General features: G+C 46.9%; 2 protein-coding genes across 4 annotated transcripts; both read right to left on the reverse strand.

The window, feature by feature from the left end:
* Positions 1–6,522: 6,522 nt before the first annotated feature.
* smarcb1a (SWI/SNF related, matrix associated, actin dependent regulator of chromatin, subfamily b, member 1a) lies at positions 6,523–24,820 on the reverse strand. 3 transcript variants are annotated; one of them, XR_005460312.1, is made up of 10 exons: positions 24,675–24,820; positions 19,475–19,586; positions 15,700–15,829; positions 14,404–14,541; positions 12,972–13,099; positions 11,635–11,801; positions 9,428–9,618; positions 7,355–7,486; positions 6,927–7,022; positions 6,523–6,892 (listed from the first exon to the last, which is right to left on the reverse strand). XR_005460312.1 is itself a non-coding variant. In XM_038794151.1 (9 exons), exons 1-9 carry the CDS (start codon positions 24,756–24,758, stop codon positions 6,983–6,985), a joined length of 1,101 nt encoding a protein of 366 aa, XP_038650079.1. In that variant the 5' UTR covers positions 24,759–24,820; the 3' UTR covers positions 6,523–6,982. The 3 variants fall into 3 exon arrangements, 2 of the variants coding, with proteins under 2 accessions (XP_038650079.1, XP_038650064.1); XM_038794151.1 differs by having other exon boundaries at positions 6,523–7,022; positions 15,700–15,808; XM_038794136.1 differs by having other exon boundaries at positions 6,523–7,022.
* A 35,851-nt stretch (positions 24,821–60,671) lies between these two features.
* mmp11a (matrix metallopeptidase 11a) lies at positions 60,672–182,291 on the reverse strand. The gene is made up of 8 exons (XM_038794163.1): positions 182,118–182,291; positions 111,365–111,627; positions 100,996–101,139; positions 92,957–93,090; positions 89,064–89,305; positions 83,521–83,725; positions 65,176–65,433; positions 60,672–62,809 (listed from the first exon to the last, which is right to left on the reverse strand). The coding sequence occupies exons 1-8, from the start codon at positions 182,202–182,204 to the stop codon at positions 62,676–62,678; spliced, it is 1,467 nt and encodes a 488-aa protein (XP_038650091.1). The 5' UTR covers positions 182,205–182,291; the 3' UTR covers positions 60,672–62,675.
* Positions 182,292–210,141: the final 27,850 nt, after the last annotated feature.

Consider the following 210,141-nt stretch of genomic DNA (forward strand, 5'->3'; position numbering starts at 1 on the left):
GGAATGGCAAATTCTGACAATTAATCAAAAAATAGTTTCAAACTTTTTGAAATAACCTCCTACTCTTAAACATTTGGGAGCAAGCCCTGGTGATATTGCTGATTTTAATGTTGCAATGTGTGTCAGAAACATCAAGATCATTTTTTCTCTTTGATTCATACTTTATATAAATCTGTTGGGAATAAAGGTTGTGATTTTCATGCAGAGTACAGTTGGGTTAATAGGATAGTACTTTGCCCTTCATACAGCTTTCAGTACTAGAAATACTGCAACATCTTTATTAAAGGAACAATACACCCAATTACATTGGACTACTACTGAAAGCACTCAGTCCAACAGATTCATTAGATGTTGCCTTGACTGTTCACACTGCCTAAGCAAGGTTGGGTCAAGTTCCTGACATAAAAATAGGAGCAGGTGTAGGCCACTCGGCCCCACTAGCCTGCTCCAGCATTCGGTAAGATCATGACTGATCTGGTTGTGTTGAGTTCCACATTCCCCATTTACCCCTAATAACCTTTGATGACCTTGCCTAACAACCTGACTGGCTCTAATATGCTGTACCTTTTGTGAATGTAACTACTTCACCTAACATAGTGTTATTATCAATGAGTCCTACTGCATTACCATGTTTTTTTCTCAGCAGCTCCACCTCTCATTCGTTGTTCTCTACATGAAAATCATATATTACACATAACCTTTATTTCCCTTTACTCCTTTTTATTTATTTCTTCATGGGATGTGGGTCTCACTGGCACAGCAGCATTTGTTACATATTCCACTAGAATTGCCCTAGAACGGAATAGCTTGCAAGGCCAGTTTAGGGTCAATCACACTATTTTCTATTCTCCAGTCAATCTGGTCTTCTGTCCATAACAGTTGGTGGGAAGAGATGCGAAATGTGAAAAAGTAACATCTGTTTAAATACTAACCCCTTACCCAGTAGATGAACACCTACACTTGTAGAATTAGCTTAGCATGTGGGTGTGTATTTTACATTAAAGTAGCAGCAATAAGTATTTTCTACTGAGTATACCTATTCTTACAATTGGGTAAAATTTTGAACCAGAGAAAAGTTACAGTACAGAAGGCCATCCTGTCCATGCCAGGCCAGGGACACCCAGGTGCCCTTTCTAATCTCATAAACCTGCAGTTTACAGCACCTAGGGTGCACACCCAGATACTTTTAAAAATAATTTAAGGTCTCTGTCTCCACCACCAACTCTGGCAAGGAATTCCAGATTTCCACTACCCTCTGTGTAAAAAGGTTCTTCCTCATGTCCCACCTACACCTTCTGCCACTAATCTTGAATCTATATCTCCTGGTTTTAGAATTCTCCACCAAAGGAAACAATTTTATCCTGTCCACTCTTCTCTCTTTCCCTCATAATTTTGTACCCCTCAGCCGTCTTTGTTCCAAGGAAAATAACCCCAATTTATTCAATCTCTCCTTGTAGTTACACTGTTCCTACTGGGCTACCATATCTGCATCACCCTTTGTAAACAGGGAGATAAAATATTCATTTAAAATCTTTCCCATAGCCTCTGCAATAACACACAAGTTCCCTTCGACATCTCTGATAGGCCCACCTTTTCCTTAACTAATCTTTTACCATTACTATATTAGTAACACATATTTGGGTTTTCTTTAACTTTACAATGTCTCTCCTTATTTCCTCTTTTTACTTTGTCCCTGCACACTTAAGATGGAAGTGCTTAGTTTTTTATTTTAAAAACTTCTTAGATGTTCTGGTGACACGTGTTATACAGATTTGGTTTCTGCTTTTTGCCAAGTTAGCTGATACAACCAGTTAATGCAGTGGAGGCCCTGAAAGAGGAAAACTATCCTGGGCTCCTCAATGTGCATGTGCTGGTCAAGAACATGATTAGACTCTGCCGCTATTGTGTGATTGTGCTGTGCTGCGGAAGCAGTGGGTTTCTGCTGGCACTCGAGCCTGGATTCAGGCAGGACAATATTTTTTAAGACTTTTACTAGAACATACAAATTGAAGTCAACATTGATCAAAGATGAACTAACAGGCAATTGATATATCTAACTGAAGAAAGCAAGCTACGTCATACAACTCCTTTTGTTGTGCACCATGGTGGTGGCATTTATAAAGTGTTTCAGGAACCAGTCCCAAGATACTGTCAGCTTTTTGGCAGATTGCATTTTCTAGTGTCCTTTTAAAGTTGTCCAAATCCACCCATGTAACTAGCTTCAACGTTTCTAAGAAGTACCTCTATTATCCAGGTGCCCAGGCATGCCTCATTATTTCCACCATTGTCCCCCTCATTCTCACATCTGAGGTCAGTGGCTCCACCTCTTACTTCACCAAGCTCTGGATGATTCATGTGTAATCCACTGACACCCTAGCAGGAGAGTATTGCAGTGTGCAAGTTTCAACACATCAAAACTGCATTTTTTTTAAAGGCCTGCTCAGGTTTGTCCTGGTGTGAAAGTGGCTGCTATAATAATGCTGTCTGGCACAATTAAGCAAGCAGCCATTCCCTCACTGTGTGACCTTTGTTGTCCAGGGAGCCAACCACCAACCTGGGGTACATAGAACAGTACAGCACAGAACAGGCCCTTCGGCCCTCGATGTTGTGCTGAGCAATGATCACCCTACTTAAACCCACGTAACCCGTATACCCGTAACCCAACAATCCCCCCATTAACCTTACACTACGGGCAATTTAGCATGGCCAATCCACCTAACCCGCACATCTTTGGACTGTGGAAGGAAACCGGAGCACCCGGAGGAAACCCACGCACACACGGGGAGGACGTGCAGACTCCACACAGACAGTGACCCAGCCGGGAATCGAACCTGGGACCACTGGAGCTGTGAAGCATTGATGCTAACCACCATGCTACCGTGAGGCCCACGGTAGAAGCTTGAAACGGTTTGATTCCCTCACAATGAGTCATGGCAGTTTCCAGGAAATTGTTTGCAGAAGTGGAGAAAAATGGTTTTGTGGTCACACAAACTGGGCGTTGATTAAATGTAAAGGGTGCAATTCTCTGGCCTCATTATAATAATAATCTTAATTGTCACACTACAACGAAGTTACTGTGAAAAGCCCCTAGTCGCCACATTCCGGCACCTGTTCGGGTACACGGAGGGAGAATTCAGAATGTTCAAATTACCTAACAACACGTCTTTCGGGACTGGGAAGAAACCTGAGCACCTGGAGGAAACTCACAGACATGCGGAGGATGTGCAGACTCCGCGAAACGAGGCTGGTGAATAGCGGGAGAGACCAAAAATGAGATCCACGCCAGGTGCCAAACAGTTTGGGATGCACCCGGCCCACTCCCGTAGGCGAAATTGGGATCTCGCCATAGTGTGGCGAGAAACCAATTACCATCACTCAAGCCCAATTTCCATACAATTAACTCGAACCACCCCATATCCAACGGCCTTCTGTCGATCAGCGGCATCCCCAGCAAATACTCACATTGGCGCCAATTAGTACTCCTTTTGAAAAATGTGAACCTGGCAGAAGGGCTTCTGTGATGAGCCGAGGAGGTGAGTAGCCACCTTCGCTCACAGGCAGAGCATGGGGGTGCTGGGATTGCTACCCCAGTGCTCGAAGGGGGATGAGGGTCGGCTGGGGGTGGGGGAACCTCCGCAGTGATGGGCTGTCATGGGAGGGTTGGGGGTGGGGCAACCGCTTGTGGCACCACCATGCCAACCCCTGGCTGTGTACCCATTCCGGGGGCAACCTTTGTCTCTGCCCCAACAACCACTCATAACCCCCACGACTACTGAGGCCTCTGGCTGTGCAACTGAAGGCTATTGCTGATAGGGAATTGGCAATTGTAGTTAAGTGAGCACTTCACACAACCCAAGTGGATTCCCATGGGTGGGCCAATGACCATGGGGGTCATTGCCTAGCATCCCAATCACACCCTAATGCCTGGACACTGCCTGAACACTACGGAACATGCAGCAGCCAACTTCCGAACATCCTGGGGATGGGACACAGCTCGGAGGACATGTCCACAGCCGGAGGGTGGGTAAGCACCATGGGGAGAGAGGAGTTGCCTGGAGAGATGGGCAAGGGTCCGGAGGTCAGCCCCATTGCGGAAGAAAGTGACAGGCATCATAATGGTTGTGCAAAAAGGTGTTGTACAAATCCCACTCACAGCTGTGCCGCCCTGTCCCGTGTGCAGACCTTGAGATGCAGTCTCATCAGAGGGATGGAACTCAAGGGATCTGGTGGCCACCTTCGCCACGCCATGGGATGGGTCCGGGCTGGCACTCAGCACCCCCTCCTTCTGGTCAGTGTCCATAGGACCCTCGGCTTCAGCTTTGGATGGTTTGAGCCCCGGCTGCCCCTGCATCATCTGGTTCTGCCAGCCCTAGCAGTTCCCCACGGTCCGCACCATATTGTCGACGTTCTCGCCGATGCTCCTCAGTGACTGGGTATGTTCTGCAGCGCCTCGGCAATGCCCACCTGTGACTGGGCCAAGCCCCGCAGTGCCTCGGCCATGCCCATCTGAGAGCATATATCCCGCAGAACTTTGTCAAGGCTGACCTGGTACTGGGTCATATCCCCCAGCGGGTCGGACGTTCTGCCAAGACCCTCAGCCATGACTGTCACCGACTGCGTGACGCCTTGGACAGCTTCACTAATGATGCTGACGTTGTGCATCAGGCTCTCATTGCAGTCGCCACTTGAGCAGTGTTGGCCTCAGTGCCACGTTTTGCCGACACCATTTCCTGCACCCGTAACCTCTGGGACTCCTCCAAGCCATGATGTGGAGATGCCAGCGTTGGACTGGGGCGAGCACAGTAAGAAGTCTTACAACACCAGGTTTAAGTCCAACAGGTTTGTTTCGAATCACTAGCTTTTGGAGCACTGCTCCTTCCTCAGGTGAATGAAGAGGTGGGTTCCAGAAACGTTTATATAGACAAAGTCAAAGATGAATACGATACTTTGAATGCGAGTCTTTGCAGGTAATTAAGTCCACAGGTCCAGACGGAGCAACTGGAGAGAGGGCTAATCACAGGTTAAAGAGGTATGAATTGTCTCAAGCCAGAACAGTTGGTAGGATTTCACAAGCCCAGGCCAGATGGTGGGGGGTGAATGTAATGCGACATGAATCTTCGTACGAACGGGATATGGCACTCGACTCGTCGATCGACAGTTCCAACACGCCACAGCAAAAAATATGCACCAACCTCCTCAGAAGACAAACATGGGACACAACAGACAGAGAACCCTTCGTCGTCCAGTACTTCCCCGGGGTGGAGTAACTACGACATCTTCGCAGCCTTCAACACGTCATCGATGAAGACGACGGCGAAGGAGGAATTTCTTCAACCAGGGTGGTGAATATGTGGAACTCGAGGCCAAATCACTGAGTGTCTTTAAGACAGAGATAGATAGGTTCTTGATTAATAAGGGAATCAGGAGTTATGGGGAGAAGGCAGGAGAATGGGGATGAGAAACATATCAGCCATGATTGAATGGCAGAGCAGACTCGATGGGATGAGTGGCCTAATTCTGCTCCTATTTCTTATGGTCTTGCAAAAAAAAAAAAAATCTCCCCCTTTCCAACAATTGAACGGCAATCATCAGGAAGTTAAGTTTTAATCATCATCAGTCTGTTATAGACAAGGAAAGATACTGACCATGGACTCGCACAGCCAGGGCCGGCTCAAGGTACCGGCTACTCGGGCAGTCGCCCGGGGCGCCATGTGCTAGGGGGCGCCATCCGAGACCCGGCGCCGCGTAAAAGACTCGGGTCCCGCGCATGCTGGGCCGGTGCCAACCTGCGCATGCACGGTGGCCGCCCTCCCCCAGGCCGCCCCGCACAAACATGGTGGATGGCCACATGGCCACAGGCATAGAAGGTACAATTTCAGAGGCTTGAATTCGTCCGTGCTCCTTTAGCGAAAATATTAGACAGGTAATGTTAATATATATCCAGAGCATAGATACAGCAACTAAAATTCATGTACCACTACCAGACAGGTCGCAGCAGCTCAGGATCAACGTCAACCCGACCCGACCACCCCCCCCCCCCCCCCCCTCCCGACCCGACCCCCCCCCCCCCCCCCCCCCCCCCCCGGACACTTCACTCTCAGACTCCAAACTTCTGTTCCAAAACATCATCGATAGGGAGAGGTGAAGAGAGACACCCATTCTCATAGAATCCCTACAATGCAGGAGGCAGCCATTCGGCCCACCAAGTCTGCACCAACACTCTGAAAGAGGACCCTACCGAGGCCCACTCCCTCCGCCTATCCCGTAACTCCACCTAATCCTCCAAATCTTTGGACTGTGGGAGGAAACCAGAGCATCCGGAGGAAACCCACACAGACACGGGGAGAATGTGTAAACTCCACAGTCACCTGAGGCCAGAATTAAACTCTGGTTTCTGGCATTGTGAGGCAGCAGTGGTAACCGCTCTGCCATCGTGCCTATCACTTATAACCAGTTTTATAACATCTGTCAAGTATAATAAACACATCAAAAGGCATTCATATGAAAACAATTACAACAGAATTAAAATTAAGAACTTTATTTAAAAAACTTCTCTAGAAGTGCAATGGGCACCTATACAAAAAACGGATTAAGGCAAGATTCCTGTGCACTGACTGCAGGGATAGGAACCTGATAAGATCAAGACATCTTGTAAGCACTGACACTACTGCACCAGTCCTTATACACAGTGTGGGGTCTGTGACAAGGCCGCTGTGGGGAATGTCTATTCTCTCAGAATTAGCCCTTGCGATGATTGTTGCAGGAACATTATCTGAACCAGGCTGGTGACCAGGGCGCACGGGTTCAGTTACCAGGCTGGTGACCAGGGCGCACGGGTTCAGTTACCAGGCTGGTGACCAGGGCGCACGGGTTCAGTTACCAGGCTGGTGACCAGGGCGCAAGGGTTCAGTTACCAGGCTGGTGACCAGGGCACGCACGGGTTCAGTTACCAGGCTGGTGACCAGGGCACGCACGAGTTCAGTTACCAGGCTGGAGCGGTGTTTGCGAGACGTCTCATGCGCCTGTAAAACAAACAATAATACCTTAATTACAGACTATTCACAACACAGAAATAACATTCCCTCCCTTCACTCTACTTGATGAGTTTATCTCAATTCTGTTTAAATGCTTCTATACTATTTGCCTCAACTACTCCCCTGTGATAGCAGGTTCCATGTTCTAACCACAACATATCGTCCACCATCACCCTTACCGCTTGGCTGTATTGTCACCAGGTTTAGCTAAAGCCCAAGCCTATTCTGACATCCAAATGGCCATAGTAGGCAGGAGTCACTAAGTGGCATGCAATAGGGGGTGGGGAGTGTGTTTGGTGGCCCTCGTAATATGGATGTACCTCGTGTTTCTGTCCTGATCGCGAATCTTCTTCTCCATTTCTGCATCAGTCAGCGTCTCGAGTAAGGGGCACCACTGATCAGCATCTCCAGTGTTCCGGATTGCAATCTCCACTGTGGGCAGAGGGTTCTCACTGTCATATCACATGAAAGAAAAACAGGCATTATAATCACTGGCCGCAGAAAAGCACCCCCTCACAGCCAGCTCAGCAGTTAGGTATATTGCATGGGGAGCCTGGTCATAGTCCAAAGCACTTCACACAATTAACTGCCGTCACTCATGGAGGTGAATGTAGTAGCCATTCTGTGTACAGTGAGATTGCATATAGAACCATGACATGATTGATCAGTTACTGTGTTTTAGGTGGTTTTGGCTGTGAGAGAGTGTGGTTCACGACACTGTCAAAGATCTCAGCTTCTGTCTCAGCCTGTGCAGAGTTAACTGGTCTCACCCTGTGTGGTAGTGAGCCCCACACTGAGCAGATCGGAGTTTCATCCCTGAGCTGGTGCTGGCATTATCTGGGATTCTAACACTGAGTATAGTTCAGTGGTTCCGGCTGGAAGCAGTAAACAGTGTCAAAACCAACTCAATAAACAGAACATGAAGCAGTTCCCAGCAGTAGTCCAGGTTCAAAGGCTTTAAAAGATGTGGCTTCAGAGATTGTTGTTGCTATTTTACAGAATTGAGACTCTAGAGCAGTCCCCAGGGATTAGAAGGTAGTAAATGTAACATAGTTATTCAAAAAAAAAGAGGGTGGGAGAAAACAATTAGCCTGACATCATAGCAGTGCTAGTATCTATTACTGGACATTGTGACAGTGGACGTTGTGCATTTAGATTTTCTAAACGCACTTGACAAGAACCTACACAAAAGCAAGGCTCATGGAACTGGAGGTAAAATATTGGATTCAGATTATTTAACAGATAGGAACAGGGGTAAACTGTACTGCCCTTGAGCCTGTTCCATGATTCAGTATGATCCTGGCTGATTTTCTGCCTCAACTCCACTTCCCAGCACACTCCCCATATTCCTCGATTCTCTGAGACTAAAAATATGCCCATCTCAGCTTTAAATGTATTCAATGACAGAGAATCCACAACCCTGACTGAGAGTCTAAAACTTGGAGTCTTAGGATAAAAAGGTTAGTCATAAAGGAGTGAATGAGGAGAAATTTCAAGGTGTTCTCCAGCTCAGAGCTGTGAGCATTCCATTGTTAAATATAATTAAAACAGATATAAAAGGGCCAGACAGGAAAGTGAAATTGAGATAGATCAGCCCCAATATGACTGAATGCTGGAACTGGCTTGATGGGCTCTATGGACTATCCCTCATATGACAGTTATCATAGCCCTGGTGCCCAGGACGGAGATACTCAAATTGCAGACTCACACATGCTCACTGGTACTCAGTGATTTCTATTTCTCAACCAGGACTCAACAGCCGTAGGGAAAACCAGCAAATAGAAACGCATTTGTGGTGAGTGGGCAGAATTGTGGCAAATGGAGTTCAATGTGGAGAAGTGGGAGATAATTCACTTGGGACGCAAGAAAGGGAGTTTTCTAAAGGTGAGAAGCTAAGAACTGTGAAAGACAAGTGAGATTTCGGGACAAAAACAGAAAATAGTGGACAATCTTAGCTGATCTGACAGCATCTGTGGAGACAGAAGGGAGCTAACATTTCGGATCAGGATGACTGCTTGACAAAGCTAAAGGGAATTGGAAATAGGTTTGGATTTATACTGTTGTTGGGTGGGGGGGGGGGGGGGGGGGGGGAGCGGTGGGGCTGGATAGAGGGCCAGTGATAGGTGGAGATTGACAATGATGTTTTGGACAGAAAGACAAAGGGAATGTCAATGGAATGATCAAGTCTAAGAAAGGCGCTGATAGTGGAGCATTAAGAGATTAGAAGTGTTGACTCAGGTAATCAGTGTGTCAAAGGACAACCTTGAACCAAAGGCCTAAGTTTTTTTGGGGGGGGGGGGGTTGAGGTGAGGGAATTTAGGATCCATGTTCAGAAATCACCAACATTAAAGTAATTAAAATGTGCCAACCTTTGCCAATTGACTCCGGCCTACCTGAAGGCATACGTGCGTTGATGCCAGCTCAGCTGACCCCTGATACTATAAGCGATGGTGGTGACGAACTCTCCTCCGAGACCCAACTCAGAACACAGCTTCAGAGCAAACTTTTCAGGCGAGTTCTCCCTTTCGGACATGTCCCACTCAAACTGATCCACCAGTGAGATGTTCCCCACGTGGATGTTCAGCTGCACAAACACAACACCTCATTACTTGCCAGGCTCACTCAGCCCCCAACTATAGAAATAACTGGTAGAGGACCTGGCAGGCTGAATTCAGTTGGAACCTGAGCACTGCTTGCTTTGAAGGAACAACACATGCATAGTTCAGACAGTTATGTATAGCCAGCTATTCAGCCACTTGGGCTATCACAGCAAATCTCCCTCCTCTCGCTTTGTGCCATTGTGTGCTTTTCTACAGTAACTGCAAGTGATCATTACATAATGACCACCCAAACCACTTGGCCAGTATCAGCAAACTGCACAGCCCTGGACAAAACACTGGGATCTTCCTGGTCTAAGTACTGCTGCAGTATTGTGTGCTTCTTCATGAGGGTACCAGGGGAGACTCAGTGGATTGGATTCAATTTGTTTATTGTCACTAAAAGAAAATACATAATAGGCAACACCAGGTAAACAATGTAACTAGATAACACCGGCATCGGGTGAAGCATACAGGGGTGTCGTGTTAATCAGGTCAGTCCATAAGAGGATCGTTTAGGAGTCTGGTAACAGCAGGGAAGAAGCTGTTTTTGAGTCTGTTCATGCGTGCTCTCAGACTTTTGTATCTCCTGCCCGATGGGAGAAGTTGGAAGAGTGACTAAGCCAAGTGGGAGGGGTCTTTGACGATGCTGCCCGCTTTCCCCAGGCAGCGGGAGGTGTAGATGGAATCAATGGATGGGACGCAGGTTTGTGAGATGGACTGGGTCGTGTTCACGACTCTGAAGTTTCTTGCGGTCATGGGCCGAGCAGTTGCCATACCAGGCTGTGATGCAGCCAGATAGGATGCTTTCTATGGTGCATCTGTAAAAGTTGGTAAGAGTTAATGTGGACATGCCGAATTTCCTTAGTTTCCTGAGGACGTATAGGCGCTGTTGTGCTTTCTTGGTCATAACGTCCACGTGGGTGGACCAGGACAATTTTTGGAGATGTGTACCCCGAGGAATTTGAAACTGCTAACCATCTCCACCTCGGCCCCGTTGATGCTGACAGGGATGTGCACAATACTTTGCTTCCTGAAGTCAATGACCAGCTCATTAGTTTTGCTGGCATTGAGGGAGAGATTGTTGTCGCTGCACCACTCCACTAGGTTCTCTATCTCCCTCCTGTATTCTGACTCGTCGTTATTTGAGATCCGGCCCATTATGGTCATATCATCAGCAAACTTGTAGATGGAGCTGGAACCACATTTTGCCAGCAGTCGTAAGTGTACAGGGATATAGTAGGGGGCTAAGTATGGAACATTACATTAAGTCACTTTGGCAGATCCAATGGAAATAGGAGGCTGAGAGATCAGGTTCTCATCCAGCACAGCTGGAATGCCATTACATTTTGTATAAAATATAACTCATGCTCCACTTCATCTTAAATAACTGTGCCATGCTGATATTTGGCACCAAAGGGAGTCGAATGGAATTCAATATCAACAGATTGAATAGAAGGGGACTGTACCATACCCACACCTGATGTCAATATCACCCCCCCCCAAACTGCCATACCCAATGTCACCCCCCACAACAGCCAAACCCAATTGCACCACCCCCACCCCAACAGCCAAACCCAATGACCAACAGCCAACCCAATGACACAACCCCATCAGCCAAACCCAATGTCATGGGTGGCACGGAGGCGCAGTGGTTAGCACTGTTGTCTCACTTTGCTTGGGATCGACATTCAATTCCAGCCCCGGGTCACTGTCTGTGTGGAGTTTGCACATTCTCCCCGTGTCTGCGTGAGTGTTCGCGACAGGTGAACTGGCCACTCTAAAATACCCCTTAATTGCAAAAAAAAATAATTGGGTACTTTAAAAAACAAATGTCATACCCCAACAGCCAAACCAAATATCACCCTCTGCTAACTATGCTGCTGTAGTATGGATACAATGAATTGGAAGCACAATCTGTTTGGATTTATTTTTCTTCCTCAGTCAGGACACTGTGGCCAAGAATCACAGCACAGACTATGATAAAATTTCGAAGGACTCACCTTAATGATGACTCTCTGATCGGACTGATCCTCTAGAATACTGTCTGTTGGGTAGGAGTCAATCTGTTGCCGAATAGCTGAGGCGATGGCAGGGACAAAGGTCAAAGGATTCAAATCCAGGTCGTCACACAAAATCTCTGCAAACATCTCTGGGGTCATCAACTTCTCTGCAAAGGAGGTGAGAAGCTGGTTGTGAACAGGAAAAACAATGCTCAGTAACAGCAGATGCAGTAAGACTGTCACAACACGGAATTGAATGGGTAGGCCCAACTACTTACTCAATCAGCCCCATTGACACTCCATCATACGTACCCAAGGACAGGTATCAATACTAAGGCATCAGTGGGTAACACCCCTGGTTCAGAAGCTCCCGGGTTTCAGTCTTATGTAAATTATCTAGGCTGATAGTCCAGTGCAGTAGTGTCACAGATTCCATCTTTCAGACCAGACATCAAACGGAGGCCTAACACAACAAGCCACCTGGTATAAAATACACAGTGGCATTGTTTTGAAGCAATTTATCCCTCAACCAACATCACTAAAATGCAATCATCTTGTGGGATCTTGCTGTGCACAGATTGGGTGCTGTTTTTCATGCATTACAACAGTGACTACATTTCATAATTACACCATTGTTTGAGATGCTGAAGGATATCCCGCGGTTATTACGGGCACTACAATTCAACAGTGATATATAGTGGATTGGGAGGGGACACAGTGAACAAATTGGTATCAGGCCTCAGACAGTCACATTATGAGGACATGGTTACATTCGCATGAGTTGAGGAGATCGAGAGGTGGTGTGCTCAAGGTATTTAAAATTTTGAAATTAAATGAAGATAAATCGAGTGAATGTATTTTATATTTCTCAATCTCCCAGCTTTCTGTCAGCACAGCCAGCCTGGAATTCCTTCACCAACATCCTCACCCCTGGTTATTTGGCATGTTCAAGCCTAACGTTGTGGATCAGGATTATTCACTGCTTGATTTAGAGCCATGCATTAGATTTTTTTGAAAACACAAGTGTGTCACAATTCTCTAAATGTGCTGCCAGAAAGGGTAGTGGAACCAGATTCAACAATAACTTTCAAAATAGTACTGGATAAAAACTTGAAGGAAAGTTTTCCAGGGATGGGCAGTGAGGGGAACTGGATAAAGAGTCAGCACAGCTGCAGCTTGAATGCATCGTGAACCAAGGCACCTCTCTCTCTACTGCAAAGACTTCCACTGTTCACCTTACATTTGGACCTGGATTAAGCATGTGACTGAAGGAAGTCCATCCACTGGTTGCCTGAAGCAGAATGGTTCAGCAAGTTAATTCCAATGCTGCTACTCACCGTTCATATTCCACGTGAAGGCATCCCTCAACTTCTGTCCGTCTATCTCCATGTCGAGGCGGATAGGAACCAGCACCTCTGCCTGAGAGGCATTTTCATGGATCACTGCTGGGTCATGGTCATCAAAACTGAGTGGGAGAGAGGGGGCGGTTGTGAGGGAGGGGGAGAGAAAGGGAGAGGGAGGAGGGTTGGTGAGGGAGGGAGAGAGATGGGGGGGGTGGGGTTAGTGAGGTAGGGAGAGAGGGGGGGGTTGGTGAGGGAGAGATGGGAGAGTTGGTGAAGGAGAGAGAGAGAGAGAGAGAGAGCGAGAGAGAGAGAGAGAGAGAAATGGGGGGGGATTGGTGAGGGAGGGAGAGAGAGGGGGGTTGGTGAGGGAGGGATGGAGAGAGAGGGGGGTTGGTGAGGGAGGGAAAGAGAGAGAGAGAGAGAGAGAGAAAGTGAAAGATAGAGGAGAGAGAGAGAGGGCGTTTGGTGAGGGAGTGAGAGAAGAGGGGTTAGAATCATAGAATCACGGAATCCCGACAGTGCAGAAGGAGACCAATCGGCCCATTGAGGCTGCACCAACCCCCTGAAAAAGCATCCTAACCTAGGCCCAATCCACACCTTGCAACCCCTTAGGGGACAATTTAACATATCCAATCCACCTAACCTGCACATCTTTGGACTGTGAGAGGAAACCTGAACACCCGGAGCAAACCCACACAGTCACTGGGAGAACATGCAGACTCCGCACAGACAGTGACCTGAGTTGGTGAAAGAGAGAGGGGGCGGGCGCGGGAGTATGCGGGGGCGGGAGAATGCGGGGGCGGGGGCGGGAGAATGCGGGGGCGGGCGCGGGAGAATGCGGGGGCGGGCGAGGGAGAATGCGGGGGCGGGCGAGGGAGAATGCGGGGGCGGGCGAGGGAGAATGCGGGGGCGGGCGAGGGAGAATGCGGGGGCGGGCGAGGGAGAATGCGGGGGCGGGCGAGGGAGAATGCGGGGGCGGGCGAGGGAGAATGCGGGGGCGGGCGAGGGAGAATGCGGGGGCGGGGGCGGACGCGGGAGAATGCGGATGCGGGAGAATGCGGGGGCGGGCGAGGGAGAATGCGGGGGCGGGAGAATGCGGATGCGGGAGAATGCGGGGGCGGACGCGGGAGAATGCAGGGGCGGGAGAATGCGGACGCGGGAGAATGCGGGGGCGGGCGAGGGAGAATGCGGGGGCGGGCGAGGGAGAATGCGGGGGCGGACGCGGGAGAATGCGGGGTTGGTGAGGGAGAGTGCGGTGTTGGTGAAATGTTTGCTTGTTAAGACAATCCGGATGTCATGCTAATTTCCCCAGTGCCTGCCACAATGAACCAGATTCACTGAATTCAAATGCAGTTTCGTTATGGTGAAATTTCCACAGCAATAGTCAGAAATGCACTGGAGCCGAGTGGTTTGCAATAATACTTACCAGAGTGGGAACGTCCTTTTCTTGTCTCGGCTCATACGATTGCGATTGATTGTTGTGGAACATGGCACAGCATCTAGGTGGTGCGAGCTGTTCGGCAGAGTGGGCACCCACTGTGTATTTCGTTTCGCCTTCTGCTCTCTGTATTGGCACAAAAGAGTAAGGACAGCCGTGAAACAACGACAAGGGTGCTCCACACACTCACTTCCAACATCAATCTTATTAGGTGGCAGATTGTATTTACAAGCCCGTCAGCACTAACCCATCAATCACCACAAACCCTGCATTAACCTGGTCAACATTAACCCAGCACTAGCCCCATCAATTAGCACTAACCCGGCACCCACTCAGTGTTAACTCCATCAATCGGCACTGATCCAGCGTTAACACCGTCTGTCGTATCTGGCCCCGTCAGTTGGCATTCCAGGTGATGGGACAGTGTGAGTGTGGACTGTATTGGGACAGTTTTAGATACAGACAGTGGCTGAGATAGGAGATGGGTCAGTGTGAGTGTGGACTGTATTGGGAGAGTGTTGGATACAGACAGTAGCTGAGATAGATGGGTGAGTGAGAGTGTGGACTGTATTGGGAGAGTGTTGAATACAGACAATATCGGAGATAGGAGATGGGTGAGTGTGGACTGTATTCGGACAGTGTTGGATACAGACAGTATCTGAGATAGAAGATGGGGAAGTGCGAGTGTGGACTGTATTGGGACAGTGTTGGTTACAGACAGTATCTGAGATAGGAGATGGGTGAATGCAGGTGTGGACTGTATTGGGACAGTGTTGGTTACAGACAGTATCTGAGATAGGAGATGGGTGAGTGTTGACTGTATTGGGACAGCGTTAGATACAGACAGTGCCTGAGATAGGGGATGGGCGAGTGCAGGTGTGGACTGTATTGGGACAGTGTTGGATACAGACAGTATCTGAGATAGGAGATGGGTGAATGCAGGTGTGGACTGTATTGGGACAGTGTTGGATACAGACAATATCTGAGATAGGAGCTGGGTGAGTGTGGACTGTATTGGGACAGTGTTGGATACAGACAGTATCTGAGAGAGGAGATGGGTGAATGCAGGTGTGGACTGTATTGGGACAGTGTTGGATACAGACAATATCTGAGATAGGAGCTGGGTGAGTGTGGACTGTATTGGGACAGCGTTAGATACAGACAGTGCCTGAGATAGGAGATGGGTGAATGCAGGTGTGGACTGTATTGGGACAGCGTTGGATACAGACAGTATCTGAGACAGGGGATGGGTGAGTGCAGGTGTGGACTGTATTGAGACAGTACCTGAGATAAGCAGGTGGCTCGGTGCTGATCGAGATGGCCTTGTACTTCTCATCGTTTCCTTCTAAGATTTCCTCAACCTCCGCAGCTTTGAGAAGCGTCACACTGGTAGCTAAAGTGGTATAACCATGATCTGGTCAATTAAAAAAACACAACATAAATACTTCAAATGCACAGTCTTAATCTAATGCTCTAGAAAATAGCAAATTTTGTTGAGTTCTCGATTACATTTCAAGAATTCTACGATGGAGCAGGATTTGGGGTATAGATTTTCTCTTTTTCCAAGTGTAAAAAAATAACAGCAAATCCACAAAGGGCAGCATGGTAGCATGGTGGTTAGCACAATTGCTTCACAGCTCTAGGGTCCCAGGTTCGATTCCCGGCTTGGGTCACTGGCTGTGCCGAGTCTGCACATTCTCTCCGTGTCTGCGTGGGTTTCCTCCGGGTGCTCCGGTTTCCTCCCACAGTCCAAAGATGTGCAGGTTAGGCCATGATAAATTGCCCTTAGTGTTCAAAATTGCCCTTAGTGTTGGGTTGGGTGGGGTTACTGGGTTATGGGGATAGGGTGGAGATGTGGGCTAGGGTGGAGATGTGGGCTTGGGTAGAGCGCTCTTTCAAAGAGCCGGTGCAGACTCGATGGGCCGAATGGCCTCCTTCTGCACTGTAAATTCTATGATCTATGTTGTCCTGCTCCGTCCTTGGCTGATTTCTGATGCAGTAAATGGCCATGGTGACAAACCTTCTCAATGTTTAATCCACTACACTCGCCCACTTTCCCAACCACTTTCTACCCCCCACCCAAATTCTGCACTCTGACAACCCCACCCCTGAAAGAAATCCGATCACGATAGCCCAGACTCAGGCACTCCTCAACTGCCACCCTGGTCTGCACTCACCCCCAGCACTAACTGCATCATACTCACCTCAGCCTTCAGCCTCCCTCAATTGGACATGCCCCCCACCCCCTCAGGGTCATGTGATTAGCAACCTATGGCGAGAGTTTATTGGGATTATTTGACAATGGAGGCCGTGGTCACATGCCTTCCATGGACTAATCTGTCTGATGGACTGGTTTATTTAAAAAAATTATTTTTTAAAATTTAGAGTATCCAATTCATTTATTCTAATTAAGGGGCAATTTAGCATGGCCAATCCACCTAACCTGCACATCTTTGGGTTGTGGGGTCGAAACCCACGCAAACATGGCGAGAATGTGCAAACTCCACATGGACAGTTACCTAGACCTGGGATCGAACCTGGGACCTTGGCACAGTGATGCAGCAATGCTAACCACTGCGCCATCGTGCTGCCCTGATGTATTTATTTGGAAAGGTTCATATATTCTGGAGTTATATGAATTACATATTTCATCAACACTTCTGTCAGTTCAAAACACTTAAACAAATCAAACAATAAATAGAGCGGCTAGCTAATTATTATTAAGCAACGCAGAAAATTCTATTGTGATGCTCCAAACATCCCTTGCAGCTCGGGGAGGGAGGTGGAAACTTTGAAACACAGACTGGGTTCCCACTCCTGCTCAGTATCTAGTTACCCAGATCAGTGCAGAGGAGGATCCCACCATCACACACTGCCAGCTTCACATAGGAAGATAATGTGTGTGTGGCACGTGCAGGAGGCTGGCAGGACGGAACTGGAATCCCAGCTACAGATAACTCATCCAGGACAGAGGGAGAGAGAGTGAGGAGCCTTACACGTTTTCCAGGTAACAAGTACAAATCTTTCACAAATTTTGAAAGCCACGTCGGACATGAAAAGGGTTAAATACTACATCGGCCCATTGTAAATCATAGAATCATTGAATTTACAGTGAGAGGCCATTCGGCCCATTGAGTCTGCACTGCCCTTGGAAAGGGCACCCTACTCAAGCCAACACCTCCACCCTATCCACTTAACCCAGCAACCCCACCCCAACCATTTGTGTACACAAAGGGCAATTTAGCATGGCCAATCCACCTAACCTGCACATCTTTGGACTGTGGGAGGAAACCGGAGCACCCGGAGGAAACCATCACAGAGCGGGGGAATACGTGCAGACTCCGCACAGTGACCCAAGCCAGGAATCGAACCTGGGACCCTGAAGCGGTGAAGCAATTGTGCTAACCACTGTGCTACCGTTCTGCCTTTTGAGAGCCACCCAATGAATCCCTTTCCCAGCCTCCTTCCCCATTGGTCTGAATATTTTTATCATTCAAGTATTTCTCCAGTTCCCCATTGAAAGTCACCATTGAACCTGCGTCCAGTGTCCTTTCAGTCAGTGCAGACTCTGTGCCACTGGACTCCTGCTTACTGAGCTCCAATGTCAATGGGCTCTGGCAGTCCCACCAGCATCGAGGGGAAGAGAATGGAGCAGCTGGGATTATATCTCGAGCACAAACCGTATCACTGGTAACATTTCCCGGTTGGTTCCTTCCCCTCTCGCAACACGGGGAAAGAGGGTGTGTCGGTCCTTGCTCCCATTATAAGGTCAGCACTGAGGTTCCAGTGCTGGAGTGGACCAGGATGGAGGCATTCCCATCTCAGGTTAGGGAAGCAGTATGAAGAAACGCGTTAATTCTGCCACTTCCCTTCATGAATGTCTGCCCTGAAGAAACATTGCTCTTCTCTCTGATAGGATTTCTGTTAGCTTTCTTCTCTCTCCACAGATGCAGTCAGACCTGTTGCGATTTCCTAGTATTTTCTGTTGATGTTGCTCAAGAAATACATTACCAACTCACAGAGCATAAAGATCAACGTATAATCTGGCTGCCACAGGGTTTATAAGAGTGTTCAGAGCAGGGCAGACTCTGCACTGCCTGTGCAATAATCCCCCACTTGAAAGTGCAAACATGTGAGATTATGATGGGAACAGGGATCGACTTAGGTGTTATGATCTCCACAGTTAAGCAGTCGGCCAACACACTGTAAAGAATTAATGGGCTCAGCTTCAGGTATGATTTGGGTATTACAGTGCAGTGAGAATCATTATCTTCAAGGGTGTTGTGGCCAGGGGAGTTAATAAATGCGAAACATTGTAACCTAATGCAGAGCTAGTCTAACTTTTTTAAATTATTTTACAGTACCTGGCTTTGTTGATTAGGCCAGCATTTATTGCCCATCCTTAATTGCCCTTGAGAAGGTGGTGTTAAGCTGCCTTCTTGAACCACTGAAGTCCATGTGTTGTAGATACATCCACAGTGCTGTTAGGGAGGGAGTTCCAGGACTTTGACCCAGTGACAGTGAAGTAATGGCAATATATTTCCAAGTCAGGGTGGTGAGTGACTTGGAGGGGAACCTCCAGCTGGTGATGTTAGATATTTAAAAACCAGAATAAACTACTACGTGAATACCGCAAATATTTGCTCTTTCACTAACATCTGATGTGATACTCAGCAATAGGAGGGAAGCACGGTAGCATAGTGGTTAGCACAATTCCTTCACAGCTCCAGGATCCCAGGTTCGATTCCCAGCTTGGGTCACTTGGGTCTGCACGTTCTCCCCATGTGTGCGTAGGTTTCCTCCGGGTGCTCCGGTTTCCTCCCACAGTCCAAAGATGTGCAGGTTAGGTGGATTGGTCATGATAAATTGCCCTTAGTGTCCAAAATTGCCCTTAGTGTTGGGTGGGGTAACTGGGTTATGGGGATAAGGTGGAGGTGTGGGCTTGGGTAGGGTGCTCTTTCCAAGAGCCGATGCAGACTCGATGGGCCTCCTTCTGCACTGTAAATTCTATGAAAATTTCAACTCAATTACTGTGTTGGGGAAGGGGCAGGGGACCTACCATGAGAGGATGCTACAATCTTCTTCCTTTCCTCAACTGTGGCTAGTCGGCGACACAGAGACGGGTACCTCTTGTATAGGGAACCCCTGAACATGCGCAGGTAGTTACCAACCTGAGAGAGAGAGAGGGTGTGAGAGGGATTACATCATTTGAACGAGAGAACATAAAGAATTGACTGACTTACATTTCAAGAGCATTCCCATGACGTTATGTAGTCCCAAAATGTTTTACAGTTAATGAAACAAAAGCCAAATGAGGTTTACTTTGAATTAAGTTTTTTCCGAGTGTTATCAGTTGCAATGGTCGGTAGTGAAGTGGTGATAATTGCTGCCAATAAACAAACTGAGCTACCTCACAAACAACAGCGAGAAGCTCCACTTGCTGCAGCTGAGCCTAGCAGGAGAACAAGAGCTCCAGTACAGCGCAATGATGCTGAACGCACACACCTCCCCAGTCATGTCATAAAATGAAGCAATTCTGCCTTGAGCACACTTCAGGTCACTGACAGGGGAGTTTATTTCAATTTTAAGTATCTAAAACAGTTATAGCACTTTTCAAATCTGTTATAAATGTTTAATTACATATAATAACGGTTAAAAGAGGGAATGCGTGGGGTGAGGGGGAGACGATAGTGTGGGGGGGTGGAAGAGAAACTTGTGGGCAGGGTGTGAGCCAAGGGGCTCACACCCTGGCGACAGGTGTAAGGACAAGATGTAAGGCGTGGCATGCCACAAGGATCAGTTATGGGACGTCCACTGTTTATAATTTATATAAATGACTTGGATGAAGGGATGGATGAGATGCTTGCCAAATATGATGACACAAAAAAGAATTGGGTACTCTAAATTTATAAAAACAAAGGTTTGTATCTGCTGGAATTTAGAAGAGCAAGAAGCGACTTGATTGAAACTTTTAAGAGCCTGACAGGTATTGACAGGGTGGAATTGGAGAGGAGGCCTCCGTTTGTGGGAAAATCTAGAACTAGGGGTCACTGTTTGGGGCCACTCATTTAAGACAGAGATGAGGCAAAACGTTTTCTCGGAGAGTCACAAATCTCTGGAACTCACTTCCTGAAAAGATGGTGCAAGCAGAATCTTTGAATATTTTAAGGGAGAGCTGGATAGATTCTTAGTAAGCAAGGGGGTGATAGGTTATTGGGGGATGATAGGTTATCGAGGATAGGCAGGATGAAGGTTATGGGGATAGGCAGGATGCAGAGTTGAGGTTACGATCAAACCAGCCTTAATAAAGGATGTAGCAGGCTCGAGGGACTGAATGGCTCCTTGTTAATTTGCTCGTGTATTATAGTTATTACTGAGTCAAGGCTGAAAATAAAGAGCAGGAATGGCAGCTCAGCATTCCAAGTTACATAGTTTTCAGAAGAGATAGAGAGGGGGTTAAAAGAGGCAGTCACAATATTATTTAAAGAGCAGGGATGTTATGGTAACAGGATTATCAAATCAGGTCATAAGGGGTGATCTAAAGAACAAATAATGTCAATCACACTGTTGGGAATGTACTATAGATCCTCAAACAATTAAAGAAGCATATATGTTGGAAAATCTCAAAGAGCAAAAATAATAAGGCAGAAATTAGGAATTTCAACCATCGTATTAACTTGAACAGAATTAGCATGATAGGCACAGAGGGAACAGAATTCTTCAAACATTAACTCCTGACGTGTGTCTGCCCACATTCCAAGAACAGTTGTGCATTCAGCTTGCACTATATCCGACAGCACACACACGGTTCCTCACCACTGTTGTCAGCCAGACGATACGGGTTAGTGACTGCTGTTGCTCAGTGTCTGCAACTCAGGGGCAATCCTGTCTGCTTGCCCTTTCTGCAAAGCTCTTCCTGCCCCCCTCTCCTGTCCATTTAAATTGCCAAAATACCTTCTGGTCTCCCAACAGATCAGATAAACAATGCGTTCTAGAACATTAGAGTAACGTTTGGAAACAGTTTGCCCTGAACAGGGGTCCACTCTGACGGGAGTCCAACTCACACCTGTGCCACCTCAAAACCACTACTGCCAGCATGTCCGAGCACAACCTTTTTGAGTAAATGGATGGGATTGGCCAGAAGCTGGACATCTACCTCCGAGCGACATACCAATTCACAGGGTATCAACCAGCCCACTACTCCGCCACACAGCACATCCCCCGGTCACCCCAGCAGCCACAGCCCGCCTCCCCGCCAGCCACCCAAAATGACTTTGGTGGAGGTGTGGATTCCTGAGCAGCCTCGCCCTGACAATAGTCACTAATTTTCAGAAGGTGGTGGTGAGTTGCCTTCTTGAACTGCTGCAGTCCTCGAGGTGTAGGTACACGCACAGTGGCTGTCAGGGAAGGAGTTCCAGGATGTTGCCCCAGCAACAGTGAAGGAACAGCGATATATTTCCAAGTCAGGATGGGGAGTGACTTGGAGGAGAACCTCCAGGTGGTGGGGTTCCCAGATATCTGCTGCTCTTGTCCTTGGTGAGTTACTGCAGTGCATCTTGTAGATGGTAGACACCTGCTGTCACTGTTTGTCGGTGGTGGAGGGTTTGAATGTTTGTGGAAGGGGGAGCAATCAAGCGGGCTGCTTTGTCCTGGATGGTGTCGAGCTTCCTGAATGTTATTGGAGCTGCACTCTCCAGGCACTCCTGACTATACCTTGCAGATAGTGGACAGGCTTTGAGGGTGTGAGGAGGTGAGTTACTCACCGTAGGATTCCTAGCCTTTGACCTGCCCTGGTAGCCACATGGCTAGTCCAGTTCAGTTTCTGGTCAATGGTAACCTCCAGGATGTTAATTGTGGGGGATTCAGCGAGGGTAATGCCATTGTATATCAAGGGGCAATGGTTAGATCCGCCCTTGTAGGAGATGGTTATTGCCTGACACTTGTGTGGCGCGAATGTAACTTGCCATTTGTCACCCCAAGCCTGGATATTGTCGAGGTCTTGCTGCATTTGGACATGGTCTGCTTCATTATCTAAGTCGCGAATAATGCTGAATATTGTGCAATCCCACTTCTGACCTTATGATGGAAGGGAAACAGCTGAAGATGGTTGGGCCTGGGACACTACCGAGAGGAACTCCTGCAGTGTCATCCTGGAGTTGAGATGATTGACCTCCAACCATCACAACCATCTTCCTTTGTGCCAGGTATGACTCCAACCAGCAGACAGTTCTCCCCGATTCCCATTGACTCCAGTTTAGCTAGGGCTTCTTGGTGCCATACTCGGTCAAATGCTGCCTTGATGTCAAGGGCAGTCACTCTCACTTCACCTCTGGCATTCAGCTCTTTTGTCCATGTTTGAACCAAGGTTGTAATGAGGTCAGGAGCGGAGTGACCCTGGCAGAACTCAAACTGAGCTTCTGTGTGAGCAGGTTATTGCTGAGTAAGTGCTGCTTGATAGCACTGTTGATAATTCCTTCCATCACTTTGCTGACGATGGATAGTAGACTGACAGGATGGTAATCCAGACCCGGGGAGAGGCAGGAAGCTGCATGTGAGACGGTCATGTTCCTACTTTAAAAGATGGGCAACAAAAAACAATACAGCACAGGTACAGACCCTTCGGCCCTCCAAGCTTGCGCCAACCATGGTACCTGCCTAAACTAAAACCGTATGCACTTATGGAGTCCATATCCTTCCATTCCCACTCTATTCATATATTTGCCTAGATGTCCCTTAAATGCCGCTATCGTACCTGCTCCCACCACCTCTCCAGGCAGCGTGTTCCATTTTACCACCCTGTGTAAAATACTTGCCTTGCACATCTGTTTGAAACTTTTCCCCATGTACTTTAAACTTATGTCCCCCAGTACTTGACTCTCCTACCCCAGGAAAGAGCATCTGACTATCCACTCTGTCCATGCCTCTCAATCTTGTAGACCTCTATCAGGTGGCCTCTCAGCCTCCGTTGTTCCAGTGAGAACAGACTAAGTTTATCTAACCTCTCCTCGTAGCTAATGCCCTCCATACCAGGCAACTTCCTAGTAAACCACTCATGTACCCACTCAAAAGCATCCGCATCCTTCTGGCAGTGTGTGACCAGAATTGTATACAATATTCCAAATGACGCCTAACTAAGGTTTTGTACAACTGCAACATGACCTGCCAATTTTCATATTCAATGCCCTAACCGATGAAGGCCAGCATGCCGTATGCCTTCTTGACCACCCTATTGACATGCGTTGCCACTTGGTGGACATGCAGACCCAGATCTCTCTGTCTGTCAGTTCTCACAAGAGTTCTACCATTTACTGTGTAATTCCTACATGCATGGGGGCACAACGGAGGGGGGCACAACGGAGGGGGGGGGCGCAACGGAGGGGGGGGCGCAACGGAGGGGGGGGGCGCAACGGGGGGAAGGGGGGCGCAACGGGGGGAGGGGGGGCGCAACGGGGGGGGGGGGGGGGCGCGACGGAGGGGGGGGGCGCGACGGAGGGGGGGGCGCAACGGAGGGGGGGGCGCAACGGAGGGGGGGGCGCAACGGAGGGGGGGGGCGCAACGGAGGGGGGGGCGCAACGGAGGGGGGGGGCGCAACGGAGGGGGGGCACAACGGAGGGGGGGGGCGCAACGGAGGGGGGGGCGCAACGGAGGGGGGGCACAACGGAGGGGGGGCACAACGGAGGGGGGCACAACGGAGGGGGGGCACAACGGAGGGGGGGCACAACGGAGGGGGGGGCACAACGGAGGGGGGGGCACAACGGAGGGGGGGGCACAACAGAGGGGGGGCACAACGGAGGGGGGGCACAACGGAGGGGGGGGGCACAACGGAGGGGGGGGGCACAACGGAGGGGGGGGGGCACAACGGAGGGGGGGGGCACAACGGGGGGGGGGCACAACGGGGGGGGGCACAACGGAGGGGGGGGGGCACAACGGAGGGGGGGGGCACAACGGAGGGGGGGGGGCGAAATGGAGGGAGCCGCGGGGGGGGGGGGGGGGGCAAGAGCAGGGGGGAAAAAGAGCGGGGGGGGGGGGGAAGGAGTGCGGGGATGCGAAGGTAGGGGGTGCCGGGGGGAGAAGGGAGGGGGTGCCGGGGGGAGTGTAAGGGGTGGGGGGTGGGAAGAGCTCCTGTTTGCGGCGATTCCGGTTCTGCCGCCGGCTGTATGTTGATCTAATCCGGTGTACGTCTCCGCGCGGCCTCCAGGCCCTCGGCCTCCCAGAGGCCCCAGGAAGCGGTGATTGGAACTCGCCGCGGTCTCTCTTACCTCAGAGCCGATCATGTACCACTCGCCCGCCTCCTCCAGCTGGAATTTCACCGGTTTCTGCCCAAAGGTTTTACTCGCCGCCATCTTCCCGCCGCGCAACGCGCATGCGCCACAGGCCTCGGCCCTCAGTTCCCAAAATCATCAACCCCCAAAATCATCACAATCCCCCAAAATCATCATTAACCCCCCAAAATCAACACAAAATCATCACAATCCCCCAAAATCACCATCGACCCCCCAAAATCATCACAAAATCATCACAATTCCCCAAAATCACCATCGACCCCTCAAAATCATCAGCAACCCCCCAAAAGCATCACAAAATCATAACAATCCCCCAAAATCATCATCAACCCCCAAAATCATCATAAAATCATCACAATCCCCCAAAATCACCATCGACCCCCAAAGGCATCATCAACCCCCAAAATCATCACAATCCCCGAAATTCATCATCAACCCCCCAAATCATCAACCCCCCAAAATCACCATCGACCCCCCAAAATCGTCATCGACCCCCCAAAATCATCATCAGCCCCCCAAAACATCATCAATCCCCCAAAATCACCATCAGCCCAAAATTATCATTAACACCCAAAATCATCATCAATCCCCAAAATCATCATCAATCTCCCAAAATCATTTGCAATCTCTGAAACTTATCAATTCCCCAAAAATTAATCAAACTCCCAAAATCGTCACCAATCCCCCCAAAATCATCATCAATCAACAGAAATCACCATCAATTCCCAAAAATCAGCATCAATTTCCGAATTGTATTGCGGGAGGGCCTAGTTGCTGGACCTCACCATCAGGTCGCCCACTCAAAATGGCAGTTTCTTCAACATCTCAGAGAGAGATGGCCCGAACTCGGAATGTTCAGCTAGATGCTGCAGATGGATCGAGGTCCGTGAGTGATTCACCAGCAGAGCGCACCACCGTGTTAAAACAATACCGTTGTGTAATTGCAGAAGACATGGGGTCATAGTGCTCTGAAATCAAAGCGACAAGCTCATCAAAAGATTTGGAGTCCAGTGCAGCAGGATCAATGAAACACTTTATGTTCCCAAACGTCTGGGAACCGCAGGGGGTCAGGAGGAGTACTTTCTGTCGGTCGTGCCCCAAAATTCCTGGAAAAAATACCTCGTGCTCTAGGCTTCAAATACCTCATGTCTAAAGGCTTCCAACTTTCCGAATAATGGCATTTTAACCAGTACGACATGACTGCCCCAAACAGTGAACCTCCGGTGGCTAGGCGAATCTCTGAGCGAGTTCCCTTTGATTCTTGTCGCCAGTTTAGTAACTCAGAGGAAGCTGGTGGTGAGTGAACATAGATTCATTTACACTATCTATAAAGGTCTGCATAACGCAGCATATTGCTCCCTGTACTATCCTAGCTGGGAGAACTAACCACACCGGGCATTCTTTTGGACCTGCTTTTATGTTAGCTCATAATGAGATCCAGGTGGTTGGCCTCCCTACCTGGGAAGCATATACTCCACGAGTCCCATGGGAAGATCAGTGGTGGTTTGCCTGTTGTCCTTGTGGGATTATGACAGCTTGTTAGAAGCTTATGACCTGTGGCCAAATTTGATAGTTGCAAGAAGATTGACAATCAGTCCATAGAAGAGTATGTCATGGATTTTGAGAGGTTATACAAAAGACGAAAGAAGTTCTAGTTTCTGTACTCATGTTCAAGTTTTGAGGTTTTCTCACACATGGTTAGACATTTGGTTTTGACAGGTGTTCAATTTCATGTTGAGGGCTCTCTTTTTGAACAAATGGCCACTGCTGTAAAGATTTAAAGTAAACATTAATTTCTAACTACCTTCGTGAGAGATGTTGGAAATTATGCAGTGATACAGAAAATGGAGGACTCCATGATTCTAATCTTTATTGTCACAAGCAGGCTTACATTAACACTGCGATGAAGTTACTGTGAAAAGCACCTAGTCGCCACATTCTGCCTGTTCGGGTACACAGAGGGAGAATTCAGAATGTCCGAATAACCTAACAGCACATCTTTCGGGACTTGTGGGAGGAAACTGGGGCACCTGGAAAAAACCCACGCAGACATGGGGAGAACATACAGACTCCGCACAGACAGTGACCCAAGCTGGAAATCGAACCTGGGACCCTGGCGCTGTGAAGCGACAGTGCTCCATTGGCGCCCTGACTCTCAAAATCGACGGAGGCCTTATCGCAAGCACTTGTATAAAGAAAGAATTGCTTGAAGCCATCCTGAGGTGTGTAATACTTTTAATAGATTTATGGATCAAGGAGAAAATGACTGACAGCGAATGAATCCCAGAAATACATGGGGAATAATAAGTGATTCCACTGTGACTCAAAATATTGCTATGTAAAGAATTGTTCAAAAGCCAGGAATCAAGTATTTGAAGCAATTTGTGAAATGGATGGTTCTGATGATGATGATAAGGATAAATGGCAAGAAAGTATCATATATGTGACAGGAAATTTAAGTCAGCCCACAAGTATCTTGATTACTAATTCATTCAATTGCCCTCCATCAGATAGTGGCTGCATCTCAGCAATGTGGGGTCGATTGGCCAGATTGCTATTTGGAAAACCTTGACAAAGTAGACAAAAGACAGTCAAGGACTATGAAAGCACTACTTGTTTCGATTCAGCAACGGTAATACATTAATGTCTTTAAAGAGAGTGGTCCTCCAATGTGAAATTACAGGAGTGGGTCAATTCATCAGAACTGATGTGGCTCAGAATGACATCCAGTTATTGTGAGTAATCCCTCTATTGAAAAAAGCAGCGATGTGTTTGGACATAGGAACAGGAGTAGGCCATTCAGCCCCTCAAGCCTGTCCTGCCATTTAATGTGATAGAATCACATAGTGCAGAAAACGACCACTGTTTAAGAAGGGAGGGAATCAGAAGATGGGAAATTATAAGCCGGTTCGCCTGACTTCGGTCATTAGTTAGATTTTAAAGTCTGTTATTAAAGATGAGATCGCAAAGTACTTGGAAGTGCATGGTAAAATAGGACTGAGTCAGCACGGCTTTGTCAAAGGGAGGTCATATCTGACAAATCTGTTAGAGTTCTTTGAGGAGGTAACAAGGAAGTTAGACAAAGGAGAACCAGTGGACGTGATTTATTTAGATTTCCTGAAGGCCTTTGACAAGGTGCCACATAGGAGACTGTAAAATAAGTTAAGAGCCCATGGTGTTACGGGTAAGATCATGGCATGGATAGATGATTGTGGCAAAGAGTGCTGGGAGATTAGAGGACTGGGAAATCTTTAGGGGGCAACAGAAAGCTACTAAAAAAGCTAGAAAGAAGAGTAAGATAGAGTATGAGAGTAAACTTGCTCAGAATATAAAAACAGACAGTAAAAGTTTTTACAAATATATAAGACAAAAAAGAGTGGCTAAGGTAAATATTGGTCCTTTAGAGGATGAGAAGGGAGTTTTAATAATGGGAAATGAGGAAATGGCTGAGGAACTGAACAGGTTTTTTGGGTCGGTCTTCACAGTGGAAGACACAAATAACATGCCAGCGACTGATAGAAATGAGGCTATGACAGGTGAGGACCTTGAGAGGATTGTTATCACTAAGGAGGGAGTGATGGGCAAGCTAATGGGGCTAAAGGTAGACAAGTCTCCTGGCCCTGATGGAATGCATCCCACAGTGCTAAAAGAGATGGCTAGGGAAATTGCAGATGCACTAGTGATAATTTACCGAAATTCACTAGACTCTGGGGTGGTCCCGGTGGATTGGAAATTAGCAAACGTGACGCCACTGTTTAAAAAAGGAGGTAGGCAGAAAGCAGGAAATTATAGGCCAGTGAGTTTAACTTCGGTAATAGGGAAGATGCTGGAATCTATCATCAAGGAAGAAATTGCGAGGCATCTGGATAGAAATTGTCCCATTGGGCAGACGCAGCATGGGTTCGTTAAAGGCAGGTCATGCCTAACTAATTTAGTGGAATTTTTTGAGGACATTACCAGTGCAGTAGATAACGGGGAGCCGATGGATGTGGTATATCTGGATTTCCAGAAAGTCTTTGACAAGGTGCCACACAAAAGGTTGCTGCATAAGATAAAGATGCATGGCATTAAGGGTAAAGTAGTAGCATGGATAGAGGATTGGTTAAATAATAGAAAGCAAAGAGTTGGGATAAATGGGTGTTTCTCTGGTTGGCAATCAGTAGCTAGTGGTGTCCCTCAGGGATCCGTGTTGGGCCCACAATTGTTCACAATTTACATTGATGATTTGGAGTTGGGGACCAAGGGCAATGTGTCCAAGTTTGCAGATGACACTAAGATGAGTGGTAAAGCGAAAGTGCAGAGGATACTGGAAGTCTGCAGAGGGATTTGGATAGGTTAAGTGAATGGGCTCGGGTCTGGCAGATGGAATACAATGTTGACAAATGTGAGGTTATCCATTTTGGTAGGAATAACAGCAAACGGGATTATTATTTAAACGATAAAATATTAAAGCATGCCGCTGTTCAGAGAGACTTGGGTGTGCTAGTGCATGAGTCACAGAAGGTTGGTTTACAAGTGCAACAGGTGATTAAGAAGGCAAATGGAATTTTGTCCTTCATTGCTAGAGGGATGGAGTTTAAGACTAGGGAGGTTATGTTGCAATTGTATAAGGTGTTAGTGCGGCCACACCTGGAGTATTGTGTTCAGTTTTGGTCTCCTTACTTGAGAAAGGACGTACTGGCGCTGGAGGGTGTGCAGAGGAGATTCACTAGGTTAATCCCATAGCTGAAGGGGTTGGATTATGAGGAGAGGTTGAGTAGACTGGGACTGTACTCGTTGGAATTTAGAAGGATGAGGGGGGATCTTATAGAAACATTTAAAATTATGAAGGGAATAGATAGGATAGATGCGGGCAGGTTGTTTCCTCTGGCGGGTGACAGCAGAACTAGGGGGCATAGCCTCAAAATAAGGGGAAGTAGATTTAGGACTGAGTTTAGGAGGAACTTCTTCACCCAAAGGGTTGTGAATCTATGGAATTCCTTGCCCAGTGAAGCAGTTGAGGCTCCTTCATTACATGTTTTTAAGGTAAAGATAGATAGTTTTTTGAAGAATAAAGGGATTAAGGGTTATGGTGTTCGGGCCGGAAAGTGGAGCTGAGTCCACAAAAGATCAGCCATGATCTAATTGAATGGCGGAGCAGGCTCGAGGGGCCAGATGGCCTACTCCTGCTCCTAGTTCTTATGTTCTTATGTTCTTATTGGCTGACTGGCAGAAGGCAAAGAGTGGGGATAAAGGAGTCTTTTTCAGGATGGCAGCCAGTGACTAGTGGTGTGCCTCAGGGGTCGGTGCTGGGACCACAACTTTTCACAATATACATTAATGACCTGGAAGAAGGGAATGAAGGCACTTTTGCTAAGTTTGCAGATGATACAAAGACCTGTAGAGGGACAGGTACTATTGAGGAAGCAAGGGGGCTGCAGAAGGATTTGGACAAGCAGTGAAGTGGCAAATGAAATATAATGTGGAAAAGTGTGAGGTTATGCACTTTGGAAGGAGGAATTTAGGCATAGACTATTTTCTAAATGGGGAAATGCTTCGGAAATCAGAAGCATAAGCGGACTTGGGAGCCCTCGTTCACAATTCTCTGAAGGTTAACGTGCAGGTTCAGTCAGCAGTCAAGAAGGCAAATGCAATGTAGGCATTCTTGTCAAGAGGGCTGGAATACAAGACCAGGGATGTACTTCTGAGGCTGTACAAGGCCCTGGCCAGACCCCATTTGGAGTATTGTGAGCAGTTTTGGGCCCTGTATCTAAGGACGGATGTGCTGGCCTTGGAAAGGGTCCAGAGGAGGTTCGCAAGAATGATGCCTGGAATGAAGAACTTGTCGTAAGAGGAATGGTTGAGGACCCTGGGTCTGTAGTCGTTGGAGTTTAGAAGGATGAGGGGGGATCTTATTGAAACTTACAGGATACTGCGAGGCCTGGATAGAGTGGACGTGGTGAGCTTATTGCCACTTGTAGGAAAAACTAGAACCAAAGGACACCATCTCAGACTGTTTAAAGCAGAGATGAGGAGGAATTTCTTCAGCCAGAGGGTGGTGAATCTGTGGAACTTGTTGCCGCAGAAGGTTGTGGTGGCCAAATCACTGAGTGTCTTTAAGATAGAGATAGATAGGTTCTTGATTAATAAGAGGATCAGGGGTTATGGGGAGAACGCAGGAGAATGGGGATGAGAAAATATCTGCCATGATTGAATGGTGGAGCAGACTCGATGGGCCGAGTGGCATAATTCTGCTCCTATGTCTTATGGTCTTATTTGACCTATCGGGTCTGCACTGTATCTTGAGAGTGTCACTTTAAGAAATGTTTGTCTGCTCAAATTACTGCAGTGATGTCAGAGTGTGGGTGGAGCTGAGCTCTGGCTCTGCTTTGTCGTTTCACTTTGAGAAAAACATGGGTGTGTCTGTGTTTTTTTGTTTTTGTTTTAGTGTTGGAGTTGCAGCCAACCAAAGAATGTGTAATGCTGTTCTCTCTGCCATGTAAAGACTATCTCTTGATCATTTGGTGAATTCAGAGTGATAACTGTTCTCAGTAGTGAAGTTAAACCTGATGTGCTTCTGTTAAAAGTTTTTAAAAATATCTTATGGATGTTAAATGGAAAGCTTAAGGATTACTTAGTGTTGTATTCTTTGGGCGATGTATTTGAATTGATGGTTGCTAAGATGTTCACTGTACGTTATAAAAAGATTAACTTGAGTTCATAGAATAAACATTGTATTGCTGTAAAAAATACTTTTCGATTTCTGCTGTACCACACCTGTAGAGTGGGCCGTGTGCTCCCTACACCACAATCTATTAAAAGTCGTGGGTCAGGTGAAGTCCATGATACACTTTGGGGTTCTCTAAACCCTTACCCGTGACAAGTTTGTCCGGGATAAAAGTCTATCTATTGGATTGGCTAAGTGAAATTAAAGACAGTGAGGGGTGAGAATATTGTGGTTGCTTTTCAGGTGTGGAATTTCAGTTTAAGTAGGGAGTGTGTTGTGGACAATGGCTCTTTCAGAGGCTCTGAATTTTTTGGGGTGGAGATAGTCACACGCAGTACCTTACGGACAGAGACTAAAAGCAGACTGTTAGATTTGGAAAAAAACATTGCAGTTAACATTACCTGTTACAATGCGAAAAGTTGAGGTAATTATGGCGGTGGCTAAGTATTTAAAGTTGCCTGAGATACCGTTTGACTCATTGGAAATGGCAAAAATTCAGTTACAAATTAAACAAATGGAACATGAGAAAGAATGAAAGCAGATTGAATACGAAAGAGATAGAGATAGAGAGGAAAAAGTAAAAGAGAGAAAGGAAAAAGAGAGACAGTTTGAACTTTGGAAAATGGCCATGAAACATGACAGTCAGTTAAATTTGGCGATTTATTGGGAAATGTAGTTTGAGGATACTGATGACGGTAAAGAGAAAGAACTTCAAAGTCGAAGGCTTGGTGAGGATCTATTTAAATATGTTCAAGCACTGCCAAGGTTTGACGAGAAGGAGGTAGAAGCCTTTTTAATTTCATTTGAGAAGGTGGGAAAACAAATGAAATGGCCACAGGACATGTGGGTATTACTGATTCAAAGAAAGCTGGTGGGTAGGGCTAGTGAAGTGTTTGCATCACTATCAGAGGAGGTATCTGGGACGTATGAGGAGGTGAAAAAATCCATCTTGGGTGCATATGAACTAGTGCCTGAAGCCTACAGACAAATGTTTTGAAATTTAAGGTAAGAATTTGGTCAAACATACATGGAGTTTGAAAGAATCAAACAGAGTATGGGCCTCACGGTAGCATGGTGGTTAGCATCAATGCTTCACAGCTCCAGGGTCCCAGGTTCGATTCCCGGCTGGGTCACTGTCTGTGTGGAGTCTGCACGTCCTCCCCGTGTGTGCGTGGGTTTCCTCCGGGTGCTCCGGTTTCCTCCCACAGTCCAAAGATGTGCGGGTTAGGTGGATTGGCCATGCTAAATTGCCCGTAGTGTAAGGTTAATGGGGGGATTGTTGGGTTACGGGTATACGGGTTACGTGGGTTTAAGTAGGGTGATCATTGCTCGGCACAACATCGAGGGCCGAAGGGCCTGTTCTGTGCTGTACTGTTCTATGTTCATGTTCTATGTTCTAGAGTAATTTTGATAGGTGGATAAGGGCTTTGAAAATAGGCCAAACGTATGAAGCTCTCAGAGAAATTATACTTTTGGAGGAGTTTAAAAATTCAATTCCTGATGTAGTGGGCACTCATGTGGAAGAGCAGAGGGTTAAAACTGCGAGATTTACAGCAGAAATGGCAGATGATTATTAATTAGTTCATAAATCAAAGCTTGGTTTCCGACATCAGTTTCAGCCTGTGAGGGATAGAAACTGGGGACATGAGAAATACAGTAGTCCCCCGTTATACCGCGCTCCGCAATACCGCGGTTCGCGATATACGGCGGGGGGGGGCTTATGGACCCCAACTGTCAGCTTCCCTCTCGGGATCAAAGTGAGCCGGCCGCTGAAGTTGACACTGCCGTCTGATTGGAGGGAGATTCAGTGAGAGAGGAGCAGCTCACACAGCGTCCGGAAGTGGATAGTGCAGAGCTACAGCTGCCTCAACCCTGCACAGCAGACAGGTTCTTTAAACCGGTGGCGGTCAGAACATATTTTTGAAAGGCAATCCTTTCCTCCAGTTTGGTGAAACCCACCAGAGTTCCTGGTAAGTTTCTGTGGGTTTCCCTCTGGAATAACTCCCAGCCTCATTCTGTGGCAATCAGAGAGCTTGTTTTAATTAGATCCACGATGGGGGTTTTAAATTTATTTAAAAATCTATGCATGCGCTTCCCATTGTGAGTCTACGTGAGTCTGACCTCTCCCCCCGCCCCCCGTAGACTCACAATGGGAAGCGCATGCATAGATTTAAAAATAAATTTAAAACCCCCATCGTGGATATCGGCGGCTCGGATGCAACGTGGGTGGCTGTCTTGGACCCCAACACCCGCGTTATAACGGGGGACTACTGTACTCAAGTGGTAAAGGCAAAGGTGATCTGATGGGAGATAATAAGGAGAGTGTATCTCAGATTAAAAAGAAATCCAGGAGGGTGGAAAAGAAATGAAAAATTTCAAACGTTTTCACTGTAATAAACTAGGCCATGTAAAGTCACAGTGTTGGTGGTTGAAGAAAAGCACTGGAAGGATAAGACAATGGAGTTTGTTAAAGTGATAAAGGAAAGCCTAAGTGAAGCGAAGGAGGTGCAGAAGATTGTGCAGCCTGATCAAGAGGTGATTGATAAGAAGGTGCCAGATGTCTTTAAAGAATTTACTTGTGTGGGTAAAGTTTACTGATGTGTATCAGGAGGAGTAGGTAAAGAAGTCACAATTTAAAGAGATACGGGAGCTAGTCAATCTTTAATGGTAAGAAATGAGGAGTTATGTAGTTTGGGAAGAATATTGTCAGAAAAGGTGGTAATATGTGGAATTCAGGGTGAGAAGAGTAGTGTTCCATTATATAAGGTAAGGTTGGAAAGTCCAGTGAAGAGTGGTGAAGTGGTAGCAGAAGCAATAGAGATACTATCTTGTCCAGGAATACAGTTTATCTTGGGTAATGATATAGCTGGATCGCAGGTGGGAGTGATGCCTACTGTGGTTGATAAGCCAGTTGAAAATCAGACAACTGAAGTGTTGAAGGATGAGTATCCTGGGATTTTTCCAGATTGTGTTGTAACAAGGTCGCAAAGTCACAGTTTAAGACAAGAGGAGAAATCAAAGCGTGAAGATGAAGTTGAAGCGCAATTATCAGAAACGGTTTTTGATCAGATGGTTGAAAAAGAACAAGAACAGGTGGAGGATGAGGTGGATATTTTTAGTTCAGGAAAATTGACGGAGTTACAACAGAAAGATGTAGAAATAATTAATAACAGAAAGCATATACAGAAGAGGAATCTGAGTGCATTTACCGGGTTTTTACCGTAAAAGTGATGTCTTAATGAGAAAATGAAGACCTTTACATATGCAGGCGGGTGAAAACTGAGCAGAAGTTCATCACGTAGTATTGCCAGTAGGGTCTAGAAAGGAGGTGTTGAGAGTTGCACGTGAGGTACCAGTGGGAGGTCATTTGGGAATAAGGAAAACTCAAGCTAAAATACAAAAACATTTTTATTGGCCTGGACTACATAAAGATGTAGTTAAATTTTGTCAATCATGTCACACATGTCAAGTGATAGAGAAACCTCAAGCAGTGATAAAACCAGCGCCCTTAATACCCATTCCAGCATTTGAGGAACCTTTTACAAGGGTCTTAATTGATTGCATAGGACCGCTTCCTAAAACGAAAAGCAGGAATCAATATCTTTTGACTATGGTGGATGTGTCTACTAGGTTTCCAGAGGCCATTCCAGTACATAATATTACAGCTAAAAAGATGGTGGAGGAGTTACTTAAATTTTTTACTAGATATGGACTACCCACAGAAATACAATCGGATCAAGGATCAAATGTTACTTCAAGGTCATTCAAAGAAGTTATGGATAGCTTAGGAATTAAACAATTTAAATCAACTGCGCACCATCCAGAATCGCAGGCAGCGTTAGAAAGGTGGCATCAGACATTAAAGACAATGTTGAGGGATTATTGTCAAGATTATCCAGAGGATTGGGATAAAGGAATTCCATTTGTACTGTTTGCAATTAGGGATGCACCTAATGAGTCAACCAAATTCAGTCCTGTTGAACTAATTTTTGTTCATGAGATAAGAGGACCACTTAAATTGATTAAGGAAAAACTGTTGAGTGAGAAATCGGAAATTACATTATTGGATTACGTGTCAAATTTTAGGGAATGATTAAATAGAGCAGTTGAATTGGCTAGACAGCATTTAAAAGTTGCACAAAATGTGATGAAACGGGTAGCAGACAAGAAATCCAAAGTTTGTAGTTTTGCTAGTGGAGATAAAGTTTTAGTATTGTTACCAGGAAATTGTGAAAGGAAATTAAGTGAGGTGAATTATGAAATGAAATGGAAATGAAATGAAAATCGCTTATTGTCACAAGTAGGCTTCAATGAAGTTACTGTGAAAAGCCCCTAGTCGCCACATTCCGGCGCCTGTTTGGGGAGGCCGGTACGGGAATTGAACCGTGCTGCTGGCCTGCCTTGGTCTGCTTTCAAAGCCAGCGATTTAGCTGTGTGCTAACTATGTGGTAAGATCGCCAGATAGGAGGAAAACTCACCGAGTGTGTCATGTGAATATGCTTAAAAGGTAATTTTAAAGGGAAGGAGAGAAAAAGGAGGAGATTTTAATGATTCTAACTCAAAGTGACAAACCAAATCCCGATGACTTTCAATTTGCCATACCTCAAATTAAATTGGAAAACAAGGATGTTGTTAAAAATTGGAATAAATTGTTGAGTTACCTTCCAGAGGGAAAACGGACTGGCGTGAAAGAGTTATTGATACCACATGGGCAAGTTTTGTGGAGATAAATTGGGCAGTACTAAAATGGTGTAGATGTGGGAAATGCTGTTCCAATCAAACAACATCCATATCGACTTAACCCTTTAAAATTGGCACAGGTTAACAAAGAGATTGAGAGTATGCTTAAAAATGGCATAATTTAAGTGAGTTGCAACCAATGGAGCTCACCCGTAGTGATGGTACCTAAACCAGATGGTACCCAACAGTTGTGTGTAGACTATAGAAAGGTTAATGCAGTTACAAGAACTGACTTTTATCCTATCCCATGTTTGGAGAATTGTATTGAGAAGCTGGGACAATCAGTTTTTATTTCCAAACTGGATTTACTTAAAGGTTACTGGCAGATACCTTTATCCAAAAGGGCGAAGGAGATTCCAGCTTTTGTGACTCTAGATGGTATATATCAATTCAAAGTTATGCCATTTGGCATGAAAAACGCCACAGCCACATTTCAACGGTTAACTAACAAAGTTGTTTCAGGATTACCCAATTGTGCGGTATACATTGACGATCTGGTAATTTTCAGCCAGACATGGAAAGAACACTTAAAACATTTGATGCGGTTATTTGATCAACTTCAGGAGGCGGGTTTGGTGACAAACATAGCCAAAAGTGAATTTGGAAAAGCCCATGTCACTTTCCTTGGCCATACAATCGGACAGGATCGAATGGTCACACGGAATGTGAAAACAAAAGTTATTGAAGAGTTTCCAATAGCCTCGAGACGAAGGAAAGTAATGCGATTTCTTGGCATGAGTGGATTTGATCAAACATTTGTGCAAAATCTTTGTCGCGTGGTTGCTCCAATTGATGGACCTGCTGAAGAAACGTCGAAAATTTTGGTGGACAGCGGAGTATCAACAGGCATTTGACGCCCTGAAAGTTGTAATAACCAATGCTCCTGTGTTGGAGAATTATAAGGGAGTCTGTGATCAGATTGAACTGAAATATCTGACTTTAAAGAGAAATGCCGAGGCGTAGAGAAATGGATGGATTGTGCAGAGACCTTCTTGTTCGAAGACTGTCAATCGAGAAGTATTCCAGTTGGAAGAAGAAGAACAAACAAATGGACTATATTATTATACCTGTTTGTGTGTGTTGTTTTTTGAAACGGAAAAGTATATTTACTGTTTGCATTTCTTAAAGGAAATTGGAAAAATGAAAAATTAAACCATCTTGAAGTTGATGGGTTTATTATTTTTTTCTTGGGGTGAGGTGTCATGAGAGTGTCACTTTAAGAAATGTTTGTCTGCTCAAATTATTTCAATGATGTCAGAGTGTGGGTCGAGCTGAGCTCTGGCTCTGCTTTTTAGTTTCACTTTGAGAAAAGCTTGGGTGTGTCTGTGCTTTTTTGGTTTTGTTTTAGTGTCGGAGCTGCAGCCAACCAAAGAAGGTGTAATGTTGTTCTCTCTGCCATGTAAAGACTATCTCTTGATCATTTGGTGAATTCAGAGTGATAACTGTTCTCAGTGGTGAATTTAAACCTGATGTGCTTCTGTTAAAAGGTTTTTTAATGTCTTATGGATGTTAAAAGGAAAGCTTAAGGATTACTTAGTGTTGTATTCTTTGGGCGTTGTATTTGAATTGATGGTTGCTAAGATGTTCACTGTATGTTTTAAAAAGATTAACTTGAGTTCATAGAATAAACATTGTTTTGCTGTATAAAATACTTTTTGATTTCTGCTGTACCACACCTGTAGAGTGGGCCATGTGCTCCCCATACCACAGTCTATTAGAAGTTGTGGGTTAGGTGAACTCCATGATACACTTTGGGGTTCTTTAAACCCTGGCCCATAACAACTGACTCTCCGAAAGAGCACCCTACCCAGGCCCACTTCTCCATCCTATCCTCATAACACTGCATACCCAATTAACCTTTGGGCGCTAAGTGACAATTTATCATGGCACTTAACCTGCACATCTTTGGAATGTGGGAGGTAACCAGAGCACCCGGAAGAAACCCACAAAGACATACATCCAAGGAGGAATTGAATCCCTGACTCAGTTCCCTGTTAGTTAACTAATCCTCTATCCTTGCTAATAAAGTGAGTAAAATCACCATTGTCCCAGGCTCGATGGGCCCTTTCCAAGGCCAGCATATCCTTCCTTAGATAGGGGGCCCAAAACTGCTCACAATACTCCAAATGGGGTCTGACCAGAGCCTTATACAGCCTCAGAAGTACATCCCTGGTCTTGTATTCTACCCCTCTTGACTTGAATGCTAACATTGCATTTGCCTTCTTAACTGCCGACTGAACCTGCACGTTAACCTTAAGAGAATCGTGAACAAGGGGCAACACAGGTGGAGAAGGTAGTCAAGAAGGCATACGGCATGCTTGCCTTCATTGGATGGCAGTATAAAAATTGGCAAGTCATGTTGCAGCTGCATAGAACCTTAGTTTGGTCACGCTTGGAGTATAGTGTTCAAATCTGGTCGCCACACTCCCAGAAGGATGTGGAGGCTTTAGAGAGGGTGCAGAAGAGATTTACCAGGATGTTGCCTGGTATGGAGGGTATTAGCTATGATGAGAGGTTGAATAAACTTGGTTTGTTCTCACTGGAACGACGGAGGTTGAGGGGTGACCTGATAGAGGTCTACAAAATTAAGAGGGGCATAGATAGAGTGGATAGTTAGAGACTTTTTCCCAGCATAGAGGGGTCAATTGCGAGGGTGAATAGATTTAAAGTGCGAGGGGCAAGGTTTAGAGTAGATGTACGAGGCAAGTTTTTTTACACAGAGGGTAGTGGGTACCTGGAACTCGCTGCTGGAGGAGGTAGTGGAAGCAGGGACGATAGCGACGTTTAAGGGGCATCTTGACAAATACATGAATAGGATGAGAATAGAGGGATACGGACCCCGGAAGTGTAGAAGATTTTAGTTTGGATGGGCAACATGGTCGGCGCAGGCTTGGAGGGCCGAAGGGCCTGTTTCTGTGCTGTACTTTTCTTTGTTCTTTGTGCTATGACCACAGGCTGCTTCCCCTTTGAAGGGGAGAGCTGATTGGTGGTGATCTAACCTGAGGCTCACCAGACTGTGGCAAGCCTCCATGAATAACCTCCGCTGGGACAGGGATTGAACCTGCAATGCTGACCTCGCTCTGCATCACCAGCCAACTGCCCAGCCAACTGAGCTAAACCGGCCCTCGGCTGATCTGTGGCCTAACTCCATATACCTGACTTTACCTCATATCCCTTAATATCGTTGCTTATCAAAAATCTACCTATCTCAGATTTAAAATTAACAACTAATCTAGCTTCAACTGCTATTTGTGGGAGAGAGTTCCAACCCCTACCACCCTTTGAGTGAAGAAGTGGTTTCCAACATCTCTCCTGAACAATCTGTTAATATTTAGACTATGCCCCCTAGTTTTAGAATCTCCAACCAGTGGAAATAGTTTATCTTTATTTACCCTGAATTTCTCTGTTAATATCTCAAATACTTCGATCAGATCACCCCATAACCTTCTAAATTCTCATGAAAATAGGCTTAATTTGTGTAATCCACAAACTTGCTGATCCTACCTCCCATATAGTCATCTATGTAATTTTATAAATGACAAACAATTAGGGGGCCCAGCACGGATCCCTGTGGTACGACACTGGACATTGGCTTTCAGTCACTAAAGCCATCGTCTGTCATCACAACAAGGAGAGAATTAAAAATGAAAATCGCTTATTGTCACGAGTAGGCTTCAATGAAGCTACTGTGAAAAGCCCCTAGTCGCCACATTTCGGCGCCTGTCCGGGGAGGCTGGTACGGGAATGGAGAGGTGCAGGAGAATTATTGGATGTGACAGGAGAACTCTAATAATACAACATAGGAATTAGACTATAAATACACATTCTTCATGAGTAATAGGGATGAGTTACGAACTTTCAAACTCAAAGAACATGGGTGAAGATGATGATAGTGAGGTGTCCTGCATGTTGCATGCCCATGGGTTCTACAATTTGGAGCCAGAGGAGCAGGATTTGAGAGCTCAAGAAATAGATATCAATATGTGCACTGATCATGAAAAAAGTAATTTCCTGCAGGGATTGGTGACCTAAAGGAGGTTCCTGGGTGGTGTATCAGCCAGAAGGATCAGACAACTGGAGGGAGGTCATGCTAGTGGGCTGTGTGGGGAAGCCTACAGGCAAACATAAAAATTGGCCAAATGTCCAAGATGACGAACAAGAGGTGTTGCCATGAAGTGGTAGTGGGGAGCACCAGAGTGGAGAGAAAGAAAACGTAGCTTGAGTCTGAGAACACTTTCAGGAGATCATGTACATTGGAAAGGATCTTGAACAGACATTCTGATTGGAGTAGTCCAGAAATACAAGTCTCTTTTTTTAAAGAGTAAACCAAATGTTGCTTCACGGTGAATTGACAACAGGTGATGCTCATTGAAGCTTGTAGTGGTCTTTTTCCACGGGCATCCCTGGGGCCATCAATGCCCATTGGACACCACAGGGGTTGGGGCGCCTTATTGAGCTTGTTAATCATATTTTTATGTAATGTCTTAAGTTTAATTTGCAATTCATTTTTTGTTTAAGATAGTTTCCATTTGGGACTGTCCCTTTAATTTATCCCTCAGTTAATTTGATTTCTTTGTTAATTGTGTTGGACAACATAGTTGGAGATTGACTTCTGGACAGGGAAAGAATCCAGAAGGGAAGAGTGGAAACTAGTATTTGTCCTGAAACATAGTAAATAGAATCATGGAATAGAATCACCGCAGTGCAGAAGGAGGCCATTCGGCCCATTGAGCCTGCACCGACCCTCTGAAAGAGCATTCCACCCGGGCCCGCTCCCTCACCCTATCCCCGCAGCCCAGTAACCCCACCTAACCTTTTGGATACTAAGGGAAATTTATCATGGCCAATCCACCTAACCTGCACGTCTTTGGACTGTGGGAGGAAACCGGAGCACCCGGAGGAAACCCACACAGACACGGGGAAAACATGCAGACTCCGCAGACAGTCACCCAAGGTCAGGATCGAACATGGGTCCCTTGCGCTGTAAGGAAGCAGTGCAAAGCACCGTGCCGCTGAATTTTCTGTTTTGCGATGCTGGAAACGCAAATCGCGATCAGGCGGAGGAGAATCGCACAAAATTGAAAAATCGAGATTTGTGCAGGGAGCCGATTCTATCACCATGCTCCAGGCCATCTCTGGCGGCGATATCGATGTTTGCGGCCCGCATGGCGGAGTTCAGTATCTTTAGCGGCTTGGACACTTTGAGTTCCACCCTCTCTCCCGGGCGCGAATTAGTGCAAGTATTGATAGGCGGGGGTCTGGGTGCCAAGGCTGCAGAGGGAGAGGGGGAAGCTAAGAAACACTGAAAAACCCCCAAATTGTCGGGTTTGCTGGAGGGTTGGTGCCCGGTCCGGGCAGTAGCGGAGTGTGACTTGGTGCCAGGTCCGTGGACTTGGGGTGTCCCCCTCGGGGTCGGGGAGACCTGGTTCAGACGACCATTGCTGCAGTCTGTCTTTCAAACGCACCCCTTTGGAGCTACTTACAGGCCCCTGGTTGTTCACTCTGCTGAGTGCTGCCTGTGTCCTTTGATTACTCAGAAGGCCTATGGTCCTCTGGGAGCCTACCCAGGCCACCCCTCTAGACACTCTCATACCTAGCTGTTTCATCTTGGGAATTTGTGTCGCCAAGCTCAATCAGGGATCCACCAGGTGTTGGCACTCCTCAGAAGTGCTGCCCCACTGCAGAGGAAACAGAGGATCAGCAGAGCTCAGCCCAACCAGAGGACACCTGTGGCCTTTGGAACCCTCCCTGGTTCTCTACCCCTCTCAGGGCAGAGCTTCACTAGTGACCTCCACCCCTCTAGATTACCAGCTGCCTCCTCCTAATGAGGCTGGCAGTGCTGACTGCCTCTGTCACCACCTCTCAGGCAGTGATCAGGAAGGCAGGCTTGATTCTGCAGCCTACTGTAATAACCCCCATGAGACCCACGATTGATCTGCCCATGGGGCTTGTGGAATATGAGTTCCCCCGCTGAGGGGTGGAGGTCTAACAGTGGGACTCGTGAAAACCCACCGATAAAAGCCTGCCAGGAAGCGAACAGGCATCTTTGGATGGTCCCAGTTGGGGCCAGTTGTAGTCCCTTCCGATTTGAGGCTTTGCTTCGGCTTGTTGAATAAACCTTTTATTTGAATCCTTCTCGGGACTCATGTAATTGTAATAGTGGCGACAAGGAGGAAAGGAACTACAGGAGGTGATTCTGGACGTCCGGACCACGGCTGAATCTCACTACAAAGGAGCAAAGTCAGAACAGATTATAAAATGGTACTCTTCGGGATGCTTTTGACACGAGCGTAGAAGACAGTATGCTGAGCGAATGTGTTACTTTTTTAGTGCAAACGCCATTATAGCGATGATGACCAGAAGGTGATACTCCTGACTGCCTGGAGGGCCTCTACTTTTAATGCCATCAAAAGCCTGGCCTACCATGCAGCCCCAGATTCCAAAACCTTTGACAAGCTGGTGGCACTCATGATGGACCACTAGGACCCCAAACCACTGGTGATTGGTAGAGATTCTAGAAGACCAGGCGAGCGCCGTGCAGTTGGTCTCAGAATGTTTGGTGCACCTACACAAGCTGGTCGAGCAATGCGATTATGGGCCATCCCTGCTGGAGATGTTGAGGGATCGCTTTATGTGCTGAATCAACAATCTGGCGACCCAACATAAGTTGCTGGCCAAGCCATCACTGGACCTGATGTCTCTCTCGTGTGAAAACACAGAAAAGGGAGTCCAGGAGCTCCAGGGCTCGCTAGAGATGGAGGCAAACAGCATTGGGTGCCCCCCATTCAGACAGACAACACCCTCTAGGAGTAGAGCTTCAGTGACCCAGCGACTGCCCAAGCAACATCAGGGCTAGGTCCGATGGCCCGTTGGTCAAGGGCCTCTACAGCCCAGTGAGTCGTCTCCCCTGAACCCCAGGAGGAGGACTCACAGTGATGTTGCACCTGTGATTGGAGGAACCATGGGGACCAAGAACACCAGAACCACTAACAAGTGCGCCGCCAAGGTCGGGGGACACACCCAACCAGAGCCAGGGCTTTACACCTGGTGCAGTCCGACGAGGACAAGTGCATGCAGGTAAACTGTATCATCGCACCAAGAATGATGCGGTCATCAAAGTCACCGCCCTGGTTAACGTCACCCACTTGAAATGGAAATTGACACTGGGGCTGCTGTCTTGGTAATAGGATGACAAACATAGGAGAAATTCCAGATAGAAATCAGCATCTGGACCTGAGGGACACTGAGGCATGTCTGGCAATGTGCACTGGAGAACCCTTGGCCATCGCCGGTACGACAATGATTCCAGTTGCCTACAGGTGGTTGTCGATCCAGTTACCATTGATAGTTGTTTGAGGGCCGGGTCGCAGTCTGGTGGGCTGCGACTGGCTGCAGAGGCTCCACCTGGACTGGCAGCAGATTTTCAAGATGGGCTCTTGGGAATTGTATGCGGTTCAAGGAAATATGTGGACATTTTCCAGGATACCCTGGGAAAAATAAGCCATGGACAAATTCTACGTTGACCCAGAGACTCAACCAAGGTATTTTAGGGCCTGCCCAGTTCCCTAGGCACTGTTGACGAAGGTGGACAACAAGCTCAACTGACAGGAAATCTTGGGAATCATTCGTCCTTTGCCGTTCGTGGAGTGGGCAGCACCTGTAGTCCCGGTGCTAAAGCCTGATAAAACCATTGGCCTGTGTGGTGATTACAAGTCAGTGAACAAGACCTCATGGCTGGACGGGTACCTGATGCTGTGTATGGAGGATCCCTATGCGAAGTTGGCTGGGGGGGGGGGGCACTGCTTCTCAAAGCTAGGCATGAACCACGCACATCTCCAGTTGGAGCTAAATGTGGCATCCAGAATATTTGTGACCATCAATACTCACAGGGGTCTTTACGAATATACAAGACTTCTATTCGGTGTGCCTTCTAACTGTGCGATTTTTCAGAGGGTCATGGAACGCATCCTCCAAGAGCTTCCAAGGGTTGGGATTTATTTTGATAATGTCCTGATTATGAGAGCCACTGAAAACGGGCACCTGGACAACTTATAGGAAGTCCTCCACTGGTTCTCTGAGGCAGGCATCCGCCTAAAAGCGGTAAGTGTGTTTTTCATGCGAAAGAGATCATATTCCCAGGGTTCCTGATTATGGAATCATAGAAGTCCACATCCCCACCCTATCCTAATAACCCCTTAACCTAATCTACACATCCCTGTAAGAAGTCTTACAACACCAGGTTGAAGTCCAACATGTTTGTTTCAAACACTAGCCTTCGGAGCACTGCTCCTTCCTCAGGTCAGGCAACCCTAATTCGGAGCAGTGCTCCGAAAGCTAGTGTTTGAAACAAACATGTTGGACTTTAACCTGGTGTTGTAAGACTACTTACTGTGCTCACCCCAGTCCAACGCCGGCATCTCCACATCATGGCTACACATCCCTGGACAATAAGGGAGAATTTACCATAATGTAGAACACCTTGGGGTTTTCATCTGGAAACATCCCCAATTCTGACCATATAGTGAAAGTGAGATCATTGATGAAGCAGCTGAAGCTGATTGGGTCGAAGACACTACCCTGAGGACCTCCTGAAGTGATCTCCTGGAGCAGAAATGATTGATCACCAACCACCACCACCATCTCCCTTTGTGTCAGGTATGGCTCCAACCAACTGAGAGTTTACCCCTGATTCTCTGAGACATGATGCCATACTCGGTCAAATGCTGCCTTGATGTCAAGGGCAGTCACCTCACCTCTGACATTCAGCTCCTTTGTCCATTTTGAACCAAGGCTGTAATGAAGTCAAGAGCTGAGTGACCCTGGCGGAACCCAAACTGAGTGTCTGTGAGCAGGTTATTGCTGAGTAAGTGCCGCCTGATAGCACTGTTGGTGACTCCTTCCATCACTTTGCTGATGATGGAGAGTAGACTGATAGGGTGGTAATTGGCTGGGTAGGATTTGTCCTGTTTCTTGTGTATAGCACACACCTGGGCAATTTCCCACATTGCCGGGTAGATACCAGTGTTGTAGCTGTACTGGAACAGCTTAGCTAGGGGTGCGGCAAGTTCTGGAGCACAGGTCTTCAGTACTATTGCCGGAATATTGTCAGGGCCCATAGTCTTTACAGTATCCAATGCCATCAGCTATTTCTTGACATCACACTTGCACCCAAGGCTCCCAAATCTTTTTTCTTAAATTTAGAGTACCCAATTCATTTTTTCCAATTAAGGAGCAATTTAGCGTGGCCAATTCACCTACTCTGCACATCTTTTGGGTTGTGGGGGCGAAACCCACGCAAATACAGGGAGAATGTGCAAACTCCACACGGACAGTGACCCAGAGCCGAGATCGAACCTGGGACCTCAGCGCCGTGAGGCAACAGGGCTAACCCACCGTGCTGCCCAGCACAAACCTGAGAATGCATCCGAATCTGTTCCTCAAACTTTCAAATTATTACGGCAAATTCATCCCAAACTTGCCAACCATCTTAGCCGCTGTATGTTCGCCTTAAAAAACACCAGGACTGAGCATGGTGGGTGGCACGAGAAGTGGCATTTGCCAAGGTGAAGCAACAGCTGTCGCACTCGAGGCTGCTAATGTACTACGACCCTTCCAGACCACTCTTTTGAAAAATATTTTGTTAAGACATTGTATTTTAAATTTTAACAAAATAAGCATCAACACACCAAATCAACAAAGCCCAGCCAACATGGCTGACATAAACAACTCCCCAATCCCAATTCCCCACCAACCTTCCCCCACCTTACCCAACCCCTCTTGCCTCTCCTTTTCAACCCCTCCTCCCCCCACACCGAGTACTCCACATCGACCACTCCCGCCAACAGTGTCCTATCTAAGACAAAAAAGTCAATTCGAAGTACACCATGTGCACATGTGAGAAAAATGAAAATTCCTTCGCCCTCAGCCTCCCAAACCTCCACGGATCCCCCCCCCCCCCCTTCATATGCTCCATAAACCCCCTCAGCTCCTTTGCTACTGCCGACACCCTCCCCGACCTCGAACTCGACCAGTCCAACCTTGGGTCTAAAACTGTATTAAAATCCTCCCTCATTATCAGCCGATGCAAATCCAGATCGGGGATCTTCCATAAACTCCACATCATCCCAGTTCGGAGCATAAATATTCACCAACACCACCAGCAATTTCCCACTCACCATCACATGTCTCCCCCCAGAGTCAGCCACCATACTCCCCACTTCGAACGCCACCCGTTTATTAATCAAAATTGCCACCCCCCTCGTTTTAGAATCTAATCCCGAATGAAATACCTGCCCTATCCACTCTTTCCTCAACCTCGTCTGATCTACCACCTTCAGGTGTGTCTCTTGCAACAGAGCCATGTCCGCCTTTAGACTTTTTAAATGTGCAAACACACAGGCCCTCTTGACCGGACGATTCAGCCCTTGCACGTTCCATGTGATCAGCCTGGTCACCCACAGACGCGCCGGGTACAACATGCCAAACTTCACCCCCTTCTTAAAGAAGGCCGCCTTCACTTTATTGAAGCCTGCTCTTCTTTTAGCCAACTCCGCACCCAGGCCCTGGTGTACACGCAGCTCGCTGCCCTCCCGGGTATAGCGCCTTGTCTGCCTGGCCCAGCTCAGGATCCGATCCTTGTCCAGGAACCGGTGCAGGGGCACCACCATCGCTCGTTCCCCTGTGGCTTCCTCATCAGTGCCCTGTGTGCCTGGTTCACTTCCAAGGGCTTTCCCAATGCCCCATCTCCCAGCAGCTTCTCAAACATTCGAACAATATACACGCCGGCATCTGCTCCCTAGCTATCCTCCGGCAGTCCCACGATCCTCAAATTGTGCTGGTGAAGGGAATGGGAGTGGGCCCCGAAAACGATCTGATCCCCGATCATGGAATCAGTTGTGGAGTCATAGTTACATGACTGCGCGAGGATGCGGAGATGGGTCAAAAAGGATTGAAAAGGTTCATCCTTACCCTGAAGCTTCTGCTGGAAAACGTACCGTTCAAAGCTCTCATTAACCTCAATGTCGCAGTGGCTGTCGAACTTCAGCAGGACTGTTTTAAATTTCGTCTTGTCTTTGCCTTCAGCGAATGTAAGGGAGTTGTAGATGTGGATGGCGTGGTCCCCGGCTGTGGAGAGGAATAGTGCGAACTTCCTGGCGTCCGATGCGGCCTCGAGGTCGGTGGCTTCGAGATGGAGTTGGAACTTCTGTTTGAAGATCTTCCAATTTGCACCGAGGTTGCCGGCGATGCGGAGCTGCGGAGGAGGGCGGACGTTTTCCATGTCACCGGATGGCTGTTTGCTGGTCAATGCTGATTCACTCAAGGTAGGTCCGTCAATTTTCAGCATCCAAACCTGGTACCATGATGTGTTGGGCAGGCTGGGTCGATGTGAACTGCACTTGATGCAGTGAAGCTAGAGACAGACCTCCAACACTTGATGAGATGCAACACGATTTTATTGAACATCTAAACTATAATACATGATCAACTGTGGGCCGACACTACGCTGACTTGAATGGAGACCTGACACTAGTCTGACCAGACTTACTAGCTACCACATTGTGTTTGCACTGGCTAGCTCATGAGCTCTGACTGTCTCAGAGGCTTGGTCCCGAGAGCACGGGAAAACTGGTGCCCTCTGGCTTTATAGTGGTCGTGTCCTGTCTGGTGATTGGCTGCTGTGTTCTGTGTGCTTACTGGTCATCCTGTGTGTCAATCACTGCCTGTCTGCACTCCATTATATACATAGATGTATATTATGACAACCTCAATCAGCTCTCCCCTCAGCCTCCTCTGCTCCAAGGAAAATAAAACCAGCCTATCCAGTCTCTCTTGACCACTGAAACGCAGCATCCTGGTGAATCTCCTGCGCACCCTCTCCAGTGAAATTACTTCCCTCTCATAGTGTGATGACCAGAACTGTACACAGTTCCTGCTGTCAATGGTACCCCTGACAGCAGGGATAGGTGCTAGAGCCAGAGACCTCCACAGTGCTGGGCACTAACAGGGCCAGGGGTGTGGGAGGGGGAAAGGACATGTGGGGGAAGAGTCCGCAGTGCCAACCGGGGCCATCATGTAGCCTGTTGAACCTGGTTGGGCACAGGCATACGCCCCATGCTAACATGTCAGTCTTTTACCCCCTGCACACAACAGATATTGGAATTCAACCAGCAATGGTGGCCTTCCTCCTGATTGCAACAGCCCTGGGGGATGCCCTGCGGCTGTACGAGCTGGAGCTGCTGGAGGAGGAGGAAGCTGCAGCAGCGAAGTCTGCCCTAATGAAACAAGAGGCAGATGCTGAGGATGGAGAGCTGGCTGCCCAACAGGCCAAGGAGGAGGATCTCACAGACCTTGGTGCACAGGTGCATCCACGCCATCACGCAGGCCCTACATGCCCAGTCGGCACAATACATCCATTTCAATGTGGACCGAGCCCACCAGGATTACCGGACAGTGGGGTTCGCCACCATCACTGACATGCCCCAGGTCCAGGGGGTGATCGATGGGTTGCCCTACGAGCATCTGCAGATGACAGGCCGGTCTTCACAAACTGAAAGGGGTTCCACTCGATGAACGTGCAGCTGGTTTGTGACCATCAGATGCGCACCATGCACGCCTGTGCACGACGCCTTCATCCTGACACACTCAATGGTTCCTGGCCACTTTGAGGCTAGCAGGTTGGCTCCTGGGCTGCATCGTGGCTGATGACGCCTATCTGTAGACCGACATGGAGACCTGCTACCGTGATACCCATGCCACGACCAGGGTCATGATCAAGTGGTGCTTCGGCATCCTGAAGATTTGGTTCAGGTGCCTGGACTGCTCTGGTGGGACCCCCTAGTATTGCGTTGGGAGGATCGCCCGCACCGTGGTGGTGGCCTGATGCGTCCTCCATAACATCGCGCAGCAGAGGAGCGACGTACTGGAGGAGGAGGATGAATGTCAGTCCTCGTCCGATGAGGAGAATGTCGGGGAGGGGGCGGATTGGCAGGACATGGAGTCCGAGCAGGCACATGAGGCCACCGCACAACCTGTGTACCAGGGCCAACACACATGGGATGCTCTGATCACCTCCAGTACACTGACTGGGGGAGTGGGGGACTAGGACTAGCCAGGGTCATGGACAACGCATCCCCCCCCCCCCCCTCCCCGGCCTGCAACACCCTCTGTGATACATACCTGCTGCACTACTGGGTGCGGGCCCAGAGTTGGCACCAACAGTGGGTATGGCCCATAATATAATAATCTTTATTGTCACAGGTAGGCTTACATTAACACTGCAATGAAGTTACTGTGAAAAGCCCCGGTTGCCACAGTCCAGCTCCTGTGCAGGTACACAGAGGGAGAATTCAGAATGTCCAAATTACCTAACAAACAAGTCTTTCGGGGCTTGTGGGTGCAAACCGGAGCACCCGGAGGAAACCCACAGAAACACGGGGAGAACGTGCAAACTCCGCACAGACAGTGACCCAAGCCAGGAATCGAACCTGGGCCCTGGAGCTGTGAAGCAACAGTGCTAACCACTGTGCTACGGTGCTGCCCATGGGGTGGAGGATGATGACAATCTGCTCTGTGATGAGCTCCGGTACTCCTCATTGTCTGACAGCATCTGACTCCTGCCCACAGTAGCACTTTCCACCGTCCACCTGGCTGGGTGATCCCTGCAAGCGAGCTGGTCATTCCATCACATGGTCGCACCAAATCCATGGGATGGCGGTGGTGGGGATGGTAGGGTGGGGTGGAGGGTTGGGTGGACACCGGAGCGGTGTGCACTGGCTAAACCACGGTCCCTAGGTGAAGCCCACCTCCAACATCCATACATTCCCCTCTCTTAATTTACGGCCATTCAGATAATAGTCTGCCTTCCAGTTTTTGCTACTAAATGGGTAACCTCACAATTATCCACATTATACTACATCTGCCATTCATTTGTCCACTCACTCATCTTGTCCAAATCACACTGAGGTATCTCTGCATCCTCTTCACAGCTCACCCTCCCAGCTTTGTGTCATCGATCTTTTCTGGTACTTTATCAAATAACCCCATTCAATCAAAACAGTAATTTCTGGCTGACGGCAGGAAAAATGACCTTCTGGGCTGTTTGTACAAACCCAACTTGTTCACTGTTGGGCCCAACCCCATCTGGAGTTAAACTTCCACAGAATAGGTACTTGCGGGAAATACATTTTCAGAGCTATGATGATAGAGTGTGGAAAAAGGACTGACGGGATTGTTCTACAGAGAGTTGGGGCATTGACTCAATGGGGTGAGCAGCCAGCTTCTTGCTGTGCTGACTGTGTGGGGGGTGTTTCATGGAGCCTGCAAGATTGAGAAATGTGGAATGCAGGGTGACTGAATTGGCTGGGAGTCAAAATGTTGGTCTTCCGATGGTGAGTTAACTTGCAGGGATTAGTCAATGTTTGTGGCGTGTTGGGCCTCACACCATCTTGTGTCAGAGGGGAGGGGAGCAGGCGAATGGCAGCTTGCATGAATGGTCAGGGCGGGTAAGGGGCAGGGTAGCAGGTGTAGAGTGGGGATAAAGGAGTGAAGTGGGAAGAGTCTGGCATCCTGGATGTGGTTGATAATACTACATTTTTGCAGTCCAGAGGTAATCAGCAGTCGAACACCAGATAACTTAAATCAACCTTTTATTTACCGCGGGGCTGCAGCACAGCTGTAACTCAGAGTTACAGCAAGTGGATAAGCAAATTTTTCTAAGTTACAATCAATCATTAGTCATACAATTAGCTCATTACGCCCCTCCTTCATGTAATTATTTCTTCCCATCATTAATAATAGTTAGTTCACATGTTTCATAGTATAGCAAGTTTTTATCGACAGTCCTGAGGAGTGTAGTTCTCACAAACATTTACAGTCTCCCACGGATGGTTCACAGGCTTTTCAGACAGCCAAGGCCGTGATAACGCGTTCTCACAGAAGCTATTCATTTCACAATGCACCTATACAAACTTGACATTCCATTTCCCATCAAGCTCTGATTTTTAACTTGACCAAACTCTCATTCCATTTCCCATTAAATTAATTCTAACTTGAGCCAAACTCTCATTCCCCCCTTTTATCATTTCATGATAACTTCTAATCCATAGCCACTTGTCTCAGTCTTTCCCATTCTATCTGCACTTCTATCATTTTCCTCCTTCCCTCTGCATCTTCTTTCTCATCCATTAGGCTCACTTCATGTTGCTGTATTAACTGTTGGGGAATTACTGCTTCACAGACACTTTTACACAAGCATTTCATTAGGAAGCGAAGCATGATTATTATAAGTGTTATCACTCCCAGGATCATTAATCAATGCACCAGGTAAGACCCCTATGATCCGCCCAGATACGTGTTATAAGTAATTCCCTTTTCTGCCTTTCGTTAATGTTATGCCTTGTCCTTTGAAGGGTTGTTCTTCACTAACACATCTCTCCCTTATACTTTTGTCCTGGCAGTACTATGCCTGTTTTTGCAACTATAGTCCCATCTACATCCAATCCGATGGCAGGGCAATCTTCCTTCAGTTCTTCCATCAAGGAGCAGGGTTTGGTGCGGTCGTCACACGTAGGTCGAACATCCGTCCACCGGGGTCACATTCCAGGATCCTCCTTCCTCATGGTCGTTGTTGATGCAGCATAAAGTGTCGTCCCGACACAGGTGATGGACTCGTTTTCCTCTACCTCCACAGGTTCTTTGCTTGTCCTCCCCATTTGTCTCCAAGATTCCCAGCAGGACTACGGTGATAAGTAGGTACTTCATCCTACAGGCTGGGTGGAACTGTAACCTAGGGCTTGGAAACAAAAAGGGTTACTTTTCATTTTACTTCAAGGCCTTAGTTCAGGCATTTTTTCCCAGTCCTTTCCTAATCCAATTACGAATCAGAACATACTCTCCCGGATTAATGGTGACAGAAGAGAGGTATTTCCTCATAAGCAGCTCGCACCCGTGAATGGAGGCCTTTCAACACCTTAGTTAATGTTATCACATTGTTGGCCATTTCAGTAGTTATTGTTTTCTTGATCCCAGGGGGTGTGAAAGGGTCTGCCGTATAGAATTTCGGCAGGACTCAGTCGTGTCTTCCGGCGGGGTTTGCACGTATCTGGAAGAGGGCAATAGGCAATAATTTGAGCCAAGTGGCTCCAGTCTCTAGCCTCTGCCTGTAGTTTTGCCAGTTTCGTTTTTAATGTCTGGTAGCTCTTTCTACCATTCTCGCTGCCTGGGGTCGTAACGCGCAATGTAATTGTTGTTTTATTCCCAGCTGAGTACAAAATTCCTTATTGATCTGTCCCACAAAATGAGGTCCATTATCAGAGCTTAATGGATGTGGAATCCCAAATCTAGGAACAATTTCTCGCATCAAAACTTTTACTACTGTGGAAGCTTTGTTATCTACAGTGGGGTAAGCCTCTATCCATTTACTAAATACATCAACAATAACGAATACATGTTTATAACATTGGCATCTTTCCAACTCAATGTAATCCATCTGGAGTGTCTCAAAGGGACCTTCCGGTAACGGGGTTTTACCCATTTCACAGGGTATTGCTTTCCCAGGGTTATATCGCTGACATACCAGGCAACGACTGCTAATGTTTTGTGCTATTTCCTGCAGCTTGGAAAGATGCCACCAAGTCTTCAGCAATATATCACCCGTAGCTCGTGCACCACAATGAGTTGCAAAGTAAACACATTCGGTGACCCAGGCTGCCAAGGCGTCGGTCATACAAGTTTGTCTTCCGGGGTGACCCACAACATAGTTACGTGATCATAATGACACCCCAATTCTTCCCACAACTTTTTCATACTTTTAGGAGCATCCTGCAACTTAACGACGTCGGTAATAGTTGGCTTTGGCTTTTCCGAGGGAGACTGGCTTGGTGATGTTTTTAGTCTGACTCATAATTTTTTGGCACCACCATCTCCTTCCATTGGGAAGCTTCTTTGGTTTGGTTGTCTGCCTGTCTATTTCCTACATCTGTTGGGGGTTTTACCCGATGTATGGGCAGTGCATTTTATAACCGCCATTTGTTTGGGCAACATCAGGGCCTGTAGCAAGTGAGAAACGAATGCCTTGTATGAAATTTGTTTGCCTGCGGATGTCAAAAATTCTCTATTTTTTTTCCTTATACTTGGCCAAAGTCATGCGTGACTCCAAAGGCATATCTAGAGTCTGTATAAATAGTCACCCTTAAATCCCTTCTGGATTTACAAATTAGGGCAAATAACTCGGCTTGTTGGGCTGAGAACGGGGTTTCAAAGGCTGCTGCCTCCAAGGTTTTCCCGTCCTGATTTACTATAGCTTATCCTGAGAATCGCTCCCCCCTTTCACCGATGGAAGCACTTCCATCTGTGAACATGGTCAGGTCTGGGTCGTTAAGAGGGGCATCCGATAGGTCCTCCCTGACAGATGAATCGTCCTTTATAAGTGACATGCAATCGTGTCCAGGGTGTTATTGCTCAAGGGGTGGATTGGTGAGAAAATTTGCAGGATTAATAGTGGTGCAATGGTGGAATTGGAGCTTTGGATTGTTCAAGAGATAAATCTCATACTTGTTCTGTTGAGCCATGGTGAGATGCTGAGTTTGGAGCTGGCCTAGTAAGGCCGTGACTGAATGAGAGCCCAGGTTGGGAAAAGCTTGTTGTTTTAGCGGATACTGCCTGTACATACCCATGCTTGGGTCTCATCAGTTTACAGGGAATGTGGCTTGTTCAGCCATTTTGTGTCATTAATATCTAAGTTCTTCTACCTTCGCATTCAACCTTTGCATGTCTAGCAAATTTACCATAGAAGTTTCTGTCTTAAATCAAGTCACTACATTATTGATTATACCTCTTCTAACTCTGTGTAGGTCATCATGCCCTCAAAATCTCATGGCACCCGTGTCATTGGCAGCCTGCTTCATAACAACCTTACTTAAAACACTGTACATATTTAATTAATATTATAAACAATACCGGAACGCGCGAGAAGCAGACACAAGTTGTTTACGCGTCCGATATCTGTCCCCGCATGTAGCTGTAGTCAAGCATTAAAATAAGCTATATCCTTGTTCCAGTCTCTGACTGATGGAATGCATATCCCATTAATAAAATTATATAAAGCCGCATAGTTCATGTAGCTACATGCATCCTGTGTACGTGAAGTCAATGATGTTTAAGCGCCTTGAAGTGCTCGTAGTGGTTCTGAGATCTCAAGAATCATCACAAATCTCCACAGGTGCTGCTGTCATGCCAGCCTTTCCGAAATGTTTAACCTAAAAATTTAAAGGAAAAGTGTCCTGGTCGTCACCAGGTGTTAGATGTTGTCCGTATGAAACTTTTCCTGTATGGGCCGAACGCTTGTGTTATGCAGGGGTTAGTATATTTATATTCCAAACCCTTCATATCCATTTTCCTAGTTATGTTGCATTTCAACCCGACCTTGACGTGCATTTGCCTGGTTAATTAGCCAGTTTATAATAACTCAACTGTCTCAAATTCCTGAAACTTCTGCAAATATCGTGGCACCTATAGTTACTTGTAACGTTCTGCACTATACGTCCTATGTTCTAACACCAAAGATCCATTCTGCATGGGACAGAGTGGCTTAATTAACCTGAAAAAATCTGAAAATTCAAAACTTAAGATTTGTAAGTTCCAATTAAAATGCATCTTCAGCTGTGTGGACTTTTCATTACTTTATCAGAATTAAAAAGGCCAGAGCTCACAGGCAAACCCAGCTTGGGAGTGTCAAGACATCTTCTGGATTATACACAAAAGCTTGTTGAAAGGGTTAATTTTCTTGCAGAGACAAAAAGGGGTGTAAAGTGGGTGGATAAATTGGAATGATGCCATTCGCATCTCTAAACGTTTTTTTTTATATTTTTCACTCAAATGGACTGGGAGTAAAAGTTGGATTGCTGCCAAATTCCCGTTATCAAGTCTCTCAGAATGATATGTGCTCTCTATGGAGTTGCTTTAATCAGAGTTAATTTTCTGAAGTTTTAATTTCCAAGCTAATTTTGAACAATTATTTTAAAATATCAAACACAATATGTTATTGAATCTCTGACTGAACCAGTTTTGCGCTGTTTCGTGGTTCTTTCCCAGACGAACATGATCATGGACATATTTTATTTACCCATCTGTTCTTTATATTTAATTCTGCAATCTCATAATTAAAACATCTGTGTTGTGACACAGGTTAGTTTTACCCTACTGATGATTATTTGAGTCAGGGAAGTTTTAACCCTGAACTAATGAAACACCGGCTTGATCATATTTGTCATATGTATTTCAACTATCCTAACCTCCACTGAACACCATAAAACTAATATTTTCTTATTATTACATACGTGATTTTGCCTGATTAAAATTCCTTGTGTATCAAAATTACCCTGGAAATGCCAATGATAGCCTTTGAAAAGAAAAAATTGTTAACTGTACTCAAACTATAATCTCGAAAAGGCAATGCATAGACAATTTGAAGCTTTCAAATAATCACAGCTTGTAACAAAACTTTTAAAAGTCAAAGTCTGAAGGCAAAGTCTGAAAATGAAACATGAATACGGAGACAGTGAATAGTTCAGACTAAAACTCCCTCTCTACAGATGCCTAAAACTCCCTCTCTCTCTCTCTTTGTCTATCTCTACGTAACTCTGTCTGTCTCTGGAACTCTTGTCGCTCTTTCTCTTTATCTAACTACCTCTCCGTCTCTGTCTCTCCCTGACTCGCTCTCTTTCGCTCTCTCAACTTTCGCTGTCTCTATCAGTCCCTCTCTCTGTCTCTGGCTCTCTCTCTCTCTAACCCTCTCTCTCTTTCTCTAAAATGGCGGCAAAATCGTCAATGGTAGAAATACCTGGCTTCTACAGTTAAGTAAAAATCCTTCTGGAGCCTATTCTAGAATTCCAGATTATAAACCCATGGTTACTTTCTCAGAAGATAAATCGTAGCAGAGAGATATCAACATTCACAGACCAAGCATACACATTCTCACAGGTCACAAATATCAGAGTAAAGAGACAGAATTTTCACAATAGCTCAATTAAAATACTGAACAAACTTTTTCATTCTCCTTCGAAAACTTTATCTGTGTTATTCCATTTAAGTCAATTTCCACTGATTAATTTTAGAGGCATTAGCTATTCTTAGAGACGTATATTTCTTTGTGCAGATGACCTGCTTGCTGAAATGGTTACATTTTTGTACAGAATCGAAAGTGGTGGAGAACTTGGCATGATGCCATCTCCATCCGTTACGTGACCTCAGACGTTATCCATCCTTTCTTTCAATTTTTAATGTTCGTTATTTAACCGGTTTTTGGAAAGAGACATTACTGGATGTTTATTTTTCTTTATTTCAAATTAATTGAATTACTGCCGAATTTATCTGGACGGCTTGAAACGATCTGAAGTTATTCTCGACATGTATCCATTGTTAAGTTTCTAACCGTAATCTTGTATTGACTTTCCTCCCCATTTTTCGTTTTGGGAGGGGGATTAGTCATCCTCAGATATTCCTGAACAAAACTAATTGAGTGTTCTAGCCCCTTTCTGATCTTTTGGATTTCACTTAATTTGATTTTTTTTTTTCTCCTTGAGACATTCCGGGACAGTCATTAGCCATAATTGTTGGCAGTTTTGTGATGTCTTTTGCTAGTTTGAACAATCTGTACTGCCGCTATCTTTATCCGCTTTATTGCTATGCTTAAAGGAGCTCAATTCCTTTAAACTAGCCTGTCTTCCAAATGGTGTGAAGGTTTAATTTATGTCATTTGTGCTTCTAACTTTATTTGTCTTATCCTTAGTTCTTGTATCTCACCATTTTTCTCTGTTCCACAGAAATCACACCCATCTTTGATCATTGTTTTTTTTAACCAGAGTATTTTGCTCTTTAAAAACCAAAAAAAAAGAAATTTTAAACTGACTCTTTTACTCATTTGGCCTTGATACCAAATTTGTTAGATGTTACCTCACCGTCTGTCCGCCTTGCCGAGTGACTCTAATTTTTGGCGGTCAAAGGTTTGACTACTCGCCTTGTCCACCGGCTCGAGCGGCGTCCAGCTCAGCAACATCCTTCCAGACTTACACTAAATGTTACGGGTGAAAATATTCACACGAAGGCCTGAGTATCAATAACAAAGCAGTTTATTATGTCAGAATTCTGGGAGATAAGATCTGGGAACGTCGCAGTCCCTGACAGCACCTTATCCCACTTAAGCTTAAACTCACATGGATTAATATACAGATTCAAGGCAGATAGCCTAATGACTTGGTTCTTTTCCCATATGCGCATTCCTTTTTTTTTTTAAGACCTTGGCTGTTTTAACTATTCCTTTCTCTGTCAATTTTATACCCAAATTTTAATGCATTAGTTTTCCCCCCAGTGGCCATTTTTCTTCTCCTAAATTTTTATGCAATACCCCCCATAATAATCTCAGCTGCTTAGAGTATTCCGGATACTGTTCACAAAGCGTTTACAGTGCACTGCCACTTTCAAAAGTGGTGTCTAACGTATTACCCATTATACCCCTTATCTGATGCCAGATGGTCCTCTGATTACAATTTTAATAGCGATCCTAGATCACTAATCCAATTTTGAATTTATTACAGGGTTATCCTGCCCTGTTTTCCAATTGGTTAAGGAAATTACGTGTGTGGTGTTTTATGTCAGGGTCTGCACGCTTTTTGCCCTGTTTATGTGTTGTTAAGCAGAGTTATCCGCATCTGCAGGAGAATATAATTTAAATCACGGAGTAATCGCGCTCCGTACAAGCCAATCAACAGCTCGAAGGTGACACCGTAAAGATTCTATGTCACCCGCCTTACAAAGTTAATGGGAACCTTTTATCGCGAAGGTTTTAGGTAATAACAAGGACCATGTTGGCATTGATATCTCGTTACCTCCTTTAACTATTCCTTAGGGACTCCAACCCGGTTCTTTAGAGGAATTTTAGCCTTAGGGACTCCAACCCGTAGCTTTTAGAGGAATTGATCCTCAGGGACTCAAACCCGTAGCTTTTAGAGGAATTGATCCTCAGGCACTCAAACCCGTAGCTTTTAGAGGAATTGATCCTCAGGCACTCAAACCCGTAGCTTTTAGAGGAATTGATCCTCAGGGACTCAAACCCGTAGCTTTAGAGGAATTGATCCTCAGGGACTCAAACCCGTAGCTTTTAGAGGAATTGATCCTCAGGGACTCAAACCCGTAGTTTTTAGAGGAATTGATCCTCAGGCACTCAAACCCGTAGCTTTTAGAGGAATTGATCCTCAGGCACTCAAACCCGTAGCTTTTAGAGGAATTGATCCTCAGGCACTCAAACCCGTAGCTTTTAGAGGAATCTAACCTCAGGGACTCAAACCCGTAGCTTTTAGAGGAATCTAACCTCAGGGACTCAAACCCAAGCTTTTTTAAGTTTCTGGGGTTCGCTGGACTGACCTGAATCTCGTAGGGACATCTCCAGCAGCAGGCAGTAGGACAGGCTCGCGACCGGGACAGTGAAGGGGAAAAACCAAAGTGAATAAATACTCACAATTGGGGGCCCTATTTTCCCCTATGCATCCGGAGACGATCTGCTGCTTACACCGTCTGCTTCTGTCGACGCACAAGAGATGCCCGCATTCTCCACCAAATGATAATACTAAATTTTTGCAGTCCAGAGGTAATCAGCAGTCGAACACCAGATAACTTAAATCAACCTTTTATTTACCGCGGGGCTGCAGCATAAGTGTAACTCAGAGTTACAGCAAGTGGAAAAGCAAATTTTTCTAAGTTACAGTTGACTATATATTCTTACAAAACCCCTCAAGCCTTTCAATCATTAATCATACAATTAGCTCATTACACCCTCCTTCATGTAATTATTTCTTCCCATCATTAATAATAGTCAGTTCACATGTTTCATAGTATAGCAAGTCTTTATCGACAGTCCTGAGGAGTGTAGTTCTCACAAACATTTACAGTCTCCCACGGATGGTTCACAGGCTTTCCAGACAGCCAAGGCCGTGATAACGCTTTCTCACAGAAGCTATTCATTTCACAATGCACGTATACAAACTTGACATTCCATTTCCCATCAAGCTCTGATTTTTAACTTGACCAAACTCTCATTCCATTTCCCATCAAGCTCTGATTCTAACTTGAGCCAAACTCTCATTGTGAGGGGTGAGGGAGCAGCCAGTCAATGTAAAAAATGAGTGGCCTAAAGGGCAGTGTCAGCAATGTCCAAACGACTGTCCATCTCGGGGTACTGGTGAGCAGAGTCATTAATGGCCTACACCCGAGTTCACCAACAACCTTTCAATTACCCACACTGAGAGTGATCTTGGACAATGCCCATTGCAATACATAGAAGGAAGGGTCAGCTGAGGCGGCAGTTCAGCCATGTCCACTGATGGCAAGTTCACCACCGGGTGCTGACACAAACATTAAATGAAGAGGAACAAATGGAAACATTGTAGCCAGAATTCTCCGGCCGTTGGGATTCTCTGTTCCTGCCGGCAGTGCATCATGGGGTGGCTTCCCCGGGAAATATCATTGACAAGCAGTGGGAACTGGGCATCCCATTGCCAGCGAACGGTGCAATGCCAAGAAACACACGGCCGGGGGATGGAGAATCCAGCCCCTGTTTCCTCCACAATAACAGAAATGTCTCTAACTTTCCTGTAGCCATCAATGTGTGGTAACCATGAGACGTACCTCTCTGAGTAAGCTCGTCTCAATAACCAACCATTATGTACACATGAATAAAGTGAAACCAATGTATTGTGAAATTTAAATTTAAACAAGTGGAATTTAAATTTGAAAAATACCTGTACCACCTTTGTTCTCCTAATAAGTTTTATGTTAATAGCGATAGAGTTGATCAGGAAAGTTGTGATCCAGAGTCTCCTTGTTTGTCCAGGAGTCTTTTTCAAAGCCCACCTGTATCTCCTGCATTGTCAGCATGAAAACGTTCACGCCATGGAACTGCGTGCCGCACCTCCCTCCCTCCACACCGGCAGCACTTTAAATGGAAAAGAACAGGAGAGAGGAAATGGGGCCTACTTCTTGTGCCGCCATTGGGATCGGCGTGCCATGATTGAAATTCCACCTGGCACCGTAATCCCCTCAGTACTCCAGCCATATCCCAGTAATAAAGTTTAAAAATAAATTGTCATATCAGGAATCTGTTTGGAGATCCCCTCTTAAACCCATCCAATAGTAGCAGCAGAACCCTTTGACTGTGAATGGAGACATCCTTCACTCACACTGACTGAGTTTTATTGAGTTTCTTCCAGTGATAACAAGTATCCCCTCCAAGCAGCTACTTCCCACAAGCCAAGACCACTGCTGTTATCTGGGAACCAGTCCGTACATCCTAGGACACTAGGTGATGAGGAGCAGCAAGCCTTGTAGATAATTGATTCTGCGACTGAGATTCCTGCTCCATTTGCTCCACTGGGTGTTATCAGCTCTCTTATACTGACAGAGTCTAGAGCACAGTATCACCTCCAAAATGCGAGCACAATGAGTGAGGGGAAGATTGATACCAATAAGAGAACATAGAATTGTGTAGAAAACATGATTTATTGTCAAAAATACAAAAACAAATGTTGTTCCAGAGACATATTGGGAGGGTTTGAAAGTTGTTATTCCCAGGTCTGAGACTCGGCACAGTCCAAGCATGTGAGGCTCACTGTTCACAAGCCCATCAGAGGTCAATCAGGATAGGTCTGATATTTTATTATAGTCCATAAAACCTCCCAGAGAGAAACACTTCCCTTTGTTTCGAATACATGTGGCAAAATAGTCTGTAACCTGATACTAGGCAATCAGTTAATATTCAGCTTTAACCAAATGATAACATTCAAAGCGAGTGAATTCCACGCCCCACATCCTCCTCCCTCTTTGCATCCTCGCCTTCTAATGAAGACACATTGGGCTAAATTTTCCTAGACCTGTGATGGAATGTTTGGGGGTGGGAGTGGTGGGAATTTAGGGGCTGTCATGTCCGGATGGCTCCCCGATGCCCAGTGAGCAGTGCCCACCTCTCCCAGTTGCAGAGCTGTTGGTATTGAAAGCCTGCCTGACCGGTGAGCTTGGAGATGGTCATTAAGGATACTGCCTCCCAGAGGATTACTGAGCTGTTCTCGCTCCCGGCCTGTGCGGGATTCAGGAGCCCCATTTGATCCCGCATTGGCGTCCTGAAACACAATGGGGAAAATCCAGCCCATAACGTCATTTACAATCCCAACTTGATCTTTACTCGAATTACTGCCTGGGTTCTATTCGGTTTACTGATGACACACCTTAAAACATCACCAGATATTTAAATGTAAATCAGGAATCAGCTGGAGTGAATCAGGGTTAAACCTAAACTCTTTTGCCAGATATATTTTCTGTGAGGATCTGTGATTTGTGCAATGAAATGTGGGGTTGAATGGCTCAGGTTAGGGAATGGATAATTAACCAGGGGTTTGAGCCCTGTTTACTGTTCAGGGATCCTTCCAGGAAGGTGCATGAGTGAGGGCAGGAGGTGAGGACAGGGGGCGAGAATAGGATCATGCAGCGGCAAAGGAAAGAGGGTGAGGGTAGGGGGGGAAGTGGATCAAGCAGTGGGTGAGGATTACCCCTCAACCCCCACCTGATGTTGCCCTCACCGTGAAGTGGGAGTACCTGGCACTGTTCATTAATGGTGAAAATGTGAGTTGAAGCCACTTGCAGCTGCCAACCTCAGCAGGCACCAGAGATTGAACCTGCAACCTAGTGATCTTTGAGGTCAGCACCATAATGAGGCTGCGCATAACCACTGAAGCACATGAATTAACTTAACATAATGTGGTTTTAGGAAGCAGCCAATGCTGGCAAGCTTGACGAGCAGACAAACCTGGGTTTCATCACATCTCTATTCTTCTGACAACCTGGCTGTGAACTTAGAGGGCCACTGGTGTGTATGCTGATGGATCCCTGTTCATTGTGAACGTGTTTATGACAATTCTGTGAACATAGCCACGGTTCCCAATATAATTGCCCAGGCAGGCGGGTGTCCAAGCCACATGTTGCCCCAGCTCATAGACTCCTATGGGAATAATTGTTGAATTGTTTATCAACGCTGAGCCTCCCAAATCTGATTACAGACCTTTACATGAAAAGGCAAAGAATTTCCCTCCTCAAAATAATGCCCAGGCCTAGAGAGTATCAACTAATACAGACAATGTAATCGGTTCTGGCAAGCTAGAAAAGAGTGATTTGTTCAATATTAGCTTTCTTCTGAAGGGTGCTCTTAAGGCTTTCCAGAACATTCTACAGTTATGTATAATAAGAGCAGCTATCCTAAGAAATGGGGCCCTCAGTTATTCCAAGATTACAGGAACAAACTTGTGCCGAATCTTTCTCCACCTTGCCATAAATTGAGATTCAACCCAACTCTGGAACATTGTCCAGAAGAAAATCCCAGAAATTAAGTGCGAAAATGGGAAAGACCCAGAGGGAAAGGTAGCCAGGAAGATTGCAGTATTGGGTTCAGAAGAATCTCCATGAGTGGCTCCAGCAGCCTTGAACATCTTTTGGAGTCATGTGTATGGCTGAGGGGAGGAGGCACATCCAAAGAAGTCATGGGCGATCAGCCGTGGGTATCCTTCCTGCACCCTCACCTGCACAGGGTCAAACTTCCAATAATATCTTCCTCGCAGAAAGTAAGCATAACCTATCAACAAAGAGAATACAGTTAGAATATGAAGCAGAAAGTTCCAGGCTATGATTCACTGTGAAAGCCTTTATCATGTTAACAGTGTGAAAGGGACAATCGGTCAGCAATATGTCTCAGTATGCTGATCGCTCCAAGATGAACCAGGCTGAAGGTGTGATTTCTGCACCAGTTACTCTTCTCCACAACTCACATACCCTTGACCTCTCTGAATCCAGCACTAGTCCCAGTCCAACACAACCTCTACTTCTATTCTTCTCCACAACACCTCTTCAATAGGATAGGGTGGACAAGGTGGAGTGTATACCATGCTCCTGGATGGCACACGTAGCAAAAAACCAGAGAACATCTTAACAGCAAATGTTTGTTTCAGTTTTCTATTTAATGAATAATTTAGATCGGATGGGCCAGTAGAGAAGCTTTCATCTCAAACCGCTCCTGGGAAGTGCCAATTCTCACAAGGTCAGAGGATAGATACCATTGGCTGAGGGAGGCCATTTTGTCATCGAGCTCATACAACTGGGAAACCTGCAAGTCTCTTCCTCAACCCATTGATGTTTAGAAAAGGATTCCAGAGTTGCTAGTACATCCCTCCACAGAGATCCCTTCACGGAGATCCCTCCACTAAGATCCCTCCATGGAGATTCCTCCACTAAGATCCCGCCACAGAAATCCCTCCACTAAGATCCCTCCACAGAGATCCCCACGGAGATCCCTCCACAGAGATCCCTTCACAGAGATCCCTCCACCAGAGATCCCTTCACGGAGATCCCTCCACGGAGATCCCTCCACCAGAGATCCCTCCACCAGAGAACCCTTCACGGAGATCCCTCCACGGAGATCCCTCCACAGAGATCCCTTCACGGAGATCCCTCCACTAAGATCCCTCCACAGAGATCCCTCCTTGTGTGAAATCCTTCCTGACTTGGTCTTCAACTTGCTTTTATCTCCTCTCTTGCCTCACAGTTTAGTTGTGAAATCTGTTTTGGGTACAGCCCTTCTATAATATTCATATCCTTTGAACTTGGATAACGTGACTTTCAGACATGTAATTTCGGCCCCAGTCTTTCCTCATCACCAAGTCCACAAACCAGGGACTAGTTGATAAAGTCCCAGACAAGAGAGTAGTCTGCAAACTTAAAGCACATGGGATTGGGGGTAAGAGGTGAATTGGACATTCAGAATTCTCCCTCAGTGTACCAGAACAGCCGCCGGAGTGTGGAGACTAGGGGATTTTCACAGTGACTACATTACAGTATTAATGTAAGCCTACTTGTGACACTAATAAAGATTATTATTATATATGAGCATGGATTGAGAATTGATTCGCAGACAGGAAACATAAAGTAGGAATATATGGGGAGAAGACATAATGTGTGTGATTGAACGGCCACCCTTCGCCAGAAAAGCAGCCAACAGCGCACAATCTAACATAGCTGATAGAAGCCGGGAGATCCCGCTCCCGGGATCTACCTGGCTCACAACATCTGGACAGATCTAGCGAGATGTTGCGAAGTAAATCCTGCCCATACTTTTTAGAAAATCTGCATATTAAGTCGAGACAGCAAGTCTCACTTTAATGTGCAGATTCCCAAGTTACCTGAGGTGTGGGATCTACCCCCCTTTACCTCGGAGACCTTGGGTGAATGCTGTTCAGTACTGGTTTCCAGAAACGGGGACCAAATGGAACGGCACCCGTGGGGGTCTCCCAGGGGATCCGAGACCCCGAGGTGCATGCTCACTGGGCTGCGTGGTGGTACCCTGACACTGCTGGTGCCAGCCTGACATGCCAAGGTGGCACTTCCAGCTGGCAAGGTCACTGCCACGGTATCAGGGTGGCACTGGCAAAGTGCCAAGCTGGCATTTATTTGTGATGGTGATCAGGTCGGGGTGCCCTGTGTGGTTGTTGGGGGGTGCAGGGGCCAGGAATCCTCCCATAGTGTGTTGGGGCTTGGGGGGGGGGGGGGGGGGGGGGGGGGTCGTGGGTCTCTAAGATTGTTTTAAAATGGTGTGCCAATCTCTCCCTCTACTGAGAAATGTGGATTCCAGCCAGCCGAGTTCCTCAGATTACAAAACGGGGTTATGTGCAGCCTCAGCCTCATGTTCTCTGCTGAGGCCTCTTATCTAACGTGAGTGGCGTTTTGCTTTTTAGCCATGTGTTTCTCGGCGCTGTGAGTGCTGGGAAACACATGGCTAAACACGCTCGCTATGGGACTTTGTTCCCTTTTTAGTAAAATCATGCCCTATATTTAAAATCCATTTGTTGGTGAACAAGATTTCCCAACTCAATCCCCCTCCACCCCAGATGAATGTCTGCAGTTGGCATCAACTACAGACTTGGTTGGACCATGGCAAGGGCTACTCACCATGCTCATCCTGGAATGCCCCATCAATGTTGGCAGGGATACCATGCCAGTCGTTGGTACTGCGTGGATAGATACTGTCCACAACATTTTGGTTCACATCAAAACGCCAATAATTGCTTCCTTTAAAGAAATAGATCTTCTTCTCCTCTAAGCCCCACATCAGAGCAGCCTCGACCTCCAGCATAGACATTCCAAGCTCAGAGATTAATTTGGGCCCAGAAACTTGGTTTTCTCCTTCATAGATCCAGTAATTTGAGCCTGGAAGCAAATGAAGATGATTAATGGCGCTGAGAGTGGGGAAAGGATAACAAGGGTGGACAGTAGGTCAGGGCATTGGGGTGAACATGTCCTTTTCACTAGAAACCTGGATATAACACATCTGAGATTGACAGAGTCAGAGAGACATTGCAGCATAGAAAGAAGCCATCCAGTCATTGAGTCTACACTGGCTCTCTGCAGAGCAATCCAGTCAGTCCCATTCCCCCGCTCTGCAGGTTTATTTCCCTCCATTTCCCATCCAATTTCCTATTGAAATCATCGATCGTCTCTGCTTCCATGTGGCAGTCATTAACACTCACTGTGTAAAAGAAATCCTTCCTCACATGCCCCTGGATTGCTTGCCCCAAATCTTAAATCTGTGTCCCCCCAGTCCATGTACCATCAGCCAATGGGAACAGCTTTTCCTTGTCCACTTGTCATAATCTTGTCCACCTCTATCAAATCCCCCCCCTGCCAATCTCCTTTGCTACAAGACAACCCCAGCTTCACCAATCCAACCTTGGAACTAAAATCCCCCAACCCTGGAATAATTCTGGTAAATCTTCTCCGCACCCTCTCAAAGACCCTAGCATCCTCCCTGAAGTGTGGTGATCAGAACTGGACACAATAGTCCAGCTGTGGCTTAACCAGAGTTTTATAAAGATTCAGCATAATTTCCGTGTTTTTATAGAATAGAGTCATATAATTTACACCACAGAAGGAGGCCATTCGACCCATTGAATCTGCACCGGTTCACAAAAGAGTTACCAGCTATTCCCATTCTCATCCCCATGTCCGTAACCCTCAAATATATATCCATCTCTCTTTTGAAACCTACAGAATCCACCTTCACCACTCTCCCAGGCAGCGCATTCCAAACCCCAACAACTCTGAGTAACGAGGTTTCTCCTCATCTCACTCCTAGCTCTCTTGATGACCATCTTGAAATTGTGACCCCCCTCGTCACTGACTTACCGACTTGTCGAAGCAGAATATCCTTCTTCACCCTGTCAAAATTGTTATAATTTTGAACAACCCAATAAGGTCACTTCTTAATCTTCTCTGTTCCAAGGAGAACAAGCCCAATTTCTCCAATCTTTCTTTGTATCTAAAATTCCTCATTCCTGGCATAACTGTAGTAAATTTCCTTTGCACTCTTGGGCTTTAACGTCCTTCCTTAAATAAGGTTTCCGGTGCTGAACACAAAGGCCAGAATTCTCTGGTCATTGCGAATCACATTTCCCGCTGGTAGTGCACCACTGCCAGTGGGTTTCCCAGTTAAAGTCCAACAAGTTTATTTGGAATCACTAGGTTTTGGGTGAGTGAAGAGGTGGGTTTCACAAACACATATACCACCTCTTCACTCACCTGCCGAAGGGGTTGCGCTCCGAAACCTAGTGATTTCAAATAAACGTGTTGGACTTTAACCTGGTGTTTCAATACTTCTTACTGTGCCCATCCCAGTCCAGCATCTCCACATCAGTGGGTTTCCCGGCAGAGTGGAGTGGTTAAGGTCGGAAATTCCATTGAATACCGCCACCAGCGAATGGCGCGCCGTCAAGAAACACGCGGCTGGGGGACCTGAGAATCCTGCCCAATATTCCAAATTGGGGGACCTGAGAATCCTGCCCAATATTCCAAATTGGTCTGACCGATGATTTGTAGAGGTGTAGTATCATTGCCTTGCTTCAATACTCTATGCCTCTACTTATGAACCCTAGGATCCTTAACAACTGTTTCAACTTGCCTGGTCACCTTCAGAGAATTATGCACTTGAATCCCGAGGTCCCTCTGCTCCCTTGCTCCCCTTAAGATTGTACCATTGAGCCTATATTGTCTCCTGTGTTTCTTCTCCCAAAATGCATTACTCACATTTCTCTACATTGAAATTAATTTGCCAGATGTCTGCCCATTTGGTTAACTTGTCAACGTCCCTTTTTGTACTCAATATCTCTGTTTATGCAGCCCAAGATTCCATATACTTTGATAACCATTTACTCAATATGACCTTTCACCTTCAAAGATTGATGCACAGGAACCCAGGATCACTCTGTAAAAATGCATCACCTCGCACTTCTCTGTATTAAATTCCTTCTGCCCATTCTACTGCCAGGTTCCAGTTCATTGGTATTACCCTCGCTATTTGCTACTCCTCCAATGTGATATCATAATCAAATTTTGAAATCTTATTCTGTGGGCGTGATTTAATATAAAGGTTTCTAAGTGTGAGGGTGGCACGGTGGCGCAGTGGTTAGCACTGCTGCCTCATGGCGCCAAGGACCCAGATTCAATCCCGGCTCTAGGTCACTGTCCGTGTGGCGTTTGCACATTCTCTCCATGTCTGCGTGGGTCTCACTCCCACAACCCAAGAAGATGCACAGGGTTGTTGGATTGGCTACGCTAAATTGTCCCTTAATTGGAAAAAGAGAATTGGGTCCTCTAAATTTATTTTTAAAAAGGTTTCTAAGTGTGGTAACGAGCGGGAACTTCTGTGAGCTTCCTGGCGCTCGGCTCAACGCGGTCGTCACCGCTATGAAACATTAATCGGTCCACTTAACGAGGCCCCACGCTCTTCACACCGCAAATGATGGTCCCGCCGGCTGATTCGTCAGGACCGCACTTGCCAGTCCCCCCCCCCCCCCGTTAACAAGAGTGAGCAGCACTTCAACCACTCCTGCACAGCCAACCCCACACGGCTCACAGCCATACCTCCAAGATGACCAGCCCCACAATTCAGGAATGCCGACCTGGGCAGATTATTGGACATGGTTGAGGCCAGACGGAATGCCCTGTTCCCCCAAGGGTCTCAGAGGGTCAGCCACAGGCCAGCCGGTGCCGTCTGGGAAGAAGCATAGTCAGCTCTGAGAGAGTGACCAGGTGGACCAAGGAGATTAACAATCTCCACCAGGCTGCGAGTTAGCAATGGACCACAAACAAAATAACACCCACCCCCCCGGCATCTGGTGCCCAACTGGTTCCCATCCCTGACCACGCTGTGAGGTCAAACGGATGATGTTTCAAACTGAGCAAGCCTTAATTGGTCACCCAGTGTGGAATCATGCTGAAAGCACGATCTCGCCCCGGAGCAGATTCTACATCCGCTGCAAGCCCGTCAACTTCGCACACGTTGCAAGCCTGAAATTCAGGCCAATAATATTTTCCAGTTCAGGGCAAGAGCAGGTATCAGCACTGATATAGTCCTGACAAACTGGTAGAAGAAATGAAAAAGGAAGACTGAGCTTGAATGGAATGAGGAATGTTCTCCATTTCCCACAGAAAGACAGGCACAGCTCAGAGCTGAGTGGAGTTCATAGAGAAGTTGTTCAAAGTGAGAAAACAATTTGCCTGGCAGATGAGGGTGGTGATTGATGGGGCTTGGCTGTGCTCCATTCAAGCAAGAAGCAGGGAGCCCTCATACTGTCCTGGCAGAGGATAGAGGTGTAGAGGGATTGGACAACTATGCTGAAGACAGACAGGAAATTGGAAACTGTTAAAGTGAAGGAGAACATTAGAAAAGTCACACGTGCCGGTGGGGTAAGATTGTGCAAGGGGGAAAAAAATCTAATTGAGATAGGACATACCAGTTTAGCGTAGCAAGAACATGATAGAATCCCTCCAGTGCAGAATTAGGCCATTCGGCCCACCGTGTCTGCACCAACCCTCTGAAAAAGCACCCCACCTAGGCCCACTCCCCCCTCCCTATCCCCGTAACCTAATAACCCCATCTAACCTGTGCATCCCTGGACACTAAGGGCAATTTAGCATGGCCAATCCACCTAACCTGCACATCTTTAACTGTGGGAGGAAACCAGAGCATCCGTAGGAAACCCACACAGACATGTCACCCAAAGTTGGAATTGAACCTGGTCTCTGGTGCTGTGAGGCAGCTGTGCCATCATGCTGCCCTGGGTCTACAAGTCCTGTTTGTAAATTAGGGGCAGGAAATAGAAGTGGACCATTGAGATGTGGGCCTCTGAAGTTGAGGCTGTGAAGAGAAGATTTCCAGAGGCAATGAGGTCAGTGGTAGTTCTGGAAACAATGGCTTGATGGAGGAGTCATGATCCACAGCGAGATAGGAGAAAGTGTGAGAGAGTTCACGCAGCACGGTGGCGCAGTGGTTAGCACTGTAGTCTCACAGCGCCGAGGTCCCAGGTTCGATCCCGGCTCTGGGTTACTTTCCATGTGGAGTTTGCACATTAATAATAATAATAATAATAATAATCGCTTATTGTCACAAGTATGCTTCAATGAAGTTACTGTGAAAAGCCCCTAGTTGCCACATTCCAGCGCCTGTTCGGGGAGGCTGGTACGGGAATTGAAGCCGCACTGCTGGCCTTGCTCTGCATTACAAGCCAGCTGTTTAGCACACTGTGCTAAACTAGCCTCTGTTTGCATGGGTTTTGCCCCCACAACACAAAGATGTACAAGGTAGGTGGATTGGCCACGCTAAATTGCCCCTTAATTGGAAAAAAATGAATTGGGTACTCTAAATTTATCAAAAAGTGTTGGAGAAAAAAATAATTGGGTACTCTAAATTTAAAAAAAAGTGTTGGAGAGTTGACATTCGGTATTTGCTAGTTAAAGGTCAGTACATCAGACAACAACAGCATCATCCTTGTCAGCGGGTTTGATAATGATGTCAGGGTTGGTCCTGAGTGAACGGAGTGGCAGCAAATTGAGATGGAGATAGATTAGAGTGGGTGAGGGGTCCAGACAAATTGAGACAGTCAATGTCATGCCGGCAGTTCTTAATGAAAAGGTCAAAAGAGGATAAGAGGCGAGAGTTGTACAGATTGAGAGAGAACACTGAAGCTGGATGAAAGGGTCTGCTGATCAGGGCAAGGAGCCCTGGCCAAAGGAGTGAGCAGGAATGTGGGTGTGATGGAAGAAGAGCAGAGAATGGGGAATAAGGGAATGAAGATGAGGCCTTTTCCAATGAAATTCATTTAGGATCAGAGAGTGGAAGTTTGGAGGTTATGATGAATATGTAGTAAAGTTTGATTAAAAGAAGGGATGAAGTTAGAAGGAAGTGGAGGGGAAGAAGGTTCCAGAGGGATGCTGGTACCCAGGAGTTGGTGAAACTTACTACCCTTCAAGTGTGGATCTCAGGGTGTTGTGACAACGGCAGTTTGATGATTGTTGAATATACCAGAGATACCTGTAATCCTGCGAGGACCCCGAGTATGAAAGGTGGGATTTCAGTTTGAATCCAGTGAGGAAGGAGATGTAGGTTTTGGTAGATTCCTGACCAAACACGAGAAGAGGAATAAAAAATGGGTGAACAGGATAGAAGAGACAAGCAGAAATCCTGTCAGAGAGAAGAACAGAACTTCTTCAATTTAGGATTTCCTCGAAGAGAAGTGGCAGCGAATTAAACACTAATCCAAAAATAAAATCAAGCCCACAACACCTCAGCTGTACAGGCGGGAAGGAAGAGTGGGATAGAACTACTGGTGGGGATTCAAGGGGATCAGACTGGCATTTCTGCAGCCAGGTCATGGAGGCCACAGAGTGACTGCAGGACATTCTTCTGAGGGACGGTGAACAGCCAGAGGTCATTTCCCACATTGTGACCAACGACTTAGGCATGAAGAGGGATGAGATGCTGAAAGCAGACTTTAGGGAGTTAAGACGGAAACTAAAAAGCAGGAAAGAAATTAAAGAACAGTAATCACAGGATTATTCTCAGTGCCAAATGTTTATGAGCATAGGAATATGACCATTGATCAATTGAACATGTGGCTGGAAAATTGGTGCAGGAGGGAGAGCATCAGATTTCTGAGGCATTGGGACTGGTCCTGGGGAAGGTGGGACTTATACAAAATGGATGTGTTACACCTTTATTAAAAATAAATCTTGAGTACCCAATTCATTTTTTCCAATTAAGGGCAATTTACATAGAACACAAAACAGTACAGCACAGTACAGGCCCTTCAGCCCGCGATGTTGTGCTGACCATTTATTCTAATCTAAGATAAGAACATAAGAACTAGGAGCAGGAGTAGGCCATCTGGCCCCTCGGGCCTGCTCCGCCATTCAATGAGATCATGGCTGATCTTTTGTGGACTCAGCTCCACTTCCCGGCCCGAACACCATAACCCTTAATCCTTTTATTCTTCAAAAAACTATCTATCTTTATCTTAAAAACATTTAATGAAGGAGCCTCAAATGCTTCACTGGGCAAGAAATTCCATAGATTCACAACCCTTTGGGTGAAGAAGTTCCTCCTAAACTCAGTCCTAAATCTACTTCCCCTTATTTTGAGGTTATGCCCCCTCGTTCTGCTTTCACCTGCCAGTGGAAACAACCTGCCCGCATCTATCCTATCTATTCCCTTCATAATTTTATATGTTTCTATAAGATCCCCCCTCATCCTTCTAAATTCCAATGAGTACAGTCCCAGTCTACTCAACCTCTCCTCGTAATCCAACCCCTTCAGCTCTGGGATTAACCTAGAGAATCTCCTCTGCACACTCTCCAGTGCCTGTACGTCTTTTCTCAGGTAAGGAGACCAAAACTGAACACAATACTCCAGGTGTGGCCTCACTAACATCTTAGACAATTGCAGCATAACCTCCCTAGTCTTAAACTCCATCCCTCTAGCAATGAAGGACAAAATTCCATTTGCCTTCTTAATCACCGGTTGCACCTGTAAACCAACTTTTTGCGACTCATGCACTAGCACAACAGCATCTCTCTGCACAGCAGCATGTTTTAATATTTTATCATTTAAATAATAATCCCTTTTGCTGTTATTCCTACCAAAATGGATAACCTCACATTTGACAACATTGTATTCCATCTGCCAGACCCTAGCCCATTCACTTAACCTGTCCAAATCTCTCTGCAGACTTCCAGTATCCTCTGCACTTTTTGCTTTACCACCCATCTTAGTGTCGTCTGCAAACTTGGACACATTGGGCGCGATTCTCCGCCCCCCACGCCGGGTGGGAGAATAGCGGGAGGGCCTCCCGATATTTTTCATGCTCTCCCGCTATCCCCCCCCCCCACGCCGACCCACGCCACGAATCGCCGCTCGCCATTTTTTACGGCGAGCGGCGATTCTCCGATGCCAATGGGCCGAGTGGCTGGCCCTTATGCCCGTTTCACCACGGCAGCAAACACACCTGCTCGCTGCCGTCGTGAAACGGGCGCCAGATGCCCGTTTGGGGCATCTGGAGGCCCGATTGGCATGGGAGCACCAAGACTCTGCTCGGGAGGGGACAGGCCCGCGATCGGTGCCCACCGATCGTCGGGCCAGCATCCAAAACAGACACACTCTTTCCCCTCCGCTGCCCGGCAAGATCAAGCCGCCACGTCTTGCCGGGCGGCTGAGGAGAAAGACGCCAACTGCGCATGCGCGGGTTGGCGTTGTCCAACCTGCGCAGGCGCGGCTGACGTCATCGGCCGCCTCAGCCGCTGTGACGCTTGACGTGCTGCCTTGACGACCATCGTCAAGGCCGCGCCGCCGTGACGCACGGGGCCGCGCTCCTAGCCCTGCCCGGGGGGGGGGAGAATCGGCCCCGGAAGTGGCCGTGAAGGCTGCCGTGGGTCACGGCCTGTCCCACGGCAGCCTTTACGATACTCCGCATTTGCGGAGAATCTCGCCCATTGCCCTTGGTCCCCAACTACAAATCATCTATGTAAATTGTGAACAATTGTGGGCCCAACACTGATCCCTGAGGGACACCACTAGCTACTGATTGCCAACCAGAGAAACACCCATTAATCCCCACTCTTTGCTTTCTATTAATTAGCCAATCCTCTATCCATGCTACTACTTTACCCTTAATGCCATGCATCTTTATCTCATGCAGCAACCTTTTGTGTGGCACCTTGTCAAAGGCTTTCTGGAAATCCAGATATACCACATCCATTGGCTCCCCGTTATCTACCGCACTGGTAATATCCTCAAAAAATTCCACCAAATTAGTTAGGCACGACCTGCCCTTTATGAACCCATGCTGCGTTTTCCCAATGGGAGAATTTTCATCCTGATGCCTCACTATTTCTTCCTTGATGATAGATGCCAGCATCTTCCCTACGACTGAAGTTAAGCTCACTGGCCTATAATTACCCGCTTTCTGCCTACCTCCTTTTTTAAACAGTGGTGTCACGTTTGCTAATTTCCAATCCACCGGGACCACCCAGAGTCTAGTGCATTTTGGTAAATTATCACTAGTGCATTTGCAATTTCCCTTGCCATCTCTTTTAGCACTCTAGGATGCATTCCATCAGGGCCAGGAGACTTGTCTACCTTTAGCCCCATTAGCTTGCCCATCACTACCTCTTTAGTGATAACAATCATCTCAAGGTCCTCACCTGTCATAGCCTAATTTCTATCAGTCACTGGCATGTTATTTGTGTCTTCCACTGTGAAAACCAACCCAAAAAAAACCTGTTCAGTTCCTCAGCCATTTCCTCATCTCCTATTATTAAATCTCCCTTCTCATCCTCTAAAGGACCAATAGTTACCTTAACCACTCTTTTTTGTTTTATATATTTTTAGAAACTTTTACTATCTGTTTTTATATTCTGAGCAAGTTTACTCTCATAATCTATCTTACTCTTCTTTATAGCTTTTTTAGTAGCTTTCTGTTGCCCCCTAAAGATTCCCCAGTCCTCTAGTCTCCCACTAATCTTTGCCACTTTGTATGCTTAACCTAACCTACACCCCTTCAATTTACTGTTGTCCATGTGTCTGTCTAAGAGTCGCTTAAATGTCCCTAATGACTCTGACTCCACCACCTCTGCTGGCAGTGCATTCCACGCACCCACCACTCTCTGTATAAAGAACCAACCTCTGACCTCTCTCCTATACCTTCCTCCAATCACCTTAAAATTATGTCCCCTCGTGACAGCCATTTCCACCCTGGGGAAAAGTCTCTGGCTATCCACTCTATCCATGCCTCTCATCACCTTGTACACCTCTGTCAAGTCACCTCTCTGCCTTCTTCGCTCCAGTGAGAAAAGCCCTAGCTTCCTCAACCTTTCTTCATAAGACATCCCCTCTAGTCCAGGCAGCATCCTGGTAAATCTCCTCTGTACCCTCTCCAAAGCATCCACATCCTTCCTGTCATAATATCCACTCATGTATATCATGAGATGCAGACGGGCAGTGATTGCCCCCGCCGTGTCCCGAATTCTCTGGCACCCGAGATTCGGCGGGGGCGGGAATCGCGCCGCGTCAGTCGGCGGGCGCCCTGCAGCCGGTCGGTGGGCTTCCCACGGCGATTCTCCGGCCCGCGATGGGCCGAAGTCCCGCCGCTAACAAGCCTCTCCCGCCGGCGTGGATTAAACCACCTACCTGACCGGCGGGAGCAGGCGGCGCGGGTGGGCGCCGGGGTCCTGGGGGGGGGGGGGGGCGATCTGACCCCGGGGAGTACCCCCATGGTGGCCTAGCCCGCGATCGGGTCCCACCGATCAGCGGGCGGGCCTGTGCCGTGGGGGCACTCTTTTCCTTCCGCCTTCGCCATGGTCTTCACCATGGTGGGGGCGGAAGAGACCCCCTCCCCTGCACATGCGCAGGTATGACGTCAGCAACCGCTGACGCACCGGCGCATGTGCGGACTTACGTTGGCCGGCACCTTTGGGGCGGCCCGACGCCAGAGTGGTTCACGCCACTCCAACACGCCGGGACCCACCGCCCCGCCGGGTAGGGGAGAATCCCGGCTCCTATCTCTCAAAATCCTTTCCACTATTTAGCTCACCACAGGCGTAAGACTGATGGGTCTGTAATTCCCAGGGATTTCCCTATTCCCTCCAATCATCCAGTACTATTCCAGTGGAGAGTGAGGACGCAAAGATCATCACCAATGGCGCAGCAATCTCCTCCTTCGCTTCCCGTAGTAACCTAGGGTATATCCCGTCAGGCCCAAGGGACTTATCTATCCTCATGCTTTTCAAACTTTCCAGCACATCCTCCTTCTTAATATCAGCCTGTTCGAGCCTATTAACCTGGTTCACATTGTTCACATGAGCAACAAGATCCCTCTCTCTTGTGAATACTGAAGCAAAATATTCAATTAGGGCCTCCCCCATCTCCTCAGACTCTAGACATAAGTTCCCTCCACTATCCCTGATTGGCCCTACTCTCACTCTGATCATCCTCTTATTTCTCACATAAGTGTAGAACGCCTTGGGGTTTTCCCTAATCCTTCCCGCCAGGGCTTTTTCATGCCCCCTTCTAGCTCTCCTCAGTCCACTTTTGAGTTCCTTCCTGGCTACCTTGTAACCCTCTAGAGCCGAGTCAGATCCTTGCTTCCTCAACCTTACGTAAGCTTCCTTCTTCCTCTTGAGTAGAAGCTCCACTTCTCTTGTCATCCAAGGCCCCTTCACCTTACCATTCCTTCCTCGTCTCAGTGGGACAAAATAATTCAGCACTCGCAGCAAGTGCTCCTGAAACAATCCCCACATTACTGTTGTGCATTTCCCCAAGAACAATTGTTCCCACTTTATGCTCCTGAGCTCCTGTCTAATAGCAGTATAATTTCCCCTTCCCCAATTAATTGTCTTCCCATACTGAGTGTTCCTATCCCTCTCCAGGACTATGGTTAAGGTCAAGGAATTGTGGTTACTGTCACCGGAATGGTCTCCTACCGAGACATCTGACACCTGGCCTGGTTCGTTGCAGAGCACCAAGTCCAATATGGCCTCTCCCCTAGTCGGCCTGTCTACATATTGTGTCAGGAATTCTTCCTGTACACACCTGACAAAATCTGCTCCATCCAAACCATTTGCACTTAGGAGGCCCCAGTCAATATTAGGGAAGTTGAAGTCACCCATGACAACAACTCTGTTACTTCTGCACTTTTTGAAGATCTGCCGCCCAATCCTCTATCTCTCTGCTGCTATTGGGGGATCAATAGAAAACTCCCCATAAAGTGACTGCTCCTTTCTTGTTTCTGACTTCCACCCAGACTGTCTCAGTAGACAAACCCTCCTCAACTACCTCCTTTTCTGCAGCTGTGATGAACTCCCTAATTAACCGTGCCACTCCCCCTCCTCTTTTACCTCCCTCCCTATTCTTTTGAAAACATCTAAACCGCGGAACATCTAACAACCATTCCTGCCCCTGTGAAATCCATGTCTCTGTAATGGCCAAAACATGGTAAATCCAAGACCTGATCCATGCTCTAAGTTCATCTCCCTTATTCCTGACACTCCTTGCATTGAAACAGACACACTTTAACCCATTCCACTGAGTGCAACTTTGCCCTATCAACTGTCTATCCTTCCTCACAGACTTGCTGCATACTATTTCTGCCTGTTCAACAGCTACCCTATCTTCTGATCCATAGCTCTGGTTCCCATCCCCCTACCAAACTAGTTTAAACCCTCCCGAAGAGCTCTATCAAACCTCCCACCCAGGATATTGGTGCCCCTCCAGTTTAGGTGCAATCCGTCCTTCATGTACAGGTCCCACCTTCCCCAGAAGGTATCCCAATGATCCACATATCTGAAGCCTTCCCTCCTGCACCAGACCTGTAGCCACGTGTTCAGCTGCACTCGCTCTCTGTTCCTTGCCTCACTAGCACATGGCACCGGTAGCAATCCTGAGATTACTGCTCTGTTTGTCCTGCTCTTTAGCTTCCAACCTAACTCCCTAAAATCACTTTTTAGATCCTCATCCCTTTTCTTAGCTATATTGTTGGTGCCTATTTGGACCACGACTTCTGGTTGCTCACCCTCCCCCTTAAGAATCTTGTAGACTTGAATTTAACGTGGCCGATCCACCTACCCTGCACATGTTTTGGGTTGCGGGGGTGAAACCCATACAAACACGGGGAAAATGTGCAAACTCCACCCGGACAGTGACCCAGAGCCGCGATCGAACCTGGGACCTCGGCGCCGTGAGGCAGCAGTGTTACACCTTAACAAGACCGAGACTAATATCCTCTCAGATAGAATTGCTAAAGCTGGGAGAGGGTTTCAAAATGCTTGTTGGAAGGATGGGCACCTGAGGAGCAGCTCAAATTAAATCAATCACAGAATTGTTATGGTGCATCGACCCTTTCTGTTACCTCCTCAAAAACCTCCAGCAAGTTAGTTTAACATGATTTCCCCCTTTCGAAATCCACGCTAGCTTTTCTTAATCAACCCACATTTTTCCATGTGACCACTTATAATTTCTCGAATAATTGTTCCTGCCCATTATTGACCAATTGTGACCCATAGAGACACTACTGTTCCATCATTGCAAGCACTGACCCAAAAGTCTGTTCTGTTCCATCACTGACACTTTGAATCTTTTTGCCTTGTCTCTGATCAATATGGAATGGGATGTAATTGCCCCCAACAGGGTTACAGACAGAGGTTCTGTTTCCTTGAATTCTGAGAAGGGTAGTGGTTCTGGAGCCTGAGGTTACCACATCAAGTGGTAACAAACTGCCTCCTAGAGGAAGATCTGTTACCTGCAGGAGCTGGTAGCTGGTAGGGGCGTCTGGCAGGGCAACAGTTAATGTTGGACTGGAGAGCAGAACCGCCCACAGTATGATGTAGAGATTCACATGATGGTAGACTGTGTGTGGTAGAGTTTGTAAGGAGGCAGCTCAGAGACAGCCCCCATGCATGGCAGACCCTAGGAGATGTATAGATTACCAATAAATGGTTTATGTTTAACCATTAACTTCTTCTGTGATGACAACAGTAAAAATAAAGTGGCACCAGAATTGCTATGTGCCTTAGCTTTCCATAACTACAGAATGTGACTAACTGCACAGATGTGACAATCCAGGCACCACCAGATTAACCAGCAGCATTTAGAATCATACAGCACAGAAAAGGCTATTGTCTTTTATTGTGCCGGTCAAAAACAACCACCTAACTATTCTAATCCCTTTTTCCAGCATTTGGCTCATAGCCTTGTTTGCAAGTGCTCATCTAAATACTTAAATGATTTGAGGGTCTCTAATCCCACCACCCTTTCAGGTAGCAAGTTCCAGACTCCCACCACCCTCTGGGTGAAAAGGTTTTTCCTCACACCCCCTCTAAACCTCCTACCCGTACCTTAAATCTACGCCCCCTGGTCATTGACCCATCGCCAAGGGGAATCGTTTCTTCCTGTTTACTCTATCTATGCCTCTCATAGTTTTATACATCTCAATCATGTCCCCCCTCAGACTCCAAACAAAACAATCCAAGTCTATCCAATCTCTCTTCATAACTAAAACTCTCCAGTCCCAGCAACATCCTGGTAAATCTCCTCTGCATCCTTTCCAGTACTATCACATCCCTCCTATAATGTCAATCCAACGTTTTATACAGTTGCCGTTTAATCTTCCTGCTCTTGAACTCTATGCCTTGGCTAATAAAGGCAAGTATACCATAAGCCTTCTTAACCACTGTATCAACCTGCTTTCTTACCTTAAGGGACTGCAGTACATGCACATCAAGGTCCCTCCGATCCTCGGTGTTTCCCAGGGTTTTGAAATGTATTCCCTTGCCTTCTTTGTCCTGCCCAAGTGCATCACCTCACCCTTATCCGGATTGAATTCCATTTGTCACTGATCAACCCATCTGACCAGCTCATCTATATCCTCCTGTAATAGACTAATTGCCACCCCACCACTTTTTGTATCATTTGCAAACTTACTGATCAACCCTCCTACATTCAGATCTAAATCATTTGTATAAACCACAAACAGCAAGGACCCCAACACTGATCCCTGAACACTGGACACAGGCTTCCAGTCAGAAAAACACCCCTTGGCCATCGCCCTCTGCTTCCTGCCACTCAGCCAATTCTGGATCCAATTTGTCAAATTTCCTTGGATCCCATGGGCTCTTACCTTCGCTATCAGTCTCTTATCAAAAGTCTTGCCGAAGTCCTTGACTACGTCAAATGCATTTCATTCACCTACATATCTGGTCACCTCTATGAAAAATTCAATCAAGTTGGTCAGACATGACCTCCCCTTAACAAAACCATGCTGACTGTTCATGATTAATCCCTGCCTCTCCAGATGTGGATAATTCTGTCTCTCTGAATCGCTGCCAATAGTTTCCCCACCGCTGAGGTTAGACTAACTGGCTTGTAGTTTCCTGGTTTATCCTTGCTTCCTTCTTGAATAATGGTACCACATTGACTATCTTCCTGTCATCACGCACCTCTCCTGTGGCCAGAGGGAATTCAAAATTATTTCTAAATGTTCATTCCACCAACATGCAGCTGCTGTTCAACCACAAGAAAAGGTTTCGGCAGATTTTTAACAGGTTCCCGGGGAGTTGCCAGGATGCCTTTATCCTGAGGGATTCTAGCTTTCCAAACTCTTTGAACTTGGAACAGTTTGAAGGAAACAAACTAGATGCTCTTCAAAGCTACCCCGTAACATCTGAAAGGAATCGAACCAAGTAGCCCAGTAGCAATATGTCACGTGCAAGTTTCACAGATGTGTCATTGGCAAATTGAAAATGTTCTTCACTTGCCTGGAAACTCGCAGCAGCCAATGACAATCTCCAGAATAGTTGTGATGTGCGGTGCTCTGCACAATATTGTGTAGCAGTAAGAGACACGATGAAAGGAAGGAGGGAAAGAATATGAAAGAGATAAAGAACAGGAAAGAAAGAAAGGAATAACGAAAGAGAGAATGCTAGAGAGAGCGGGAGAGAGAGAGCGTGAGCGAGCGAGAGAGGGAGAGCAACAGAGTGAGAGCGCGAGCAAGAGAGATAGTGAGAGACAGAGCGAATGCAAGAGAGCAAGCGAGAGAGAGTTTGAGACCGAGAGATCAAGAAAGAGTGCGAGACTGCGAGAGAGAGAGGGAACGCCAGAGACAGAGGGTGCAATCTAGCCAAATGGGGGCAGAGTCCCATAGTGCGTGCGATTAGCTAGGTGTTTCCTGGCGCTCGGAGCACTGAGAAACACCACACTATCTATTGCCTATCCAGGTAGCTGGGGGGCCACAGCGGGGAATGTGCCTGAACCACACTTAGTCCCGTTTCCTGCACTGAGTAGCTCCGCTCACCGGAACACCTCAGTGCAGTGAGAGATTGGGACCCCGTTTTCAAATGGTGTCCCAATCTCTTGAGCCCCTGATACCCGTACCCGTACCAGCCTCCCCGGACAGGCGCCGGAATGTGGTGACTAGGGGCTTTTCACAGTAACTTCATTGAAGCCTACTCGTGACAATAAGCGATTTTCATTTCATTTTTCATCATATGACCCCTGAACTCCCCCAAGCCCCAACTCACATACAAGGTGGTCCTGAACCCATAGACCCTGGAGGGCACCCTTGGTCCTATGCCCGCCATGTGAAAAATGTCAACTTGCCAGCTGTCAGTGCCACATGGGCACCTTGGTTCTGTTTGGCCCCTATTTGTGGAGATCAGCACTGAACAGGGCTTGCCCAAGGTCTCCAAGGCGAGGGAGTTAGATCCTACTCCTTGGTTAGATCTCGGGAATGCATATTATCATAGAATCCCTACAGTGCAGAAGGAGGCCATTCATACTATTGAGTCTGCATTGGCCCTCTGAAACAGCACCTTACCTCGGCCCAAACCCCATACCATCCTCGTAACCTCACCAAGGGCCAATTTAGCATAGCCAATCCACCTAACCTGCACACCTTTGGATTATGGGAGGAAACTGGAGCACCCGAACGAAACCCACGCAGACACGGGGAGAACATGCAAACTCCACACAGACAGTCACCCAAGACCGAAAGTGAACCCTGTCCCTGGCGCTGTGAGGCAGCAGTGCTAGCAACTGTGACATTGTGTCGCCCGACTAGCTGTCTCATTCTTACATACAAATTGTGATGTGTCGCAAGATTGTGTTAGATCTCGCAAAGCCCGGCAAGCCAGGTAGCATCAGGAAGTGGGATTTTCCGGCATCTACTAGCTGGGTTGCACTGCTTTTTGGGTGCAGTGCGACAGATAGATTTCACCCAAAGAGACAGACAGAGAGAGACAGAGAGGGAGACAGAGACAGGCAGAGAGGGAAAGAGTCAGAGAGAGAGAGAATACTGACATTGTTGCTCAGGGATGTGTTAAGCTGCAGCTAGTCACTGGAAGAAACTGGTTCCGCCACCCCCCCTCCCCCCCCCCCCCCCCCCCCCAAACCCCCAGCAACCTCTACCCTTCCTATCTCACACAAAGCAGCCCTTTAACCAACCAGTCACTCAAAGTTCAACAGGCCCTCTTCCCGCCGCTGATCCCGTCAGTTCAGGACTTCCTGATCACCAACAACCAACAGAAAACAATGTTACAACCCAGCGACTAAGAAAGAGAGAGTGAGAGAGAGAGAGAGAGCAAAGGAGAGAGAGAGAGAGCTTAAAGAGAACATAGAACATAGAACAGTACAGCACAGAACAGGCCCTTCGGCCCTCGATGTTGTGCCGAGCAATGATCACCCTACTTAAACCCACGTAACCCGTATACCCGTAACCCAACAATCCCCCAATTAACCTTACACTACGGGCAATTTAGCATGGCCAATCCACCTAACCCGCACATCTTTGGACTGTGGGAGGAAACCGGAGCACCCGGAGGAAACCCACGCACACAGGGGGAGGACATGCAGACTCCACACAGACAGTGACCCAGCCGGGAATCGAACCTGGGACCCTGGAGCTGTGAAGCATTGATGCTAACCACCATGCTACCGTGAGGCCCCTTTGGAAACGCTGGAAAATCTCAGCAGGTCTGGCAGCATCTGTAGGGAGAGAAAAGAGCTAACGTTTCGAGTCCAGATGACCCTTTGCCAAATCTAAAGACAGAGAAAGTGGGAAATATTTATACTGTGGAGTGAGAATGAAAGGTGAGTCATAGCAAAAGAAACCAGGGAAATAGGGTGCTAATAGCACCAGAAACCACGGGGAACCACGGGGAAAGAGTGCTAATGGCAGTCCCCAGAGAGAACAAAAGGTGTGAAAGGCTATTATATGAGAGAGAGAGAGAGCGAAAGGCACAGGAAGTTGTGCAACTGAATATATTTTATGCATCTCGATGCCAAAAGGAAAGACAGCAAACATCCATATGCATATCCTTGGTGAATTATATGTGTACTTTTGCCCATTCAGGAGATGTGGGCTTCACTGGCAATGCCAGCATTTGTTGCCCATCCTAATTACTCTTCAGAAGAGTTCAGAGTTAACCGCATTTTAGTCCAGACCAGGTAAGGATGGCAGATTTCCTTCACAAAGCACATTCGCGAACCAGGTGGGTTTTCATGATAATCAATAGTTTTATGGTCACTATTACTGATACTAACTTTCCATTCTAGAATGATTAATTATTTAATTTGGGGGATTTGGACGCATGTCCCCAGAGCATTAATCATGGCCACAAGTCCAGTGACATTTCCACTATTCTACCATCTCCGCCTTTCAGTCTGCCTACAGATCTTACATCATATCTATAGCTTCAGCAAAGTTAGAGAAAGACTGTTCAGATCCCTGCTATGGTGCTCTTAGTTGATGACCTCTGAGTCGGTGACACTCTGAGGGTCCCACCACTGATCAGTACTGACACATAAACCCCTCCAGTCCCAATACTGGCCAGTACTGACCCATTGACCCGCCAATACCGTCACCGACTCATAAACCCATCCAGTAACACCATTGACCTGTACTGACCCGTAAACCCCTCCAGCCCCACCACTGACCAGTACTGACCCATAAACCCCTCCAGTCCCACCACCAGTACTAACCCGGAAACCCCTCCAGTCCCAATATTGACCAGTACTGACCCATTGACCCTCCAGTACCATCACTGACCCACAAACCCATCCAGTACCACCACTGACCAGTGTTGACCCATAAACCCCTCCAGTCCCACCACTGACCAGTACTAACCCATAGAACCGTCCAGTCCCACCACTGACCAGTGTTGACCCATAAACCCCTCCAGTCCCACCACTGACCAGTGTTGACCCATAAACCCCTCCAGTCCCACCACTGACCAGTACTAACCCATAGACCCCTCCAGCCCCACCACTGACTGGTATCTCTGGACAAGTGCACCATTTCACACAGGTAGTCTTTTTAATTAGCTCACCCTGAGGTGGTTTGGAGAAGATAATGGGTTCAAAGGTTAAAAAATTGAAGGGGCGATTTTAAATATATTAAATGATCAGAAAGGAAATCGAACCTTGGAAGAACCAAAAGTTCCCCGCTGAGTCCTCAAATCCAGCATCGATGTGGTCAGGAATTCCCCACCAGTGTCGGGAAGCCAGTGCTGGGTAACCAGGCTGCAAGTGTCGGTCTCTCAATCGCCACACATATTTGGATTTAAAAAAGAAGAGTTCTCCACGGATCATTGACACAGCATCAAAGTCAGTCTCACAGGCATTTAACTGCAAATGAATAATTGATAACGGTTACAGAAATCCGGATAAACAATTATCACAAAGTTCCAGTGACTCCATAGTGCTGCCACCTGTCACCACCTAGCATCATTACAGGAAGCCCATACCACACACATTGCTTCAAAATTCAGTTCAGATCCCTGCCATGATGTTCTCATTGGGGTTGTTCCTCAGTAATGACCAGAGAGCCCAGACATTTGCCTCTGAAGTTCAATCGCACTATCATTGCTCAACCCACACAATCAACATCCTGCGAGTCACCATGGTCCCAAACTCAACTGGACTAGCCTTATAAATATTTTGGCTACAAGAACAAGGCTGAAGCTTCTGCAGAGTGTAACTCATCTCCTGAGTCTCCAAAGACTACCTCCAAAGACACATGTTATAAATATCGAGTTCATGGCTCGTCGAAACCTGTTAGAGGTAATGTTTAGTTCTGGGATGATTAAGGTTTAACTGGAAGAATTCTGGAAGGGGGTGGCGGGGACGGTGTCGAGGGTGGTTGGATCCAGGGTCAAACCAGGGTGGGGACTCGCGATTTTTGGAGTTGCGGTAGAGCCGGGAGTGCAGGAGGCGAAAGAGGCCGGTGTCCTGGCCTTTGCGTCCCTAGTAGCCCGTCGAAGGATTCTGTTACAATGGAAGGATGCAAGGCCCCCAAGCGTGGAGACCTGGATCAGTGACATGGCGGGATTTATAAAATTGGAAAAGGTCAAATTTGCCCTGAGAGGATCAATACAAGGGTTCTATAAATGATGACAGCCTTTTCTGGACTTCCTGGCTCAGAGATAGGTAACTGGGTCAATAGCAGCAGCAACCGGGGGGGGGGGGGGTGCATTATTGTAGTGTTTATTCTGTAACTTTATAGTGTGTTAATTTGCGTTGTTGTTAAAATGCTGGGTTGTTCATGGGGATGGGGCGAATGTATATGATTGTTAATATTATTGTTATTTTCGGTATTTTACTAAGGTGCGTCAATGTTGTATAAAATCAAAATTTCTCAATAAAAATTATTTTTAAAAAAAGGTTTAACTGTTGAAAATGGGATATGCAACCAAAGCAGCATGAAGACTATTACACATAAACGGTTGGGGCCATGTTGACCTAAGGGGTTAACAGCTGGAAAGGTAAGATCAAAATGCAGTAGGTGGGCTTACCCAGCTGGAGAATTGGAGATGGGTGTGCCTACACAACTGGCAAATAAATGTAGTCAAAGGAGTTGTTTTGTTTTGAGAGTTAAAGCTTCAATTGATTTAGAAAGTACTCATTGAGTCTTGGAAGGCCACATCATCATAAAGGTGGGTGAAGCTTAAGGAAGTTCTAGGGATTCAATTTATCTGTGTTTTTGCTGGAGGAGTGAATGGCCTACGGCAGGACAAAGGACATTAGCGGAAAAACTGCTGCCGTGAGCAGGCTCCAGGCAGAAAATGTGTTCCTGTTAGCTGGCTCAGTGCTGTAGGGGCTCAGGGGACGTCCCAGGAGACGTTTGAGAGCTCTGTGCAGTTAGGGCTCAGGAGAAGTCCTGGGGAGCTGAGAAGGTGGAAGACAGTCACTGGCTCCATGCTGAAAGAGACTGCTGGGGAGATTGGAGTTTGGTGAAACTCAGAGGCAGGGCCAGCCCAGTGATGCCAGCCATCTATTAAAGAGCTGCGATTGCACAAGTATGTAGAGGCTAGAGTGCAGACTCAGAAAATAAGGGGAATATAGTCTCATGAGATGAGATTTAAATCTTGGGAAGCGTGCAGTTATTGAGGCAGTCTGAGTTGGAGCAGCACTGAGGGAATACAAAGGCTAGATCTTCAAAAGTGAAAAATGTGGAGTCCCTCGTGAGAGACAGAGGCTGGGATTCCCAGTTGCGAGTCTGCCTCACTACTGTTGCTAAGAGGATGGAGTATTTGGCACTCAGCTAAATCTCCCATTCACTGCAGCAGGACTGGAGAATCCCGCTGCCGCGAACGGACAGAGAATCCCGCCCAGAGTTTCAATGAAGTTGGTTGACTCACAGTGCTTACTGAGAGTTGAGTGGGTTGTTGAGAAATCCATGGGATCAGTTTTGGTTGCATTTGCCATTTATTGTGCCGTGTGGTGCGTTCAACTAGAGTTTACCTGTTAATTTATGTGTAACTCACATTAACCCCGAATGTTAGAGTAGAAATTAGATGTTGTAAATTGTTTTATCTTTCTGACCTTGTATTGTAAAGTTTATTTTTGCTTGTTCAAAACACAAAGTCCTGTGGAATTATTCTCTGAGCAGTTGTCTTGAATCTCAAATTTTGTCTACTTTAACCAAACTTTTATTGGTTCCTAAAAGGAACTTACCAAAAGCTTGGAGGTCTGGTCTAAGATCATAATAAGTGGAATGGAATACTCCCCACTTGCCTGAATGCGTGCGGCTCCAATAACACTCAAGAAGCTCAAAACCATCTGGGACAAAGCAGCCTACTTGATTAGCACGCCTTCCACAAACATCCACTCCCTCCACCACTGACGCACAGTGGCAGCCATGTGTACCATCTACAAGATGCACTACAGGAACTCACTAAGGTTCCTTTGACAGCATATGGATACACCACATGGACAGTGGCAGTTCAAGAAGGAAGCTCACCACCACCTTCTCAAGGGCAACAAAGGATGGGTAATAAATTTTTGCTTTGCCAGTGAGACTCTCATTAGCGAGTCTCCTGAAGACACAAGCCTGAAGACACAAGCCTGAAGACACAAGCCTGATGATAATGCCCATTGTTTAATGAGTGAAACTAAAAGTGGGTGGCACAGTGATTAGCACTGCTGCCTCATAGTACCAGGGACCGGGTTCGATTACGACCTTGGGTGACTGTGTGAAGTTTGCAATATGTTACTCGAGGGACCTTTGAGGAAATTGGGTCCAGAAATGATATCAAACATGTAGCAGGCAATTTAGGGGTTAAACTGACTACTAGTGGGATATGCCTATACCTGGCCAAGTTACATTGTTCCAGTCAGACTTAAACTCGTTAGTAGTAATACACAGAATGCCCTAGATCCATTGTTCTTTGGGATACTCCTGCCTGAACAGCTATTAGCTCATTACAGGTCTGATGGCTTCTTTATCCATCACTGAAAGGTTAAGTTGCCTATCAATAGAATGGCTCTGTTCTTTTGTTAAACAGGAGTGAGAAATCAAACAGTCAAGATAACGATGATAGGTTCAAGCCTGGAACCCCAAAGAACCTTTTTTGGAGGGGATGGATGGAGCTTAGAGAAAGAATGCTGTTCTGAACAGTTACACAGGAGAAGACTTTGGAAATCAACCGAGGGAGGTTGCCACTGAGGCAGGCTTTGGAAAAGGGTTCTGAATAAATTACCCTAACAGAAGAAGAATTGCTTCATAAATGCAGGTATACCCTTTGTCTGCCTGTGTAAGTAGAACAAGAGCTGCATGTTCTGGTAAAGTGCTATTTAATGGGAACTAGTGTGTTAACGTTAAGAAACTACGGGCTGGATTCTTCCGCCCCACCCACCGCAAGAACACTACGGGTGAGCCGCGGAATATGGAGAGGTTCATAGTCCTCGGGCGGGATTCTCCAGTCACCCGGGGGGGGGGACGCGGCCAGAGATTCCAGCCCTACATCTAATCTGTTATTGTTCGGGTTGAAGTTTCAAAGTTTAAATATTGCTGTTTTTTCTTTCGTTTTAATAAAGTTTGTTATAAAATAACCAATATATTTCTTATCTTATAATTACTGGAATGAATCGGTCTTTCCACGCCCTCTTAAAACTTTAAGAAGTTATGACTCTGGTCCAGTCTCTTAGCCATTGTTGAGATCTGACCAAGCATCCATAACAAATGAATGAAACTAAAAGTGGATGGCACAGTGGTCAGCTCTGCTGCCTCACAGCACCAGGGGCCAGCGTTCGATATCAACCTTGGGTGACTGTCTGTGTGGAGTTTGCACATTCTCCCCGTGTCTGCGTGGGTTTCCTCCGGGTGCTCCGGTTTCCTCCCACAGTCCAAAGATGTGTAGGTTAGGTGGATTGGCCATGATAAATTGCCCTTTAGTGTCCACAGATGTACAGGTTCACTTGTATAACCCAATGAAGCATTATTACATGGAACTGATGCAGGTTTGAGGTGTCAATGACAATGTTGGCCCCGATGATTGTATGACAAGATAGACTGGCAGTGGGTGTTCACGCTGCCATGACGGTGAGTATCTGTAATGTGACTGACCCGTTGGTTAATGCATCACTGTGGGCACAGCCATTGCCAAAACCTGATAGCATCTCCAATATGATTGGTTGTTTTAGTTTTGTGGTGATATGCATCACTGTAAATACACAAGAGGTTAATGTAAATACGCATAGACTAGCTGGACACGAGAGGGAGCACCGGAGACATCATGACACAGACATTCAACCAATAGGCCAGTAAGATAGGACACGACCAATGGGCATTCACGATACACACAGCGGTGACACTACCATAGGAGGGCATTACTCCAACCCATATAAAAGGACACAGCATACATGATCTTCCTCTTTCCAGTGGAGACTGTCAGTGAGTACACAGGGTTGATTTGAAACACATCACACCCACCACCTGGATTGTAGCAGACTGGTTCGTCAGTCTGAGTAGCTATAGCAGGATTAACAGGAGAGTCGAATCCAAATGGGAGAATTATTAACAGTTTAATAAATGTGTTAAAGCTATCTCCAAGTCTGAACCTTCCTTTGTCAGAGTGCACATCAAGGAAGTAGCTTATGCTACATCAAGAGCATAACAAAACAATGAAAGTTGGGATTTTCTCCAATTCGCTCTCCCCTCTACAGGAGAAAGTTGGCTGGAGTTCTAGTGGACATGACGCCCTGGTGCTCAAACAGGGTGTCCAGTGTCCAGTGAAGCTCTGGCAGGATATGATTCAGTAAAATTACCAGTGACAGAAATGCTGAAACTGTCCCTTTCATGGAGGCAGAGTTAAAGTTTGAACTCCATTTATTTAGATGTTTTCCAGATGATTTAATAAGGTAACTAGAAATTATTTCCTTTGATGGAAGAGTCCAGAACAAAGAGAGATAACCTTAAAGTTAGAGACACTGTTTAGGAGTACAATCTGAAACACAAAGTTTAATTGCTTCCTGATTTATGGGTGCTGGGAGACAACTGAAACTTTCTGGACTGAGATTTATGGATTTTTGTTGCTTAAGAATTTCAAGGGTTAGAGGGTAAAGTTACCTAAATGGAGTTGAGGTATCAATCAGCCATGACTTAACTGAATGGTTGACATACTAAAAGGGCTGAATGGCCTCCTCCTGTTCCCATGGTCCTGTGTCAAGGTTTCTGTCACTGTACCTCATTTCCGTGACGTTCAACCCTGGGCAATTCATTGGTTTCCATGTCCTGGTCAAAGTGCTCATGTCCATTGTTCCGAGAGCTGCCATATAAATACTGTATCCCTTGTTTGTCATCCTCGGCCAGACCCAGTGGGTAGTGGGAAGTGTAATAAGGTGACATCAAGGATTTTGGGATTCTTGAATGTTGCAGTCCAAGGACGTGGCCAAACTCGTGAGCTGTGACTTGAAGGAGGTCAGTACCTGTCCATAGAATAAAGGCCAGAGTGTCACCGACCTGGTGTCCACGACAACACCACCGCAATGTTCACAGTAATCTTAATCGCTGTCTCTTCTGAAGGTTCAAGGTGCCCTTTGAATCCCATATCCAATTTACTCCCACAATCTCCAACTTTCCCCTCCCTGATATCTTTTCATGTGTGAAGCTGTGAATGATGTCAATGGGCTTTTCCAATAAAAGAGCCACATCCTCACGCACAGCATCACACATGCATGCTTCCCGGCACACACCCACGAATACCCACCCATGTGCACACATACACACATCAACTGAAATCCATCTGCATGTACACACACACAATTTCATACACACATCAACACAGACCCACCCACGTGCACACACATACATACACACAGTTTTATACACACATCAACAGAGATCCATCCACATGCACACAGTTTCAGACACACATCAACAGAGATCCATCTGCATACACACACACACACACACACACAGTTTCATGCACACAGACCCACCCGCATGCACACACACCCACAGGTTTATATGTACATCCCCACAGACCCACCCATGTGCACACACACTCACAGTTTCATACACACATCAACACAGACCCACCCACATGCACACACACACACACACATTGTTTTATACATACACCCACATAGGCCCAGCCGTGTGCACACACACTCACTGTTTCATACACACATTCACACTCAATTCACAGTCTGACTCTCCCCAGCATGGAAAATAATCAGGCCGCAGAAGCCAGTCCAGCAGACCTGGTTACCAATTAAGGGAGGTGAGATGGGAATTCTGTCCCTCAAAAGTAGGACATCCCGCCTTGTGGAAATGCTGACCAATTAGAGTGTGGCCAGTTTACACTAATGGCAGGGCCACCAAGAGGGGAGGCCAATGTTGGTACTGCAGCTCGGCTGCAATGTGGTGAACTGTGCTGGATCAGTCCAGCAGGTGAATCAGGGGTCTCCCTTGGTGCTGAGCTGACAGGTCACAGTAAGAGGGGTGAATGGAAAGGCTGGGCAGGGCTTGGGGCAGAAAGAAACCGGGAGGGGTTTGTATGCGCTTTGGTGGGGAAGCAGGGGAGCAGCCTGTTAAGGAGGGACCCCTTCCCCTGCCCAACACCAATTCGTGCAGGGAAATCAGCCAAACTGGGCATTGGGCACAGACCTCCTGCTACCAGTTAAATCCTTATGGGGCCAGGATGAGGGTGGAATGAAATCCCCATTTAAGGGATTCAATTGATTCACTAGCAACCAGGCCAGCCAACACCTGCGCAGGTAGGCAGCAGGTGGGTTGTTCAATGGATCTTACCCTGGCCTCAAACCCACCATGTGGGGAGTTTAAAATTCAGCCCCATTTTCCAGATTCTGTGAAAGATTTCCTGCCGGTCTATACCAGTTCAGCAATTCACTACTCATGGGCTGGCTTCTGATTTTGTGCATTTGTGGTGAACTTGTGCCTCAGTGTGGACTCTCGCCAGGAGGGAGATCCACTCAGGGTCTTGGTCCTCTGGCTTGACCCCTCCTGCCAGTAATACCCAATCTGGAACCCTTGCTACAGAATTTCACTCCTCATATTGGTTTGAATTCCCGTGCGGTACCTGGTCAGGGTGGGGAAGGGGCCAGAAGAGATGGACGTAGAGAGTGCAGAAGAGGGGTTGGTTGGTGCCTTCACCATACTTTGGTTCTGTCTTCACAAATGAGGGCACAAATCAGATAGCAGAAATGCTGGGGAACACAGGGTTTAGTAAGTGGGTGGAACTGAAGGAGATCAATATTTGTAGAGAAATGATGTTAGGGAAATTGATGGGATTGAAGGCTGATAAATCCTCAGGGCCTGATAATCTACATCCCAGGGTACTGAAGGAGGTGGCTCTAGAAATAGTGGATTGATTGGTGGTCATCGTCCAAGATTCCATAGACTCTGGAACAGTTCCTGCAGATTGAAGTGTAACCAATTAACCACTGTTTAAAACGGGAGGTAGAGAAAAAATGGAATTATAGACCAGTAAGCCTTACGTTGATAGTGGGGAAAATTCTAGAATCCATTATCAAAGGTTTTATAGCAGAGCACTTAGAAAACAGTGGCAGGATTTATGAAGTGAAATCATGCTCGACAAATCTATTGGAATTCTTTGAGGGCGTAACTAATAGAGTTGATGAGGGGGAGCCAGCGGATGTGGCATATTTGAACTTTCAGAAGACTTTTGACAAAGTCCCCTTTAGGAGATTAGCATGTAAAATTAGAGTGCATGGGATTAGGGTAATGTATTGAGATGGATAGAAAACTGGTTGACAGACAGGAAACAAATGGTAGGAATTAAGGGGTGTTTTTCAAATTGGCAGGCAGTAACTAGTGGGATACCGCAGGTATCAGTGCTGGGACCCCAGAAATTCACAATATATATTAATGATTTAGATGAGGGAACAAAATGTAATATTTCTAAATTTGCTGATGGCACCAAGTTGCGAGGGAGGGTGAGGTGACAGGAAGATGCAGAGATCCTTCAGTGTGATTTGGACAAGTTGAGTGAGTGGGCAAATTAATGGCAGATGCGGTATAATTTGGAGAAATGCAAGGTTTGGTAGCAAAAATGAGAAGGCAGACTCTGAATGGACATAAATTAGGAGAGGGGAATGTGCAAGGAGACCTGGGTGTCCTTGTGCACCAGTCACTGAAGGTAAACAAGCAGGTACAGCAGGAGGTAAAGAAGGTAAATGGTATGCTGGCCTTCATAATGAGACGATTTGAGTACAGGAACAGGGATGTCTTACTGCAATTAAATGGGAAATTGGTGAAGCCACACCTGCAATATTGTGTGCAGTTTTGGTCTCCTTATCTGAGGAAGGATGTTCTTGTTCTAGAGGGAGTGAAGCGAAGGATTACCAGAATGATCCATGGGATGGTGGGACTGATGTATGAGGAGAGATTGAATCAGTTAGGATTGTATTCACTGGAGTTCAGAAGAATGAGTGGGGGATATCATAGAATCCTATAAAAATTGTAAAAGGACAGGTCAGGGTAATAATAATAATAATTGCTTATTGTCACAAGTAGGCTTCAATGAAGTTACTGTGAAAAGCCCCTAGTCGCCACATGCCGGCTCCTGGCTGGTACGGGAATTGAACCCGCGCTGCTGGCCTTGTTCTATGCAGGAAGGATAGTTCCGACGGTGTGTGTATCCAGAACTAGAGGTCACAGTCTGAGGATACAGGGTAGACCATTTAACACAGAGGTGATGAGAAATCGCTTCACCCAGAAACAGGTCGGCCTGTGGAATTCGTTATCACAGTAAATAGTTGAGGCCAAAACATGAATGTTTTAAAAAAGCAGTTAAATATAGTTCTTGGGGCAAAAGAATCAAAGGATATGGGGTGAAAGCGGGATTAAGCTATTGAGTTGGATGATCAGCCATAATCATAATGAATGGCACAGCAAGTTGAAGGGCCAAATGGCCTCCTCCTGATCCTATTTTCTATGTTTCAATTCTCTTGGCAGTCAAACCTCTTTTAAATGTATAACTGGGATGTAAGCGTATCTGGGAATTACAGTATTTATTGCTGGGAAATATTTATACCCTTCCTCTATTTTCAGAGGAGATAAGGATGTCTGAGTCCAGTTGTGAGCTCACTTACCCTTGCTACTGTCAGTGGTCCACAGTTCATCATAGTCAAAGTGAATATTCCCTGCTTGTGGGGTTTGAGGATAGAAAGCGTGTGCTAACACACCGCCAGGGCCATCGAATGGTAGGTTATCTCCGTGCCAATAGCTGCAAGGCAATAAAGAAACAACCTGACATTATTCCATTCAGACACTGGCAAGTCGTTTTTCAACAAAAATGGTATCTGTAGCAACTGGCAAAATCACAACAAGAAAACTAGCAAATTCACAGTAATCTCTCTCCTGAAGTCTCGCTGTTTTAATCTCTCTCTCCTGAAGTCTCGCTATTTTAATCTCTCTCTCCTGAAATCTCACTGTTTTAATCTCACTCTCTCCTGAAGTCTCACTGTTTTAATCTCTCTCCTGAAGTCTCACTGTTTTAATCTCTCTCCTGAAGTCTCGCTGTTTTAATCTCTCTCTCTCCTGAAGTCTCACTGTTTTAATCTCTCTCCTGAAGTCTCACTGTTTTAATCTCTCTATCCTGAAGCCTCGCTGTTTTAATCTCTCTCTCCTGAAGTCTCGCTGTTTTAATCTCTCTCTCCTGAAGTCTCACTGTTTTAATCTCTCTCTCCTGAAGCCTCACTGTTTTAATCTCTCTCTCCTGAAATCTCGCTGTTTTAATCTCTCTCTCCTGAAGTCTTGCTGGTTTAATCTCTCTCCTGAAGTCTCACTGTTTTAATCTCTCTCTCCTGAAGTCTCGCTGTTTTAATCTCTCTCCTGAAGTCTCGCTGTTTTAATCTCTCTCTCCTGAAGTCTCACTGTTTTAATCTCTCTCTCCTGAAGCCTCACTGTTTTAATCTCTCTCTCCTGAAATCTCACTGTTTTAATCTCTCTCCTGAAGTCTCATTGTTTCAATCTCTCCCCTGAAATCTCACTGTTTTAATCTCTCTCCTGAAGTCTCATTGTTTCAATCTCTCCCCTGAAGTCTCGCTGTTTTACTCTCTCTCTCCTGAAGTCTCATTGTTTTAATCTCTCTCCTGAAGTCTTGCTGGTTTAATCTCTCTCCTGATGCCTCACTATTTTAATCTCTCTCTTCTGAAGTCTCACTGTTTTAATCTCTCTCTTCTGAAGTCTCACTGTTTTAATCTCTCTCTCTCCTGAAGTCTCACTGTTTTAATCTCTCTCTCCTGAAGTCTCACTGTTTTAATCTCTCTCTCTCCTGCAGTCTTACTGTTTTAATCTTTCTCTCTCCTGAAGTCTCACTGTTTTAATCTCTCTCTCTCCTGAAGTCTCACTGTTTTAATCTCTCTCTCCTGAAGTCTCACTGTTTTCATCTTTCTCCTGCAGTTTTACTGTTTTAATCTCTCTCTCTCCTGACGTCTCACTGTTTTAATCTCTCTCTCTCCTGAAGTCTCACTGTTTTAATTTCTCTCCTGAAGTCTCGCTGTTTTAATCTCTCTCTCCTGAAGTCTCACTGTTTTAATCTCTCTCTCCTGAAGCCTCACTGTTTTAATCTCTCTCTCCTGAAATCTCACTGTTTTAATCTCTCTCCTGAAGTCTCATTGTTTCAATCTCTCCCCTGAAATCTCACTGTTTTAATCTCTCTCCTGAAGTCTCATTGTTTCAATCTCTCCCCTGAAGTCTCGCTGTTTTACTCTCTCTCTCCTGAAGTCTCATTGTTTTAATCTCTCTCCTGAAGTCTTGCTGGTTTAATCTCTCTCCTGATGCCTCACTATTTTAATCTCTCTCTTCTGAAGTCTCACTGTTTTAATCTCTCTCTTCTGAAGTCTCACTGTTTTAATCTCTCTCTCTCCTGAAGTCTCACTGTTTTAATCTCTCTCTCCTGAAGTCTCACTGTTTTAATCTCTCTATCCTGAAGCCTCGCTGTTTTAATCTCTCTCTCCTGAAGTCTCGCTGTTTTAATCTCTCTCTCCTGAAGTCTCACTGTTTTAATCTCTCTCTCCTGAAGTCTCACTGTTTTAATCTCTCTCCTGAAGTCTCGCTGTTTTAATCTCTCTCCTGAAGTCTCGCTGTTTTAAACTCTCTCTCCCCTGAAGTCTCGCTGTTTTAATCTCTCTCCTGAAGTCTCGCTGTTTTAATCTCTCTCTCCTGAAGTCTCACTGTTTTAATCTCTCTCTCCTGAAGCCTCACTGTTTTAATCTCTCTCTCCTGAAATCTCGCTGTTTTAATCTCTCTCTCCTGAAGTCTTGCTGGTTTAATCTCTCTCCTGAAGTCTCACTGTTTTAATCTCTCTCTCCTGAAGTCTCGCTGTTTTAATCTCTCTCCTGAAGTCTCGCTGTTTTAATCTCTCTCTCCTGAAGTCTCACTGTTTTAATCTCTCTCTCCTGAAGCCTCACTGTTTTAATCTCTCTCTCCTGAAATCTCACTGTTTTAATCTCTCTCCTGAAGTCTCATTGTTTCAATCTCTCCCCTGAAATCTCACTGTTTTAATCTCTCTCCTGAAGTCTCATTGTTTCAATCTCTCCCCTGAAGTCTCGCTGTTTTACTCTCTCTCTCCTGAAGTCTCATTGTTTTAATCTCTCTCCTGAAGTCTTGCTGGTTTAATCTCTCTCCTGATGCCTCACTATTTTAATCTCTCTCTTCTGAAGTCTCACTGTTTTAATCTCTCTCTTCTGAAGTCTCACTGTTTTAATCTCTCTCTCTCCTGAAGTCTCACTGTTTTAATCTCTCTCTCCTGAAGTCTCACTGTTTTAATCTCTCTCTCTCCTGCAGTCTTACTGTTTTAATCTTTCTCTCTCCTGAAGTCTCACTGTTTTAATCTCTCTCTCTCCTGAAGTCTCACTGTTTTAATCTCTCTCTCCTGAAGTCTCACTGTTTTCATCTTTCTCCTGCAGTTTTACTGTTTTAATCTCTCTCTCTCCTGACGTCTCACTGTTTTAATCTCTCTCTCTCCTGAAGTCTCACTGTTTTAATTTCTCTCCTGAAGTCTCGCTGTTTTAATCTCTCTCTCCTGAAGTCTCACTGTTTTAACCTCTCTCTCCTGAAGCCTCACTGTTTTAATCTCTCTCTCCTGAAATCTCACTGTTTTAATCTCTCTCTCCTGAAATCTCACTGTTTTAATCTCTCTCCTGAAGTCTCATTGTTTCAATCTCTCCCCTGAAATCTCACTGTTTTAATCTCTCTCCTGAAGTCTCATTGTTTCAATCTCTCCCCTGAAGTCTCGCTGTTTTACTCTCTCTCTCCTGAAGTCTCATTGTTTTAATCTCTCTCCTGAAGTCTTGCTGGTTTAATCTCTCTCCTGATGCCTCACTATTTTAATCTCTCTCTTCTGAAGTCTCACTGTTTTAATCTCTCTCTTCTGAAGTCTCACTGTTTTAATCTCTCTCTCTCCTGAAGTCTCACTGTTTTAATCTCTCTCTCCTGAAGTCTCACTGTTTTAATCTCTCTCTCTCCTGCAGTCTTACTGTTTTAATCTTTCTCTCTCCTGAAGTCTCACTGTTTTAATCTCTCTCTCTCCTGAAGTCTCACTGTTTTAATCTCTCTCTCCTGAAGTCTCACTGTTTTCATCTTTCTCCTGCAGTTTTACTGTTTTAATCTCTCTCTCTCCTGAAGTCTCACTGTTTTAATCTCTCTCTCTCCTGAAGTCTCACTGTTTTAATTTCTCTGTCTCCTGAAGTCTCACTGTTTTCATCTTTCTCCTGCAGTCTTACTGTTAGAAAGGCATGGTCTAGTCAGGGATTGTCTCATGGATTTTTTAAAGGAAGGTCTCGTCTCACAAATTTGATTTAATTCTTTGAGGAAGTGTCAAGAAGGTTTGATGAAGTTAGTGGATATTGTGTACATGGATTTTAGCAAGGCGTTTGTCAAGGACCCAGATGACAGATTGGTCAAAAAAGTAAAAGCGCCTGTGATACAGGGCGATGTGGCAAACAGGATAGAAATTTGGCTTAGTAACAGGAAACAAAGTGTAATGGTCGATGTTGTCTTCTGTGATCTTGTCTTGCAATGAATCTACAGAACTGCTGGTGACTTAACCAGAACAACGCTTTATTGATTTACACATGGTAAGGTGATGATCGGAATCAATACAGACCAAGTTATCATTGAGTTACAGTAGACTCTCCTGGAATTACCCTTATGTGTGACTGTCCTCATATACGCCTTACAACCATCTGCTGGTGGCCGGATGTCATCTGACTGATGACTCCAGACTGCATGGTAAATCTTTACTGCCACCTGCTGGTTGGTGGTCCCACTACAACTATATACAATATTGTCTACAGGCATATTACCATAGTCGATGGCTGACTCTGCAAATGGAAAGTTGTTTCAAGTGGTGTTCCACAGGGCTCGGTGTTGGGACCCTTACTGTTTGTGTTATATATTAATGATTTGGACGTGAATGTGGAGAGCAAGATTTGGAAATTTGCAGACGACACAAAGAATGGCAAGCAGTGGACAGTGTAGAGGATAGCTATAATCTCCAAAATGATATACATGGGTTGGTGGAGTGGGCGATAAAGGGGCAGGTGGAATTTAACACAGAGAAGTGTGAGGCCATGCATGGAGGGAGGTCAAACAGTTATAGAGAGTATGCAATAAATAGGAATATACTACGAGGGGTAGATTAAATGAGAGATCTTGACGTACAAGTAATCAGGTCCCTAAAAGCAGCAGTTCAAGTAGACAAGGTTGTAAAGAAAGCATATGGAATGCTCTCCTTCATTAGCAAATGGTTAGAATATAAAAATAAGGATATAATGTTGGAATTGTATAAAACACTGGTGATGCACAACTAGAGTATTGTGTGCAGTTCTGGTCACCACATTACAGGAAGGTCGCAATTGCTCTGGAGGGAGTGCAGAAGGAGTTTACAAGAATGTTGTCAGGGCTAGAAAAGTGTAGCTACGAGGAGAGATTGGACAGGTCGGGGTAATTTTCCTTGGAACAAAGAAGCTGAGGGGTGACTTGATCGAGGGGAATTGATAGAATGGACAGGATTAAATTGCTTCCCTTGAGGGTGAATTCTAGATCCAGGGGACATAGATTTAAGATAAGTGGCAGAAGGCATAGAGGGGACATGAGGAAGAACTTTTTTTACAGGGGTAGTGGGAGCCTGTCATTCACTGCCTGAGATGATGGTGGAGGCAGAGGCCCTCAACGCTTTTAAAAGGTACCAGAATCTGCACCCTAAGTGCTATAAGCTACAGGGCTATGGACCGGGTGCAGGAAGGTCAGGTTAGAAAGTGCTTCTGGGTGTCCTCGGGCTGGCAACACGGTAGCGCAATGGTTAGCACTGTTGCTTCAAAACTCCAGGGTCCCATGTTCGATTCCTGACTTGGGTCACTGTGTGGAGTCTGCGTGGGTTTCCTCCAGGTGCTCCGGTTTCCTCCTACAAGTCTCAAAAGACGTGCTTGTTAGGTGAATTGGACAGTCTGAGTTCTCCCTCTGTGTACCCAAACAGGCTCCGGAATGTGGTGACTAGGAGATTTTCACAGTAACTTCATTGCATTGCAGTGACAATAAAGATGATTAAAAAAAAGAATGGACAAGGTGGGCCGAATGGCATCCTTGTGTGCTGTAACTTTTTTATGATTCTATGGTTCTAAGGAGACCAATACTGCACACAATACTCCAGATGTGGTCTCACCAGTGCCCTGTACAACTGAAGCATAACTGTCCGACTTTGTAATCAATTCATCTCACAATAAATCATAACACTCTATTACTAATTACTGACTATACCTTTTTTATGATTCATGCACTAGGACTTTTCTGCACCTCAGAACTTTGCAATCTCTCACAGTTTATATCATGTGCCTCTTTTTTATTCTTCCTGCTAAAATGGACAATTTCACATTTTCCCACGTTATACTCCATTTGCCAGATCTTTGCCCACTGACCTAACCATCTCTATCCTTCTGTAACCTTCTTATGTCCTCTTTCCAATTCCAATTCTCTTCCCGCGCTAAGAGACCTTCATCGGCAAGGGTTTATCACTTGAGAGGCGCATTCCACATCAAACGTAGTTGACCAGGAGTGTCTCCCACTCTTAGCGGGCCAGCCATTGGCTTGTTGGGAAGGATTTGCAAGTTGTCACTCAACCTCTTTGTCCACGTTATGGACGCACCTTCCTCCGCCATCAAGTCCTGGGGTGGGACTTGAACCCAGAGATTCTGGCTCAAAGGCAGGGACACTACTGACGGAACCACAAGACCACATTAGTCACTTCCTTCAAGACCTTAGGGTGAAGTCCATCTAGACCCAGGGATTGTCAGCCCACAGACCCAACAATTCACTAAATACCACTTCCCTGGTGATCGTAATTTTCCTGAGTTCCTCCCTCCCTCTTACTTCCTGATTTCTGGGATGTTACTTGTGTCCTTAATATACAGCTGTGGTGGGAAACCTTCGACCTGGGACCATATAGGGTCCCCCTAGGTTCTGAGTATGGTCCATGAGACATATTGTTGATAGTTGTCCATGCGAAGGGTTGCGCCACATTTCACTGATTTCCATCTGTGTAGATTTTTTCCCTCCCGGTATGACTGAAGTGTTTCACACGTAAAGTGAGGGCAGGTGAAGTGAGATGTGTGCTGACCACTCACAATATTGACTGTGAGAGGCTGCACCTCTCTGTGTCCAAAGTGTAAATATTTATTTTGTTTTTACCATTTGAAGTTGATGATTTTCTAGTAATATCTAAATGATTAAACATTTTCTATAACTTGTTATGAAATATTTGACATGTATTAAATGTATTTAATTTCATTCATGGGGTGATGGTTAGTGAACAAGCCCAATTTCACATTCTGGGCTCACTGAGATGAAGAAGGGCCATTCATTTGACCCACTCACTAACCTAGGTTGCCCAATAAACCTGTTCAATTCATCTGCCATCTCCTTATTTTCCATTATTAATTACCCAGACTTACTTTCTATAGGTTAACTCTTATCTTATTTAAATATTGAGCAAAGCTTTATCTGTTTTTATATTTCTACCTAGTTTTCTCTCACTCTCATTTTCCCCTCCTTCTTAACCTTTTTGTCATTCTTTGCTTTTCTTTCCAATCTTCTGATGTGCCACCCATCTTTGCGCAATTACATGTTTTTTCTTTAAGTTTAATACTGTCTTTAACGTATTTTGTTAACCACAGATGACGGGTCCTCCCGGGGGATGTTTCTTTCTCATTGGTGTGTATCTGCCTCTCCATTTCTGCTGCACGTTCTTGTGGGACCCACTCAACATGGCAGCATCCTAAACTGGGAGATGCAATCTCTGTGAGAGCTTCCATTTCAAGCTGTACATAGAGTCTTTGCCTGTTAGCACATACTGTTTAATTGTGCTGCCCATATGATAGCATACCAACATCCAGAAATGACAAGACAGGCTGTTTGGCCAAACTAGCCTGTATTGGTGTTGATGTTTGACATGAGTGGAAGTCTGAATCCCATGTTTACTGCAGGCACAGCTCACAGGGTTTACCCAGCAGGACACTGCCTCTGGGGAACATTTTATACTTATTGAAAGCACGGCAAATTTCCAAGGTGCAGTGAAGGGATGTGCAATCAGAGAGTCATTGTGGACCTTCAAATGGCAACCAGCAATAGCGGGGAATTCAGAAGGGAAATGTTATGAAGATGTCTGAGTGAGGGTTCCACAATAGCTGTGAGACCCCAATACATTACCAGGTAGCAATGGGTTCAGTGTGCTTCCTGCTGCCTGTATGAATCCACACACACTTCGACAAAGAGTCATCCAGACTCGAAACGTTAGCTCCCTTTTCTCTCCACAGATGCTGTCAGACCTGCTGCGATGGTCCAGCTTTTTCAGTTTTTGGTTCAGATTCCAGCATCCGCAGTCATTTGCTGCTATGTTTGAATCCACACACTAATGGCTGGATTTGCCCTCTGGCCCAGCCCAATTGGATAGCTGCCTTCCAGCACTTCTTCAGTTGTTCAGTGAAGGTTTGGAATGACAACTTTACATCGGTTCTGAGTCCAGGTTAAGAGTATTTATTGGGGGGATATTTTGCATTTGCTCTACTGCATGTGGATTATGATGATGACTTCTAAATCAGAGAGCTCTTTCTCTCCCTCCAGAAACTCTTACCGTGTGAACTCAATGATAATGTCAGCCTCGATGTCCTGTACCTCTGTAAATGTTAAGGGGGTGACTTCACTCCACACGCTCACTGCTTCAGCAATAGTGCGTCTGACTTTCTCTTTGCTCAGTTGCCAAGGAAATCGCACGATTCTAGAAGAAGGAAAAAAACGCAATGATTGTTTAGCACAAGAGAGGTCCAGTCAGATGTGCGGCAATCTTGCAGCTTTATTTATATCCATGAGTTCCCAACATCCACAAACTTCCAGCATTTTCTCTTTGTTTTCAGATTCCAGCATTCGCAATAATTTGCTTTTATGTCAGTAATGCTGGAAGCCTGGTTAACCGAGACCTATTCAGCTGGTAGTGCAGAACCCTTACAGAAGAGGACAGTTTGTAATTTATGGCGTATTGGTATTGTCACTGGACTAGTAAGCCAGAAAAAAACAGGGCAAGATCTAGTTCGAATCCCACCACAGCCGATGGTGAAATTTGATTTCAATAAAAATCTGGAATTAAAAGTCTAATGATGACCATGAAACCATTGCCAATTGTTCTAAAACTCCATCGGGTTCACTAATGTCCTTTAGGGAGGCAATCTGCCGTTCTGACCTGGTCTGGTCCATATGTGACACCAGACCCACAGTTTAGCCCCCTGAATGGAGAGCAGTTAGGGTTGGGCCAGCCAATGACACCCCGATCCATACATGAATTTTAAAAATTCATATATTGCATAATCAATTTCAGCAATATGTTATGATGTGGAGATGCCGGTGTTGGACTGGGGTGAGCACAGTAAGAAGTCTTCCAACACCAGGTTAAAGTCCAACAGGTTTGTTTCAAACACTAGCTTTCGGAGCACTGCTCCTTCCTCAGGTGAATGAAGAGGTATGTTTCAGAAACATATATATGAAGAGGTATGTTTCTGGAACATACCTCTTCATTCACCTGGGAAAGGATCAATGCTCCGAAAGCTAGTGTTTGAAACAAACCTTTTGGACTTTAACCTGGTGTTGTAAGGCTTCTTACTGAGCAATATGTTAAGCAACATTCAGACCTAACAACACATGTACAGCAATGTTTCCACAGGACATTTAGGAATGTGCCAGATAGGGAATGAACAGGTTGTATACAAGCAATGTTCACTTTAAGATATGCCCTGACACAGCTCTGTAGTAATCTTAGAAAGACCATGCAATACAATGAGTCTGACACAGCAAACAGAAGCTACAGAGAACACTGATCCACAGATTCGCTGAATTTCCCCAAACTTGCCATTCAATCTAAGGCACGAAGGACCTGGTAATTGTCAACTAATCACACCGATAAATACTGAGTGCTCACAGCTGAGGTCTCATTGTCTGCAGTGGCGATTTACCACACCGTTGCAAAGCATGGAAGTTATACCACTGCCTACAGAAAGAGAAATTCCTAATCTAAGAGTAGGGAAATTCTCCTTTCCTCACCTCCAGCAGCGTCTTCAGAATGTTCTTTCTCCATTTCTTCGTCTACCAGATTCATTCCTCGCTCAGCTATTGAATTCTTCTCTCGTTGTCGCAGCAACAGTGAACAATACAGTTGCAAAGTTTTCAGAGGAGCCCAAAGTGCCTCATTTTGTCAAGCTGGTTCCTTCACCTTTCCCCAGTGTGTGCCAGGGAGGGGCTGACAAGGAGAATTCACGTTCACTGTCTTCCTTTTCAAGAGATTGTCATAAGACCATAAGACATAGGAACAAAACTAGACCACTCGGCCCATCGAGTCTGTTCCACCATTCAATCGTGGCTGATATTTTTCTCGTCCCCATTCTCCTGCCTTCTCCCCATAACCCCTGATCCCCTTATTGATCAAAAACCTATCTATCTCCGTCTGAAAGACATACAGTGATTTGGCCTCCACAGCCTTCTGCGGCAAAGAGTTCCACAGATTCACCACCCGCTGGCTGAAGAAATTCCTCCTCATCCCTGTTTTAAAGGATCGTCCCTTTAGTCTGAGATTGTGTCCTCTGCTTCTAGTTTTTCCTACAAGTGGAACCATTCTCTCCACGTCCACTCTATCCAGGCCTCGCAGTATTCTGTAAGTTTCAATAAGATCCCCCCTCATTCTTCTAAACTCCAACAAGTACAGACCCAGAGTCCTCAACCGTTCCTCATACGACAAGCTCTTCATTCCAGGGATCATTCTTGTGAACCTCCTCTGGACCCTTTCCAAGGCCAGCACATCCTTCCTTAGATACGGGGCCCAAAACTGCTCACAATACTCCAAATAGGGTCTGACCAGAGCCTTATATAGCCTCAGAAGTTGCTGATCATTTGAGTCCTGGAGCTTTCAGTATTTCCTCATTTGGTTTTCACTGTCTTTATATTCAGGTAAGTATCAGAGGCCAGGAACAGGCTGTCAGGAGAGGCTGCTGTCCCACTCCACCAATATACTGTCAAGGAGACAACGCGGGAACACATATGTCCTTCCCGTCCTCCAACAGAACCGGCAACACTGTTAGGGATTGAAACCTTTGGCAAAAGTGACTTGGTGGGAGGGAAGTAGGTGTTGGATGGAAGTTGTAAATAGTACATGAGGTACAGTTTGTAGGAAGAGTGAACTTGGGGGAAATGGAGAATAAAGAGTTAACTCTAATGAGCATGTGCACAAGAAGCTATGTCACAATGATGTCACTCACTGAGAAGCATCTTGAAGAGTAGCTCCAGCGATGCCATCATTTTATGTATTGAGCCTTCTGCGCTCCCTCCCTTGGACAGCCTTGCTCCCTCCCTCGGACAGTCTCCCTCCGTCCTTCCCTCAGACAGCCCTGCCCCAATATTTTTTGACTACTACCTGAGTCAAAGGTTTAAACCACCTCTGGTGCCGGCGGGATTGGTGGCGCGAGCGGGCCCCATGGGTCCTGGGGGGGGCGCGGGCCGATCTGGCCTTGGGGGGTGCCCCCACGGTGGCCTGGCCCGTGATTGGGGCCCACTGATCGACGGGCGGGCTAGTGCCGTGGGGGCACTCTTTTTCTTCCGCCGCCGCCACGGCCTCCACCATGGCGGAGGCCGAAGAGACCCCCCCTACCGCGCATGCACCAGTGGTGACGTCAGCGGCCGCTGACGCACCGGCGTATGCGCGGACCGGCGAAGGCCTTTCGGCCAGCCCCGACGCTGGGCGGCGTAGCTCCAAAGGCCGTTGGCGCCGGTTTTGGCGCCATCAGCGGGGCGCCAACCCCTCCGGCGCGGGCCTAGCCCCTGAAGGTGTGGAGAATTCCGCACCTTTGGGGAGGCCCGATGACGGAGTGGTTGGCGCCACTCCGCTACGCCGGGACCCCCCGCCCCGCCGGGTAGTGGAGAATCCCGGCCGTTATTTCCCTCGGTGCAGGGTAATCCTGTGTAATCCCGCTCAGGACAGGTCACAGCGAAATCTTGTGTAATTCCACTCGGGACAGGATGCAGCAACACTTTGTTATTCAATGAATGGCACCACACTGGGAACTCCTGAGGAAGAAAGAAACCGTGGCTTGTTTGTAAATAGATCTCTGAAGGCAGGTGGTCAGGTTAATAGGATGGTGAAAAAGGCATATGGTGCACTTGCCTTTATCAATCATGGCATAGATTACAAAAGCAGGGAGGTGATGTTGGAGTTATATAGAACTTTGGTGAGGCCACAGCTGGAATACTGTGTGCAGTTCACGTTGCCACATTATAGAAAGGATGTGATTGCACTGGAGCAGTGCAGAGGCAATTCACCAGGATGTTGCCTCGGATGGAACCTTTTAGTTATGAAGAGAGGTTGGATAGGCTTTGGGTTGTTTTCACTGGAGCAGAGAAGACTGAAGGGCGACCTGATCGAGGTGTACAAGATTATGAGGGGCATGGACAGGGTGGAAACAGCTGGTCCCCTTATGTTTTTTAAAAAACCTTATATTGGCATTTTCAAAATTATATACATTGCCGTTTGTTTTCAATTATTGTACAGTACAAAAAGGCTTCTCTATTTATAGTCTGTTGCCGCCAGGCTCAGTGTACAATCCTCCCTACCCCCCCCCCCCCCACCCCCCTACAGCACCCCTCTCCCTGATCCCCCTCCCCCCCGCCCATCCCCCCTGATGCCCTCCCTTTTTTAAATAATTGTGGATACAGGTATATACCTTACAAAGCCAAAGACATCGGCTCCAGGAAATATACCCGGACATGAGGGGTCTTTCCACCCCTCTCTTCTTTCCATTTTATCGATCATCTATCTGGGCCATTGCTTGTTTCCCCTTCCCATTTTTCTTTGTGTTCTCTCACCGTGCTGTGGTTGCTGCCACTGTAGTCTTTCCTTGTGCTCTCCCCCCCCCCCCCCCCCCCCCCCCCCCTCCCATCCTCCCCCATTTCTGTTTCATTATCTGTTCCCCCTTCTGGTTCTTCTTTTTTGTTCTGCCCCTTGCCCCCCTCCCTCCCCCCCCTTCTTCACTGCTGCCCCCCCCCCCCATTGCTGGGTTTTGCGACCTCACCCCCCCTCCCCTAATCCCGTGTAATTCCCCTCGAGATAGGCACAGTGTAATCCCATCTAATACCCCTTTTCTTCTTTATCCATTCATAGTATGTGAGCGCGCTGGCTGGGCCAGCATTTATTGCCTTTCCCTGAGGACATAAGAACATAAGAACATAAGAACTAGGAGCAGGAGTAGGCCATCTGGCCCCTCGAGCCTGCTCCGCCATTCAATTAGATCATGGCTGATCTTTTGTGGACTCAGCTCCACTTTCCGGCCTGAACACCATAACCCTTAATCCCTTTATTCTTCAAAAAACTATCTATCTTTACCTTAAAAACATGTAATGAAGGAGCCTCAACTGCTTCACTGGGCAAGGAATTCCATAGATTCACAACCCTTTGGGTGAAGAAGTTCCTCCTAAACTCAGTCCTAAATCTACTTCCCCTTATTTTGAGGCTATGTCCCCTAGTTCTGCTGTCACCCGCCAGTGGAAACAACCTGCCTGGATCTATCCTATCTATTCCCTTCATAATTTTATATGTTTCTATAAGATCCCCCCTCATCCTTCTAAATTCCAATGAGTACAGTCCCAGTCTAATCAACCTCTCCTCATAATCCAACCCCTTCAGCTCTGGGATTAACCAAGTGAATCTCCTCTGCACACCCTCCAGCGCCAGTACGTCCTTTCTCAAGTAAGGAGACCAAAACTGAACACAATACTCCAGGTGTGGCCGCACTAACACCTTATACAATTGCAACATAACCTCCCTAGTCTTAAACTCCATTCCTCTAGCAATGAAGGACAAAATTCCATTTGCCTTCTTAATCACCTGTTGCACTTGTAAACCAACCTTCTGTGACTCATGCACTAGCACACCCAAGTCTCTCTGAACAGCGGCATGCTTTAATATTTTATCGTTTAAATAATAATCCCGTTTGCTGTTATTCCTACCAAAATGGATAACCTCACATTTGTCAACATTGTATTCCATCTGCCAGACCCTAGCCCATTCACTTAACCTATCCAAATCCCTCTGCAGACTTCCAGTATCCTCTGCACTTTTCGCTTTACCACTCATCTTAGTGTCAACCGCAAACTTGGACACATTGCCCTTGGTCCCCAACTCCAAATCATCTATGTAAATTGTGAACAATTGTGGGCCCAACACGGATGCCTGAGGGACACCACTAGCTACTGATTGCCAACCAGAGAAACACCCATTTATCCCAACTCTTTGCTTTCTATTAATTAACCAATCCTCTATCCATGCTACTACTTTACCCTTAATGCCATGCACCTTTATCTTATGCAGCAACCTTTTGTGTGGCACCTTGTCAAAGGCTTTCTGGAAATCCAGATATACCACATCCATCGGCTCCCCGTTATCTACTGCACTGGTAATGTCCTCAAAAAATTCCACTAAATTAGTTAGGCATGACCTGCCCTTTACGAACCCATGCTGCGTCTGCCCAATGGGACAATTTCTATCCAGATGCCTCGCAATTTCTTCCTTGATGATAGATTCCAGCATCTTCCCTACTACCGAAGTTAAACTCACTGGCCTATAATTTCCTGCTTTCTGCCTACCTCCTTTTTTAAACAGTGGCGTCACGTTTGCTAATTTCCAATCCACCGGGACCACCCCAGAGTCTAGTGAATTTCGGTAAATTATCACTAGTGCATCTGCAATTTCCCTAGCCATCTCTTTTAGCACTCTGGGATGCATTCCATCAGGGCCAGGAGACTTGTCTACCTTTAGCCCCATTAGCTTGCCCATCACTCCCTCCTTAGTGATAACAATCCTCTCATGGTCCTCACCTGTCATAGCCTCATTTCTATCAGTCGCTGGCATGTTATTTGTGTCTTCCACTGTGAAGACCGACCCAAAAAACCTGTTCAGTTCCTCAGCCATTTCCTCATTTCCCATTATTAAAACTCCTTCTCATCCTCTAAAGGATCAATATTTACCTTAGCCACTCTTTCTTGTCTTATATATTTGTAAAAACGTTTACTGTCTGTTTTTATATTCTGAGCAAGTTTACTCTCACACTCTATCTACTCTTCTTTGTAGCTTTTTTAGTAGCTTTCTGTTGCCCCCTAAAGATTTCCCAGTCCTCTAATCTCCCAGCAATCTTTGCCACTTTATATGCTTTTTCCTTCAATTTGATACTCTCCCTTATTTCCTTATATATCCTAGGTCGATTTTCCCTCTTTCTTCCGTCCTTCCTTTTTGTTGGTATAAACCTTTGCTGAGCACTGTGAAAAATCGCTTGGAAGGTTCTCCACTGTTCCTCAACTGTTCCACCATAAAGTCTTAGCTCCCAGTCTACCTTAGCTAGTTCTTCTCTCATCCCCTTGTAATCTCCTTTGTTTAAACACAAAACACTAGTATTTGATTTTACTTTCTCAACCTCCATCTATATTTTAAATTCCACCATATTGTGATCGCTCCTTCCGAGAGGATCCCTAACTATGAGATCATGAATCAATCCTGTCTCATTACACAGGACAAGATCTAGGACCGCTTGTTCCCTCGTAGGTTCCATTACATACTGTTCTAGGAAACTATCGCGGATACATTCTATAAACTCCTCCTCAAGGTTGCCTTGACCGACCTGGTTAAACCAATCGACATGTAGATTAAAATCCCCCATGATAACTGCTGTACCATTTCTACATGCATCAGTTATTTCTTTGTTTATTGCCTGCCCCACCATATCGTTACTATTTGGTGGCCGATAGACTACTCCTATCAGTGACTTTTTCGCCTTACTATTCCTGATTTCCACCCAAATGGATTCAACCTTATCCTCCATAGCACCGATGTCATCCCTTACTATTGCCCGGATGTCATCCTTAAATAACAGAGCAACACCACCTCCCTTACCATCCACTCTGTCCTTCCGAATAGTTTGATGCCCTCGGATATTTAACTCCCAGTCGTGACCATCCTTTAACCATGTTTCAGTAATGGCCCCTAAATCATAGTCATTTACGATGATTTGTGCCATCAACTCATTTACTTTATTCCGAATACTACGAGCATTCAGGTAAAGTACACTTATGTTGGTTTTTTTACCTCTGTTTTGAATCTTAACATCTCCAGTTTTATTTCTTTTGTTATTACTGGGCCTATTCACTGAGCTCCCCTCAGTCACTGTACCTTGTACTGTCGCCCTTTTAGATTTTTGACTATGTCTTCTCTGCCTTGCACTTTTCCCCTTACTTCCTTTTGCTTCTGTCCCTGTTTTACTACCTTCCAACTTCCTGCATCGGTTCCCATCCCCCTGCCACGTTAGTTTAAACCCTCCCCAACAGCTCTAGAAAACACCCCCCCTAGGACATCGGTTCCAGTCCTGCCCAGGTGCAGACCGTCCAGTTTGTACTGGTCCCACCTCCCCCAGAACCGGTCCCAATGCCCCAGGAATTTGAATCCCTCCCTCTTGCACCATCTCTTGAGCCACGCATTCATCCTATCTATCCTGACGTTCCTACTCTGACTAGCTCATGGCACTGGTAGCAATCCTGAGATTACTACCTTTGAGGTCCTACTTTTTAGTTTACCTCCTAACTCCCTGAATTCCGCTTGTAGGACCTCATCCCGTTTTTTACCTATATCGTTGGTGCCTATGTGCACCACGACAGCTGGCTGTTCACCCTCCCCCCCCAGAATGTCCTGCAGCCGCTCCGAGACATCCTTGACCCTTGCACCAGGGAGGCAACATACCATCCTGGAGTCTCGATTGCGTCCACAGAACCGCCTGTCTATTCCCCTTACGATCGAGTCCCCTATCACTATAGCCCTGCCATTTTTCTTCCTGCCCTGCTGTGCAGCAGAGCCAGCCACGGTGCCATGAACCTGGCTGCTGCTGCCTTCCCCTGGTGAGCCATCTCCCTCAACAGTATCCAAAGTGGTATATCTGTTTTGCAGGGAGATGGCCGCAGGGGACACCTGCACTGCCTTCCTACTCTTGCTCTTTCTTTTGGTCACCCATTTTCTATCTCCCTCAGTAACCTTCACCTGCGGTGTGACCAACTCGCTAAACGTGCTAGCCACGACCTCCTCAGCATCGCGGATGCTCCAAAGTGAGCCCATCCGCAGCTCCAGAGCAGTCAAGCGATCTAACAAGAGCTGCAACTGAACACACTTCTTGCACGTGAAGGAGCCAGGGACAGTGGACGTGTCCCTGAGCTCCCACATCACTCACGAGGAGCATGACACGGGTCTGGGATCTCCTGCCATGTCTTAAACCCTTGGTAAACCTAAACAACTAGAATTTCAAAATAAAAATAAATAAATTAGACAATGAAAAGAAAAAGAGAGACTACTTACCAGTCACTTACCAGGGTTAAAAAGCACCTCCTCACACTCTGCACCGATTTACCTCACTGCACCAAATTACCAAGTTTTAATCCCCACTCTGGATGAGTCTCACTCCGGATGTGTCTCCTGGAAAAGTGCTAGCTTACTGTGTGCGCTGTCTGTCTGTCTTTTATACAGACCTCAGCTAACCGATGACTCAAAAAATACCTTAACTTCAAAGAGAAGAATACAATGTGCCCCTAAACAGGCCTCAAGTGATTGACAGATAACTGCCTCTCAGCAATTAGGGTGGGGGCAGCTTCAACCAATCAGACACTAAGCTCCACACTGCACTTTTAACTGAAAAACAGCAGAATTAGATTTTCCACTTACCTTTGCTGATTTACCTCACTGCACCAAATTACCAAATTTCAATCCCCACTCTGGATGAGTCTCACTCCGGATGTGTCTCCTGGAAAAGTGCTAGCTTACTGTGTGCGCTGTCTGTCTGTCTTTTATACAGACCTCAGCTAACCGATGACTCAAAAATACCTTAACTTCAAAGAGAAGAATACAATGTGCCCCTAAACAGGCCTCAGGTGATTGACAGATAACTGCCTCTCAGCAATTAGGACATTTAAGAGTCAACCACATTGCTGTGAGTCTGGAGTCACATGTAGGCCAGACTAGGTAAGGATGGCAGATTTCCTTCCCTAAAGAGCATTAGTGAACCAGATGGGTTTTTACAACAATTGACAATAGTTTCATGGTCATTTTTAGATTTTTAATTCCAGATTTTTTTATTGAATTAAAATTCCACTGCCTTGGTGGGATTGAACAAAGGTCCCCAGACCATTACCCTGGGTCTCTGGATAGCTTGTCCAGTGACAAAACCACTACACCACTGGCTCTCCATGAATTCTGTGTATTCCGCCTCGGGACAGCGTAATCCCATATAATTCCCCTCGGGACAGTGTAATCCCGTGTAATTCCCCTCGGGACAGCGTAATCCCATATAATTCCCCTCGGGACAGCGTAATCCCATATAATTCCCCTCGGGACAGCGTAATCCCATATAATTCCCCTCGGGACAGTGTAATCCCGTGTAATTCCACTGACACCACGGCACAGAGTAATCTCGTGTAATCCTGCTTGGAACAGGGTACAGCATAATCCCGTGTAACTCCCCTTGGGATAGCGCAGACTTGTGTCATTTCCCTTGGGACAGTATATTACTGCTCGGGACGGGGCACGGCATTATCTCATGTAATTCTCCTCGGGATGGCATAATCCCAAGTAATCCCTCTTGGGACATCATAACCCTGTATAATTTCCCTCAGGACAGGGTACAGCGTAATCCTCTATAATTCCCCTCAGAATGGTACAGCATAATCCCATATAATATCCCTTAGGACAATGTAATCCTATGTAATTCCCCTCAGGACAGGGTACAGCGTAATCACGTGTAATTCCCCTCAGGACAGGGTATAGCATAATTCCATGTAATTCCCCTCGGGGCAGGGTACAGCGTAATCCTGTATAAATCCCCTCGGAACAGGGTACGGTGTAATCCCACGTAATTCCCCTTGCTACCCCAAGATGAATATCCTACTTGTACGTCAGATCAGTTTTGTTCCATCGTTCTCCGGAAATCACAAAGCGTCTCTTCCTTTTGGTGTTGTCCTGCTGGACATATTTGCCAGACGGTAGATCGGGAACACCACATCGTCGAGGGTTAAGGAGTGTCAAGGTAGCACCAGCACCATTGTGGAATCCATGTTCTGCTGGCCGGAACAGATCCTTGTGGAGAGGCAGGAACTGCCATCTGTCAATCCTCTGCTTCGGAGTGTGGAAATTCAGTTCCTGGCGCCAGCCCTGGAATGTTAATTAACCAAGCATTAGCTGGATTTCTTGTGAAAGAAATTGTTTTAGTGGAAAGCAGTGGACTTTGGTTACATGGAGAGGCAGGAGAGGCTGGAATGATTCTGCTTAGAGAAGAGAATGTGAAGAGGGTGTTATGCTCCGGTACCGGTATTTCATATTCTGAACTTCAAACTAATTTTATATTTTAAAACTGGACACAAAAAGGCTGGAAAAGATGGCCGCCCAAGTACACTTGACACAATTTGTTAAATTATGTACCTACAGCTCAAGGACTGCAGTGGTTCAAGAAGGAAACTCACCACCACCTTCTGAAGGGAGGAGCAATACATGCTGGCCTAACCAGCAATGCCCACATCCCTTAAATGGAAAAAAAAAATCTTTTGTGGATTTGAACCACTCTCCTGTCTCAAGGGGCAACAAAAAGTACACTCCAGATTGCTGTGCATCGATACTCTCCCTAAAACCAATCACAAAATTATTATCTGATTTGAATGGATCATTCTAAAGCAAAGACACTGATCATCTCAAACATTCAGAGGACAGGATGCAATGAATATAAACGTCGTCCCTGCATTGGAAAATGGTTTGAAATTATGGTAGTCACATGGTGTGACTGCTTTTAAAAGTCAGCTAAGAGCTGTGTGCAGACAGTTTCACCAAAGCCATTGACCCATCAGTTCAGTCAGTCTGTGAGCCAGGCTTGGAAACAATCTGTATGTCATCAGGTAGCCAGAGTACATAACAGCTTCCTGTTAGAGTTCACCTGAAAACAATCGCCTAGAAAACCAACCATAAGCAACCTCACAACCTGCTGTGAACCCTTCCCTTTACAAAACCTTTTCTTCAACACTAAAGCATCTGAACCATCCAGGAAACAGCAGGTCTGCCATTGGCAAAACTGAAGATTGTAAACCTGAGACTGAGATTGCAAAAATGCATGGCCCTTATCTTTAATCAATCTTTGTGCATGCAAATGTGTGTGTGAGAAGTATGTGTGAGAGAGTCTGACACTAACTTGGGGCATGTGTATGAGAATAAACAACATTCTTTAATTTTTAAACTCCCAAAAGTTTGCTGCTGAATTATTTAATTGGGATATGCACTTAAACAGGATAAGAAAGGGCACACCTCTTTCTACACTAAACATACTGATCACAGGATGTAAGAAAGCTCATGTATTCTGACTGTGAAGTGTTCAAAGTTATGTGCAATTTTGATAGGGCAAAAGGAGACGGGGGGGGGGGGGGGGGGGGGGGGGGACTGTTTCCAGTGGCAGGAGGGTTATAAGCAGAGGATTTAAGATAACAGGGGAGATTAAAAGAAATATGTTTATACAGCAAGTTGTTATGATCTGGAATGCGCTGCCTGAAAGGTGTTTGAAGATTCAATAGTAATTTCAAAAGGAACTGGATAAATATTTGATGGGAAAGATTTGCAGAGCAACAGGAAAAGAGCAGGGAATGGGATTTATTGGATAGCAAACAGCCAGTTTAGATGCAACAGATTGGATTACCCCATTTTGCATTGTATCATTCCATGATCCTTTGTTAAATTATGCAGACAGGTTCCATAGACTAAGCTACGACTAGACAGAAATGTAGACTGGTCTCCAGTGTTGTACTGACACGGTGTTGTACTGACAGAGGGGCTGTCCTTCAGATGAGATATTACACCAAAGCCCCATCATCCTGGCTAGGTGGATCTGGAAGGTCCCATGTCACTATTCTGAAGAAGAGCAGAGAAGGTATCTGGTCAATAGTTATCCCTCAACCAACATCACATTGCTTTTCCAGGAATCTTGCTGTGCGCTCATTGACAGCCGTGTTCACTGTCAGAGTGAACATCAAGGAAGCAGCTTATGCTACACCAAGAGCATAACAAGACAGGGCGAGGGGTCGCAGTCGGCGTAACCGGACAATCCACCACCAGGACAATCCACCAGCAGGAACAGCTGGATAATCCTGCCCATTATTTCAAGCAAATAAATTAATATGTACAATAATTTGTTCACAAGAACCTATCGCTGGTTGAAAAATGGTGACCTGATGGTCCACGGGTAATGACACACAGAGCAGTGCTGATGTGGGTCATGTATGTGTGTAGAAGTGCTCTGAAATGTCACGGCCTGTTTTCCCAGTGAGTAGGTTAAAGTTTGCACATGTAGTTGTCGAGGATTTGCCTCTCAGTCGGAGGAACTCCTAGCCGGGCTACCTGGCACCCAGTAAATGATCTGGAGCAAACTCTGAAGCCCCTGTTCCCGAAACCTACACCATGGTGAATGAGCTGCAGCAAGAGTAGCTATGGAAGAGACTACAAAAAATGGAATGGTCCTACATGACCACAGGCTGCTTTCCCCTTTGAGGGGGTCAGCTGACTGGTGGTTATTTAACCTGAGTGTCACCACACCTCAGGCAAGGGGTAAGATTGAGAAGGTGGACCTTCATGAATAACCTCAGCCGGTACAGGAATTGAACCCACACTGTTGGCCTCGCTCTGCATCACAAAGCAGCTGTCCAGCCAACTGTGCTAAAGTGGCAACAGGTGGCATGAGTGTCACGTCTCTGGCTGCTGATTTGCTTGCTAAGTGTTTGGGATGGCTGCTCGCCAGCTGCCCCTAGGGCCAGTGCTGTGCGAGGAGATGAGGATCAGCACTTCAACAGGAATACGAGGTCACGACGTAGTCCCGGTCACGGGAATGGGTTACGCGCAGGAGGCTCACTCCTGCACTGCACTATCCCAGCAGCACCTCTGCCCTGTCCCAGCAGGACTGACTGATGGGTTGCTGAGGAGCAAGTGGAAAGCTGGATCCATGATACCGGGTGTCAGTGGCACCAGCTCATCCTTTCCTGAGCAGTGATCAAGACCGAGCCCCACAACTGGAGCCACTGCCAAATTGCTGCCGAGGTGCTGTTGATTTTCCCAGAGATGGGCGGCATGGTGGCACAGTGGTTAGCACTGCTGCCTCATCGCGCCAGGGACCTGGGTTCAATTCCGTACTCAAGTGACTGTGTGGAGTTTGCACTTTCTCCCTGTGGGTCTACGTGAGTTTCCTCCAGGTGCTCCGGTTTCCCCCACAGTCCAACGTTGTGCAGGTTAGTTGGATTGGCCATCCTAAATTGCCCTTAGTATTCAGAAAGGTTAGGTGGGGTTACTGGGTTACGGGGATAGGGTGGAGCTCTTCAAGTGGGTCGGTGCAGACTTGATGGGCCGAATAGCCTCCGTCTGCACTATGGAGTCTATGATCCCGTGGAGGGGCGCAGATTGGAGTCTGTGTCTGGAACCCACTGGCTCCAGCTCAGAGAGTGGCACTGTATCCCCAGCCAATTAAACAAAATAGGGTAAAATCCTGTGCCTGTGATGATCTCCTAAATACTTTTCGTTTCCTTTTCAAAATTCTTACTTTAAAATAATCCCAATTTCACTGTGTCATTCTTCAGTCAATCTCAAGCAAGCTGCACGGGACAGTTCAGTTACTTGTCTCTGTCCAATGGCTACATTGTTTAGGAAATAGGGTCCCTTTTGAGACATGGACCCACTTTCCTGAAGTCAGCCTCTCCATGTCTTCCACCAGTATCTCCCAGAATATGAACAGCTAGAATTGGCAACCCTGTGTAGGGGTAAACTGAAAATATCCCTCCATGAAACAGATTTAAGCAAGGATATTAAGCGTTATTAACCGAGGTGGATAGATGGACATGATGTAGATCAGCATATGATCGAACTGAATGAAGGAACAGGCTTGAGGGGGTGAATGGCAGAACATCTGCGCCACATAAATGCCAGGCAATTACCATCTCCAGTAAGAGAAAATCTAACTATCGCCCCTTGACATTCAATGGCATGGCCATCGCTGAATTCCCCACTATCAACATCCTGGGGGTTACCATTGATCAGAAACTGAACTGGACTGGCTACATAAATTCTGTGGCTACAATAGCAGATCAGAGGCTTGGAATCCTGCGGTGAGTAACTCACCACCCGACTCCCCAAAGCCTGTCCACCATACATCTACAGGGCACAAGTCAGGAGTGTAATGGAATACTCTCCACTTGCCTGGATGAGTGCAGCTCCAACAACACTCAAGAAGCTCGACACCATTCAGGACAAAGCAGTCCGCTGGATTGCTCTCACTTTCACAAACATTCAATCCCTCCACCATCGACATGTACCATCTACAAGATGCACTGCAGGAACTCACCAAGGTTCCTTAGGCAGCACCTACCAAATCCATGACCACTACCATTTAGATGGACAGGGGCAGCAGATACCTGGGATCACCACCACCTCGAGGTTCCCCTTCAAGTCACTCCCCATCTTGACTTGGAAATATATCGCCGTTACTTCACTGTCGTTGGGTCAAAATCCTGGAACTCCCTCCCTAACAGCACAGTAGGTGTACCTACACCTCAGCGACTGCAGTGGATTCAACAAGGCAGCTCACCATCACCTTCCCTAGGGCAATTAGGGATGGGCAATAAGTGCTGGTTTAGCCAGTGACACCCATATCCTGTAAATGAATTTAAAAACCATGGCATTCCTCTGGAAATGCTGAGAGTACCATGTGGAGTGGAGAGTGGTGCAGCTCAGAGTCCTTTCATAGAATCAGAGAATTTACAGTGCAGAAGGAGGCTATTCGGCCCATCGAGTCTGCACCGGCTCTTGGAAAGATCACCCTACTCAAGCCACGCCCCCACCCTATCCCGAAACCCAGTAACCCCACCCAACACTAAGGGCAATTTTGGACACTAAGGGCAATTTAGCACGGCCAATCCACCTAACCTGCACATTTTTGGACTGTAGGAGGAAACTGGAGCACCCGGAGGAAACCCACGCACACACGGGGAGAGCGTGCAGACTCCGCAGACAGTGGCCCAAGCCGGGAATCGAACCTGGGACTCTGGAGCTGTGAAGCAATTGTGCTAACCACTATGCTACCGTGCTGCCCTTTCAAATTCAGAAAATTAACAGTGAACAGTACAGGTTGAAGTTAGTTCTGCATTTCCTTCAGAGAATGTGGACCCGCGAGTGAGGTATTTTCACTTAATCCCTGTACTAAACCAGGTAAGTGTCTCTTCTCCTCCTATTGTTTGGGTGCCTCACTGTGGAAGTGCTTTGGCCCCTCACATGAACCCTCTGACTAGAGTGACTCATTGCAGATATAAACAGAGATGAGTCACAGTTCGTTAAGTGACCATGTGGGAGAGGTATTATGACTCACAGGCTCAACATAGAGCTTTTTATAGGAAGAACGGGTTTTGTTAGGTTTGGGCAAGTTATTGTGGGATTTAATCGTCTCCTACAGACCTTGTGGTTTGTCTTTTATCATCATTGATTGCAGTGATGGATTGGAAAGTGCTGATGGCAAAATACTCAATCCCAGAGGTAATTCAGTCAGGACTAGAGATTGGGCCTGATTCCATAATCAGTACATTCTCAGTCTTCACAGTGTAAATTTGTGGTTTCTTTCCCAAGTGCATCATAAGATATATTTAACTTATTCATGATGTATGCACGCAAACCCTGAGATGTTCTTCATACAACCAGAAGCTTTGCTCAGCAGTGGAGTGTGAGGCTGTGCCAATCTCTCTGATGATTGCTCCAGTCACCCAAACTGCTAAATGTTGTACGTTGCCGGAAAGCCGGAAGAATTTACTGGTTAATTCCCTTTCTTTGTTTCAATAGGTGCTTAAAACTTTGACAATTGTCATCAATGTCACTCTTCAATGCGGCACGTGGCGCAGTGGTTAGCACTGGGACTGTGGCGCTGAGGACCCGGGTTCGAATCGCGGCCCTGGGTCACAGTCCGTGTGGAGTTTGCACATTCTCCCCGTGTCTGCGTGGGTTTCACCCACACAACCCAAGGATGTGCAGGTTAGGTGGATAGGCCGCATTAAATTGCCCCTGAATTGGAAAACAAATAATTGGGTACTCTAAATTTAACAAAAAAATCAATGTCACTCTTCAATGACATCAAAAAGAAACACTCGCTAACATCAATTGACATACATAATTGCCAAGATTTTCCATGTCAGGCACAGTCGGTGAAACGAGCTACCCACAGCCAAAGTTACATTTTACAACGGTGTGAAAGTTTGCCACGATTGTCCCCATCCCTGGCGTGCTGTGATTCCTGCTCTACAACATCGGGATGATCACCATAATACACTTACACCTTATTATCGCACCCATACACCAGAACTGTATCCTGCATCAACAAACCCACACCCACGGAGGGAGAATTCAGAATGTCCAATTCACCTAACAGGGACTTGTGGGAAGAAACTGGAGCACCCGGATTATCATGCCGCTGGGTCACTGGCCGTGTGGAGTTTGCACGTTCTCCCCGTGTCTGCGTGGGTTTCCTCTGGATGCTCCAGTTTCCTCCCTCATGTCCCGAAAGATGTGCTGTTAGGTAATTTGGACATTCTGAAATCTCCCTCCATGTACCCGAATAGACACCGGAACATGGCGACGAGGGGATTTTCGCAGTAACTTCATTGCAGTGTTAATGTGAGCTTACTTGTGACATTAAAAAAGATTATTATTATGTCAGAACAGCAAGATTCGTGACTGGCTTCAAAAGTCATACACCTAGCGAGTTCACCTCTGAGGGAAGCTTGGGAAAGCTGGGGTTTGACTCTGGGGAGACTGGGGTCTGACTCGGGGGGAGACTGGGGTCTGACTCAGGGGGGAGACTGGGGTCTGACTCAGGGGGACATTCCAGGCCCGGTTCAGGGGGGGAGACTGGGGTCTGACTCAGGGGGGAGACTGGGGTCTGACTCAGGGTGGAGATATAGATAGATAGAGAAATACAGCACAGAACAGGCCCTTCGGGCCACGATGTTGTGCCGAACTTTTGTCCTAGGTTAATCATAGAATTTTGGACAGTAAGGGCAATTTATCATGGCCAATCCACCCAACCTGCACATCTTTGGACTGTGGGAGGAAACCGGAGTACCCGGAGGAAACCCACGCACACACGGGGAGGATGTGCAGACTCCACACAGACAGTGACCCAAGTCGAAATCGAACTTGGGACCCTGGAGCTGTGAAGCAATTGTGCTATCCACAATGCTACCGTGCTGCCCTTAAAATGGGGTCCGGTCAAGGGGGGGCGGGAGAGACTGGGGTCTGCTTCAGGGGCGAGTCTGGGGTCTGGTTCGGGGGGGGTGGGGGGGGCGACTGGGGCCTGACTCAGGGAAGACTGGGGTCTGGTTCAGGGGAGACTGGGGTCTGGTTCAGGGGGGAGCCTGGTGTCTGCTTCAGGGGGGAGCCTGGTGTCTGCTTCAGGGGGAGACTGGGGTTTGGTTCAGGGGGAGACTGGGGTTTGGTTCAGGGGAGACTGGGGTCTGGCTCAGGGGGAGACTGAGCTCTGACTCGCGGGTGATTAAAGATTAGATTCCGGTGCCTGGGCTGATTTGGTGGAGCCTGCAGAGGGTGTCACACATTGTGGTCACTTGCTGCACCCAATACAAGCTGCTGATGCAACGGGCAGAGGAGCTGTATGAGGAGCCGATGGAGGAGTGGCACATTTCCTCCGATCAGGAGAACATCGAAGGGGGTGAGGCTGAAGACATTCTTCAGGAAGAGGATGTCAGTCACGTGGCCATGGTGATGTCCAGATGAGGCAGATGAGCTCAGGTCATATTCAGAATGCGCTCATTGCTGCTAGATTCAAGGAGGGTGATGAGGAGATCCAGAGAAAGCATCCCATTATCTTCACATAACGTCTGGGAACATCGCTTTCCCGTCTGACTGATGGCGGCACACCCTTTGTGATAAGACTGCTGTCATGGGGAGTGCTACGATTACCCACAGCCCCTACATTGCAGGAGGATGATGGCAACTTGCAGTGAGGATGATGCACAGATCCTCATAGAAGTTCTGATGATGGCTGATGGCAGCTCGCTTGCTCGCAATGAATAAGGTCATATCACAGTGGCGCAGTGGGGAAAGTTTCACCTCTCCTGATCCTGGGGCATGCTTTGCGAGCTGTAGTCTTGAGGTTGAGTGTCACCGGAGGCTGGGAGAGATGGGATGGGGGACAGCCACAGCTCAAAGGTGCAGAGGGCACACATGGCCAATGACTGGGATGAGTGATGCTGGCCCTGTGTATTATGGGAAACATCCTCATTTCCTACAAGGCATGGCTGATGTTCAGTCAGCATGAGGGGACACCACCAACATGTTGGAAATCTTGCACAAAGCAGAGAGAGGAAGTCCTGGACTCAGCACTCTGTCTTTTCTGGTGCAGGAATCAGGTATTCAGGTCAGGACTACAGGAACACAGCTCATCAGAATAAGGATACAAAGATGGGGTGCAATTAGTGGGAGTGTATTTACAGAGGTGAACATTACATACAAGTGCTTAATACCCATATACACACTGTGCAATTAGAGCTTCATGACCTTTCTAACCCTATCACTAAGTCTTGGTGTATCCCCAACATCCACAGCAGAGTTGAAGGATGCCTGCTGTTCGCCACCCCTATTGTCTGTGACCACCTCCGTGGGCGTTCTCTGGAACACCAAGGCCTGCAGGGCCCCAGCCTGTTCTCAGGGTCGTGCTGTGTGGCAATGCCACACTCCTCGGCCTGTGGAGCTGGAGCGGAACTGGTCAAAGCAAGAGGAGATTTGGATCAGTGGGACACTCCCAGACTCACCTGGGTGAATGGGCCAGTGGTATGCACCAGCTGATCGTAATCCTGTGGGTGCCTCAAAGACCCTGGCTTCCTCCTTAGGTCAGAGGGGCAGCTGGATTGAGCTTGAGAAGTTTGCCAACCTCTGGCATTGGCACTGATGGATCCTAGCAAGTATCCTTCATCATGGAATGTGTGTCCTTCACCATGGAGTGTGTGTCCTTCACCATGGAGTGTGTGTCCTTCACCATAGAGTGTGTGTCCCTCACCATGGAGTGTGTGTCCTTCACCATGGAGTGTGTCTCCCTCACCATGGAGTGTGTGTCCTTCACCATGCAGTGTGTGTCCTTCACCATGGAGTGTGTGTCCCTCACCATGGAGTGTGTGTCCTTCACCATGGAGTGTGTGTCCTTCACCATGGAGTATGTGTCCTTCACCATGGAGTGTGTGTCCTGTCCATGGAGTGTGTGTCCCTCAACATGGAGTGTGTGTCCTTCACCATGGTGTGTGTGTCCTGTCCATGGAGTGTGTGTCCCTCACCATGGAGTGTGTGTCCCTCACCATGGAGTGTGTGTCCTTCACCATGGAGTGTGTGTCCTTCACCATGGAGTGTGTGTCCCCCACCATGGAGTATGTGTCCCTCACCATGGAGTGTGTGTCCCTCACCATGGAGTGTATGTCCTTCACCATGGAGTGTGTGTCCCTCAACATGGAGTGTGTGTCCCTCACCATGGAGTGTGTGTCCTTCAACATGGAGTGTGTGTCCCTCACCATGGAGTGTGTGTCCTTCACCATGGAGTGTGTGTCCCCCACCATGGAGTGTATGCCCTTCACCATGGTGTGTGTGTCCTGTCCATGGGGTGTGTGTCCCTCACCATGGAGTGTGTGTCCTTCAACATGGAGTGTGTGTCCCTCACCATGGAGTGTGTATCCCTCACCATGGAGTGTGTGTCACTCACCATGGAGTGTGTGTCCTTCACCATGGAGTGTGTGTCCCTCACCATGGAGTGTGTGTCCCTCACCATGGAGTGTGTATCCCTCACCATGGAGTGTGTGTCCTTCACCATGGTGTGTGTGGCTTTCACCATGGAGTGTGTGTCCTTCAACATGGAGTGTGTGTCCCTCACCATGGAGTGTGTGTCCTTCACCATGGAGTGTGTGTCCTCACCATGGAGTGCGTGTCCTTCACCATGGAGTGTGTGTCCTTCACCATGGAGTGTGTGTCCTTCACCATGGAGTGTGTGTCAGTCACCATAGAGAGTGTGTCCTTCACCATGGAGTGTGTGTCCTTCACCATGGAGTATGTGTCCTTCACCATGGAGTGTGTGTCCTGTACCATGGAGTGTGTGTCCTCACCATGGAGTGTGTGTCCTTCACCATGGTGTGTGTCCTTCACCATGGAGTGTGTGTCCTTCACCATGGAGTGTGTGTCCTTCACCATGGAGTGTGTGTCCTTCACCATGGAGTGTGTCCTTCACCATGGAGTGTGTATCCTTCACCATGGAGTGTGTGTCCTTCACCATGGAGTGTGTGCCTTCACCATGGAGTGTGTGTCTTCACCATGGAGTGTGTGTCCTCCACCAGAGTGTGTAGTCCTTCACATGGAGTGTGTAGCCTTCACCATGGAGTGTGTGTCCTGTCCATGGGGTGTGTGTCCCTCACCATGGAGTGTGTGTCCTTCAACATGGAGTGTGTGTCCCTCACCATGGAGTGTGTGTCCTTCACCATGGAGTGTGTGTCCCTCACCATGGAGTGCGTATCACTCACCATGGAGTGTGTGTCCTTCACCATGGAGTGTGTGTCCCTCACCATGGAGTGTGTGTCCCTCACCATGGAGTGTGTCCTTCACCATGGAATGTGTGTCCTTCAACATGGAGTGTGTGTCCCTCACCATGGAGTGTGTGTCCCTCACCATGGAGTGTGTGACCTGTCCATGGAGTGTGTGTCCCTCACCATGGAGTGTGTGTCCTTCACCATGGAGTGTGTGTCCCTCACCATGGAGTGTGTGTCCCTCACCATGGAGTGTATGTCCTTCACCATGGAGTGTGTGTCCCTCACCATGGAGTGCGTGTCACTCACCATGGAGTGTGTGTCCTTCAACATGGAGTGTGTGTCCCTCACCATGGAGTGTGTGTCCCTCACCATGGAGTGTGTCCTTCACCATGGAGTGTGTGTCCTTCAACATGGAGTGTGTGTCCCTCACCATGGAGTGTGTGTCCCTCACCATGGAGTGTGTATCCCTCACCATGGAGTGTGTGTCCTGTCCATGGAGTGTGTGTCCCTCACCATGGAGTGTGTGTCCTTCACCATGGTGTGTGTGTCCTTCACCATGGAGTGTGTGTCCCTCACCATGGAGTGTGTGTCCCTCACCATGGAGTGTGTGTCCTTCAACATGGAGTGTGTGTCCCTCACCATGGAGTGTGTGTCCTTCAACGTGGAGTGTGTGTCCCTCACCATGGAGTGTGTGTCCTTCACCATGGAGTGTGTGTCCCTCACCATGGAGTGTGTGTCCTTCAACATGGAGTGTGTGTCCCTCACCATGGAGTGTGTGTCCCTCACCATGGAGTGTATGTCCTTCACCATGGAGTGTGTGCCCTTCACCATGGAGTGTGTGTCCTTCACCATGGGTGTGTGTCCTTCACCATGGAGTGTGTGTCCTGTCCATGGAGTGTGTGGCCTGTCCATGGAGTGTGTGTCCTTCACCATGGAGTGTGTGTCCGGCACCATGGAGTGTGTGTCCTTCACCATGGAGTGTGTGTCCCTCACCATGGAGTGTGTGTCCTTCACCATGGAGTGTGTGTCCTTCACCATGGAGTGTGTGTCCTTCACCATGGAGTGTGTGTCCTGTCCATGGAGTGTGTGTCCTTCACTATGGAGTGTGTGTCCTTCACTATGGAGTTTGTGTCCTGTCCATGGAATGTGTGTCCTTCACCATGGAGTGTGTGTCCTGTCCATGGAGTGTGTGTCTTTCACCATGGAGTGTGTGTCCTTCACTATGGAGTGTGTGTCTTCACCATGGACTGTGTGTCCTTCACCATGGACTGTGTGTCCTTCACAATGGAGTGCGTGTCCTTCACCACGGAGTGCGTGTCCTTCACCTTGGACTGTGTGTCCTTCACAATGGAGGGTGTGTTCTTCACCATGGAGTGTGTGTCCCTCACCATGGAGTGTGTGTCCCTCACCATGGAGTGTGTGTCCTTCAACATGGAGTGTGTGTCCCTCACCATGGAGTGTGTGTCCTTCAACGTGGAGTGTGTGTCCCTCACCATGGAGTGTGTGTCCTTCACCATGGAGTGTGTCTCCCTCACCATGGAGTGTGTGTCCTTCAACATGGAGTGTGTGTCCCTCACCATGGAGTGTGTGTCCTTCACCATGGAGTGTGTCCTTCACCATGGAGTGTGTGCCCTTCACCATGGAGTGTGTGTCCTTCACCATGGAGTGTGTTGTCCTTCACCATGGAGTGTGTGTCCTGTCCATGGAGTGTGTGGCCTGTCCATGGAGTGTGTGTCCTTCACCATGGAGTGTGTGTCCGGCACCATGGAGTGTGTGTCCTTCACCATGGAGTTGTGTGTCCTTCACCATGGAGTGTGTGTCCTTCACCATGGAGTGTGTGTCCTTCACCATGGAGTGTGTCCTTCACCATGGAGTGTGTGTCCCTCACCATGGAGTGTGTGTCCTTCACCATGGAGTGTGTCTCCCTCACCATGGAGTGTGTGTCCTTCACCATGCAGTGTGTGTCCTTCACCATGGAGTGTGTGTCCCTCACCATGGAGTGTGTGTCCTTCACCATGGAGTGTGTGTCCTTCACCATGGAGTATGTGTCCTTCACCATGGAGTGTGTGTCCTGTCCATGGAGTGTGTGTCCCTCAACATGGAGTGTGTGTCCTTCACCATGGTGTGTGTGTCCTGTCCATGGAGTGTGTGTCCTTCACCATGGACTGTGTGTCCTTCACAATGGAGTGCGTGTCCTTCACCACGGAGTGCGTGTCCTTCACCTTGGACTGTGTGTCCTTCACAATGGAGGGTGTGTTCTTCACCATGGAGTGTGTGTCCCTCACCATGGAGTGTGTGTCCCTCACCATGGAGTGTGTGTCCTTCAACATGGAGTGTGTGTCCCTCACCATGGAGTGTGTGTCCTTCAACGTGGAGTGTGTGTCCCTCACCATGGAGTGTGTGTCCCTCACCATGGAGTGTGTGTCCTTCACCATGGAGTGTGTGTCCCTCACCATGGAGTGTGTGTCCCTCACCATGGAGTGTATGTCCTTCACCATGGAGTGTGTGCCCTTCACCATGGAGTGTGTGTCCTTCACCATGGAGTGTGTGTCCTTCACCATGGAGTGTGTGTCCTGTCCATGGAGTGTGTGGCCTGTCCATGGAGTGTGTGTCCTTCACCATGGAGTGTGTGTCCGGCACCATGGAGTGTGTGTCCTTCACCATGGAGTGTGTGTCCCTCACCATGGAGTGTGTGTCCTTCACCATGGAGTGTGTGTCCTTCACCATGGAGTGTGTGTCCTTCACCATGGAGTGTGTGTCCCTCACCATGGAGTGTGTGTCCTTCACCATGGAGTGTGTCTCCCTCACCATGGAGTGTGTGTCCTTCACCATGCAGTGTGTGTCCTTCACCATGGAGTGTGTGTCCCTCACCATGGAGTGTGTGTCCTTCACCATGGAGTGTGTGTCCTTCACCATGGAGTATGTGCTCTTCACCATGAAGCTGTGTGTCCTGTCCATGGAGTGTGTGTCCCTCAACAATGGAGTGTGTGTCCTTCACCATGGGTGGTGTGTCCTGTCCATGGAGTGTGTGTCCTCACCATGGAGTGTATGTCCTTCACCATGGAGTGTGTTTGCCTTCACCATGGAGTGTGTGTCCTTCACCATGGGTGTTGTCCTTCACCATGGAGTGTGGTGTCCTGTCCATGGAGTGTGTGGCCTGTCCATGGAGTGTGTGTCCTTCACCATGGAAGGTGTGTGTCCGGCACCATGGAGTGTGTGTCCTTCACCATGGAGTGTGTGTCCCTCACCATGGAGTGGTGTCCTTCACCATGGAGTGTGTGTCCTTCACCATGGAGTGTGTGTCAGTCACCCATGGAGTGTGTGTCCTGTCCATGGAGTGTGTGTCCTTCACTATGGAGTGTGTGTCCTTCACCATGGAGTGTGTGTCCTTCGCCTGTAACTGTGTGTCCTTCACCATGGAGTGTGTGTCCTGTCCATGGAGTGAGTGTCCTTTCACCATGGAGTGTGGTCCTTCACATGGAGTGTGTCCTTCACTATGGAGTGTGTATCCTTCACCATGGACGTGTGTGTCCTTCACCATGGACGTGTGTGTCCTTCACAATGGAGTGCGTGTCCTTCACCACTGGAGTGCGTGTCCTTCACCATGGACTGTGTGTCCTTCACAATGGAGGGTGTGTTCCTTCACCATGGAGTGTGTGGTCCCTCACCATGGAGTGTGTGTCCCTCACCATGGAGTGTGTGTCCTTCACATGGAGTGTGTGTCCCTTCACCATGGAGTGTGTTCCTTCACGATGGAGTGTGTGTCCCTCACCATGGAGGGTGTGTCCTTCACCATGGAGTGTGTGTCCCTCACCATGGAGTGTGTGTCCTTCACCATGGAGTGTGTGTCCCTCACCATGGAGTGTGTGTCCCTCACCATGGAGTGTATGTCCTTCACCATGGAGTGTGTGCCCTTCACCATGGAGTGTGTGTCCTTCACCATGGAGTGTGTGTCCTTCACCATGGAGTGTGTGTCCTGTCCATGGAGTGTGTGGCCTGTCCCATGGAGTGTGTGTCCTTCACCATGGAGTGTGTGTCCGTCACCATGGAGTGTGTGTCCTTCACCATGGAGTGTGTGTCCGTCACCATGGAGTGTGTGTCCTTCACCATGGAGTGTGTGTCCTTCACCATGGAGTGTGTGTCCTTCACCATGGAGTGTGTGTCCCTCACCATGGAGTGTGTGTCCTTCACCATGGAGTGTGTCTCCCTCACCATGGAGTGTGTGTCCTTCACCATGCAGTGTGTGTCCTTCACCATGGAGTGTGTGTCCCTCACCATGGAGTGTGTGTCCTTCACCATGGAGTGTGTGTCCTTCACCATGGAGTATGTGTCCTTCACCATGGAGTGTGTGTCCTGTCCATGGAGTGTGTGTCCCTCAACATGGAGTGTGTGTCCTTCACCATGGTGTGTGTGTCCTGTCCATGGAGTGTGTGTCCCTCACCATGGAGTGTGTGTCCCTCACCATGGAGTGTGTGTCCTTCACCATGGAGTGTGTGTCCTTCACCATGGAGTGTGTGTCCCCCACCATGGAGTATGTGTCCCTCACCATGGAGTGTATGTCCCTCACCATGGAGTGTATGTCCTTCACCATGGAGTGTGTGTCCCTCAACATGGAGTGTGTGTCCCTCACCATGGAGTGTGTGTCCTTCACCATGGAGTGTGTGTCCCCCACCATGGAGTGTATGCCCTTCACCATGGTGTGTGTGTCCTGTCCATGGGGTGTGTGTCCCTCACCATGGAGTGTGTGTCCTTCAACATGGAGTGTGTGTCCCTCACCATGGAGTGTGTATCCCTCACCATGGAGTGTGTGTCACTCACCATGGAGTGTGTGTCCTTCACCATGGAGTGTGTGTCCCTCACCATGGAGTGTGTGTCCCTCACCATGGAGTGTGTGTCCTGTCCATGGAGTGTGTGTCCTTCACTATGGAGTGTGTGTCCTTCACTATGGAGTTTGTGTCCTGTCCATGGAATGTGTGTCCTTCACCATGGAGTGTGTGTCCTATCCATGGAGTGTGTGTCTTTCACCATGGAGTGTGTGTCCTTCACTATGGAGTGTGTGTCTTCACCATGGACTGTGTGTCCTTCACCATGGACTGTGTGTCCTTCACAATGGAGTGCGTGTCCTTCACCATAGAGTGTGTGTTCTTCACCATAGAGTGTGTGTTCTTCACCATGGAGTGTGCGTCCTTCACCATGGAGTGTGTGTCCTTCACCACGGAGTGCGTGTCCTTCACCTTGGACTGTGTGTCCTTCACAATGGAGGGTGTGTTCTTCACCATAGAGTGTGTGTCCTTCCCAATGGAGTGTGTGTCCTTCACCATGGAGTGTCTGTCCTTCACCATGGAGTGTGTGTCCCTCACCATGGAGTGTGTGTCCTTCACCATGGAGTGTGTGTCCTTCACCATGGAGTGTGTGTCGTGCACCATGGTGTGTGTGTCGCTCACCACGGAGTGTGTGTCCGGCACCATGGAGTGTGTGTCCTTCACCATGGAGTGTGTGTACTGTCCATGGAGTGTGTGTCCTTCACCATGGAGTGTGTGTCCTGTCCATGGAGTGTGTGTCGCTCACCATGGAGTGTGTGTCCTTCACCATGGAGTGTGTATCCCTCACCATGGAGTGTGTCCTGTCCATGGAGTGTGTGTCCTTCACCATGGAGTGTGTGTCCTTCACCATGGAGTGTGTGTCTTGAACCATGTGGTGTGTGTCCTTCACCATGGAGTGTGTGTCCTGTGCATGGAGTGTGTGTCCTTCACCATGGAGTGTGTGTCCTTCACCATGGAGTGTGTGTCCTGTCCATGGAGTGTGTGTCCTTCACCATGGAGTGTGTGTCCTGTGCATGGAGTGTGTGTCCTTCACCATGGAGTGCGTGTCCTTCACCACGGAGTGTGTGTCCTGTCCATGGAGTGTGTGTCCCTCTCCATGGAGTGTGTGTCCTGTCCATGGAGTGTGTGGCCTGTCCATGGAGTGTGTGTCCTGTCCATGGAGTGTGTGTCCTTCACCATGGAGTGTGTGTCCTTCACCATGGAGTGTGTGTCTTGTACCATGGAGTGTGTGTCCTTCCACCATGGAGTGTGTGTCCTTCACCATGGAGTGTGTGTCCTTCACCATGGAGTGTGTGTGCTTCACCATGGAGTGTGTGTCCTTCACTATGGAGTGTGTGTCCTGTCCATGGAGTGTGTGTCCTTCACCATGGAGTGTGTGTCTTGTACCATGGAGTGTGTGTCCTTCACCATGGAGTGTGTGTCCTTCACCATGGAGTGTGTGTCCTTCACCATGGAGTGTGTGTCTTCACCATGGAGTGTGTGTCCTGTCCATGGAGTGTGTGTCCTTCACCATGGAGTGTGTGTCCTTCACCATGGAGTGTGTGTCCCTGTCCATGGAGTGTGTGTCCTTCACCATGGAGTGTTTGTCCTGTCCATGGAGTGTGTGTCTTCACCATGGAGTGTGTGTCCTTCACCATGGAGTGTGTGTCCTTCACCATGGAGTGTGTGTCCTTTACCATGGAGTGTGTGTCCTTCACCATGGAGTGTGTGTCCTTCACCCATGGAGTGTGTGGCCTGTCCATGGAGTGTGTGTCCTTCACCATGGAGTGTGTGTCCTTCACCATGGAGTGTGTGTCCTTCACCATGGAGTGTGTGTCTTGAACCATGGAGTGTGTGTCCTTCACCATGGAGTGTGTGTCCTTCACCATGGAGTGTGTGTCTTGAACCATGGAGTGTGTGTCCTTCACCATGGAGTGTGTGTCCTTCACCATGGAGTGTGTGTCCTTCACCATGGAGTGTGTGTCCTTCACCATGGAGTGTGTGTCCTTCACCATGGAGTGTGTGTCATTCACCATGGAGTGTGTGTCCTTCACCATGGAGTGTGTGTCCTTCACCATGGAGTGTGTGTCCTTCACCATGGAGTGTGTGTCCTGTCCATGGAGTGTGTGTCCTTCACCATGGAGTGTGTGGCCTGTCCATGGAGTGTGTCTCCCTCACCATGGAGTGTGTGTCCTTCACCATGCAGTGTGTGTCCTTCACCATGGAGTGTGTGTCCTTCACCATGGAGTGTGTGTCCTTCACCATGGAGTGTGTGTCCTTCACCATGGAGTGTGTGTCCTTCACCATGGAGTGTATGCCCTTCACCATGGAGTGTGTGTCCTTCACCATGGAGTGTGTGTCTTGTACCATGGAGTGTGTGTACTTTAATCTGAGGAGTGTAGCAGACATCCGTTCCTGATATTCCTGAGCTTTCCTTTGGAGCTCCAGAAACTGAGGGATGACCAAGTCCAGAGGATCGTCATTTGACTGGGACTCAACATATTCCCTGCTTCCAGCAATCCTTCAAATGCTGGAACCCTGGGACGTCCCTGCCTCCACAAAGTGATGTGCCAGATCGTGACCTCAAGGCTGCTGTAGAATTAGATCCCCTCCCCCAAGTGTGTCTCTGCGCTGGTGGATGGGTGTGGGTGAGTACAATGACAGTTCTTCCACTTAGGGCTCTGTGCCCTTGCTGGGACTGGAGTGAATACGTGGCTGGTGGATCCTTGGCCTGCGAAAGAGAGGAGAGGCCATTAGTGCATTGCCGGGGCCTGAGAAACATCAGGCATGTCCAGCAGCATTGTTGTCTGGTGGGTGAAGCAGTGTTTGATCCTCACTTGGTTTATCGCCACCAACCTCATCATCGGCACAGGAGCAGTGGATGTCCTCCCCAGCCAGCTGGAGGGTTTTCTCCTCAAACCCTGTGTACCAGAATGGATTTCCAGAGAGGAACCCATGTTTAGCTAACCTGCTAGAGTTTCCTGAGGAGGTAGCAGAAAGGATCGATGAGGGTAATGCTGTTGGTGTGGTATATATGGACTTTCAGAAGACATTCGATACAGTGCCACACAACAGACTTGTGAGAAAAGTTATTGCTCATGGAATAAAAGAGACAGCAGCAACATTGATAGAAAATTGGCTGAATAATAGGAGGCAGAGAGTAATGGTCAATGGATATGTTTCGGGCTGGAGGAAGGTTTTTAGTTGTGTTCTCCAGGGGTCGGTATTGGGACTCTTGCTTTCCCTGATACATATTAATGATCCAGATCTTGGTGTGCAGGGGACAATTTCAAAGTTTGCGGATGACACAAAACGTGGAAGTATTATAAACTTGAAGAGGATAGTGCAGAACTTCAAAGAGACAGAGACAAGTTGGTGGAGTGGGCAGATAGGTGGCCGATGAAGTTCAATGAGGAGAAGTGTGAGATGATGCATTTTGGTAGGAAGAACATGAAGAGACAATATAAAATAATGGGTTAAACTGTTAAAAGAGGTGCAGGAGCAGAGGGACCTGGGTGTATATGTGCATAGATGATTGAAGGTGGCAGGACAGGTGGAGAGAGCAGTTAATAAAGCATATAGTATTCTGGGCTTTTTTAATAGAGGCATAAAGTACAAGAACAAGGAGGTTATGCAAAATGTGTACAAGACACTAGGTAGACCTCGGCTGGAATATTGTGCACAGTTCTGGGCACCACACTATAGAAAGGATGTGAACGCATTAGAGAGAGTGAAGAAGAGGTTTACAAGAACGGTTCCAGGGATGAGAAACTTCAGTTATGAGGATAGATTGAAGAGGTTGATTCTCCTTGGAGAGAAGAAGGCTGAGAGGAGTTTTGATAGATATGTTCACAAAACCATAGAGGTGTAATTTCTGGAGTGTGTATGGGATGGTTCTCTGGACCTCGTGGCTCGAGAGATGGTGCAAGAGGGAGGGATTCAAATTCCTGGGGCATTGGGACCGGTTCTGGGGGAGATGGGACCAGTACAAACTGGACGGTCTGCACCTGGGCAGGACTGGAACCGATGTCCATGGGCGGGTGTTTGCTGTTGGGGATGGTTTAAACTAATGTGGCAGGGGGATGGGAACCGATGCAGGAAGTCGGACGGTAGTAAAACAGGGACAGAAGCAAAAGGAAGTAAGGGGGAAAGTGTAAGGCAGAGAAGCCATAGTCAAAAATCTAAAAGGGCGACAGTACAAGGTACAGTGACTGAGTGGAGCTCAGTGAATAGGCCCAGTAATATTAAAAGGAATAAAACTGGAGATGTTAAGATTCAAAACAGAGGTAAAAAAGCCAACATAAGTGTACTTTACCTGAATGCTCGTAGTATTCGGAATAAAGTAAATGAGTCGATGGCGCAAATCATCGCGAATGACTATGATTTAGTGGCCATTACTGAAACATGGTTAAAGGATGGTCACGACTGGGAGTTAAATATCCGAGGGTATCAAACTATTCGGAAGGACAGAGTGGATGGTAAGGGAGGTGGTGTAGCTCTGTTTTTTAAGGATGACATCCGGGCAATAGTAAGGAATGACATCGGTGCTATGGAGGATGAGGTTGAATCCATTTGGGTGGAAATCAGGAATAGTAAGGCGAAAAAGCCACTGATAGGAGTAGTCTATAGGCCACCAAATAGTAACGTTATGGTGGGGCAGGCAATAAACAAAGAAATAACTGATGCATGTAGAAATGGTACAGCACATGTACATAACTCCCACCAATGTAACTAAAATTACAGCTATTCCACATCTCCTCGGTGTGTAGAGTTGGGAGATGATCAATCAGCTCTCACGACATGTTTCCTCCCCACTCATCGCTGATGTCACATCTTGTAGCTCTGGCCAATCTTGTGATAACTGAGGTACTTTCATCTCAACATAGGTTTGTGTGATCTTTTCATTCTTTTTAAGAAACATTTTATTGAGGCATTTATAATTTTAACATTTTAACATATTAACATTCTAAATAACAGAACGGTCCGACACACACAAAAACCCCACAGTAACATACCCAACTTCCCCCCGCCCTAACTCCGAGCTACCCATATATTAGATTCCCTGCCCTTACTCTCCATTTCCATGCCTCCTCTTTCCCCCCCACCGTTACCCACCCCTTCTGCTGACGGTCAGTTTTCCTTCAAGAAGTCAATGAACGGCTGCCACCTCCGAGCAAACCCCTGTATTGAACCCCTTGAGGCGAACTTAATCTTCTCCAGCCTGAGAAACTCTGCCATGTCACTGACCCACACCCCCGACTTTGGAGGCTCCGAGTCCCTCCATCCCAGCAAAACCTGTCTCCAGGCCACCAGGGAGGCAAAGGCCAAAACGTCGGCCTCCCTCCCCCTGGGCTCCCGGATCCTCCGACACTCCAAATATTGCCACCTCTGGACTTGGAGTCATCCTCCCTTCCAGGACCTCTGACATGACATCTGCGAATCCCTGCCAAAATCCCCTCAGCTTCGGACATGTCCAAGACATATGTACATGATTCACCGGACTTACCCTGCACCTCTCACACCTGTCCTCCAACTCCTCAAAAAACCTATTCATCTGGGCCCCAGTCATATGAGCCCTGTGGACCACTTAGAACTGGATCAGGCTAAGCCTGGCACATGATGAGGATGCATTGATTCTTTTCAGGGCCTTCTCCCATAGCCCGATTTCCAACTTCCCCCCCAACCCATCTTCCCACTTCCTCTTCACGTCCCCAATTGGGACCCCTTTGCACTCCATCAATTCCTTATATATTTCCGAGACCCTCCCCTCCCAAACCCCTGTTTTTGACACCACCTTATCCTATAGACCCCTTAGAGGGAGGTGAAGGAAGCTTGGAACCTCCCTCCAGACAAAGTCCAGTACCTGCAGGTGCCGAAATCCGTTCCCACCCAGCAACTCAAACTCCTCCTCTAGCTCCTCCAGGCTCGGGAAACCCTCCTCAATGAAGAGATCCCCAAATCTCTCAATCCCTGCCCGCTGCCACGTCCTAAAGCCCCCATCCAGACCCCCCCCCCCCCCCCCCCCCCCCCCCCCGGAGCGAACCGGTGATTGTCACAGATCGGTGACAACACTGACACCCCCTCCAGTCTCATATGCTGCCTCCATTGCCCCCACACTCTGAGGGCTGCCACTACCACTGGGCTTGTGGAGCACCGAATTGGCGAGAAAGGCAGAGGTGCCGTTAACAGAGCCTCCAGATTGTGTGATCTTTTCAGTCAGTTCCTCGTAATTCAAATATCTTTTAAAAAGCTGGCTGTTCCAATGTGTAATGACTTAGACCAGGCCTTTGAGATTGGCCAATTGGAATATAAGTTCCCTGATTAGTTGGCCAATCAGAGAACCTCTTCTTTGTATATAACAGGGAGTGTCAGATCTTCTGCACTCCCAGTATAGACAGCAAGCTGGATGCAGAGTTGTACAGCTGGTGGTTTTGTTAATAAAGGGATTCTGGTGAAGAGACTTCTGCCTCCATGGGCTTAATACAGTGGCGATCAGGAAAATGGAACGACCCAAAGGAACCTGCTCATTATTAGCCGCCACATATTGAGGGTAAGCCACTGACGGGCAAAATGCCTTCATTTGGGAAGTTGGATTCTTTTGAGCCTGCAGTGGAAGACCGATTAAATACTTTTTCAGAGTGAATAATATAGTTCCGGGTGAAAAGCAATGGGTCATTTTGCTGACCATGTGTGGGCCAGCGGCTTTTGCCATTGTGCGCAGTCTCACTTTTCCGGAGGTACCGGACACAAAAACTTTCCAGGAATTGGTGGACTTAGTAAAAGAGTGCTATGACCCTAAGCCACCTCTGATCCTGTGAAGGTTCCAGTTTTACTCAGCGTTCCGAGACAGGGGGGTGTCAGTCACTGATTTTCTTTAAATAAATTTAGAATACCCAATTCATTTTTTCCAATTATGGGGCAATTTAGCTTGGTCAATCCACCTACCCTGCACATCTTTGGGTTGTGGAGGCGAAACTCATGCCAACACGGGGAGAAAGTCACTGATTTTTTAACAAGATTAAGACGATTAACAGAGGCTTGCAAATTTGGCCTGACTCGAAATGAGATGCTCCGAGACCGGTTGGTGTGCGGAATAAATAATTTGGCAATACAAAAATGTCTGTTAGCAGAGGCCAAGCTGGATTGCAGCGGCCAGCGGAGAACATAAGTTACAGGGTACTCTGATGGAGGCAGACAGACACACCAGTGAAACTGAGTTAAGAGTCTACTACTGGGGGATAGGCAATTGCATAGCTACCTTCGGGAATGACTCGGATGCTAAGTTACCCAGGCCCACTCGCCGAACCGCTCCCAAGGTAGGGAAAATTAGGACCAGACAGATGGCAGCTCCTGCAGACTTCTGCCCGGCAAGATATTGTAGTTGTTGTCAGAGTTCAGAGCCAGAGAGGAAAAATAAAAGTCCAAAACCAACATTTCAGGAAAGGACACTTAGGCTGGGGTACAAGAAACTGCTTACTCTAGAAACCCCACCTACGTCTGACGAGGAACAACTAAGTTGTATAACAATGGTTAAATCAAAACTCATTAAATTAACCTTAAGGCTGAACGGACGTCCAACATCAATGGAGATAGACACTGGAGCAGCTGTATCAGTGATAGGGGAAACAGTATTTAATAAAATGCGCACTGGACTCCAACCCTTATCCCTAACCAGGACCTCGGCAAAACTGAGGACGTACACAGGGGAACCACTGAGAGTGTTGGGCACAACACATATACCTCTGGCTTATGGAGAGCAACTGGTTAGGTTGCCTTGAATGGTAGTGGACAGCAGGGTAGCACAAGTGGCAAGCACTGTGGCTTCACAGCGCCAGGGTCCCAGGTTTGATTCCCCGCTGGGTCACTGTCTGTGAGGAGTCTGCACATTTTCCCCGTGTCTGTGTGGGTTTCCTCTGGGTCCTCTGGTTTCCTCCCACAGTCCAAAGACGTGTAGGTTAGGTGGATTGGCCATGCTAAATTTGCCCTTAGTGTCCAAAAAAGTTAGGAGGGGTTATTGGGTTATGGGGATAGGGTGGAAGTGAGGGCTTAAGTGGGTCGGTGCAGACTCAATGGGCCAAATGGTCTCCTTCTGCACTATGTTCTATGTTCGGGCCTGAGTTTATTGGGACAAAACTGGCTAAAGGAGATCCAACTGGATTGGGTAAACATTTTCCAGCTGGAAAATGGTCGCCTGAGCGAACTCCTGTGCAGATACCCAGAGGTTTTCCGAGAAGGACTCGGAACAATAAAGGGAGCAAAGGCAACATTACATGTAGATCCAGAGGCAGTCCCAAAATTCTACAAGGCCTGACCAGTACCTTTCACATTAAGGCAGAAAGTCGATACAGAAATCAAAAGATTGGAGCGTCAGGGAATAATAAAACTGTACAGTTTGCAGAATGGGCGGCACCCATGGTGCCTATCGTTAAGCCGGATGGCTCGGTCGGCCTTTGTGGAGATTTCAAACAAATGATTAATCGTTACTTCCAACTGGACAAATCCAATTCCCCGGATTGAGGATTTGTATGCAAAGCTGGCTAGAGGACTCTTATTCTCAAAGCTGGATATGAGCCACGCATATCTACAGCTGAAGCTGGACGAAGAATCGCAAAAATGCTCAACAATAAACAGCCTGAAGGGCCTTTTTCAGTATACAAGATGACCCTTCGGGGTATCGTCAGCTTGTGCGATATTCCAGAGGACAATGGAGAATATATTACAAGGGTTACTACAGGTCGCCAGCTGGAGGAAGTCCTTCAGAGGTTTTCAGCAGCAGTGTGCGCCTAAAGAGGGAGAAATGTGTTTTTCTAGCACCTCAAGTAACTTATCTGGGGTACAAGGTTTTTTAAAATAAATTTAGATTAGCCAATTATTTTTTCCAATTAAGGGGCAATTTAGCATGGCTAATCCACCTACTCTGCACATTTTTGAGTTGTGGGGGCGAAACCCACGCAGACACGGGGAGAATGTGCAAACTCCACACGGACAGTGACCCAGAGCCGGGATCGAACCTGGGACCTCAGCGCCGTGAGGCGGTTGTGCTAACCACTAGGCCACCGTGCTGCCCTCACTGGGGTATAAGGTTGAAAAGTCAGGGCTACACCCTTTCGAGGATCGGGTGAGGGCGATAAAAGATACCCCGGCCCCCACCATAATCCAGGAGTTAAGATCTTTTTTAGGGCTGGTGACGTACTACGGAAAGTTCATACAGAACAGAGCTTCCATCTTGGACCCCTTGCACCAATTGACAAAAAAAAGGGGCAAGCCTGAGAATGGTCCGTCTGCCAAGACAGGGCTTCCAAGAAGATCAAACAATAGCTCTCCTCAGAGAACGTCTTGGCACACTATGACCCCAGGAAAGAGTTGGTGCTCACTTGCGACGCATCTCCATATGGCGGTGGTGCAGTTCTGGCACACAGAGGGCAAAACAGATAGGAACGGCCTGGAGCGTTTGTGGACACAAAGGGGCCCAGTTTTAACAAAAATAAAACACATTGTGCTAACAGGGGAGATGGACAGACCAGTCTTGGCAGAATTCCACCCCTACTGGAGCAGAAGAGAGCAGACCACTGTGGAAGACTGGATACTGCTATGGGGAGCACGAGTAATAGTTCCAAGTCAAGGCCATCGAGCCATTATGGCCAAACTACATCATGGGCACCCTGGAGTCACTAAAGTGAAGATGCTGGCCTGGAGCCTGGACACAGACATAGTGGCATTGGTAGGTTGGTGCCAAGAATGCCAATAACGGCAGAAGGTGCCACCAGCAGCCCCGCTGCACCCATTGGAATGGCCAGGTAGACCATGGTCACTACTTCACGTCGATTTTGCAGGCCCGTTTATGGGTTCAATGTTTTTTGTGATAGTAGACGCCCATTCCAAATGGCTGGATGTCGACAAAATGAACTCGGCAAATACACAGCAACAATCGCAAAACTTCGCACCTCATTTGCAACACATATCCTGGAGGTGTTCGTTTCGGACAATGAATCGGTTTTCACCAGCCAGGAGTTCACAAAATTCATGGCGTCAAATGGCATTCGGCACATAAGGACAGCACCATACCACCCGGCATCAAATGGGTTGGCGGTGAGAACCGTCCAGACCCTAAAAGTCGGGTTGAAAAAGCAGTCCGCAGCATCAGTGGACACTAAACTATTGCGCTGGCTATTCGACTATAGGACAACCCCACATGCAACAACGGGAATAACATTGGCAGAGCTACTTGGGGTAACACGGTAGCATGGTGGTTAGCGTAACTGCTTCACAGCTCCAGGGTCCCAGGTTCGGTTCCCGGCTGGGTCACTGTCTGTGCGGAGTCTGCACGTCCTCCCCGTGTGTGCGTGGGTTTCCTCCGGGTGCTCCGGTTTCCTCCCACAGTCCAAAGATGTGCAGGTTAGGTGGATTGGCCATGCTAAATTGCCTGTAGTGTCCTAAAAAGTAAGGTTAATGGGGGTTGTTTGGGTTACGGGTATAGGGTGGATACGTGGGTTTGAGTAGGGTGATCATTGCTCGGCACAACATCGAGGGCCGAAGGGCCTGTTCTGTGCTGTACTGTTCTATGTTCTATGTTCTACTTATGGGCAGATGACTCCGAACAACGCTGAGCCTATTATTCCCAAATTTAGGCGGAAGAGTAGAAAAATACAAGAGGCCCAATGCAGGGGCCATGACAACACTCACCAAGAAAGGCAGTTCAACGCGGGCGAAAAGGTATGGGTCAGGAATTATGCAAATGGTCCCACATGGGTAGCAGGAATGGTCAAGGCCAGGACAGGGCCTGTGCCATATCAGATGCGTGTAGGAGAACACGTCATCAAAAAGCACCTGGACCAAGTGCAGGCCTTGGATTTGTTTCCTCCCCCAGAGTTGACTCAGACCAGTATACCAAGGACTGTGGAGAGTCCTCCCAACAGACTAATCACGCTCCTCCGGTACCACTGACGAGGACATTAGACTCTGATATGGATACCATGGATGAAGCCACGACTGTCCCCCTGCCGCCGGAGGAAGAGGGAGTTCCCATCGGAAAAGACAGGAGCTTAGCCATTATACCCCCCTACATCGAAGGCCAAAGTGGAGGATCCGGACCCGGCGCAGAAAGGAAAAAAGAGACCCATGAGTCGTGAGGACCACGGGGGCTCCAGGGACAGGGGGGTTGGTGTAATGACTTAGACCAGGCCTTTGGGATTGGCCAATTGGAATAAGAGTATAAGAGTTCCCTGATTAGTGGCCCAATCAGGGAACCTCTTCGTTGTCTATAATAGGGATTGGCAGATCCTTTGCACTCCCAGTGTGGACAGCAAGCTGAATGCACAGAGTTGTACTGCTGTTGGTTTTGTTAATACAGGGATTCTGCTGAAGGGACTTCTGCCTCTGTGGACAATGGGAATTATAATCCGATTTACTGTCTAATATACACAACCCTGTTTTTTCATTGCAGCTTTCAGTCACTCTGGCCTTGAGCTTGTTCCAGGAATTCATATGGATCCAGACTTGATCCTCTTCCTTGACTCTATTTGCTGTCACGCCATTTGATTGTCCAATAAGGCAGTTTGATTTTTTTTTAAGTCCTTCAACGCAGATTGGAGAAGTTAGGGTTATTTTCAATCAAAACGAGAAGGTTGAGAGGAGATTTGTATTCAAAATCATGAGGGGTGTGGCCAGAGTGGATCGAGAGAAACTGTTTGCATTGACGGAAGGATTGGGAACCAGAGGACACTGAGTTAATGTGATTGACAGAAGAATCAATGATGATGTGAGGAATTGATTTGAAAAACACAGTGTGCATCTCGGAACTGGAATAATGCAATACCCAAGAGTGTGGAAAAATGGATGAGGGGTGGAACTAAGTGAATTTTTCTTGGAGGGAGCCAGACAGATAGGCTGAATGGCCTCCTTCTGTGCTGTGAAACAACCAATGGGACCTACCATCTTGAAGCAGGATGGATGCACACCAGAAAAGACACAATGTGCTCCTTAGTGTCAGCTGGGCTGGGAGCCATCAGTGCATCAGGTTAAAATCAGCTGTACAATCAGCACAAACATCACCACAAACAGCTGGTCAAAATGGACAATTAGGCAAAATGGTAACCTCAACATTCTTGTGCTGAAAATAAAATTGTGCATTTCAGCTGCACACAGCAAACCACATAAACACACCAATGAAAGCTGGAATCCAGCCAGCTGAATGGAAAATTCCATTTAAGCCAGATACACGGGAAAATATACAGCCAGACATGCAGCCAGACATACAAACATACATACGTACAAATGTACAGCCAGTTTTTAACAATCGTATCCAAAATGGGAATGAAAACGAACGGAGAAAAATGTTGAAATTGGCACAACAAATGGATGAATGATAAAAGCAAATTACTGTGGATGCTGGAATCTGAAACCAAAGAGAAAATGGGCTTTGACAAAGGGTCATCTGGACTCGAAATTTTAGCTCTTTTCTCTCCCTATAGATGCTGCCAAACCTGCTGAGATTTTCCATCATTTTCTCTTTGGTAAATAGATGAATGATTTGTTTTCCAAATTGTTGCAAAGTACTGCTATCATTACTTTCCAAATCAAAATATAAATAGTTTACAAAATTTGTGACTAAATAGTCATGCTTGCCCCATATTTATGCAGAGACTTCCTGTAACTCACATGAATTGAAAGTAACCTCATGGTGAAGGGGTTGGGAATATGCTTCTCGTTTACCCGGATCAAGGGGCTGAATCTCAGTGGGCAGTTGTTCATTAACTGATGCACTGCCCAGGAATTAAACTTGAACAGACTTCTTTTACAGTGGCTGTCATGACGGGAAACTAAAGAAAGAAACAATTTCAGGATCTACCAAAGTGTTTCACAGCCGATGAAGTGTAGTCACTATTTGTAATGAAGGAAACTGCGATTTGTACACAGCTACTCCCCCAACCCCCCAAAAGGAACATTGTGACATTGGTTTGAGTAAATTTTGTCCAGGACGCAGAAAAACAGAGGAGTAGGAAAAGTGTTGGTGCAGTAACTTGGCTCCACCAGTTATGAAAGAACTATAATGTTTATTAATACAACTATTTACAGGGTGATGCAGATTCAGTGCTTCTAGTCATGCCTCTAGGATCTAATTTAGCAAACGCCCGCGCGCTGCTCAGGTAATCCCGCACGCTGCTTACCAATTGGACAAAGCGGGTCACATGACCCGTCCGACGATCATCCCTTAAAGCTACTACATCCCTCCCCCTCTAAATTCCGTCTTATACACAATATTTAACATATACAGTGTGTTGTTACTCGTGTCTTAATAAAGCTCGTAGTCTCAAATGTGGAGAAGATGCTTTATTGTGAGTTCGTTCTCTCTTCAGAGCTGTTTCCTAAGGTTACCTTCAGTGCTCCTAGCTGGTGTGGGTGTATGTGTCCTGCTCCAAGTTCTGCCCTCTGTGAAGTGTTTGCTCAGTTGTTTTGTATCTAGTCAATCTACGATCACCACATCCCCCTTTTTCTCTTTACATATTTGCTGTACATCGTTAAAGAAAATTGTAGAAAACAGTTACTTATGATATGCGTATCTATACAGGTGATGGTGCTATTGCATATTGTACAAAGCGAATGTAGTTATATGTCCAATCTGAATAAAAACATTTATGAGTCCAAACTTGATGAATTTGTTCAGAGCTTTTTTTTCTTTTTGTTGTTGATGACGTGGTGATATTGATATTGCAAGTCCGCTGTGAATGTTGTTGGTGTTCCTTGTTATTTTAAGTACCCAATGCATCATCCCGAGGTGTTTGCATGGTCACCTCACTGATGTTGACTAGCATGGACTTTTTTCTGTGCTTGTGGTGTTGATTTATTGTCTCATCCGCCTTGGATGCTGGTGTGCTTGCTCGTTCTGGAGCAGACGTGAGTTTGTGCGATTCGTCGTCATCCCATGACATGTTGGTAGTCTTGTCATCGTTTTGCAGTGTGCTGTGGCATTGTCCTTCATGTGCCAAGTAGTACCATTGTGTACAAGTCGTTGTTTCATTGCTGTTGTTTCTGTCGTTCCTGTTTTTGTTGTTTTCGTTGCCGTACTTGTTGCTGTTTTTGTCGTTTCTGTCTTTGGTGTTGTCGCTGTCTTTGTTCCTGACTTTGTTGTTTTCGTTGCCGTTCTTGTTGTTTCTGTCTCTGTCGTTGTCGCTATCTTTGTGCCAGACTTTGTTGTTTGTCTTGTCGCGCTTCATGTTGCTTTTGTTCTTTCTGTTGTCGTTCTCGTTTCTGCTGTGCTTCTTGCTATTGTTGTTGGTCTTGTCGCACTTCATGTTGCTTTTGTTCTTGCTGTTGTTTGTCCCGTTTCTGCTGTGCTTCTTTTGACTTTTGTTTTTCTTGTTATACTCTATTCGTGTCCCGAGTGGATAATTTGAGTCATTGAGCATTTCGTCTCGAGAGTGGTGCGAATGATCTGATGTTGCATCGGTGCAGGTGACCTCAATCATTTGTGGAGAATTGGATTCCTCATCTTTGCTTTCTTGGTGCTCCTCTTCCGGAGTCAAATTCTTCTCGATTTCATTTGACGCGGTGTCTCTGGATTCTTGGCGCTCCTCTTCTGGAGTCAAAACCTCCATGATTACAATTGACGTGGTGTCTGTGGACTTCTGGCGCTCCTCTTCTGGAGTCGAAATCTGCATGATTTCAGTTGACGTGGTGTCTCCGGACTCTTGGTGCTCCGCTTCTGGAGTTGAAATCTTCATGATTTCCGTTGATGTTGTCTCACTGGACTCCAGGTGCTCCTCTTCTGGAGTCAAAATCTGCATGGTTTCTTTTGGCTTGGTCTCTCTGGACTCCAGGTGCTCCTCTTCTGGAGTCAGAATCTGCATGGTTTCTTTTGGCTTGGTCTCTCTGGACTCCAGGTGCTCCTCTTCTGGAGTCAGAATCTGCATGGTTTCTTTCGGCGTTGTCTCTCTGGACTCCAGGTGCTCCTCTTCTGGATTCAAAATCTGCATGTTTTCTTTTGGCATCGTCTCTCTGGACTGTTGGGTGGCCCGACTCTGTGCTTCTGTACAGACAAGCTAAGAACTGTCAGTCTCGCTGTGATCCTGTACGTCGAGTGCGATCACCTTGTTACTGTTTTCGCATGCAATGGGTAGAGGTGCATTGTCTTCTTCTTGTTCATGTGAGCTTGTTAGACTTTCATAGTCTGCTTGTGGTTGCTCAGATACGGCAGGTTGACCTTCATGCATGGTGTCAGTGGTTAGATGTACGTTGTCTTCTTCTTGTTCCTGTGAGCTTGGTAGACTTTCATAGTCTGCTTGCGGTTGCTCAGATACAGCGGGTTTACCTGCATGGTCTTGTTCATGCATGGTGTTCGCCATGGAGTGTTTGCTTGCATCCCTTTTGGAGTCTTTCATTACTCGCACTGTGGAGGCTGTCATCGCTCGCTCTGTGGAGTCTTCCTGTGCTCTCTGTGTGGCGTCGTCTTCGTCTAGGGTATTGCTGTCATCCAATGTATCGACGAGCTGCCGTGGCATCATGGTGTTGGATTCATCTACCATGAGTAGAGTCGTGTTGAGCTTTGCAACGGTGTCGCTGATGCTGTGATCAGCATGTCCAAATAACTCCTCCATGTCTGAGTAGTATTCTTTGAAACCCATTTCATCTTCGTTGGCTTCTTCTACCACGAGTTGATTCATGTTGAACTTTGCGACCGTGTCGCTGATGCTGTGATAAGCATATCTGACTGACTCAGCTGTGTCTGAGTAGTATTCTTCGAAAACCAAATCATCCTGGTTGGATTCTTCTACCACGAGTTGATTCGTGTTGAACTTTGCGACCGTGTCGCTGATGCTGTGATAAGCATATCCGACTGTCTCAGCCATGTCTGAGAGGTAATCTTCGAAAAACAAATCATCTTTTGTTGTTTCGGAATTCTTTTTGTTCTCTTCACTTTGGGTGGTGCAGACTGCTTTTTTCAGGGTGTTGGGCAAGTTGTTTTTAACTGTTGGTTTAAGTTCAGGCGTTTTTCTGTGTTCTGAGGCAAGAAAATTTGTGTTTACCACTTTAAGTGTCTGATTTTCAATTTTCGGGCCCTTTTAAGTGGGCGTGGTCGGGATGCTCAGACGTCATGACGTCACGCGTAGGAATGAATTGCGCATGCGCAAATCAGCTTTCCTTCCCTGTGCGGTTCTGTGTCCATTGCGCATGCGCGGCTTGCGCATGCGCATGACGATCCGCGACCAAGACTTTGTTTGACTGCGCATGCGCGGCTTGCGCATGCGCATCACGATCGGCACCGCGATCTTTTTTAAACTGCGCATGCGCGGCTTCCGGTTCCGGCGCATGCGCAGACGCCATTTGTAGTTCTTTGCTTACCGGAGACTGCAAAATGTGCTCCAACGCCATTTTTTTGCGTTTTTCGCGGATTTCAGGGATTTTTCTTTCCCACCAGGACTGGTTCTCCAAAATTCGTAAGTAATCTTCTCTTCCCGATTTGGACAGGGTTTCAGCGTTTTGGCTTTGTGAGAAATTCTTGTTATTTCTTCTTTTTGATCTGTACTTTTCATTCGCGATTTCTTGTTCTTTTCGTGTTTTTAAGTTTTGCATCACTCAGTCTCTGTGCAGTTTGGACTCTGAGCATGCCTTGCTGTTCAAATTTCTCACAGTACTCTTCAAATTTGTTTAGTAACGTTTGTAAGCTGTTTCTGTCTTCATCTTTTGAGTATTTAAATCCATTATACACTTTCCTATTTATAGGCCCTGCGGTGAGAATTGCTATTTTAATGTTGTCTGAGGCTTCTTGTACATCATTAGCTACGAGATTAATATCAAACATTTGTTTAAACCTTTTCCAGACATTTCTTACATTGCCAGTCAGGTCCAGCTGATCTGGGTATCCAATCCACATCCTCGAATTAGCGATGTCTTCCCAAGTCAAATGTCCAGTAGGAGATTTCCATGCCATTTTGAGCTTTCTGTATCTGCCACTGAGTTGTCCTGTAGTAAGCGTCTGAAGCCACTCCTTGGTACCATGTGTTGTTACTCGTGTCTTAATAAAGCTCGTAGTCTCAAATGTGGAGAAGATGCTTTATTGTGAGTTCGTTCTCTCTTCAGAGCTGTTTCCTAAGGTTACCTTCAGTGCTCCTAGCTGGTGTGGGTGTATGTGTCCTGCTCCAAGTTCTGCCCTCTGTGAAGTGTTTGCTCAGTTGTTTTGTATCTAGTCAATCTACGATCACCACATACAGTTCTCCATAATTTACAACAGTGTACATTTTTAAGTAGTCTGTCAAAAACTCAATCTCGCTTCTGCTTCCCCATAGAACGGCGCAACTCCCCCGACTGGGGTGCTTCTGTAGCAGTCTCTGTGGAGGTGGGCACACTCAGCCTTACTTTGGTACTGATGTTTCACCCTTCTCTGTTTGAGTCGGAACAATATTCTCACCTCTCATAAGCTGATTGGGCATTTCACTGCTCATGCAGCCAACACCTCCCACTGGCAACAACAAATCATGCTGCAACACTGGCTCCTGGAACAACACCCGCCCATGCAGATGGTCCTCATGTTTCCTCAGAATCCTATCTTGTACAATCACTTCATCAGGTAACCGCCCTGACTTGGCCACAACGTTTCCTGCAACCTAGCTCAGGCCACTCCCGAAATTCCTCTCATAAACTGGGTCGTCTACTTTGAACCATCTTTCACTTTTACTCCAATCATGGTTTTACTTCTGGTTGCACTGTCTTGCCTCTACCTTCCATGCTAAATTTGGGAATACCAGGCTTACCTGATCCTTAAACATTTGACCCATAAATTGTTCTGCTAGAGATAGACCTGTGGTCGAACGCAGGATGGTCCTGCATACTAGGAGGAAACGAGTTATTGTTGTTTCCAAAAATGCAGCTGGTTGTTTCTTTAAGCCGCGTTTAGACTGCCTGCTTAGTCAGTCCTTTGGATGAGGGATGATACTGTGCAGTTCTGATGTGCTTTATCCCATTGGAAGACATGAAACTTTGAAATTCGATGCTTGTAAAAGTTGTTCCATTATCTGATACGAGAACTTCAGGTAATCCATGAAGCGCAAAGCACTGGCGAAGCTTCTCGACTGTGGCATGTGTGGTTGTGGATCTCATCTCAAATACCTCCAGACATTTGGAGTGGGCGTCTAACAATAGTAGAAACATCTTTCAGGGGCTGGTTTAGCACAGGGCTAAATCGCTGGTTTTGCACGCAGATCCAGGCAGGCCAGCAGCACGGTTCAATTCCCGTACCAGCCTCCCCGAACAGACACTGGAATGTGGCGACTAGGGGCTTTTCACAGTAACTTCATTTGAAGTCTACTTGTGACAATAAGTGATTTTCATTTTTCATTCTTTCGTAAACTGGTCCGGCTGCATCTTTGTGGACCCATGCCCATGGCCAACGTGGCCATCCCCAAGGGTGCAAAGAGGCATCCTTTGCTCTAACTGGCACTGATCACAGTGCTTCACTAATCTCTAAATATCCATGTTGATGCTTGGCCACTAAACATAGCTTCTGGCAAGAATCTTCATTTGTAACACGCCCAGATGGTTACTATGTAACTCTGCAAGGAGCAATTCCCACCCCTGCACAGTGAAAATTAGTCTCATCCCACACGATGATGCCATCCTCAGAGCTTAGTTTGTCTTTTCTAACATGCTATGGCTTCATATCTTTGGAAATCCTTTCATTCTGCTACCCACTGATATTTTGTGTCTTAAGTTTGATAATCATGATCTCTTGTGGTACTGGTTGGGTGTGGGGTGGGGGTGGTGGTGATGTACTCTCTGGCAATGGAAGGTGACTAAGGGCATGAGTGTTGGCTATTTGTGTCCCTGGTTGGTGTTCAAATGTGTATTCATAGGCTGCCACGGTCAATGTCCAGCACTGATATGCAGAGGGACAGGTAGTATTGAGGAAGCAAGGGGGCTGCAGAAGAACTTGGACAGGAGAATGGGCAAAGAAGTGGCAGATGGAATACAATGTGGAAAAATGTGAGGTTATGCACTTTGATAGGAAGAATGGAAGCATAGACTATTTTCTAAATGGGAAAAGGCTTAGGAAATTAGAAGCACCAAGTGACTTAGTTCAAGATTCTCCTAAGGTTAACATACAGGTTCAGTTGGCAATTAGGAAGACAAATGCAATGTTCACATTCATGTCAAAAGGGCTAGAGTACAAGAATAGGAATGCATTTCTGAGGCTATATAAGGCTCTGGTCAGACCCCATTTGCAGTATTGTGAGCAGTTTTGGGCCCCGTATCCAAGGAGGGATGTGCTGGCCTTAGAAAGAGTCCAGATAAGGTTCACAAGAATGATCCCTGGAATGAAGAGCTCGTCATATGAGGAGCGGGTAAGGACTCTGGGTCTGTACTTGTTGAGTTTAAAGGGATGAGGGGGATCTTATTGAAACTTACAGGATTCTGAGAGGCCTAGTTAGAGTGGACATGGAGAAGATGTTTTCACTCATCGGGAAAAACTAGAACCCGAGGATCGATCCTTTAAAACTGAGATGAGAAGGAATTGCTTCGGTCAGAGGGTGGTGAATCTGTCTGGACTGTATGCAGAACTATACGCAGAAGAATACTTTTCACTGTAGACGTGACAATAAATCAAATTCAGTTCAATGAATCATAGCACTCTTTGCTGCAGAAGGCTATGGAGACACTAAGTGCCTTTAAGACAGACCTAGATAGATTTTTGATTAATAAGGAGATCAGCGGTTATGAGGAGAAGACAGGCAAATGGGGATGAGAAACATATCAGCCATGATTGTATGGCAGAGCAGACACGATGGGCCGAATGGCTTAATTGTGCTCCTATGTCTTAAGGTCTTATGAATCCTGGCCGATGCAATCAGCGGAATAGCCCTGTTTTCCTTGAAAAGACCCAACAATGGCCTGTGGCCTATTACAACAATAAAATGTCTTCCGTAGATAGGCTGGTGGAATTTCAATCAAGACACAACAGACGGTCCCGCTTTTTCTATCAACGAATAACCTTTCTCAGCTTCGGAACGGGTTCTTTATAGGTAAGCAGTCGGCCTCTCAGATCCATCCGCCATTCTGTGAGGTAAAATTGTCCCAACATCGTGTGGGGAGGCTTCACACTTTAGCACTAACTTCTTCGATGGGTCATAATGTACAAGGAGGCAAGGTGAATGCAATAGTTGCTTGACCTTATTAGATGCTTCTCTCCGTGGTGCTTTCCAGAACCATCACTGGTGTTTCTTCAGTAACGCGTGTGAAGGAGCTAATAGTGTTGACTTCCAGTGACGGTGGGGACTTCTGGTGATGGTGGGCGGGAGGCAACTGCACACTGGAGGGCTCCCGCTCGGGAATAGGAATTTTGGAGTTTTAACGCACGGTCCCGGGGACAACTGAGGCTGAAGAGGCTGTAAGAAGGCACAGGGAGGAGAAATGTCCAAGTTTGAGAGAAAAACGGCTGTGAAAAAGGGGGTTAATGAAAGTCCGCTGGTGAGTGGAAAAGTCAGTGCAGGAACTGTAAGGATAGCGGAGGCTGGAGCACCAGGGGAGGCCGCATCGTTCACAGCAGAAGAAATGACCAAGGTGATGGCCGTGGAACTTGAAAAACAGTTCACAAAACACATGGAAGCGATGAAGAAGGAGATGGGGGCGGTATTGAAAGTGCTGGTGGAGGAGGCGATTGCCTCGGTGAGGGCAGTGGTATCAAGCGCAGCGGCGGAGGTGCAGGAGCAAGGTGAGACACTGAAGGAAGTGGAAGAGGCATTATCGCAGTGATCAACTCGCCTCAATAAGGAAGGCATTGCGGAGGGGGATAGAGACCAACAAGGGTCTGCGAGCCAAAATGGAAGACCTGGAAAACAGATCCAGGCGACAGAATCTGAGGGTTGTGGGTCTGCCCAAAGGGGTGGAAGGCCCGAGGCCGACGGAGTATTTTGCCATGATGTTGGCGAAGCTATTGGGGGAGCGGGACGATCCCTCTCGACATGAACTGGATCGGGCTCATCGGTCGTGGAGGCCTATACCAAAGGCGAGTGAGCCGCCAAGAGTAGTGACTCTGCTTCCATAGGTATAGCATGAAGGAGAAAGTCCTGTGCTGGGCAAAGCAGAAGCGAGTGGTGCAGTGGTCTGGAGCTGGTATATGGATATATCAAGACTTTACGGTGGAGCTGGCGAAGAGGCGGGCTGCTGTAGGCTGGGTGAAGAAGGCGCTGTACATCAGCAAGATGCAGTGCGGCATAGTATCCAGCTAAATTGAGGGTGACTTACATATCCAAGGACTTTTATTTTGGGACGGCGGAAGCGGCGGAGCAGTTTGCAGAGGCAGAAGGACTGTGGCAGAATTGAGAAATGGGACTGAGAGCGGGTTGTGTACCGACGTAGCCTCATGGAACTTTATTTTTTCACTGCGTGTTGGTGTATGTACTAAATGAGTTGACGCTGTATATATTTGGACAAGGGAAGAGATGGGACTTTCATTTGCAATGATGGTTCTTTGGGGCTTGGGTGTGTATGCGGGGGTTGTGTGCTAAAGGGGATTTCTTGGTTTTCCTGGGACCGGGCAAGGGGGAAGGAGACCCGGGCGGGGGCTTCCATGCTGGCCGGTTTAAGCCGGCCAGTGAACGGGAGTGAGGTCAGGGGAGGGGCTGTGGCCAGCGGAGCCTGGTAGAACAGGTTTCGGTGAGTCTAGCCGGGGTGAAAAGTTAGGGAAGGAACCGAGGTTCAGGGGAGGAGTTTACAAGAGGAAGTGGGAGTGTCTACAATTCATGGGTTTCATTCACAGTACTCTTTCGGGAAATGGATGGCATTTAATATTACAGGGAGGGGGTTTGGGGGGTGGACTGTATATGTCAATGGTGATCATAGGCAATTCCTGATTCCTATTTCTTTTTTCCTTTCTTTTTCCACCTTGGGAGGGTTTGTTTTATTTAATGCTCATATTGTCAGGTGGGCTGTTGTTTGGGGGGTGGTGGGAGGATGGGATAGTTGTTGTTAATAAGGGGATTGACATTGTATTTGTTACCGTTTACTGTTTGTTGGTGGGGTGTAAATTCTGAAGAAAATGTGAAAATGGAGAATAAAAATATTTATAAAAAATAAAAGGGGCTAATAGTGTTGATGGATTTGGAAGGAAACACCCGTAATAATTAACCATCCCCTGGATTGATTTAAGCTCTGAGACGTTCCTTGGGACCGGTGCCTCTTTTATTGCCCTTTTGGTCCTCCATAGGTACATACTCTGGGCATCCACACGGTAATCGAGGTAAGTTACTTCGCTGGCTTGGAAGGTACATTTTTTTCACTGTTAGATGAACTCCTGCCTCCTGAAATCTCCTCAGTGCTTCTTCTAGATCAGCCAAATAATCTTCTTCAGTTGCACCACATGATCCAAATATACACCAAGACCCAGTAAGCCCTGTAATTAACTTTCCATGGTTCTTTGAAATATAATGCAAACTGATGAAATGCAGCTTATAAGAAGATAAATGATATTATCATTTATGATATTATCATTTATAGGTGTTAATAAAAGTAAAGTTGCCATAGTCACAGATGACTTTGAGGGGGAAGACCTGACTAGTGGTGGTTTAGCCTGAGGGTCACCATACCTCATGCGAGGGGCAAGGTTGAGAAGGCACGACCTTCATGAATAACCTCAGCCGTTACGGGGATTGAACCCATGCTGTAGGCCTTGCTCTGCATCACAAACCAGCTGTCCAGTCAACTGAGCTATTGGTGTTAATAGTCACATAACCTCTGGCAGCATCATCCAACTCCAACTGTTGACATGCATGATTCATATCTAATTTTGTATATGGCTGCCCTCTAGCCAATCTTGGAAATAACTCCTCTATCTTTGGGTTGGGGTGTCTGTCCAGCTTTGCAGCCTGATTTACTGTTAATTTATAGTCTCCACTGATGCGGACTGTTTTTATCTGGTTTTACCACAGGCACTATGGGGCCTGCCAATTCTGCAAACTGGACTGGCTGGATGATCCCTAGTTTTTCCAGCATTTTTAGCTCGGACTCAATTTTCTCAAACAAAACATAGGGCACAGGTCGAGCTCTCAAAATTTTTGGGGTGTCTTCTGGGTATCCATAGAATTTTGCCTTTAAGTCTGATTTTTCCCAGTTCATCCTGAAAAATGTTGTTACTTCTGGATTTCTTCATAATAATAATAATCGCTTATTATCACGAGTAGGCTTCAGTGAAGTTACTGTGAAAAGTCCCTCGTCGCCACATTACGGCCTGTTCGGGGAGGCCGGTACAGGAATTGAACCCGCGCTGCTGGCCTTGTTCTGCATTACAAGCCAGCTATTTAGCCCACTGTGCTAAACCAGCCCCTCATGCAGGTCCCCTTCCTTAATTCTGAAAATTTCCAACTAGTTGAGTTGAATTTCGGAGCCACTCACGGCACATTAGATTTGGTCCTTGGCCTGACACCCCGATTAATGCAAGTTGGGCAGATTGTTGCCCACAGTCACAAATGTTTCAGTCGTCCCCACTATCTTAATGGCTTCTACCATGTATGTAGCTAATCTAGTTGATGAATTCTGCAAACTTAGATACTGAACACGTTCTTGAAGATATCTGTAGGTCTGCTCCGCTACTTTGGTAGCAGACACTCTTGTGTCTACTTCCATTCTTAATAGTCTGCCCTTGACCAATAACACCACTGTAATGGGGCTACCTTGCCTGTTTTTACATTATTCATCTGAAGGATGTCCTGATCACTCGCAGAAGAATCTTCAACACTATGTACTGATGCTGAACCGTTTCTTCTATTGTTACTAGGCAGGCTCTGCTTACTCGTGCATCTGTCCCTCAAGTAGCCCTTCGATGGTACGAGAAGCATTCTGTTTCCTTGAGTCTACAAATCTCTGGGGAGTGATTTCCCCCACACCTGTAACGCTCTGTACCGATCCTAGACTGTTGTTTCATTCTCCTAAATATTTGAACTATACCAGCTATCATAATATGCAAACATGCAACCAATGAACACTCAGAATAGGACACAACCAATGGGCAGTCAGGACACTCGAGGTGGCATCATCACAAGGGGGCATGACATAAACACTATAAAAGGGATGAGGCACTCAAACCCTGCCTCTTTCCACAGACAGACATCCAGAGAGTTAGACATGGTTGATCAGCAGCATCACACCCCAGCATGTGGCTTAGAGCAAGCTGGTACAGTTAGACTGAGTTACTATAGTTAGATTAGCAGAGAGTCAAACTCATTTGAGAACTGTATTAATAGTTCAATAAACACGTTGAACTCATTTCAGAGTCTGGAGCATCCTTTAGTCAAGACTGCATCAAGTAGCAGCCTGTGTTATCTGAAGCAGCATAACACAACATGATACCAGGTGTGACTGTTCAATCTATTTAGTTCAACTCAGCAAGATCCGTGACAACTAGCTACTGAATACAGGCACAATGGACAAGATTCAGGCTCCTCATCAGCTCAGGACCACCAGCAATCTTAGTGCCAATGCCGATCATTCAAGCAGAAATTTCAACTATACATGGAAACATCCAGCCTCAATGGCGCGACCGATGCTCGGAAGATAGCTCTTCTACTCACCACTGCGGGTGATCATGCGATAGAGATCTTCAACTCCTTTCACTTTTCCGAAGGGCAGGACAAAACAAAGTACCAAACCATCCTGGATGAATTTGATAGCCACTGCGAGGTGGACACCAATGAAATCTTCGAGCGCTACATCTTCAAGCAGAGGATGCAAGGTAAAGATGAATCCTTCAACTCCCATCTAACTAACCTTAGACTGCTGCAGCAATCCTGCAACTTCGGTGATATCACTGACTCCATGATCAGAGACCAAATCATTGTTGGAGTCTACTCTGATTCTCTGCGAGAGCAATTGTTGAAAATCAAGCACATGACCCCGCCAGTCGCGATTGAAACGTGTACTGTCCATGAGCACTCTAAAAATCGCTATTCACAGTACAAAATGGCAGAAAGTGAAAAACAAGCCTCCCACAAGGTGGAAAGTGTTCAGGCCATCTCCCGGATGTAGCGTCTCCACATTGATGTAAGCGGCCACTTCATGCGCTCCTCCTGGGGCCCGACGCCTGTGCAATGCAATCGGGAACACAAAACGGCCGAAAACCAAACTGCACAGGTGCAGACGTCCGAGAACCGCACAGCGCATGCGCAACGACGCACTGAGCGTCATGACGCCGACGTCATGCTGTGTGCAAACTGCGGCACTGCCCATTTTAAGAAAAACTGCCCTGCAAGAGGTAAACGCTGTTTAAACTGTGGGAAACCAAACCACTGTGCAGCCCTGTGCAGATCTGCACCACCAGTCGTGCCTCCCACTCGCCTGTCAAGACACCGTAATCCCCTCCACCACCTCTCCGACGGTCAACGAGAATCAGATGCAAATCTCAGACTGGACTTACAAGCATTTGTTTTATTTGTTCTGTATTCCTCAGTCAGTCACATTAGACAGACACAGTCACATGTATATACATCTACAAAAAAAAAGGGGAGATGTCGTGATATGCAAACATGCAACCAATGCACACTCAGAATAGGACACAACCAATGGGCAGTCAGAACACTCAGAGCTGGCATCACCACAAGGGGGCATGACATAAACACTATAAAAGGGATGAGGCACTCATACCCTGCCTCTTTCCACAGACAGACATCCAGAGAGTTAGACAGGGTTGATCAGCAGCATCACACCGCAGCATGTGGCTTAGAGCAAGCTGGTACAGTTAGACTGAGTTACTACAGTCAGATTAGCAGAGAGTCAAACTCATTTGAGAACTGTGTTAATAGTTCAATAAACACGTTGAACTCATTTCAGAGTCTGGAGCATCCTTTAGTTAAGACTGCATCTAGTAGCAGCCTGTGTTATATGAAGCAGCATAACAGAACACCACTGCAGTCTGCAGCTTCCTGTCCTAGCTGGTGGACCATGCCACTCTGAAGATCCTGGGAGCCCTTTGCAGCATCTCCATTGCTAATGCTATTTCCAGTGCCTTTTTAAAAGTAATCTCGGTTTCTGCCAACCACCTTCTCTGTATGGCCTCATCATTGACTCCACCAAACCAAGCGATCCCTCTAGTGTTGTCCTGAAGTCACAGTCTTCTGCAGTTTTCCTAAGTCTTGCTATGTTAGTTGCAATGATCTCTCCTGGGACTCTGTCTGTGGAATTGAATTTACATCATTATAAAATCACGGCGGGCTTTAGATGGCAGTGCCCTTTTACAAAATCCACCATCTCTGTAAATGAGCTTGCATCGGATCCATTTGGGAATGTTAGGTTATGGATTAAATTACCCCACACGCACTTAATAATATCGCCTTCTTCTTTCCCTCCTCCTCAAATCTGTTTGCTTTGAAGAAAAATTCTAATCGTTCAACATACCGTGCCCAATCTTCAGCTGAGATGTGGAACGGATCCACTCTATCAAATATCGACAACTCTGCAGCTCTCTTCTACTTCAAAAGCTTGACTCCAACTGGATCAGGTTCTGAATTGCTGATCTTGCAGGCTCACTACATGCTTATTTTTACCTCGTCGCCAAATGTTGTAACTTGGCTCCACCAGTTAATAGCGAACTGAAAACATTTATTAACACAACTATTTACCGGGTGACACAGATTCAGTGCTTCCAGTGTCTCTAGGGTCTAACTGAGCAAAAGTCCACATTCTGCTCGGGTGATCCTGTGCGTTTGTTACCAATTGGACGGGTGGGTCACAGGTGTGTGTCATAGAATAGAATCATTACAGTGCAGAAGGAGGACATACACCGAGCCTCCAAAAGACCACCCTACTTCAGCCCATGCCCCACACTATCCCCATAACCTGAAACACACAAAGACAGGTTGACAGGTACATGAACACACAAGGTTGTGCTTACAGGTGTGTGAACATAGAAGGACATATTTACTGATGTGTGAACACACAAGACCAGGTCGACAGGTACATGAACACACAAGGACATGCTTACAGGTGTGTGAACACACAAGGACAGGTTTACTGATTTATGAACCAACTGTAGTATTATCATGACTATCAGCATTACAAAGGTTAATGTAGTATCATGAATAGCCACTAGAGGGAGCTGCAGAGAGCACTATATAAAGCAGTGATGTGAGATCTCAGGGGACGAGTAGACAGGAGACAGCGAGAGGCGAGGTCATAAGAGCAGCTAGTGTGAGAAGGTTAAATTAAAGTTATACCAGTGAGTGAGATTAGCAGTAGCTGTGTGTAGTTAGATGTTATTCATCAATTCTGTATTCTAATAAGGACCAGGTGTCGAAACCCAGTTTAGTAGTGGAAATAAAATCATAGCTTTGTTTGAGTAAAAGCTATACTGTGGTCTTTGTGGAACACTACGCAATCCATGAATAAGCAACACAAAGAACACCACACTCACAAGAACATGTTTGTAGCTGTGTGAACACTAAAGGCCGGTTTACTGGTGTGTAAACCCACAACAACAGATTGACAGGTGAACACAAAAGGACAGATTTACAGGTGTGTAAACACACAAGGGCAGGTTCACAGGTGTGTGAATGCACAAAGACAGGATACAAGGGCAGGATAACAGGTGTGTGAATGCACAAGGACAGGTTTACAGGTGTGTGAATGCACAAGGACAGGTTTACAGGTGTGTGAATGCACAAGGACAGGTTTACAGGTGTGTGAAGACACAAGGACAGTGTTATGGACCAGGGTTTAGAGAATCCCAAAGTGTATCATGGAGTTCACCTGACCCACAACTTTTAATAGATTGTGGTATGGGGAGCACACAGCTCACTCTACAGGCATGGTACAGCAGAAATGGACGAGTATTTTTTTAAACAAAAGTGTTTATTCTATGAACTCAAGTTAACCTTTATTTAAACAAACAGTGAATATCTTAGCAACCATTAATTCAAATACACCCACCAAAGAATACAATACTAAGTAATCTGTCTGCTGTACTTTTACACCCAAAAAGACGTAACAAATCCTTAAACAGCAGCACATCAGAGTTTACATTCAATACCGAAAACATTTATAATTCTGAATTCACCAAATGATTAAGATAGTCTTTGGATGGCAGACTTCAGATGCAGCTCACTGAAAAACACAGACACACCCAAGCTTTTTCTCAAACTGAAAATAAAAAGCAGAAGTAGAGCTCAGCTCCACCCACACTCTTGTTAGACGTATTAAATGCTGTGGTATGAAGAGGCAAAAGTTCTGCTCCTTTTTCACCAACACACTTTTATTTGTTGCAACTGACTCTGCACAGAACTCTACACATCACCAGATCCAGAGGCCACCTGAAGCCCCTTTACATATCAGTGTCAATCATTGAACACTTAACATAAATGAGACAATCATTGAACACTTAACATAAATGAGACAACTAATTGCAATGTCTCTTAACCCATTACTTAACAGTCTCCCCTTCCTTGGAGAAAAAAAACCAATTAGGTGAAAACAAAATTTCAAGAAACTAAAACACACACCTGATTCCCCCCCTTTTTTTTGAGTAGAAGACAAACAACATTCACAGAAACAGGCGCCCTTCATTCACAATATCCAAAAGTTTCTGTGAACTAGCCCCTCTTTTCGTAAAACAGTCTGATAGTTGATAGCTACTGTCAACCCATTTAATTTTTGTTATTTCCCCTCTGTCCAACATCTGCTTCAAACTTGCAATGTCTATCCGTAACATCTTTTCATTGACACTTTTTGTAGATGCTCATTTTCCCACAGGGATTTATTGTCAATGTGACAGTCAATAGGTATATTACCCAAATCCCCTAATCCCAAAATTTCTGTCAATATCTGACTGATATAAAAGGCCATATCCACCGCTTCCACTAAGCTTAATGTCTCAGCAGCCAAAGTGCTTTTGACTACTCTCCTTATTTTCTTTGTTTCCCACACAAGAGAGCAACATTTACCATTGTTCCACAAAAGGAAAATTATAAAACCTCCTGCGCTTGAAACTCCATCACATAAATTTGCATAGGACGCATCACTATAAACTGAGTTTCAAATGCCTAAGATCACTTAAAACCGGGAACTTCAAAACACACTCCTGCATTTTTAGTTTGGCCAACACTTTATTTGCTCTTATTATGTCTTCCATTTTGGGATCATTCATTTTTGTACTCAACTCTAAGACATCAAAACTCACGTCCGGTCTAGTCTGTCTACCTAACCAGTTCAGTTGCCCAATTAAACTTCGCAGTTGCTCTTTTTCTATCTTCGAAACCATTGCGTCTTTTTGGGAAACCCGGCCACGACTAATTGCTATTGGGCTGATGCTTTCCAAATAAGATTGTTGACGTAAAGTTACCCATAACTTAGTCTGTCCGATTTTCAGTCCAATATATTTAAATGCACCGGACGCCTGACTTCCAACCCTGAATTCTTTCCTCAACCCAGAGATTACAATAGCTTCAAAATCACTAGTCCCACCCCACAAAAAATCATCGACATGCATCATAAAGATGCCAGCAAGATTTCCTTTATAGTGCCAGTAAAACATTGCAGGATCTGCTTTCAACTGGCAACAGCCTAACTTTAACAAGACTGACCTTACCGAAAAGTACCACACTCTAGATGCATCATTTAATCCATATACACATTTGTTCAACTTCCAGAGTACCCCTTCTGTGTTAGCTGCTTCTTTAGGAGGATGGAGAAAAATGTCTCTCTTGAGCTGATGCCCCTGCAAAAAGGCAGCTTTTATATCTATAGATTTGCATTCCCATGCCTTTGTGGCTAATAGAGCCAAGAAGATCTTTAAAATAACCTTTCCTGCTGTAGGTGAATCTACCCTTAAGTCCTGATCTGCTAAGTTTTCTTCAAATCCCCATGCCACAAGCCTGGCCTTTGCCTATAAGTTCCATCTGGAAGAACCTTTTCTGTACAAATCCATCTGTGGGATAGAGCTTTTTGTCCCCTATCCGGTACTTCCGTGTATACCCCAAATTCACTCCAACTATGCAGTTCTTGCTGTTTAGCATCTCTGATAACTTTTTCATCTAATTTATTTGAAGCCACCAAAATCTCACCTGCATGTGGGTTTCTACTTCTATTAGTATTCGTAGTCTTACTCCTGTTCCGAGATCTTAATAAACTATGTCCCCTCTCCTGCCTGGTATCTCATTCTGTACTGCTACTGCTTGATCTTTCTCTTCTGTAGCGGGATGTCCTCTTAATAGTTCTCTACATTTTCCTGCGAACCTGTTCACTGTCTGATGTACTATCTGAACTGGCACTGCGTTTCTGTGCCCTCCATTTTTGAACTTCGTTTTCCCAATCCATTGTCTTAACTTCCTCCCCTGAATGCTGTACATTCAGCCAATGTTTATACTTTCCAGTGGCCTTCCCTGCTCTACTAATAACAGTTGCATTCTTCCATTGACTAGACCTTTCAGGCAAGTATGTCACTTTTGTGCCAACCTTTGGCAGTTGCCCTTTCGGAAAAATGGCCTGATCTAATTTATCAGAAATGTTGTGTTCCTCTACAAAAACCCTGTCTCTATCAGTTAACTGGTCCTCATAGTTCTGTTACACATGCGTACCAGATGACTCTGGCTCCTCGTCATGTCTGTCTGCTCTGTCTAAATTTGAAAATTTATAATCGGTACCCATTATCCTTGATGAATGTACCCTAATAGTTCGATTACCATGTTGCAAAATAAATGTTTTGCCATCTATGCCTATGATCTTCCCTGGGCCCTTCCATTCATTAGAATTGTCTCTCTTGTAGTATACAATGTCTCCTTGCTGAAAAACGGCATCTGATGGCCGTACATTATGTCTTAAAGCTCTGCGAATTCTTTCAGAGACTTCTGCTTCCAAAAAAGCTTTTCTACTGCTGTGTAACGCTTTTAAATGTTCAGCAAAACCTGAGCTAATTGTAGTCCCTTCCCAAGCTGGAGGCTGGTCATCCAAAATGGAGGGAATTTTAGGATTTCTACCAAACACTAACTGATAAGGACTATAGCCCCCAACCATCTGCAATGAATTCTTTGCATGTACCGCCCATGCTAAAGCTGAATTTAGCGCGTAGTTTGGCAGTTTTCCGAAGCATCTCACCGATAACAACATGATTTCTTTCGCAGACACCATTACTAAATGGGCTTTCTGCAGCCGTGTTCATAACTCTGATATTTATGTTTTCACACATATCCCTAAACTCATCATTAGCAAATTCTCCCCCATTGTCCGTAAAGAATTTTGCTGGTGGACCCATTCCTGTCCCAATCCATTTTTCCACAATTTGATCCAAAATTATTCTCTTTTCTTTACTTCGTACAATCGTTGATTGACTTAATCTGGTTGCTAAATCTACAAAATGCAAAATAAATATATTATTTTCTTTATCCCAGATCTTAAGGTCCATGGCCACAATGTCATTAAGATCCCTGGCCAAAGGTAGGGTTACTATCAGTCGTGCTGGTGTCCTTCTGTACTTCCTGCAAACTTCACAGCGATCACTAACCTGGTCTATCAGTTTAGTATAGTCGTCATCCCTTACCCCTGCATCCTTTAATAAATTTTTCAGCCTCCGAGGAGACAGATGTGCAAATTGCCTCTGCAGTTTTACTACAACAAGCTTTTTATTAGCTAAAGTCGCATTATCAACTGCCATTAACACATCCTTAACCACTCTACTTGAAATATTATTTGTCAGTAATGGAATACAATAGTGTCCCGACTGTGTAAATTGTAATCCCACCATCTCTCCAAAAACTGTTGTCTTATCCTGCTCCATATCCAGCTTCATGTGTGCTTTCTTCATCGACAGTCTGCTCAGAAGCAAAGGTATCTCACTTGATACAACATCCGTGCTAATGAAATGATTCACTCCAGCAATATTGCAAGGGATCACCACTCTTTAGCGACTTCAGAGTATTATCATCCCCAAACCTGAAAATTGTGGAACTTTTAAATTCCTTAACCTTGTTACGATTTTCAGCATCCAAAGAGTCCAGATAACATTTTAACCAGTCAATCCCACAAATAGATGGGCAGCCACTGTCCAATACAGCACAGTTGAAAGATTCTGCAACCAACACCCTCATTACCGGCGTAAAACAGCTTGTTAATAGGACAATGCCTTCTTTCTGGTCACTATCTTTTTCCTCTTCTGACTCTTCCGTGTCATGTGTCGCTTCAAATACTCCATCATAATGAGTTGGACAGTTGAAAGCATAATGGTATTGAGAGTCACATCGAAAACATCGATTTATCATGCCCCGTGCATTTCTGGGGTTCATTCTCCTATTGTAGGTTCTAACTGGGTTTCTGTCTTCATAATTTCCTTGTCTCGGTCTCCTTTTATAGTCTTGAAACCTATTCGTAGCCATACGATTTTGCCATCCTGTTAGTAGTGTATCTTCCATATTCTGCCTTATTGCAGGCTGACCTATTTGGGTCATCAGAGCCATTGGAATCGAATGTTTCCCCAGAATTTTTTTTAAAGCTGTTGCCATCTGTTTGAATAAGGTATCGTTATCCGTAAACTGAAATCCTGTCAAAACCAGGAGCCTATCCATGTTGCTCACTCTAGCAGTCAAGTAATTTAAAGGCCAATACAGACTGTGGAAATTCCAGCCTGTGTTTCTGCAGCCTTTTATATAGTCTGCCAAATTCCATTATATAGTCTTCCATAGATAAATCCTCCATTTTCCGGAACTTATCAAAATCCGACGATGCTTCATACGCACTTAACAAGTAATCTTTCTTATAAATCTTGTCCATATCAAGTAATAAAGTTGCCAGTCCTTCTTCTGAGACTAACTCTTCCAACTCCAGCTCAGAAAGCACTTTGTTTACTGCCATATGGTAAAGAAAGAGCCAATGCTATACCTTGTTTTCTCTTTCCTAAAGCAGTCACCTTAGGCCACATAACTACCGCACTTCTCCATTGGTCGTATGATTCCCTTTCAGAAAACAAGGGAGGATAGTCATATCCAGCCATCTTCATCCTGGGTTCAGCCATATCTCCCCTTTTTGGTTTTTTTCACTCCTTGGTTTGATCTGGAAAAATCGTATCTTTTAACCCTGCACATTTACACAGCAACCATTCTCTGCTACCAATTGTTAGACGTATTAAATGCTGTGGTATGAAGAGGCAAAAATTCTGCTCCTTTTTCACCAACACACTTTTATTTGTTGCAACTGACTCTGCACAGAACTCTGCACATCACCAGATCCAGAAGCCACTTGAAGCCCCTTTGGGGCCTCACGGTAGCATGGTGGTTAGCATCAATGCTTCACAGCTCCAGGGTCCCAGGTTCGATTCCCGGCTGGGTCACTGTCTCTGTGGAGTCTGCACGTCCTCCCTGTGTGTGCGTGGGTTTCCTCCGGGTGCTCCGGTTTCCTCCCACAGTCCAAAGATGTGCGGGTTAGGTGGATTGGCCATGCTAAATTGCCCGTAGTGTAAGGTTAATGGGGGGATTGTTGGGTTACGGGTATACGGGTTATGTGGGTTTAAGTATGTTCTATGTTCTAAGTAGGGTGATCATTGCTCGGCACAACATCGAGGGCCGAAGGGCCTGTTCTGTGCTGTACTGTTCTATGTTCTATATCAGTGTCAATCATTGAATACTTAACATAAATGAGACAATTATTGAACACTTAACATAAATGAGACAACTAATTGCAATGTCTCTTAACCCATTACTTAGCACTCTGACATCACTCCAGTAACATGAGCAGCTTCATTTCTTAAAGGTACATTTCTTAAACATCCATCTCTTAAAAGTACTCTCCATGACACCTCCCCCTAAGAAAAAAATAAACGATCAACTTCAAGATGGTTTCATTTTTCATCTTTGCACCATCCTTTAAGAAATGCACACAGTAAATATACTTGTTTGTCCCGGTCGAGTTTCACAAAAAATATGTGGACCTGTTGGGCCCGTTGTTGGTTTGGACCTTCAATGAGGCAAGGGGGGGGGGGGGGGGGGGGGAGTTTGCCACCGACGATGTCCCGGGCACTGATCTCCTTGATCTTGAAGCGGGACAAAGATCCCCTGCAGTGTGGGTCTTACAGGCCGATCTCGCTGTTAAATGTAGATGCCAAGGTGCTGGCGAAGGTCTTAGCCGTGGGAATTGAGGATTGTGTGCCGCAGGTCATCCATGAGGACCAGACAGGGTTCGTGAAGGGGAGGCAATTGAACGCAAATGTGCGGAGGCTCCTGAACATTATTATGATTCCGGAGAGGGAGGGGGAGGCTGAGATAGTGGCGGCGATGGACGCTGAGAAGGCCTTCGATGGTGTAGAGTGGGGGTACTTTTGGGAGGTGCTGAAGAGGTTCGGGTTTGGGGAGGGGTTCATCAGGTGGGTTAGGCTGTTGTACGAGACCCCGATGGCGAGTGTGGCCATAAACAAGAGGAGGTCTGAGTACTTTTGGCTGCATCGAGGGACAAGGCAGGGGTGTCCCTTGTTCCCTCTGCTCTTTGCATTGGCGATTGAACCCCTGGCTATGGCACCGAGGGAGTCGAGGAAATGGAGGGGGCTTGTGTGGGGTGGGGAGGAGCATAAGGTGTCGCTCAATGCGGACGACTTTCTGCTATATGTGGCGGACCTGGTGGGGGGGATGCCGGAGGTAATGAGGATTCTCAGGGAGTTTGGGGATTTCTCAGGGTATAAGCTCAACATGGGGAAGAGCGAGTTGTTCGTGGTTCACCCAGGGGACCAGGAGAGGGGATTGGCGAGCTTCCTCTAAAAAGGGCAGAGAGGAACTTCAGATACTTGGGGGTCCAGGTGGCCAGGGGCTGGGGGGCCCTGCATAGACTTAATTTCACGAGGCTGGTGGAGCAAATGGAGGAGGAGTTAAAGAGGTGAGATGCGTTGCCGCTGTACCTGGCAGATAGGGTGCAGTCAGTCAAGATGACAATGCTCCCAAGGTTTTTGTTCCTGTTCCAGTGCCTCCCCATTCTTATCCCGAAGGCCTTCTTTAGGCGGGTCAACAGGAGTATTACGGGGTTTGTGTGGGTGCAAGGGACTGAGAGTGAGAAGGGTGTTCCTGGAGCGGAGCAGGGATGGGGGAGGGCTGTGTAGCCACCGAAGTTGGCCATTTCCCTGAATACAAAATGGAGGAACGCAAAGCATATAGGATAAAATGGACAATGTTTGCAGCGCCAGCAGGCTGCACCTAGGAGGGAAGAGACCCAACAGATTCCAAGCAGGTAAGGGAGTCCGGCCAAAGGGGCGCGGATCCCTGGGATCTATCAAAGACAGGTCCCACACATGGTTCAGTCTTCTCATCCAGCCCTCCTCTCTCTTTGACCAGCACTCCTCCATGGACTAGCACCTCCACCAGCTTTTGCCAAGAAGACCCTGAAGGAGAGAGAGAGAGAGGTTCGGACAGCAGCCGCCAGCAAGTAAGTGTCTCACAACGATCGCTACCAGAGATAGACACTCCTGACCCCTTTTAACTTATACCAACCTGAAGTCTGCAGACCAGAGCAGAGCAAGAGGCCTTGTTCCCTGACCCGGCAGTTCCTTCGAGATAAGTATTAGTTTATTTAGCGGTAGGAATAGCTTAATCCTTTTAGCGTGTGCATGGGTAGTTATTATAATTGTATTATAATAAACTCAGTTGTTTGAACTTACTAATTGGTGTATGGTTTTATTGCTTTGAACTTCACCTTGAACTTGTGGCGGTATGTTAACGATACCTGGCGACTCCAGGGCTAAGTAAAGAAACAGAGCCAAATTGAGTGTTAAGCACACTCACCCAGAACAACCAACAGCTGGCACTGCCCAACCTCCGTGGGTACTACTGGGCCGCTAATGTGGTGATGGTGTGCAAGTGGGTGATGGAGGGGGAGGGGGCGGCATGGAAGAGGTTGGAGATGGAGTCTTGTGGGGGTACGAGTCTGGAGGCGCTGGCAACGGCGCCGCTGCTGCTCCCTCCAATGAGGTATACCATGAGCCCGGTGGTGGCGGCTACCCTCAAAATTTGGGGGCAATGGAGGCGGCACAGGGGGGAAGTGGGGGCCTTGGTGTGGACCCCAGTACGGAGGAACCACCGGTTTGTCCTGGGGAGAATGGATGGAGGGTTTGCGGGGTGGCACAGGTGCTGGGATAAGAAGGCTGGGGGACCTGTTTGTAGATGGGAAGTTCGTGAGCCTGGGCGAGCTGGAGAAGAAGTACGGGCTCCCCCGGGAAACACCTTTAGGTATCTACAGGGAAGGGCATTTGCCAGGTGGCAAGTGGTGGGATTCCCACTGCTGCCGCCACGCGGGGTCCAGGACAGGGTGCTCTCGGGGGTATGGGTTGGAGAGGGGAAGATTTCAGCAACATACCAGGTGATGCAGGAGGAGGAGGAGGCCTCGGTGGAGGAGCTTTACTTTTTTACTTTTGCTGTTCAATACTGGGGGACCTGAAGGGTGTACATATTTGTTATGTTTGCTTTGTGTTTTGACGGGTGTTAATTTATTATTTATGTACAGGGGGTGGGGGGTACTGGGGTGTTTTGTTTTGTTTTCTATTTATTTCCATGGAGTTCTTTTTCCATTCTGTTGTTGATATTTTGTGAAAACGTTAATACAAATTATTTTTTAAAAAGTAAACATACTTGTTTGTTTCAAAAAAAAAACAACGCATGCAAACAGGTATAATAAGCCCATTTTTATCTTGTTCTTCTTCCTCCAACTGAAATGTTTCTCGATTGACAGTCTCTTTGAACAAGAAGGTCTCTGCACGATCTTTCCATTTCTCTACGCCTTGGCATTTCTCTTTAAAGTCAGATAATTTAGTTCAATCTGATCACAGAGTCCCTTGTAATTCTCCAACACAGGAGCATTGGTTATCGCAGCATTCAGGCAGTCACATGCCTGTTGAAAGTCCGCTGTCCATTGAAATTTTCGATGTTTCTTCAGCAAGTCCATCAGTGGAGCAATCACGTGACAAATCTTTTGCACAAACGTTGGATCAAATCCACTCATGCCAAGTAATCGCATTATTTCCCTTTGTCTCGAGGGTATCGGAAACTCCTCAAGGAAAGTGACTTGGACTTTTCCAAATTCACTTTTGGCTAGGTTTATCACCAAACCCGCCTCCTGAAGTCGATCGAATAACTCCATCAGATGTTTTAAATGTTCTGTCCATGTCTGGCTGAAAATTACCAGATCGTCGATGTATACAATTGGGTAATCCTGAAACGACTTTGTTAGTTAACCGTTGAAATGTGGCTGGGGCATTTTTCTAGCCAAATGGCATAACTTTGAATTGGTATATAACATCTGGAATCACAAAAGCTGAAATCTCCTTCACCCTTTCGGATAAAGGTACCTGCCAGTAACCTTTAAGTAAATCCAATTTGGAAATAAAAACTGATTGTCCCACTTTCTCCATGCAATCCTCCAAACGTGGGATAGGATAAGAGTCCGTTCTTGTAACTGCATTAACCTTTCTACAGTCCACACATAACCGTTAGGCACCGTCTGGTTTAGGCACCATCACTATGAGTGACCTCCATTGGCTGCAACCCACTTCAATTAAGCCATTTTTAAGCATACTCTCAATCTCTTTGTTAACCTGTGCCAATTTTAAAGGGTTAAGTCTATATGGATGTTGTTTGATTGGAACAGCATTTCCCACATCTACATCATGTATAGCCATTTTAGTACTTCCCAATTTATCTCCACACACTTGCCCATGTGATATGAATAGCTCTTTCAGGTCAGTTCGTTTTTCCTCTGGAAGATAACTCAACAATTTATCCCAATTTTTAAGAACATCTTCATTTTCCAATTTAATTTGAGGTAGGTCAAATTCACAGTCATCTGGATTTGGTTCGTCACTTTGAGTTAGAATCATTAAAACCTCTTCCTTTTTCTCTTCTTCCCTTTCAAAGTACCTTTAAAGCATATTCACATGACACACTGGGTGAGTCTTCCTTCTATCTGGTGTTTTTATCACATAATTCACCTCACTTCATTTCCTTTCAATCTGATAAGGTCCACAAAACCTTGCTTTCAAAGGCTCACCTACCACTGGTAACAACACTAAAACTTTATCCACACTGGCAAAACTACGAACTTCGGATTTCTTGTCCGCTACCCGTTTCATCACATTTTGTGCAACTTTCAAATGTCTCGCCAGTTCACCTGCTCTATTTAATCGTTCCCTAAAATTTGACACGTAATCCAATAATGTAATTTCCGATTTCTCACCCACCAATTTTTCCTTCATCAATTTAAGTGGTCCTCTTACCTCATGACCAAAAATTAGTTCAAAAGGACTAAATTTGGTTGACTCATTCGGTGCATCCCTCATTGCAAACAGTACAAATGGAATTCCTTTATCCCAATCCTCTGGATAATCTTGTCAATAAGCCCTCAACATTGTCTTTAATGTCTGATGCCATCTTTCTAACGCTCCCTGTGATTCTGCATGGTGCACAGTTGATTTATTGTTTTATTCCTAAGCTATCCATAACTTCTTTGAATAACTTTGAGGTAAAATTTGATCCTTGATCCGATTTGTATTTCTGTGGATAATCCATATCTAGTGAAGAATTTAAGTAACTCCTCCAAAATCTTCTTAGTTGTAATATTATGGACTGGAATAGCCTCTGGAAACCTAGTAGACACATCCATTAGCGTCAAAAGATATTGATTCCCACTTTTTGTTTTAGGAAGCAGTTCTACGCAATCAATTAGGACCCTTGTAAAAGGTTCCTGAAATGCTGGAATGGGTATCAATGGGTATCAAGGGTTCACTTCTTGAGGTTTCCCTATCACTTGACATGTGTGACATGATTGACAAAATTTTACTACATCTTTATGTAGTCCAGGCCAATAAAAATGTTTCTGGAATTTAGCTTGAGTTTTCCTTATTCCCAAATGACCTCCCACTGGTACCTCATGTGCAACTTACAACACCTCCTTTCTATACCCTACCAGCAATACTACTTGATGAACTTCTGCCCACTTTTCATCCGCCTGCATTTGTAAAGGTCACCATTTTCTAATCAAGACATCACTTTTACGGTAATAACACTCTGGTATACAAGCAGATTCCTCTTCCGTGTATGCTTTCTGATACATCCATTTTATTTCTAGATCTTTTTGTTGCAACTCCGCCAATTTTCCAGAACTAAAAATATCTGCCTCATCCTCCACCTCTTGTTCTTTTTCAACCATCTGATCAAAAATCGTTTCTGATAATTGCACTTCAACTTCATCTTCACTCTTTGATTTCTCCTCTTGTCTTAACCTGTGACTTTGTGACCTTGTTACTACACAATCCGGAAGAATCCCAGGATATTTATCCTTCAACACTTCAGTTGTCAGATTTTCCACTGACTTATCAACCACAGTAGGCATCACTCCCACCTGCGATCCAGTTATATCATTACCCAAGATAAACTGTATTTCTGGACAAGATAGTTTCTCTATTTCTCTACTACCACTTCACCACTCTTCACTGGACTTTCCAACCTTACCATATATAATGGAATGCTACTCCTCTCACCCTGAATTCCACATATTACCACCTTTACTGGCAACATTCTTCTCAAACTACATAACTCCTAATCTCTTACCATTAAAGATTGACTAGCTCCCGTATCTCTTAAAATTGTGACTTCTTTACCTGCTCCTCCTGATACACATGAGTAAACTTTACCCACGCAAGTAAATTCTTTAAAGAGATCTGGCACCTTCTTATCAATCACCTCTTTAACAGGCTGTACAATCTTTTGCACTTCCTTCGTTTCCCTTAGGCTTTCCTTTACCACTTTAACAAACCCCACCGTCTTACCGTTTTACCACATCAGCCTTCCCAGTGCTTTTTTTCAACCACCAACACTGTGACTTTACATGGCCTAATTTATTACAGTGAAAACATTTGAAACTTTTCATTTCTTTTCCACCCTCCTGGATTTCTTTTTTAATCTGAGGTACACTCTCCTTATTATCTCCCATCAGATCACCTTTACCTTTACCACTTGAGTATTTCTCATGTCCCCAGTTTCTATCCCTGACAGGCTGAAACTGATGTCGGAAACCAAGCTTTGATTTATGAACTAAGTCATAATCATCTGCTATTTCTGCTGCTAATCTCGCAGTTTTAACCCTCTGCTCTTCCACATGAGTTCTCATTACATAGAACATAGAACATAGAACAGTACAGCACAGAACAGGCCCTTCGGCCCTCGATGTTGTGCCGAGCAATGATCACCCCACTTAAACCCACGTAACCCGTATACCCGTAACCCAACAATACCCCCATTAACCTTACACTACTGGCAATTTTAGCATGGCCAATCCACCTAACCCGCACATCTTTGGACTGTGGGAGGAAACCGGAGCACCCGGAGGAAACCCACGCACACACAGGGAGGACGTGCAGACTCCACACAGACAGTGACCCAGCCGGGAATCGAACCTGGGACCCTGGAGCTGTGAAGCATTGATGCTAACCACCATGCTACCGTGAGGCCCCTCATGCTACCGTGAGGCCCCTACATCAGGAATTGAATTTTTAAACTTCTACAAAAGTATAATTTTTCTGAGAGCTTCATACATTTGATCTACTTTCAAAGCCCTTATCCACCTATCAAAATTATTCTGTTTGATCCCTTCAAACTCCATGTATGTTTGACCAAATTCTTTCCTTAAATTTCTAAATCTTTGTCTGTTGGCTTCAGGCACTAGTTCATATGCACCTAAGATGGATTTTTTCACCTCCTCACATGTCCCAGATACCTCCTCCGGTAGTGATGCAAACACTTCACTAGCTCTACCTACCAGCTTTGTTTGAATCAGTAATACCCACATGTCCTGTGGCCATATCATTTGTTTAGCTACCTTCTCAAATGAAATAAAAAACTTCCATTCCTTCTCGTCAAACCTTGGCAATGCTTGGACATATTTAAATAGATTCCCACCAAGCCTTCGACTTTGACACTCTTTCTCACTATCCTCATCACTATCATCCAACTGCACATTTCCCTTTATGGTCTGCCAATTTTAACTGGCCATCATGTTTCATGGCCATTTTCTGAAGTTCAAACTCTCTCTATCTTTTTCCCTGATCTGCATCTCCCTTTCTCTTTCTTTTTGTTCTGCTAGGGCTATTCTTTCTGTAGCCATCTGGGATGGCTACTTCCAGAATGCAAAATGGATGATCGCAATGACTGTAGGGAAATATGGACAATGTTAGGAAAGCAAGCAGGCACAGAGCCTGTATGCGTATTGAGAAGGCAACTCCCAGACGAGACTGAAACTGTAGGTCAATTAACATATTGATGGCCCATCTCCAGGAACAAAGGAAAGACACTCAAGTGACCGATCTAGCTCCAGACACCCCGGCGCCAGTTCCCCAAACCAAAAGCGTAAACAATGCAAGGCCAACGGCCACCTAGGACATGCCCAGCCATCAGGGCACCCACCCCTTTATTGGTCAAGATCAATACGATTGATCAGGATATGGCCCAATTAATTGGGGCCAAGTTCAAGACCCGCCCAAAAGCATGCGAAGCCCCTTCAGGTATAAGAAGAAGCCCCCAAGAGAGAATCGCTCTCTTGGACTCGGCTCTCGAAGTGGAGAGACCAGCTGCACCAGAAGAAAGTAGGTCCATGGTCAACACTCGCCATCAGACGGACGACCTTAGCTGTTCTCCTGTCACCTCTTCGAACCCAACAGCCTCAGATCCAAACAACGGCCATTGTTCCTCTGACTGAGTGGGCACCCGAAGTTAAGTATAGGTGTTAGCGTTAGAGATAGTTTAGTTTGTGGTATTTTGTGCATGAGTAGATATTACTGTGTGTGTAAATAAATAGTATTGACTGAACTAACTAACTGGTGCATTGTTCTTTGATCAGTATTTGGGCTTGAACCTTGTGGCGGTATCGAAAGATACCTGGCAACTCTAGAATGAACACAATTAGGATTAAGGTGACCATATTGACTGCCATATTTGTAACCAGATAAATATAGCAACATTTCTTTTCTCCTTTCTACTCTCTCTCTTTCTTTTTCCTCTCTCTCTTTTTCATATTCAAGCTGCTTTAATTCTTTCTCATATTCCATTTGTCCGTAAGGTACTGCGTGCGACCGTCTCCACCCCCAAAAGCTTCAGAGCCTCTGAAAGAGCCATTGTCCACAACACACTCCCCACTTAAACTAAAATACCACACCTGAAAAGCAACCACAATATGCTCACGCCTCACTGTCTTTAAGTTCACTAAGCCAATCCAATAGATAGACTTTTATCCCCCTCGAGCCCCCAATTGTTATGGGCCAGGGTTTAGAGAATCCCAAAGTGTATCATGGAGTTCATCTGACCCACAACTTTTAATAGATTGTGGAATGGGGAGCACACGGCTCACTCTACAGGCATGGTACAGCAGAAATGGACAAGTATTTTTTTAAACAAAACAATGTTTATTCTATGAACTCAAGTTAACCTTTATTTAAACAAACAGTGAATATCTTAGCAACCATTAATTCAAATACACCCCCCAAAGAATACAACACTAAGTAATCTGTATGCTGTCCTTTTACACCCAAAAAGACGTAACAAATCTTTAAACAGCAGCACACCAGAGTTTACTTTCAATACTGAAAACATTTATAATTCTGAATTCACCAAATGATTAAGATAGTCTTTGGATGGCAGACTTCAGATGCAGCTCACTGAAAAACACAGACACACCCAAGCTTTTTCTCAAACTGAAACTAAAAAGCAGAAGTAGAGCTCAGCTCCACCCACACTCTGACATCACTCCAGTAACATGAGCAGCTCTATTTCTTAAAGGTACATTTCTTAAACACCTATTTCTTAAAGGTACTCTCACATGACAACAGGTTTACAGGTGTGCGAACTTAGATGGACAGGTTTACAGGTTTGTGAACATGCAAGGACAGGTTTACAGTTGTGTGAACACACAAGGACAGATTTATAGTTGTGTGAGCATACATGGACAGATTTACAGTTGTGTGAGCATACATGGACAGGTTTGCAGGTGTGTCAACACATAAGGACAGGTTTACAGGTCTCCAAAAACACAAGAACAGGTTGACAGGTGTGTCACACAAGGACAGGTTTACAGGTGTATGAACCCCATGTCAGGTTTACAGGTGTGTGAACCCACAAGGCCATGTTTACGGGTGTATGACCACACATGGGGATGTTTACAGGCATGTGAACTGACATGGACATGTTTACAGATATGTGAAACCACAAGGACATGTTTACAGGTGTGTGAACACACAAGGACATGTTTACAGGTGTGTGAACACACGGACATGTTTACAGGTGTGTGAACACACAAGGACATGTTTACAGGTCACAAGGACATGTTTGCACTGTGTGAAACCACAAGGACAGGTGTACAGGTCACACAAGGACAGGAGGCCCAGTATGCCCCTGGCGGCTCAATACATCCACTTCAATGTGGACTGAGCTCACAGGGATGCCCGGGCAATGGGGATCGCCGCCGGCGCCAACATGCCCCGGGTCCAGGGGGTGATCAATGGTATGCATGTCCCCCTACGGACACCTGCAGATGACAGGCCCTCTACACAAACCGAAAGGGGTTCCACTCGATGAATGTGTAGTTGATATGTGACCATCAAATGCGCGTCTGTGCCGGTACGTGGGCAGTGTGCACAATGCCTTCATCCTGGCACACAGGACGATTTCCTGACATGTTCAAGACGCCCCCCCCCCCCCCCCCCCCAGCTGGGGAACTGGCTCCTGGGCAAAAGGGGTTATCCACCACAGTCGTGGCTGATGACGCCTATATGGACGCCACAGGCCGATGCTGAAACTCGCTACAAGACAGCCATGAGCGACCAGGGGTGTGATCGACCCACGCACTCATACCATTCCATCACTCTCAACTCACCCACCCAGTTCATCAGACAATCACAGGGATCTCACTCACTGTCAGCTCAAGAGATAGTGCCCCTCACTCTCACACACACCCTCACAGCTCCATCTGTCCTCTGCAGATTGCATTCTCATTCTGTCCATCACTCCATTCATTACCCACACATGCCAGGCATCCTTATCATCTGCCCTGGAATGTGTCTCCATTCACACTATCCCCTGTCTTTATGCAGGATAAGCTTGCAATCAACAAAATGGAGAGGATCCAGCCAGTGACTGGAGTGCCCAATCTCACGGTTCTCACTCCCTTTGAAAAGTGCACGATTGAGCTGGCCAGAGAGGATATGGACCTCTCACCCCAACCTCGCACCCAAAACCCTCCCACCCAAACCTCTCACCCCAACCTCGCACCCAAACCCCTCCCACCCAAACCTCTCACCCAAACACCGCACCCAAACCTCGCACCCAAACCCTTCCCACCCAAACCTCTCACCCAAACCCTCCCACCCAAACCTCTCACCCCAACCTCGCACCCAAACCCCTCCCACCCAAACCTCTCACCCAAACACCGCACCCAAACCTCTCACCCAAACCTCGCACCCAAACCCCTCCCACCCAAACCTCTCACCCAAACCCCTCCCACCCAAACCCCTCACCCAAACCTCTCACCCAAACCCCTCCCACCCAAACCTCTCACCCCAACCTCGCACCCAAACCCCTCCCACCCAAACCTCTCACCCAAACCTCGCACCCAAACCCCTCCCACCCAAACCTCTCACCCAAACCTCGCACCCAAACCCCTCCCACCCAAACCTCTCACCCAACCTCGCACCCAAACCCCTCTCACCCCAACCTCGCTCCCAAACCCCTCCCACCCAAACCTCTCACCCAAACACCGCACCCAAACCTCTCACCCAAACCTCGCACCCAAACCCCTCCCACCCAAACCTCGCACCCAAACCTCTCACCCAAGCACCACACCCAAACCTCTCATCCAAACCTCCCACCCAAACCTCTCACCCAAACCTCACACCCCAACCTCCCACCCAAACCTCTCACCCAAACACCGCACCCAAACCTCTCACCCAAAACCCTCCCACCCAAACCTCACACCCAAACCCCTCCCACCCAAACCTCTCACCCAAACTTCGCACCCAAACCCCTCCCACCCAAACCCCTCACCCAAACCTCGCACCCCAACCTCGCACCCAAAACCCTCCCACCCAAACCTCTCACCCAAACCCCTCCCACCCAAACCCCTCACCCAAACCTCGCACCCCAACCTCGCACCCAAAACCCTCCCACCCAAACCCCTCCCACCCAAACCCCTCACCCAAACCTCGCACCCCAACCTCGCACCCAAAACCCTCCCACCCAAACCTCTCACCCAAACACCGCACCCAAACCTCTCACCCAAACCTCTCACCCAAACCTCTCACCCAAACCTCTCACCCAAACCTCTCACCCAAACCTCTCACCCAAACCCCTCCCACCAAACCTCTCACCCAAACCTCTCACCCAAACCTCTCACCCAAACCTCTCACCCAAACCCCTCCCACCCAAACCTCTCACCCAAACCTCTCACCCAAACCTCTCACCCAAACACCGCACCCAAACCTCTCACCCAAACCCCCCCCACCCAAACCTCTCACCCAAACCTCTCACCCAAACCCCTCCCACCCAAACCTCTCACCCAAACCTCTCACCCAAACACCGCACCCAAACCTCTCACCCAAACACCGCACCCAAACCTCGCACCCAAACCTCAAACCCAAACCTCTCACCCAAACACCGCACCCAAACCTCTCACCCAAACCTCGCACCCAAACCCCTCCCACCCAAACCTCTCACTCAAACCTCTCACCCAAACCTCGCACCCAAACCCCTCCCACCCAAACCTCTCACCCAAACATCGCACCCAAACCTCTCACCCCTACCTCCCACCCAAACCTCTCCCACCCAAACCCCTCCCACCCAAACCTCTCACCCAAACCTCTCCCACCCAAACCCCTCCCACCCAAACCTCTCCCACCCAAACCCCTCCCACCCAAACCTCTCACCCAAACCTCTCCCACCCAAACCCCTCCCACCCAAACCTCGCACCCAAACCCCTCGCACCCAAACCTCTCACCCAACCTCTCACCCAAACCCCTCGCACCCAAACCTCTCACCCAAACATCGCACCCAAACCTCTCACCCCTACCTCCCACCCAAACCTCTTGCCCAAACCCTCCCACCCAAACCTCGCACCCAAACCTCTCACTAGTGCAGAGACTCACACTTTGTTGGGTCCTAGTTCTAGTGGAGCCTCTGGGTCACAGGCTGGTGAATACAGCACACAATCTACTCCACAGCAAGATGAAGCAGAGATATCCGAGATCAGACGTCTGGAGGCCACGAGTCTGCTGAGTCTGAGTCAGGTGTGGAGCTTCCAGTCTCAGTTCTAACTCAGTTGGTGGAGTTGCAATGACAAATTTGGGGATATCAGGAAGGGGTGTTAGCTGAATTCCTCAGATTGCAACGGGCAATGAAGGAATCCGTCGGTCTTCAATCCAAGGTTGTAGTGCCAATGCACTTAGATCAACCCTTGGTCCTGGACATTGGTCCTGCATTGCTCAAAGCATGCATAGAATGTATTGAGCTCATCAGGGAGGGTTGCGGGTGCATTGGAGTCAGCGATTTTACATGCCTTCATCTTGTAGCCCGTTATGTCTTTCAGACTTTGCCATTGTCGGCCGGGGTCCGTGTGGCTAGCCTGGACTCAAGCTTGCTCTGGTACTCTCTTTTGGCATCTTTGACAGATCTCCTTAGATCATATCTGGTTTTCCTGTATAGGTCAGGGTCGCCTGACTGGAACGCCTCAGACCTAGACTTCAGCAAGCAGTGGATATCCCTGTTCATCCAGGGTTTCCGGTTGGGAAACACGAGGATTTGCTTCTTGGCACATAGTCTTCTACACACTTACTAATGAAGTCAGTTACTGTAGTGGCTTACTTGTTCAAGTGAGCAAACACCTGGGTTCTTTTAACAAGGTCATTTAGCCCCCTCACAGCAGTAGATCTCTGAACCCCCCCTCCCCCCTATTAAGATTCGCCATATCCACCTTCTGAGGAGGCACAATGTGATCCAGGCAGCCACAGTTCCAGGCCCACCCAAAATGGCCACCGTCACAACCCTCACCCCAATCCATCAACAAAGAAACATGCATCACCACCATTCAACCCCCCCCCCCCCCCCCCCCGGCCTCCCGGCTTCCTATCCACCACCCACCACCCCTTGCTCCCTCCTCCCTTCGATCAGTCAGCCAACCCACCAAATTCCAAAGAAAACCCTCCTCCCTCTGCCTCTAAAGAGACAATCCGGTCGCTGCGTTCCGAGACCAAACTCTCCACCTCCCGAATCGCCGCGCCCTGCAACTCCAAATCACTGCTCCACCCTTACTATTGGCACGCGAAGGGGAGCTTCTGGAATTCTCCCACGATGAATGCCATTAGCTTCCCCGTGGGTAATTGGGAGGTTGTCGATGACATGGCGAGGTCCGGCATGTTCTCTTTCACACTGCCACAAGGGTCCTCTGAATCCGGAGCGGGGGCGTTATTCGATTTTGCCTCATGTTATATCCCACAGACATCTCCCGCCAGAGGAGTAACCAGCCACCTTGTGCAGACCGCTCACCTCATGGCCGCCACAGGAAGTTGGACAAATATTTTACTGATGTTCTCGCTGTGTTGCCATTGACAGCTGGAGGGCACAATCACTACCTGGTTTTACAAAGCTGTAATGTGGCCAGATTTCACACTCCTACCCACCGTTTGGCCCACCACAAACAGGCACAGGAAATCACAGCCAACGTTCAGGAAAGGTGTGAAGAAAAGAAGGCGGTCTGGCGGTATTGATTAAAGAGAATATTGCTGTGCTGGAGAAAATATATGTCGCAGTAGCATCAAGGATATAATCTATTTGGCTAGAGCAAAGGAACAAAAGAAATGGTGCAGGGTGAAATCTATCGGCCAACAGCAAGTGAGAAAGGTGCCAAGGAATAGATTTGCAAGGAAAATACAGATGAGTGAAAGTATTACAGTGTATTATAATGGGGAACTTTAATTATCTGAATATTGATTGGGTTGTTCAGTGTAAAGGGCAGACAGGGGCAAGGGTTCCTACAGTGTGGTCAGAAATTTCCTACATCAGTATGTGTGCAGTCCAATGAGACACTGGGACCTGGTTCTGGGGAATAAGGTGTCAGTTGGGGAACATTTTGGGGACAGTAATAGTTGGATTGTAAGCTTTAGGATGGCTATGGAAAAGGACAATGAATAATTCAGAGTAAAAATAATGAACAGAGGAAAGAGTGGATCTGTGCCAGATCGTTTGGATTGGATTAATTCCGTTGGCAGGAAAATCAGTGACTCAATAATGGGCCACTTTATAGAAGACATACGTCAGACCTAGTCGAGATATATTCCCACAAAGAGGAAAGGTAGGGCAAACAAACCCTGGAAGAAAGAACGAGATAGAGATTAGGATGTGGAAGAAAAGTGTGTATACAGGTGGATAATAGATGTGCAGGTCCAAAGAAGCGCAGGTGAGTTGGATTGGCCATGCTAAAACATTGCCCCTTGGTGTCCAAGGAGATGTGCAGGTTAGGTGGGGTTACGGGGCTGGGGTAGGGGAGTGGGCCTAGGTAGCGTGATCTTTCAGAGGGTCAGTGCAGACTCGAGGGGCTAAGTGGCCTCCTTCTCCACTGGAGGGATTCTAATATAGGTTGACTTGAGAAGGTTCAGAAGGGCAAGTGAAAAAGCAATGACAGAGGGCTGGATTCTCCGATTCTGAGGCTATGTCCGGAGCATGTGTCTCGTCTTACGATGGAAAGGGAGGCACTGCCCCCGCACCAATGTTCCACCTGGGGGGGGGGGGGGGGGGGGGGGGAGCTAGCAGCCGCGCCACGTAAAACCTCCGACATTCCCTGCAGATATGGCCGGAGAATTGCTGGGTCCGCATGTGGACGGTGACGACCTCCAGCGGTCGTGCCATACAACATGGCGCCGGCCACGGGAGGACCCGGCCTGCCAGATAGTGCCCCCCTGTAACCTCCCTCCTCGCCACCCCCGGAATACTCCTCATCAGTCCCTCCAGCCCCCGCTGAAGCCCCCCAGCCAGTGGAACGGTCCCCCCCATCCCCGACTTTGGAGGCACTGGACACAGTCCGCAGCCACCACGTGAGGTTGGCTAAACCTCAGACCACAAGTGATCTGTGCCATTGGGAAGTCAGCCCATCGGAGGCGGAGCATCGGGGGAGGGCCTTCAAGTTACATCCTGAGGCCGTTTCAACAGCGTGTAGCACAATCACCAATGACGCTGTTTTAGAGGGTGCGGAGCATCTGAAAACAGGCACCGCCCCCGATTCTGGCGCCAAAAGGGATTCTCCGCCCAATGGCTGAATGCGATTTCGGCATTGGCAATCGGGAGTCCCGCCCAGAGTAACAAAGAGAGAGCTTGAAAATAAACTGCCAGCAAGCATAAAAGGGGATTCCCAGAGACATCTAAAGGCATATGATTGCTGGTAAAAGTAGTGGGGCTGATTAGGGGTCAAAAAGGGGATTTATACGTGGAGGCAAAGAGCATAGCTGAGGTATTAAATTAATACTTTGCATCTGTCTTTACCAAGAAAGAAGATGCTTCCTAGCTCATGGTGAAAGGGGAGGCTATTCAGACATGTTAAGGATTTAAAACTGATAAGGAAGAGGCATTGGATGTGCTGTCTGTACTTGGAGTTGCCAAAACACCAGAATCAGATATGTATCCAAGGATATTGAGGGAAATGAATAAAAAAAATCAATGTGGAAATTGTGGAGGTGCTGACCTCTACAGGGACAAAGTGTTTATTCAGTCACACTCTGTACCTCCACAAGATTTCCTTTTTTGTCTGTAATAAGCTTCTAGCCATCTTTTTACACATGTAAAAGATTGTTGGGTACTTTTATTTGAGCCATTAATCTCTTGCACACTTTATTGCCCTTCTTATGTCCTTTTTTCATGTCTGTCTCCACTCTCTGATTCTATCTTGGTTTCTACTCTATTCTGTAACTGACATCTGTTGCAAATACCCTTTTTCAGTTTTATTTGAACCTCCGTTTCCTTTGTCATCCAGGGAGTTCTCGTTACATCTGTCCTGTCTTTCCTGCTTATAGGAATATGATTGGTTTGAGGTGTGTCCATCTTGTAGGTCTGCCATTGCTCAGACACTACTTTCTTGGCCAGTCTGTGTTTCCAGTCCACCTGTGTTAGATCACTTTGCAAATCACTGAAATTGGCTGCTTTCTGGTTGAGTATTTCCACCTTTAAAATGTCTTTGCCTCTTTCTGTGACTACTTTAAACTGAATTATATTATGATCACTCTTACCCAGATCTTTTCTCACTAAAACACACTCCACTTCCCTACTTTGTTCCCAGAACTAGATCCGGCACAATTTCCTTCCTCGTTAGGTGAAAAAATGTAGATTTCAGGAAGCCCTCCCGTGCACATTTTAGGATTTCACCCTCCTTCCTCTTCACTGTTTCTTCCCAAGCAATATATTTGAGGAATTGAAAACTCCTAACTAATATTATGTTATTTTTACAGTTCTCTGTACTTTGCTTCTTTATTTCTTCCTTACTATTTGTGAATCAATAGTAAATTCCCATCAATGTAACAGCTCCTTAACTCAAACTGAATCGATTCAGTCCTTAAACTTTCCAATAGATCATTCCTCTATGTCACTGTATTGTAGTCAATACTGCCAGTCCTCCCAGAGTATTTTCCTGCCCTATCCTTCCTGAATAATAGTGTAGATAGGAATGTTTAATTTTTGTTTCTTCCTATGTTATAGTCACATTATCATAAAGCATGTGGAAACTTGCCCCTCGTCCTTATCAACCTTATTTATTATACTCCTAACATTCCAATCCTCTGCTAATCAACTTTGCTTTTTTCCTTCAGCTTATTCCTGTTCTTTCTACATTTTTTGTTTTCTTGATGTGTATCTGTCCTAACCTTTTGTGCAACTTGGGTCTTCTCATGCTGCTGTGTCCTCATATTCTTTCCCCATGTCAAGTTAGTTTGAACCTCCCCAAAAAACACAAGTCAAGAACCCCCCCACAAAGACAGTGCTCTCAGCCTTGTTCAGGTGTGTGGTTTATACTGAACCCTCTTGCCTCAAAACTAACCCCACAAAATATGGAGCCCTCTTAGTCCACCTTGTTGTCCCTCCTCCTGAACTCTCTGCAGTTTGTAGGTTTGCCACCTTCTGAAATGTCTGACCTACAAAAACTTTAGCTTCCTGTCAGCACAGCCCCAGATGTAGCTGGAGCATATGGTGCCACAGCATGCACATGTGGTTTTCCAGAACGTATGAGGTGCCCGAGAGTTTCCATGTGGCACGGAATCATGTGGGCAACTGATCCTGACAGTCGGGCCGGCTGGCATGTTAGATAACAGTATTTGTACATCAGTAATATAGCCTTAAAGCTAATATAGCCTGAAAGCTAATATAGCCTTAGAGCTAACACTAAAGCGCAAACTTTAACCGCTTGAAAAAAATCTAGAAAATCACACACCATCAAATAAACAATTGCACTAAGCACTAAAAACACTACCTCCTGCTGCAAACCATCAACACTTATTTGGAACTGACCTGCACCACACTGGAATATACCCGCTCCGCGCTGGAATATACGCGCTCTGCGCTGGAATATACCCGCTCTGCGCTGGAATATACCCGTTCCGCACTGAAATATACCTGCTCCACGCTGAATTACACCCGCTTCACGCAGGAATGTCCCCGCTCCACGCTGGAGGATACCCACTCCGCGCTGGAATGTACCCGCTCCGTGCGGGAATACATCCGCTCCTTGCTGGAATACGCCATTTCCTCACTGGAATATACCAACTCCGCACTGGAATATGCCCACTCCGCACGGGACTACACCCGCTCCACGCTGGAATATGCCCGCTCTGTGCTGGAATATACCCGCTCTGCGCTGGAATATACCCTCTCCGCGCTGGAATGTACCCTCTCTGCGCTGGAATGTACCCACTCTGCACTGGAATATACCCTCTCCACGCTGGAATGTACCCGCTCCCCGCAGGAATACCCCCGCTCTGCGCTGGAATGTACCCGCTCCACAATGGAATGTACCCGCTCTGCACTGGAATGTACCCGCTTCTCGCTGGAATACACACGCTCCGCACTGGAATGTACCCGCTCCGCGCTAGAATGTACCCGCTCCGCGCTGGAATACACATGCTCTGGGCTGGAATATACCCGCTCCGCGCTGGAATACACCCGCTCCGCACTGGAGCACACCCGCTCTGCGCTGGAATATACGCACTCTGCGCTGGAATACACCCGCTCTGTGCTGGTATATACCCGCTCTGCGCTGGAATATACCCGCTCTGCGCTGGAATATACCCGCTCTGCACTGGAATGTACCTGCTCCACGCTGGAATATACCCACCCCACGCTGGAATATACCCACCCCACGCTGGAATATACCCGCTCCGCACTGGAATGTACTCGCTCCGCACTGGAATATACCCAGCCCGCGCTGGAATATACCCGCTCCGCACTGGAATGTACTCGCTCCACACTGGAATATACCTAGCCCGCGCTGGAATATACCCGCTCCGCACTGGAATGTACTCGCTCCACACTGGAATATACCCGCTCCGCACTGGAATATACCCGCTCCACGCTGGAATATACCCGCTCCGCACTGGAATATACCCGCTCCGCACTGGAATATACCTGCTCCGCACTGGAATATACCCGCTCCGCGCTGGAATATATATAAATGGAAAATGAGTGAAGATGGAACCCCAGACGGAAAGTCAGTATTTTGAAAGGAAATCGCAATTTATTGTTAAAAAACTGAAACTCTTCCCATTTCTGGCTGAAAGTCGTATCTGGTTCTTGTGCTGTGTCCCATCTGGTTTTATTCATTAATGTTCCAGCACAAATAGCCGTTTTGCAGCAACACATATCTGAGGGAGATTCTGATTTAAAGATGCACATTTTAAAATAAAGCTTAATAATAAAGCCTCAAGTTGTCCCAAAGGTGTTTCTGATCCAACAAAATACTTTGGAAGTGTCGCCACTGCAGCAATGTGGGGAAATGCAGCAGGTAGTGAATGCACAGCAAGATCCCAAACACAGCCAGGAGATACGTAATTAGATGACCTGTTTTTCTGGTGTTGAAGGATAAATATTCATAGAATCATAGAATCCCTACAGTGCCGAAAGAGGCCATTTGGCCCATCGAAGCTGCACCGACCCTCCTAAAGAGCTCTCTACCGAGACCCAATCCAGACCCAATACCCCACCTAACCTTTGGACACTAAGGGCAATTTATCATGGCCAATCCACCTAACCTGCACATCTTGGACAGTGGGAGGAAACCGGAGCACCCGGAGGAATCCCACTCAGACTCGGGGAAAACGTGCACACTCCACATGGACAACCACCCATAGGTCGGAATCGAACCCTGGTCCCTGGCGCTGTGAGACAGCAGGTCTAACCACTGTGCCATCGTGCTGCCCAACATTGCCCAATATACTGTAAGATTCTTTCTATGCTTCATCCAAATTGTGCTGTGGGATATTTTAAATCCACCTGAGAGAGCAGACAAGACATCAGAATGACATCTAAGTAGACAGATGGCACCTCTGATACTCTGGGAATGTAACACCACAGGGTCAGCCTGGGTTAGGTGCTCAAATGTCTGTGGGGGGACTTGAACCCATCTGACAGAGTTACTACTGAGTGAGTCATGGCGGACACTGTATGTAGACAAAGAGTTACCTGTCTAAGTTAATTAATCACCATGCCTCTGTGAGATCAGCCTCCGAAATACCTCCTTGTGGGGGTACAAAAACATTTCCATTTCCCTCGTTATCGTTCGTGGAGTCGCTGAGCTTTCTGACTGGTGTCCGATATGTAACAATTGTTCATTACCTTCTAAAGTTATCAGAAGCTTTGCCTTGGGCGATCGTGGTACAACAGATCAACGATTTAAACAAAAATGTTCCACCTAAAGCATTTCCTGGCTACAAACAAGAAACTGAAAATATTTGTGGACAAAAATTAAACAGAAAGTAATGTCAGAGATAAGATAACAACATCCCACATGTTTACTGTCTGCAGCCACTGAACACTGAGTTATCCCACAGACCTTATCCCCCCTTCACAAACACACACACAGACATGTCCACGCCCCCCTCTTCCTCCCCCCCCCCCCCCCCAGCCCTCACCTCTACATTGTCAGTATCATCATTCAGGGTTGCTGTGGGGTCTGTTAATGTTCACAGGAGCAGAAATTAGTTGCTTGGGGTGTGTGTCAACGGAGTCGCTGGAGTTGAGGAAACCAAGAAACAACAGCAAAATGACATTCACCACACACTCCATGACTTCATCGTCAGCCTTCATTTCAGGGGCAAATTCCCTCACTTTGTAAACTAGTCAAACAAGTTTGTTTAAGGTTCGGAAATATCAAGTGTCAGCAAGTTCCAGAAAGCTCAGCAATAATCCCCAGGGAATTCCTTCATTAACTCCCAGAGATTTATTCCAATCTCCATCCCTCAAATACAAGGGATTTGTGCTGGAGCTGGTCTAACAGGATGGGGTGGGTGAACTGTCCTCGTGCTCAGTCCTGGGGAGGTCGGGGGTATACTTACACCTCTCTCAATGTGAGGTTGTTCTGACAGAAATGAGGATTGCTTTTCAGCTAGGGAACTGAATCTAGCTCATTTCTGGTCTGCTAAGAGCTGCTGTCTTGCCTGCTTTATTGTATTTTATAGTGAATACCTGGGAGCATGTCAACGCTTGCACCTTCTAAGCTCTCGCTCAAACCTCGCTCTCCATGAGCCGATGGAGAGGGAGGACGTGGAATATGAGGGGATTCCAGGGGCACCAGACAGTAATATATGTCAGTGAGGGCAGCAGGAAGCTGAGAGGGACACACACACACACACAATCACCCACAGCCCCTCACAGGAACCCAATACAATCACTCACATTTTGCACAAACACAATAAATATAGAGATATGCATAACAGATGTAGGGATAGGTAATTTTATGTATCAATCTGTAAGTTTGTGTATATACAGCTTACTTACTATGTGCATTATTTTATTGTATTGCTTCATAAATTAAACACATTGAGATATTTCAGCTATTGCAACTTTTTAACCATTTCAACTTCCCCGTTGTAACTGCTATTTATGGACTGTGCAGTTTAAATCTAGATGCAATTGAACATTTGGCAGTTTAATAAACTTTGAGCCAGTTACTACAGTTTCAGACCTGTACCGGGGCCACATGTTGCAGCTGCTAACTTGTTTTACAAGAGGAAAGCTCCGCTCGCCTGAAATTCTATTCAAGAGCTGACAAGGACACTTACCCGCAGACGCCCCTGTTGCCCCCGAGGAGTGGGCAATGAACTGCTGCTGCACACGAGCAATATCAAGCTGACCGTTCTCACCAACATCCTGACTGAGTGACTCTCTCAAACTAATCGCCTTTTATACACCAGCTCCGCTTTGTTCCTCGGATCCTGTTCTCGATTCACAGCTAGAAATATCACGTGGGCGTGTGTACGTCTCCATTAACCCCTCTTGGGTCAGTTTTCTATATTAACTCCTGTTCGATGAGTTTTCTATATTAACCCCTATTATGTGTGTTTTCCATATTAACCCCTGTTGGGTCAGTTTTCTATATTAACTCCTGTTCGATGAGTTTTCTATATTAACCCCAATTGTGTGTGTTTTCCATACTAACTCCATTGGGTGAGTTTCCTATATTAACCCCCATTGTGTGTTTTCCATACTAACACCCATTGGGTGAGTTTTCTATATTAACTCTCATGATGTCTGTTTTCCATATTTACCCCCATTGAGTGAGTTTTCTATATTAACCCCCATTGTATGTGTTTTTCATATTAGCCCTGTTGGGTCAGTTTTCTATATTAACACCTGTTTGGTGAGTATTTTATATTAACCCCCATTGTGTGTGTTTTCCACATTAACCCCTGTTGAGTCACCGTTCTATATTAACACCTGTTGGACATGTTTCCTATATTAAACTCTAAGTTGAGTTTTCAATATTTGCCCCTGTTGGGTCAATTTTCCATATTACTCTCTGTTCGGTCAGTTTCTATATTAGCCCCTGTTGTGTGTGCTTTCCATATTAACTCCTGTTGGATCAGTTTTCTGTTTAACCCCTATTGGGTCAGTTTTATATATTAACCCCTATTGGGTCAGTTTCTATATTAACACCTATTGGGTCAGTTTTCTATATTAACCCCTATTGGGTCAGTTTTCTATATTAACCCCTATTGGATCAGTTTTCTATATTAACACCTATTGGATCAGTTTCTATATTAACCCCTATTGGATCAGTTTTCTATACTAACCCCTATTGGATCAGTTTTCTATACTAACCCCTATTGGATCAGTTTTCTATACTAACCCCTATTGGATCAGTTTCTATATTAACCCCTATTGGGTCAGTTTTCTATATTAACCCTATTGGATCAGTTTTCTATATTAACCCCTATTGGATCAGTTTTCTATACTAACCCCTATTGGATCAGTTTTCTATATTAACATCTATTGGGTCAGTTTTCTATATTAACCCCTATTGGGTCAGTTTCTATATTAACCCCTATTGGGTCAGTTTCTATATTAACCCCTATTGGATCAGTTTTCTATATTAACCCCTATTGGATCAGTTTTCTATATTAACCCCTATTGGATCAGTTTCTATATTAACCCCTATTGGATCAGTTTTCTATACTAACCCCTATTGGATCAGTTTTCTATACTAACCCCTATTGGATCAGTTTCTATACTAACCCCTATTGGGATCAGTTTCTATATTAACCCCTATTGGGTCAGTTTTCTATATTAACCCCTATTGGATCAGTTTTCTATATTAACCCCTATTGGATCAGTTTTCTATACTAACCCCTATTGGATCAGTTTTCTATATTAACCCCTATTGGGTCAGTTTTCTATATTAACCCCTATTGGATCAGTTTTCTATATTAACCCCTATTGGATCAGTTTTCTATACTAACCCCTATTGGATCAGTTTTCTATACTAACCCCTATTGGATCAGTTTTCTATATTAACCCCTATTGGGTCAGTTTTCTATATTGACCCCTATTGGGTCAGTTTTCTATATTGACTCAATTGGGTCAGTTTTCTATATTAACCCCTATTGGGTCAGTTTTCTATACTAACCTCTATTGGGTCAGTTTTCTATATTAACCCCTATTGGATCAGTTTTCTATATTAACCCCTATTGGATCAGTTTTCTATATTAACCCCTATTGGGTCAGTTTTCTATACTAACCTCTATTGGGTCAGTTTTCTATATTAACCCCTATTGGATCAGTTTTCTATATTAACCCCTATTGGATCAGTTTTCTATATTAACCCCTATTGGATCGGTTTTCTATATTAACCCCTATTGGGTCAGTTTTCTACACTGTCTCCTGTTCACTCAGTTTCCTATATTAACCCCTATTGGATCAGTTTTCTATATTAACCCCTATTGGGTCAGTTTTCTATATTAACCCCTATTGGATCAGTTTTCTATATTAACCCCTATTGGGTCAGTTTTCTATATTAACCCCTATTGGATCAGTTTTCTATATTAACCTCTATTGGGTCAGTTTTCTATATTAACCCCTACTGGGTCAGTTTCGATATTAATCCCTATTGAGTCAGTTTCTGTATTAACCCCTATTGGGTCAGTTTCTATATTAACCCCTATTGGATCAGATTTCTATATTAACCCCTATTGGGTCAGTTTTCTACACTGTCCCCTGTTCACTCAGTTTTCTATATTAGCCTCAATTGGGTCAGTTTTCTATACTATCCTGTTCACTCAGTTTTCTATATTAACCCCTACTGGGTCAGTTTCGATATTAATCCCTATTGAGTCAGTTTCTATATTAACCCCTATTGGGTCAGTTTCTATATTAACCCCTATTGGATCAGATTTCTATATTAACCCCTATTGGGTCAGTTTTCTACACTGTCCCCTGTTCACTCAGTTTTCTATATTAACCTCAATTGGGTCAGTTTTCTATACTATCCTGTTCACTCAGTTTTCTATACTAACCCCTATTGGATCGGTTTTCTATATTAACCCCTATTGGGTCAGTTTTCTATATTAACCCCTATTGGATCGGTTTTCTATATTAACCCCTATTGGGTCAGTTTTCTATATTAACCCCTATTGGGTCAGTTTTCTATATTAACCCCTATTGGGTCAGTTTTCTATATTAACCCCTATTGGGTCAGTTTTCTATACTAACCCCTATTGGGTCAGTTTTCTATACTAACCCCTATTGGGTCAGTTTTCCATATTAACCCCTATTGGGTCAGTTTTCTATATTAACCCCTATTGGGTCAGTTTTCTATATTAACCCCTATTGGATCAGTTTCTATATTAACCCCTATTGGGTCAGTTTTCTATACTAACCCCTATTGGGTCAGTTTTCTATATTAACCCCTATTGGGTCAGTTTTCCATATTAACTCCTGTTGGGTCAGTTTTCCATATTAACCCCTGTTGGGTGAGTTTTCAATATTTGCCCCTGTTGAGTCGGTTTTCTATATTAATCCCTGTTGGGTCAGTTTTCTATGTTAGCTCCTGTTGAGTGTGTTTTCTATATTAAGCTTTGTTGGGTCAGTTTCCTATATAAATCCCTCTTGGGTCAGTGCTCTATATTAACCACTGTTGGATCATTCATCTAAATTAACCCCGTTGAGTTTGTTTTCTACATTAACCCCATTGGGTGAGTTTTCCATATTAACCCATTGGATTTGTGTTCTATATTAACCCTCTTGTAACAGCTTTTTAAATAAATTGCTGCTGTCTTTCAGTATTTCTGTGCTAGGTGGATTGCCAGTGCTCCACTGACTCCGCTGCTGCAGCTTCCTCCTCCTCCAGCAGCTCCAGCTCGTACAGCCGCAGGGTCTTCCCTAGTGCTGCAGCGACTAGGAGGAAGGCCACCATTGCTGGTTGAATTCCAATATCCATTGTCTGCAGGGGGTGAAAAGCAAACATGTTAGCATGGTCTGTACCACTGTGGCCAACCAGGTTCAATGGGCTACATAGTGGCCCAGGTTGGCACTGCGGTGGCCGGAATCGTGGAGGCCTCTGGCCCTGGTTCCCATCTCTGCTGCCAGGGGTACCGTCAGTTGGCACTGCCCTTGTCAGTGGTACGCTCCGCAGCCCCCGCTTGGTGCCTCCCTGTGGAGGCTACTGTGGTTGTGGCCCAGGATGGGCTGCGTGATTACCCGTCGGTGGATGGTGACTGGTTGGGGGGTGGTATGGCAGAGGTTGGGGGTGGTGGTGTGGGGCACCCATATGGCCGGTGTCACTTTGCAGAACCAGGGTCAGGTGGGTGGTTACAGGGGTCCGCAGCAAAATGGCTGCCTTGCAGACTGCAGCAATGGCAGTCCATGCCTAGGCATTGCCCTGGTCCCGTAGGTGGGACAGCCCGGCCCTGCAGCCCGTTTCTCTGTCCACCCCCTCCCCCCACCCTAGGTCTGGCAGGGTCTCCAGACTCCAACCAGCTCAGCCAGTGACAGGACCAGCAGCCCACGGTCACACCTCTCCGTGTCCTACCTCCTCTCTCTCTCCCTCATCAGCCACAGCGTCTGTTTTATGATTTTTAAAAGCAGAAGTGAGCCTCGCTTTCAGCAGTTTTCCCCAGTGGAGGCAGGCCGGTAATGATACGCCAACGACGTTTACTGTATGTGAGTTCTGGAACGCACTGATGCCGCTGTCGAGGCGATGGTGAATTGCAATTTGGCGTGAAACCGGTGCCTGCCACGATTTTGGCATCGGAAACCGATTCTTCATCCAATCGCATTTCCCAATTCCAGTGTCGGCCGACGGAGAATCCCGCCAATTATCTATGAACAGGAACAGCATGTCCCAGCAGAGTCTCACGGGCAGTGGGAGCAAGTAGCAAAGATGTCAAAAGCAGGAGTCCAGCAGGCAAGAGGTCACGTGGCCGTTGATTCTCACCGTTGTCGAAGCGGTGGCCAGGTTGTGAGGACGAGACTGGTCCAGTGTCATCGAGGCGAGCTGTGGGTGGTCGCCCGAGGTTTCAGATGGATAGTCGGCGTCCCAGATCGTGATGTGTAGTTGGCGTTCCAACCCCGTGGGGAAGACAAGATGGTGGCGCCTGGAGGTCCTGTGGGGAACAAAATGGCGGCGCCCATTGCTGGGGGTGGGACAAGATGGCGGCACCCATGGGCCGCACGTGGACTGAGGGAGGGAAGTTGGCGGTGCCTACTGACCGCACATGGCCCTGGGAGAAGATGGCGGCACCCATTGGCCGCACATGGCCCCGGGAGGAGAAGATGGCGGCGCCCATTGGCCGCACGTGGCCCCGGGAGGAGAAGATGGCGGCGCCCATTGTTCGTTCGGCAGGGGGGAGGGGGTGATTGCGGTCGCGATTGCGGCGACTGCGCGGGCCTGGCACACAGCTGCGAAGTGGCCCTTTTTACCGCAGGACTTGCAAGTGGCGGCGCGGGCTGGGCAGCGTTGGTGGGGGTGCTTCTGCTGACCGCAGAAGTAGCAGCGGGGACCCCCGGGGTGCGCGGATTGGCATGCAGCGCAGGCGTATTGACTGGGCAGGACCCCCGCCGGGAGGGTCGTTTGCAGGGTCCAGGAGGGGTAGGACGGGTGGGCCGCGTGCGAGCGGGGTAGGCCTGGACATTACGAGATGCGACCATGATGGAGAGTGCTAAAGTTTTTGTCTCCGTTAGGTCGAGCGTGGCCCCTACCAGCAGTCGTTGTCGGATGGGGTCCGACGCAATCCCCGTTACGAACGCGTCGCACATGAGGAGATTAGAATGTTTGGTGGCCGTAATGGCCTGACAGTCACAGTCCCATACGAGTGAGATTAGGGCCCACCAGAAGTCTTCGATGGACTCACCAGGGAGTTGAGAGCGAGTGGCGAGTACGTGCCTGGCGAAGATCGTGTTTGCTTTCTGCGGATAGTTTTATTTTAAGAGTGCCATCGCTTCCGTGTAATTCGGGGCGTCCTGGATCAACGGGAACACGCTGGAGCTCAACCTGGAGTACAAGACATGTATCTTCTGAGCTTCCGTCGACGCGGGGGTCGCAGCGTTGATGTAAGTTTCAAAGCAAGCTAGCTAGTAATTAAAGTCCTTTCTGGCGTTGGGCGAGTGCGAATCCAGCTGCAGGCGATCTGGTTTGATTCTTTTATCCATTTCGTTGAAAATCTGACTGCAATAAATTGATGCACGATCAATTGCACAAAAGACTCAGATTGGTACAACTGTGGCTTTATTGCAGTCAGATGTGTGGCCTCCTACTGCAGCTGGCGAAATGGTTGATCAGAGGAGGACACGCATATTTATACGGCTCCTTGTGGGCAGAGCCAGCCGGCAGGGGCTACCGGCGAACCTGTAGTGCAGGTCCTACCTTACATCCCCTAATACAGGTGCATACAGTGGTTCACCACACCCAGTCAGCACAGGAAGATAAAACCATACGACCATAAGATATAGGAGCAGAATTAGGCTACTCGGCCCAATGAGTCTGCTCCACCATTCAATCATGGCTGATGTTTTTCTCAGCCCCATTCTCCTGCCTTCCCCCCATAACCCCTGATCCCCTTATTGATCAAAAACCTATCTATCTCTGTCTGTGATTTGGCCTCAACAGCCTTCTGCGGCAAAAAGTTCCACAGATTCACCGCCTTCTAGTTGAAGAAATTTCTCCTCGTCTCTCTTTTAAAGGATAGTCCCTTTAGTCTGAGATTGTGTCCTCTGCTTCTAGCTTTTCCTACAAGTGGAAGCATCCTCTCCACGTCCACGGTAGCATCGTGGATAGCATAATTGCTTCACAGCTCCAGGATCCCAGGTTCGATTCCGGCTTGGGTCACTGTCTGTGCGGAGTCTGCACATCCTCCATGTGTGTGCGTGGGTTTCCTCCGGGTGCTCCGGATTCCTCCCACAGTCCAAAGATGTGCAGGTTAGGTGGATTGGCCATGCTAAATTGCCCTTAGTGTCCAAAATTGCCCTTAGTGTTGGGTGGGGTTACTGGGTTATGGGGATAGGGTGGAGGTGTTGACCTTGGGTAGGGTGCTCTTTCCAAGAGCCGGTGCAGACTCGATGGGCTGAATGGCCTCCTTCGGCACTGTAAATTCTATGATAATCCAGGCCTTGCAGTATCCTGTAAGTTTCAATAAGATCCCCTCTCATCCTTCGAAACTCCGAGTACAGACCCAGAGTTCTCACCCGTTCCTCAAACGGCAAGCTCTTCATTCCAGGTATCATACTTGTGAACTTCCTCTGGACCCTTTCCAAGGCCAGCACATTCTTCCTTAGATATGGGGCCCAAAACTGCTCACAATATTCCAAATGGGGTCTGTCCAGAGCCTGGTATAGCCTCAGAAGTACATCGCTAGTCTTGTATTCTAGCCCTTTCGACATGACTGCTAACATTTGCCTTCCTAACTGCCGAGTGAACCTGCACATTAACCTTAAGAGAATCGTGAACAAGGACTCCCAAGTCCATTTGTGCTTCTGATTTCCTAAGCATCTCCCCATTTAGGAAATAGTCTATGCCTCCATTTCTCCTTCAAAGTGCATAACCTCACATTCTGCCACATTGTATACCATTTGCCACTTCTTTGCCCACTCACTTAGCCTGTCCAAGTCCTTCTGCAGCCCTCCTGCTTCCTCAATACTACCTGTCCCTCTACAGATCTTTGTATAATCTGCAAACTTAGCAATAGTGCCTTCAGTTCCTTCTTCCAGATCATTAATGTATATTGTGAAAAGTTGTGGTCCCAGCACCGACCCCTGAGGCACACCACTAGTCACCGGCTGCCTTCCTGAAAAAGACCCTTTATCCCCACTCTCTGCCATCTGCCAGTCAGCCAATCCTCTATTCATGCCAGGGTCGTACCCTTAACACCATGGGCTCTGGGGGGGGGCGGCATGGTGGTGCAGTGGTTAGCACTACTGCCTATGACACTGAGGACCCTGGTTCAATCCCAGCCTTGGGTCACTGTCTGTGTGGAGTTTGCCCAAAGGTGTGTGCAGGTTAGGTGCATTGGCCACACTAAATTGCCCCTTAATTGGAAAAAAAAATTGGGTATTCTAAATTTATTTAAAAAAAAGAAAAAAACACCATAGGCTGTTAACTTATGACAGTGAAGGTGATCTTAGACTCAGCCACAGGATCAATGACATTGCATGTATTTTATAGGTTAGGATGCGGTGAGATACTTAGCACAAGTGTAAAGGAGGCAGGGCAGGGAAGGGGGTGGAGAAGGAAATGCAGATGTCAGCTTGCCAGAGGCCCAGCTGGCCAGGGGCCCAGTTGGCAAGAGTGTCAGCATACCGGAGATCCAGTATGCCAGAAGCCCAGCATGGCAGAAGCCCAGCTTGCCAGAGGCTCAGCTAGTCAGACATCCACAGTGTCAGAGGCCAAACTTGCCAGAGGTCCAGCATGCCTGAGGCCCAGGGAGCCAGATGCCCAGGGAGCCAGAGGCCTAGGGTGCCAGAGGCTCAGGGTGCCAGGGGCCCAGCATACCAGAGCCCAGTGTGCCAGAAGCTCAGCTTGTTAGAGGCCCATGGTGCCAGAGGCTCAAGGTGTCATTGGTCCAGTGTGCCAGAGGCCTAGGCTGGACATTAGTTTTGCTGCTGACTGGGCCAAATGGCAGAAGGTTAGTTGGTGTCTACCAAATACTTAAAGTGTTTTGGGAAATCTATGTTAATTGTCAAGGAGAATGCAGGTGCCCAGCACCAACTTGGGACAGGATTTTATGCTTGAAACTTGAAATGACTCAATCTCTGAAGGTTGATATCACAGTTTGCATTCCTGTAAAGACAGCTTCCATCACAAGTTCAGTGCTGCAGGGGAAGCTCAAACTGCGCCCTCACTGTCCATCACACTAATCCATCAATCTATTCTCCAACAAGTCTGTCAGATTGCTGAAGCACTGCACCAGGAGAGTGGCAGTGGTTCTATGGAACAGGAACTAACATGTTCTCTCTTTGGTAGATTAGTTGCTACTCCCACCACTGTCACTCTGCCAGTGCCCTCACTGTTGTCAATAAACCAGCCAGCCCAGATAGTCAGAGCCCAGGAGACTCTGCCTTAGTCCAGGTGTCGAGCTCCAGGGCTCGGGAGCTGGCCATCCAAGGCCATCTCCAGCTTCCTCAACTGAAGGTGAACAGCAATCCTGCAAATGTGGTCATTACTGAAATATGGTTAAAGGATGGTCACGACTGGGAGTTAAATATCCGAGGGTATCAAACTATTCGGAAGGACAGAGTGGATGGTAAGGGAGGTGGTGTAGCTCTGTTATTTAAGGATGACATCCGGGAAATAGTAAGGGATGACATCGGTGCTATGGAGGATAAGGTTGAAACCATTTGGATGGAAATCAGGAATAGTAAGGTGAAAAAGTCACTGATAGGAGTAGTCTATAGGCCAACAAATAGTAACATTATCATAGAATTTACAGCGCAGTAGGAGGCCATTCGGCCCATCGAGTCTGCACCGGCTCTTAGAAAGAGCACCCTACCTAAGGTCAACACCTCCACCCTATCCCCATAACCCAGTAACCCCAACCAACACTAAGGGCAATTTTGGACACTAAGGGCAATTTATCAGGGCCAATCCACCTAACCTGCACATCTTTGGACTGTGGGAGGAAACCGGAGCACCCAGAGGAAACCCACGCACACACGGGGAGGATGTGCAGACTCCGCACAGACAGTGACCCGGGTGACCCTAGCATGGGTTCATAAAGGGCAGGTCGTGCCTAACTAATTTGGTGTAATTTTTTGAGGACATTACCAGTGCGGTAGATAACGGGGAGCCAATGGATGTGGTATATCTGGATTTCCAGAAAGCCTTTGACAAGGTGCCACACACAAAAGGTTTCTGCATAAGATAAAGATGCATGGCATGAATTCCAGAGGTGAGGTGAGAGTGACATTATGGCAGCATTTGACCAAGTACGGCATCAAGGAGCCCTAGCAAATTTGGAGTCAATGGGAATTGGGGAAAATTCGTAACCCATTGGACAACCCTGGCACAAAGGAAAATGGTTGAGGTGGTTGGAGGTCAATCATCTCAGTTCCAGGACATCACTGCAGGCGTGCCTCAGGGTAGTCTCTTAGGCCCAATCGTCTTCAGCTGCTTCATCAATGGCGTCCATTACATCATAAGGTCAGAAGTGGGGATGTTTGCAGATGACTGCACAATGTTCAGAACCATTTGCAACTCCTCAGATAATGAAGCAGTCCATGTCCAAATGCAGCAAGACCTGTACAATATCCAGGCTAGGGCTGACAAGTGGAAAGTTACAATTGCGCCACACAAGTGACAGGCAATGACCATCTTCTACAAGAGAAGATCTAAAGATCATTTGTGCTGACAAGTGGCAAGTTGCATTTGCGCCACACAAATGCCAGGCAATGACCATCTCCTACATTAGAAGATCTAAACATTGCCCCTTGACATTCAATGGCATTATCATCGCTGAATACCCCACAATCAACATCCTGGGGGTTACCATTGATCAAAAACTGAACTAGACTAGCCATATTATACTGTGGGTACCAGTACATATCAAAGGTTAGGAATCTTACGCTGAGTGACTCACCTCTTGATCCCCGAAAGCTTGTCCACCATCCACAAGGCGCAAGTCAAGAGTGTAATGGAATACTCTCCACTTGCCTGGATGAGTGCAGTACCAACAATACTCAAGAAGCTCAACACCATCTGGGACAAAGCAGCCCGCTTGATTGCTACCCCTTCCATAAACATTCAAATCCTTTACCTCCGCCGAACTGTGGCAGCCGTGTGTACCATCTACAAGATGCACTGCAGGACCTCGCCAAGGTTCCAGAGACAGCACATTCCAAGCCCACGATCACTACCATCTAAAAGGCCAAGGGCAGCATATACCTGGGAACCCCACCCTTCCAAGTCACTCATCACCCCGACTTGGAAATATATCGATGTTTCTTCACTGTTCCTGGGTCAGAACCTGCTCCCTAACAGCACTGTGGGTGTACCTACATCTCAGAAACTGCAGAGGTTCAAGAAGGCAACCCACAACCACCTTCTGAAGGGCAACTAGGGATGGACAACAAATGCTGGTCTAACCAGCGACACCCACATCCCATAAATTAATTTTGAAAAATGATGGGCGTGATTCTCCGCAAATGCGGAGAGTCGTGAAGGCTGCCGTGAAACTGGCCCTGTTTTACGGCAGCCTCCGCGCCTCCTCCCGGGACCCAATTCTGCTCCCCGGTCGGGGCTAGCAGCGGGGCCCCGTGAACCTCGGCATCGCAGGCTTAGCGAACTTCGCTAAGCCCGCGCGCCAAGGGTACCGGCGGCTGACGCGCACGATGACGTCAGCCGCGCATGCGCGGATTGGACGGCTCCAAACTGCGCATGCGCAGATGACGTCATCACGCATATGCGTGAAACCCGCGCATGCGCGGCCCGTTATGCCCCTCAGCTGCCTCGCGGACTGATCCAGCGGGGCGGCAGAGGAACAAAGTGTGCGCAGGGTTCGGACCCACCGATCGCGGGCCCATGCCACCCTTGGCACGGCCGTGGTGTGGCCGTGCCAATCGGTGCCATGGTTCTCGAGAACGGCACTTTGCGGCCGTTTTCATGAACTGTGAGAGCAGGTGTGTTGGAGTTCGTGAAAACGGCCGTAAAGGCCTGGGAAACCGGCCCATCGGATAGGGGAGAATCGCTGCTCGCCGTAAAAAAACGGCAAGCAGCTATTCGTGTCGTGGGGCGGCCGTGGGGGGCGGGGGGGGGGGAGAATAGCGAGAGGTCGGGAAAAATGTCGGGAAGGCCCTCCCGCTATTCTCCGACCCGTCGTGGGGGGCGGAGAATCGCGCCCGATACGTCAGGAGGTATGTGCCAGGAGTTTGTGCTTCAGCAAGGAAGCAAAGGGAAGCCTTTGTGAAAGTGGAAGGAAGACCTGAAGCCGACTCTAACCGTCGCACTGCCTTAACAGTGGAAATGAAACTCACGCCAGCGCTGAATTGTTTTGCATCTGGGTCCTTTCAACATGGCATTCGTGACATATATAACATTTCACTAAATGCTGCTTGGACCTGCATTCACCAGGTTATTAATGCAATTTATCGTAAGGCTTTAGAGCTTATTATCTTTGACACATTCCTTGAGAAGATGAAGGAGTGGTCCACCTCATTCTACAGGATTGCTGGTTTCCCAAAAACAATCAGAGTTGTCGATGGTACACATATTGCATTGAAGGCACCTAGAAAGGACACTGTTCCATTCATCAACGGGAAGGGGTTCCATTCTTTAAATGTGATGATAATGTGTGATGCACAAATTAGGATTCTCACTGTAAATGCAAACAACCGGGGAAGTAACTCATTTGTCCTTGAAAGCTCAATGTTACATCGGTCCAAGAATTAACACCGTCAGGAATTAAAGGATGGTTACTGAGTGATAAACGATACCCATTGAGAACATGGCTTATGACAGTGTTCTTCAAACTCGGGGGCGCGACCCGTGGGTGGGTCGCGGGCGGGTGTCGGGAGGGTCGCGGAATCGTCCTTTGTGGCGCTCCTGATAGCGCAAATCCCCGCGCAGCAGCCGGGTTTTAATAATGCTGGCTGCAAGTGGCCTTTAAAATGGCAACGAACATGTAAAAAAAATTTGGCCACATTAGCGCGCATGTGCAGTGCGGCCACTATTTTTTTTATATGGCCACAGCTTTTTGTTTTACAATTTCAGAGGGGTTTTATTCATTTATTTTATTCATTTAATTTTTATTTCTGTCATTTATTTTACTCATTTTATTTTTTTTGCAAGTTCCGGAGGGTGGGGGGGGGGGGGGGGGTTATTTATTTATTTTATTCATTAAATTTTTATTTTTTTCATTTATTTTATTCATTTTATTTTACAAGTTCGGGGGGGTTTATTTGATAAGATTTTACAGGAAAAAAATTCAGAACTTTGGACAGATGGAAACTCCATACTTTCCGACACCGGAAGGCTTCCCCTTCATCCAACAGTTTCCATTGGAGGAGCGTGTACGAGGGCCAAAGGGACCCAAAGCCATTTCCTCCATTTTTGTCAGCAGCAAACAAGGTAAGAGAAAATGGTGGGTTGCTCAGGTCGGCCGGCATATGTCGCGTAGGTCGGCCGGAGTGGGTCCCGAAGGTTGGCCGGTTGGTAAAAATGGGTCCCCGGAAAAAAAGTTTGAAGAACACTGGCTTATGACACCATTCCGGAGAACCAAAAGAGAAGCACAGGAACGATACAACCATGCGCAGGTTGCATCACATCAGGTGGTAATGAGGGCAATTGGTGCTTTGAAAACATGTTTTCGATGTCTGGACAAGTCAGGGGGCATGTTACAGTCTGCACCGGAGATAATCTCAAAGAATGTGTTGTGCATTGCACAACTTTGCCATTGAGCATGGACTGAGCATTCACTCGGAAGATGTCTTGCCACCAGAAATGGATGAGCTGGAAGAAGGTAATATGGAGCCTAATGTAGCCATACCACCTGGTGCAGGTATCCAAGCCCAGGCTCCAGGTGATGCAAGGGTCATTCGAGATCGCCTTGCTGCTTATGCTTTTATATTTTCCCTCCCCTCTCATCCCTCTCCTTTACAAATGGATAGCACTGTTGTGTTTACGTGGAAAAATATATATTATTGACTGTTGTGTTTAAGTGATAAAATATATTTTATTGCAAGAAATTTGTAAAAGTTGAGGTACTTTTAAGTCATTGTTCAGTTGATAAAGTTTTTTTAAATTTTTAACATTTTAAGTATACAACACAACAAAGTAAAACAAAAAAAATCATCTCCCCATCCTTCGACACCCCAGTAACCCAGAACCCCCCTTCGAGAAAAGTGTCCTTCATTTCCATCACCTCCTGCTCCTCCCACCCCCGAAACATAGCATCCAGCCTCACCGGCTCAAACACATGATTCCCTCAGATTAGCATCAGCTTCGACCACACCACTAACCTAATGTGCTGCTGAAATTACCTCTGTATCTTCAACGTGGCCATCACCACTGGACTTCCTGTATATTTCACATTGCCTTACAAGAGCCTGCTGTCATCTTAACCCACAAAGCCTCTGGCTCTCTACTCCAACCCCGCATCTTCTCCACGTTCGCTGCCCAATAATACAACATCAGATTTGGAAGGGCCAGGCCCCCTGACTACAGGCCTTTCTGAAGCACCGTCTTCTGAATCCTTGCTACCTTACCTGCCCAGACAAATGATGAAATCAACACCCATAAAAATAATTTTTTTCCAGAAAGACCGGTAGACACTGAAACAAAAATAAAAACTGTGGCAAGATATTCACCTTTACCGCCTGCACCCGGCCAGTCAATGATATAGGAAGGCTGTCCCATCTCCGCAAATCCACCTTGACCCTCCCCACCAGATTCGTGAAATTTAATTTACGGAGCCAGGCCCAGTCTCAAGCCACCTGCATCCCCAAAATACATAAAGTGGGTACGCCACCGAAACAGCAACAACCCCAATCCAGCTCCCGCTCCTGGAGAAGACACCAAAATATACTCACTTTTCCAGATTCAGCTTATAACCTGAAAAAGCCCCAAATTGCCTGAGTAGCCCCATTAGACACCTCACGACAGGACCCGAACTGGAGATGTACAACAACAAATCATTGGCATGCAAAGTCACCATATGCTCCGCACACCCCTCACTATCCTCTTCCACTTATCCAAACACCTCAAAGCAATGGCCAGGGAAAACAGGAGGGGTACATGGAACACCGTACCCTGTTCCCCTATGTAACTGAAAGTACCCCAAATTCACCTCATTTGTGTGTATACTCGCCTTCGGTTCCCTATATAATAATTTGGCCCACGCAACAAACTTAGGCCCAATCCCAAAACTTTCCAACACCGCAAACAAATAATTCCACTCTGCACAGTCAAATGCCTTCTCCACATCACCACCACCACCTTCTGCTCCCCCTTTTCTGACACTTAACAAATGGCGCATGTTCGAGAACAACTTCCTACCCTTTACGAACCCTGTCTGATCTTCCTCATTCACCTGTGGGAGGCACTCTTCCAACCTAAGCACCAACATCATGGTATCCATATTTATCAGAGATATTGGCCTATTTGGCACACACTCCACCGGATCCTTTTCAATAACAGTGAAATGGATGCCTGTTCCATCGTCTCCGGGAGTGCCCCCTTAGCCACAGCATCTTTAAACATCTCCACCAGCAGTGGCGTAAGCCTATCCAAAAACTTTTTATAAAACTCCACCAGGAGCCCATTCGGCCCCTTGCCTTCCTTATCGCTGCTCGGACCTCCTCAATCCCCTTTGGATCTTACATTCCTGCCCACTCCTTCACTCCTACTCTAGGACAGTCCAATCGTTATATCCGACTCGTCGTCCGGAGTCTCTGACCTGTGCAACCTTTTGTAAAACTCCTCAAATGCCTTGTTCACCTGCTCCAGCGCCACCTCCAACTCCTCTGTCCCATCTCGGACCTGAAAAATCTCTCGTGCAGCTGCCTGCCGGCGGATCTGGCCATCTAGCAAGCGACTGGCCTTCTCCCCATATCCATATACTACCCCCTTCGCCCACCTTAACTACTGAACCACTTTACCTGTGGACAGAAGGTCAAACTGTGCCTGCAATTCCTTTCTCCTTACCAGATGCTCCAGCATGGGATCCACCACATACTTCCCGTCTACTTCCAAGATTTCCTCTACCAGCCGCTGCCACTCCTCTCTTGCCTATCTGTCCACCTGAGCCTTAAACAAGATTATCTCACCCCTTACCGCTGTCTTCAGCACTTCCCAGATCACTGACCGTGAGACCTCCCCATTCTTATGGAACCCCACATAGCCATCAATCATCTTTCCCATCTTTACACTAAAATTTAGGTCTGCAAGCAGCCCCACATCCAACCTCCACGCTGGGCCATGTGCCGGTTACGTCTGCAGGACCACATCCACCAAGATCCAAAATAACAATCGCCGAGTATTCTGCTTTCCTTACCCCAAAATCAATTACTTCCCCATAATAAAGTTGATCCTTGAGTACACATTATGCACCGGCGAAAAGAAGGAATACTCCCTACCCTGTGGATGCAGAAACCACCATGGATCTGTTCCCCCCAGCTCCATCATAAATGCAGCCAACACCGTTGCCCACTCCCACAAGGGGGTCAGTAAGTGCAGCTTAGACCTATCCACCTTCAGATTCAGCACTGTATTCAAGTCCCCACCCAGAATTAATTGATGCATATCCAAATTTGCTGTGGCAGCCACCATCCACTTTAAAAACCCTATGTCATCCTAATTTGGGGTATACACGCTAACCAACACCACCAACCTCTCTCCCCCCCCCCCCCCCCCCCCCCCCCCCACCTCACCCCACACCAAACGCACCAGTTACTATAATGTACATGCCCACCCTGGTCTGCTACCACCTTCTCCATCTGAAACCTCACTCTCTTACCCATCAATATCACTACCCTCCGGGCCCTACTATCAAAGCCCAAGTGGAACGCCTGACTCACCCAGCCCTTCCGAAGCCTCACCTGGTCCTTCACCCTCAAGTGGGTCTCCTGCAACAGTATCACTTTGGCTCTCAAGCTCTTCAAATACAAGAAGATTCTCGCTCGCTTGACCGGTCCATCCAACCCCAGCACATTGCTAGCATTGGCTAGTGAGGTGACACCTGCCAGAGCCCTCTCCCCGATATGCGCAATACCAAAAGAACATAAAGGCCTCCCACACCCAGTCCATCCAAACAACCCAACATAATAGACCCCTAAACAAAGGGAAACAAATCCTAACATATTGCGCCAATGTCCCAAAACTATCCCCTCCCAACCACAACATGAAGAAAAACAAAGACCAAGCACAGTTCAGTCCCAGTCTTTCAGTGTGCAAGAAAGCCTCCACCTCTCCCGCCGTCTCGAAGTAATAGTCCTAGAGTTGTGTGTAACACTTAACTTCACTGGATAAACCACCCCAAAACGCACATTGTTCTTGTACAATGCTGCCTTCGCCCTACCAAAGGCTACCCGCTGTCTTGCCAGCTCCGCCATGAGATCTTGTCGTATATCAATACCACTGCCTTCCCACCTCACCTCTCGATTTTCTTTTTTAATTTAGAGTATTCAATTCATTTTTCCAATCAAGGGGCAATTTAGCGTGGCCAATCCACCGAGCCTGCACATCTTTGGGTTGTGGGGGCGAAACCCACACAGACACCGGGAGAAGTTGCAAACTCCACTCCAGAGCCGGGATTGAACCTGGAACCTCGGCACCGTGAGACAGCAGTGCTAACCACTGCACCACCATGCAAAGTACTCCCATCGGCCTCCGACCCTCGAGCAGTCCCACAATCTGCAGAGTCTGTCCTCATGACCTGTTCTCCAGATCCTCCACTCTGGCTCTCAGCCCTTTGTTCCTTTAGAACATAGAACATAGAACAGCACAGCACAGCGATGTTGTGCCGAGCAATGATCACCCCACTTAAACCAACGTAACCCGTATACCCGTAACCCAACAATCCCCCCATTAACCTTACACTACGGGCAATTTAGCATGGCCAATCCACCTAACCCGCACATATTTGGACTGTGGGAGGAAACCGGAGCACCCGGAGGAAACCCACGCACACACGGGGAGGACGTGCAGACTCCACACAGACAGTGACCCAGCCGGGAATCGAACCTGGGACCCTGGAGCTGTGAAGCATTGATGCTAACCACCATGCTACCGTGAGGCCCCTAATTTCCTGCACTCCCATTGAGGTGAACTGGTTGCTGTACCACGACAATGCCTTCTCCGCTCCCTTCAATACCTCTCCTTGCTCCCGCATCGCCATCAATGTTTTCCCTAGAGCCCCCTTTATCGGGGCCGGCAACTTCAGACTCTACATCCGCCCTCACCTCTGCGCTGCCCTGTTACTGGGTCCAAATTTTCAGTGCCACCTCCAGAGCCTTACTCGGAAGTTCGGCGGACCCCTGCCCCCCCCTCACCGCCTGTGGCCTCACGACCCTTAAGGTCGATCCACCCTCACTCTTCACAAACCTCACCCTGGACTGTAAGCCCGTCGCCACGAGGAGAAGACGGTACAGTTCACAGGACAGGACCTTTATCAGGTCGGAAGTCCAATGGCTTCTGCGGGAGGGGGTCATTGAGGCCAGTAACAGCCCCTGGAGAGCTCATGTGGTGGTAGTTAAGACTGGGGAGAAACACCGGATGGTCATCGACTACAGTCAGACGATCAACCGGTACACGCAGCTCGACGCGTACCCCCTTCCACGCATAACTGACATGGTCAACCAGATTGCTCAGTATCGAGTCTTCTCCACAGGTGACTTGAAATCCGCATACCACCAGCTCCCCATCCACCCGGAGGACTGCCAATACACTGCATTCGAAGCAGATGGCCACCTCTACCATTTCCTTAGGGTTCCCTTCGGCGTCACCAATGGGGTCTCGGTCTTCCAGTGAGAGATGGACCGAATGGTTGACCAGTACGGATTGCGAGCCACGTTCCCGTATCTGGATAACGTCACCATCTGCGGCCATGACCAGCAGGACCATGACACGAATCTCCAGAAATTCCTCCACACCACTAAACTCCTTAACCTTACCTATAATAAGGAGAAACGCGTTTTCCGCACAACCCGCTTAGCCATTTTTGGCTACATTGTGGAAAATGGAGTCCGAGGGCCCCACCCCGACCGCATGCGCCCCCTCCTGGAACTCCCCCTCTCTCACTGTCCCAAGACTCTGAAACGATGCCTGGGATTCTTCTCATAGTATGCCCAGTGGGTCCCTAATTATGCGGACAAGGCCCGCCCACTCATCAAGTCCACCATTTTCCCCCTGACGGCTGAGGCCCGGCGGGCCTTCAACCACATCAAGGCAGACATCGCCAAAGCCACGATGCATGCAGTCGCCGAGACCCTCCCCTTTCTGGTGGAGAGCTACGCATCGGACGTGGCTCTGGCCGCCACCCTCAACCAGGCGGGCAGACCTGCGGCTTTCTTCTCCCGCACCCTCCAGATGACCATGGCGGTCGTCCTCTGGCCAGAGCTTACTCTACCCGGGAGGTTTCACTCAGCGGCATTGCTGAACACTCCTCAGTCACCACGGACTCAGAGGATGGCACAGTGACTGGCAGAGAGGTGGAAGAGATGCTGCCCTCCTCTGGGGTGCCATGAAAGGAGACCACAGAGATGACAACCAGCTCATCCGCCATTGTGAGAGGAGTCCTCACCTCTCTGCTCGCCAGCGAAGGACAAGTAACCATCAGAGAGATTGGGTGCTGCATTCTTCTTCCACAAAGGCAATCGCCTCCTGAGGTGAATGCTTATGTGAGTGTTTGCAGGTCCAAATGCATCCCCATGAACCCCTCATTCTGTTCCTGGAGCTGCCTCTCCATGAGAGTTGGCAAGGTCTCAATGGATGAGATTGTCCGCTTGGAGCGAACTCTCAATGCAGTGCTCACACACCACATGGGCTTCTCCATGACAGAGGCCATGACACACTGACACTCAGGTAACTCCACCAGATCTCCTCACACACCCCACTGGGCATCCAGCATTTGCCGCCTAATTGATGATTCCAGATGCTCATCATCTGCCTTGAGCTCAGCAAGGTCCTGATCTCCAGCAGTCCTCTGACTGTCAGCAAGTGTGATGTGCCCTCACTGCTGTGCACTACAAATGCTCCCAAAACAGTTATGCCCTCTGACATGCCAGTATCTCCGCTGGTGTTCAGTGCTGAGAGAAGGTGTGTCCTACATGGGTGCACCTGGGAGCTGTCAAGCTCTGGTGTCAATGGAGGGTCATCGGCCTCTTGGCTGGTTTTAGTGGACGGCCCATCAGAGGAATGAAAACAAACATTCAGAGACGTAACTCATAACACAAAGACTTTATTTTCAACACATGCTGCCCACTGCATTGCATTGAAGCGCCTCAGTGACTGCATCACTGAGGTTGTTCTGAGGGATGAGCCGCCCCAACATCACTTTCAACCCACCATGATTGTGCCCTTCCTGTGCCCTTCCTCCGAGACACCAGCCTCACTGCGACCGGATTACCTCCCTCCCCTCTCGTATTCGAGCTCCACGGCTCTCAGCTCATGGCGGGCGAGGATGGCCGGGTTAGGCACCCCACCACCAATGGCTGCTCTCTCCTGATTGTTGTGGCTACATTTCTCCTACAATTAAATGCAGAGCTCCACTGAGTACTCAGCTCTCCACCTCCAGCAACATACCATGTTATCCCCCACTCCAGATCACCCCCACAAGGCTAGAGGACATGAGCACCCCTTTGTACACCTGGCCCTTTGCTGGACCCAGGGCTTTAGACATCTCTCCAGTCTTGAGACACACAGGCAGTTGGAGACCTGAGACTCGCTGAAATCCACACGCTTTATTTGCAACAATGAATGGACACCCTTCCTCAGTCCCTCACACTGCACAATGCCTATCAGTCAGCCCTGCCAGCTCTGGATCCAGGTACACTGGACAAGGTCATGCCCCCTAACCTCAGCAATCACCTCCACCCATGCCTTCTTGGCAAGACCTCCTCTTTCCATTCATGGCCATCAGTATGTCCCTCCTGGCTGTGACTGCCTCAACAGGGTTCTGAGGCTGTCATCTTGAATATGAGGGTCTAGCTGGCCCCGGACCTCCCTTTCCACTTGCTGCCTCCCCCAGCACTGGCCATTCTGCAGGCCGCCTTTAAAAATCACAGTGGACCGTCATCGGACAGGGTGCCTGCCACCGCCGGCCCTATTCAGCTGTTATTCATGATAGCTGCCACTTACCTAGCTAGCCAGAGTAAAACTTTGACTCTCAATTGATCTCAGGCGGGACCGGGAATCGCCATTGGTTCTGCCCACTGAGTGCGCATGTTGCATGTGAAACTCTGCCCCATCAAACACCTTTTGGAAATTCATATCTTTCCTCTCTGTCACTGCAAAGTACTCAATCAAGTTGGTTAAACGTGATTTGTTGAGAACAAACCTATTACTGCCATTTCTTTATTCTTCTACACTTTCCATTTGACTGTCAATTTTGTCCTGGATTATAATCTCGAAAGGCTTTCCCATCACCAAAGGACTGGCCTGTAGCTGCTGAGGTTATCCTTCAATCTGTTTTTTGAATAAGGGTATAACGTTTGGATTTTCCCAGTCCTCTGGCACCACCCCAGTATCTTTTTTCCCTCAGATGCATCCCATCTGGTCCTGGTAACTTATCAGCATTAAATATAGACAGCCTTTCTCATACAACCTCTATAAATCTTTAGCCCATTCAGCATTCAAACTCTCTCCACTTTCACTGTGATTTTGGCAGAATCTTCTTCCTTGGTAAAGACAGTTGCAAAGTTCTCATGTAGTCTCTCAATCATGTGTAAATTCCCTCTTAGGCTCTAATTCACTCCCTCCCTCCTTTAATCATGTAGGTTTATAGGTTTCTATGAGATCCTCACTTACTCTCCTCAACTCCAGCAAATATAATCAATCTCTCCTCATACGTCAGTCCCGCCATCCCAGGAATCAGGCTGGCAAACCTTTGCTGCATCCCTCTAGAGCAAGAACATCCTTCCTCAGGTAAGACCAAGACAGTCTTCTAGGTGTGTCCTCACCAAAGTGCTGTACAATTGCAGCAAGGCATCCCTGCTCCTGTACTCGAATCCTCTCACTATGAAAGCCAACATACCATTTGCCTTCTTTACCACCTGCTGTGCCTACATGCTTACTTTCAACAACTGGTGTAAAAGGACAGCCAGGTCTCAATGCACATTCCCCTTTCTTAATTTATAGCCATTCAGATAATAATCTGCCTTCCTTTTTTGCTACCAGAGTGGATAACCTCACATTTATTCACATATGCTGCACCTGCCATTCATTTTCCCACTCACTCAACTTGTCCAAATCACACTGAAGGATCTCTGCATCCTCCTCACAGCTCACCCTCCCACCCAACTTGGTGTCACCTTTAGATTTGGAGATATTGGGCTGGATTCTCCACCCCGCCACATTTCTGTCCCGGCCCGCTGGCGGGATTCCCCGTTATGCCGGCCGGTCAATGGGGTTTCCCATTGTGGGGCAGCCCCACGCCATCAGGAAACCTCCGGGTGCCGGTAAAACGGAGAATCACGCCGACGGAGAATCCCGCCCATTACATTTATCTCCCTCATATAAATCATTAATATATATTGTGAATAGCTGGGGTCCCAGAAACGATCCCTGTGGTATGCCACTAGTCACTGCCTGCAATTCGGAAAAAAGACCTGTTTATTTCTACTCTTTGTTTCCTGTCTGCCAACAAGTTTTCTATCAATCTTAATACACTACCTCTAATCCCATGCACTTTAATTTTACACACTAATCTCTTATGTGCGACTTTAGCAAAAGCCTTCTGAAAGTCCAAATAAACCACATCCACTGGCTCCCCCTCATCAACTCTACTACAGTAGTTACATCCTTGAAGAATTCAGTAAATTTGTCAAGCATAATTTTGCTTTTGTAAATCCATGCTGATTCTGTCCGATTCCACTGTTGTTTTCCAAGTGCTCTGCTATAAAATCTTTGATAATAGACTTGAATTTCCCCCAGTACCAATGTCAGGCTGACTGGTCTATAATTCCGTTTTCTCTCGACCTCGTTTTTTAAAGAGTGCAGTTACATTAGCAACCCTCTAATCTGCAGGAACTGTTCCAGAGTCGAGAGAATCTTTGAAGATGATCACCAATGCATCCACTATTTGTAGGGTTATTTCTTGAGGTACTCTTGGATATAGATTATCAGGTCCTGAGGATTGATTGGCCTTAAATCCCATCAATTTCCCCAACACCATTTCTCTACTCATACTGATAGTCCCTCCCTCTCACTAAACCGTGTTCCCCAATATTTCTGGTACCTTAATTGTGTCCTGCTTTGTAAAGATGGAACCAAAATATGTATTTAGTTGGTAAGCCATTTCTTTATTCCCCATTATAAATTCTCTGTTTCTGACTGCATTCTCTGTTTCTGATTTGTCTTCACCAATCTTTTTCTCTTCACATGCTTATAGAAACCTTTACAGTCAGTTTTTATGTTCCCCACAAGCTTACTCTTGTATTTTATTTTCCCCTTCTTAATCAATTCATTGGTCCTCCTTGCTGAATTCTAAACTGCTCCCAATCCTCAAGTCACGCTTTTTGGCCTTTCGTATTTCTCAGCTCTACCCATATAGATTCCACATTGTCGGAGCTAATATCCTTCCTCATTCTTGCCTCAATTTCCTCTTTAACCAGCAATATAACCATGCCACCTTTTTGTCTGTCCTTCCTAAATACTGGATAACCCTGGATGTTTATCTATTTGCATGATTAATTCATCGACTTTATTGTGAATGCATAAGACACAACGTCCTTTTAACAATCCTTGTCCGATTCCCGTTATTTTTCACTGTGGCCGTGTTTGATTCTGGCTCTTGATTTCTCTGCCTATTATTTTTCTTATTCCCCTTTCTGTCTTTTGTTCTTGTCCTGATTCCCCCTCCTTTGACTCCTTGTTTAGGTCCCATCCCCGTGCCATTTTAGTTGAACCCCCCCCCCCAACTATTTTGGAAATACGCTTCCGAGGACAAAAGCTCTGGTCCTACACAGGTGCAACAGTTTGTACTGGTCCAACCTCCCCAGAAGCGGTCCCATTGTCCCAGGAATCTGAAACCCTCCCCCTCACACCATCTCTTCAGCCACATATCCATCTGATATCACAGAATCACACAGAATATTCAGTGCAGGAGGCCATTCGGCCAATTGAGTCTGCACCGGCCCTTGGAAAGAGCACCCTACTTAAGGCCACGCCCCCACCACAGCCCCGTAACCCCACCTAATCTTTTGTTCACTAAGGGGCAAATTAGCATGAGCAATCCACCTAACCTGCACATCTTTAGACTGTGGGAGGAAACCGGAGCACCCGGAGGAAACCCACGCAGACACGGGGAGAAAGTGCAAACTCCACAGACAGTCACCCGAGGCAAGAATCAAACCCAGGACCCTGGAGCTGTGAGGCAGCAGTGCTAACCACTGTGCCATAACCTGATATTTCTACTCTGATGAGTACGTGGCACTGGTAGTAATCCTGAGATCACTACCTTGAGGTCCTACTTTTCAACTCAATTCCTAACTCCCTATATTCTGCTTTTAGGACCTCATTTCTTTTGTAACCTATGTCGTTGGTACCGATGTGCATCATGACCACTGGCTGTTCACCCTCCTCCTCCAGAAAGTCCTGTACCCGCTCCTTGATCCTATCACCAGGAGGCAACGTAGCAACTTGGGAGTCTCATTTACGGCCACAGGCACGCCTACCTACTCCCCTTACAATTGAATCTCCTATAACTATTGCATTCCCATACTTTCTACTCCTCCCCTGGCCAGCAGAGCCAATCATGGTGCAACAAATTTGCTATTACCCCCCGCCCCCCAGTATCCAAAATGGTATATCTGTTTTGCAGAGGAACACCCACAGGATATTCCTGCACCACCTGCCTAGTCCTCTTGCTTTGTTTGGTGGTCATTCCCTACCTGTACATGGAGAGTTAACCTGCAGTGTGACCACCTCGCTCTATAGATCCAGTTATTCATTTAGTAAAGTAATGACAAGTTACAGTTTCTTAATTTAGAGACAAAAAATGGATGAAGTGTTAGGATAATCTTTCTGATCAAAGCGAGGCAGTACAGCCCCACGCAAACATCGTTTGTCCATCATAGTTCTTTCTTTCTCTCTTTCCATCTCACTATGCCTTCAGTGTTGTCTTGCTGCCCCTTGTCTAGGCTGTTCGTCTGAACAAACTCGCCTGCCTCCGCCGGGGTATTGAAGTAGTGTTCCTTATTTTGGAACGTGATGGTTTTAGTCTGGCTGGGATCAGCATTCCAAATGTTATTCCATTCCTGTACAGGGATGATTTCACCTGGTGAAATTTGGCCCTGTGTTTGGCCAAGTCCGCACCAATGTCTTGATAGACCCGGATTCTATGTCCTTCCCAGCTGTTCGCCTTTGTCTGTCTCGCCCACTTCAGTATCCTCCCATGATCCTGATACCGATGCAATTTTGAGATTATCACCCTCGGTGTTCCCCCGTCTTGGGCTTCGGACATAGTGACCTGTGCGCTGTCGATCTCCGGGGGTGAGGGAAGCTATCCTTCCCGACTAGGTTGCCCAACATTTCGGCTACATAGCCCGTTGGGTCACGGCCTCAATCCCCTCTGGCAGGCCCACAATCCGAATGTTCTGGCGTAGAGACCTATTCTTTTTTTTTTAAATTTAGAATATCCAATTCATTTTTTCCAATTAAGGGGCAATTTAGCATGGCCAATCCACCTACTCTGCACATCTTTGAGTTGTGGGGGCAAAACCCATGCAGGCAAGGGGAGAATGTGCAAACTCCACACAGACAGTGACCCGGGCCGGGATCGAACCCGGGCCCTCAGCGCTGTGAGGCAGCAGTGTTAACCACTGTGCCGCCCGATAGGGACCTTTTCTCCTGGTCCTCAACTTTTTCCTTCAAGCACCCCTGGGTCACCACCAACGTTTTAATTTCAGCCTCCAGGGCTCAATCCTGTCGCTCCAGTCCATCAATGACTTCTCCAGCTCGAGTATTGTTTTCCCCTGCGCCTCCACCTTCTTCCCCAATCCATCGATCGCCGTTTGCATGATGACCAACACCTCTGTTACTGCCACCTGGATTTCTACTTTTGAAGGGGAGCCACTTGATGTGCATCTGTTCAGCACATCACTGTCACCGGAAGTCCAGTTGCAGCTTCTTTATGTTTGAAAAATAAACCCCAGGTTTGTGTTAGCCTGGCCTCGACTGGAGTTATGACAATATTAATTATTTAGCTGAGAGAACTAAGTGTAATATCTACACATTCACAGATGACACAAAGCTGGGTGGGAGGATGAGCTGTGAGGAGGATGCAGAAATGTTTCAGCATGACTTAGACAAGCTAAGTGAGTGGGCTTATGCATGACAGATGTAGTATAAATTTAGATAAATGGGAGGCTATCTGCTTTGGAAGCAAAACAAAAAGATCTGAATGGCTATAGATTGAGAAAGGGGAATGTGCAATGAGATCTAGGTGTCCTTGTACACCAGTCACTGAAGGTAAGCATGCAGGTACAACAGACAGTAAAGAAGACAAATGTAATTTGGCCTTCATAGTAAGAGGATTTGAGTACTGGACCAGGGATGTCTTGCTGCAATTATACAGAGCCTTGATGAGACAACACCTGGAGTATTGCATGCAGATTTGATCTCCTTATCTGAGGAAGGATGTTCTTGCTATAGAAGGAGTGCAGAGAAGGTTTACCTGACTGATTCCTGGGATGGCTGGACATATATGTGAGTAGAGGTTGAGTCGGTTAGCATTGTATTCACTGGAATTCAGAAGAATGAGGGGAGTCTCATAGAATCCTATAAAACTATACCAGGACTAGACAGGGTAGATACAGGAAGAATGATCCCGATGGTGCGGAGTTCAGAACCAGGGGTCATAGTCTAAGAAATAGGAGTAAATCTTTAAAGGCTGAGATGAGGAGAGATTTCTTCAGCCAGAGAATGGTGAGCCTGTTAAATTGTCAACCACAGAAAGCAGTTGAGGCCAAAACATTGTAGGTTTTCAAGGAATTATATATAGCTCTTGGGGTTAAAGGGATCAAAGGATATGGGAGGAAGGTGGGACCGGGTTATTGAGTTGGATGATTAACCATGATCATAATGAATGAGAGGGAGCAGGCGCAATTGGCTGAATTATCGCCTCCTGTTCCTATTTTCTATGTTTCTATGCTGCATAGTTAGACCACATCTGCAGCACTTGAGAGCAGTTTTAACACTGCATCTTTTTCAAGGGAGTGCAGCATAGGTTTACCAGATTAATGGCAGATCTCCTCGGTTTAAATTACAAGGAGAGATTACAAATGTGATTAGGTAGGCAGGTCAGGTGTTTTTCATGCGTCAGTGCAAGCTCGATGGGACCAAAGGGCCTCTTGTGCGCTGTATTATTCTGTGATTCAGGAGCGAAATTAAGAAATACTTCGACACACAACAGTAGAGATTTCAACATCTCTTCAATAAATTATAAGTGATGTTAGATCAATTGTTAATTTTAAATCTGAGACTGATAATGTTAACTGAAGGGGTTAAGGATTTTTGGGGGCAAAGGTCAATATGTGGAATAAGATTAACCATGACCGTATTAAATTGTAGAACAGGCTTGAGAGGCTAATTGGCCTCTTTCTGTTCCTATCTTCCTAAACTGAGATTCTTTGCACCCTTCCAGCAGCTCATGCTGCTCTCCGTGGCCTCTCTTCATTCTTCCAGTAATGCTCAATTCCAAGAGGAAGGTCCTACCAGGCCACCCATGCCTGGAAACAACTTTGTTCAGAACAAGTTTTAAAAACGAACAGAAAAGTACTTCAGCACCAGCCACACCACTCCTTGTAGATCCTTCAATCTTTAACAAAGAATAGGAAAGATCCAAAACCACATACCATCAACCAGAAGAAATAATCCAACAACTAACCTGCAAGTATTTCATAATTCCTTTAAAAGCTCATGATGGGAGGTCCTTCATGCCATGTAATGTTGAGCTTAGCTGGAAGACGAGGCAGTGGCTGAAGTGTGGCATTCGGAATTGGCAAAAACCATCAGGTCAGTATTACACATGGGTTGATGTTAGTCTGCCTCCTCTGAACCATGCTTGTTGTTAGATGCAACCATACAAACAGTGTTACAAAGATTCCTGGTCAGGGAATAATTCAAGGGAGGTACGGTGGCACAGTGGTTAGCACTGCCACCTCACAGCACCAGGGACCAGGGTTCAATTCCAGCCTAGTCTGTGGGAGTTTGCACATTCTCCGTGTCTGCGTGGGTTCCTCCAGCTGCTCCGGTTGTTGTTCAGGTTAGCTGGATTCGCCATGCTAATTCGACCCTTCTGGTGCAGGTTAGATGGGGTAATGGGAATGGGGTGGGGGCAGGGGAGTGGGCCTGGGTACTGTGCTCTTTCAGAGGGTCAGTGCAGACTCTATGGGCAAAATTATCTCCTACACTGTAGGGATAATTCTTATCGCAAGTGTACAAGCAGATCATGGACATCCATTTCCAACATTAAGTGGTCACATAGCGCTTATAAAATGCATGTATTACAAAGCCAGGTTTGTCATTTAAGTGTCTTGCAAACAATCCCTGTCTCACTGAAACTGCACTCTGAGAGCCTAGCCCCACAGAAATCCCTTTAAACATTGAACACACCCATAGGCAGCACCATTCCTGTAAATATTAAACACCCACATACAGAATTCCAACAG

This window comes from Scyliorhinus canicula, chromosome 1, assembly GCF_902713615.1.
Source record: "Scyliorhinus canicula chromosome 1, sScyCan1.1, whole genome shotgun sequence".
NCBI lineage: Eukaryota > Metazoa > Chordata > Chondrichthyes > Carcharhiniformes > Scyliorhinidae > Scyliorhinus > Scyliorhinus canicula.

Excerpts from the sequence above, each read along its gene's own strand:
- smarcb1a (XM_038794136.1), bottom strand. The coding sequence starts at position 24,758 with ATGGCGGCGAGTAAAACCTTTGGGCAGAAACCGGTGAAATTCCAGCTG. Across the intron at positions 19,587-24,674 it reads GGTACATGATCGGCTCTGAG|GTTGGTAACTACCTGCGCAT; the intron begins GTAAGAGAGACC and ends TCTCTCTCTCAG. Across the intron at positions 13,100-14,403 it reads AAAAGGACGTTCCCACTCTG|TTTTGATGACCATGACCCAG; the intron begins GTAAGTATTATT and ends TCTCCCACTCAG.
- mmp11a (XM_038794163.1), bottom strand. The coding sequence starts at position 182,204 with ATGTTGGTGAGAACGGTCAGCTTGATATTGCTCGTGTGCAGCAGCAGT. Across the intron at positions 93,091-100,995 it reads ATTATCATTGAGTTCACACG|CTATTGGCACGGAGATAACC; the intron begins GTAAGAGTTTCT and ends ATTGCCTTGCAG. Across the intron at positions 62,810-65,175 it reads GGCATTCCAGGATGAGCATG|GTTATGCTTACTTTCTGCGA; the intron begins GTGAGTAGCCCT and ends CTTTGTTGATAG.